The sequence below is a fragment of the Lygodium microphyllum genome, chromosome 1 (assembly GCF_053477565.2).
Source record: "Lygodium microphyllum isolate KBCC chromosome 1, Lygodium_microphyllum_v1.1.10, whole genome shotgun sequence".
Classification (NCBI taxonomy): Eukaryota; Viridiplantae; Streptophyta; class Polypodiopsida; order Schizaeales; family Lygodiaceae; genus Lygodium; species Lygodium microphyllum.
Genome location: NC_141135.1, coordinates 176,062,092 through 176,350,449, shown reverse-complemented (window position 1 = coordinate 176,350,449; position 288,358 = coordinate 176,062,092). Strand labels below are relative to the sequence as shown.

General features: G+C 42.7%; 1 protein-coding gene and 2 pseudogenes across 2 annotated transcripts; all 3 read left to right on the top strand.

Annotated features, from left to right (window-relative positions):
- Nucleotides 1-102,585: 102,585 nt before the first annotated feature.
- On the top strand, nucleotides 102,586-244,821 carry LOC148042002 (putative polyamine transporter At1g31820). 2 transcript variants are annotated; one of them, XM_087688981.1, is made up of 9 exons: nucleotides 102,586-103,010; nucleotides 103,396-103,774; nucleotides 112,404-112,563; nucleotides 131,148-131,352; nucleotides 131,442-131,543; nucleotides 131,801-131,914; nucleotides 178,306-178,429; nucleotides 244,117-244,197; nucleotides 244,296-244,821. In XM_087688981.1, the coding sequence occupies exons 1-9, from the start codon at nucleotides 102,651-102,653 to the stop codon at nucleotides 244,676-244,678; spliced, it is 1,908 nt and encodes a 635-aa protein (XP_087545107.1). In that variant the 5' UTR covers nucleotides 102,586-102,650; the 3' UTR covers nucleotides 244,679-244,821. The 2 variants fall into 2 exon arrangements, with proteins under 2 accessions (XP_087545107.1, XP_087545103.1); XM_087688977.1 differs by having other exon boundaries at nucleotides 131,798-131,914.
- On the top strand, nucleotides 121,313-121,509 carry LOC148042004 (small ribosomal subunit protein eS28 pseudogene; annotated as a pseudogene).
- On the top strand, nucleotides 133,706-134,460 carry LOC148042003 (uncharacterized; annotated as a pseudogene).
- Nucleotides 244,822-288,358: the final 43,537 nt, after the last annotated feature.

Below are 288,358 nucleotides of genomic sequence, written 5' to 3'. Positions count from 1 at the left end.
TTGTTAAATTGTTACTAGAGTACTTCTGGTACTTTGGGTATTATCTTGTTATTTGGTCTATGGTACTTTTGATGCTTTCTAGTATTTCTAGCTTTTCGGTAAATTTGGTACTATTATCTAGCTTATGGTGTTTGTTGGTACTTTGTATGGTACTATCTGACTAGTAAGTATGGAACTTGAGATGTTAGGGGTTTATATGTCTAATCCTTTGATGTGCTTTTGCAGAAAGGCTATGAAAATTTTTAGACTGAGTGCGTAGAAGGCCAGTTCTAGTTAAATTTTGTCAAGAAGCTCATTGTAAATGTGGAGAATGGAATGAGGTTCACCTTGTTGCCAAGGTCTCATATTGAGGATGCTGAGAATATCATCTATGTCTTTGGATCATGTGTTTCTTGTGGGAAGGCCTTGGATTCCTCTTATGTTGTCGATAGCTTCGTGCTTTCCTATCGACATCAGTACCATCCTTTATGCTTTACTGTTCTTTTGCAAACAAGTGATTCTTGTCTTAAGTTTAGTTGTAAAAATATTATACCTATGGAGATAAAGGATTGGATCATTGGGCAAGCTATTTTAAAGAGTATGTGGACAATGTTTTGCATGAAGTTGGTTTTTTATGTTGATTTGGTCATTTTATCAAAGCTTGTGTTTCCTTTTGTGTGTGGGTGTGGTGTGGCTATAGAAAAAGCTACTAAGGCTGTCAAACAGAATATGTTTGGCAAGGGAGTGATAAAATGCCATGGTCCTACCAAGTTAGCTGCCAATAATATGTGTGGGGGGAGGATGATTCTTACAAGGATGTACAGGATGTCCTACAAGACTTGGGTGCTAGTACCGTGGATGGAAAAGGGAGTAAGCCAAGGCTAGAGGGTGTGGACAATGTGGTGGATACCTTAGACATTGTTGATCTAGAAGATAGGTCGAACTACCAATAAGAATATGCTAAGATTGTTATGCAAGACATGACAAGAAAGAAAGCAAATTTGGGATAGACAATCCCTAAGACCAGATAGTTGGATGAAGAGTTGTTGAGTGCAAGTGACAAGATTGAGGAAGCCACTACTAATGATGAGGAAAATGTTGTTGATCCCAAGGCAACTGATGCAAACACTACTATTGCCAAGGTTTCCAATGTGTGTGCTATTGATGTAAAGCCTAGCGATGTCAGGGCTCATGATCTTAAGGCTACTAATGAGAAGGGGAAGTACTCACAGAACATGATGAAGGATGGGGAGGATGATGCAAAGCATGAACATAGAAAGAAAGCTTACACGAAGGGAGATAAACCCAAGAAGGTGGGGAGTACGGTAGATGCCAGTAAGGGGAAGACTGTTGCAGGATATATTGTTGAGACCAAATGTGTAGAGGGAGATACGTCTACAGGGGATATGGCTTCTGGGGTGAACATAGATGCAAGTGACTACATTGATCCAATCACTTTCTCATAGCTTTTTTGTGTCAAAGCAAGGAAGCACCCCGTAGGTTATGGTCAAAAGATGCACGCTTGCAATATCTAGCTGCTATGATAGCACTTTGTGTTCACGCTATGGTTTATATGAATCAAAATCACTTTTTTAAAAGTTTTTTCTTTGCCTTCTATCAAAATCACTTTTTTAAAAGTTTTTTCTTTGCCTTCTATCTTTAGCGTGTTGTATCATAATTCATGTTCTCCTGCTTATAAGATTCAATGAGAGGCTCTACTACTAATTTTGTACATTCAATTTGGTAGTGTGTTGTATTATTTGGATATTGCTAGCACCAACCTTAGCATTGTGGTATTTCAATAGTTAGCTAGGACTGTGTATTGCTATTTGGAATATTGTTTTAAATTATGTGTATTCCTTTTCTCATTTGGGCTTTGGATATTGTAGCAAGGCGGCATTGGTGGCTAAACGAACGCACCGCTCTTCAAGGATGTGTAGGCTAGTTCTAACAAGTTTGTAATACTTGGCATCAATGGTGTGTTGTTAAAGGGATATCAAAAAGATCCAAAAAAGGTTTGGGAGTTGCCATTCTCAAATGGGGTCAGGACCATGGGGTGTGCAAATACCTCGATGGGCCTACTATGTTGTAAGACCCGATACGAAAGAGTTCATCCTTCATCTAAAGAAGAGGGCATACGTGATGTTGTGGTCATCCTACACAAAGAATAATCTATGCAAGATCATGAATGCATGCTTTCCTCGATTGATGAAAATAAGAGGACTACTTTTAGGTATTGTTATACTTAGCTTTCAGCAATGGATTGTGCGCATATCTTTTACTGCAAACAAACCTCTTCCTTTACATTTACGGACATGTTTTCCCAGAATGATTGTAAGGTTTGGGCTGAGAGCCTCTAGGATATGCAAAACATAAAAGCAAAGTATGGTAACAAGTCTATTTTATTGAAGTTTCTAAAGAAAGTATGGGAGAAGCACACCCAGTTCAATGTTGCCAATACAATTCTTGTCCATGATTCTAGATACAAATCATTGAAGAACGACTATGATTTATACATTTGTATAAGATCATATGAGCCCATGAATTATGACCGAATTAAACCCTTCTATCTTATGGATGCCATCTACCCGTGGCTATGGCTAGATAGAAGATTTGTTCCTAGTTGCTTGCTCTCGAAGGAACTCCCTATTTGATATAAAGGATGACATCTCCTCATTTATGGTTGACCATTTCATATAGCTGGAGGGATATGCCTATAGATTTGACCCCCTTGCCATCCAGTGAGCAATGTAATGAGAGTTCTATACCCTTGGCAATATACAGATTATGCAATTCCACCTATAGTTTTTTTGTTACTTTGCCTATGGTGTACATTGGTATCTGTGTACAGTCTAGTTTCAAGTTAATATATGGGCTAGTTCTTTTACTTTGCCCAATTTTTGTAGTATTGTGGTATTATTTTGATATTATGTTAATAACAATTATTGTATATGAATCTCATACTATGTTGAATTTATATACCTATTCCTATATTTTGGGTCCATTGATAGCTATGGAACCTTGATGGGTCCACCTTATAGAATATGTAAGATACCACGTGAGTTTGAAAGAAAGGGTATTATATTTAGTAAAACTTACAAGATTATATTTACAAAAGGGATTTTTAAATTAAAATTTGAAAAAAAAATCATCAGATTAGTAAAGTAAAAGAGATCATTTTCAGGCCTTATAGCATGGAAAGAAATGGTGTTTCTTAATATCCTTTGAATGCATGTTATATAGATTATTTCTTATAGGTGGACTCCCTGGGTGTGGAACATGTATAGCACCAAAATTGGGTACTATTTTGCACAAAATTTGGTTCTATTATGTACCAAATTTGATACTATATAAAGTAGCCTATGTAAATGGTAACTAGTATATTGGACATCTATACCTCTGTCCATTTTGGTATTGTGATGTACCAAAGTTCGTATTATAGTATAGAGATTTTGTTAGTGTCATACAATTTGTATATATGCTAAGTACAATGCTTAGCATTTGTATCTCTATCCTACATTGTGGTTTCAATAATAGTGACTGAATATTATTTTGCACCAAATTTGCTACTGTTGTGTACCAATTTAGGTAATGTTTGTACCAAAGTTTGTATTGTATAAAGTAGCATGTGCAAATGGTAACTAGTATGTTGGACAATTATACTTCTGTCCAATTTGGTACTATGATATACCAAATTTGATTGTGGTAATGTACAAAATACATCCAATTTAGTACTATGATGTACCAAATTCAATTCCAAATTTTGTACTGTGGTTCAAGAACACTATTTTGTACCAAATTTGGTATTGAACCTAAATTTAGTATTGTGATTTAGGATCACTGTTTTGTACCAACCTTGGTTTAGAATCACTATTTGTACCAAGTTTGATACACAAGTAAACAATATATAAAAAGTGGTCTTACTTAAGAAAGAGGAAGCAAAAAAAAAGACTAAAATACAAGAAGTCTACAAAGTGAGATTCTATTTGGAAGAAAGTACATATTTGGCCACTTGTAAGTATGGAAAATGGGTCAAGGCTGTTATGCCTGGATCTTGGTCACTTCCATCATCATATGGCACATTGTTGTATATGTTCTCATGTACCTCAATGGATAATATAAATCAGTTATGGATTCGAGGGACAGCCTTAATGGGGAAGTATATGGCTTTGACAAGATGGGAGTAGATCATCACTAAAGAGGTCTAATCCAATAGGGTATATGTATCAACTTAGCCTTCAACCTGGCCATAGTACAAGCCCTCAACTAATTTTCCAACACTACCAATTTGGTTATGCCAAAGGTCCTTCTGTGCTCTTTTTGTCTAATACATTGTTTTTGTGCATTTTAGAAGGTAGAAGTCCTCATTGGGCTTGGCTACCTTGGCTGCAAAGATGTTCCCAATGGAAAATATGGATCATAACATTTCAGGTTCTCCTTCATAAATTGCCATGTTATAATCCTAACTCATTATCATAGCAACTGTTGGGGGTAAAGGGGCCTCCGCGTAGCCGCCCATGTATTACTACACTGACAATACCTGCACCTGTACACTGTAGGTGGCGAGCACCCATCATTGTCACTTCATTCTTTATTCTTTTAGTGACATTTGAATAAAGGGAAGGTCAGTGTCATGGAATTATTTGCCCATGGTCTAAACATAAAACTTTTATCCTTTACATAAAACACTTAGTCACTTGTAATCTAGACATACTACATAGAGACTTGCCTAGTGCAATAAAACTTTAAAACCTAAGTCCACCAGTACATGGCATGGTGTAATAAAGATGAGGCTCTCTGCCTTAAAATGTAATAACCTTATCATGGATCCTTGACAACAAGATGATTGATCTTGGTAACTTACTCTTAACCTTCCTTGCATTACTTACATGAAATTGCTACAAGTTCTATAAGTCACGAAGCATTAAACAAGATGAAATATGGACATGAGCAGTTGACTTGGTAGGTTCCCTTGGGTTACATTTTCCAGGAGCCAATGATGTGGTTGTGTAATTATGATATTCAAAGTTTTAAGTGTATTCACAAGCCAAGTAACAAGGGAGATAGAGTTACCTAGGTTGACTAAGCATAGGACATTGTATATGTCTTATGCCATGCTTATGTGACTAATAAAATAGTAAAGGAAGAGATCAAGGGGGCAATGTGATCTGCGCCACATTTTGCAAGCAGATCTCAGAACTGAACAAGGTGCATCTTGGATGGGGGAGAAAAGAGCTCCTTCACTGCCACAACAAAGGGAGAGAAAGCCATGCAACCATAAGTAGCTACAGATAACTCCACTTGACATGTAAGTGCTATTTCTCCCATGCACTGACAAAAATGGAAGGCCACTATTCGCTAAGTAAAATAGGGTAAATATGTATAAAAAGAGGGCAACATCCCATTCAAGGAAGCGGGGGGATGCTCAAGGAAGAAGAAAGAAGGAAACTTTGAACATTGTTTGTGTCTATATCTATGGAGAAGCAACTCTCTCCTTTTAATTGAGCCTCTCAATCCACTTCTTGATCTTCACTATCAAGACTTTTGGGCTGAACTGATAGGCCCAAGAATGCTCTTTAATGGACTAATTTTTTTTTAAACAAAGCATCTCTTGCTTGGTTCAAGAGGTACTTGCATTTGTGAAGAAAAAGAGAAGGGCATTGTCTACCTTTTGATGTAGACTCTCTTTTCTATCAAGAAGGGATCTTGGGAAACATAAAAGCTCTAATTTGGATTGTTATAAGCAGCCCATTACTCTCTTTGTGGGCTGAATCTTTGTTTTGCAAAGCACCCTTATACGATTCAAGAGGTACATGTATTTGTGCAGATGAAGAGAAGGACAATGCCCTATGAACCTACCATTTGGTGTAAATCCTCTTCTCTATCAAGAAGAGATCTTTGGAAGACATTAAATTTTGATTTTGGACTGTCATAATCAGCCCATCACATTCTTTGGGTTGATTCTTATCTTATTAATGTTCCATTTTCTACTCTCATGGATTTTGAAGAGAACAAGCTCTACTCTCACTTGTAATTGCCGCATCTTAACACTCTTGCCTTGAAAAGGGCATTGAAGATACTCTTTGGTAGATATTTGTGCCATCTTGGATTATTCTTGGCTGCCCAAAATAAGGAATCTATGGGCTGAAGCTTTATTTGTGAGCCACTTAATCTTGGTAGAACAGGGGCTGTTTTTGGTTCATATGAATGACTACAAGCTTTACTCTTTGCAAGTAAGTTTCAAAGATTTCATTTGACACTGCTAAGAGAAAATTTTGAACTCTTCTTCTCAGTCTAAACCAAGATATTCATGGGCTGAAATCTGTAAACACAGATTCTACTTCATCACCAAACATTACAAGTACAAACTAGGCCTGTAACTCTCTCTTCATAGTATCTTGTTTCCTCTTCATTCAAGAGAGGGTTTAAAGAAGTCTTTAGAGATTTTTGGCCATACTTTGAAATTAAACTTGGCTATCCATAATAGTCAATTCATAAGCAGAAGCTTTTTTGTAGCTGCTCAATTCAAGTCACATTGATGTAAATCATGAAACTCGTGATCTTTTCAATAAACCCCAACAACAATGTTGATAGTCCTATAACCTTGAATCATTCAAAAGGTTGATATAAGAAGTCTTCTTCTAAATCTTCTATCTTCATTGTACTAAACAATTGACAAGAGAATGTATCTTGTAGTTCTTCTTCATGCCTAGGCTGAAATAGGCAGCTATATTCATAAGCAAGGAAGGGCAAGACTCATCTTGTATCAATTGAAGTTTAGCTCATGTTTGCAATTCATCCATCTTCATGAACATAAGTTTCAATCTCTTAACCCATTTATTCAACAATGTATAAATCTGACTTTCCAAGATAAGCCAAAGTACATGGAGAACTGAACATTGTGAATGATCCCTGAACTCTCAGACATTCATTTGTAACTACCTATCTCTTGAAGTCACATCCTCATCTATATTGTCTAGTTTTATTGCCAAACCCCTGTGGTGACCTTCAACCCTACGTGCAGCGACATTGGTGAACGCAACATGAAGGTCAGTGTAAGAACACTCCAAGATGGGGGATTCTTTAGGAGATACTCTACAACAGTTGGTGTGCATACTACAGCAGGCTCATCAACAACAAATCCAAATGTGCATACTATTGCAGGCTCATCAACAACAAATCCAAATGCAGGCTCATCAACAACAAATCCAAATGTGCATACTATAGCAGGCTCATCAACAACAAATCCAAATGTTACAACAACAACAACAACAACAAAGGCAAGACAAAGAGAAGATTGATTCCACAGCTATTAAGGCCCTTGAAGAAGCTGGACGAGAATTAAAACAATTTTTAATGGTCAAAATGTCTCTGTTTTCATTCACTTATATGTTGAGAAAATGCTCTCCTTTGGTGTACGGCAACATGCATGGAGTCGTTATTTTGCAAGACTAGCCAAGCACGGTCTTCAAGAGAGAATCCATGGTCCTTTTCAGCGAGATGCAGATTGGACTACATTCAAAAAATCCCTACACGAAGAATTCTTCTTAGAAGACTCTGCCTTATGACAAAGAAAAGTTTCACTAATTGGGTTGAGAAACCCAATAAAGGATTAGCTACAACAACTCTATACCATGAATTTGAAAGTAAATTTGGGCAACTTGATGCTAAAGACCAACAAAGCATGGAAGGTCAAAATATTGAATTATTCCTTAAGACTGCAGATCCCATTCTACAATAGAATTTTGTTAATCATCTAGAGGATGATACCTCTGAAACAGGAGTCAGGATTGCATGGACAGATGTCACTAAAGCAATTAACATGATTGCTTGAAGAGACTGGATGTGACTAAGATTGGGCTCTACTTCAACTTCAACAACTCCATTGTTGGAACCTGCTCTACCTCTAAAAACCCCAATTCCTTTGACTAATCAACCAACTCTTTCTTCTTTTGTTCCTTCTAAAAATGATATCACGGGATGAACTCATTAAAATCATGCGAGATCTTCATCTGAATCTTACAAAAATTAGCTCCAAAGTAGAGAAACTGGATGTCAAAGTTAAAGAGCGAGGACGATCGTCAACTCAAAGACCCATGAGAGAAGGCTACAAGAGGCGTTGTGTCTGGTGTGACAGCCAACAATATGACAAAAGGGAATGTCTGCCTTCCCTGAGGCTGAAGCACATAAGGTCGTCTTTTGGAAAGACATAAAAATTCATGCAGTTGAAACTAGTCTTCCACTGGAGCCAAATTTTGGCAATGGTGGAATGAAGAAAAGATTAGAAGACGAAAAAATTCATGCAGCTGAAACCGGTCTTCCACTGGAGCCAAATTTTGGCAATGGTGGAATGAAGAAAAGATTAGAAGACGAAAAAATTCATGCAGCTGAAACTATTCCATTGGAGCCAAACTTTGGCAATGGTGGAATGAAGAAAAGATTAGAATATTTAGCTGTAAAGAATGTCTATGTAGCGATTGATGCAGCTACCTATGGGTTGCAAATTGAACCAACTAAATCTAATTTGAGAGCATGTAACGCTGATGTACAATCTAAAGTATGGATGCAGACATTAGATAAAATGGAATGCGGAAAAGCTGCTAAAGAAGATTTAGCTAACACAAGTCAGTGCATTCGAGGAATAATTGGTTGGAAAGAATCGGTAGATTCTTTTTTCGCCTTTGCACATTTGGCTAAAATCAATCATAAAGAAGTCTTGATTGAGAAAAAGAGAAGGAGAGAAGATGAACCTGGCCCTTCCCCTTTTGGCCCTCCAAAACAGATAACTAGAAGAACGCATGAATAGCCAATGCCTACTTCTTTGTTTGTGGCGTATCTTTCATCTCTCGATCTGGGGTTGTATTTTTAGTAGGCATTGGCTGTTCATGCGTTCTTCTAGTTATTTGTTTTGGAGGGCCAAAAGGGGAAGGGCCAGGTTCATCTTCTCTCCTTCTCAGCCAATGCCTACTAAAAATACAACCCCAGATCGAGAGATGAAAGATACGCCACAAATAAAGAAGGCAAGTAACCATGCTACAAATTGCAGTTTGACATAAAATCTGCAACCAATCTCAAACAAGTCCTAAAAGAACGAATTTTAGGAAGTAAAATTGAGTTCACCTTAGGCAAAATTCTTGGAATTTCCAAACATGAATTTCATGATGTAATCATTAATGTAATTAAAAGGAAAAGACAATATGTTGGTGATGAAGCTGAAGAAACAATGCATGCTTTTTTGCAAGCTCTTTGAGTTTTTGTGTAGAATGAAGAGAAGCTGACTACACGAGGGATTCATCTTGAAGCAGTTAAAGAGTTAATTGCAACAATTGAAGCTAAAGATAAAGAAAGAAATGGATGCAAAATTTAAAGAAGTAAAAGCTGAAAATATAATGGTCAGCTGGTCCAAACCAGTTGGGCAGCCCACCTCTCAAAAAAGAAGGTTGTTTACAGCACATGCATGATGAGGAAGAAGCTCGGTTCATTCCAAGTAGTCACTACTCCCGTACACATTGGGCAAGAGCAACAATAGAGACAGTCGTCGAAATTGAAGAAAAAGAAACACCATGTATTTCACTCTTAGACCATGGTTCTGACATAAACGTCATGGCAAGGACTCTCTATGAAAGCGGTAGGTGGCCCATAGATGTTGATCCAAGCTAGCGAATATGAGCTGCAAATAACTCTTTTGGAGAGTTATATCCTGCATGTCCTAATGTGCAGGTAACTATTGGAGACATAAAAGACAGTATCCAGGCTAGCGAATATGAGCTGCAAATAACTCTTCTAGAGAGTTATATGCTGCATGTCCTAATGTGCAGGTAACTATTGGAGACATAAAAGACAATTTTCACTTCTTTGTTCAAGACTCTTGTAGTTACCCTATCATTCTTGGGCAACCTTACATTTCTGAAGCCTACTTGGAAACAAAAGCTCTTGATGATGGTTCTTCCTATGCTCGAATCCAAAACAAGGATAATGAATGAGCTCTCCAATTTCTTACTGTGTCTGTTAATCATCATCGAAACAAAGATTGTTTGCAGGATTATCCTGTGCCTCCTAATGCCCAAGAATTCAAGGGTTTTTAAGCAACACTGTTGTCAAAAGGAGGCTATGGCACTGCTTCATGTAAAAAAATTGTGCCTCCTGATGCTCTAGTAAATGTGTTTCTAGCAAATCTACATGTATGTACAACCAACAATTTGGACTGTTATAAATCTTATTCAACCATGACTAAAGCTGAAAGAAAATATTTGTCATGTAAAAAGGGAGCTAAAAACATATGATGTGATGATTGAAACTGAAGATATTTCGGGCATTCTTTTTTGGATGATTACTACTAATACATTGGCTGAAATATATACAACTGCTCATGCAAAAAATCAAGCTGAACATCAATCCTAGAAGTATGTACGTTGGATTTTTATCAAACAATTCAAGAATTTGCTGAACAGAAAGAAATTGGTTTACTCAACAAGGCTGAAGCACAAGTGAAGACAAAATACAAGATGGTGTAGTGTTGCTATGCGCACACCGTGTAAAAAAATCTAGAGTGTGGCTTCCTTTTAGATTTAGAGATCCAATGCCGCTTTAGGCATTAGTGTTAGTGTCCATGGTTCAAAATATTAGATTTTTTTGGACAAGTTTTTAGCCAATTTTTAATATTCTAGATATTATCTCTTGTAAAAATCCATAAAACTATAGAGAACTAGATTAGGATGACATGTAAAAGAAAGTATGTAGCTTTCAGCCAATTTGAGAGGATTTTATGTAAAAGAGAGATTGACGAAATCGCGCGACTTGCGATCGTTGTTTTCAGGTAGTGAACAGCACTCCGAAGGGGGAGATGAAGAAGGAGTGATCTGGCAGAATTCTGGCTAGGTGTGCAAGTATTTTACCCCCCCTTTCAGAGCTGATGGAAGGATCAAATTGGCGATTTGAGCAGCATAGAGGAAGGTATTATTTTATACATATTTACTAAAGTTGTATCTTCTCATAATGCTGAAAGAAATTGGCAGGCTTAATCTCTATTAGTATTCTTCTACATTTTCTAATTCTTTTTTGAGTATACTTCTATGTCTTCAATTTCTTCGAACCCCTTCTCTTCCGTCTACTCCTCTCCCTAAATCTACCTTCACCCTGATGTCTCTTATCTTCAAGAACTTGGCTTGAAACTTTCAACCCTTCTCTTATCTCTACCATCTCCGGAGTCTAAGCTCTTGAACCCCCATACATTCTTCTCTTGCCAAACCCTTGTGGTGACCTTCAACCCTATATGCTACGACATTGGTGAACCCGACGTAACATTAGGGCCAAAAACGTTTCAAAAATGGTACTTGTAAGAAAATGATTAAGTTACTAATTAGTTGAGGTTTTAAAATAATGAACCCTTCAAATTTGGCCATTCAGACATGATTAATGAGAGAATTTATTATTCATATAAGAGGTAAGCCATTAAATGCCTAAGGACGTTAACTCATATCAGAGGTCACTTTTCGACCATTATTCTTTCTTTTTGAATATTCTACTATCATGTTTCCCACCAAAATCACACTTCTTTTTTCGCATGCATTCATTTGAATCATCGTTCTCTCCTCTTCACTTTGTTTCTTAGTTCTTAAAGTAGATTTTACTCTGTCGTAAAATTTCTCACCAAAATCACGTCTAGTTCTTACCAACAGTCTGCATTGCTCTCCCTTCATTTGCCTTCATCTCCTTTCACAAAATCTTGAGAAGGTGATCAACAATCAAAAGAGTCTCTACACAGAGGACCAATACCACTTACTTGCCGATTGAGCTATAGAGATATGGTCCTCCATGGACCTGAGACGAGATCATCTCGTTAGTTTTCAACAAACCCAACTAGGTTGGGACATCCAAGCCGCATCTTTACTTCGACCCCTAAGACATCCATTCTGTAAGATTTTGTTTCAACTAAATCCAAGCTTTTTCTTCAATCTCTTTAATTTGATTCATAAGAAAATGAATAAAAGAGTCCCATAGTGTTGATACAAATTGGTAGGGATAGATATACTAAGGATAATCCTCAAGCTAATAGAATAGAAAGTGAAAAATTTCACCTTGATCTTGGCACTTGAAAATAGAATATCTTCATTATACAATGTTGTAATATCAACTTTTTAGCAAGCACTAATGGATAAGACAAGGATAATATATTATAATTAGAAGAAAGGAAGTACTTTGATTTTTGGGAGACAAAAATATTTACCTAGTAATAGAGTAAAAACGTTTATTGTTCAATTTTTAGTCTCTTAAAATATAAAAAACATTAAACAAGTAATAGATAGAAGTATTAGTAATATTGTACATCATATCAACTTTAGGATTAAGACGATTTTATGTGTGCAGGATGCTTCGAAGAATATAAAGGATACAACTTCTTACTTGATATTAGCTCTTGGGAGTCTTTTTCTTATCATACCCTCAACTATGATTAGCACTATGGGGTTTCAAGTTTCAATATCCTCAATTGCGATTCTTATTAGCACTATCAGATTTCAATACCTAAATGGTGGCTTGATGTCATGGGATGATACTACTCATGCTATCATATCCTAGCAAATCTCTTAAGCTCTCTTCCCTTGATTTATAAGAAGAAATAGAAAGGACTTGACTCTATTTCTTTCTCTCAAAACTCTGATTCTAATGTAGACTGATTTTATAATTGAAAGCATCACTACATTATTGATGCTTTATCCTTGTATATCTTTTTTCAAATGTAATATATCTCAATTTCACAAAAAAAATGGCCATCAAAATAATATTTATGATTATAGATCTCCTTTACTCTATAGCATTCATGATCTTATTTATTTTTTAAAAATAGTTTAAAGAGTATTATATGATGTTATACAAATTTCTCTACATGAAATAACATGAACTTTTGACAAGTCAATGGAGTTAGATAAATAAATTATTAATGGAGTCATTTATATAATAATATAAACTATTGATAAATCAATGGAGTTGAATAAATAAGTCATTAATAGTCAAATTCTTATATGAAACCCATGATAATAAATATAATTATTCAATATCTCTTTAATATTTTTCTATAGCTCAAAAGGATAGAATATACTATTTAGTAAAGATAAACTATATTTCATAACTCTTTAAGAAGATACCCTCTCTAAAATAAAAATATTTTAGTGAATTGATAGAATGATTAGCAAATAAGTTATTAAAAATATACATTATCTCAAAAATATATAACTATTCATATCTCTTATATGTTTTTAAAGCTCTTAAAGAAGATAGAATATCTATAGCAAATATATACTAATGCAATATCTATTCAAAAAGATAGTCTATTTTGGATTCAAATTATGTAATGATAGGTAGAAAAAAAAGTAAAGGAATAGCCCAAAAAAATTTAAGCTTTAGGATAATAGTCACATGTGACTCTCTGATAATGTTATAATCTTTATTTTTAATAAGACCTTACACATATTAAAAATCCAAAAAAAAATCATAAAAGCAATAGACACTTTAAAAAAATTGAAAAGTTTTTAAGAAATTTTTGAGCTCATTTGTTATTTTTAAGCTATAAGAAAAAAATGAGAAGATGATCCTCCTTATATGTTGTAAGGGATAAGGGGAGCTGAGTGTGAATTGTCTTGAAGAGAAGGGGAAACCCTAACCCCAAAAAAGCACAAAAAAAAGGCCATCATGATATGCTGTGAATAAGGGGGTTGGGTGATGTGATCATCACCCAACCCCCCTATTCATGCCATATCATGATAGCCTATTTTTTTGTGGCCTTGAGGGGAAGGGGAAACCCTAATCCCAAAAAAGTATTAAAAAATCACAAAAAATAGGCCATGATGGCCTTTTTTTGTGATTTCTTTGTGTTTTTTTTTGGGTTAGGGTTTCCCCTTTCCCTCAAGACCATTCACACTCAGCTCCTCTTATCCTCTATAGCATTAGGAGGATTCACATGTATACACTCTCAATACCTCGTCCCCTTCCCCCCTCCCCCCCCTCAATGCCACATTGGATTACAAAGCATAACAAGATCCTCCCCCTTAATCCACAAAAAGATGCCTTTATAAATCAAGCTATAATAAAATGCAATATATATTCTTTCTCCTTGGCTTGGAAGGCTCACTTCCTTGAGCAGAAGAGGATCTAGATTGATTTGTTGGCTGATCAAGTACTCTAGGGGAGATTGGAACCTTGGCAATTGTCTACTTTGTCCTTGTTGTCACTATTGCACCTGAGAAAATGACAGGAAGAGTAAAAAAAACTATTCACTAGTATGGTTGATACGACATGGAGAGGATAAGTTGATACGACGCGAGAGCAGCAAAGACAAATTTTCACAGGGTCATATTCGTGTTGTATTGTGAAGCAGCTCATACGGTGCGAGCGTGGCAAAGCATAATGTTTGGTACTATACTTCTTGCTCCGTATCGTGGATGACCTAATATGGCGTGAGAATGGCACAATGAAATCTCCGTAGGGGTCCTCCTCGCTCCGTATCGTGGAGGAGTAAACATGCGCGTGCAAAGTACACCCCTCCCCCTTGTAATTTCTTATTTTTTATGAGACTTTAAACCCATCAAAAAAATTCCAAAAATTTTCCATAAGATTATTAGGCTTTGAAAAAAAAAGTAAAAATTTTTAAAGATTTTTTTGAGCTCGTTTTCTATTTAAAACTATTTTTTAACAAAAAAGAGCCTAAAAATGACCAAAAAATCACTCAAAATATCATATCATGATACGATGCAAAAAAGTTTGCGTGATTTTTTTAATTTTTTGATCCATATCATGATATGTTGTTTTTGAGTGATTTTTTTGTTATTTTTAGGTCTTTTTTTGCTTAAAAATAGTTTTAAAATAGCAAACAAGCTCAAAAAAATATTTTAAAATTTACAAAGTTTTTCAGAGCCTAATAACCTTACAAAAACTTTTTGGAATTTTTTTAATGGATGTAAGATCTCACAAAAAATAAGTCATTACAGGGGGGTGTACTTTGCACGCGCATGTTTACTTCTCCACGATACGGAGCGAGGACTCCTCCTACAGAGATTTCATTGTGCCACTCTCATGCCATATCAAGTCATCCATGATATGGAGCGAGAAGTATAGTACCAAACATTGTGCTTTGCCACGCTCACGCTGTATTAGCTGCTCCACAATACGGTGCGAATAGGAAGGACCTTGTGAAGATTTGGCTTTGCTGCTCTCACATCGTATCAACTTATCCTCTCCATGTCATATCGACCATACTAGCGAATAGTTTTTTATTGCTCTTCCTGTCATTTTCTCAAGCAGTAGTAATGACAAGGACAAAGCAAACAACTACCAAGGTTTCAATCTCCCCTAGAGTACTTGATCAGCCAACAAATCAAGGATATTTCTAATAGATTTTCAAGAATGTTGACTAAAATTGGTCTGCAAAAGAAATGGTAGCTTGTAGCGATTCTTTCTCTTTAGAAGGTAGTTGAAGACTTTGTTATTGACTTTATGAATTATGCTTACATTGTTGCTGCTCATGCTCATAAGATCACCCTAATGAACAAAGATTTTAATATGATTAGCAGAATAAGGTACTGAGGATAATATTTGCAAGAGAAAAATCAATGTACTTGGCCTTGTTAATTATAAGAGAATGGGTGAGGTGTATGGGCAAATGGTTATCAATGTTTCTTGCACTTCTGAGGAAGAGGACTATCTTAGCATATCTCATGAGGACAAGTCCATGCTAGTTGTAAAAATGATATTTAATTGTTAGATTCTATAGTTTATTGTTGCATAAGGTAAGGCATTTTGACTCTCAAAAATTTAAGTATATAGAATGATTGTGCTATTGATTGCAAATAACACGCCTTTATTTTTGCTATTAGCTTTAGGGCATTGATTGCATCTCTTAGCCAATAAATCTCTAAAATTATGTGTATTGTTGATCCATTGTTATCAATGGAATTGTTTTCGAGATCTAGTTCAAATATAGCAATGTCTTTCAAAGCTTGTGATTCCATCACAAACTACCATATTTTTTTTCATTACATCGGATACACTCACCAAAGAAATTATCCTCATGAACTCTCTAAGTGGTATCCATGGCCAAGGAAGAATGTGGGTTGAATGCTTGCTTTTTGGTTAATTATTTATTTTATTTGATTGTCTATTTTAGTTACATGTTTCCATTTGCAGTGTTGGCAGGCTCATGTGACTACCTTCTTGGACACCACATATGAGGATATTGTTGATCCTAAAAAACCATATAACTCTCTCTAACAAGAAGTACCATCGCAAATTCATACATATACTTGTGGAAAGAGAGTGCTTTTCAAATGTCTGTAGGACAATAGATTCAAAGATACTCAAGAAAGATGGAGTGAATGTAAGTCTCTTTCATATTGTTGGTTTTTTTATGGACCCTTTTTTAGTTTACCAACTTGTTACATTTTTTCTCGTAGTGCTAAGATTACCCTAACTCATATATGCGATAGATAAGGGAGCAATGTATTGAGTTGATTTTGGATAGGGTAATCACACTAGTTGATTCCAAATCCCCTCCACAAAGCCACAAAACATGCATAATAAAAGAACCCACAATCTGATCAGCATAGATAATGTCTGCGAACACCTTATGAATCGCATGAAAGGCTCCACTTAAGCTTTCCATAGGTTGCCATTCAATACTCGTTGACAAAAATATATCTACAACCAAGAATTCATTATTAGTACTTGCTTAAATGAAAAAAAATTACATACGTTATCAACTCAAGTCTTGCGAAACACGCTCGTTTGGAGGCAAGTGCATATCCTTCGCCATGTAAACATGTTGCACTTTGATAAACCACCCTTCATGCATAATTTTGAAAGAAATGATACATCCCTTCCAGTGATGTTTAATATTCTCTCGTTTTTTTCTTTTCACCTTGTGAGAGTCCTTGCAAGAGGGCAGCATGGCAACCTAATCGTTTATAATAAAGATCTTTGGCTCCCAATTTTCATCAACTCTGTGGCTATAGACAGTGTAAGAGTTTACTAAATGAGAAGAGCGCCTTCTAGATGCCATACTTAAATTAAATTCGCAGAGAAAGAATCTCATTGAGAAAGATAAATGAACTAAAAAGTAGAGAAAGAAGCTCACTGAGAAAGGTGAATGAACTAAAAAGGAATATTAAGAAGACTAATGAAAATATATTGGGCACCAAAAAGTTCTTGACTTTCAAAAAAATCATCATTAACTTCACAACAACTTTATTATGTCATTTGTCAGATTTTATAAGTAAATAAGGACTTCGAGACTACCAAAACATGTTAGACTTTGGAGATTTGGCTAAAAAGGAGGAGATAATCATGAAGTGGACTCTACTATCTCCAAAAAAGAGGATACAAGAATACCATATTCTTGCACATGTGGCAAACTCTCTTTGGCCCTTTTCTTAATCGCGTGATTAACAAAAGTGCATTTTTTGAAGCATTTTTTGCCCTAATGAGGTCGGTGTAAGAGAACTCTAAGATGGGGGATTCTTTAGGAGATACTCTACAACAATTGGTGTGCATACTGCAACAGACTCAGCAACAACAAATCCAAATGTTACAACAACAACAACAACAACAAAGACAAGGCAAAGAGAAGATTGATTCCACAGCTATCAAGGCTCTAGAGGAAGTTGGGCATGAATCAAAACAATTTAATGGTCAAAATGTCTATGTTTGTATACGCGTGTATGTTGAGAAAATTCTCTTCTTTGGTGTGCCGCAACATGTATGGAGTCGCTATTTTGCCAGACTAGCCAAGCATGGTCTTCAAGAAAGAATCCATGGTCTTTTTCAGCAAGATGCGGATTGGGTGGGCTGCATTCAAAAAAGCCCTATGCGAAGAATTCTTCTTAGAAGACTCTAGCCTAATGACGAAGAAAAGTTTCACTAATTGGGTTGAGAAACCCAACAAAGGTTTAGCTGCAACCACTTTATACCATGAGTTTGAAAGTAAATTTGGACAACTTGATGCTGAAGACCAACAAAGTATGGAAGGTCAAAAGATTGAATTATTCCTTAAGGAGGTTGCAAATCCCATTCTGCAAGAGAAGTTTGCTGATCCCCTAAAAGATGCTACCTCCGAATCAGGAGTCAAGACTGCATAGACAGATGTTACTGATGCAGTTAATATGATTGCTCGAAGAGAGCAAATGCGACTAAGATTGGGCTCTACTTCAACTTCAACAACTCCATTGATGGAGCTTGTTCCACCTTTAAAATCCCCTATTCCTTTGACTAATCAACCAACTATTTCTTCTTCTGTTCCTTCTAAAAATGATGTCATGGATGAACTCATTAAAAGCATGTGTTACCTTCATCTAAATCTTACAAAAATTAGTTCCAAGGTGGAGAAGCTAGATGTCAAACTTGAAGAACGAGAACGTTCATCAACTCAAAGACCCATGAGATAAGGCTTTAAGAGGCATTCTATTTGGTGTAATAGCCAACAATATGACAAGAGGGAGTGTTCTACCTTCCGTGAGGCTGAAGCATAGAATCTTGTCTTTTGGAAAGACGAAAAAATTCATGCAGCTGAAACTGGTATTTCATTGGAGCCAAATTTTGGCAATGGTGGAATGAAGAGAAGATTTAGCTGTAAAGAATGCCTATGTAGCAATTGATGCAGCTACCTATGGGCTGCAAATTGAGCCAACTAAATCAAGTTTGAAAGCATGTAAAGCTAATGTGCAATCTAAAGTATGGATTCAGGCAATAGATCAAATGGAACATGGTAAAGCAGCCAAAGAATATTTGGCTAATGCCAGTCAGTGCATTCGAGGAATAACTGGTTCCAAAGAACCGGTAGATTCTTTTTCTGCCTTTGCATATTTGGTTGACGTCAATCATAAAGAAGTCTTGATTGAAGTAAAGACAAGAAGAGAATATGAACCAGGGCCTTTCTCTTCTAGCCCTCCGAAACGAGTAACTAGAAGAACGTCTGAACAACCAAAGGTTGCTCAAAATATAACCCCAAATCAAGAGATGGAAAATGCGCCAAAGGCAAAGAAGACCGAAGGAAATAAGAAAGGCAAGTAGCCAGGCTACAAATTGCAGACTGACATAGAATCTGCAACCAATCTCAAACGAATCCTAGAAGAACGAATTCTAGGAAGCAAAATTGAATTCACCTTAGGTGAAATTCTTGGAATTGCTAAACGTGAATTCCATGATGTAATCAAAAGGAAAAGACAATATGTTGGTGATGAAGTTGAAGAAACAATGCATGCTTTTTTGCAAGTTCTTTGAGTTTTTGTGTAGGATTAAGAGAAGCTGACTTCACAAGGAATTCAACTTGAAGAAGTTAAAGAATTAATTGTAGTAATTGAAGCTGAAGATAAAGAAAGCATAAATGCAAAAATTAAAGAAGTGAAAGCTACAAATGTAATGGTCAACTGGTCCAAACCAGTTGGGCAGCCCACCTCTCAAAAAGAAGGCCATCTACAGCACATGCATGAGGAGGAAGAGGCTCGGTTCATTCCAAGCAGTCACTACTCCTGTACGCATCGGGCAAGAGAAACAACAGAGACAGTCATCAAAATTGGAGAAAAAGGAACACCATGTATTGCACTCTTAGACCATGGCTTGGAGATAAACATCATGGCAAGGAGTCTCTATGAAAGTGGCGGATGGCCCATAGATGTTGATCCAGGTTGGTGAATGAGAGCTGCAAACAACTCTTCCAGAGAGTTATATCTTGCATGTCCTAATGGGCAGGTAACTATTGGAGACATAAAAGATAATTTTCACTTTTTGTTCAAGACTCTTGTAGTTACCCTATCATTCTTGGGCAACCTTACATTTCTGAAGCCCGCTTGGAAACAAAAGCTCTTGATGATGGTTCTTTCTATGCTCAAATCCGAAGCAAGGATAATGAATGAGCTATCCAATTTATTACTGTGTGTGTTAACCATCATCGAAACAGATATCGACTGTGTGATTATCCTGTGCCTCCTAATGCCTGAGAATTCAAGGGTTTTCAGGCTGCACTACTATAAAAGGAGGCTATTTTAGTGCGTCATGTAAAAAGATTGAACCTCCTTATGCTATTGAAACTATGTCTCTAGCAAATCTATATGTATGTACTACCAATAGTATGGGTTGTTATAAGTCTCTTCCAGCTATGACTAAAGCTAAAAGAAAATACTTATGTCATGTAAAAAGGGAGCTCAAAACTTATGACATGATGGTTGAAAATGAAGATATTTCATGCTTTTTTTTTGGAGTGATTACTACTAACACATCGGCTAAAATATATGTAGCTGCTTATATAGAAAATAAGGCTAAAAATCAGTCCATAGAAGTATGTACATTTGATTTTTATCAAACAATTTAAGAATTTCTTGAGCAGGAAGACATTGGTTTACTCAACAAGGCTGAAGCGCAAGTGGAGACAAAATACAAGAAGGTGGATAAGAAAGTCAAGCATGTGGCAGTCCCACTACCTCTTGAAAGTGAAGGGCTGGCTGATAGGGCAGCAAATCAGCCAAGTCTTTGTGATCCTTCCAACATTGGTCACAAGTTCACATCTGAAAGTATAAAAGAGCTCAAAATAGGTGAAAATTCTTTCCTTTCGCTGACTAAAAAACACTCTTTTATACAAATGCTAATGAAACATGGAAAAGCTTTTGCATTTCAGCCAAGTGAAATAGGTTGTGTGGATCCAAATATTGCGGCTCCTATGGTCATTTTTACTATCCCACATATGCCTTGGAACCTCAAGCCTATTCATGTTCCAAGGGTGCATTTGCCCAAATTATTGGAACTTCAAAATGAGAAGATCAGAATGAATATTTTAGAGCCTTCTTCAGCAGCTTACTCAAACCGATGGTTTACCGTATCCAAGAAAAATGGATCTTTATGATTCATTCAAGATCTACAGCCTGTTAATCGTGTCACAATCGGAAATGTTGGTTCGGGTCCAATTGTTGACAAATTTGCTAAAGCTTTTGCAGGTAGAGCAATTTATTATATGGGCAACCTATATTCAGGATATGACCAATTTCATCTTTCATTAGAAAGCCAAGATATTACCACAATGAAGACACCTCTTTGATTGGTCCGCATGTACACTCTACCACAAGGTGCAACAAACTCTGTAGCCCATATGATGAATGTCATGCACAAATTCTTAAGGGACTTTATTCCACAACTTACTCTTCCATTTCTCGATGATGTACCTATCAAGGGATGTGAAGTCGATGAGAAGAATGAGGAGCTTGACAAAGATGGTTGCATGACATTTGTAGTTAACCATATTCATGATTGTTACAGGATTTTAACAAGGCTAGAAGAGGTACATCTTACCCTTTCTAGAGCTAAGTTGATTTTTGGAGTAGAAGAAGTCCTTGTGGTCAGTCATCTATGTGACCCCTATGGATGCAAACCTTCGCTAATCAAGATAGATGCCATCTGCAAGAAAAATGTACAAATGTTTCAAAAGTAAGAAGACTTCTTGGCGCATGCGTATTCTATCTCATATGGATACCACATTTTGCTCATGTAGCCGAAAATATTTATCAATTATTAAGAAAAGTCCAAAGATTCTCTTGGGGTAATGAGCAGACTCTCACTATGCGTAAATTAAAGAAGCTGTTAATTTTAGCCCCCACTCTCAAAAGGGCTGATTATTCAAATAGTCAACCCATCATCCTTACTGTGGATACAAGTCCCATTGGGATAGGATGGGCTATTGGCCAAGAGGATCTTGAAGGTAACAACTATGTAATTCATTTTGGAGCAAAAGGTCTCGATGAATGTCAAAGAAAGTATGCACAAGTAAAAAGGGAATTGTGGGGAGTTGTAATAGCATTAAAGTGTGATCGTGAATACTTTATAGGTGCTTTTATAGCGGTAGAAACTGATTTTCTTCCACTCTTGGGCATGATTGCCAACTGCTCTACACCCGACATTGCTATGCTAAGATGGATTGCATATATTAAATCTCTCAACCCCATGTTAAAGCATATTGCAGGAAAGGCGAATCTAGCTAACATGCTATCATGTGCAAGATATGACAATGAAGAAGAGCTGATGGAAAAAGATGAAGGTGAAGAATCTATACTTGCTGAATTTCATTCCATGGCTGCTGAAAATACATTTTTAGTTGCTACATATACAGAACCAAAGCTGGAAAAAACAGGGTGGTCAACTAGAAGCCAACATGCTCATTGCATTGCTTAAGTTCTAGTTCATTTCCTTGAAGAAGATTGGCTGAAGATCGAGCACAATGAAGAAGAAGGAGACTTGGATTGATGAGGAGTTCAAGCATATCAAGAGGAAAGCTTATGGATTTTTTCTTAAAGAATGACATCTATGGAAGCACGCAAAGAAGAAGAAAGGAGCGCATGTCCGAGTTTTATGTAACAAAAGATTGCAACAACAGGTAATGAAGGAATTTCATGAAAGCCTATGGGCTAGCCATAGGGGCATATGGGGAACCTTTAGTAAAGTCAAAGAAAAATATTGGTGGCAAAACATGTATTGGAACATAGCACATTTTGTTGAAACCTATTATGTGTGTTAGATGTATTCTATGGTCAAGCAGCGAGATGGGTTACAATTGACTTATCCCTTGTCTATACATTATAGATGGGTTATTGATCTTGTAACCATGCCTATAGGAATATGGAATATGTGGTATTTAGTGCTTGCAAGAGAGAATCTAACCAATCAAGTTGAAGGCAAATCCTTAACAACCAAGACCACTCAAGCTGTTTGTCATTTTCTGCTTGAAGATGTGTTTTGCAGATATGGTTGTGTGGGTAAAGTAACTGCAGATAGAGGAGAATTGGATGTTGATGATGCCCGCAACTTCTTTGCTCAAATGGGTATCAAGTTGGCTTTGACATCAGCCTACAATCCTGAAGGCAATGGAAAGAGTGAGAGAGGTCATCAACCTATTTTCAAAGCTCTAGCAAAGTCTTGTAGAGGAAAGATCAAAGAATAGCCTAAAATGCTACTTTTTGCATTATGAGAGCTGACCAGACTACTCACAATTCAGTGACTGGCTATATGCTAGCTGAACTTATGCATGGACAACAACCAATTATGCCAATTGAAGAATCTATTCTCACATGGAGTCTTCTACCTTGGGAGGAAGGCATCAGTAGAGAAGAGTTGCTGACTTTGCACATATGGCAGCTAAAAAGAAGGCTTGAAGATGTTGAAGCAACTATTGAGAAGCTAAAGACAGCACGACTAAAGAACAAAAGAAGATTTGATAAGCGACATCGACTTCAACCAAGAGCGATTCAAGAAAATGACTGGGTTCTTGTCTATGACAACAGCTTAGACAATCAATACAGTGCTTCTAAGAAGATGGTAAAGCATTGGTTTGGCCCATATGTGGTAAAGGTTATTCATGACAATGCCACATATTCATTGCTTGAATTGGATGGGACCATCATAAAGATTTAGAGTGTGTGGCTTCCTTTTAGATTTAGAGAGCCAATGCCACTTTAGGCATTAGTGTTAGTGTCCATGGTTCAAAAAATTATTATTATTTTTGATAAGTTTTTAGCCAATTTTTTATATTCTAGATATTATCTCTTGTAAAAATCCATAAAACTATAGACAACTTCTAGATTAGGATGGCATGTAAAAGAAAGCATGTAGCTTTCAGCCAATTTGAGAGGATTTTATGTAAAAAGAGAGATTGACGAAATCGCGCAATGGGCGATCGCTGTTTTCAAGCAGTGAACAACACTCCAAAGGGGGAGATGAAGAAGGACTGATTTGGCAGAATTATGGCCAGGTGTGCAAGTATTTTACCCCCCTTTCAGAGCCAATGGAAGGATCAAATTGGCGATTTGAGTAACATAGAGAAATGTATTATTTTATACATGTTTTTGTCTATTAAATTTATATCTTCTCATAATGCTGAAAGAAACTGGCAGGTTTCATCTCTATTAGTATTCTTCTACATTTTCTAATTCTTTTTTGAGTATTTTTCTACGTCTTCAATTTCTTCGAGCTCCTTCTCTTCCGTCTACTCCTCTCCCTAAATCTACCTTCACCCTATTGTCTCTTATCTTCAAGAACTTGGCTTGAAACTTTCAACCTTTCTCTTATCTTTACCATCTTCGGAGTCTAAGCTCTTGAACCCCCATACATTCTTCTCTTGCCAAACCCATGTGGTAACCTTCAACCCTACGCGCTGCGACAACAGTGGACACGACAGTCAAGCCTCGCAGTCCCACTGCCTCCTGAAAGTGAAGGGCTAGTGTATAGGACAGCAAATTAGCCAAGTCTTTGAGATCCTTCCAATATTAGACACAACTTTACATCTAAAAGTATAAAAAAACTCAAAATAGGTGATAATTCATTCCTTTGACCGGCTGAAAAACACTCTTTTATGCAATGCTAATGAAGCATGGAAAAGCTTTTACATTTTAGCCAAGTGAAATAGGCTGTGTGGATCCAAATATTGTGGCTCCTATGATCATTTTTACGATTCCACATGTGCCTTAGAACCTTAAGCCTATTCTTGTTCCAAGGACGCATTTGCCCAAATTACTGGAACTTCTGAATGAAAAGATCAAAATGAATATTTTAGAACCTTCTTCAACACCTTACTCAATTCTCGGAGGAAGAGCAGGCAAAGTATAACCTCTCAATCAAGACAAGGGCCTTCAATCAATCAATTCAAGTTCTGACATATCCTGAATTTGAAGGACCTAGCCATGGAGGAGCAAGCCATGAAGCAAATTATGGAACAATGCAACTTGCATGAATATGTAGAGAAAGCCGGCCATGCAAGGATTATAGTCAGTGCGCGGAGTTCCTCCGGACCTTCAATAGGAACTGTGGCACTATAACAATGCGCCAAGGAGAAGACACCCGCCAGGGAGCTAACCCCAAAGTTAGTGGAGAGGGTGTTGGGCCTAGCCAACAAGGTGTAAAGATGGCCAAAAAGGGATGTATATAGCATGCTTGGAATGGACAAAGTTCTAGTCCACACTAATGATGGCATTAGCTTGGTAGATATCCCTGATCCAGAAGTCTAGTTGCAAGCCAAAATGTTGTATGCTTTGTTTTCCAACCAAAGGTACAATGCATTGATGAGTAGGATCAATGTACTGATGTTGGGTAGCATTGTGGTTAAATCTCTAGAGATGAAGTAAACTTGAACGGCTTCGTGGGGAAGACCATTGAGACTTCAACAAAATTATTGACCACAGGAGGAAGACCCGCATGTGGAGAGTCCCCAGCCTCCAAGGCAAGAAAGGTGTCATCCTCCTAGGCCTCGACCATAGGATTTATTGAGGTCTTGATGGCCATCATCAGGGAAGCATTAGGGGAAGCCCAAGGTGGAGAAGAAGTCGATGAAACACCAGATAGATCACCACCTCACCGTGAGCAAGAGCAGTCTAGTGAGAGAATGGTAAGTGACAAAGAAGAAGAGTAGGAAGCACAATCTAGTCATGGAGGGGCCAAGAAGTCAAAGAAAAAGACTCCACAAGAGAAGGCCAAAGAAGAGAGCAGGAAGAAAGAGAAAGTGTTAATCGTCAGACGAACAAGGTGGAAAATCTGGAAAGCTAAAGCAAAAGACAAAGGCCAAGGCAAAGTGAAACGGAAGACAAAGGCGCGCCAATTTAAATATAGAAACACAAGAAGCGCAGAAAAGTCCTAAATAAGGAAAAAAGGCGCACAAGGAAAAGCGCAAGTCAATACTTTTGTAAAAGAGCACAAGCGCATCATGATTTAATTTGAGTGTCGAGATCTCACTCATGCAATTTGTAAATGTAGACGGACAGTGGAAAGGAAGCTAGGAAGATAGAAGGACAATGGGAAAAAGGGCCTAGGCCATGGCCAGCCATATAAAAAAGGGGATAAGGGGATGACCGCCCAAAAGAGATTTAGGGTTTTGTATATAAAGTTGAAAAGTAAATGAGAAGCTCATTCTTTGGTATGTGGCTAACAAGAGTTCTCTTCTTCTTATCTTCTTCTCTTCTCCTTGCTTGTGTGTGCTCTTGAGAGAGGGAGTGTGAGAATGTGAGAGAGTGAGTGTGTGGGAGTGAGGGATCAAGAGGGTGAAGCTCTTCACCATCTCCTCTTCTCTTTGTCTCTTCTCTTCTCTTACGTACACGGCTATGGTGGATGGAGCTTGGAGATGGAGGAGGCTTGAGGATGCTTGAGCTAGCATCTAGGATCGTGGAGCTACCGGTGTGTGCGAGAGAGGACGCAACTCATATTGGCATCAAGGTAAGCTTACTACACCCGTAGATGTGGATGGCGCGTTAGCTAGGTGAGAGATAGCCATTAGTGCTCAGCTTGGAACGCTTGAAATAATAAGCGGTCCGTGGGTCTTGGTGGTTGAGCGAAAGCTCCCACATTTTGATTCTGTTTTGCCAGGACCAACGAATTCAAGCCTTGAGCCTTGCGCGCTTCGAATCGAGCATTGAAGTAGGGTTTTCCCCAAACCGGTACTTGAGGTAGATAGGTAGGAAGCAAGGGAGTTTGAAGAGGTATTCAATCTCCTTAGCAAGTAGGTTTTTGTTGTTTTGGATTTGGAAAGGTATGATGGAGTAGTGTAGGTATTTTCCTTATGATTTTTTCTTGCATTTAGAAAGGATAGGAGCAAAACATTGGAGCAAACAATAGGGTTTTCTGTTGCTGCATAACAGGCTGAAACAGGGAAAAGAAGGGCCAAAAATGAAATTTTGGGTTAAATGTTAGTAAGGGAAGCAAGATTAAGGTGAGTGCATGCTTGGGCAGGGTGATAAGGGGCCAAGAGTGGCAAGAAAGGCCATATTGTGCATTGCAAGGTTTCAGGAGAGCAAGAGAGAGGGAGAAAGCTTCGTTGAGTAGACCCACTTCAATCTGGCCATCCAAGAGTTATTTGCCCATCCCAGGTAATTCCACACCTTCCATTGCATGAGTAGGTTGGATCTGGAGCTGCTCAACCAGTAGGAAGGCCTCCATCTCAACCTGCCCGAGTGACAGCGATTCTGGGCAGAGTCCCAAAATTGGCCCTCGGATCACTCGGCCATTTGGTCCTCAGACCATCCAGCCATTCGGCCCACTACACTACTTGGACGCCTTTCACTCGGCCCGTCCGAGTGAAGCATTTGGACCAACTTTGAAATTTGGCCCTCGGCCCTGCCGACTTGGCCCACTTGACTCGGCCCACCTGACTCGGCCCTCGGACAACCAAACTCAGACTAGCCGAATTTGACATTCGAACCAATCACATTCGTCCCTTTCTACTCAGCCCTCGGATGGGCCAAATCAGGGATTCGGCCCCTGCAACTCAGACTTGTTGGGCCAAATTTGGATTTTTTCAATTTTTAACCCATAGACCTGAAACTGACTGAGAGACCATATAGAGCCGAAGCCACATCATAGATCTATCACTGGGTTGAAATCTAGAGCAAGTAGTTCAAAACTTGGTAAAAAATGCTCCTTCAAATCACGCATGGTGTTTATCGTAACGGCCTTGCAGACTGGGGGGACTGCCCCCCTCGGGCCCCCACTGAGGGGGCTCCTCCGCACCTCCCCCAAGTAGATTGGAGAGAAAACACGCACCGTGATAGGTCCTCCAAATTGGACCCTAGTGTAGTAATGGCTCTACACAAGCATGGATTCTCACTTACAAAAGAGAAACCAAAAGCCCATACCCGAACAGAGACAAACAAAAACCCTAGAACCTCAATGAGCCAATCTAGCAAACAAGGGCAAAAGGCCACACTACAAAAACACGGACGTGTTGCATTCGGATTACATCTAGTCAAAGTGGAAAGCAACAACATCAAGCTACAACAGCGAGGATGACTAGATATGACCATCCTAATGATAGATGCACCTTGAATAGCACTACACAGGTGATCCAAGACATCAGTGGAGAATCCACATCTAGTCGTGCAGTTGGGGACTCAAGGGCATTTGTCAAGAGGCTTAAATTTATGAGCCAAGACCCGGAAGATGAAGACATAGTACCGCCTACTTATCTTAGGGTTAAACTCACCGCGAAAAGAGAGCACACTATCGATGCTCTAATTGATGAAGGAGCAGATTTTAATATCTTGACCTATGAATCATGGACCCTACTAGGCCAACCAGAGCTCACACTGACTAATGCAACTCTTAGCCCTTACGGGGGACACCCACAAGCACTCATAGGGAAGTGCAACATCCTTGCAACAATCGAAACTGAAACTTGCCTATCCTATTTCATGTTCCTCCAAATAGTGCTAATTACGGGAAGGAAACCCTCCTAGGAAGACCCTTCAAAAGGGCAACCAAGTGTGAGGCTGACTATGTAGCACAAAGGATACATCTGACACTACCGGGAGTGAGGATAGTCACAACCTTTAGCAAGGGTGACCTCATCGAACCTCGAGGGAAAGGCAAGGAAGGTGCTGACATAACAATCAAGCCTACTAATGAGAGCAAGGAGTTGTTGGAAGAGTTGATACAAGCACAGGGTCAAACAACGAGAACCAGTGAGTGAGGCCATGCTTGAAACAAGAAGGTCAAGAGACAATGCCAAGGATGGGCTTTGGACTTACAAATATCGTAGAAGACCCCAAAAGAAGCCCAAGCCTTATAGACGAAGGCATCCATGGAGGGTCAACACAATGCCACAATGGATATCCAAAGCCTTGCTACGTGCTCAAGGGTATTATGCAGGTAACCTATGGATTTGGGTGCCAAAACCCCTTGCTAAACCTCCTTGTTGACTGAAGGCCAGATCGTATCAAGAGCAAAGAAGCATAGGAGGAGATCTAAACGAAAAACCAAGTCTCGAGTCAACAACAGTGGAGTGACCGAGCCCCTCACAATCAAAATCAAGAAACCAAACGGGACCGATCGAAGGGTTGATCCTCAGCCTAGCGTGCTTGACAAGCAGATATCAGATGTAATCGTTAAGGATACGCAAAAGCCACTAGTGCTCAAGGAGACTTTGATTCCCCAAGAGGATAGCAAGCATCATAGGCACAACATTGCTCATGGCAAGGTTAAATGCTCAATAAAGAAAATGGTAAAATCATCTAACAACCATGAGCAAATCTTCCAGCCAGTGTCGGAGCCACTTAAGACTCCCAAGTCTCCTACACCTCTTTCCTTAAATGGACACAGGAAGCACAACAGCAATCATCAAGTGCAGCTGCTTAATCCCAATCTCTATCTCCATCTAAGCTTCCAAATGTCCAAGAGGTGGGACATGACACCATCCATAGCTCTCGGCCCAAGGATATGCATGTGCATCCTAATGTGACTAGATCACTCATGCTCGATCTACACAAGTGAATTCTCAAAGGGCAACAAAAGACATGGCCACTTCCGATCGCCCTAGGGACTTAACATCGCAATCCACCAAGATTAGCCAGCCCACTGGACTAGCCGCTACCACTTTCAAATCAGGGATCATAGCAGTCAGAGCCCTTGGCCATGACAACGACGCTTGCAGAACATGTCCTTAGTAGTTCACCTAGGGGGGAGGTGTCGCAACCAGCATCCTTGAAAACTCCACCACTTTCAAAGCACCTAAAGCCTAGGCTTGAGGAGAAACCTCTCAAAGATGTGCCCAAGGAGATGGCGCATCTGACCAATCAACCTAGCAAGGCTGTTCAGCAGGGTGTAGCTACATCCCATGAGGACACACTAGAGAAGGGGAAAGCTAAGGCCCAACCAAGCACATCAACGGCTGTCCTAGTTCAGGGTTTTGAGTCGTTAACTTATGCACCTTCACTAACGAAGAAAAAGAGGAGAAAACGGCGAAAACAATAGCAATTACAAGTGGTTGTGGACCCCAAGAACATTGAGACCAAGAGCGCTGGAGAGCTTAGGAATAAAGCATCGAGTACATCCACCAATGAACCCATTGATGTCTCTCCTAATAGCAGTGAAACCTTAGACACAGCTGTGTGCTCTAAAAAATCAAAGCAGCCGTTACCATCAACGGTTTCTTGCAACACTCAATCCACCGACAACAGAACTCGCATTGACCAATCAAGAGTGGATACAATGCTATCACAACAGGGTGACAAATTTATACTAGTCACATCCAAGGAGAACCATGGTGCAATAACAAAGCCTTAGAAAAAAAAACATGGAAACCCCAAGAGCATAAGCAATCCTAGCATTGACCAATCTTGCTCATCTAGGCCTGAGCCCCCAGCTATGCTAAAGCCTAGGCAAACTCCTAGAACCTTGTATGAGATAGCAACTGAGCAAGCCCTCATTGAACATAGAAGTGTCACAGAATGCTTAACTGAGTTGGATGCTAAGCTCAAAGTGTTCGCATGTGTCTATGTCTTGGCAGACATGGGCGCATTCCCTAAAGAGTAGCTTGAAGAATACTTGTCATTTTCCCTATCCTAGGAAGAGCAAGAACATCTTGACGAGCACTATGACAGGCTCCTACATGAATGCATGTGACTCACCTCTGACAAGGAAGCCGACAAACTATGCTTAACTGTAACATTCAATGATGTGCTCTGCCAACCAAATCTCTTAGAGATAGAGCAATTAAAGCGACAATCAGAGGGTCTAGGTCAATTTGAAAAACGTTGGTTTGAAAACCGCATTGCAATGGCCAAATTAGGAGTCCAGATTATGACAGTCTCTGAGGAGCGATTGGCCAAATGGCGGTCTCAAAGAGACCCAACCTATGTGGGACCAACTTCCTTTCGAGTGCTAACTGCCATTCAGGGTATGGACTTAGTTGAAACTAGCTAAGAGAACTCTCTGTCTGATAAGGTCCTCATTGAGGAGTTACATGTTGCCAGTAGACTTGGACAAGGTTCCATGCTACTCGATGTTGCAAAATATCTAGCGTTATTGAGTAAGCTGCCATGAGTACTAGATGCATGTGCCACAATCTAGTACAATCCGGAGTTCTACAATTGGCTTTTATCCTCATGAAGTGACATGGATTCATAAATATGTATATAAATAAACAATGAATTTTGTGACTCTATATAGACAATATCAACACACACAAGCAATGATAGTCAAGCGCAGGGAGAAGAGTTGGGTTTGACAGGCTAAGCTCCTCAGTTCCTCCTCTCGCCACACATTTAGAAGTTGTGTGACCATTCCCGCCTCCAAGTGGAGGGCATGCAACCCTCATTACCGCCATAGGAAGCCATGACCAATATATCTGATGGTGTAGACAGGGTACCGTCCCTGTCTATACACCTTTCCCCCTTTCCGGTCTATCCTTCCAAGGATGAGCCCTACCCCACTCCATGACAACCAGTCCATGCAACTTAGCATAAGCCAAGATCTGCTAATGGCTGGAGACAAAATGAACATCATCATGGGGGTCATCCCTCTACAACAACAAACACTGCATGCCTCACCTCTCCCCTCCTCATCATATGTGCTTGATAACCCACTATATAATCCCTTCCGTGCGAATAGTTTTATCTTGCCTCAGGGCCTAATCCTTGGTTCCATTTTGCAGGTCCCCCTATGGTAGCAGCCATGGACCACATAGTGTAGTTGGCATGCAAGGAAGCTCTCTGCCGTCGAAAAGAGTATAAGTTAATAGCGCCCCCACCAGAATGCTACATGCCTACTCTAAAGAGGTACGCACCGAAAAGAGGCCCTAAATGACACTGCCCAGGATGCAGGCCGAAAACCCCCCAAGCTAAGAGGACGAGGGCTCAAGGAAGTACACGGGGTGTGGCAACACGAGCCATGCAAGCTCCCACTAGATGCTTGGGTACCAAGTGCTCGAAAGAGGAGAGGGCAGCTCGAGACAAGCAGGAATTTGACGCATTGTTTAAAAGCATTCTGGAAACAGTTGTGGCCAGGGACTACACCATCCGGGTCCTAGCCGACATCTTCCCCGCCCAGCTTCACAGTAGCCCCTCACCGGCACAGCCTCAGTCGCCCGACCACCCGGACTCGCCCCACCTCGTGCAAATAGAGTAGCCCCTATGATATATAAGCAGCTTAACAAAGGCCATCCTGCCATAACTTTTTGTCTTTAAATGGTTAAAGGGGCAGGCTCCCCACCTGTATACACTTTCCTTACCTATTGCTAATATATGCCACGTCTTTAACAAGCACCAGAATACGCATCGCAATCAATATCATAGGATTTTGATAAAGTAATATATTGACATGATTGCATCTATTCGTTGTACTTGAGGTTGTACTTGAGGCATGCGACTTGTATATAATCTCATGAAGTAACAAGTGGATGCAGGATGACATGGGTCTTCGTGCGAACGTGTTCAATGTCCAAGTCACTGCAAGACCACCAATCTCACAAAGAGCCGCAACAAAGCCACACTGCCGAAAGTGAAAATCACCCTTGCGAGTGCCCACATTGCATGGCCCAAAGCACGATCTTAACCACTTCCTCTTTCTGGGTTACACTCTACGCCGAGCACTCATGGCAACTGTTACCCCAGTTGTACCAATATCGCACGTTCCAAAGAGGGTTGCAATATCTCGAGTCTATCTCCCCATCTCAACAACTGCTTCTCTAACAACGAGGCTAGGACACAATCATCACTGTAATATCCATTTCCTAAGCCTTTGAAGCTTGACATTTCCCAACCCATTGAAAGGCTGATAGCCTCAACATATTGCAATGGTTGTACTGAGGCAAGTCCAAAAAAAAAAAGGAGAAAAGAGAAGAGAAAGAAAGAAAGAAAGAAAAAAACACAAGAAAAAGAAATGAAAAAGAAAATGGAAAAGGAAAAAAGAAAAGAAAAGAATGAAAAGATACGAAGCACCCACGATCACCGCACAGTACCTAGGGGTCCTCAAATTAGGTACATCCAGTGACTTTGGTCGACTGGCTCCGTCCCTAGTCCCCTAGCCCTTTAGCATCACCTACAATTGTTCAGGGCACATCAAGGGCAGGGCATACCTAGGGAGCTTGTCTCGCCTATGGTTAGACTTGTCACCCTGACCAATTCGCATGATTCCCTCTTGCACTCTGCCTCAATACCATTGCAATCAATTGTGGTAAGCATCGCATGAATGGCCATGAAAAGCACACCATCCTCATCAAGCAAGTCCAATAGCTCCCAGCTACCGAAAGTGTGGTACCCCTGTGTTTAATCATGCTACATCATGCAGTCACAACGCAAAGGATGTCTTATACACCTTCACGTGTACTTCTTCTCAATATAAACAACTTTGCTTCATCCACACATTGTTACGAGAAACCAACCCGCGGTCTTCTAACTACGTAATATCTAAGTATGCACGAGCACTCATATAATATCTGCACTGAAATATATACATAGTTTGGGTCCTCAAGTGTAGGAAAATACTCTCAGCTTGCTTAGAGTTTTGCTTAGAGTTCGACCTGTCTCCCAAACTAATTGAACTATATCTTGTGCACGATAGAGAAGACTAGCACTACCCCTAGGGAGATACCACCTATGAGAGGTTTTCAATTGCAGGTACTGAAGACTCAAACGAAAGTGTCATTCGCTCTTCTTTGACACCCAAATCTGAATTCTTATCCTTTATCATCCTACAAGCCTGCCAAGAATTGTCATGTGTAGAATCCCCAACAAACCGATACTTGTGCTGCCCATCAGTGCAATAATCCTACCACCAACTCCAACAACCCTACCATTAGTCACCTAGGCCACCAACGTGCCCCCAACAACCTTCCTCCACACCACCACCAATACTCCTCCACGGCAACCACCGATGTCCCTTCCACCCATGTCTTCAATGCAGACCAAAGCCTGCTACCTACGACGGTGAGTGCCATGGGACTGGCACTCATCTAGGAGGGGGGTAATATTAACCATCAGACGAACAAGGTGGAAAATCTAGAAAAGCTAAAGCAGAAAACAAAGGCCAAGGCAAAGTGAAACGGAAGACAAAGGCATGCCAAGAAAAATCTACAAACACAAGAAGCACAGAAAAGTCCTAAATAAGGGAAAAAGGCGCACAAGGAAAAGTGCAAGTCAATACTTTTGTAAAAGAGCGCAAGCGCATCATGATTTAATTTAAGGAGCGCCAGGCTCTCACCTATGCAATTTGTAAATGTAGACGAGCAGTGGAAAGGAAGCTAGGAAGATAGAAGGACAATGGGAAAAAGGGCCTAGCCCACAGCCGGCCATGTAAAAAAGGGGATAAGGGGATGACCGCCCAAAAGAGATTTAGGGCTTTGAATATAAAGTTGAAAAGTAAATGAGAAGCTCATTCTTTGGTATGTGGCTAACAGGAGTTCTCTTCTTCTTCTCTTCTCCTTGCTTGTGTGTGCTCTTGAGAGAGAGTGTGTGAGAGTGTGAGAGAGTGTGGGAGTGAGGGAGTGAGGGATCAAGAGGGTGAAGCTCTTCACCATCTCCTCTTCTCTTTGTCTCTTCTCTTCTATTCTCTTATCTTGCACACGCGGCTATGGTGGATGGAGCTTGGAGATGGAGGAGGCTTGAGGATGCTTGAGCTAGCATCTAGGATCGTGGATCTACTGATGTGTGCGAGAGAGGAGGCGAATCATATCGGCATCAAGGTAAGCTCACTACACCCGTAGATGTGGATGGCACATCGGCTAGGTGAGAGATAGCCATTAGTGCTCGGCTTGGAACGCTTGAAACAATAAGCGGTCCGTGGGTCTTGGTGGTTGAGTGAAAGCTCCCACAGAAAGCAGACCTACAAAGAGCCCAAAGAGAGTCCAAAAAAGTTGAAGAAGAAAGAAAGAGAAAAGAAAAGGAGGAGTCAGAGAGGATAAAAGAGAAATCCAAGAGGGCTGAAGAGGAGAGAAAGAGGAAAGTAGATGAAGAAGCTGAAGAGCTGAGGAGGAAGAAAGAAGATGACATAGCTCTAGCAACATCCATGTCAATAGAGCAATAGTCCAGGTAGGATGAGCTAACTTCCATGAGCCCACATAGAGAGGAAGAAAGAAGACGACATAGCTCTAGCAACATGCATGTCAATAGAGCAATAGTCCAGGTAGGATGAGGTAACTTCCATGAGCCCACATAGAGAGGAAAGCAGATGAAGAAGCTGAATAGCTGAGGAGTGTTGAGTATTGAAATGACTTGTTTTTTGGCTGATTTTTGTTGTTTTTGAGAGCTGAATGGTTGATTTTATGGGATGATTGGTTGATTTGGAAGTGGTTTGAGAGTGTTTTAGATGATATTGATTGTGTTTTGGAAGTTCATGATGTTTGTTGATGGTTCTGTGATGTTCTGATAGGTTCTGAATGGTTCTGTATACCTTCTGTTTTGTTCTGTTTTGGTCTGTTTTGTTCTGATTGTCTTCTGTAAGGAGGGATGAAGTATTGATTGATGAAGAATGAGATATTGTGAAAGTTTATTGAATGGTTTGTGAGAGTTTGGAATGGTTTGAGAATGAGTTATGTAGTTTTGATGACCTTCTGTAACCTTCTGTAGGTCTTCTGTAGAGCTTTTGCTTTTGTTCTGTTTCTGTTTTGTTCTGTACTGTAGCTATTCTGGTACTGTTCTGTATGCTTCTGTAAGTGTTCTGTGGAATGTATGTGTGACTTTGGGAAAGTTTTCTAGCCTTGGAAAGAGGTGAATACAAGTGCAAAAGAGCTGAAAGAAGTGGAAGAAGTAGCTGCTGAAGACTCAAGAGAAGACTAGAGTGAAGTGACAGTAGTGAGCTATGAAGAGACACTGTAGTGGCTCTGGTGACTCTTCATATCAGACATACCTCTTGGGAGGGGTATCCACGACCTAAGAGTGATTATTGAGAGTGATTTTTGAGAGATTGTAGTGAGGATATGATGTATTATTGATGGAGTGAGATAGAGAGAGTCAGAGATAGCCAATTCTACTCAAACAGAGTGATTGTATATGAGAGATTGAGAGAGAAGATTATGAAGATATTGAAGATGAATACTATGTGATGTATTTCCATTCAAAGATGGTGTATTCTTTTGCTTTCTTTGTTCTATTGATGGATTTTGTGAAGATGTTGAAGAATATGGTTGATTCTATTGAAAACCGTGGGAGATCTACATGATGCTGCATGAAGATTTGTTGTGCCTGGTGTTCTTTTCTTCATTGTGATCATATGAAACATGATAAACAAGCTTGTTGATGTTACAAGATAGATTTTCTTGCAAGAGAATTCCCTTTTCCTTGGTGTTCCTCTCGGGGCTCCATGTTTTTGGTGCGCAGCCGGGGAAACTTGCCATCAACAAGCACCAGAAGAGGCTGAAAATGAAGGAAATGGCATTGCCAAGAAGAGAAGAATTCAATGGATGTTTGTAAAGTTCATTCTTCCACTGAAGAGTTGGAATTCCTCATAATCAAAGCCACTTTCCACAAGAAGTTCATCCCACAATGGCGGAAACACATCACCATCATGATGCATGCTTTATGTGGTGGACAGTTTCCTCTTCCTGTTGAAGCAGCAGAAACTTGTATCTTGGTGGCAAACTATTTGGGAACAAACTAAAGAGCAGAAATAGAGAGAATGACCATCCATGGAAGATTTGGCATTCATTGAAAAGTTTCCAGACAACATCAAGTGGGAGATTGTGAAGAAGCTTCAGGAGTCTTGGTCTGTAGAGGTTCACAGGGACAAGAAGGAAAAGAGTTGGAATTTGTTCGTGGATGCTCAACAGCAAGATACATGGGATGCTTGGTGTACTGATAATCTTTTGTTTGTTCAATTAGCAACCCACTAGAAGTTGGTAGACAGAGTGTTTTTCACAACATACACTGTTGAAACCATCAGAAGCTGGCATTACTATGATGATGGCACCACCACAATGCTCAGACGTATGCATTTTGACACCTTCAGAACCGAATACCTTCCCCTGTGTAGTGGCATGAAAGCAGAATTCAGGGACGTTGAAAAGAAAGAAGTAGAAGAAATGTTGGCCAGAGATTCCTCCAGAGACTGAAGCCTTCTGTTAACCCTCTGTGGAGCACTAACAACATAGTGGAGCCACACCCCTGATGAATGACACAATAAAAAGGCAAGCGTTAGAATGAGTTCAGAGGTACGTGAGAAGAGAGAAAGCAAAAATCAAGGCTGAGAACGAGCTCGCAGCAGAAGCCGCCTTTGACGCCCTTGCGGAACTCTTTACAGAAGTCCCAATGGCACATCAAGCCCTTCCTCCTCCTGCTGGAGGTCCACTTCCAAGCCAGATCCGTCCTGGAAATATTGATGACAGACCAGCGAATGTAGTCCCATTGCCAGTTTTTAAGGGAGAGTACAATGAAGACCCCGATCTTCATGTAGCAGAGTTTATGGTAGCGTGTGTGGCTAACAATACCAGAACCCCTGAGCATTGGTTAGCAATATTCCCCGCCACTTTCAAGGGCGCGGCGTTTCAGTGGTATGAGAGACAAGCAGCAGGAACTTTTGGCACATGGGACGATCTGAAGTTGGCCTTCCTCAGTAAATTCAGGCGTGAAGGTTTTGAAGAGCGGATGAGAGAGGAATTTATGAACCTAAGTCAGTCCTCTAGAGAAAGAGTGGAAGCCTTTGTCTCACGAATGGAATCCATCCTGAAGAGATGGACTAACCATAATCTAGATGATGGCATTCAGAAGGGGGTGTTTCTCAGAGGATTACAACCAGAAGTCCGTAAGTTTGTGGAGCTGCAAAGACCAGCCACACTACAAGCTGCAACAGAAGGTGCAAGACTGTACGATGAAGTGGAAGCTAGACTAGCAATGAATACATGAAGAGGAGTCCTACCTCCTCTGGTGCCAGGAATGATGTACCCACCAAATGCAGTCCCAGGGACTGTTCCCTACCCCTACCAACAGATGCCCTCGGTATCACAGTACAGTGCACCAAATCCACAGTGGCCACAATCCATGCCTCAAATGGTGGTTCCACCACAACAACCATGGTCTCAACCAATTTCCTCAATGCCAAATCAGCAGCAACAGTGGAACCCTACCAACTAGAGTCAACAGCCAACAGTTCAAACAGGAGCACTGAATCAGAACCAGAACAGAGACCCCTCTGTACCAGCCCAACCAGTTTATGCAGTGATTACAGAAACTCCTCAAAACCCTCCTGCCAGTACGTCAGGAGGAGAAAGCTTTCAGGATTATTTATCCAATTCAGTTGCAAACATAAAAAAGGAGTTGATGGATGTGATTACAGAACAACTACAGACGCTGAAAGTGAATACCGCGAGCATATCCAACGTTGCAAGAGCAGGAAGAGATGTGATGCGGTCAAATACTTGGTGTGGTAAGTGTCATCAAGCAGGCCATTTAGCCATTGAATGTACACGAAAACCAACCATCCGTGGAGCCTTCTGTTTCTACTGTTTGGGAAGAATCATACAGAGGACATTTGCTCTCTGAAGGAGATGCATGATAGGAGAAGGAAGGAAGAAGACGCAAGATTTAACTTGCTGGAATCCAAAATGACAACACAAGATATTGGACCCAAGCCTAGAGAGTTTGGTCCTAATTTCGGACCCAGAAGATTTCCTTCCCAAAGTTACAGAGGAAGACAGTCTGGCGGTGGTCAGAGATCAGAAGTGGAATGTTACAGATGCGGAGAAAAGGGACACATCTCACCAAATTGTCCAAATCCTCGAAGGTCAGTGGATTACAAGCCCTTATGCAGTCGATGCAAAGGAGAAGGCCACACTGCAAAAGATTGTCCAAGCCCAGCCCCAGTGAAAAACAGTGCTACTGATAGTCCGGCCAAGGCCCAAGAGCCTACCTCCAATTTAGTGGAATTGGAAGTTGCTGCCATCACACGTGCAAAGCAGAAGGAACCACCTATCCAAAAAGAAAATAACCCTCCTGCCAGAATAGTGAAGTTCAATCTTCCACCAGAAGAATAGAACAGAACAGAGCCTAACAGTGCCGTCCAGAGCTCTACAGTGCCACAGAGAGTTACAGAGACAGTTACAGAGGTCCAGGATACAGAAGAGGAAGAAGTGCCACAAGTGGCAGAAGAAGCTCCTATAATTCCTCTGTTGGAAGAAAGAGGGAAAATGAAAATGGGTGTTGCCCCATTCCCTAATCGGTTAGAGAAGCCAGTGGATCCTATTAAGGAATACGATCTGGTCAGAGATCTAGATACCTTTAGACCAAACCTCACATTCCGACAATTATTGATGTTGTCTCCCAGTTGCCGGAAAAGGTTCAAAAGTATATTGACAAGACGACGTGGCTTAAGGATTGCTCCTTCAACAGCAACAAAGTCCAATAAGGCTCCAGAGCCTGTAAAAGAAGTGGATGTAGCTAATGCTTTCCTAGATCCAGGTACTCCAGAGACTGGCGTGTGGATAGAAGGCTGCTTCATTGCAAATGCACTGATTGATGGAGGCTCATCAGTGAACATTATGACGGATGTGACGATGAAGGATCTAGGCCTACAAGGTGTGCAACCCACCCAATGGCTCATCAGACTGGCGGATCAGAGTAGAATCAAGCCTTTGGGCATTCTTCCATATGTGAAGACTACTGTGGCTGGAAAAGATTATTGGCTAACCTATTTGGTGGTGAAGCCAAACTCTTATGGTACATCCTATCCTCTGTTACTAGGCAGACCATGGCTTTTTGAAGCCCGAGCAAGGACGGATTGGTTTAAAGGAACCTTGACCTTGGGCAGAGGACCCAATAAAGTGGTGCTGAAACTGTATGGTTCTAAAAAAGGACATGGATCCACCTCCTTGGAATTATCTTCTGACTCCCCTAATGAGGTTACAGATGGAACATCAGCAGACGAAGATGCTGTAAAACAGATCCTTTCAAAGAAAACAGTGGCACATTCCTTAACAGTGGATACTGTAAGCCGACTTCCAAAATATGCAAAGCCGTTATCAATGGGTGAATACTTTCTGCCTGAACCAGGAATGACTTCTGAAATCACTTCTGATAGTGAGATAGAAGCATGGATGTACTGCTCTCCCTGTTACATGGCCATAGCAGAAACAGAGACAGAGACAGGAGAAAAAACAGAGAATCTGTTCTTCTGTTACAGAGCTCCTACAGAAGCAGAAGCAGAAGCAGAAGCAGAAGCAGAAGCAGAGACAGAGACAGAGACAGAGACAGAGATAGAAGAGGATGAATATGATATGTATGAAGAAGGTGATGAAAGTGAAACAGAAGAATCTATCCCACCTGAAGAGGATACATTTGAGGAAGAAGTTCTAGAAGCATCAGAAGCCGATGAGCTCACGCTATGGGACAGAATGGTGATGATACCATTTGGTCTGGTAAATGGATCTTCTCATATGCAAAACCTTTATAAGGAATGGATTAAGAAGAACAAGCCATCTTTCAAGAGTGGCTCCTGCCGTCCTAACCCATCCTTGCCAAAGAAAGATGATGATGATGCACCGTGCCAACAAGCACCAGTCCCACAAATCCAACAGGCATCAGAGGGTCCCTGTTATGTGACGTTCCTGGATGTGTCATCTTCAGAAGAGGAGTCCTCAAGCCAAGAGGTAATTAATTTTGACACCAAACCCAAAACAGCTCTAATCCCATTCCAACGTCTTAAGGAGAAACCTAAGTCTCCACCAAAAGAAGAAGTTGGTTCTAGTGGGACATCAGAAGAGGACACCACTTCCTTGAAGGAGTCGGATCTCTACCCAGAATCAGTCCGTGGGACCTTCATCCGTGAAGTAGAAGGTGAAAGGCAGTTAACCTTTGTGGATGCAGAAGGCACTGAATGCCACTTGAAGGTGGGTAGCAGTCTCCTAGAAGAGGAGTTGTCAACCTTGTACAACTTGTTGAAAGAAAATTTGGACGTGTTTGCATGGTCTTACAAAGACCTAAAGGGGATTGATCCCACAATATGTCAACATCATATTGACTTGGAGCCTGATGCCAAGCCAGTACGGCAACGACAGAGGCGAATGAACCTGAATTATTCCACATTGGTGAAAGCAGAGCTGCTGAAGCTTCTGGAAGCCGAGTTCATCTATCCAGTGGCAAATAGTGAATGGGTTTCACCCATGGTGGTTGTACCCAAGAAGAATGGCAAATTGCGAATATGTGTGGATTTTCGAAAGCTTAATTCCAAGACGAAGAAGGATCATTTTCCTATCCCTTTCACAGACCAACTGTTGGACACAGTGGCAGGACATGAGCTTTATTCCCTTCTGGATGGATTCAGCGGATACAACCAAGTGCAGATCGCAGAAGAAGACCAGTCCAAAACAACCTTCACCACAGAATGGGGGACCTATGCTTACCGAGTGATGCCATTTGGGCTCTACAATGCCCCTGCTACTTTCCAACGAGTCATGATGGCCGCATTTCAAAATCATCTGCACGACTTTATTGAGGTATATTTGGATGACTTCTGTGTCTATAGTTTGATCCGTGAACATTGGAAACACCTGGAACAATGCTTTGACCGATGCCGGGAGTATGGGATTTTCCTCAACCCCGACAAATGCATCTTTGGGGTCTCTTCTGGAGTTCTGTTGGGCCACATTGTCTCAGCACAAGGGATATCAACAGACCCTGCAAAGATCGAAAAGATTGCAGCTCTGACAGCACCCACCAACCTCAAATAGTTGAGGGGATTCCTAGGCCATGTGGGTTACTACAGAAGGTTCATAGCCCATTTTGCAACAAAGGCAACTTCCTTGCACAAGCTTCTGAGGAAAGATGCAGAGTTTACTTGGACGGAAGAATGTGACAAAGCCTTCCACACTCTGAAGCAGTGTCTGATAGAGGCACCCATTCTGCAACCTCCTGATTGGACGAAAGAGTTCCATGTACACACTGATGCATCAATTGAAGGCTTAGGTGCTGTCCTCTGCCAGAAGGGCTCCTCGAAGTTGGATCAACCGATCTATTATGCAAGCCGAAAAGTCACTGATAGGGAACGGAACTATACAGTGACCGAGCTGGAGTGCTTGGCAATGGTGTTTGCCCTAGAGAAGTTTCGCCATTACCTCCTATCCACCCACTTTAAATTTTATGTGGATCATGAGGCCCTGTCCTTCTTGATGAACAAAGCAGATGTGAAAGGATGATTGATGAGATGGCTCCTTTTATTCCAGGAGTTTGACTTTGAGATGATTACTAAGCCTGGTCGTTCCCATGTTCTGGCTGATCATCTGTGGCGTATCCCACAAACTGCAGACGAGGAGCAGGATGATCCAGACCTCCCTGATGCTTCCCTATTCTTGGTAGAGACTGTAACTCCCTGGTATGCAGACATTGCCAATCTGCTGGCAACCCAACAGTACCCTCCTGGTATCTCTAGTCGAGAAAGGAAGAAGCTCATGCTAGAATCAGCCCCATACACCCTGCTAGGCGGTGCCCTGTACAAGAAAGGCAAAGATGAAGTGCTCAGAAGATGTGTTGCAGGAGAAGAGATTGGGATTGTTCTGAAGACTTGCCATGACGAGCCATGTGGAGGTCACTTTGCAGGAGAAGCTACAGCCAGGAAGGCTCTGCTAGCGGGATATTGGTGGCCTACCATCCACAAAGATTCCTATGATTGCTGTAAAAGTTGTGATGCTTGTCAAAGAATGGGGAAACCCATGAAGACAAGTGCCATGCCACTGCAACCTATTTTTCCTTTGAAGCTGTTTGAGAAGTGGGGCATTGACTTCGTCGGTCCAATTGATCCTCCCACTAGAAGGAAATAGAACAAATACATCCTCGTATGTACGGATTATGTTACAAAGTGGTGTGAAGCGAAAGCCCTTAAGCGGGACGATGGTAATAGCGTGGCCCTGTTCATGTACGAGAATATCATCACCCATTTTGGCAGTCCCTTAGAGCTGGTAAGTGACAGAGGCACTCATTTCCTTAACAAAGTCATGGAAGAGTTGACAGAGTTGTATAAGATCCGCTATCGCAAGTCCACTCCTTATTACCCTAGAGCCAACGGCCAAGTCGAAGTCACCAATCGCATCCTCTGCTCGATTCTGACAAGAACAATTGCTGCACATCGTCGTGATTGGGACGATCGACTTACAGAGGCCCTCTGGGCGTATAGAACCTCCCATAAAGCAGCAACGGGACAGACACCTTTCCAGTTGGTGTATGGTACAGAAGCTGTTTTTCCTGTTGAACTGGAACTACCCTCTTTGAGAGTGGCTGTCAAAGAGCGTTTGGGGGATGATGATTCACTGCAACGCCATCTCCTGCACTTGGAATGTTTGGACGAAATTCGCAGGATGGCTCTACAGTGCATGGAAGCCACACAAGCTCGACGTAAGGCTTACCATGACAGCTTCATCAAGCACAAGGAGTTCAAAGAAGGTGATTTGGTCCTAGCCTATGATTCACGCTTTGGCAAGTTTCCTGGCAAGCTCCAATAGCGGTGGATGGGCCCCCATAAAGTACTTGCAGTCAACCCTAATGGTTCTATCCAAGTGCAGACCGTTGATGCCTCTGATGATCCCTTTCTGATCAATGGATATCGCCTGAAGAAGTACTTCCCTCCTTGGGGATCTTGACAATTACGGACACTTGATCCTTTCCCTCGTTGGCGCGGCACTGTACTTCTTATGATGCTACTTCTGATAGCCATTCTTCAGCCACTTCTGATGAGGTGGACGCAACCCTCTGTCCCCTCAAAACCCCCTTCCAGCCTTGATCTCTTATCCTCTATTTTCCACCAGCGACAGTGGCGAGGTGGGTTTTGACAAATGGTCTTTCTACCATTCCCTTGCTCAATTTGCAGAAAAAAGAAGAAGAAGAAAAAAAAAACAAAACATATCGGTCATGGGAGAAAAGGACTTAAGTCCCTGTCATGTCGACCTATTCTTCGAGAAAAGGTGGAAACACCCTCGGGAATAGGGGAAAATAAGAAAAAGAAAAAAACCAAAGAAGAAAAAAAAACAAGAAAAACAAATCTGTTATGAGAGAAAAGGAAGTAATTCCCTATCATAGCAGGCCTCGTTCCAGGACAAGGTGATAAACACCCTTGGGCGGGAAGCTGGCTGTGAAAAAGGTGGTAACACCCAGCAGTCCAGAAGTGGATTCATTAATTGATATTTCCAGGATCCAATTCTGAAGCTGCCTCCCTTGGTACGCTGCGTCCTGGGTCTCTCTGCAAAGTATCTAACTGTCCTCTAGCAGACGACATGTTCTTGTCCAACACAACGTTCGATTTGATGGCTACCTCCCTGGGTACACCTCTTCAACAATTGATGATACGATCTTCATCGACAAGCAATCGAGTGATGTGAGCTTTCATCCTAACCGGATGGGGAAGTGAGTAAGGTTACCCTGTGTAATTATCAACCGAGCGTGAGACAGAGGGTGGGCGAGAGACCAATCTTTTCCCTTCAAATCAAATGAGAGGTGAGAAGTGTGAATGAAGTGTTGCACGCACGGGAGGGGCCTCTCAATGCACAAAGCACAATTTGTTTCTGTGCACTGCACTATAAGGCTCCCTGGCCTTCCTTCTTGCACCGTATGCCAGCACAGGGCGGGATGCACTGTTGCACCATCAACTGCGCACAAGGCATATACCCTTTGCACAAGCGACTGTGAGGATTACATCAATGGGTTTCAGGAAAAGGTTGCCCTCCTGTATCTATCCACAGAGCGTGAGACAGAGGGTGGGCTGAGTGTGACTGGAGTTTCTTCAATCAAATACCGAGAGGTGAGATTGAGGGACGTTACGACACTTGGAGTCAGGTATGTTCCCGTTTCCCTATGCACCCACGGGATGGGTCTTTGCTGTCATCACAAGACACATCACCCTGTTCTGTACACTGCACTGTAAGGCTCCCTTGCCTTCCTCCTTGCACTTATGCCAGACGGGTTGGACGCACTACTGCACCATCAACTGTGCACCCTGGCATACTCCTTCTGCACAATTTCCCTCTTGTCGATTCCTCAACCGGGTATGAGATATGGGTTTTTAATCATTCTTCCTCGAGTGATATTAGTCATGGGGCGAGTGACTGTTCTTTCATTTCAATTGAGTGATTGTGAGTTGAGTGTAGTATCCCTCATCATCGACGAATTTCCTGCGATTCCTTCCATCATCTACCTCCCTGGGTGCTGCCGCGTAGTCCCTGCCATGACGAACGTGTGCCGCGAAGATGCATTGGTCCCTCCAGCGCCGACAACAATACTGGACGTGCCATCGATACTCAACCTTGATTCTTGACGAAACGGGCCAAGTTTTTCTAACCCTACAACTTCTGTTTCTTAGTGATGGTCATGTTTTAAGTGTGGGGAAGTTAGTGGATGGTCTGTGGCGTGGTCCTAGGTCCCTGTTGCTCGGTTAACCCTGTCCGTTAAGGTCTTAAGTGTGGGGACGCGTCCCTGCGCGTCTACATTGCATACCCTTTTGCATATGCCTCAACCTGCTCATGCATGTCTGCCATGCCTTGCTTTTACCCTCATGGGATACCCTCCCACCCACCCATTTATGTTCCATCCACCCTTGGGACTGTTCCCTTGCAGTTTTCCTTCATTTCCCGATTTTGAGGTCCTACTATGTGATTGCACCCTACATTCACCAAGTCCAAATCCAACCTTATAGCTCTGTTCCTCTCTTTGAACTGACCATTTTTCCTTTTTACCTACCCCTGTTCCGGTGCACGGTTTTTGAGTTATTAATTTTTGAAGCATTTTGCGCAAATTAGACGGTTTTCCATGTGAACGCGCTTTTCTTGCTTCGGAACCGTGATCTGACGTCATAGCCCTGACAACCATTTTTCCCCTGACATTTTTCCTTTTTACTCCGAGTCATTTTGATACACGGTTTGTCCATTATTAATTTTCCGGGTTTTTACGACTTTTTCATGCGTATTTTTGACATTTTTCCATGTGAACCTGCTCTATTTGCATCGGAATTCCAATTTGATTTGACAGTCGTGTCCCATGTACCTTCCCCTACCTTTTTCCTTTTTCCTCCACCCTTTTTCGACTTCCGGATTTTTACTTATTAATTTTTAAATGAGTTTTCGGGCGTATTTTTGGCGTTTTTCACATGTCAACCCCTCCTACTTCCACCGGAACTGCGGTTTAACATGATAACCCTGTGCCACTCCTTTTTTCGGACATTTTTCCTTCTTACTGCATGTCATTCTGGTGATCGGTTTGTCCGATATTAATTTCCGATCCCATTTTAGGGTTGTTTTTTGGGTTTTTCCCATGTGAACGCGTCTTATCTCCGTCAGAATTATGTTTTGATGTGATAGGATTGTCGAGCACATCTTTATGCCCAGTTTTCCTTTTTTCTGCACCTCATTCCGCTGCACGGATTTTTCGATATTAATTTTTAATTGCGTTTTTTGGTTCGTTTTTTGGGTTTTTTGCACGTGACCGCCCTTTACCCCTCCCGGAATCTCCGTCATATATTTTTCTTGTTTTCCGCCTACCGTCCTGCCCACTTTTTGTTTTTATGCTATTTTGTTTTGACGTCCGGATTGGGCGTTATTAATTTTTCCTTATTTTTACGTGTATTCACGCGCCCGTTTTGCGCGTGAATGCGCCCTTTTTCAATTTTACGCGTCTCCACGTGCCCCGGTCGTGCCCGTATGACCCGCCCCGTCATCCCAGTGCCATTTCAATCCCGTCACGGTAAATTTTTTTACCCCGCCCCGCACATGTGCGCGGGACGGGGGTACGTACCCTTGTCCCTACCCTACCCTGCCCACCCCCTACCCTACCTTTGTCCCTACCCTACCCTTGTCCCTACCCTATCCTGCCCACCCCAACCTGCCCGCCACCTCAACCGTTCCCCTTCTCTCTCTCTCTCTCTCTCTCTCTCTCTCTCTCTCTCTCTCTCTCTCTCTCTCTCTCTCTCTCTGTGCGACCGCCACCCTCCCAATCCCCCCTCTCTCTTTTCCTTCTCCTTCTCCTTCTCCTTCCCTGTCCCTCCCTGCGCCTCCCCCCATCGCCCCTTCTCCCTCCCTTCTCCCTTCTCCTCCGCCGCGTCCCTTCTCCTTCTCCTTCCCTGTCCCTCCCTGCGCCTCCCCCCGTCGCCCCTTCTCCCTCCCTTCTCCCTTCTCCTCCTGCCGCCGCTCCTTCTCCTTCCTTGTGCCTCCCGTGCCGCCGCCGTCCTTCCTCTTTCCCTCCCTCCTCCATCCCCTGCTCTTGTGCCACCGCCTGAGGATTCGCCGTCGCCGCCACGTCGCCCGTGGACAGCTGCCCAAAGCTGACGTCGTCGCCGCTCGGATTCGCCGCCGCCCTGGTGTCGCCCGTGCCGCCGCCCAATACCACCTCCTCCTCCCTTAACCGCCGCCCCCACCTCCCCCACCACCACCTCCTCTAACCACCTCCTCCACTAACCCTACTAAGGTTAGTCACTAACCTTGGTTAGTTCCTCACTAACCTTAGTTAATTCCTTTTAACTTAACAATAGTTCCCTCTAACTTACCTCTAGTTAACCACTAATTTACTAACTCTAGTTAGTTGCTTAACTCACCTTAGTTAGTTGTACCTAACCATAGTTAGCCACCCCCTAACCCTAGTTAACTAACCTAACCCCACCCCCTAACCCTACATAGGTTAGTTACCCCACCCCCTAACCCTACATAGGTTAGTTACCCAACCTTAACCCTACATAGGTTAGTTACCCAACCCTAAATTAACCTTAGTTAGTTTACTAACCCTAACCCTAGTTAACTAACCTAACCCCACCCACTAACCACCTAACCCTAGTTAGTTGACTAACCCTAGTTAGTTGACTAACCTAACCTAGTTGACTAACCTAACCTAGTTGACTAACCTACCCTCACTAACTTAACCTTACTTGACTTACTGTGACTAACATGACTTACCCAGACTAACCAGACTTAATTGACTTATTCCTACCTGACTTATTTGATTAACATGATTTATGTGATTTACTTAATTTTTCAATTAAATTTTCCGTAAAAAAAAATTCAGAAAAAATTTCTAAAAATTCCTTTTGCCTTTTGCCAATTTTTGGGAATTTGTCCGCTGGAAATTGCCTACCCTAAAATTTCAGAAAATTAAATATTTCCTCATTTAATCCCCTAAATTGCCAATAAATGTAGAAAATTCATTTACAAATTGTAAAAAATTCTCAATAAATTCTAAAAACATTCTAAAAAATTCCCCTCACCTCCCTTGCTCATTTTTCATTTATTCAACCATAAATAATCACAACTTAACACACAAAAAAACAAAATAAAATAAAAAATAAAAAATAAAAAATAAAAATCAAAATAAACAACCAACACAACCCAAATCCACACATCCGCTAAGGTGTTGTTATTGTTGTTTCATCAGTGATCTTTACTTTTCCTTTACTGGATTCACTTCTTTTGGGAGACTCTTCCGTGCGCATTTCTGCATTACATACACACCCTTTCCAGGTATTTATTTTATGTGCTTTATTTATTTTCATTTCTCCCTTAATCACAAATTAATTGTTAAAATGAACCCTTTAATTCACCCACAGTTTCCACGCGCATTCTCGCTATACACACATACTTTTAAAATAAAATAAACCAGCCGTTCACTTAGCACGCGCTACGTGCGCTAAAGAGGCACTTTAAAATTTTAAATAAAATAAACCAGCCGTCACATGAGCACGCGCTGGCAAAAAAGCGCTCCACATCACCTTAATTTGTAATCAATGAATTGCATTTAGAGACCCAGTCGGGAATCGAAGTCCGGGAATCGAATAAAAGCACCGTTTTCACCTAATAATTGGTAATTAAATTTCTAATAAGGAACCGCCGTTTTCTTGCTAAGGTTTATCACCTAATAAAAATTCACCTATTTTTAATAATTTATTAAAATGAACCCTTCATTAGATTAATTCCCCCCTCACTGCACTTACTTCCCCTTTTCAATGAACCATTTCGTGGGATGGGTATGCGCAGTCCTTAGAGTTATTTTCCATGGTCCAGTCTTGGTTTATCGCAGATATAGTTTTGATTTGTGTCGGATGTGGTCTTATTTTGGTTTCCTGTCTTAGTTACAGTTACGGGTACGGTATGCAGTTTTTTTTCTTTTATTGCCTGATACGGGGTTCTGGGTGTTTGTCTGATGCATCGCATGAAGCTTTCGGTCGCATTTGTCTCAAGGTCATGTCAAATTTTTTCTAGGATGTGGTTTGCTTGGGGTTAGTAGGTCGAGTCACGTTTTATTGGTAATTCTCTTATCCTTGGTTTTTTGTCTGTTGCTTTGTAGGCATTCTCCTTGATTGTCTGTGTTTGTGGTGTGTGTGTAACCATCTGAATGGCACCTTCTCATGCTTCTCCCCCTATCCAGTACGTCCCATTAGTTAGTAGGGATTACTCGTCCCTACTTACTTTTGAGCCCCTCACGAAGGCGGGACTTGCTGCTTTTGTGGCCACTCCTTTTCCCCTGCTTCCAGGGGATTCGTCGTTATGTGATGAGTTCCTGGCCTCTTACAGCAAGAAGACAGGAGTAGTCCAAGGAATGTCTATGACTTTGACACCTCGAGGCTTAGGGAAGGCTCTGTCTTTACCCTCCAAAGGAGTACCTTTTGTGACCACTCATCAGCTTTTCTCTAATGAAGAAATTCTAAAGCTGTTGCAGAAGCAGACAAGGGAAGTCCTTGATGTTAAGAAAGTGATAAACTCTTCAGGAGTTTCCTTTTCTATGATTACTGATCCCGTATGGAAGACGATGTGTCAGTTCCTTCAGGACCGGTTTATGCCTGCCAAAACGCCATCCCACTATTTGTCCAAAGAGCTTTTCACAGCTTCCAGGATGGTGCTGAAAGGAGTTGCTATTGATTGGAGCATATACCTCCTCACTAAAATGGATCAGCATTTTGTTAAAGTCACCAGGGGTAATGTTACCAATGTTACCTATGGATCATATTTGTCTACCTTCTTGACCTATTCAGGTTTACAGAAGACTGTGCCTCTACCTCCTCCATCAGATCCAGTACCTCCTCCTCCACCTTCAGAAGAGTCAGCACCCATTGACATTGAGGATGATGATTCTCCGCCTCCCCTGGTCATACAGCGCAAACGCTTGAAGCGGGTAGCGGATAAAGCCCCTTCTGTACTTCCCTCAGTGCCTATCCCTGCTACTTCTGGCAGTGAACTCCCTGGGTATCTCACTTGCAATAACCTGTTCAGAGCACATCAAGAAGGATCCTTGGAGATCTCAGTTCCCTCCCTGAACAGTCTCGTTTCAGGAGATGCCATTCCTTTCCTCTGCAAGGATATTCAAAGTTCCATTGAGTTGTCAGTGACAGTCTGTGTTCAACAGCTGTACGCATCTTTCTATGAAGAGCTCATGCAGTCCAAAGACCAGTTGCATAAGGCAACATCTGAGTTAGCTTCTGCTAAGGATACCCTAGCAGATTTATTTAAGCAAATGGAACAACAAATCCAACTGGTTGCCACCCACAACGATGAGATTTCTTCATTCAAGACCCAGTTATTCGAGGCTCAGTCACAGGTTACTAGCCTTTCAGCAGAGAAGGAGCGGATGTCCAGGGAAGCGACGGAATTCCACGCTATCTTAGATGACAAGCTTTCAGCTTTACAGATGGCTAATGACACAGTGGCCAACCAAGCCTCCCATATCCAGCAGTTGCAAGATCAGCTTGCAAAGTCCCGCTCTGTTACTCCAAGCCCTCCTGTTCCATTAATTCCTTCTCTTTCACAGCAGGATTTGGCTGTCCTACAGAGACAGGCTACTTTGTGCCCTCTATTCCAAGACAAAGTGGAAAGATTGCAGTCCAGAATGGACTTGTTATGGTCTACCTTTGAGCAGTTTCAGGACTATGTCCTACCAGACCATTCTTTCTTTGTCCACTACCACTTACAGAAGTTGGTCTTCTATATGAAGCTTTCCACGATGGATTTACCTTTTCCAGAGGATGGCTGGAGTAGGGCTTGGTCTGCTGAGTTGTTGACAGAGGTAGTCAGAATGGTCTTTGAAGATTCTGTCACGCCAGATACCATGTTGATGTCATACATGTATCTCCGAGGAGATTTGTTAATTCCAGATGAGGTAGATATGGCATGGTATGTGGGGGATGTGGTCTTACAGGCTGTTTTATATGTCAATCATTTGGAGTTGCGCATAGCTGATATGTTTCAAAGTTATTCCTCCAAAGTAGCTGATTGTCAGGATAATTCGTGGCATCCCATGATTGATTCGGTGGTCCTAAATCAAAGACAACACATAGCTCCTACCTTTGTACAGAGTACTAACCAACTGAGGATGGATCTCTTAACCTATCTTTCCAAACATAATCCATTTGATGCTACCTTCTTTGATACCTATCATAGACGATCTCTCTTAGGACCTTTTGTTCCTACCCTCCTCTATTACCAACAATTGGCTCACCGCTATGCCATATATTTTTCCATTTGTCAATCTAATTCCACAATTATTTTACCACTTCTTTTCCAACCTTCATCTTTCCCTCAAATTCCTATTTTCACTTACTGTTCCTTTATTGAGGATAGGGTATTTTCCCCTTCTCCACCCTGTCCTTCACCCCTCATTAATGTACCCTCCACATTTCCTATTTATCAGTTAACACCGTTCCTTAGTGATTCCTTACAAATTTCCGCTATTCCTTCTTTAACCTTTTCTTCCTTTTATGATTTTTCCTATCCTTCCCTACATCCACTTTCCCTTATTCCACTACCCTCTCCTAACACTTCCATATCTCAACCACCTCAGTTGGTTAGTGACTGTGACGGGTTTGATAATCAGATTTCTAGAAGAAGGGGCTGGAGTTCGGATGATTGCCTTACAGGACCGCAGATTAATTGGCCAGTAATTCCAGGAGAATGGACAGCTTCCAGTCAAGCTTATCAAAACTATGTTCATTTTGCCCAGCAGTATTCACAGTCTGCAGATCCCTCAGTGAGATTAACTGCTCACTTTGCTTGGTACCTGGCGTATATGCATAGGCACTCTCATACTGATTCAAAGCCTATTCCAAAGTTGTGCATGAATGTCAATGTAAACATTGATTTCCAACAGCTGGAGATACTGTATTTTCATGCCCTTTGTTTGCCTAGCAGATACCTGGTCTTGTTGGAAAGGATGTGCTGTCTCCAATTTTTTCAAAATCTTCCTAAAAACTTTGTAGATGAATCCTTATCTATGGATCGATTCCGACAACATCAATCTTTTAAGAGGGATCATCTTCATTGATACCTTTCCAATGTATGGTGGAAGCTTTTAATGAAAAACTCTCTTTTTGAAGGAGTCATTCAGATGGTTGTGTTGTGTATTAGTGTTTGTGTTGTGAGTTCATTTATGTCAAACGAACGTGGTGGTTTCCTATGGAATTTTGTGTACGAGCTATGTTTTGGAGATTTGTAGAGATGGGGTCGTGGATGGAGAATTGAAGCCGATGCTGATGAAGACGAAGCAAACTCTTATATCCTTTACAAATTTGTGATGATTTTTAGTTTGATCAGAGGTGTTAATTTCAAAAGAGTTTTCCTTTCTTTGTATTTTTATATCAGAAACAGGTTATAAGTTGGGGTCGTGGTGGATGGATTATTTTTTAGAAGATATTGAAGATCAAAGTTGAGCTTTTCCATGAACTTGTATTCCCTTTTTCCTAGGTCGCGAGGACGCTTCCTTATTAAGTGTGGGGATATGTTGAGTATTGAAATGACTTGTTTTTTGGCTGATTTTTGTTGTTTTTGAGAGCTGAATGGTTGATTTTATGGGATGATTGGTTGATTTGGAAGTGGTTTGAGAGTGTTTTAGATGATATTGATTGTGTTTTGGAAGTTCATGATGTTTGTTGATAGTTCTGTGATGTTCTGATAGGTTCTAAATGGTTATGTATACCTTCTGTTTTGTTCTGTTTTGGTCTGTTTTGTTTTGATTGTCTTCTGTAAGGAGGGATGAAGTATTGATTGATGAAGAATGAGATATTGTGAAAGTTTATTGAATGGTTTGTGAGAGTTTGGAATGGTTTGAGAATGAGTTATGTAGTTTTGATGACCTTCTGTAACCTTCTATAGGTCTTCTGTAGAGCTTTTGCTTTTGTTCTGTTTCTGTTCTGTTCTGTACCGTAGCTGTTCTGGTACTGTTCTGTAGACTGTTCTGTATGCTTCTGTAAGTGTTCTGTGGAATGTATGTGTGACTTTGGGAAAGTTTTCTAGCCTTGGAAAGAGGTGAATACAAGTGCAAAAGAGCTGAAAGAAGTGGAAGAAGTAGCTGCTGAAGACTCAAGAGAAGACTAGAGTGAAGTGACAGTAGTGAGCTATGAAGAGACACTGTAGTGGCTCTGGTGACTCTTCATATCAGACATACCTCTTGGGAGGGGTATCCACGACCTAAGAGTGATTATTGAGAGTGATTTTTGAGAGATTGTAGTGAGGATATGATGTATTATTGATGGAGTGAGATAGAGAGAGTCAGAGATAGCCAATTCTACTCAAACAGAGTGATTGTATATGAGAGATTGAGAGAGAAGATTATGAAGATATTGAAAATGAATACTATGTGATGTATTTCCATTCAAAGATGGTGTATTCTTTTGCTTTCTTTGTTCTATTGATGGATTTTGTGAAGATGTTGAAGAATATGGTTGATTCTATTGAAAACCGTGGGAGATCTACATGATGCTGCATGAAGATTTGTTGTGCCTGATGTTCTTTTCTTCATTGTGATCATATGAAACATGATAAACAAGCTTGTTGATGTTACAAGATAGATTTTCTTGCAAGAGAATTCCCTTTTCCTTGGTGTTCCTCTCGGGGCTCCAAGGAGGAAGAAAGAAGACGACATAGCTCTAGCAACATGCATGTCAATAGAGCAATAGTCCAGGTAGGATGAGCTAACTTCCATGAGCCCACATAGAGAGGAAGGCCCGAGCTCAAGTGCCCAAGTTCCAGATATCACACCACCCCTAGTAAAAGAAGGAAAGGGCAAGGGCATGATTGATCCTATTCCACCTATCCTAGTACCTACCACCCCAGTTACCACAACCACCCAAGGCTCTACACCCAAAGTGGATGCTAGCAATATCATGGCTTGTGCAATTCCTCATCAATAAAGAGATGGCACATGATGCAAGTGGAGGAACCACAGTGACTGGAGCAAAAAGACTAGTAGCTTGTGAATGCGGAATCTAGACAAGATCCCAAGAGATAGAAGATAGAAGCATCCACAACAACTACTCCTACAGCACTGCTATCATCCATTAACTATGATGATTACATCAAAGAGCTCCTTTCACAGTTGGAAAGAGTGAAGGAGGAAAAGAAGGTGGTTGTTGCTAAGCTAGAAGCCAAAAAGGATATGTTAGCAGCCTTCTAGCTCAAGAAAACCCACCAAGTGGCCTTGTGTTGAAAAGAGATAAGTGAGCTAAAAGCCAAGCTCAAGGCCAAGGAAGGAGAATAAGACATGTGGCAAGCAAGGCTCGTTGAAGGCTCATGAGCCTACAATGACATTATGATGATCTAGTAGTGCTACATAAAGACCTTCAAGGGGAGATGGAAAAACAACAGGATGCCGTGGAGGAGCTAGAAGCAGTAGAAGAAGAGAGGGGCCAAAGGTATCAAGAGCACATAGAAAATTTGAAGAAGAGGGTAGCCTTAGAGCTAGAAGAGTAGAAAAGATTAGAAAGAGAAATTGAGGAACAAGAGTAGAGACTAATGATCCTAGCCCAAAGGCATGGTGAAAGCTTGGAAGAGATGAAAGCAGATGAATGGATAGGCAGAAGTGAAAGAAGAGTCAAAGACCTAGCGTACCGTCTAGCTCGTGTAGAAGGTGACAAGGTGCTAGCAGAGAGCAGGGTGGAGGCCGCACAAGTAAGCTTAGAAGCCCAACGACACACCTTCCTCAACACTATCATGGATGTCACCCAAATAGAGGAGGAGGAGGCCGTTGAGTCATTAAAAAGAAAGTGGGAGTTGCATGCATGGCTCTGAGACAGGGGGCTACATATGCCACCACAAGCAACAAGAGTCAGCCTAAGCCTATAGGATTAGAGGAGCTATTTGCTAAGGGTAGGCTTAACTCTACAAGAAATGGATGCCCTAGGATTCTACAGTGGGAGCTCACACTCATCCGTCAAGACCCACAAACTAGTTACTGCTTCAAGCATTTAAAGTGAGCACAAATGGATATCCCTCACCTAGTCGACATGCCTTCAATCCCCCGGGGGTGTAGTGAGCTTACCTTGATGCCCGAATGAGTAGCCTTCTCCCTCAAGCAAGCCGATAGCTCCACGATTCTATATATGAGCTCAAGCAACCTCAAGCCTCCTACTTCAAGCTCCATCCTACATAGCCACATGCGAGACAAGGGAAGAGAAGAGAAGAGAAGAGGAAGAGAGGAGAAGATGGAGAGCTTGTCCACCATAGTCCCTCACCCTCACACACTCACTCCCTTACACTCTCACACTTCCTCTCCCTCTCAAGCACACACAAGTAAGCAAGAAGGAGAGAAGAAGAGAAGAAGAGAAGAAGAAGAGACTACTTTAGCCACACACCAAAGAATGAGCTTCTCATTCACTTTTTGAGTTTATATACAAGCCCTAAATCCCTTGGGCACCCATCCCCTTTTTTATATGACCAGGCATCTTGCCAAGATCCTCTTTTCCTATTTCCTTCTAGTTACCCTATCCCTTCACCTATGCCCGTCTATGTTTTACAATTCCAATTGGATAGAGCCTAGCGCTCTTTTACAAAATTTTAGCGACACCTTTACATTATAAAATGTGCCTTTGCCTTTGACTTGACATTTGCGGTCTCCCTTGCACTTTTGGATTTTCTTCTTTTATTCCCTTTGCCTAGCTGCCTTTTTCACACTATTTCATATTTTTGAATTTTCTTTTTCTCGTCTTGCATCGAGGTTAACATTACCCCCTCCCAGACGAGTGCAAGTCCCATGGCACTTACGAGTCTGTGTTGATGAGGGTTCAGTGATCTAAAAGGGTGTTCTTGTAAGTCGATGGTGATGGAGCCTCATGGGGATTGGTCTGGGGGGGTGCTAATCAAATGGTTGAGGTAGTGGAGGCCAAGAGTAAATTGAGTGGACGTTGGGGCCTCCCAACTTGGTGATTTGTAGAATTTGTATTTACCTAAAAAGAGAAGAATGTGCACTACCTAGGGGGTGTGGCCACCTTAGCATGTGGTGCATTGTGCTCGTGCTAGTGGAACTGGGAGCTGGGTCAAAGCTTGGGTGTTGTCCCACACTTGAGGACCCAGTTCATGCATAAGGGAGGTGCGATGGGTGTAGCTTAGGAAGACATGTCTAACCATAGGCAATGGTGACCTCCCTAGGTATGTCATGCCCTTGATGTGCCCTAAACATGAAGTGGGGAATCAAAAAAGGGCTATAGGGTTAAGGGCAAAGCCAGTCGACAAAGGCCATTAGACACGCCTAACTTGAGGACCCCTAGGTGCTGTGAATGTGACACTCATGAGTTTCTTGCTTTTTCTTGGGATTTTCTTCTCTTTTTTCTTGTTCTTGTCCTTTCCTTTTCTCTCTGCTCTTTCTTTTGCCGTCTTTCTTCTCCCCTTCTTCTTCTTCTCCTTTTTTTAAAAAAATGATATAAATAAATGGTGACAAGAAGCTAGTCATGTCTTCTTCTTCTTTCCTCTTGAGCTCCTTGCCTTCTTCATCTGCTTTCCTCTTTCTCTCCTCTTCACCCCTCTTGGATTCCTCTTTTATCCTTTTTGATGTCTCCTTTTCTTTTCTCTTTCTTTTTTCTTCGGCATTTTTGGACTCTCTTTAGGCTCTTTGTAGATCTACTCTCTCTTTCTTCCTGCTCTCTTCTTTGGCCTTCTCTTGTGGAGTCTTTTTCTTTGACTTCTTGGCCCCTCCATGGCTAGATTGTGCTTCTTGCTCTTCTTCTACGTCACTTGTTGTCCTCTCATTGGATTGCTCCTGTTCTTGGTGGAGAGGGGACCTATCTGGTGTTTCGCCAACTCCCTCATCTTATTGTGCTTACCCCAATGCCTCTCGAACGATGGCCATCAATACCCCTCCAAACCCAATGGTCGAGGCCTTCGACGACAACTTCTTCCTTGCCTTGGAGGCCAAAGATTCTCCACCCGTGGGTCTTCCACCCATAGCTAGTGCATTGGTTGAAGTTTCAATGGACTTCCACACAAAGTCGTTCAAGTTCACCTCATCAAAGGACTTGGCTACGATGCCTTCTAGCATTGGCACATTGATTCTGCTCATCACTGCATTGTACATTTGGCTAGAGAACAAGACGTGCACCATTTTGGCCTATAGTTGGACTTCACGGTCAGGGATATTAGCTAAGTTGATGCCATCATTGTTGTGGACCACTACTTTGTCCATTCCCAGCATGCTATACACGTCCCTTGTCGGCCATCTTTCAACCTTGTTGGTTAGGCCCAATGCTCTCTCCACTAGCTCGGGGGTCAAACCTGGTGAGTGGCCTTTCCTTATTGCATAGTTACTATGCTATGGTTCCTCTTGAAGGTACAGAGGAACTTTGTGCACTTTTTGTCATCCACGGCTTAGCCAACCTTATCCACATACTTCTGTAGCTTGCATTGCTTCACAATTTGCCTTATGGGGCCTACTCATTTATGACTAGGTGAGAGATAGCCATTTGTGCTCGCTTGAAACACTTGAAGCAATAAGTGGTCCATGGGTCTTGGCAGTTGAGTGTGAGCTCCCATTTCACCCACAAAATACTTATGTGTTGACATACTACCCGGTTTTCAAAACATTGATCTGAGCCACTCCTTGCACAACAAATTGAGCATGACATAGATTATCTTTTCCATGATTCCCAAACTTGTTTTGGCATATTTGATTGAAAGCCTCTTTGAAATATATCATCTGGACATGATATATACAGCAGCATGTATACCATTTTCAACTTTCGAACAAAGAATGGTTCTAGGGTTTGAAAGGATTTAAGTGATAGTATCACTGTAGGATAAGTGCTCTTGAATCTTTTGTAGAGCTCAACCTATCATGCAAAAATAGTCCAACTTAGACCTCAAACTTTCACAACAAAATAGGCCAAATATTTTTATAAAAACCCATGAAGTCATAATAGTACCAAAATTTGGTACTCTATAATTCTGTTCTTGTCAGACTGGTACTCCTTACCAAATTGGTACATGGTACTAATTTGGTATAATAAAATACCAACTCCAATTCAAGGGAAGGAACCAAATTTATTGCAGTACGAATTTTGGTACCATATAGAATCAATGCAACACAAAAAAGCCCCAAATTTGGTATTGTATGTCAATCCTACTATTCATTTTAGCTTCATATTTGGTGCATACACTTGGGTACTATACATGCACAATGAAGCACCAAATCTGTTGCACTACCAAGTTTGGTACTTTATAGAACTAGCGCAACACAAAAAAGTACCAAATCAAGTATTGCACATTCACTTTGATATTTGGTAAGGTACTTTTGGTACTATATGTAACTCTTGCTATTCAAATCAGCTTCATATTTGGAGCATATTGCATGCTTCGATACTATGCAAGATACAATACATCACCAAATCTATTTCAATATCGATTTCTGTGCATGGAACCACAAAAAAGTACCAAATCTAGTGTTGCACATACACTTTCTTACCAAAGCCAGTACTTTTGGTATGACCACTCCTACTATCCAATTGAGCTTCAAATTTGGTGCCAGTTTCATGCTTGGATACTATACAGGGTTCCAAGAGGAACCTAATAACAACTATACAGAACTCTCTATTATATGCAAAACTACCAAATTTGAACTCCACATAGGGTTTTTTTCTATAGAGGGGACACTTGGTACTTGTAAAGTCCTACTCAAGAGAAAAGCCTAGGTACATTATTGAGCTTTTGGTACTATATCGAATGACTACTAAGCATCATAATACCCTGAGTGGTACTCTAGAATGGCTTGGATAGTATATACCTAGTTTCTTTAGTAACGTATGGAACAAGTGGCTTACGTATATGATAAGCAATAAGTTTTGTTAATCCAATGTTGTATTGAGTATTAATCTACAATAGTAGATTTGGTACAAGTACAAAGGCTTTCCTATTATTCTAGAATGTACTCACAAACATCAATCCAAATCAAAATCTAGGCAATCAAAGATCGCAAGAATAACATGTTACCTAAGATTCATCAAGAAGATGTATGGGATGTTTGATAACACATTTTACCTCAATTCTTTGCTTACATATGCCCTTTTGTTTAGGTGAAACTCTCATCTCTCTGATGTCTAGAAGGACCAAATCTCTAGTTTCAGTTGTGATACTACTATTTCGAGACAATTGTCTCTAACAAGCACTAAGTGGCAACACTTCATCCTCATCTTTCATATCCAACCAAGTACTTGCTATCGCTATATTCCTTCAATGAACACCCAAGTTAGTAGCAATTCTTGATTGATTAATTGATGTTGTTCTATCACCATTATTCAAGATTAAGAAGTGAAAGTCAATTGGAGCATTGGAGGCGCTCGGGTCATCTTTGGAGCGTGGGGTGGGAACATTTGCAATTGCATTCAAGAAGATGGAACTAAGATGCATGGAAGTGTAACTAGAGATTGCAAAACTTCTTGCCCCAAAACAAGAGCAACCTAGTAGAGCAAAACTAGGGTTTTGAGTTGCAGCCATAGAATTGTAGCATTACTCTTTATCATATATTTTTTATTGCACTTGTAGTGCCGGTAATGTCTTTCAATTCTTGAAAACCATGAAGTAATTTGCAATTATTAGAGTCTTTCAAAGTGGTGTGGTTACAAGCAATGGTCATTTTGTACAGAAACGATTATTTCATCGCACTCTCTGCCCTACGCTAATGAACTTATTTTGTTGCACTCTTTCAATATACTTATTTATTTGCATTGTTTCAACGCGCTTATGCAACACGACTTAGCTATTAATTAAGTAGGTACTCAATGTGCTTATTCAACACTCTTTAGCTTCTTTCATTACAATCTTTACATGTACTTATTCAACACGCTTTAACTAACAATAAAGTATGTATTCAATGTTCTTATTCATGCTTTGGCCTCTTTCATTGCACTCTTTATGTGCACTTATTCAACATGCTTTAGCTAACAATAAAGTACTTATGTGATGTTGTTATTCACGCTTTAGCCTCTTCCATTGCTCTCTTCACATGCACTTATTCAACACGCTTCAGCCAAACAATGAAGCACTTATTCAACATGTTTTAGCTAACAATAAAGTACTTATTCAATGTTGTTATTCACGCTTTAGCCTCCTCCATTACACTCTTTACATGCACTTATGCATCATGCTTTAGCCAACAATGAAGTACTTATTCAATGCTCTTATAATCAACATGTTCTAGCCTCTCTCGTTGCACTCTTTACATGCATTTATTCAACATGCTTTAAGCAGCAATGAAGTACTCATTCACCATACTTATTCAATGCAGTGCTTCAATGAAGTACCAAAACACTTTAAAGATTTACATGTGCACTCCACTCCTCAAATACTACTCAACATAAGGCTTGCCCCTCCATACATTCGGACCTTGTGATGTTGTGCACAACATCATTATTGTTAAGGTGGATATCTAGATCATCCTCTCTAAAGTCATCACTCGCAATTTCCAAAACAAAATTGTGGAGAACACAACAAGCAACAATGTACATGGGAACATAGCCCACACCTATGCCTTTAAGAATGTGCCATCGATTCTTCAACATTCCAAGTGCATTCTCAATGCACACACGACCTCTAGAGAGGTGTTGATTGAAGAGCTCCTTGAAGGCAGTGATGAGGTGCCTACAAGCTTTGTATCCAATATCTGCAAGTAAGAGGTGATGTGGACTACTCCGATAAAAAGCACAGGTTCTTGAAGCACCTACCACTCCTCGAAAAGCTTGTAGATGGAGGAGGCCTTCCAATGACCTTCATCATTGGCACCACTAGGTGCCACCACACAAACATCCCATATGCATCAATGCACATCACATATCTCCTGTAAAAGCACATAGTGGAAATAGTGCCTACACTAGTACTACATGAGGATGTCCTCAATGTTGGGCTTTCTTGCAAGTGTTATGTGGCTGCCATCGATTACCTTGCACACATTAGGCAAAACAGTCAACACTTGAAATTTGACAATGATATTCCGTAGGTGGCAATCCCCTAAGGGGACAAAGATGAATGTGGAACTATTTTTTGTGGCAAGTGTCTCTACCAACACAAAGTGGCAGTACTTCCTTACTATCGACTCACCAATGCCAAAGGTGTTAGAAATGTGATATGTCGAGTCATTATGTGCCAACCAAAGAAGAGTGCAACTCAGTGCTCATTTTGGTTCAAATGGTGGCTACACCTTGTCACTATCATCATGCGTGGGCTAATGTGGCAATACCAATCCAAGAAGGTGTTTGAAGGATGCATATGGAATTCTAAACTGCCCACAAAAGAGCTTGTCATGTGCATCAATTTCTCAAAGCCATACATTCAGCTACAAATCAAGCCAAAAAGTGTGCTACCTTGGGAAAATCCACCACTCTTGGAAGTATGTTCGAGCACTACTGCTGTGCAATGCATGGAATAAGACGAAGAAGTATAGGAATATGCCTAGCAATAGTGCCATGAACCTTGATTAATTGCCACATCATGAGAAGATGCAGTACTTGGTCTTCACGATCCATCTCAACTATTCTGCCAAGTGTCAATATGTCTACATGTATGTAGATAAGGAGTGGGGGAAGGGGTTTGATGGAGAGAGAGAGAGAGAGAGAGAGAGAGAGAGAGAGAGAGAGAGAGAGAGAGAGAGAGAGAGAGAGAGAGAGAGAGAGAGAGGTGCACACATGGCCTTGTTTTTCCAAGAACAAAGGGTTTGTATTTTAAAAATCAATCATGAAGCTTGCAATTTTTAGAATCCTAAGCTAATCAGGATAAACAATGCAGAGAGACAGTACCATTCCCTTTTTGATAGTAGAAAATAGAGCTCTTCATATCTTTGATATCATATTTTGGCCTTGTAACACATGGTTCACAACACAATGGAGTTGCACTAATCAAGTATAGCAAGGGGGGAGAGAGAGAGAGAGAGAGAGAGAGAGAGAGAGAGAGAGAGAGAGAGAGAGAGAGAGAGAGAGAGAGAGAGAGAGAGAGAGAGAGAGAGAGAGAGAGAGAGAGAGAGAGAGAGAGAGAGAGAGCGCTACTTTGGTTTATGATGAGAGCTACATCATTGCATGCTACTGAAGGTTGGTCGATCCAGCAGGGTTGCTACTTCTACTACGCACATTGCACCAAAGGAAGCAAGTTTCATGGTTTTTGGTTTACTAGATTCCACCTACAATACAATGCACTTTTTTGGTAAATCTTTTTTACATTTGTGCCTAAGCAGGGTGTAGGTGCATCCTATTTTTATGCAATGATAAACTAAGTTATACTACTCAATACATCATGTGCAAAGGCTATTATGCATGAAGCTACACATAGGTACAAGTAAGCATAACATACACAAACAATACATATATACATATGCATCCATACACCCACATAGCACTAGCATACACACTAATATGTAGAAATACACTCATACAAATACATGAATGCATAAGTATATATGAACCCCCACATGTATCTACGCACACACACAAGGGTACACACATATATCTATATATTATATGAGGTCATTAAAAAAAATCATATCTTTTTTCTCACCTCTCCTAATGACTAAGAATATCCTACACTCACCCCATGACTCTTGAAAATCTCTTTGATCAAAGAAGAGACCACAACATCAATCTAGGCTTCAATGGGCTCCTTTCCAATCGTAATGCACCTACATAAAATCATACTTTCATCAATGAATATCATTCTCAAGCATAAATGTTTTAAATAGAAATGCAACGTGAAATGATGTCGTGTATGTCAAGTCACCCAATGCACATGAAGGGTGTTGACATGGCAAGCTCAACACGTGCGAACATTGATTATGGACCGCTTGGTCAGATGGGTCTGCATATCTATACTTAGCATGTCGATGGTCATTATGATCCTCACATTGCAAGTAACTTGTCACTTATTATATTTAGTTTAGTACACCTACCTACAACTTGTATAGCTATAGTGCTGGTCGATTAGTATAGTCAATTATGTAGTGTTTGGCTTAGTAGGCTACTTTCCTTTATGTTGTATCTTATCTATGATTTGTGTACATTGTATTATGTAAGGAAGAAGAAGAAAAAACTAGCAAGAAAACATTTTGGCCTCCATCTCTCTTCTTGTATTCTTGAGGGAGCCTCCTCTTGTGTGTATGGTGTGTGTTTAGCACAGCAACTCAAGCAAGTTCCCTGCCACACAATTCTTGATATGGTATCAAAGCGGTTCCATTAAGAGAGGCTTGTTTTCAAGATCAAATGGAAGAAGAAAAAGCAAGGATTTGGCAAGCAATGACTAAAAGGCTCTCCCATTCTTCCACTCTTTCTCTTGGATAATGTTTGTGGAGGCATCAAAAGCAGGGCAAATCAAAAATTTCAGATTGCTATGAGATTTGGTGTATGATCATAGCACTACATATTCTACAAATTGGCCCTTTAGGGCTTTCCTGCTATTTTTTTGGCCATCCAAGGCCATTTTGGGCACCGTTTTAGAGTCGCAATGTTCTAGACAACAATTTCAGGGTATACTACAATTTTGGTTGTGTTGACTAAAAGTGGATATACAAGTTACAAAATTTCGAATCTATAAGTCTTGAGGTGTTTGCCATGAATCAAACATAAGTTTTATCTGCAAAGAGGTTGCATATTATAATGGCTATTGAGAAATTAGTGAAAAAGGTTGCTTTATGTATTATAGTGTACTTCTTGTGAAAGGTTGTATAAGACTTGCTTCTTGTTTTGTATCATTTTTGTAATAATGGCAGAGAATAGTGAAAACTCCATCATTGAGAAGCTAGACAAGAACAACTACCCATCATGGAAGCTAATGTAATGAACTTCCTTATTGAAACAGGCCTTTACAAGTTCATTTTAAGTGAAGAAAATGAGCTAGAGCTAAGTAATCCTATGATTGCATATGAATTAAGGGCATGGAAAGAATGGAATGCAAATGACAAAAAGGTGATGTATTGGCTATCTGCAATCATTGATAATACTATATTGGGGCATAGAAGAAATGTAGAAACTTCACATGTAGCTTGGACAATTTTTGAGAACATATTTTCAACAAATACAAAGGCATGGAAGATTCAACTCATGCAAGAGTTGAATATCTTCAAGAAAAAAAAATGTATATCAATGAGTGTGTTTTGAAGGTGAGGACCATTCCAAATACTTTGGCAGCAGAGATTGATGCAATGTCTGATGATGATGACTTGGTTTCATCTACTTTGGATGGCCTTAATGATGAGAAGGTTTGAAAATCATTTGTCACTTCTGTATATGTACAGAAGTCATTTTCGAATTTTGATGAGTTGGTTTCTCTCATGATAACTAAAGAAGAGATCAATATGCAAGGTGAATCATTAGAAAGATATGGTGAACAAGTCCAAGAATTTTACTCAAGTTCAAGAAAGGGATGTGGTAGATTTTCTTTAAAAGGCCATGGTATGGGACGTGCTAGTGATAACCAGCAAAATAGGTTAAATCATCAATTAGGTGAAATGCAAGTTTTAGGAGGTCATGGAAACTTTAGAGATAAGGGGAGCTTTAGAGGAAAAGGTGGATAGCAAAATAGAGGTTCTGGCAATTCTTATATTGTTTATCATTATTGTGGCAAAACAACAGGTCATATTGCGGGCCATTGTTATGTGCTAAGAAGGATAATATCCACAGTAGTAAATTGTAGTAAGGAAACTATGCATTGCCTTCATGACAGAATGAAGACAAAAATGAGTGTTTGTTTATTATGTAGCATATGATGAGTGATGTTACAAGAAAGTAGACACGTGATGATGTATGGTATGCCGATTCAAATGTATCTAATCATATGAACAATGATGCTAAATGGTTTGGAGAGATGTAGGATTTACAAAATTCAGGTTATATACAGATGGGTGATGATTCATGCCATTCAATTTCACACATTGAAAAGGTTTTCTTATCCTTGTATGATGGCTAGACAAAGAGTCTCTCAGATGTATTGTATGTGCCATTAATCACAAAGAATTTAGTGTATGTTCGCCAAATGGTAGAGCAAAGGTTGCAAGTTTGATTTAATGTAAAAGGTTATTTTGTAGAAGACTTTAATGATAAGTGTAGGTTGGTCACAAAAAGAAGTAGAGTTGCCCACATAATCACTTTAGATGTTAGAATTCATGCTATGAATGTTGCTATGTATGCCAAAGGAAGAAGAGTAGATGCAATCATTGAAATATGACATAAGCATATTAGGTATGCAAATGTGCAAATGGTGAAATTAATGCAATCCAAAGGTGTGGTTATAGGATTTCTTACTTTTAGAGTTGCAAAATTTCATAAATTATATGAAGCACGTCAGTTTGGTAGGCGAGCAAGTCAACACTTTTCACATGATAACAATGTGAGCAAAAACATACTTGATGTTGTCAACACTTTTCACATGATAACAATGTGAGCAAAAACATACTTGATGTTGTGCATACTGATGTTTGGGAGCCTACACAGAATATATCTCTTGGTGGCATAAAGTATGTGAAGCATGTCAATTTGGTAGGCATGCAAGACAATATTTTTCACATGACAGAGATATGAGCAAAAATATAATTGATGTTGTGCATACAAATGTTTGGGGGCCTACATAGAATATATCTCTTGGTGGTAGCAAATACTTTATCATGTTTATTGATGATTGTTCAAGAAAGCTATGAATGTATTTTATGAAGGAAAAAAGTAACGTATTTGAGCACTTTCAAAACTTTCAAGGCTACTATTGAAATAGAAATAGGCTTGAAAGTGAAGTGCTTGAGATCAGATGGAGGAGAAGAGTATCTCTCTAATGAGTTTAGTGACTTTTTAAGATCTCATGGGATAAAGAGACAATTTACTTGTTGTACACCACAACAAAATGGGATTGTAAAAAGGAAAAATAGACATATTGTAGAAGTTACACATGCATTGATGATTGAAAAGAATATGCCAAAATACTTTTGGTTTGAAGTTGTTCATACTATTATCTATATTATGAACAAAACTCCCATAATTATAGTTCATGGGATGACCCCCAAAGAATGCTTTATAAGCAAGAAGCATGAGGTGTCACACTTGAAAGTGTTTGACTATATTGCAGATCTTTATGTGCTAGATGAGCTACAAAAGAAGCTTGATCCAAAGGCTAAAAATGGTATTTTTATTTGATACTCTTTAGAGTAGAAAGGGTACCTTTGTTATAACCCTATCATATGTGAGTTCAGAGTGGGCAGGGATGTTATTTTTTATGGGATGAGTAGTTGGTATGCATCTAGTAGTGATGCATTGGATGATGATCATGATCATGATAGTTATGTGCAAAAAGAAAAGCAAGAATTGTGAAGCCTTAGCAAACCATGAACATCATTTGGTACTACATCTACAATTAGCCCTTGGTCTCAGAGACTAAGGAGTATCCCCACACCTTTAAGTGTATCTACAAGTGTTGCACGCAAAGAAAAAGGGAAGAAAAATGTATGAGATGGCAATGATGCATGTGCTAGTCATTTGGGATTTGATGGAGATTCTAGTGGTTCAGAGAGTTTGGATGATGAGTATTCCTTCAGTTAAGACACTAGGTGTACATAGAGTACATTGTAATATAAAGGCTCCACTAACCGACCTAGTGGTATGCAAGTCTAACAAGGTCAAAACCTTGTTAAAATATTTGGCTTTGAGAGTTATGTAGCTCACCATTATGCTTATATGGTAAAGATGGTTGAGGATGTTGAGCCTACTTACTTTGAGGATGTTGTTGGTTATGCTTATTGGGACGCAACAATGGATGAGGAGATGGCTACATTAGAAGCCAATAAGACTTGGAATCTAGTACCATTGCCTAAGGGCAAGAAAGATATTGGTTGTAAGTAAGTTTACAAAATCAAACATAATGCAGATAGTTTTGTTAGCAAGTATAAGGCTAGGCATGTTGCAAAAGGCTATGCTCAAACATATGGCATAAATTATGAAGAGATATTCATTCCAGCTACTAGAATAGCAACTATTAGATGTGTGATTGCTTTGGCAGTAGCCAAAGGTTGGAGTTTACAAAAAATGGATGTCAAGAATACCTTCTTGCATGGTGAATTGCAAGACAAGGTGTAAATGGATTAGCCAACAGGTTATGAGAATTTAGAGCATGACACATATGTGTGTAGGTTTAAGAAGGCACATTATGGAATAAAGCAAGCACCTAGAGCATGGTCTGATAAGATCGAAGAGTATCTTGTCACCATTGGCTTTTATGTTTCTGATGCTTGATCATTCACTTTATGTGAGAAAGGAAGATATATGCTTGGTTATCATACTCATCTATATGGATGACCTAATTATTACACATAATAGTGATAGTGGGATTGTTGAAGCTAAGGACCTTTTATGTGAGAAAGGAAGACGTAAGTTGTAGGCATGGTTATCATAGTCATTATATGGATGACCTGATTATTACATATAATAGTGATAGTGGGATTGCTGAAGTTAAGGACCTTTTGAAGATGAAGTTTGAGATGAAGGATTTGGTTGAGCTAAAGTGCTTTCTTGGTATTGAGGTGATCATATGTGATTATGGTATATGGCTATCCCAAAGGCTTTTATGTTGTATCTTATCTGTACTTTGTGTACATTATATTATGTAAAGATAAAGAAGAAAAAACAAGTAAGAAAACATTTTGCCTCTATCTCTCTTATTGTGTTCTAAAAAGATGATGGGTGTAGGATATTCCTCGTCCTATTGCTTTATGTACATTTGTACTTTATCACTTTTTCTTATTCTTGTTGGGGGTAAAGACGCCTCTACCTAGCCGCCCGTGTATTACTACACTGATAGTCACCGTCACTACACACTGCAGGTGGCGGGCACCCGTCACCATCACTTTATTCTTTATTCTTTTAGTGACAATTTGAATAAAGGAAGGCCCGGTCACACATTGTGACTGTTGGAGTTCCCATTTCTAATCTCTCCCTTTCTTGCTCTTGCTCTCCCGCCATAGCTCTCAAGTCCAACCTTCGATCCCCGTCTCTTCCTTTCAACTAGTATCAGAGCTTTGCTTTCCAAATCTTGAGCTTATTTCAGTCCGCACTTATTGACATTGGTATATGCTTTGATAGTGATGCTTCTTGGGTTTATGCATACCCGTTGCCTATGACTTGATGCTCTTGAGCTCGTCCATATGGCTTTTGTGCCAGTGGGAGCATTCTTGAATGCTTATCAGACATTGAGCAGGTGGTACTTTTATGCATTGAGCCATTACATGCTATTGAGCAGTTACAGACACTTGAGACTTTGGGACTTCTTACCTTTTGGGATGATACTTCATATGTCTTGGTTCATTGTATGCTTATGAGCTAAGTCTCAGTTTTCGATCCGTATCTTTGTGAATAGACACCTACTTGTGTCAAATTTTGGTAGTGGCAGGAACACTTTGCCCCGTTGCCTAGGGGTGTGCCTACTCACTGGCAGATGTTTGTATGACATACTTGGGTGTTGGATTCATGCTTATCGACCGTCATATGCTTATGGTATGCCCGCATGATGTCGGCTTTGGTCTTGGCAGTATTTGATTGCCTTGGGATCCGATTTTGGCACTGTTAGCTCTCTTTTACTGAAATCTGAAATTTATTACAGCAAGCATATATGTATGGACTGACATGGATTTTTCATGCTGAAACACTTTGAAATTATGTACTTTCACTAGTACTTGGTGGGCAGTAGCTTTGATTCCACTTTCTTTGCCATTTTTCCTCAATTTTGGTGATTTTTTTGTCATTTTCTACATAAACAGCAAGCAGTTTTGAACTATCTACAGTCTTCCAACTTACATTATGGCGAGTTCGTCCACTGATCATGCTATTTTCAACATCAGTAAGCTTGATTATACGAATTACTCTTATTGGAAGAGCCAAATTTGGCAGGTATTGGTGCAGAAATCGCAGATCAAACCTTTGAGGTTAAGCGGGCATCCGCCTGCAACTATGCCAGATGAGGAATGGCTTGAGCCTGATGAGTTATGCAAGTCCACTATTGAATTGTCTCTCACATAACAGGTTCACTATAATGTCTTTGAGGAGAACAGAGTGCTTGACAGTTGTGGGGAAGTATCAAAAATCTCTATAACAAGGAAAGTCCAGCGAGTCAGATGTATTGACTGAAGCAGCTTATGGATCTGCACATGAAGGAGAATGTGACTATGTCTGCTCACTTGAGCTAGTTCCATGCTATACTCAAGAACTTGACTTCGCAGGACATCACTTTTGCAGAGGATGTCACTCCTCTTTTCTTGCTTGGTACTCTTAATGAGTCATGGGATGTATTCCGCACTGCATTATGTGCCTCTACTACTACCTTGAAATTATCTGATGTTGAGAGTGCTCTTCTGCCAAGAAGAGGTTAACCGTAAGAATTTGGATGCCTCTCCTGTGTCGCATGCTATGACAGTTAGATGCAGGAATGATGGATATGGAAAGCATAGCAGTGGTAGTGGCCGTGGACGGGATTCTCAAAAATCTTAGTCCAAGTCTCGTGGAAAGTCACGTAGCAAATCCTGTGGCAGGAATGCAGATGTTACTTGTCACCATTGTGGGAAAAAGGGCCATATTAGGCCACAATGCCATGAATTGCGCAAAGAAAGGCGCAAAGATAAGGGGAAAGACAGAGTGTAGGATAAATCTTCTAATCGCAGCATAGTGCCTGCAAAGTCCAGTGTTAAAATTGAAGAGATTAATGTTATGCAACCTGAGGATGTTGATGATGATGATTATATCCTTGCAGCTTCTTCTAGTGCTTCGCAGATGACACAGATACACTCTATGTGTGCACATCATTGGCTCTTGGACTCAGGTGCATCCTTTCATGTGACACCTTGCCGAGAGTGGTTTCATTCATACCATACTGTTTCGGGTACTGTGCGCTTGGGTGATGACAGCTCTCTTGATATTATGGGCGTTGGTGATGTTAGGCTATAGTTTCCTTCTGGCAGCAGTTTTGTTATGCAGGATGTATGTCATGTACCTGCTTTGATACGCAGTCTCATGTCAGCTGGACAGCTTGATGATGCAGGTTATCATGTATCTTTTGGAGACTCTGTATGGAAGATCACTCGTGGTAGACTTGTGATTGCAAGAGGTGCCAAGGCTGGCAGTCTCTACCCCTTGATTGTATTAGCTTCTTCCCTTGATCATGTTTTGTTTGTGGGTTCTATCCCACATGTATCTCTTTGGCATGCCCGTTTGGGCCATATGTCTTTGAAGGGAATGAAAATGCTTTCTGGTTTGCAGTACTTACGCTATGAGAATGAAGATTGGATGATGGATGAGGAGGAAGAAGATGACTTTCTTATGGCTGAAAATGATGTTGCAAGAGTGAATTTATCAATGCAACGTGTTGCTATAGCATTAACAGAAGCTTGGACAACAAAGAGAAGACACTTTAGATGTTTTGCATCTTGTGTAGAAGTGTTTTTGGAAGACAAATATGCAAGAGAGTGGCTGAGAATTGGTCAATATCTCAGTACATTAACAAAGAGAGATGAATGGTCAGATGAGGAGTTTAAGAAGATCAAGAGGAAAGCGTGTGGATTTTTCTTAAAAGATGGATACTTATGGAAACATGCTAAAAAGAAACAGGGTATGCCATTGCGAGTTTTGGGTAACAGAGCTTCACAAGTAAAAGTAATGCAAGAATTTCATGAAAGCTTGTGGGCTGGTCATAGAGGTGTTTGGGGTACTTTTACAGATATGTATAAGGACGTTGCTCACTTTGTGGAAATATGTACGACATGTCAAATGTATTCAACTGTGAGACATTGGGATGGATTGCAACCCACATATCCATTATCTTTTCATTTTAAGTGGGTGGTGGATTTGGTCACAATGCCTACAGGTCTTTGGCAAATGAGGTATCTTGTGCTTGCTCATGAAGACTTGACTAATCAAGTCGAAGGGAGAGCTCTGTGTACTAAGACAACAAATGCCGTATGTACTTTTCTCTTAGAAGAGATTTTTTGTTGATATGGCTGTGTGGGAAAAATTACAGCAGATAGGGGTGAGTTGGATGTAGATGAAGCTCATGATTTCTTTGCACAGTTGGGGATAAAGCTTGCTTTAACTTCAGCCTATAACCCTGAAGGAAATGGCAAAAGTGAAAGAGGTCATCCACCTATTGTGAAGGCATTGGCAAAAGCATGTGGAGAGAAGGTAAAAGAGTGGCCACGATTGCTCCCTTATGCTTTGTGGGCTAACAGAACAACTCATAGTGTTGTTACAGGATATATGCCTGCAGAATTGATGTATTGCACGGTTGGGGATAAAGCTTGCTTTAACTTTAGCCTATAACCCTGAAGGAAATGGAAAAAGTGAAAGAGGTCATCCACCTATTGTGAAGGCATTGGCAAAAGCATGTGAAGAGAAGGTAAAAGAGTGGCCACGATTGCTCCCTTATGCTTTGTGGGCTGACAAAACAACTCATAGTACTGTTACAGGATATATGCTTGCAGAATTGATGTATTGCACGGTTGGGGATAAAGCTTTCTTTAACTTCAGCCTATAACCCTGAAGGAAATGGCAAAAGTGAAAGAGGTCATCCACCTATTGTGAAGGCATTGGCAAAAGCATGTGGAGAGAAGGTAAAAGAGTGGCCATGATTACTCCCTTATACGTTGTGGGCTGACAGAACAACTCATAGTGTTGTTATAGGATATATGCCTGCAGAATTTATGTATGGTCAAAAACCTATCATGCCACTAGAAGAGATGACAGTCACATGGAGTGTGTTACCTTGGGAGGAGGAGTTGAATCGAGAGGAGTTATTGGCCTTACGCGTTAGACAATTGGAAAGAAAGTTAGAAGACATAAAGGCAGCAACTACAAAGTTAAGGGCAACAAGGATACAGAACAAGAAACTGTTTGACAAAGGACATAAACTGAGACCAAGAGCCATACAAGATGGGGATTGGGTATTGATTTATGATAGTAGTTTAGATAACCAGCATAGTGCCATGCGTAAAGTTTCTAAAAGATGGTTTGGACCCTATGTGGTAAGACAGGTGTTCAATAATGCTACTTATGCATTAAATGAGCTGAACGGGATAGCCATAAAACTTCTGGTGCAGGGAAAAGAATCAAATTATTCAAAAGGCAGGAATCTACTGCCTATGAGTTGCTAGAATTGGAAGAAAATAGTGGCCATGATACAGGGGCTAGCCAGGAAGATATGGAAGATAAATAAGTAAAGGATATGGTTGCAGAGGATGAGGATGACTCAGAATCCGATGACAATTAGGATTTTGGCACATACCAGAGGATGTGCAGGTTCAGAGGGGGTGGATGTCGTGATGTTATGAGGACACAGTGTGAAAAAGTATTGAATGCATCGTCATCCGACTTCTCTATTGATCTAGAGAGTCAATGCGATTTGATTCATTAGTATTAGTGTGAGTTGCATGGATTATCCAAAAATATTAGATTTTTGGATAATTTTAGCCTATATTTGATATTATTTATTGTAAAAATCTGAAAAAGTTAGAAAAGCTTCTAGATTAGGATGTCATGCAAAAAGCAAGTTGCTTTTTCAGCCAATTAGGAGATTTTTCAAAAAAAAGACAGATTGACGAAATCGCACGCATCATGATTGCTATAAACAGGCTGAAAACTACAGATTGAACTGAAAGAAGAAGAACGAGTGATCTGGGAGATCTGCGATCTAGTGTCCTGAGGTTTTACCCCCTTTCGGAGCCAATGGAGCCATCAGATTTGGGTTCCGAACAATAGAGAAAGAGCTGATTTTTCTGATCCACATTTTTGGTCTACGAAGGAGCTCTAGGAAAACTAATGCCTGGAGATTGCTTTTGAGTAGTGCAAAGATTCCAAGTTCTTTCAATACATATTGATTCAATTCATTGTGATTTGTTTTTATCGTGTTTACCACTTGGGTATTCTCTATCTTCTCTTCCATCTCCTATCTCTACTTCCTTCTACTTCTGATCCCCGGTGGATTCGACCTTTCAACAAAAACCCCTCCGACAACGGCCGCCACCCATACCATACACTTGGGGGGTGCATGGCCCCCTCTCCCTCTCTTACTCCCTCTCTCTCTCTCTCTCCCCGACATGCTGTCGGAAGGGAGAGAGAGAGAGGTAAAAAAATTTGAGTTAATTTAATTTTTTTTAAAAGGGGGGGTTCTTATGCACGGGAAATGCTACAGACACCCCGCAATCACGATCAATAGTATGAATTGCTAGAAATTTAAAGCATTACAAACATCAAATTGACACAAAATACTGAAATACTAATTGTACTTACTATTACAACTAAGATAAACATAGCATATATTGTGCCAATCATGGGGTTTTAGTCCTATTAGTTGGTCATCTTTAGAAAAAGCAAACTTGAGAGAATGCATCATATCCATCGGGGTGTGGATAGACTTGATAATTTGCTTCACCATACACTCTTGTTTAGTGGACAAGACCCAAGGAGCATGAGGTAGTTGCATACCACTATCAAAGCTCTATCAAAGTGCCTCTATCTTGCCTACCTCCTTCAAATCCATCCATGCCCATGTCTCTTTTTCCTGTGATATAGTTCCACAATAAGCTGCCCATAATATTGAAAATGTCAATAGGATCCAACAAAATGGTTGATCTATAAGTGGGTCCAATATAGCAATTGATAAAAAACTGAGAATCATCACATTTCACTTGGAAGTGACTCCTCATGGACTATTTTTCACTCATACTAACTTTAGATATTTATTTATGATGGAGGTCATCCAAGTAAACCTACCCTTAATTCTTGGCTCTCCGACAAAAAAGTGGCATGCCTCCCTATATACCATCTTCTTCATGGTCCATGACCTTCGGGAGTCTACTGTGGTCCACATAATAGACATTCATGATAGCCAAAGGTAACCATGCATGTCACAATATTCCTATCTAGTCAACATAAATATAAATGAGCAATGTTAGATATCAGCAATGACAATGGAAGCTCATTTACTTGAGCACTATCCAAACTCTTGAAAGTCATCCATGGTCCACATAAGAATGGCTCATAAACAAAAATTTAGTAAATTTGGAAATCTTTCAAGTCCCATTCTTTATTATTTAAAATATTGGGACTCCAAAAAGATATGTTTAAGTTTTTGAAAGCTATCATGTGACACATCATTGAAAACCTTATGAAAAATTGAATCTATGAAGCTATTGAACAACAAATTTGGAGCAACGGTGTGAGATTTATAGCAAGCAGAAAGTTTTGACCATGAGTCTTAAACTTGTGGAAATTTTTCAAATTCAATAATAGTGTATTTATATTTTAATGGACGGCGTGTTAACATGCTTGCTCATGTCTTCCATAGTAATCTCCTCCTCCCATAAAACATTGAGCTCATCGACTAATGAATGGAGATAGACATCCATATTCTTGACTTTATAGTACCCAAGAATGAGCAAGTTAAGAATTAGATATCCTTTTTTCGTAGAAAGCCATGACAAGATATTGTAGTTCACAAAAGGACTATTAGCCACAGACTATAAGAAGTTGAGCGGAGACCGAATGAATTCACGCCATTCATAGCAAGATCGAGTCAAAGATTCCTTGGCTCTTGTGCAAAGCACGGAAAGGTGGAGTCGATGTGACTCCATGTTCATGAGTCTACTAGTATTCACTAGACTCCATTTGTGGATCTATTTTGCACATGTCATGTTGTCAAGCTCACCATGCTTGATGTGTGAAATATGTGACATATACGTAGTATAAGTGAAAAGTGTATGAGACTCTTTTGAGAGACGGTTAGTCTTTTGCAAGTCCTATTTATGAGCATTGCACTTTGAACACATCTCCATAGTCTCCTAGTCTCCTCGAAATAGGACACAATCATTGACATATACACGAATGCTATCATAGTCCATGACAAGATTTTGTAATATCAATCGCATATTATCATGAGACTTGGGCATCATAACTCTTCTTATGGACCGCAATAGGTACATTCCTTGGGATGAAACAACACCTCTCTGTACACATTTTCAAGGCATATCTAATATTATTGTATATTCAATTATAATTTGAATATCAATCATGATTGGTACACACTTTTCTTATCATTAACTCAAAGTCTAAGATTTCTTGGCCAATGATTTCCGATTGAAACTCACCAAAGCATCGCATGTGGTCTATAAACAAGCGACTTTCCGTCAAATGATCAGCTTGCATTGAGTATAAGGACACAAGATATGGTGATTAAAATACACCTCCTGATCTTGAATATCGCAGCCATCATCGTTGTCCTTTTTTTCTATGTTATGCGGAAAATATGCTTTGCTCTCTCAATTCATCGCTCCCTCGTTTTCTCCCTTTCTCCCCCCCCCCCCCCCACACACACACACACACACACACACACACACACACACACACACACACACACACACACACACACACACACACACACACACACACACACACACACACACACACACACACACACACACACACACACACACACACACACACACACACACACACACACACACACACACACACACACACACATTTCCCACCACCATCTCTCCATTGTTTTTCTCCCCCCTCTCTCGCTTTGTTTCTCTATCTCTCTCTGCCTCCCTTCCATTTCTCTTTCTATTTTTATCTCTCCTCCCTCTCTATTTTTATCTCCCTCCCCTCATTTTTCTATTTCTCTCTCTCCCTCCCTCTCCTTCAATGAATCTCTCCACCAAAAAAATAGAGATAATTTAAAAAATGAGAAATAAAGAAATGATGGGCAATGTCTCCCTCCCTCTCTCTCTCTAATTTTCTCTTTTCTTTCTCTCTCATTCTCTTTGTTTCTCTATTTTTCTCTCCTCTCTCTCTATTTTTCTCTTTCCCTCCATCTCTCTATTTGTGTCTTACTCCCTCTCTATTTCTTTCTCCTCTCTCTATATATCTCTTTCCCTCACTCTTTTTTTCTCTCTTGTCCCTCTTTGTCCCTTCCTTCTCTCCCCCTCTCTATTTTTATCTCCTCCCTCTCTATTCTCTCCCCATCCCTCTTGTCTCCCCCCTCTCTTTCCCTCTTTGTTTTCCTTCTCCTCTTTCTCTTTCTCTTCTTCTCTCTCTCTCTATTTTTCATGAAGCTCCCCTCTCTCCCTTGTTTTTCTCTCCCTCTTTCTCTCGTCCTCTCCCTTCCTCCCTCTCTCCCTCTCCCTCAATGCATCTCTCCACAAACAAAAATAAAGAAAGAAAAGAAGAAAACATAAAAACAAAGAAAGGAGAGGCAATGTATGCACCTCAAAGGCTCAAAAATAAAACCCTTTGTGCCTCCCTTTTTCTTCCTCACCTTTGCGGCTTCCCTCCCTTTTCCTTTTTACCCCTCTCCTTTTTCTTCACATATGGCAATGGCCATGGTGGAGGTGGTGATGAGCTCTCTCTCTCTCTCTCTCTCTCTCTCTCTCTCTCTCTCTCTCTCTCTCTCTCTCTCTCTCTCTCTTTGAAATCTTTGAGCTCTCTCAAGGCTCTCTCACTCTCTCCTTCATTCTCTTTTGCAAATGTTTTGCTAAAATGCCATGCTTGGATATTCGGCACCTTTTTTTTCTCAGAATTCCATCGTTATTTGTATCGCAATGGGTGTCACTATTTGCCCATTCCCTTGTAGTGCAAGGCTTGAGATTGTTATCACGAAAGAAATTTTTGATCTATTTGTAAAAAAAGATGCATTTATTGTGATAAAGGAGGAGAGGAAGCCACATAATGATCTAGAAAAGTTATGCTCTCTAAGTTTTGTACATTTTCATGTAATGAGACTTTATCATAGGATACATTGGGTCCCCAATGGGTCTTATGAGGCCATTGGTAGAATCTTGGGTCGAAGTGAGACATGCAACACCATCATCAAAACTTTGGTGTGTCTAAGGCCACTTTCCTAATAGCCTCATTTTTATCCAAGATTTTATTGGTGGCATCATCAATGCACCCCCCCTATAGTTACTTTTCATCACATTTTGATAACTCTATGCTAGCTAGTAATCATGTTGTCATTTTAATTATGTGCTTGAAATTATACTATATATAGATGGATTTGCATCAATCCACGGAAAATTTAGGCATGTGGATAGTAGAAGTATTCAAGTTTGAAGGAGTACATCAAAAACCTTGTTTAACTAATAGGACAAGTGCACCAAAAGGAGAATCACTGGGCCTAATAAGTCCTCGGGTTAACAATTCTTCAACTTGGGTTTGAATTTCTTTATGTTCAATTTGATTATGTTGATAAGGTGCTTTACATGGTGGTTGTGAACTTGAAATTAAGTCTATTTTATGATCTTCAGGACGTGTAGGTGGTAATCCAAGTGGCAAGTCAGTAGCAAAGATGCAGAAAAATAATCTTTAAATTGTGAAAGAAATTGTGAGTGCCTAGATGCATCTGATTTTCCTTCACTTCAATTTCATTCACCCATACTAAATATGATTTGCTATCTTTTCTCAATGCACGTTTAGCCTGTGTGTGACCAGGCAATGGAAAATTATCTAAGGTGTGAGTACCATGTAATGTGATTTGTTTCTCATTAGAATGAATTTTCATTGAATGTGTGGAATAATCTATATCGGGATTATATTTATGACGCTAAGGCATTCCTAAAATAATATCACTAGATCGCAAAGGTACAACTAAGAAATTTCTGTGCTCAACATAATTGCCAATTTTAATTTCTAAATTATGAACTTCTTGTGTACCATTGTATCTAGTACCTAAGAATGCAGCCTTGATGCGATAATGAGTTGGAACAGTATGTAAATTCAATTTTTTGACCAATTTTGCAAAAATAAAATCATGTGTGCTCCCACCATCATGTAAAACAATCTTTTCTTTACCACATTTAATCATTAATAAAGAATGAGGATTTGGCATACCTGCTAAAGTATCTGAAGTAGCACCGATATCATCATCATCTTCTATGAAATCTGGCATTTCTTCACAGTCTTCATCTTCAGTTGCTCCCAAGTAGTTGATGTAAACAATTGGCTTTTTGGATTTACAATTCACCGCTAGATGTCTTGATTGATGGCACTTGTAGCAGACTATGGGTTTGGCTTTGGAAACATTATTGGTAATGGCTGGGAGTTTAGGTATATTGGGATTTGGCTAGAAAGATGGCTTAGGATTTGGATTTTTGTTTGATGGTAAAGTAGGGGGTCATGTCCAGGATTTACGGAAAGAAGATTGGATCGCCTCAGGTACATCTTCGAGCATTCAAAGTTGCAATAAGGCTTTCCAAAAACGCTCGGTATATTGTGAAATAGGCTCACGATCTCTTTGTTGCAGAAGATCCCACTGTTTGATTGTTTTTTCATGGAATTAATGAGGTGGAAGAAAATTCTGCAAAAAATTCTTTTGAAAAGCTTCCCAAGTAGTAGAACAATCAATACTTTTGTAGACAATAGTCCACCATAGCAATGCTCTGTCCACTAAATGGTTAGTGACACACTTGAGTTTGTCTTTTTCAGCATACTGTTCTTCATGGAAATAATCATCAAAGTGACTGATAAAAGTGAGAACAGTCTTTCCGTCACGTAGCCCATTAAAAGTACAGAATTTGAAATTTATTTTACTTATCTTGGCTTCTTTCTTGATAGATTGTGCTTTGAGTGTCACATCGATCGTACATCGTATAATATCTTTGGGTTGCGGTCCATCTTGTTCGACAGTAGATCATTAAAGAGTGGCCAGTTGAGCTTGCAAAGTTTGACGTGCTCTTTGTTCCTTTTGAAGCTGCATCATGATTAGTTCCAATTTTTGCTCCATTAGTGGTTCTGATAAATCACATTCGTCCATAAAATCTTCTATATTTTGATCGGACATCCTACAAAATTTCAAACAACCTCACACACTCGAAATCTTGTTAGCGAGGTGAGCGTAGCTCAAAGTTGGGTTTACAAGGCTTGCTTCTTTCTTTTAAATATGGATTTTTGCGATCTTTCTTCTTTTTGCGGATATAGAAATTGATGAATTCCTTCTTCCAATGAATACTTTGTCCGTGTAGACTGTGTATAGCAATCTGTTTGCTGAAAATTGGCTCTCTCAGAGTGTATGTATGAACAAGGGCCTGCTAAAGGTTGAAGGCCGATTTGAAAATATGGCAATAGAAACAGCTGTTATGTAGGAGGTTATTAATGAAACTTCTAAGCTTTAATAAAGCTTTTTAATTAAAATCTTATATAAATTATCAACAAACATGCAGGATGAGAGGACGTTGACGCCAGATTCGACATCGTCCAGAACGTGCTACCACCACAGTCACTTGAAATTATGGGCTTAAGATTCTTTTTAAAGCTTATTAAGCTTTTAAGCTTCAATTGACTTATCTCTCTTCTCTACTACTCTGAGGAAAAAAGATGTTGATGAAGGAGCTTTGGAAGTGGTCCTCCGTCATTAGAGAGTGGTCCTTCGCGATCCAATAGCACAGCAGGGGATTCCTCACCGCCAGAAACACGCTGGTATTGACGGTTCATCGCGAGACTGATTATAGAGCCCATTCGTTCCAAGAGCTTTGCCTTCGCGCGAGATGGTAAGCGATTGGAAGCCTTGATCTCAGCTTCGCTCTAATACCACTAATGCACAAATTGGACGCTAGATGCGTACGTAGTGAGCATCGGAAGGTCCCGAAGAACAAAGAACTCTATCTAAGCTCAAAAAGCAAGAAAGAAGATTTGCACGACATGAGGCAAAAAGACCAATTGGATACAATCTCCCCCCATGCCTTGTGTGAGCACTTCACAAGGCATGTATTTATAAATTTATTCATCTCAAAGCTCAAAAATAGCCCAATTTTACAACAAGCATACTTTAGCTTTTATGTTTGCTTTTGTCCAAATAAATAATAAAGTGATTAGGCGGCCCAAAAGTCAGGCTATGCCCAAATACAATGTCCAATAATGAAATATTTAAACCATGCGTCCATGCACATACAAAATAATAAATATTTGTCAAGCACTTCAATAAATAAGTACGCTTAAATAAATATTAGTGCCACGTCTTTAATAATAAGACACGTTATCGTGATGATATGAGGACACAGTGTGAAAAAGTATGGAATGCATCATCATCCGACTTCTCTATTGATCTACAATGTCAATGTGATCTTAGCCATTAGGTACTAGTGTGAGTTGCATGGATTATCCAAAATTACTAGATTTTTGGATAATTTTAGTCTATTTTTTATATTATTTATTGTAAAATTTTGAAAAAGTTAGAAAAAGCTTCTAGATTAGGTTGTCATGAAAAAAGCTAGTTGCTTTTTCAGCCAATTAGGAGATTTTTCATAAAAAAGATAGATTGATGAAATCGCGCGTGTTGCAATCGCTGTAAACAAGCTGAAAATTACAGATTGAACTGAAAGGAGTGATTTGGGAGATCCATGACCACGTGTCCTAGTGTTTTACCCCCCTTTCGGAGGCAACAGAGCCATCAGATTTGGGTTCCGGACAGCAGAGAAAGAGCTAATTTTTCTGATCCACGTTTTTGGTCTACGAAGGAGCTCTAGGATAACTAATGCCTGGAGATTGCTTCTGAGTAGTGCAAAGATTCCAGGTTCTTTCAATACATATTGATTCAATTCATTGTGATGTGTTTTTGTTGTATTTACCACTTGGGTATTCTCTATCTTCTCTTCCATCTCCTATCTCTACTTCCTTCTACTTTTGATCCCCGGTGGATTCGACCTTTCGACAAAAACCCCTCCGACATTGGTGAACCCGACGTGAAAAGTCGTCACAAAAGAATAAAATATAATATGGGAGAACCTTTGAATACAATCTCCAGTCATCTTTTGCAGTAGTTGGTGTAAAATATGAATATGCTTATGCAGGTACAACAACAACAACAGGTGATGCAAGCTTCAGCTCAAACATAAAGTGTTTGATGAATGCTTTACAAGCAGTTGAGGGTGAGGTGAAGTTATTCAATGGCAGGAACATATCTGCATATGTACATATCTATGCTCAGAAGATGGAATTCTTTGGAGTGGCTCAATCTACATGGAGCCGATATTTTGTGCGTATTACTATTCATGAACTCAAAGCACAGATTACTGAATTATACTTGTAGGATGCAGACTGGATAGCCTTCAAGAAGACACTTAGAGAAGAGTTTTACATTGAGGACACCAATTTGATTACACGCAAGACTTTTCAAGAGTGGGTTATATACCCCAATAAGGGTCTTGTGGCTATAGAATTGTTAAGAGAATTTGAAAGTAGATTTGAGCAGTTGGATCTTGCAGAACAGGAAGCTCTTGCAAGTCAGAAAATTGAATTGTTTCTACAGGCAGCTGATCCTGAGCCTCAAGAGAAGCTTGATGATTTATTGGAGGATCAGTCTACAAAGGTAGGTTTGAAAACAGAGTGGAGACATGTCAAGGAAGCTGTTACTGCACTTGTGAAGAAGCATAGAAGAAGAGAAAGATTGCATGTCTCTAGCTTGCCCACTGTTACGGGTAAGACAGTTGAAGTATCCAGTAAGCCACCCGCTTCTATGGCTAACCCTATGGTTGTACCTGCTAGTGTTCCATAGGTTAGGAGCCATCATTATGAATGATGAGGAGAGGAGGGTGATGGCTCACATGAGAGAGTTGCGCCAACAAGTTTTTCGACACAACGTCTTGGATCATTGGAAGAACATACCGGAGGGGAGCAAGGACTACGTAGTAGCATCCTTGCATGAGGAGTTTCCGGTACTAGCCACAACAGACAGGTTTTCTACGGGCTGGATGATGGAGTGCATACATGCATATATGTCACATAGACGATCAGACGCACGTAGCAAGGCACTCAAGAGTAGGGTTGCAAAGCCCGAGTGGCTAGATGCGGATGACTAGTGCCGACTCACGGAGGAGGCTATAGATTCTCGAGGACATTGGAGACAGCAACGCGAGGCAGCGAGGGCACGACTAGAGGCAAGAGTGGTCCATCATCTTGGGAGTGGCAGCCACAGGACATGTTTGGAGGACTTTGTAAGTTTTTCTTTTGTTTTGCTTGCTTATTTTTTTGCAATATCCTTTGTACTGACAATTGTATTTCTAATAGTTGTATTTTGTTTTCTTTGCAACACTCCATTACAAATCACGATCTGACTGGCCTTGAGACTCGATATGCAGAGAGGCACGGTCTCACTACATTGATCGACCGATTGTATGGATACGGTGGCCTTGTAAGTCACTCATCTTTCTTGTACGTAGTTACCATGTTTAATTAGAATGCATTATTGTATAGTGGACTGATGTGTAGTTGTTTCTTTTTTTGTAGAGTCCATCTGATACTCCTTTGCGGTATGATGAGATTTCAGATGGCGATGATCTATAGCTCGCCCTTGGATCCTTGGAGCTCACACACCCTTCTTTTTTGGTCACGTGATATGTGTAGATATTTTCTATGTAGTAGTGATATCTTGCCATGATTGTACCGGTCGCTTTCATTATGCGATCATGTATTTGCGGTGTGACGAGGTTTGATACTCCTTTGCGGTGTGACGAGGTTGATACTCCTTTGCGGTGTGATGAGATTTCAGATGGCGATGATCTATAGCTCGCCCTTGGATCCCTGGAGCTCACATACCCTTCTTTTTTGGTCACGTGATCTGTGTAGATATTTTCTATGTAGTAGTGATATCTTGCCATGATTGTACCGGTCGCTTTCATTATGCGATCATGTATTTGCGGTGTGACGAGGTTTGATACTCCTTTGCGGTGTGACGAGATTTCAGATGGCAATGATCTATAGCTCGCCCTTGGATCCCTGGAGCTCACACACCCTTCTTTTTTGGTCACGTGATTTGTGTAGATATTTTCTATGTAGTAGTGATATCTTGCCATGATTGTACCAATCGCTTTCATTATGCAATCATGTATTTATTTCATGTATCAATATTATGATTTAAGTATACTTTGTCTTTATTTACACGAGCATTGCACACATTTATGAAACTATTTTGTATGGCCCAAATAAAGCACAAGCTGCCCTACAACAAAATTTTTTTCCCCTATTACCGTCGCTATTAGTGTCGTAAATTTACTACATGCGTTGCTATTAGCATCACAAAGCGTCATTATTTACGTTGGTATCGACGCTAATACTGACGCTGATAACGATGCTAATATCGATTGTTCTATGGCGTCACCAATAACGACGTTTTTTGCGATGATGGAGACAAATTTTTTTATTAACATTTTCGTCACTTTTAACGTTGGTATAAGGCCTATATCTTGTAGTGACTTCTTGTGTTTCCATATTTTTCTTGGTGTGCCTTCGTCTTCTGTTTCACTTTTGCCTTGGCCTTTGTCTTCTACTTTAGATTTTTCGAATTTTGCACCTTGTTTGTCTAAGGGTTAACACTCGCTAGCTCACCTATACTGTGCCCGTGTCAACCCATTATTTTTTAGGTAAATTTAAAAAAAAATCCAAAATCAATTTCTAGAAGAGGGGGTTTCTACCCAACGAACACTAGAACTGTGGATACATATGGTGGATGCAAACTTCTGGCCAAATTTATCAGACATTTTGGGGCTTTATGTTTTTTGAGGACATTGGCACATATACTGCAGTTACATTCATTGATAAACTGTTTTGAACAAATCTAGGGAAAGAAATTTCTGGGATTTTGCTGATATAGAGTTGTTGAATACGGATTGCACCTTGGACTGCATGCATTAAAGATAATTTTGACAGAGTGCACCTCTGTGTACTAATTGCATAAAGTTATTTCCTACAACTTCTGGAAATTTTTAGATTTTCAATTTGGTTCCACTTGGACATTGCTCTTTTGCTTCTTTTGGTAAGAGATTATCATGGCAAATCAAGGAGGAGATGTCTTTACCTATGTATCCAAGGAGGATAGATTGGATGGAAATAACTATTCACGTTAGTCCTTCATGATGAAGAATGTACTTGTGGTGAAAAATCTTTGGGATTATGTTAGTGGAGAAGAAGCTAGACCTGGAGTTGTGGCTCTAGCTACTCCTCCTTCAGGAGGACGTGCACAATGTGCACCTCAGTGTGCTCCACTTCAGCCACTTCCCCAAAGAACAGCAGCTCAAAAAGCATGGGATACATAGGATGCACAAGCTTTATCACTAATTGCATTGGCAATTCAGTGGTGGTCAATCATCCCCCACATTCATTCAACAGCTTCTTCACGAGAAGCTTGGCTAACTTTGGAGCAGATGTTTGCAGGCAAGAATGAGACTCGCATCTCTTTCTTAAAGAAAGAGCTAGAGACATTGAAAATGGATGTGGGTGATTCTATTCAGGATTGCTTAAACAAAATTTAGGACTTGCAAGAGTAATTTATGAATGTTGATGAGTACTATTCAGATGCACAGATGATATCTACCGCTTTGAATTCATTACCTCCTCCGTACTTGCCTTTTCATACGGCCTTAAACCTCACCAGGAGGATTTCCACACAGCCAATCACTTTTCTTCAATTAGTGAGTTTTCTTCTAGAGGAGGAGCAAACAAGAAGAAATAGTGGTGTGGATGCCATAGCCTCTGAGCAGGATTTTGTGGCTAGACAGAAAGGCAAAGGCAGCCAAGTAAAGAATGCTCCATAGAGTTCTAGGACTTTTGGCACATCACGGGCAAGTAAAAAAACAAGGGGGCATGCAAGCCAAAAAGGGGAAATACCATTGTTGCAAGAATCCAAGCCACTACATCACTGAGTACAGAAAGCGCATTGCCAAGGAGAAGGAGTCAGGAATGTCTGTTTCTGATGCTCCTTCCACTGCTCTATTGAGTCCGCGCCCTTTGTTGCAGACAGGGACTATTGCTTTTACACATGCAGTTATGACACAAAATTGGGCTGATCGAGCATTTAGCTCTACTGAGGATGCAGACACTTGGTTTTCTGATAGTGGTGCTTCTAGGCATATTACATCTCATAGAGATTTATTTGCTTTTGTTGGTGCAGCTCCAATTGGCAAGTCTGTATAGTGTGCCAACAATGCATCATACCTTGTTAGAGGTATTGGGGAGATTGTGCTCACAGCCATTGACGGCTCTATTCTCTGCCTACAGGATGCTTTATTTGTGCTAGATTGGTGCATAGATCAGATGCCGTAAGCGCGTGTAGTGAGCGTTAGAAGGCCCCCAAGAACAAAAGAACTCTACTTTTTGCACACAAATCAATGTAGAAAGTTTGCACAACATGAACAAGAGACCAATTGGGTGCAATCTCCCCCTATGCCTTGTGTGAGCGCTCCACAAAGCATGTAATTTATGTATTAATCATCTTCAAGCTCAAATAATAGCCCAAATTACAAAATAGCACGCTTTAGCTTTTGAGTTTGCTTTTGTGCCAAATAGAAATAAAGCTAATGGGCAAGCGCCCAAGAAGTCAGGCGTACCCAAATACAATGTCCAAATACAAATATCTAAATCGTGCGCCCATGCGCATACAAAAATAATAAATAAATATCAAACACCTTGATAAATAGGCGCGACAAAATATAGGCGCCATGCCTAAGGTATGCGCCCATCAAAATATTGATGATAACTTGAATATACGCTATCCTCTAATGCTTTCCATTGCCACCGTTGCTATCTCTACACATCAACTGAAGCATTCACAATCCTTAGTAAAATAATACAATTAAACCGATAAAAGTGAATACCTAGCAGTCTTCAACTACATAAATTAATTGGTTAGAAATCAATCCTAACCTTAATTTATCACGAGTGCGCACTCTAAACTCATAAACGTTTATTAATTTAAATATGTATTTTGCGAAATCACTCGTTATAGAATCACCCATGTATACACTAAATTAACAAAATGCCTGAAAAGGATAGGCATCCCCATCGACTTCTCGCACAAAGAATCTACTTTGTGTATGAGCCCCGGTAATAAAAGTTTACGGAATCCACCATAAAACCTCACGGAATCCACTGTGGCACGGAATCCACTGTGGCACGAAATCCACCGTGTAATATGCCTCCTGGCATCACAGGCATAAAGAAGATGCTCTCTATTTCTTCTTTAGCACATTGTGGATTGCAGGTCACATTTGATGATGGGAAATGCATGGGGAGAGACAAAGAATACATGACTTTGGTTTTGACAGGCACTTTATGTCATGGGTTATACGAGTTGGATGCTCTTTCAGTTGATCAGTCAGTGTACATGGCATCCAGTCTTATTCCTGCTATGATACATGCAAAGTTATGGCATGCTAGGATGGGGCATGTGAACTTTGACAGCTTGATGCTCTTACAACATACACAAATGCTAGATGGATTACCTCTACTGGAGAGACCTCCTAAGCACTTGTGCAAAGGATGTATTTTGGAAAAAATGCATAGTTTCTCATTTCCCCATGATGTTGCTTTTAGAGCAACAACACGGTTGTAGTTAGTGCATTCAGATGTATGTGGGTCTACGCAGACAAAGTCATTGGAAGGATGTTACTATTTTGTGAATTTTATTGATGAGTTTACTCAATTTTGTTGGGTCTACTCTTTGGTCAAAAAGTCAGAAGTGTATGATGCATTCTTGGCTTTTATTGCACTTGTTGAAAACCAGTCTGGTTGTAAAATTAAGACTCTCCATTCGGACCGAGGGGGGAATACATGCTGAATTCTTTTTTGAAGCAGAAGGGCATTGTCCATCAGTACACTATTGCTTATACTCCACAGCAGAATTGGGTTGCAGAGAGGAAGAATCGATCACTCATGGAGATGGCCAGATGTATGCTGAAAGCAAAGAGCTTGCACACAATTTTTGAATGGAAGCCGTCATGTGTGCTTGCCATGTTTTGAACAGATGCCCCACCAAAGCATTGAAGAAAATTACACCTATTGAGGCTTGGAACAACCAAAAACCTTCTATTGGATACTTTCGTACGTTTGGGTGCCTTGCATATGCACACATTCCATAGGTACTCAAAAAAAAGTTGGATAACAAGGCTGTCAAATGCATTTTTGTGGGATATAGTAGTGAATGCAAAGGCTATAGACTCTATGATCTTGTTTCTAAAAAGGTATTTGTCAGTAGGGATGTACTATTTGATGAAAATTTTGAATTGTTCATTGCTGGTTTAGGCACATATCAGGCTGCCCGTGATGTATTTGAAGGGCTGTTGCCCATTAGATTTGGTGATTCAGCTAGAGTTTCAGCAAGTGAACTCAATCTTCAGCTAGTTGCTCCTTTGGAAAATGCAAAAAATCGGCCATTGACTGATCTCAATATTCAACAAAGTGCTGAACCTGAAATTCAGCAAGAGCTTATGCACAGTCAGGAGGCAAGACAAATTCCTAGATGGTATTTACAAACTATGAAAGATAGTCATCTGGATGCACCCATGGCTGGTCGTCGTACTAGAAGGCAAGCTCATATGCATGCTATTGCACATACCATGGAGTTTGTTATGGTAGCAAGCAAACTTGATGATGAGGAGCCTGAATGTTTTGAGGATGCACAACAGAGTGTGCATCGGATGGCAACAATGCAAGATAAATTGGATTCTATTACTAAAAGTCAAACATGGGATTTGGTGTCTTTGCCCTTTAGGAAGAGAGCCATTGGAACAAAATGGGTCTACAAGCTGAAACGGAATGCAGATGGATCCATTGACAAATACAAGGCAAGGCTTGTAGCTAAAGGCTATGCACAACGACCATCAGGTCTATGGTTGCTTTGGCTGCCCATTATGGATGGACTATGCATCAGTTGGATATTAAGACTGCATTTTTACATGGGGAACTTCATGAGGAAGTATATGTATAGCAACCCATTGGTTTTGCACTTGATGGTTCAAAACACTTGGTTTGCAAGCTGAAAAAAGCTTTATATGGTTTGAAACAAGCTCCTAGAGCTTGGTATGCAAAGATATATGCTTTCTTGCTTAGCCAAGGGTTCATAAACAGCTCATCTAAGTTTACCCTTTACGTATGTAAAGAGGGGGGATCCATGCTGATCATTTTTTTATATGTTGATGATCTCTTGCTTACAGGGACACATGCTGATCAGATTTCAGCATTTAAACAAAATTTGTAGCAAACTTTTGACATGTCAAACTTGGGGTCTTTGCATTATTACTTGGGCATTTAGTTCATACATGATGCTAGAGATATTGGTTTATCACAGTCAAGATACATTGGTAAACTTATTGAGAAGTTTGGCTTACAGGATTGCAAGCCAATCTATACACCAATGAAACCTGGACTTAAGCTATCATTACATGATGATAGTGATTTGTTTGATATACACACATATGCTCCAACAATTGGATGTCTTATTTATCTATGCAACACTAGGCCAGACATACAATTTGTAGTTTCAGCCCTGAGCAGATATATACATAGCCACGCATGTCACATTGGCAAGCTGTTAAACATGTCTTTGACTACTTGCAGGGTACTAGATCTCTTGGATTGCTTTATGCCAAGGGGGGACCACTGCAGTTACATGCTTATAATGATTCTGATTGGGCTGGCGATTATGACTCGCGTCACTCCACTAGTGGCAATTGTTTCTTTCTTGGCTCCTCTTGCATATCTTGGCTTAGAAAGAAACAGTAAACTATTGCCACATCGTCATGTGAAGTTGAATACAAGGTAGCTTTCACTACCATAGTTGAATGCATATGGATTAGACGTTTGCTCATTGATCTGGATGTATCTGTTACGGAGCCTACTCCTTTGTTCACTAACAGTCAGAGTGCCATTGCAGTGGCATGAAACCCAGTGTTTCATGCACGCACAAAACACATTGAGATACATTATCACTTTGTCATAGAGAGGCTACATGCAGGTGATATTAGCCCTGTCTATTGTCCTACCACTAGTAATGTGGCAGACATCTTCACCAAAGCTCTTCCTCGTGACAAATTTGAAGCATTTCGCAATGCTTCAAATTTGATCTCCTTTGGTGGTGGATGATCCTTGTACTCTTGATCACTCTTCACTCTAGGGGGGTTTGTTGGGTATTTCACTTACGCCTACGCTCACATAGGAGTGTCGGTGATCACTAGGACACTGGGGCACTTTTTACTGTGTTCGGGTGTGAACACCCCCTACAATCCTAAGGTTTAAGGGTTGTACCTTGTACTTTCAGCTCACACTCTTTTAGTCTATTGCATTGGGTATTGTGCTTCACTCTCACACTATCTGCTGGTTTCTGTGCTGAGCTTTGAATCCTATCTCCACTTCACAATTTTGGTCATAACCCATAAAGATTGACCTGAATCTGAGTTCCTAATTCAACACTAAGGTCACCTATCAAGTTAGCTAGCATTGGCCCTTGAGCCATTGCATTCGTAAGGCAACTCAACCCAAGTAGATCAATGTCATGCTTGGTTCTTCATAGTGAGTGAGAAACGAGAGGGGGGAGTGATAGCATTGACCCCTCTACCCATAAGATATAGTCTCAACTCCATTCCCCTAAAATGTCATTGATCGGGATCTAAGACAGCACACTAGGCAGCGGCTACTTCCTCAATCGAATGCCTTGAAGGAATATTGAGTGATAGAACATGGTTATCTTATCAGACCTCGACATACATATATCAAACTCACATCATGAATGGCCCTTTCATCACACATGTATGTATATGCAAAGATAAATATGCATATACACTCATGTACTAATACTCAATTATAAGTGAATTGCCACTCATGACTTAGTACCATCAAATTCACAATGCATGCCAAGTGACAATCATCCCCGCCACCACACACACTACACAATAAAAGAGAAAGAATGATAAAATAATTAATATTAGTATAAGAATTGTGATTGATTATAATTTACTTATTTTAAAAGAGATTCTTAAATATGATTGAGATTAAAAATACAAATAAAATTTTTAAAAATATTATTTAGAATAAGTAAAATCTTTTTAAATGTTTTTAATTAGGAGAGAATTTAAGATAGTGAGGCCAAGGTTAGAGAAGATAAGTAGGTTGCATGTAAATACATACACATACATACTAATTGGTAGGAAAAGATTGCCACTCACATGGCATGCTATCATCGAATTCATGACACATGCCAATTAACAATTCTTTCCTTCCACACGCACCACACAACGAGAGAGAGAGAGAGAGAGACACACACACACACACACACACACACAAAGAGAGAGAGAGAGAGAGAGAGAGAGAGAGAGAGAGAGAGAGAGAGAGAGAGAGAGAGAGAGAGAGAGAGAGAGAGAGAGAGAGAGAGAGAGAGAGAGAGAGAGAGAGAGAGAGAGAGAGAGAGAGAGAGAGAGAGAGAGAGAGAGAGGATTGTGGTTTTTATATATCCCTATTTAGAATTAATATTTTTCAATAGTATACATGTATAACATGGTTTTAAAAAAAGATATCTAAATATTTTAAAAGTAATAAATATTAATAGTAGTATAAGGATTATGCTTGATTATTATTTATTTATTTTTAAATGAGATTTTGAACTATGAGTAAGATTCAAAATAAAAATGGAATTTTTAAATAAATACTTAATTAAAACAGGTAAAATATGTTAAAATATTTTTAATTAAGATTATAATTAGAAGAAAAATTAAGATAGTAAAGCAAAGGTTAGAGAGGATAGATAGATTGCATATAAAACACATACAGATACACATTCATGCACACACACTAAGTGGTAGAAAAATATTACAACTCATGACATGCTATCATCGAATTCATGACATATGACAATTGGCAATCCTCCCTTTCCACACACACCATGAGAGAGAGAGAGAGAGAGAGAGAGAGAGAGAGAGAGAGAGAGAGAGAGAGAGAGAGAGAGAGAGAGAGAGAGAGAGAGAGAGAGAGAGAGAGAGAGAGAGAGAGAGAGAGAGAGAGAGAGAGGATTGTGATTTTTATATATCCATATTTAGAATTAATATTTTTCAATAGTATACATGTATAACATGATTTTAAAAAAAGATATCTAAATATTTTAAAAGTAATAAATATTAATAGTAGTATAAGGATTATGCTTGATTATTATTTAATTATTTTTAAAAGAGATTTTTAACTATGAGTAAGATTTAAAATAAAAATGGAATTTTTAAATAAATACTTAATTAAAATAGGTAAAATATTTTTAATTAAGATTATAATTAGAAGAAAAATTAAGATAGTAAAGCAAAGGTTAGAGAGGATAGATAGATTGCATATAAAACACATACAGATACACATTCATGCACACACACTAAGTGGTAGAAAAAGATTACAACTCATGACATGCTATCATCAAATTCATGACATATGCCAATTGGCAATCCTCCCTTTCCACACACACCATGAGAGAGAGAGAGAGAGAGAACTTGTTATTTCTCTACATCTAAATCTAGAATTAGTATTATTCAATAGCATATACATACGCCAAGATTAGAGAGAATAGATAGGTTGCATGTAAAACACATATGCATACACACTCAAACATGCACGCTAAGTGGTAGGAGAAGATTGCCACTTGTGACATGCTTTTGCCAAATTCACAATGCATGCCACTTGATGGTCCTCCGCTTCCACACACATCACACAATGAGAGAGAGAGAGAGAGAGAGAGAGAGAGAGAGAGAGAGAGAGAGAGAGAGAGAGAGAGAGAGAGAGAGAGAGAGAGAGAGAGAGAGAGAGAGAGAGAGAGAGAGAGAGAGAGAGAGAGAGGAAAAGTTACCCAAAAGAGAAACATTGCCATTTATTCGACCCTAGATGGCTATTATATATAGGCCTCTGAAAATCCTGTCAAGGTTCTAATTGGGCCCCATGGGCCCATCTAGAAAATTAACAAGCCCATGAGGCTTTTGCTGGTTTATCAGGTTAGCTTCAACAATTTGGAGTAATCAATGTAGACATATTAACAAGGTAATCACACAACCTAATCATAGAAAATTTTAAGTAATTACATAAATACTCAATCCTTGATGCCAAATAATAATAAACATAGTGGTACTATTCTCACATGGATACCTTAAATAATTTTGATCGAAGTCAATTATCATAAATGTAAGTTGTGGCATCATTTTGTGCTTAGGCTCAGTGAAATTCCTTCTTATAGCCATGTAGTTCAATATAACATTTGGATTAAGTATTGGATAAGAATTTTACAACTCAATAACTACCTCATTGGCAATGTAGAAAAGTCAAATACCATCTTAACACTAGTCTTGTAGCAAAAAAGCCACAATTGTGGCTATTTGTATACCTTTTAGATTTTTTATCTCTCTTTGAATATATATATTCTTATAATGAAATTCCTTTCAGGAATTTATAGTAAACACAAGATAGGAGTTGAAAAAAAATACGAATATGCTTTTTGGTTAAGAAAGTATATTTTTCTAGGGGAATCATTAAAGGTGTTTCACAAAAAGATAATTCAATTTGATAAAATTCTCAATAAATTTTTGAGAACTTCAAACTTTTTATCAAAAATAATTTGACATATATGAAACTCATCCATATAAGCATTATATCATTTGAATAAAAACTGTCAACTTTTTGTTAGGGACGCAAAGAAAAAATAATACCACTTTTTGTGGCTTTCTTTATAATGTCATTTTTAAAATCAATCAAAAGCATAAAGTATGATCATTCAAAATTTTATCATGGGTTACTAATCTAGAATTGATCAATCTTATATATTTTTATAATGCATGTGAATATTATTAAACAAATTAGTGATTTCCTGTCAAATCTTGTTTTAGCCGCTTATGTGGCTTTAAGCCAGTTTTGTGGCTTGCTGACAAGACTAGTGTTAATGGAAGTCTTCCACATCTTTGTCCTCTTCGTGTGCATCTTCAATTTATCCAATACATCATATTTTCCTCTATTTACATCTTTATTCTACTCATCCTTCAAATATAATATATTTGATATTCTATGGCCATGGAGATCTTATGTGAAAGATACTCAAGTTAATGGATTTTGCTAAAGTAAGTTTACTCATGAAAGGTGGTCAAAATATCTCAAACATTGATTATTGATAAAAGCTACATGAGCAAGCATCTCAAACATTGATTATTGATAAAAGCTACATGAGCAAGCATCTCAAACATTGATTATTGATAAAAGCTAAAGTATATCACCTCTATGAGTAAGGCACCCTCAACATCCTGGAGTTTCAAACCATCATTAGGTATATTAGTACACATGGTAGTACAGAAAGTGTCCCATGACTCAAGAAGTGTCACAAACAAGAATAAGGGAGGGATATTATCCTTGAACTCAATGCCCTATGAAGTCAACTAGCTAAAAATAGAATGAAATTCATTTAAATGCACAGACACACTAGTTCCTTTCTTCATGTGAAGGTTCATGAGCTATTTCAACCAATATTTGTGAAGCATGTCTCATAAAGATTGCATATCTTTTCCCATAACTGTCAAGCATTATCCTCAGGTGTCACAATATTGGAATAAACATGTTTAAACAATGATAGTATAAGGGTGGATTTATATAGCTCATTCAACTCATCCTAAGTATCCTCATCCATGCCTTCAAGCTTTACACTCTTGGTTTTCAACAGTATAACCTACTTCCTTTGAACCAATACCTACCATATCTACATCTTTCAATAGGTGAATTTTGTGCCATCAAGCTTTTCAATATTGAAAATAGGACTATCATCTAAAGAATGGCCATAATGACAATATACCGATGTAAAATCCAAGAGAATGGGTTGCTATAAATGACTGCAAATCAGTCCCCAAAACTCAACCAAAACAAGGGTAAAATAGGAGTGAATACCAAAGTATAGAGTTGTCCATCAATTGCAACAATCAATAGATTGCAAAAGTACAATATCCCCTCTCCAAGTCAATGCTAAAAAACTGTAATTACAGCAATGTTGAAATAAAGATAGCTATATATGTCAATCCAACTATGGGCAAATAGCCAAGAAAGAAAGCTCCCACTACCAAGGATAACTGAGTAACAAATAGGATACAAAAAATGCAACTAGCAGTGACTAAGCATAGACCACCGATACCAAAGATTGTGATGAACTCAAAATATCAGTAAATGATATACCCCATAAGCATATACATCATTGACAAACTATTGACAGAGGTAAGTGCTAGTATCCAAAGCATATGGAACCGAATCATCTCACAAGCAGAGGTAACTGCATCCAACAACATACAAGATAGCATATACATAAACCAAGAGTCCCACTATCTCAAAGAACCAAGCTCAATTGCATAAAGAATCCAAAGCTTTAATACCAATAGCAAGTAGCTCCCATTGAAGCAAATCCTAATACCAAATGAGAAATACAAGCTCAAGACATTAAGTGCATTACCATTTTGAATTCAAGATATATCCAAGAGCAAAACTTAAGTCTTGAAACTCGTAATGTCAATGGCTAAAGCAATTGAAGCATAAATCCAAGGCTCCAAAGCATCCAATATAGCTCAAATCCTAGCCATCCATAATCATGTTCGGGTCCAAGTATCAATGCTAGACATCAATGCATGTAAGTGGCATACCCGAATAGCATCAAGCATCAATAGGCATAAAGCTATTGTAAATAGCTTGCTACCCAAACTATCATTACAGCAATGTAATTCTACAAAATTAAGCTAATCAAGTTCTCACCAATCCAACTAGTACCCCAAAGCATAAGTATAATATCTGGGCACCAAAATAGCATCATCGAGGCATTAAACATGCATAATGGAGCTCACAATTTCCTGTCCAAACCAAAATTGTTCTATTCTGTGTAAAACAAAGAATTGAAAACTACACAAAATCAACTCTATAAGTGCTCATGTCTATAGTTGTCATCATGCTTTTTGTTTTTCGCTATAGAACACGTGAATCTGATATCGTATGCAAAAGTTATGGCCAAAATATGAAAGTGTTGTCAAGCTACCATAGCTATCCACAACTTTTGTAGTCTACTTTGTATCCACTCAAAAAGGATAGAAGAGCCACTCCTCAACTCAAAAAGTAGTCAACAAGGCCTCAACTAAGCCCTAGGAATCTCCTCGACAAGCCGAGAACAATCTAGAACAAGACGCTCGAGAGAATGAAAGACTCAATGCATACCTCAAGAGGAAGAAACAATGGTTGCCATGAAACCTTGAGCTAAAACTTTAAATCCGAGATGAAGCAAAGAATTAAAAAGCTCGTCAAATGGTTGGCTTTGATACTAATTGAAAGATAGAGCCCGAGTGGAAGCACACAAGCAAAAGCAAGAGTTAAGCAAGAGCTATGGTGAATGGAGCAAGAGAGCAAGAAAGAGAGACACCATACGTGGGAACTCCAACAATCATTATGTGTGACTGCCCTTCCCTTATTCAATAGTCACTGAAAGAATAAAGAATATGGTGACAGTGATGGGCGCTCGCTACTTATAATATACATGTGTATGGCCACAATGTATAAAGTAAATACAACGTGGCGTAGGCACAAGTGCCTTTACCCCCTCCCCTCCCCCCCCCCCCCCCCCCCCCCCCTCTGTAAGGGCTTTGTAGCTATACCATGCCGTTGCTACCAAATGCACCTATATAGGGAGTAGTAGTGACTCAAAGCGCTACCTTGTTTCCACACTACGTGTGATTCCCTATACCCAGTGGTGAACCCTCTTATGTGTGGCGTCACGAGGGTGTAGTCTTGGGATGTGTCTATGTTGTCCCGCTTTCTGGATTGAATAATACAAGAGTATACCTTGAGCTCATACATCATGTTACCTTTCTGTGCCATGTTGAGTGTGTAATGAGTGCAAGTTCATCACACTTGGTATCAGAGCAACTCTTACTCAGAGTGAAGGAGTGCTCACGGAAGCAGGAGAGAAGATCTAGTGTTCCGAAGAGAACAAAGTCATAATGACCCACAGTGTGACACCCCATGTCGCGTTGCCCCACGGCACATCGCCCCACGTCGCGTTGACCACCATCACGTTGACCCTCATCGCATCGCCCCATGTCGTGATGCCCCGGCGTGACGCCCCAACCCCAACACCCCACCGTCTGAAGACGTGACACGGCTTCCCCGCGCTGACATCACCACCAACCACATGGAGGACGAAAGGGAGAATGCTACCCTCCCAACAATGGAGGAGAGGAAGAAGAGTAGAGGGCAAGAATGGAGAGTGGCTCAAGAGGAGAAGGTGGCTGGACTGGAATGCCAATTAGATAGCATGTCAGGCATACTAGAATCAATATGGAGGAACACGCAGATGAAAGAAGAGGAAGAGGAAATGAAGAAAAAGCTAGAAGTGGAGCATGGCTATAGAGAATGGGTGATACAATAGCAAGAGGAGGAGAAAATACACAAAATGCAAGAGGAGATGGATAGAATGGGTAGAGAGGAGACCTCTAGGAGGGTGCAAGATACAAGGAAAGAGAAGGAGAAGGTAGTAGAAGCAGGAAGCAAGAAGAAAGACAAGAAGAAGGAGAAGAAGCACCACTGTAGAGAGGAGGAAGATGGTGGCAGTTCAGAAGACGACTATGGAAAATTCAAGATGCCCCAACCAGCTAAGTACAAAGGAGAGAGAGACGGTCGGGCTGGTCCTGAAGAAATGGATCACAGAGGTGGACAGGTACTCATGAATAACTGAAGACAGGAAGGTGGAAGTTGCATCCATTTACTTGGAGGAGGATGCTATCACGTGGTATTGTTGGAGCAAGAGCAGAGCCACACCATCTTTTCGTGGGAAGAACTCCATGAAGAACTGAAAGACTACTTCATTCCAAAGATGGAAAAATTCAAAGTGAGAGATGAATGGAGGAACCTCAAACAAACACAAGGAAAGATGAAAGAATACATCAACAAATATAGGCAGATTATGCTGCAGCTACCAAACATGGATACAAACACTAATTTACATGGATTTTTGTTTGGGATGCAAGAATGGGCTAGAAGAGATGTGGAGAGACAGGAGCCAACAAGCTTACCAGAAGCCGTGAGAATGACCGAAAGACTAGTGGACCTAGAAGGCAGAAGAACGGCCCAGGGGAACCAAAGCAGGTTCAACAACAACTCATGGAACCAAAGGCCCAATGCCCCTAGAGGGTCATTCACAGATACAAGGAGCCAAAACACCACCACCACAACGGCCATGTCACAAACCGCATTAGTACCAAGAGGAGCAACAGGAAGATGGGGAAACAATCACTACAGGCCAACACTTAGCACATCGTATAGACCCGCAGGATCAAATACATCATGGTGGAGACCCCCAGGCCCATCCATCGGGATTAGATGCTTCAGATGCGGGGGCGCACACTACCAAAACAGATGCCCGATAGAAGATACAGTGTCATCAAGCGGGTCAAGGGTGAATGCGACTAGCGCATATGGAGGAGAAGAACCACAACCACCGCGTATCCAAGAAATCCCAAGTGGAAGTGAGGAAAGCATGGATCACCCAAGGGTAGGGACAGTCAGCGCCTGACCCCAATGCATGGTAGCCAGAGTAGCGGCAGTCCACCATCTATACATTAAAGGCCAAGTGAGCGAAGGAAACCAACCCATCATGGTGGACACAGGGGCCACACACAACTTCATGACACCAGAGTGCACAGCAAAACATGGATTGAAATTATCTAAGGCCCCAAAAGGATTAACAATAACATTCGCCCAAGGAGAAGCCAAGGAAGTGAAACAAGTCTTTGCAGTCCAAGTAGAAGCTGACAAGTGGAAAGCAAAACTCAACTTCTTAGTAATCCCCATGGATGATTTTGAAGTGATACTGGGCTTGGAATTCTATGACAAATATGTCATTGCAATGTTCGGTAAAGGTGTAAATGAAATTATGCTAGATATGCAAGGAGAAGGTGTCAAAGTACCTTGTGAAAGAATGCAACTGCCTGGCAAGACCCCAATCAAGGTGCAAATGAAGGAGAATAAGCTAGGAGTGTCATGCCAAACGGCGAAACCAACTACAACCCAACCAAGAGGCCAGACCCAAAATGCACCGGTCCAAGGGACTGTTATCAGGCCGCGTATCATGACATGTAGTGCCAAACAAGTAGAAAAATCAGTCAAACAAGGGGATATGGTCTACTTATGTATGATCTGACCAATTGAAGAAGAAGATGGCAAGAAGCCCAAACACCAAAGCAGGAACACAGAAGTGGCAGAAATACTTGAAGAATTCAAAGATGTAATGCCAGCAGAGCTACCCAAGGGTCTACCACCCAAACGAGATGTGGATCACAAGATTGAGTTGATCCCAGGGTCTGCCCCACCGGCCCGAGCTCCCTACCGCATGAACCACACCAAGCTCATGGAATTGAAGAAGCAACTACATGAACTAGAAGAACAAGGGTTCATCCGCCCTAGTAAATCCCCCTTTGGTGCCCTAGTGTTATTTGTCAAGAAGAAGGATGGGGGACTTAGACTCTGTGTAGATTATAGGGCCCTTAACAAAATCACCATAAAAAACAAATACCCAATGCCCCTAGTGGAAGACCTCTTAGATAGATTGCACGGGGCCAAGTACTTTAGCTGTATTGATCTTAGATCAGGATACCATCAGATCCGCATAGCAGAAGAAGATATCCCAAAAATAGCCTTCTCCACCCAATATGGTAGTTTTGAGTGGTTAGTATTAGGATTCGGCCTAAGCAATGGGCCAGGCACATTTTGTGGCCTCACGGATGGAGTCTTTAGACTTGAGATAGATATCTTTTCCATTATGTACATAGATGACCTCCTAGTCTATAGCAAAACCTTAGAGGAGCACAAGCAACACTTACGCCGAGTTTTTGAGAAATTGCGGTAGCATAAGTTATATGCCAAGCCTAAAAAATGTGAATTCGCTGTGAAAGAGTTGGAGTTCTTAGGCTTTATTGTAGGAGCAACTGGAATCAAAGTGGATCCTAAGAAAGTAGAAGCTGTCCAAAGATGGCCTATACTGAAAACTGTAAGAGAAGTGCAAGAGTTCCTCGGTTTCATAGTATTTTGCTGAAGGTTCATCAAAGATTACAGCCTCATCACAACCCCCCTCTCCCATCTCACCAAAGAAGATCACCCTTTTACATGGGGGAACGCACAACATGAAGCTTTTGAGCAAATGAAGAAGTGCATAAGCCAAACTCCCATCTTAAGAGTGTTGAATTTCACCAAGCCCTTTGAAATTTCTACAGATGCCTTCGACTATGGCATAGGAGGTTTACTAGTGCAAGAAGGTCACCCCATTGCTTATGAGTCCAAGAAATTTACCGATGTTGAAACAAGGTGGAGTACACATGAGAAGGAAATGTTGGCAGTCATCCACTGCCTCAGAAAATAGAAGCTCTACGTTCAAGACAAGCACAAAATAGTCTTCACCGACAATATCTTCCTCAAATACTTCCATTCACAACCCAAGTTATCGACAAAGCAAGCCCGTTGGCTAGACTTCCTAGCAGAATTCGACTTGGAGATTAAACACAACCTTGACTCCACTAACAAAATAGCAGATGCCTTGAGTCGGAAAGCTGACTTGAAAGCTGTCAGTGTGGTCAGCGAGCAACTTCATAGAACTAGTCAAGGAGGCCCTAGAGCAAGACCAAGAGATGCACAACATAATCAAAGATGTGGAAGTAGAGAAGACCCCACATGGAATGTAAACACTAGAGGAGGGTATCCTATTTTTAGGCAAAAGATTGTATATCCCCAACAATTTGGAGTTGAAGAAACTCATCCTGCATGAGATACATGATGGCAAACTTGGAGGACACAAAGGGCAAAGCAAAACCTTGGAGGCCCTTAGGAAGCAGTTCTTTTGGCTGAATATGAAGGAAGAAGTAATAAACTACATCAAAACTTGCCCCACTTGCCAACTAGTCAAAGCACCATGACCAAAACCAGCAGGATTACTACAACCATTACCGGTACCCAACTGCCCATGGGATGTCATCAGCATGGATTTCATTGTGGAACTGCCCAAGTCCCATGGGTACACAATCATCTTTGTAGTGGTGGACTATTTTTCCAAGCAGGCCCACTTCATCCTAGCCAAACCACCACTAAATGCCAAGGAGGTAGCACGCCTCTTCTTCACACATGTATTCAAACTTCATGGCTTACCCCACTGGCCATAGTATCAGATAGAGATGGAAGATTCATGAGCGACATGTGGAAGGAACTCTTTAAGACCCTGGAAACACAATTGAGATTCTCATCATCCTTCCACCCGGAGACAGATGGACAAACAAAACGCGTCAACCAAGGCATCGAAGACTATCTCCGGAGCTATGCCCGAATGGACCAGAAAGATTGAGCCTTGTACCTTGATGTCTTGGAATTCCACTACAACAGCTCCATCCACTCGGCAATGGGGTACACCCCCTTTGAGTTAGTCACAGGAAAAGAAGTCACCACACCACTGGCCTTAGCATCCGGAGCAGCCAAAGCGGAAGATCAAGATGCAGAAGAGTTCTTGAAGAAATGGAGAGACCGAAATGCAGCTGCTAAGTAGAGCCTTGAGCAGAGCAAAATCACCACGACCGAGCAAGCCAACAAGAAAAGAAAGGCCGTACTATTCACTAAAGGAGACATGGTCCTAGTCAGCTCTAAGAGTATGTCACTTCCCAAGAACATGACTCCCAAGTTCAATCACTGCTACTGTGGACCCTATCGAATCACTCGAGTGCTAAATGAAGTCACCTATAGATTGGACCTTCCAGACAGTGTTTGCTTTCATAATGCGTTTCATGCTCATCTTCTGTGCAGGTTCTATCCAAACAACCAATGGGGACAGTGCGTACCAATGCTCCATTCCAACGGTCCCTTCGAAGTAGAAGCATTCCTCCGATGCCGGGAACAGGGAGGCTTCCCCGAATACCTCCCCAAGTGGCGTGGGCGTCCACTCAAGGAGGCCACTTGGATCTTAGAAGCGGAGGCTCGTGAACGCGGCAAAGATGCCTTCGCCCTTTAGCTCGAGGAGAACCCCCTCCCCCCCCTCCCTCTCTCCCCCCCCACCCCTTCCAACGACCCTTGAGCCTCTCCAACCCAAACAAAGTGGTTCTCAATCATAGACCCCAATGTGCCTCCACTCCTCAAATGCAATTGAGTCGAGGGTGGACCCGCATGGTGATAAACATCAATAAATCCAACAAAGCCCCAATAATCCAGTCTAGATGGGCAGACACGGACCAGCTTGCTAGAAAAGGCTGTGTTAAGACCCCCAAGTCCTAGTGCGGCAGACACTGGCCAGTCTGATAGTATAGACTGTGTTAAGACCCCGCGGTCACATAGACCGGAAGGCACTGACCAGCTTGATAGGAAAAGCTGTGTTAAGACCCCATATGAGTCAATAAGAAGCGCTACCCTTAGATTGCTGAGGACAACAATCTAGTAAGCGGGGGTGAGTGTAAGGGCTTTGTAGCTATACCATGCCGTTGCTACCGAATTCACCTATATAGGGAGTAGTAGTGACTCAAAGCCCTGCCTTATTTCCACAATACGTGTGATTCCCTATACCCAGTGGTGAACCCTCTTATGTGCGGTGTCACGAGGGTGTAGTCTTGGGATGTGTCTATGTTGTCCCGCTTTTTGGATTGAATATTATAAGAGTATACCTTGAGCTCATATATCGTGCTACCTTTCTGTGCCGTGTTGAGTGCGTAACGAGTGCAGGTTCATCCCCCCCCCCCCCCCCCCCCCCCCCCCAACATTTTGTAAGTATAAAACTGCTTAAGAGGAAGTAAAAACTTGAAAAGATAGATAATATTGTTGATTCTTTAAATGAAACTATGCTTTATGTAAATGTGTAGTAGACAAAAACTTTAGAAATATACATTTTCAAGTATAGACTTGCTTAGGAGTAGGTTAAAATTTTTGAAAAGATAAATAATAACTTAAAAATTTAATAGTGGCTTTTTTTAAATGAAACTACTCTTTAAGTAGACATGTTTAATAGGAAACAATGTAAAAGTTTACTAGGACTTTACTTGATGAATGTAGGATTTTTTATAAATTTACTAGGACTTTACTTGATAAGCATAGTTTTTTAAAAAGTGTGTGGAGAAAGTTAGAGCATAGTAATAACTCGGGTAATTTATTTTCAAGTTTACAAAGAATAGATGTATCGATTACTTGCTAAGTTAAAATATAAAAACAATGCACTTATTAAACTTTACTATGAGAATCATCACACATACCAACACCATTAGCACAAATGTAATAAAAATGTTAAAACAAGTACTTAGCCACAAATGTTCTCTTGCTTAATCAAATAAATCAAGAAAGTGTAGAGAAATAGAGAGATTAGTGAAGATTCATAGAGTAGAGAAAAATAGAGTATACCTTACAAGCGCAATCTTCATAGCATCAATAGTACTATTGTTGGTTGTGCATTGAAGAGAAGCTACACACAAAATGAGAGAGAAGTAAGTGGATTATCCTATGAAGAAATAGATTGTATACTACTAGAGAGTAGAGAAACCAATAGGGTAAATATGGACTAAAAAATGACCCTTTAGCTTAGGAGTAATTAATAACTCTCCCGCCTTTGCCAAAATCCTCATATGCATTGTGAACACATCCAATTTTACTAGGAATCTATGGGCTGCCTCGTTCAAGCTCGAGGACAAAACCACATTAGAGGATCACCCAAATGTCATCCTCCTCTAGTCGTTTAAAGACTCCCTTAGGTTTAGCATTTTCATGTAAGTCTATGCCCTTAGAGCTTGCCCATAGTATTAAAAGAAAGAGGGGGAAGAGTTAAAGGTTTTTTTGTTGCTATAGAAAATGCTTTCGTGAACACTTGGGAGTCGGAGAGAAAAAAGAGAACTTCTTGGGCCGTCATGGCCACCTTTCTTGAACAATAGGAGGAAGAAGAAAACCACCTCATTAGGGGAAACCGCCAGGAGGCCACCTCCATGGAAGATCAGCAGAGGCTCCCCTCTGGACCTGCTGTATTATCGTCGTCCTCTGATTCACCTGCATCGAAGGAGCCGGCCTCTGCGCCGGACCTCAACAGGCAGCTGACCAGGAAGAAATCGGTCCTCTTTGCATTCGATAGCGTCTTGAACTCCTTCAAAGAGAAAGGCAGGAGGAAATTAGGGTTCGAGGAGCAAGAGGATGTACTCCTCTTCGACGAATCTTCTTCCTCTGCCGAAATTAACAGCATTGTCTCTCCCAAGCCTCCCCGGATCCCTGCCGCCCTCCGAACGCAGCAATCCCTGCGGCTGCTGCGTGTTTACCAGCTCATTGGCATCACCTTCTTTGCTGTTACCGGTGTATGCCCCTCACATCACATCCGATCAATCAATTCATCTCAGCTGTTGTTTCCTCTTGTACAAAATTGTACTTGAATGGAAGCTGCATAATTAGCCTAGATGCAATCCTTGTAGATTTTAGCAATTGTAATAAAGTTTTCTGCATAGTGAATCTGATTGTAGCTGTCTAATTAAGCTTCAAGCAGTTCTCCTTTCTTGTTTGAGTAATTTTAGCATACATACATCTCATGTATGTCGAAATAAACATATGCATTCAATCGTGCGTTGCTGTGCATGGTTGTATGGATTTTTATCCAGAGGTGCAATCCTTTATTATCGAATTGCATACAAGTTTTTTTACACATTCACAAGCATGCAATTCGTTAGTGATTTTTCTGTCTTGCAGGGGCCTTTTGGATTTGAAGGGACAGTTGGAGCAGGTGGTCCTGTGCTCATGCAAGCTGGGCTTCTGCTTTTCCAAATTCTATGGTCAGCTCCTTTGGCACTGATGACAGCAGAACTCTCATGTATGATTCCATTGAGTGGAGGGCATGTCCTGTGGATTTATCGTGCTTTCGGGCCCTTCTGGTCATTTGTCAACAGCTGTTTTGCTTTCACTTGCAGTATTTTGGACAATGCTTTGTATGCTGTTCTGTTTGTAGAATATCTGTCATCCCTATTATATGAGGACAACCACAGAATCTCTCATGCATGGAGTATCTTATTGAAGTTGCTTCTGATCGTGATGGTTACTATTCTAAATGTGCGTGGCATTAGTATCATTGGTATGTTGGAGTTTTTGACATCTGTTTATTTCTTTAGCTCACTGGTCAGATGCTAATGATAAATAAAAAACTGATCTCTTATCTTTACTGGTTCGTTCAATCATGCATGCAAGAGAGATGTGTTATAACTTGCAGAAGAGAGTCATTCTACATAACAGGAGTTTGACTCGGTTGTGCTGTTCTGCTGAGCATGAATGCTCTTGTATTTGGGGGGTTGGGGGTGGAGGGAGAAGACTTTCATGCTTTAAAAACAAAATAAAATGAAAAGTATGTAAATTTCAAACAGTTTAGACACTGGATTTTGTTCATAAACAACTTAGACTCAGTCTCAATACCTGGGAAGGAGGTAACAAGATGCTTAGTGCATCATCTCTAGAAGTGTATTGCTGTTATCCTATCAGTTTGAGCCTCTAGCCTGATCTTCCAGACCTTACATGTGACTCTCAGGCTGAATTCATCTAGCAGCAAGGAATATCTTCATTTTGGGAGTGTATTGCTTTGGGAGAGCATTAAAATGCACCCTTAATAGAAGCTAGCAGTGGCAAACCAAGTTCTTCTAGATAATGTGTAGTTCATCACATCTTGTTGGGTGTTTCTTGATCTTATATTGGTCAGGTGGAGCCACTCATATGGTCAAGAGGTGATAGGTTAAGGTCACTTGGTTTGGTGATCATTTAGCCCAAGGAAGGCATTCTGGATTGTTGTCAGCACAGAACATGTTGCGTGCTTATATTTAGAGGATTTCTCCTCGGCACGGCATCTTGGAAGGAGTTCTTGCTTCGCAGACTGCAGGATGCACTCCCACACTTGAAAGGACCTTAAGAGCTCAACTAGGATAAGTGCCAAAGGTCTCATTTTAGAACTAGTTTGCCATCAGCCACCATTTTGGAAGAGTGTTCGCTCCACCTCTTTCATGTTTATCACTAGTTGGAATGAGGAGATCGAGATTGGAGAGACAGCCTCTTATCTGAAATCCCTGATCGATGCATTCAAGTCACATGGTAGGGACCTCTCACTTTTAACCCAGCTGGATGTGCTGAAGATTTAGGGCCAGTTCACAGCTCTTCCCTCTCAGCTGCATGAGGACAGAGTAGCAATGTCATAATACTATATATAGAGCACACGATTCCTCCAAAGTGGCATCTCTTACCATTCTGTCTTCCTCCAAGGGTGACTTGGTTCTGAATTTTCATCAAACATGAGTTTCTTGTAAAGAAATGCTCTAAACATAGAAAACACAAGACAATCGTATGACGAAGCACAAACTGAAAATGGAACAGAGTTAGGGTTAGGGTAACCTAGAGACAATGAACACACTGAAAAAAAGAAGTGAATGAATACTGAATATACAATGCTTGCGCAGCAAACAAATTGTGCAGGGAATGAATATTGAACCTTGAACTCTTATGTCTCAAGGACCGAGGCAGAGATACTGAGCTGGAGAGCATGTCATACTTCTAAACAGATCCCAAAACACAGAGGGCAGCCTCTAAAGGTGTCAGGCACCAGCAAATGCAACTAGGGAAGTTGGATCTGATGCAGGACACGCAGAAGAGAGAGAGTATACAGCAAAGGTAGCTGTCAGGAGAGAGAAGACAGCAAATGCAAACTGAAAGTGCTAACGACAACCGGAGATGAAGCGCAGCAGGCTGATGATGGGCAGCTCTGGCTAAGGTATCCTCTGTGAACGGGGTGTAGATAGCAAAGCTCTATCACATGCAATATGCATAAAAAAGATTGAGACTGAATGGAGGGCAGGGTGCCTTTTTATAGAAAGTTTCGGGTCCTCCACAATTGAGAACCTCTCCCTATTTTAGCTCTCTCAAACCACTGCCCGTTTTAGGGTGTTTACATTAAATAAGCATTTTTGGGGCTGTTCAAGAGGCTAATCAGCATGTAATGCATATTTTAGCTCAACACCCCCTCTCACGCCCAAAAAGCTGAGTTAGAAAGGAAGGTCAACCCAAATTTTGTTTGTTTTTGTTTTTACCACAAGACATCCCACCCCAAAGTAACCAAGGCATCGCACAAAGTGTGCACCTCAGCTGTCTAGCGGCCTACCAAGACTATAGAGGTGATAATAATCTTACCATGGGAGTCCAAGTGGTCACCTCAAAGAGGCAAGGGCATTGGACAAAGGGTGAACATCGGCTGCCCAGTGGTCCACCAAGTCCTACAAAGGCAGATGGAACCACGATGAACTTTTTTTTCAATTTTTTAAAAATTGTTCGTTTAGAAAATATGGCTTGTGGTTCATTAAGTAACTGATGGGAGACTAATAACAAAAAATGGTTAGATCCAAGACCTTCTCAAAACAAGCAAGCTATCGCTACCATTACTAGACGTCGATGATGAAGGAATGGTAGGTGAAGCAAATATAGTGGGTATGTGGAGAGGAAAAATAGATGGTGGAAGCAAGCTAGACAAGCCAAGCAAGCAAAGGGAGACTACCTTGGAGAATTGCCATGGATGTTTATAAATATAGTAGAGACTACTCAAAAGATTGAAAAGGGATAAATGCACATGTATGCATGTTTACAACAACAGAATGCCATCCATGGGATAATGCAAGGAAAATGCAATGACGGTATGCACAAGCAAAGTGCAATACATATGGTGCCACTGGATAGTGCCCTCACAGGGGAATTTTTTACTTGTCCAGTGCCTTTTACAATCACATCATCATGGTAGCGTGGATGAGAATACGAGAGTACAAAATATCAAATGCATAAATCAAAGATTGTAAAATCATCATGTCACCATCAAGAGAAGAAAACCGCCCCATCTCAAACTGAAAGGGAAAGTTGGAGGACTGCATCCTATAAAAAATAGCACGTATGCTTTGATACTGTGTGAAAATAAGCGACAATGTAGAGAGACAGTAGCGCTTGCAAGGAGTAACACAGAGTATGTACGGCAAACACTAAGAGAGAAGAGAAACTTAGAGACACAAGAAGAACACGGAGATGATGCACTGAATCGTACTATGAGAAGAAAAGCTTATACAGCGGAGCCAAAGCACAGAAGATAACTGCGCTGTCTTGCTTGAATCAGGCAATAGCGCCTGTGGGATATCTGCATAGTGAAGGGAGCGGAACGCAGTCCTCCAAGTAGTGGACTATCGAAGTAATCATTGAAAGGTGAAGGACAATTGTCAAGGGAGTGAACCGCAATTCTCTGATACTGTCAAAGATATGGAAGATGATCATCAACTATCAAGGGAGCAAACCGCAATCCTTAGATGCCGGGGAGTGACCTGGGCAACAAAATGCAAGTCCCAAAGTGTCGGAGTTATCAAACATAGAGAGAGAAGCCCAGATATGCTGACGCCAGGTGGATAATGATCACACCAAATGATGGATGATACGGCCTACAAAAACGCAAGTCTTAGCAGCCTCTATGACAGACGAGTGACACCAGATGATGGAGGAGAAGCTAGGCTGCAAAAACGCAGGTCCTAGCAGCCCCTATGATAGACAAGTGATTCCATCACTGAAGCTTAGTGATGTAGACTATTGCTAGAGGCTAGGATGCTAATGCCAATCTCGAGACGATGACGTCAGGCAAGAAGAAGGCCTCCAGAATGAAAAACACAGGTGAAGGTGGAGCCTGAAGAAGAAGTGTGCTAACGCCAAGCATAGGATGGTGATGCCAGGTGGAAAATACTCCAAACGCAAGGTCAGATGCTAGAATAGGGCGCCTAAAGCAGAAGAGGAAGGACTAAAGCACTATGAGCCACGAACTGCAATGTCCTCCTGAAGGGGTGTAAGGGGAGTGGAAGGGACTGGTGAGAGAAGGGAAGTGGTGGTGGTGACCAAAGAAGGTAGCAAAGAATGACTAAAGAGAGTGGTGGTAGGAGTGTAAAGAATGAATGAAGTGACTGCCTATTTATAAATAGGCATAAACTGTCTGGGGTGGTATACCATTGTGTGGGCACCCACTTAAAAAGTTGCCAAAATGTGGACACCAGCTCTTTTTGGGGTTGTCAGTGCAAAACCCTAAATGAATTGTGTAAACTAAAGAAGTGGTTTCTCAACACCTTCTCTCAGGCCCGAAAAGGGATGAAGAAAGAGAAGAGAAGATCGTGGAGATCCAAGATTTCCACCTAAAAGGTAACCTATAGTAAGGAACAATAGACGAGATGAACTGTAGAATCTGACTCCACATCGGGAGAGAAGCCACTAGTGCCCTAACTCCATGTTGGAAGGAATTCGAAGGCCTCGCCCCATCAAGTTGTGGTTGGACCTCCAAGGCCTTGACGGAGGATGACGAACTTCATGATGAGTAGGTGTCCCCCCTAAGGGTGGAGACGCAAGGGCCCCCTTTAAAGCCGAACAAGTAGAAGCCCCCTCTGAGGGCAAAGAGAGTACACCTCCCTTTGAATCCCCCTTTGCAAGAGATAGGGAATCTAAAAACTCATGGATCACGAACTCCGAATCATTAGATGACAAAGAAAATGCCATCGGTTATGCAGAAGAAGGTATCTAGGGTATTGAAGAACTCCAAAGGTAGCCTCTCAAACCTAAGTAGTTGAGGGTGGGAAAAAGGGAGGCTTAGATCGAGCCAAGGGTGGGCAATAGCCACTGTCTCTCAATGGAGCAGACTACGGAGCCAAAGTAATAGAAGGGGTTTAACAATCACTGTCTCTCTCGAAGCGGATTGCCAAGGGGACGGTATCCAATAATCATTATCTCTCGGGGGAGTAGACAGTAGAACCACGGGTTGTCGAGGTGGCATTCCGGACACCCTAGAAGAAGTAGAAGTAACCTCCATAGCGCATTGCGGCAATTGCAAGGAGGTCGTGGCACCAGTCAATCCTCCTATGGCCGATGCATAATAAACTCTGTGGCCCAAAAGGAAGAGGTGACACAACCAATGCCTGGGGAAACACGCATATACTCTGGCAGGGTAGGAAGCAAAGGTCCATGTCTGCAAGCATCAATGGGGATTCTGGTGATGCCAAAAGAGGAGCACCTAGTGGTCTATCCATCTACCTATGGAGAAGTCGTAGCACCGGAGTGTCAACCTATAAAAGGGTGGGTCGGTGGGTGGGAGAGGAAAAGAAGGGTATCTTTGTCTCCTCGTGATGCAATGGAAATGAAGGGGGATATCAACAGATGATGCCGAACCTGCAACCTGTCTATGCCTTCTCTAATGAACAGAGTCTTTAGATCTCTTAGCTCCTATGCTTTGATACCATATCAAAATAACAGGTATGCTCTGATACCATATCAAAATAAGCAACAATGCAGAGAGACGATAGGGTTTGCGAGGAGTAACACAGAGTGTATAGGGCACACACTGAGAGAGAAGAGAAACTCAGAAACACAAGAACATAGAGATGATGCATTGAATCATGCTATGAGAAGAAAAGCTGATGCAGCGGAGCCGAAGCTTAGAAGATAACTACACTGTCTTGTTTGAATCACGCGGCAGCTCTTGTGGAAAATTTGCACAGTGAAGGGAGAAAACCGTAGTCCTCCTGGAAGTGGGCTAACAAAGTAATCATTGGAAGGTGAAGGGTGGCTATCGAGGGAGTGAATCGTAGTCCTCTGATGCTGTCAGAGATGTGGAAGATGATCACTAACTATGACGGGAGTAAACCGCAGTCCTCTGATGCTAGGGAGTGACCTTGGCAGTAAAAATGCAAATCCCAGAGTGTTAGAGCTATCAAATGTAGAGAGAGCAGCCCAGATTCTGACGCCACGTAGATAATGATCATGCAAGATGATGGAGGATGAGCTGAGCTGCAAAAACGCAGGTCCTGGTCCTAGCAGCCTCTATGACAGGCGAGTGATACCAGATGATGGAGTAGAAGACATGCTGCAAAAACGCAGGTCCCAACAAACCCTATGATAGACAAGTGATGAAATCATTGATGCTCGGTGATGTAGACTATCGCCAGAGGCTAGGATGCTGACACCAAGTTGGAGATGATGACACCAAGCAAGGAGAAGGCCTCCAGAATGAAAAACACAGGTGAAGGTGGAACCTTAAGGAGAAGGGTACTAACGCCAAGTAGAGGATGGTGATGCCAAGTGGAAGATGCTTCAAATGCAAGGCTTGATGTTGGAACAGGGTACAAGAAGCAGAAGAGGAAGGGTGAAGCCAACCACGAGCCACAAACCGCAATGTCCTCCAAAAGGGGTGTGAAGGTAATGGAAGGCACTGGTGAGAGAAGGGAAGTCTTGATGGTGATTAAAGAAGGTAGTGAAGAATGACTAAAGAGAGTGGTGGTAGGAGTGTAAAGAATTAATGAAGTGACTGCCTTTTTATAGGCATAAGCTGCCTAGGGTAGCACACTGCTGTGTGGGTGCCCATTGAAAAAGTTGCCAAAATGTGAACACCGGTCCTTTTTGGGGCTATCAGTGTGAAACCCTAAATCAAGTGTGTAAACTAAAGAAGTGATTTCTCAAACACACCCTCTACCCATCAAGTTGAAGTAGGGGTGGGTGTACCTAAGTGATCCTGGATAGAATATACTGCAACACTGGCTAATTGACAGCTTTGGTCAATATATCTATATAGTTGTCAAATAATGGTACAAACTCTAGGTGGATACTACCTAGCTGAACCAGCTCTCTAGTGAAGTCGAAGTGGACTCCCACATACTGTGTCTCTGTGGTATGATGATTAGATTGCCTACGAGGGCAATGGCACTCTGGTTATCACAGTAGACAATTGTAGGAGAGTTGTATGGGAAATGAAGTACCACCAATAGACTCCTCAGGTGGATGTCCTCAATGGTACCATCAAATAATGTCTGATACTTAACCTCGACTGTGGAAGCCACCACTGTTGCTCTACTCATTATTTCCTTTCTTTTTGGTTGGTGCAAAAATCGTAGCTCCATATGGTACCTACTAACCGAGCTTATCATATCTATTATGCAGAGATCCCTATTGTGGATCGCTAGAATCAGAAGATGCCAAGGTTGGATCTTTCAATGGTGTATTAATGGCCAAGAAGTTATAGTTTTGTTCAATAATGCCTCTACTCACAATTTCCTTTCTTCTCAATTTGTGTAGAAATTGCAGCTCCATACAGTATCCATTAACTGAGCTTATCATGTCTGTTATGTAGAGGGCCCTACTATGGATTGCTAGGGTCGAATGATACTAAGCTTGGATGTTCTGATCTAATAGTACCATGAGCTCTTGGACTTACAAACGACTGATGAGCCTCGACCATGTCGATGTCATTCTTGACATGCCATGGTTTTTTGATAAATATTCCTCTTTGCAAATTGACTATAAAACTCATGTACTGTCTTTTGAACTCAATTGTTGTTATCATGTGATTGAGGATTGTTTACCCCCGGGGATCGTAAAAACTAATGATATATCAACTTCAAAATTTAGTAGATGTTTTTCGGATCCAGATAATTCTACTTATATTTGTTTCATTGAAAAAATTCAATCATCTGATTTGCAATGCAATTCAATTTCCTTTAATAATAATGTTAATTGAAATTCAAAGTGAGTAAATGTTTGGATCTGATTCTACAGTAAAAGGGACAAGCCGTCTGAGGGAACCTCTAGAGGAGATGGTGGGGAATGGGGCGCAACCTATGGGACAGATGGTAGCTTAGAAGAAATAGGTGAGGCAAGGGAGAGATACTGAGGAGGAGCCTACTCAAAAGAAGGGGAATCAATCCAATAAATCCCATGCTCCTAAGAAGATGTCCTTTAATGTCACCTATAGTGATGGAGATCTTGGAGCCAATCACACTTGAATGTCATATGAGTGGATGCACCACTACCCATGAGCCAAGGCTTTTTGGAAGACGAGCAAACTGAGGAGATTCTTCCACCTAATCAATGTGAAGGAACATTGACTCGGTCGTAATGCCAACAGCAAATGTGGATGAAGAAGTAGGTTCCTTCACAACATCCTTTTCACTGGGATGAAGTTGAGGGTACTTCTTCCAACACTTTCCTCAAGATGAGAGGTCTTCTCATAGGGAGGACACTTGGAAAACCCTTAACACTTATTGGCTATCAAGGTAGGAGGTAAAGAATATGATTGAGGAGAGACGAGAGAGAAGATGATGATGGTGGCTGGAAGATGACTGCAACAGCATGGAGAGGAGGAGAGACTGACTGCAATGAAGAAATATAAGAAAGGGGCAGGCTATATGTTGCCCATAGTCTCTAGATCTGGCTGACCTGCTGAAATGCAGGTCAGACCACCCGAAATAATCTCCACTCTATGGCCATCTTTATGTAGTCTAAGGCTCTTCTTTATTGCATGTCATCTTGTGTGATCTGTAGGATCCTTTTCTAGATGCCTACATCATTTTCCTTGTCACCTCTTCTCCCTTTCCAATGTCATGAGTGTCCAGTTCCCATGGGAGGGTCAAGTATCCACATCACTGTCCCATGAACATTAGGTTTCAAAAAAAAAAAGTTTCCCATTTTCTTTGATAGAATAGGATGACAATAATTTGTAAAGGTCCTTTATACTCAGTTTCAATTTACCAGTAGCATAAACTGCGATAATCAAAAGTCTTTCTAATGGATTTTTTTCCCAACATTTCATAGCTGTACTGTTTGATTGATAAAGGGGCTGGACTCTCAATTAGTACTCTTTAATTAACTTTCTAACATGCTCTGTTTTATAATTCCAGGAACTGCAGCAATAATTTTGGCCATAGCTGTTTTGAGTCCATTTGCAGCCATGATTATTTGGGGTCTACCACAGTTAAATTTTAGATGGATACATGGTCAAACACCAGAAACAGTGAATTGGGGAAAGTTTATCACATTGCTGCTGTGGAATAGTTCAGGGTCTCTCTCTCTCTCTTTTTTTTTTTCGTAAATCTCTCTCTCTCTCTCTCTCTCTCTCTCTCTCTCTCTCTCTCTCTCTTCGTGAAGATAATTGTATTAAGAAGTAAATATTTACAACAGACCATCAGGTCAGCATAGAGCTAACAGACCTAAACTCTCTCTCATCGGAAATATTTACATGAGGCCTGCTGGATCTCAGAACAACCTATTGCATGAATACTACTAATAAATCACATAGAAGGAATAGCTAGAGTAGAGCGAACAATCGCTAGCCAGGGAGCAGCAATATCCGGAAGAACCACGTCAGTTGACATCATAGAAGAGATTTGCCATAACACTAATCCATGCACACGGGCCACATGCCCATGGATGCCCGATGCTGAATCAAAAATAAAGGCACTGCGAGTACACCATATATGCCACATGGTTGTCCATCTAAGGAAATGGAATAGGCAGGAATAAAATGCAAAGAGGGCATAGAGGACATATTTCCCATAATCCATGAACGAACTAGTATGCGGTGCTGAGTTACCGAAGACCACACTCGGGAAATGAAATTCTAGATGTGTCGCACAACAAGGAAAGAGACAAAGAGGTGAAGCAATGTCTCGTCATATGTAGTGCAGAAAACACAATGATCTGCAGAGATCTTTCGGGCACGGAGCACTTCTCCCGTTGGAAGACCCCCAATGAGCGGCCTCCACATGAACACTTTACCCTGATACGGAACCTTAGACTCCCAAAGCTGGATAAATCTATCCCGCCACTTCTTTTTGCTATCCCTAAGATGCCATAACTTATTAACTTTCCCGGTGACCCATCTCTTAGCTTCCACCATTTGATGATACATTTGATTAGCTGACCTTTTCTCAAAATCATTAGGAAACACAAACATCTAGTCACGCCATGGATCCAAAGGTTGTAACGCAAGGAAAGGAGAGAATCTCTGAAGATTGTCCTATATGGACGACCAAATGTCACTATATCCACAAGGCGCCCTAAAATACTGATGAATACACCTGAAAGAATAAAGATGGGGCTGCCCAGCAATAACCCCATCACGGACTGTCTTCAACCCCAACCTAGCCATCCAATTAAACTTGTCTCGATGCAAATCTTTTTGTAGCCAATCCAAAAACCTTGAGGAAGCCAATATTTCTCCTTGCAACGAATTTTTCTCCTTACGAATATCAGGAGGATGCCAAACCGCAAAATGAAGCATCTCCTGCCAAGAGGCAATCAAATGAGAAAGGAGAAAAGACTGGGAGACCTTAATAGGCCTTGTAGAATTAAGCGCATGCCACCAGGAAGCATGAATAATTGTGCTACCATCTCTCTTTTTTTTCGTAAAAGGTAATTGTATTAATTATGGAAAAAAGGTACAAGATTACATGATTACATGATTACAAGAGACACGAGGGCCCTAGGCCAACGTGTGGGAAATCCCCGTACTAATGCACTAAAAAGGTTACACCAATCATGGCAACGACCCAGAGGCAATTGCCATATGCCAGGGATACAAATCCTCCCGAGGGAGCAAGTCGGAGTGCCGGATGAGATCTAGCTGCCAATGCAAGAGCCCTTTAAGCCTGGCAATATGTCTCGGTACATTAGAGGCCGAATCAAAGAGAAAAGCATTGCGCATGGTCCAAATGTGCCAGCATCCCCAGTATCTGAAAAAGTGAAATAAGATCTTCATATGTAACTGTGGCGGTGTGGGGTACTTTGGGCACACAAAAACCCAATCGAAAGGAGTTAGTGAGGACCCCACCACTGAGCGCCAGATTTGTGACAAGAGTGACCAGATATTCTTAGCGAGCGGGCAAGAAAGAAAACGATGTCGGGCCGATTCCGCAGTAGTGGTACAGAAGAAACAATTGCCATTGGAGATTCGACGCTTGGAAATGGACGAGGCAAGAGGAAGACCACCAATCATTACCCGCCAAAGAAAGACCTTGCATTTGAAAGGTGCCTTATTCAGCCAGCCCTCCATCAGCGTTGCCTGCCACCATGACAGCGATTTCCGCAGTCCCCAAACAGTATTAGCTTTCACACCCAGCCATTGGTGATCTTGAATGAGAAGATGATACACCTGATTAGTAGAGGCCTTTTCCAGACTCAACCGGCCTACAAGGTCCCAGTCCTGCCAAGGACGATCCACAGCCAGGGCAGGAAAGGGTTGCCTACCCTGAAGCTCCGACAAAAGCTTTCCCCATAAACCACGGTATCCGCGCGGGATCCTGAAAAGTCTCCTAGTAGTCCGAAACGATGCGAGGACATTGCGAGTGGCAAGGGTAGCATCCGCAATCGAAGTCACACCTAAACGGGCCATGCGGTTAAATCTCGGTCTGAGCTGATGTTTGTCTTCCCATGAAAGTAATCTCGATACTGCCAACAATTCCAGCTGAAAGGAGTTAGTCTGCAAGCGGTCCCCCACTAGATGCCAACGGGCCTTTTGGAGCACCACTTTCCAAGAGCCGACCAAGTGCAGTAACAAAGAGGAAGAGGGACTGGAAAATTGAGAGTCAGCATTAAGGACATGGCACCAGGAGGCCCGAAGTCGTGTGTTACCATGGCGTAGCCCGCTGTGCTTAAGAAAATAACGGGCTATGATAGTCCACGGGTGATGATCCACACACATGGCACGAAAAAGAGACCAACGAAGAGCCAGCATATGAGTTTCTGCATCCAAAATAGCTCCACCACCCATGCGTTTAGGGGTACATGTATGTGACCATGAAATCCACGAAATGCCTGCCTGCAGTGAATCCTTCTTCCATAGCATGAAACGAATGGGATGAGTGAGAGCCTTCAAAGTAGTAGGCGTCCACGGTAGCAATGGCAGGAAATACGTTAGCATTGGTAGCATAATTGTCTGAGCCACTTTGAGGCGGACATGGAATGGCCACGCTTGCGACTTCCAATACATAAACTTCGCCGCCAGTTTTTGTGAAATCCACTCCAGTAGGTCCTTTGGCCGTACATCCACCCCCAATGGGTATCCAAGATGCCTGACAATGGAGCCACGGGAAACCACCTGGCCCTGCCAGCCTAATGACTGTAAATCAGGCTCTGTGCAACTGAGAATGGCTAACTTAAAGGCATTGATGCGAAGACCAGAGGCCTGACCAAAGAGCGTCCAAACATCTAATGCCTTTCGAATGTTATCCTTGTCTGCCCGCAAAATCATAAAGGTGTCATCAGCCAAAGATTGGCTAATGAAGTGCTGCCCCAAAGGAAGAGACAATCCTGCCAGCTGAGCAGAAGCTGCCATTGAGGATAACATTGAAAGGACCAGGTGAGTCGCCAGGGCAAAGAAGAGAGGACTCAAAGGACAACCCTGTCTGACCGAGCGTGCAAGGACAAATGGCTCTGTAACCCCACCATTGAGCATAACTCTTGAAGAAGCCGCAGCACTAATGGTGTAGATCAATCGGGACATCCGAGTACCAAAGCCCATAGCAGACATGAGATCTGCAATGAAAGACCAGTCCACATAGTCAAACGCCTTTTCCAAGTCCAATTGAATCAATACCACTTCCTGACTGGAGTGCCGCGCATAGTCAATAGCCATTTGCACATTTAAGATATTATGCAGAATGTTGCGGCCCTTAATGAAACCATATTGGAGAGGATGCACAATAGCTGGAAGGTGCTTGTGAAGCCGATTCACCAGCACTTTGGAGAAGATTTTATACATCGAGCCCATCAAAGAAATTGGTCTCCAGTGTTGCAGCATTGACGGCGAAGGGACCTTTGGAATCAGTTTGATAAGGCCTTCTTTCCATGAGGAAGGCATGACCCCTGATTCCCAAACCTGCTGAAACATGACCGCCAATGGCTTCACCAACTGCGTGGCCGAGTTCTCAAAGAATTCATTAGTGAGACCATCCCAACCAAGACTTTTATCCTTAGGCAGGTGCAACAAAACATCCATAACCTCCTCCTCGCAAATATCCGCCTCCAAAGTGGCTTGCATATCAAGTGGAAACTGCTGGCGGACCAGATGATAGAAGACCGAGCGGGCATGCGTAACCTGGCTAGAAGGCGAGGGAGAAGAACCAAGAAGTTCCATAAAATAATTTCTGCACATATTGACAATGGTCTGCGGATCAGTGACCATGCGACCTTCCGAATCCTGGAGTCTAGTCATATTTTCGCGAGCCGGAGAAGCATGCAAGGCACGAAAGAACTTATGAGACTGGCAGGCACTATCTTGCAATGTGTCAGTCAAGTTATGCAGCTTGGCCTGCTGATAAGATTTCAACTGAAACACTTGAATAAGATGGGCCAAACGCCTTTCCAGTGACAGCAGAAAATCATCATCTGGGGAATCCACGAGCAAGGAACAGACCAAAGCCAGTAAGTCCTCTACTGCATGTCGACGTCGCCGACAAAGAGAGGCATGATGAATCCCATACTGCCGAGCAACCCGCTGCACATTAGAGAGCAGCCGTGCAAATGAAGCCAAGCCCTCAGAGGCGAAGTCCAATAAGAACCTCTCAATCAATTACTGCATATAGCACTGAAAAATTGGATGCTTCAAATAAGAGGAGTTGAAACGTAAAGGGAGCCTATCCAACAACTGCATAAAAGGTGCAATAGGTTGTGCCCGCATCTCAAGCTGGAGGGGGAAATGGTCCGACAATGCATATTGCTGCAAGACCTTCATTTCTAGCATCTCGGGAAGAAAATCATCCCCCTGCATGATATACATTCGGTCCAACCGCGACCAAGTAGTTGCATATTGTGCGGAATGAAAAGTAAACCCTGAAAAAGAAGGGTGAAGCCACGACCAAAGATCTTGCTTAAGTACGCGCAAAGCAAAGGAATTCCACACCCGGCTTTCCGGCGTATCCATTACCGAATGCCCTGAAGTGGACTGAGAAGAGTCAACACACATATTGAAATCTCCCATCAAAAACCCCCTTCGGCCAAGTGACATGGAGCCCTGCAAAGTCGACCAAAGATCCCGTCGGGATGCGGGATCATTCGGAGCATAGAGGCCCAGCAACCATAAAATCTCTCCTTCAAATAAGACTTCGATTACCAGAAAGCGGCCCTGCACATCATTTTTAACAAGAACAGGCTGGTATTTCTCATGGACAATCATCAACACGCCCGAATAGTGTGTAGCATGTGTCCCTGCATAAAACAGACGGAATCCATGACAATCCACAACTTTTCCTGCTTCACCGTGACTTTTGTGCTCAACTGCACACAATACATCCCACTGGTTCTCATGCAAGACAGTCCACATGGCATGTTGCTTATGGCGAGAGCAAATGCCTCGCACATTCCACATGGCTATCTTCATATATCTTCAAAAAAAGGAAGTCAGGAATGAGGCGCCTGTTGCCTCGATTTCACCTTTTCCGCGAGAGCATCCAGGACACCCTCATCCAGAAAATCAGCCAATACTGCAAACGAATTCTGGCGACCTGCTTTAGAGGTAGAAGGAAAATCCACTGCCTTGGGAGTGGGGCGGGGATAACGCCGATCCCAGGGTGTAATCATATTACCTTTTGTATCAAACGCCAGCTTAGCAGGTGGGCCCTTGGGACCGTCTGTATAGACTTTCCTTGTAGACTGATTACGAGGGGCAGACGGGGCCATAGTACGCGCTGCCTGCTCACGGAATCCTGTGAAGCATTAGGCCCAGGATCCGCCAGGCCTGCATCCAACTTTTTACATTTTTTTTGACGTGCCTCAATCCAATTAGTGGTACGGGAATCCAAACCCGGGACCTGTTGTTTGCCTTTATCCACGACATTAGGTGGCTGAAGGGCCTCTTGTGCCGGGGCATCAAGCACCATGTCATCCTTAGGCAGCACAACCTGCGCATCCTCGGAAGACGGTTGCCTTTCAGGGCATTCGGCCATAAAATGCCCCAATTTACCACATGAAAAGCAGTGTCCTGCAAAGTTGCCCCATTTCAAGCGAAAATGCAAAGGATGCATGCCAGAACAATTGAGGCGAAGCCACGCAGGCCTTTTCCTGGCCGTGTCCCATAACATGCATAAACGGTTTCGATTCATAGCCCTGAGGCTTGGGGGAACCAGTACTGTTCCCACAACAGCCATCGCATCCTTCAACAATGGCCAATAGACCGCCGGACAATTTTCCACTTCCACCCACACCGGGCATTCTCGTTGAAGCAGACGCTGGAAGTCGCCCATAGGGCGCCATGGTACAACATGGACCAAGCGGCGATCAAAGAATAATGGCAACTTGGACAAGAGCTCAGCTCGATGTGTTTCCGATTTCAACAACACCTCATAAAAGCCGCGAGGTCCAAGGAAGATCTCCTCAACACACTCCCTTTGCAATAAATGGTGCATCCACTGGCGAATATGTGAAAGCATTGGGATCCTGCCAGTGAAGAAAAGTATAACGGCACGGTCATAAAACACCGAGAAGGACCGCAAGACTGATTTCGGGTCCACCGTGGCTTCCAGCACATCATCAGTTCCCGCGTCAGAAAAAGTTTCACTATTATGCTGGACATAATCGCCAAGCAGAGTATTGGCAAAGTCCAGCAAATGCTCCTAGTCAATCTCCTGCGAATCCACAGGATCAGAGGCAACCTGCGCATAGGAACGTTCCTGAGGACCCATTGGCTCGTCAGAAGTATGCTTGGAGCGTTTGCCCGCAGGCGGCAGTTCAGAACCCGGAGGCATCTCCTCCGTGCACGGCACCATATCCTCCGGCTCCTCTGTATCGGAATCAGGGCCAAGGGCTGCCACCGTCCGGTCTAGAAAATCCATATCCAGGCCCGCCATACTGCTGTCTTCTCTCTGAAGAAGTCGTCAGGCGGTAGTCGTCAGATGGGTCTCCAGGCGGCGCGCAGGTCTAGGCGATCCTCTCTTTCTCGCTCTCGGCTGCCTTAGCTCTGCACGCGGACGTAAAGCAGGGGACCACAGGCGAACAGGCGTGCACTCGTTTAGGCGTCTCTATCTCTCTCTCTCTCTCTCTCTCTCTCTCTCTCCCCCCCCCCCCCCCCCCCCCCCCCCCCCCCCCCTCTCTGTGTGTGTACAGGAGTACACAGGTCAGGTCAGGTCGATCCTGCGCAGGGTCATTTTGCAGGGTCCAGTCGAACCTGCGCTGCCCTGGGGAAAGGGACCAGGCGACGCGCAGGGCAGGGCAGGGCGACACGCAGGGCAGGGCGGCGCGCAGGGGGCAACGAAGGGCGACGGGGCGTCAGAGGCAGCCGCAGACGTGCAGGGGGCAACGAAGGGTGACGGGGCAGGGCGGCGCGCAGGGGGCGACACGCAGAGCAGGGCGGCGCGCAGGGCGTCAGAAGCAGGCGACGGGGTGTCAGAGGCAGCCGCAGCCGACAGGGCTTCAGAGCCTGATGCAGACGACGGGCCTGCGGGCGACAGTCACTCTCTCTCTCTCTCTCTCTCTCACACACACACACACACACACACACACACACACACACACACACACACACACACACACACACATGAAGATTGATAAATTAAAAATATTAAAATGTACAAAGGGTCCTCTAGAAACCGACTAAAGCCAGCTAGGAAACAACATAGGATGCCTTGAGGCTATGATCAGAAAGAATGCACTTCATGAATGAAGCAGAATTGGAATTGAACAGAATATCACCATCCATGGAGCAGCTACTTCAAAAAGGGCAAAAGCAGCAGAAATTCAAGAATCCACTTTCCGCAACAACAATCCTTAGGCACAACCAATTCGACCATTGACCATGAGCACTGGTAGGTGAATCAGACACAAAAGCATTTTGCATCCTCCAGATATGCACAGGATTAGTCCAACACAGAAGTCTCCTTTTATCTTCCACCATAATGTGATAGACATCATTGGCAAAGTGTTGATAGACCTCATTTGAAGAGTATTTCAAGAAGTCCTTTGGATGCACAAAAGCCCAATCCAACCATGGACATAGATCATCTGATCCTTGCAATGGAGAATGGTGCCCAATTTTTGCCCCTCCAACCTGGTCCATGCCATTCTATAGCTCCTAGAAATCTGCATATACTAGCAAATGTGGAAGGAATAAACTCTTGACTGAGGCACTAGTTTCATCATCTTGCATCGTCCTCAGATCCAATCTTGCCATTCTATTGAATTGATTATGGAGATGTCACATGGCACTTAACATCCACTAAAACTGCCCTGGCCATGTGCTTAGGTGTAGTGAAATGCAGCCAAGAGATTGGTAATAGTCTGGTAATAGTGGCTTGGGAAATCATAGTACCCAAAGCATTGAAGTATCTATGTACAGCTGATGAAAATGGACTTTTGGGCATTAAAATATTCGATCCACATATTGCCATTGCTCTATTAACATTTTCCTTTTAAGCCTTGAGGAAGATGAAAAAGACATCGAACAAAGACTAACCAACTAATTTTTCTTCCAAAGAGTTAGACCAATGAGGTCACCATTTGCAACAATCTAAACTCGGACTAGTTGCACCATAGTTTTGTGTTAATACATTTCTTTGATTTTCATGGCTCAACACCACCTTAGGCCCAAAAAGGTGCCCAGGGGCGGGGGGGAGGGGGGGGGAGAGAGAGTTCAAGATAGTTTTGTGGTAATGCATTCCTTTGATTTTCATGGCTCAAATCCCCCCCCAAACAAAGGTCCAGAGAGAGAGAGAGAGAGTTGTTGTTGCTGCTGCTGCTGCATTGGCTCTCTGCACAGGCCTGCTGCTGTGGTGAGGCATCCGATGCTACAGGATGTGCCTCGTGCTCAGCTTCTGCAAAAATGGATACCCCAATCAAGCTTGCCATAGTGGTCAAGGTTATTGGATGGACTGGATCGAGAGGACAGGTGACTCAAGTAGGATTAAGTTTCTGGACGATCGGAATCATCTGATTATGAGAAATGTGAAAGGCCCAGTATGTGAAAGTGGCATCTTGACTCTTTTGGACTCCGAAAGAGAAGCAAGGAGGCTACATTGAGTTTTTCTTAGTTTCACTGGATGAATGTGAATCTACAGAACATCAGGGAAATGTACCAGCTTTATTTAATGGAACACTTGAGTGTTGGCTATATGGTTAGCTGAGAGTATTTAGACTAAGTTGGGGGTATTCTGGTTTTTGAAAGTAATTTTATTTCACTGGATGAGTTTGAGCATTAAGTTCAGTGTTAAACTGGCCCTAAAACATTACTGGTTTTAGTGTTTGTATATGACTCGTTTGAGCTGCTGGTTCTGAATTGTGATGTGATGGAATTTCCCACGAGAGAGAGAGAGAGAGAGAGAGAGAGAGAGAGAGAGAGAGAATCGTCATTTCCTGCCGCTGAACGTCAGAGAGAGAGAGGCAGCCCCGTCGCCATCGCCTGGTGCCTCGTCGTCATCGCCTGGTCGTCGTCGCCTGCTGCCGCCTTCTGGCCGTCGCCCGCAGGCCTGTCGCCTGCCTCTGAAGCCCCGTCGGCTGCGGCTGAGTCCCCCGCCCTTCTGTCTGCAGGCCCATCTACTGCGTCCCCCGCCCTGCTGTCACCCGCCTGCACTGTGGGCTCTGCGCCTGCTTTTCCCCCGTTCGCCCTGTGCGTTAGGGTTTCTGCTGATGCCTGGCCCCTGCCCTGCGCCCCCGACTGTCCCGCTCTGCCGTCGACTGCCAGCCCTGCGTTCCGCCCTCCTGCCCCTGCACTGTTAGGGTTGTGCCCTGCCACACGCGTTATTGGGACAGGCCACGACTGAGGTCGACAGGTAAAGCTCAGGTTTCATCGGCTGTGCTTGCAGAATACACCACTGGACAGCGCCTCTGTACAGAAAAGAGAGAGAGAGAGAGAGAGAGAGAGAGAGAGAGAGAGAGAGAGAGAGAGAGAGAGAGAGGCCTGCGTGTATCTGCCTCCCGTGAGCTCTTCAATCGACCTCTGACCGGCATACGTATTGATACAAGATGGCTGGCCTAGATCTGGATTTTATAGACCAAACGGTGGCAGCTCTTGTTCCGGATTCTGATACCGAGGAACCAGAGGATATGGTTCCGTGCACAGAGGAGATGCCCCCTGCTCCTGACTTCCAGCCTGCGGGCAAGCGTACCAAGCATACCTCGGCCGAGACAATGGATCATCAGGATCGTTCCTAAGATGTTCTGGAAGCCACTGTGGACCCGAAACATGTCTTGCGCTCCTTTTCAGTGTTTTATGAACGTGCTGTGATACTCTTCTTCACTGGTCGGATCCCACTGCTTTCCCGTATTCGCCAATGGCTGCACAGTTTGCTACAAGGGGAATGTGTTGAAGAGATTTTTGTTGGGCCCCGCGGTTTTTTTGAGGTGCTGTTGAAATCTGAGACGCACCGTGCTGCTCTCCTGTCTAAACTGCCATTGTTCATTAATCGCCGTTTGGTCCATGTTGTGCCATGGCGCCCAATGGCAGATTTTCAGCGCCTGCTGCAACGTGAATGCCCTGTGTGGGTTGAAGTGGAAAACTGTCCGGTTATTTATTAGCCATTGTTAAAGGGCGCCATGGCTGCTGTGGGCACTGTTCTGGTCCCCCCAAGCCTAAGGGCCATGAATCGCAACCGTCTATGTATGTTATGGGACACTGCTAGGAAAAGGCCTACGTGGTTACGTATCAATTGCTTTGGCATGCATCCTTTACATTTTCGTTTGAAATGGGGCAACTTTGCAAGACATTGCTTTTCGTGTGGAAAATTGGGGCATTTTATGGCTGAATGCCCAGAGAAGCACCACACTTCAGATGCTGAGCATGTTGCGCTGCCCATGGAAGATATGGTGTGTGATGCTCCGTCGCAGGATGCCACCCAGCCACCTAAAGTTTTGGATAAAGGGAAACAACAGGTCTCGGGTTTGGATTCCCGTGGCAATGACTGGGTAGATGTACGCACGAAAAAAGGCAACAGGCTTGTTGCTGGCATGGTGGATATTGTGCCTACTGCCTCACCAAATTCCATGCGTACGTATATGCACAGGAAAGAAATGTTGTCTTTAGAGCACTCTGCTCCTGCTATGGTTTCCTCTGCTCCCCGTCAACAGCCACCTAGGAGAGTGTATTCGAATGGTCCAAAGGGTCCACCTGCTAAGCTGGCTTTTGATACTAGAGGTAAGGTCATTACCCCATGGGATCGTCGTTATCCCCATTCCATCCCCAAGACAGTGGATATGCCATCTACCTCCAAATCTGGTCGTCAAAACTCTTTTGCCGTATTAGCGGATTTTTTGGATGAGGGAGTCCTAGACATTCTCGCAAAAAAGGTCAAATCGAGGCAAGTTGTGCTTCGTACTTGATTTTCTTTTGAATACACATGAAGATCGCCACGTGGAATGTGCGAGGAATTTGTTCTCGCCACAGGCAACATGCCATGTGGACTGTATTGCATGAGAATTAGTGGGATGTCTTGTGTGCTGTTGAGCACAAGAGTCACGGTGAAGCAGGAAAAGTTGTGGATTGCCATGGCTTTCGTTTGTTCTATGCAGGGACACATGCCAGGCAGTATGCTGGGGTGCTTATGATTGTACATGAAAAATATCAGCCGGTTCTTATTAAGAATGATGTACATGACCACTTTGTGGTGATTGAAGTTTTATTCGAAGGAGAGATCTTATGGTTACTTGGCCTCTATGCTCCGAATGATCCTTTATCTCGCCGGGAGCTTTGGCATACTTTGCAGACTTCCTTGTCCCTTGGCAGATGGGGTTTTTTGATGGGGGATTTCAATATGTGTGTTGATTCTTCACAGTCCACATCAGAGCATTCGGTAATGGATACATCGGAAAGTCGTATATGGCAGGAGTTGGCTTTTGCCGTTCTTAAGCAAGATCTCTGGTCTTGGCTGCACCCTTCTTCTACAGGGTTTACTTTCCATTCTGCCCAATATGCAACAACATGGTCGCGGTTAGACCGCATATACATCATGCAGAATGATGATTTCCTTCCTGAGATGCTCGAAATGAAAGTGTTGCAACAATATGCCTTGTCGAACCATTTCCCTCTCCAGCTTGAGCTCCTTGCACAACCCATTGCACCTTTCAAGAAATTTCTGGATAGACTCCCTTTGCGTTTCAACTCGTCTTATTTGAAGCATGCAATCTTTCAGGGCTATATGCAGCAATTGATTGATCGATTCTTATTGGATTTCTCATCTCAGGGCACTGCTTCGTTTGAAAGATTGCTCTCTAATGTGCAGCGGGTTGCTCGGCAGTATGGGATTCATCATGCCTCTCTTTCTCGGCAGCGTCGACAAGCAGTGGAGGACCTGCTGGCTTTGGTTCGTTCTTTGCTGGTGGACACTCCAGATGATGTATTTCTACTGTCACTGGCAATGCGTCTGGCTGATCTTAGTAAAGAGTTTCAGTTGAAATCTTATCAGCAGGTCAAATTGCAACATCTGATGGAGACTTTGCAAGATAGTGCTTGTCAGACTCATAAGTTCTTTCGAGCTCTCCATGCCTCTCCTGCTCGCGAGAATATGACTAGACTCCAGGATGCAGACGGTCAAATGGTCCTTGATCCGTAGACTATTGTGAATATGTGTAGGAATTATTTCCTCGACCTTCTTGGTTCACTTCTCCTCCTTCAGGCCAAATTACTCATGCTCGTTCAGTTTTTATGATTTGGTCCGCAATCAGGTTCCGCAGGACATGCAATCTACTCTGGAGACAGATATTTGTGAGGCGGAGGTTATGGATGTTCTGTTACACTTATCCAAGGATAAAAGTCCTGGTTGGGATGGTCTCACCAATGAGTTCTTTGAGATTTTTGCTACCCAGCTCGCGAAACCATTGACGGCTTTGTTTCAGCAGGTGTGGGAAACGGGGATCATGCCGTCCTCATGGAAAGAAGGTCTTATTAAACTGCTTCCAAAATTTCCTTCGCCGTCCATGTTGAAACAATGGCGCCCAATTTCTTTGATGGGTTCTATGTATAAAATCTTTTCCAAAGTAATGGCGAACCAGCTCCATAAGCATCTTCCTACCATTGTGCATCCTCTCCAATATGGTTTCATTAAGGGCAGAAACATTTTGCACAATGTATTAAATGCGCAATTGGAAATTGATTATGCAAGGCATTCTAATCAGGAGGTCATACTGGTTCAATTGGACTTGGAAAAGGCTTTTGATTATCTGGACTGGTCTTTCATTGCAGAACTTATGTCTACTATGGGCTTTAGTGCTCGGATGTCTTGTCTGATCTACACTATCAGTGATGCAGTGTCTTCGCGAGTCATGCTGAATGGAGGCGTTACCAAGCCAATTGTCCTTGCCCGCTCTGTTAGACAGGGGTGCCCTTTGAGTCCTCTCTTCTTTGCCCTTGCGACTCATCCAGTTCTTTCGATGTTATCTCACATGGCAGCTTCTTCTCAGTTGGCTGGATTGTCGCTTCCCTTTGGACAGCACTTCATTAGTCAATCCTTGGCTAATGACAGCTTTATGATTCTAGGTGCAGACAAGGATAACCTTCGCAAAGCATTAGATGTTTGGGCTCTCTTTGGTCAGGCTTCCGGTCTTCGCATCAACGCTTTGAAATCAGCCATTCTCAGCTGCACAGAGTCGGATTTGTAGTCATTGGACTGGCAGGGAATCGTTCTTCCCCATGGCTCCATTGTCAGGCATCTTGGGTACCCTTTGGGTGTTGATGTTCCCCCAAAGCAGCTACTACAGTGGATTTCACAGAAACTGGCAGCTAAGTTTCTGTATTGGAAGTCTCAGGCCTGGCCCTTCCATGTTCGCCTCAAAGTAGCCCAGACAATTATGTTGCCAATGCTCACATATTTCTTGCCATTGCTGCCTTGGACTACTACTACACTGAATGCTCTTACTTAGTCTATTCGTTTCATGTTATGGAAGAAGGATTCCTTGCATGCAGGCATTTCTTGGATTTCTTGGTCGCATGCGTGCACCCCCAAACGCATGGGTGGAGGGGCTATTTTAGATGCCCAAACTCATATGCTGGTACTCTGTTGGTCTCTTTTTCGCGCCATGTGCTCGGATCATCATCCATGGGTCGTTATAGCCCGTTATTTTCTTAAGGATCACAGGCTTCTGCATGGTAATACTCAAATCTGGAGTTCTTGGTGGCATGTTCTTAATGCCGATTCTCGGTTCTCCAGTTCTTCTTCATCTCTGCTTGCCCATTTGGTGTGTTCCTGGAGATTGGTCCTCCGGAAGGCTCAGTGGCATCCAGCGGAGGATCGCTTAGCTGCTAATTCTTTTCAATTGGAATTATTGGCAGTCTCGCGGTTAATTTCGTGGGAAGGTAAACATGAGCTTCGACCAAAATTCAACCGCATGGCACGTTTGGGCTTAACTTCGGTAGTGGATGCCACCCTTGCCAGTCGCAATGTGTTGATATCATTTCGTACAGCCAGGAGGCTTTTCAGGATCCCTCGTGGATACAGGTTTTTATGGGAACAGCTTTTGATGGTGCTCCAGAGTAGACAACCCTTTCCTGCCCTTGCTACGGAACGTCCCCAGCAGGACTGGGACTTTGCAGGCCGGCTGAATTTAGAAAAGGCTTCAGCTAACCAGATGTATCATCTTCTGATTAACGATCATCAATGGCTGGTTACTAAAGCTAATACTCTTTGGGGATTGCATAAATCCCGGTCATGGTGGAGGCTAACTGTGATGGAGGGCTGGTTGAACGAGACACCCTTCAAATATAAGGTCTTTCTTTGGAGGGTGATGATTGGTGGTCTTCCGCTTGCTTCAGCCCTTTCCAAGTGTCGAATCTCCAACGGCAACTGTTTCTTTTGCACCACCACTGTGGAATCCGCCCGTCATCGCTTTATTTCTTGCCCCCTAGCTCAGAAAATCTGGTCATTCTTGTCAGCCGTTTGGCGAGCGGTGGTTGGTTTCTCGCTACGCCCGTTTGATTGGGTTTTTGCGTGGCCCAAATATCCCACACCGACACAGCCACATATGAAGATCTTGTTTCACTTTCTTCGATATTGGGGCTGTTGGCATAACTGGACCATTCGGAATGCTTTTCTTTTTGATTCCGCCTATAATGTTCAGCGGCATATTGCGCGGCTTAAAGGTCTTTTGTATTGGCAGATAGATCTTCTCCGGCACTCTGACATGCTCCCTCGGGAGGACTTACGTCCCTGGCATATGGCAATTTCCTCTGTGTCTTTGCCATGACTTTGTAACTCTTTGGTTGTCTGGTTCTTGTAGAGAGTCAGTGTGTACACACGATGGGGTAGAGCCATCGTGTATCTTGTAATCATGTAAACTTGTATCTTTTTCGTAATTAATACAATTACCTTTTACGAAAGAGAGAGAGAGAGAAAGAAAGAAAGAAAGAAAGAAAGTTATATTAACGTCTTCTAAAGACCAAAACTGGCCTATGAGACAAACTGTGATACAACTGATGAGGTCCAGCTATCCAAAATAAAAGTGCTGAATGAAAAGCTAAAAACTGGAAACTGAAAATACGGTGCTGTGAGTGTGATAAGTGTCGTGTATGTGTATGTGCGTATGTAGCTCTGGTACTCCAGATAATGGCTACAAAAGGGGAACAAATGTCGGCTGTGATAGGGGAACAACTGTCGGCTGTGATAAAGTGGTGCGATGTGTATATGTAACAGATGCAGGGAGATATACTATCCTGGGATGTAGTAGCAGTCGTCGAAGTCGCTAATAGCAGGTGATCCCTCTTGGATGCAGGATGTGGTACATCGGCGGTGGAGAAAGAGCAAACTGGAGATCTGAGATCCAATGTGTCGAGTGTCGTCGGATCTCAGTCTGCTGTCGATGTAGATCAAGAATCCTCCGGATCTCCTGTCGGTGTGGCTGTGGGGTCCGAAACCCACGGATCCTCGTGCGGCGTCGGGTACGCTGGTCCTCAGCCTGCTGTAGTGTGAGCCCGGAGGTCTGGCTGGATGCTGGTACAGTAGCTCTCACTCTGTCTGTCTGAAAGAACTGTGTAATAGTCGTCTGGGTGGGCCCCTCTCTGACTGGGACCTGCTGTGTGCTCTGCTCTCTGATGTGCCATGCCTCTCCCAGAAAACGGCCAAATGATCTCTGATCCATATCAGTCATACATCCGTGAAGTGAGCTGCTCAATGTGTATCTAGATCTCAACTCTGAGTATGCCGGGCATCTAAGAACAAAATGCTCCTCACTCTCCACCTCAGATCTGCAAAGGGGGCATATCCTCTCCTCCCGCGGGATGCCCTCTTTTACCCAAAAGGTCCCAATCCAAAGAGACCAAGACATTGGATCAAGAAGTGTCACAATGGACAACCCAAGGGTTTGCCCAAAAGATCCCATGCCAAAGAAACCAAGATATCAGACCAAGGGTGACATGATGGACTACCGAATGGCCTACTAGGTTCACAAAGACTATGGGTATCTTCTTTTGAGTAGATCAAGGATATGGTTTTTTTTTCTTTTAAAGAAAGAAATTCGATCATAGGAACCCCCATATAGAATAGTCATGTGGTCAAGGTGTGGATGATGGTGTGAAGAGATAAGAGGGTAGATGGAGACTGCTACACAATGCATGGGTTTTCATTTTGGAGGGATGCCTACAAGCATAGGTTCTAATCCACACCAAATGCCCAATATACACATACAATACAAATGCAAAGTGGTAACCCGTAAGGGACATCCTCATGCAACAATGTGCCACTTCGACAATGCCCTCAAAGGGGAATCATTCACTTACCTAAGCCTCCTTTTGTGATGATGGGTGGAATGGGTGTTGTTGAAGACAAGAAAATGTCAAAACCCGAATGTACCATGTAGGGAAAACAACACCCTCTCAAACCATGGATGTCTATGCAAAGGAGATGGAGGAGCCAAAGTCAGTTCATGGTGTTGAGAACCTGATGAAGATATCAATGTTGAGGCACTTCAGATAAAAGAATTGTGTTAGAGAAGTAGGTGCAATGGTAGCATCAAGAGATGCTTGAAGCTTGGCCTTGAGAGGGGAAGCATCCATGCTAGTTGAAGAAGTAGAGCTCAACCAAAAGAGAGCATGGAGCCACCAAGGAATGACCTACAAACCTTGTCTCTAGTCTAGTGCAAGACCGGTGCTTACCTACAATGTTAGTCCTTAACCAACATACAAGCACAACATGTAAATACCAAAAGAGACCAGACTTGTGCACCAATGCTTCGAATTGAGATGCCTTGGAGCTAAATCTAGAAAATCAAAGTTAAGCTGATAGAGTAAATACCCTTAGGCTAAGTCCTAAAGGTTCTCAGTCCAGGAAAAATTAACCTATGAGCTGGACTCAGGTAGCATAAAGAGCTAAGCGCAATGGAAAATGCTAAGACTAACCTAAGGACATACTAACCTTACATACCCTAGATGACCTAGAGAGCTAAGAGCAATGGAAAATGCTAAGACTAATTTAAGGATGTATTAGCCTTACATACCCTAGATGACCTAGAGAGTTCTAGCCTAAGTGTAAGGCCACCATCATGCACATCCTTCAGTAGGCCTCTACCAAGGGAAATCATTGCAAGGGAGAGAAGGTGAATGAGGGGGACTAGATGGCCATGTGGTGAGAAGTCCAATTGGGTGGGGACCAGAAGATCAATCAGCCATACATTTAGTTGCCTTGAAAGGTACTAATTGAGGGGAGTGTCCATAAGGCACATTACCAATAGGTTGGCGTTGGGTCATGTGAGCACCAGGAGAAATGGCAGCAATAGAAGCAAGTGCTGGAGTACGATCCCCTCTCAGCTGCCTAGGGGGAGTGCCACTCATGGGTGTGCTCAACGCCTGATGAGTATGGACCATAAGGTCTAGGAGGGTTACCCTATGCCTTAGAACAACACTCCTCGTCTATATGACCTGGGCACTGGCAGTGGGTTCTTGTTAGTAATATTCTATCAAGATGGTCTAGTATCTGTGGTTTCATTGGAAGAAGGGGTATTAAACCTTCACCATCAGCTTTAGGCTTCTTGAAGAAGGTACTATGCGAGCATTCTTGTTGGTTGGTGAAGATGCTTTGCAAAGAAACCTCTCAGTGAAGTTACTGTGAAAGGAATCTTCTTGGTTGAACTACTTTGCAAAGTAACTTCTTTCTGCAGCTACTTTTCCATAAGCTACCTTAGAAGGAGGTTTCTTGCACAGATATTGTAGAAGGCAGCTTCTTGGATAAGCTACTATGGCTGCCTTGGAGAAAGGTGGTGGAACAAGTTACCATAGAGAAACTTGTGGTGGAAGCTTATGTATAGAATGCTTCTGTGTCTTTGGTTTGATTGATTGAGATTTTCGGCAAGAAATTCCATGTTATCTTGCTCTGAAATTCCTGAGGTATCATGCTCTATGATGGGTGATGGACCTTTTCCATGCTAGGATGGTGTTCTTGCGGTCACAGCTTTACCTTTCAGGCATTTTTCAAAAAGTTGATCAACTGTGACTGAGAATATTAGTTACTCGTAACACAACCCCTACCAATCATAGTCTTCTCTCAGAAATGAGTTTTGAAACTATGCATCCACTACAACATTGTGTACCTGCTAAATAGTTGGCGTTGTTTGCCCATGTTACATGAAGGTTAGTCGAATGCATATATTTGGGGTTTTGGATCATGCTAGATAACTATGCTTTAAAACCAGATTTGCCTATTTATAATGAAACTACTTATGACTATTTATCATTGACTGATCAGATTTGATGGTGCCGGTAACATTGCTTCTGAGGTTGAAAGTCCTGCAAGTTCTTACCCTCGTGCCTTGGCTGCAAGTGTTGTTCTTATTCTTGCCGTATATAGTCTACCAACTTTGATTGGAGTAAGTGTTCTACCAGACTACAAGGAATGGAAGAGCGGAACTTACATGTTAGCTGCAAAGATTATTGGTGGACGCCATTTACAGGTGTCATGCTTTAAAGATCAAGAAATTGCTAGCTTTCTATCAGTTTCTTTGGACTTTGAAGTTAATTGCTATATTTCAAACTCATACAGATATGGATGGGGTTATCAGAAGTGCTTAGTGCTTTGGGTCTTCTACTGACCAGAATTTGCATTAATTCTCGTATTATCTATGGAATGGCACTTGTTGAGCAGGTGAATCCGACTATTGACAATGCCAACAGCATGTACTTCAAACTTTACGTTAGACTTTCTATTTAGAAACTGATGTTCCAAATAACCTTTGCACAACCATCCCCGTTTATGCTCTTTTCCTGCAGTTTTGTCCAAGTTAATCAATATGGGTTCTAGAATAGTGCTGTTAATGCCTTTTCACACATGCAATAATTTTCCCTGCATGTGATCTCCATAATACAGATTAATAGTTTGATTCTTTTAACAATTTTCAGCAGGTTCCAGTATTTACATGGTTGCATCCACGCTTTGGAACACCATGGGTAGCAATTTTGATCACCTCCACTTTGACACTTTTACTTTCTCAGTTCAAGTTTTACTCTCTTGCAGAGGTGTGTGCATTAACTCCCAAAATTTAAGATGTCTTCATCAATCTCCATTGAAAGTAAGAATACTTAGTGCATTTAATGTAAAACATGATGCTGTTGTTTAACACTGATGTAGTCCACATGACATCATATCTGCCAGGGTATGAACAAATTCTTAATACCCTTCCCGCTGATCATGCTACAGCAACCCTCTCTCTCTCTCTCTCTCTCTCTTTGCCCATGCCTTGGGTGAATAAGCTGCAGAAGTCTTTTCTGAAGTCTGTTTGCCAAATATGTGCCTGGTCCATCATAATCTGTTGTCTTCTCTGACATCTCCCTACCCATAGGACTGCATTTTGCTCCCTCCATAGAGCATTCTCGTCCACCAGAGCTTTGCCTGGTCAGCCAGGACAGTGAGTCATCTCCAAGCCTTGTTCAACATCATCAACTCATCGCTACTCACCTTACTACCAGTCCCAAAGACACGGAACCTTGAGGCTCCCCCAATGTATCCTCGTTGTTCATGATTCATTATTTCATTGTTTTTTTGGTCTTTTGAGTTTTGTTTCACAATGTGTGCCATACACACTTTGTGTTCCTCCACACTAACTCTACCATTTCTTTACATGCAATCAGAGCAGAGATACTCCCAGAGCTTAAGATCCTCATCCTCAAAGAAGGTGAATAAAGATTGCAGGAAGTGGCAACCCCCATCAAAGACTATTGTTATGAACCTTTGCTCCCTACGCCACAAGAGTATATGCATCATCCCCCAAGCACTCCTTATGTTACCTCACTGCTATGAGTGCCATAGGTCATTTTGCATAAGCTATCACGTTTCTCAAGGCAATAGGACACATACAATGCACACTAAGCCCTTTTGAGCAATAAGAGGCTCTAAAACCTCATGTGATGATATGCCCTCCTGGAGACCACCACAACAAACAATGGAGATTTCCCCACCTACTTTTGGGTTTAGTATCTACTTTAATGTGCAGGATCGAGATATCCTGCCAGGAAGCCCAGCAATAGGAGAGAGGGGGAGATGGAGCAAAGGGAGAATCCGCTGTCACAAATCTTTTAGACGAGATAGTACACTACTGCAAATTAGTTAAAATTCACTTCGTAGGGGATCTTCATGCCAAGACGCAAAGTAAATAGTGTGACACATATGATTTCGAGGACCAAAGGTGACTACAAGTGATGGATGTAGAGGAGGCAGGCACAAGCAAGGTATCAGCTAATACCGAAGGAGATAGCACTCAATATGGCCAGTACCTACTAGAGCTAGGGTCACAACACCATCTCTTATTTACAATGGGATGAACAAGTGGTCTGGATCAGGAGCACTAACTTGCTTCCATCCCATTGTCTCCAGCTCAGTTGATTATATACTAGGTCTCATTGAGATGATGGAGCTAGTTAGATCCTTCACTATCCCCCCTTTCTCAATTGGAGTAGATCACACCTACTTGTCCTTTGAAATATCCTCCCCATGCACATAGGTTCTAGCCACCACCTGCACCCAACTCACCACCTCCTATTTCTGGTACGAACTAGTTGACATATACAACCAACAAATCTATGATGGGCTCACACAGTTCAAGAACACTGCTCCCTAGGGATACTCACCTCCCAGATCACCTCCATCCTACACTCAACCACTCTCCAAAGCTTCCCACCCTCCACACACACTAGTGGACTCACACGACCTGGGACAATGCCCTAAAACAAATGGTATGATGACAAGTGCAGGGAGCTATATAGACATCTACAAATCTAGAGAGGACTAGGGTCTATTACAAAGAGGGAGGCCCATATATAGATGAGGATCCTAACTCGCCATGAACAACTAACATATGAGGAGGCATTGTATTGGGATGTGTGTCATTTATTCATGAGCAAAGATATAGCCATGGCATGGCATAGACTACAGGAGCCACGCCGCCCCACACCCGTCATAAGACATTGCACTCCTATGCAGAGAAACTCTAAGGCATACCACACCAACCACCGATTCCTCATCCACCAAAGCCTTGCCCTACCACATTCACCTTCTTCACACATGATATGGTGAGGAGAGTGATAGAGCACCTACAACATGGACAATTGATGGATCACATAGGTATACAAGGTGAGTACTTCATTTATGCAGTGGACATTTTGGCTCCTCTCCTTGCTTTTATGTTTAATGGGGCTCTAGCAAAAGGCTTCCTAGATGATTGGACCATGCATACCATCATGCCAATGCCCATACACAAGTCTAGAGATCCCCTAGATCTTAGTAACTATAAGACCCCTAGATCCTAGTAACTATAAGACCATCCTGGGGCCACACATTGGCTAAGGTATATGGAACAATGATGGAGGCGGAGCTCAGCACATACACAGAGAGAAGAAGATTGAGGGCAATAGGACAAAGTAGATTCAAACATGGATTCTCTACAGTTGATCACATCTTCACCTTGAGAGGCATGATTGAGCAAGTGAAAGTGAGAAAAAAAGACACTATTGCTACTTTGTGGATTTTCGCAAAGCCTTTAAAACAATTACACAAGATAGACTACTAAAAAGGCTGTAGACATTGGGATTCCATCGTACATGATTTGGGGAATCTATGCACTGTACGAGAGGGTGGTAGGCCAAATGAGATGCCCGGGAGGAGTTTTAGACATGATCTCTAGTACCATTGTAGTCAAGCAAGGATGCCCCCTCTCCCCTACACTCTTTTGACTCTACATCAACGAGATAAAGAACCACATCACACAAGGAGGGAGCAATGGAGTGGACATAGCAAGTATATTGGTCTGCATTATGCTTTAGGTTGATGATATTGTTCCAGTCTCTAAGTCATAAGAGGGTCTATAGTAGTGACATCTCCATGCCCTTCATGACTTTCACACATAGCATGGATTGACAGTTAATTTTAGGAAAACCAAGATCCTAATTTTCCACATATCAACCCCCATGAGGACATCAGTCTTCACCCTAGAAGCAAACAAGGTTGTGGACTCATATGTCTACTTATAAGGAGTCTCATTCACTGCATCTACTAGGAGATTCACCATGGGACAAGCAGCCACTTACATGAAGATGCATATCATTGGCCATGCTAGAGCGACAACACCACCAGGTGCACTTCCAAGAGCCTCACACATGGAGATGGCTATTTAATACAATGGTCACTATAGCCATGATGTATGGTGTATCTGTTTAGACCCCTTGAGTAGCTATATATCTATGGATATAGATTGAGAGACCACGGATCATCATGCTCTCACAGATGATCCACAAAAACCATGAATACCACATGAGATCATTAGAGTAAAGTTTGTTGCATCCCCCATGATGATGGAGGCCCTTTTTTAAACCATCAACTTCATACACAAAGTATGTGGCATGCATCAAGACGAACAACCTAGGAAAGGTCTAACGCCTCTACATAGCTAGCCTAGGTGTAAGACATGAGACTTCTTGGTATGCATAGGTCAAGTAGTAGCCCGCAATATATGGGATCAATATGGACCACCTCTCCCCCTTTCAATATGAACCTAGCTCTCCCTTCATACACCTTTCTCACCATAAGAGAAACTTGGTCATGTGAGAGGGCCTTTACCAACTACACATATAAAATACGTCGATCTCACCCCGGCAAACCCTCCCCCTAAAAAGATATTGTATGATAGGGACCACTTTATGAGGACTATAACTAACAGTTTCACTGAGAGGCCTAGATGCCTAGACATATACATGCCATATGAGATGCGAGTATCCATTGGCCAAGTCGAGGTATCCTCTCATCAACTTGAGATCAAGACCGGGATAGCAACCCACATTCTCAAAGTTGAGCAGATCTACAGTTTATACCAAGAGGTGGAGAGCAAGGAAAACTACTTCTATAGATGCAAAGCCTATAGTACAATCCGAGCTAGGTACCCATGCTATTTAGAGGAAACACCTCCATCAGAATAGTCATAGAGTCCCTAGACCAGTGCCACTTGGGCCAACTCCTAACCGAGACTCAAAGGCTCTACACATCATTACTACAAGCAAGTGCTATGTAGAGAGGGAGACATGAAATGCCTAGCTAGGATCCAACATGCACACAAGAGATAACACAAGCCATATCCACAAACATAAAGGGACTACAAGCAGACTCGCCCCCTAGTCATAGAGTCAAATGGGCTCACCCCCAATTCTGGGAGCTAGTAACACTCTGAGTCATGAGCACATCCTAATACCAACAGCCCACACCATCCCAATGTATGGACGTATTGGCCTCTTGGCCAAGAGTCCAAGAGTGAAGATCACACAATGATGTGCACAATAGGGCTCAATTGCCCTAACCCCAAAGTGTCCTTAGTATATATGCACTAAGTCATTTCATAACCATTGTGACCAATGCTAATAGCACCCATCTAGATGTCCAAGGATGTAACAAGATGCCAGTCACAATTTTCCGATTTCTTCCAAACAGTGACCACACACACATCACCTACAGCCCACACCATCCCGATGTATGGATGTGTTGGCCTCTGGGCCAAGAGTCCAAGAGTGAAGATCACACAATGATGTGCACAATAGGGCTTGATTGCCCTAATCCCAAAATATCCTTAGTACATATGCACTAAGTCACTTCATAACCATTGTGACCAATGCTAACAGCACCCATCTAGATATCCAAGGATGTAACAAGATGCCAGTCACAATTTGCCGATTTCTTCCAGACAGTGACCACACACACATCACCTACACAGAGGGGGGTGAGAATCTAGAGAAATGAGGAGTTTAGAGCAGCATACCAACCACAGGTACAGGGGTACTAGACATAGAGGCTGTGAGGAATACCCTAATGCAAAAACATAAACTAAAGCATAAAACAAAGCATAAACTTAGAAGAACATAGTTAGGGTTAGGGTAACACAGAGACAATGAACACAATGAATCTGAATGAATGAATGACTATTGAATATACAATGCTCATACAACAACCAAATCGTGCAGGAATGAGAACTATACCTCGAACTCTCCTGTCTCAACAAGGATTGATACAGAGGTGCTGAGCCAGAGAGTGTATCATACTCTTGACAGATCCTGAACGCAGCAAAGGCAGCCTCTGAGAGTCGAACACCAACATACACAGCCAAGGAGGCCGGATATGATGTAGACGGGCAGTAGGGGAGACAGAAAACACCAAACACAAATACCTATGCAGTGTAGGTAGTCTGGACAGCAGCAACAGCAATCAAACGCAGCAGTTTGGGGTGTGAAAAGTGCTCAGCAGCAGCTGGAAGACCCAAACATAGATGTAGATGTAGTCACCAGGCATTTCGCTGCAGTAAACACACAAAAACAAGCTGCTAGGCTGATCTGCAGCCACTAGGAAGGTAGGGAACAGCAGGCAACAACTGGTAGGGGTGCAAACTGTGAAGAGAAGGCTGGAAATAGGTGCCAATCTGATGTAGACAGCAAAGGGCAGCTTTGGCTGAGATGTCCTCCATGAACAAGGTGCGGCAACGAAGCTAGAGGGCTTGAAACTTGCAAAAATGAGATTAAGGCTGAGTGGAGGGCAGCCATCCTATTGATAGAAAGTTTCGGGACCTCGTACCACCCACCATTTAAAAACTCTCTCAAACCATGCACCAAAATTAGGGATTTAATTAATTAAGCATTTTTGGGGCTGTTTAAGAGGCTAATTCAGCATGCAATGCTTATTTTAGCTCAATATCCCTCTCAGGCCCAAAAATTGAGCAAGAAAGGAAGCCCAACCCAAATTTTTGTTTGATTTTTTGTTTTTTTTTCCTTCCATATCTTTTTACCTCAAGGCATCCCATCCCAAAGCACCCAGGGCATCGGACAAAGGGTGCATGGTGGCTGGCCAATGGCCTACCAAGACTATAGAGGTGATTGTTATCTTACCACGGGAGTCCAAGTGACCACCCCAGAGAGGCTAGGGCATCGGAAAAAGTGTGCTTGCTACCCAGTGGCCTACCAAGTCCTACAAAGGCGGATGGAACCACAATAAACCTTTTTTTTTAATATTCTTTCCAAAAAGGGGAGGTGGAGGTCAATTAAGTAATGGACACAAGACAAGCAACCAGTCCCAAAGGCTGTCATAAAATAAATAGGCTATCCCTACCACTACTGGGTATCAATGATGAAGTAATAGGCTAGTGGAATGTACAATAAATATATAAGGGTTATGTAGAGAAGCAAAAAAGATGTGTGAAAAGCAAGAATGGTGGATCCAAATTTGACCACTTAAAAATACTGAAAATGAATAAATGCATACATATGCATGTTTACAAAACAAAATGCCAATGCATTGGAGTTATGCAAGAGGCAATACAGGAGGGATCATGCTCGTGCAAAATGCTATGCAACGGTGCCACTTGGGCAATGCCCTCACAGGGGAATTGGTCATTGGTCCAAGTGCCCTTTACAGTGATGTCATCATAACAATGAGGATGAAGTTACACACAATGTTTTAATAAATGCAATGATTGAAACAAGATTTGTAAGTATCATCACTCTCACTATCAAGAGAAGAAGCCGCTTCCTCTAAAACTGGAAGGAAAAGCTAGAGGGAAGACTCTCTCCCCATCAATCTGAAGAAGTAGAGAAAGGTGTATCCATGCTAAACCTGGGTACCAAATACTACAATAGCGGCAACCGATTGACCGCCTTAGTCAACCTATATGTAGATGATTTACTTATCACTGGCTCTAACTCTGGCCATAGCACAAATCAAGGCCCTGCTTTGCTCTACTTTTAAGATGACATACCTTGGTATGTTGTCTTATTTTTTTGGGATGGAGGTAGTTCGATTTGAGGGTAGTATTTTTGTCTCTTGGCAAAAGTATGCTCTTCAATTAATGGACCAACATTGCATGGATTAGACATGGCTTGTGGCCACGCCTCTTGATCTCGCTTCATCTTTCTAAGGATACCCTCGGTCAGCCCTTCGACGCACACCTATAGGTCTGTTGTATGGAAGCTTCTTTGGGTATTCACACTAGGCCAGATTTAGCTTACTCTATCAGTTTGCTTAGTTAGTATTTCAATGCACCTAGGATATCACATTGGATTGCATGTTTGCATGTTTTGAGATATTTGAGGTATACCTATTTTTATGGTCTAACTTATGGATCTCGTTTATGTTTGCAGGGGTACACTAACTCTGGTTGGGTAGGAGATCTTGACATGTCCATTGGCGTCTACCTCTTTACCTTGGGCATGGCACCTATCTCTTGGGCTAGTCACAAGCAAGAGACCATGGCAACTTCCACACCAGAGGTTGATTATTGGGATCTCTTCGATGGTACCACAAAGGCCATCTACTTGAGGAGCTTACTAGCAACACTACACTTTCCATGGGACTCTCCCACCGTTGTCTACTACAACAACGAGAGTGCCATTGCCCTTGCGGTCAATCCGATTATCACACCATAGACACGGCATGTGGGGGTCCATTTTCACTTCACCAGAGAACATGTTGAGCTAGGCACCATATGCCTAGAGTTCGTGCATTCTTCTAGCAACTATGTAGACATTATGTAGCTGACCCCCCCTAAAGTAGTATGGAATTATAAGTTCGGGTCATAAGGGGTAGGATGGTATATATGAGTCCTAAGGAACTCATCCATCCTCTAGAACCAAGACTGCAATGCTTGCTTTCAGCCCAGAAAGAGCTTTCCACAAGTGAAAGACCTTATCCTTCCAGTCAGCACAAGAAAATGTGGGAGGTTGCTCCACATTAACTTCCTCCTCTAAATACCATTCAGAAAGGAACTCTTGATTTCCATCTAATAGATTGGCCAGCTGTGTTGAGCGGCTAGTGCAACCAACAAACAAAATGAAGTCAACTGCATTGTAGGAGCAAAGGTCTCTTCATAGTCAATATCTTGCTTCTATCTAGACCTTTACACCACAAGGCGAACCTTGCATTTGTCCAAAGTCCCGTCAGCTTTTAGCTTAGTCCTAAATTTCCACTTTGTCCCGTTGACTTTCTTATGGCTCGGATGATGCATCAAGGTCCTAGTCTCATTTTGATTAATACTTGCAAGCTCCTTTTCCATGGCCTCTCTCCATTGGGGATGTTGAAGAGCCTCTTACCAACTATCCAGCTCAGAATGCACTATATAATCATCTCTAAAGAGTGACATAAATGAAGCTTGAGGTGCAAGTTGGGCAAATCATCATCTAGGGTCCTCCGGAGTGAAATCCAGTGGAAGAATCACTGAATCTTGCATGTTCTACTAGTATCAACGAGGTAAGGGGGTCTCAAGGAGGGGACCTGGGAGGTGAAGAATCTACGAGTGAATCAAAATCAAGTAGTAGACCCGGCTCAAAAGGCACTATCTCCATAGAAACAATGTGAGCAAAGGGCACAGAATCTAGTATAGAAGATTGCACAATGTCTCTTTCATCAAACACTATATCTCTCCTAACAATAATGTTGTTTATTCGAGGATCGAATAGACAATAGGCTTTCGCTTTAGAGGAGTATCCCACAAAAATCAAGAGATCAGCTCGGGGGTGAGCTTGCCTATTTTTTCATTAAGAGTTTGTGTGTAAGCACCACTCCCAAAAACTCTAATGTGGGAAACCACAGGCCAAGAGCCAAACAATGCCTCATACGAAGTCCTCTGAGGAACAGCCGTAATGAGGCACCGATTGAGGATATACACCGAAGTGTTAACAGCCTCTATCCAAAGGTGCTCAGGGGGGAGCTCTACTATAAACCGTATAGAGTGGGTCATGTTCATGATGGTCCAATTCCTACGCTCTACAACTCCATTCTGAGAGGAAAAGTTAATAGATGTGAGCTAGCGGGAACTACCATGCTCCTATAGAAACTCAAAAAACTTGTGGGAGGTGAACTCGGCCCTACTATCACTCCTCATGTATCCTACACAACAACTTGTCTAGTTATGCAACAACAACACCAAAGTAGAAAAATATGTAAAGGCATCGAACTTATGCTTGAGAAAGTACACCCACATGTAGCGAGAATGATCATTCACAATAAAAAAGAAGTACAATGCACCATTCAAGGCGGCAGCGGATGTCGGACCACAAAGATCAACATGAATCAATCTGAAAGGTGCCTCAGTTCTATGTAGACTACTGATGAAATGGGGTGTGGTGCTATTTCCCAATTTGATAGGCTTTACAAATATCCTACAATAGCTTTAGGTGGGGAAGACCATTAACCATCTCTCGACACAATAACTCATAAATAGAGTCATATCCAAGATGCCCTAAGGAAAAAATTCCAAGGATGCTCAGCGCTCGTACGCTCCTGTGTAGCGGTGGCAAAGCCCTGGAAGTGGTAAAACTTAGTTCCCTCGGCTGTCGGTTCAGAAAGAAACTGTGTCATGTGGTATAGGCCAATAGGCTGTGCCTCACCCCACAAAATGTAGATCACTGAAAGAGGCCAGGTTGATGAGAGTTGATGCCTACCAGTGGAGATTATCTAGATGCAACAAACACAAAAAGGAGGATGACGTTAGCTAGTGGAGACTGAGGCCAGGTGGAAGAAGGCTAAGAAGTGTGATGTCCTCCAATAGGGGTGCAATAGCGGCGTGGAAAGTGTCGTGGTGATGGAAGAAAAGGGGTGAATAATGAATAAAGAAATAGCCTATTTATAGGCATAAGCTGTCTAGGGTGGTGCACCACTGTGTGGGCATCCACTAAAAAAGTGACCAAAATGTGGATACCAGCCCTTTTTTGGGTTGTCAATGAGAAACCCTAGATAAGGTATATAAATTGAAGAAGTGGTTTCTCAACACCTCATCTCAAGCCCAAAAAGAGAGGAAGAAAGAGGAGTGAAGAGAGATACGAATAAGATGCTGAGGAGTCCAGAGATCCAAGATTTCTACCTAAAAGATAACTTGAAGTAAGGAATAGTAGATGGTATGAATTGTAGAACCTAACTCCACCTTGGGAGAGAAGCCACTAGCTCTGTAACTCTGTGCTAGAAGAAATCCAAAGGCCTCATCACCAAGACGCGGTTGAACCTCCAAGGCCTTGATCTAGGTAGTACTTGAAGATCCTAAGCATCAATAGGAAAAATGACTACTTGAAGATAGCCATCCCCAAAGAGTAAATGGTGGGTGAAGAACTTCATGATAAGTAGGTGCCCCCTCTAAGGACAAAGAGCGTGCATTCCTGTGAGAGGGTGAGAGGATTGAAGCTCAGCTGAGAGTGCAGTAGACAGTGTGGAGAGTGAAGCATGACACCCAATGCAATAGACTGAAGAAGTGTAAATTAAAAGCACAAAGAACAACCCTTAAATCTTAGGGTTGTAGGGATTGTTCACACCCAAATACGATAAGTGCCCGTAAGTGTGTAACATAAGCATATATGAAAGAAGTCAATAAGTCTGGGGAAAAAGACCTCTCGTATCGAGAGTAAAAAGTACCCCAGTGTCCTATTGATCACCGACACTCCTGTGTGAGAGTAGGCGTGAGTGAAACCCAAAAAACCCCCCTGGAGTGAAGAGTAATCAAAAGTACAAGGATCATTCGCCACCAAAGAAGATCAAATTTAAAGCATTGCGAAATGCTTCAAATTTGTCACGAGGAAGAACTTTGGTGAAGATGTCTGCCACATTACTGGTGGTAGGGCAATAGACAAGGTTGATATCACCTGCATGTAGCCTCTCTCTGGCAAAGTGATAATGTATCTCAAAGTGTTTCATGCGTGCAGCATGAAACACTCGGTTCCGTGCCACTGCAATGGCACTCTGACTGTCAGTGAACAAAGGAGTAGGTTATCTAGATCAACTAGCAAGCGTCTAATCCATACACATTCAACTGTGGTAGTAATAGCTACCTTGTATTCAGCTTCACATGACAATGTAGCAACAGTGGATTTTTTCTTGCTAAGCCAAGATATGCAAGATGAGCCAATAAAGAAACAATTTCCACTAGTGGAGTGACATGAATCATAATCACCAGCCCAATCAGAATCACTGTAAGCATGTAATTGCAGTGGTCCCCCCTTGGCATTAAGCAATCCAAGAGATCTAGTACCCTGCAAGTAATGAAAGATACGCTTGACAGCTTGCCAATGTGACAAGTGTGGCTGATGCATATATCTGCTCAAGGCTGAAACTGCAAACTGTATGTCCGGCCTAGTGTTGCATAGGTAAATAAGGCATCCAACTGCTAGAGCATATGTGTGTATATCAAACAAATCACTGTCATCATGTAATGACAGCTTTAGTCCAAGTTCCATTGGTGTACAGACTAGCTTGCAATCTTGTAAGCCAAACTTCTCAAGAAGTTTACCAATGTATCTTGATTGTGATAAACCAATACCTCTAGCATCATGTATGAACTGAATGTCCAAGTAATAATGCAAAGACCCCAAGTCTAACATCTCAAAAGTTTGCTGTAAATTTTGTTTAAATGTTGGAATCTGATCAACATGCGTCCCTGTAAGCAAAAGATCATCAACGTATAGACAAATGATCAGCATGGATCCCCCCTCTTTACATATGTAAAGGGTAGACTGAGATGAGCTGTTTGTAAACCCTTGGCTAAGTAAAAAGGCATCAATCTTAGCATACCAAGCTCTAGGAGCTTGTTTCAAGCTATATAAAGTCTTTTTCAGCTTGCAGACCAAGTGTTCAGATCCCTCAACTACAAAACCTATGGGCTGCTGTACATATACTTCCTCATGAAGTTCCCCATGTAAAAATGCAGTTTTAATATCTTGCTGATGCACAGTCCATCCATAATGAGCAGCCAAAGCAACCATAGATCTAATGGTAGTCATGAGGGAGGTAGGAGCAAATGTCTCCTCATAGTCAATGCCTTTCTTTTGTGCATAGCCCTTGGCTACAAGCCTTGCCTTATATTTGTCAATGGATCCATCTGCATTCCATTTCAACTTGTAGACCCATTTTGTTCCGATGGCTTTTTCCCAAAGGGCAAAGATACTAAATCCCATGTTTGATTCTTAATGATAGAATCAAACTCAGCTTGGATTCCTGCCATCCAATGCACACTATATTGTGCATCCTCGAAACATTCAGGCTCCTCATCATCAACTATACTTGCTGCCATAACAAACTCCATGCTATGTGCAATATCATGCATACGAGCTTGCCTTCTAGTACAACCAGCCATGGGAGCATCCAGGTGACTATCTTTCATAGTCTGTAAATACCATCTAGGCATTTGTCTTGCCTCCTAACTGTGCACAAGCTCTTGCTCAATTTCAGATTCAGGACTTTGGTGAATATTCAGATCAGCTAATGGGACTGATTTTTTGCATTTTCCAATGGAGCAGCTAGCTGAACATTAAGTTCACTTGCTGAAACTCCAGCTGAATCACCAAATGAAATGGGAAGCAGCCCTTCAAATACATCACGAGCAGCCTGATATGTGTCAAAACCAACCTTTTTAGAGACAGGATCATAGAGTTTGTAGCCTTTGCTCTTTTTACTATATCCCACAAAAATGCATTTGACAGCCTTGTTATCCAACTTTTTTTTGAGTACCTGGGAAATGTGTGCATATGCAAGACACCCAAAGGTATGAAAGTGCCCAACAGAAGGTTTCCGTTTGTTTCATGCCTCAAAAGGTATAACATTCTTTAATGCTTTGGTGGGGCATTTGTTCAAAACATGGCAAGCACATATTATGGCTTCCATCCAAAAACTCTGTGGCAAGCTCTTTGCTTTCACCATACATCTGGCCATATCCATGAGTGACCGATTCTTCCTCTCTGCAACCCCATTTTGCTGTAGAGTATAAACAGTAGTGAGCTGATGAGCAATGCCCTTCTGCTTCAAAAAAGATTTCAGCTTAGAGGACATATATTCCCCCCCTCAATTCGAATGGAGAGTCTTTATTTTATAGCCAAATTGGTTCTCAACAAGTGCTACAAAAGCCAAGAATGCATCATACACTTCGGACTTTTTCACCAAAGAATAGACCCGCAAAAGCGAGTAAAGTCATCAATAAAAGTCACAAAATAGTAACACCCACCCAATGACTTTGTCTGCATAGGCCCACATACATCTGAATGCACTAACTATAACATGATTGTGGCTTTAAAAGCAACATCACAGGTAAATGAAAACCAATGCATTTTTCCCAAAATACATCCTTCGCACAAGTGCTCAGGAGGTCTCTCCAAAATAGGTAATCCATCTAGCATCTGTGTACGCTGTAAGAGCATCAAGCTAACATAGTTCACATGCCCCATGCGAGCATTCCATAACTCTACCTGTATCATAGCATGAGTAAGAGTGCATGCCAAGTACACCGACTGATCAACTGAGAGAGCATCCAACTCCTATAACCCATGACATAAGGTGCCAGTCAAGACCAAAGTCACGTGTTCCTTATTTCTCACTATACATCTGTCATCATCAAAGGTGACCTACAATCCAAAACGTGCCAAAGAAGAAATAGAGAGAAAATTCTTCTTTATACCTGGCACAAACAAAGCATCCTGTAGGCAGAGAATAGAGCCATCAATGGCTGTGAGCACAATCTCCCCAATACCTCGAACAGGGTATGATACATTGTTGGTACACTGTATAGATTTGCCAACTGGAGCTACACCAAACAGAAGCAAATAAATCTCTGTGAGATGTGATGTGCCTAGAAGCACCATTATCAAAAAACCAAGTGTCTGCATCCTCAATAGAGCTAAATGCTCTATCAGCCCAAGAAGAGTCATAACTACATGTGTAAAGCAATAGTCCCTGTCTGCAACAAAGGACGCTGTCTCAATAGCAATGGAAGGAGCATCAGAAATAGACATCCCTAACTCCTTTTTGGCGATGCACTTTCTACACTCAGTGATGTAGTGACCTGGCTTATTATGCAATAATTGTAAAGAAATTCCCTAACATAGAAACATAAACGGAAATTGTACGACAAAGCACAGACTAATAAAAGAACACAGTTAGGGTTAGGGTAACTCAAAGACAATGAACACAATAAATAAATGAAGTGATATAACTACTGAATAATACGATGCTCATGCAGCAAATACACTATCCAGTGAATGAATACTGAACCTCGAACTCCTGTATCTCAAGGATCAGGGCAGGGATAATGAGCTGAAGAGTGTGTCGTACTCCGAATGGATCCTGAATCGCAGCAAGACAGCCTCAGAATGTCGAGCACTAGCAAACGCAGCAGTGTTTTTTATGAGATTTTCCAAAACTGACTGAAAAACCAGTTTCTTTTTGCATGTCACCCTATTCTAGAAGTTTTCTACATATTTTTAGGATATTTACAAGAAATTAGATCCAAAATATCAAAAATAGGCTAAAATTATCCAAAAATGTTGTATTTTTGAGTCATCCATACTATAGACACTGTCACTAATGACTAATACAATATTGACTCTCTAGATTAATAAGAAAGCTGGATGATGATGCACTCCAGGTTTTTTCACATTGTGTTCATGTAGCGGCATGATAGAGTGTACATATATTATGGTACTTTCATATTAGTCTTTTATCATATTATGAAAGAAGAAGGAGAAAGAAAAAGGAGAAGAAGAAAATTTTAGCCCTATCTCTATGTGTGCTTAAGTCTTAAAAACACAGGCATGATAGCCTGCAGGAGAGAGAAATACTAAAAACGTAGGCAACAGGTGAGAGAAATTAAAAACATAGGCAAGATAGCCTGCAGAAGAGAGAAAGACTAAAAACGTAGGCAGGACAGCTTGCAAGAGAGAGAAATACTAAAAACGCAGGCATCAGGACTGTGATGACATGGCAAGCTATAGGACAACAAGTCTGCACAGGAACAACAGCCGCTTGGTTGGAATCAACTTCAAACTGTGTGAAGAGGGCTGGAAATCAGATGGAGATAGTAATGGACAGCTTTGGCTGAGATGTCCTCCGCGAACAGGATGTGGGCAGCAACCTCAAACACCTGAAATCTGAAAAAATGAGATTAGAGAAGAGTGGAGGGCTGGCTGATATAACCACTGAATAATACGATGCTCATGCAGCAAACACACTATGCAGTGAATGAATACTCAACCTCGAACCATTAAATGCAGTTAAAACGAGTCTTCTCATTAAATGTATGCTTGTAGAACCATGAGGTGTCAAGTAGGTAGAGTAAGATGGATGTGGGGGATAAAATTGTGGAGGATAAGATGGTGAAGGAGGAGGGGGAAAAGATGGATAGGCAGAAGGAGGCTATGAGTGTCCAATGAGTGCCGATTGAGGCGGAGGCATTGGAACATGAATGTTTCCATAAGGTGCCGGTGTAGGTGGAGGCACTAGGACATAAAAGCCCTATCCAAAGTGAGGCTGGGGCACAGTAGTATGACCAGAAGGTCCACTAGGTAAAGCCATGGAGGCAAACTGTGGGGTCAACTAATCCACACTCGAGAGAGACTGGAGGGGATACCCAGGCCATAATGATCTCGAAAGTGTATGTGAAGTAGCTGGAACACCACACCGCAAAGGTAAGGATGAGGTCCTAAAGGATGTGTCTATGTTTCCATAACCCCCTGGTGTGATGTGCGGTGCGACATAAGATGTCTGAAGAAATGGAAAAGTAAATGATGTGAATGGAAGTGGAGAAGCAGTAGATGAATGTAGTGGGATGGGTGGGTTTTGAAAATGAGGTGTATGAGATGCAGATGCATTTTGTTCATTTTTATCATTTAATGATTGGAAATGAAAAGTGAAGATGATGATGCACCATACAATGAAGAAAAAGGAACACGAAATTCATTCTGGTTTTGTGAAGTAGAGGGAAAAGAAGGAAGGGTAGAAGAAGAGGTACCTGGCTTTTTCTTATAATCCCCATGACGTGTGTTAACATACAGGAATTGGTCCTAAAGAGGACCTTTTCCGTAGTCAACAGATTGGACTCTTTCTTCCACATGATCTCTACCATAATATTGCAAAGCAGAAGAGGTAAAAGAATAAGGAATAAAAGACGAATCTAAAGTACCTTGCACCAAAGTGGACGGAAGAGGATGAAAGAAAGGAATATACTCCGGGTTTTGTTCTCTGAGAGGGGGCCTATCCCTGATGGAGGTCTTGAAGGCCCTACACTATCATCAGATTTACGCGCAACATCTGAAGAGAGAAATTCATGCATACTTTCATTTAGAAGCTTTTATTGAAGGGTAATCCTTTGATCGAGCTCCTCAATCTTCTTTCGTCTATAAGCTATGATCAGTTTGTATTCTTCACAGGTCAGCTTGCCTAGCTTTTCTTTCATGTAATCAAAAGTGTCTTCCACCATGTCGGAACTTTATGGAGCAAGTTGATCGGCCCACTCTCGTCGGTTCTCGGCATAGTTGGTTTTGGAGACTGAATCGGTGTTGTTGTGTTCGAAGTTATTGATAAAAGAACACAGTTAGGGTTAGGGTAACTCAGAGACAATGAACACAGTAAATAAATGAAGTGATATAACTACTAAATAATACGATGCTCATGCAACAAACACACTATGCAGTGAATGAATACTGAACCTCGAACTCCTGTATCTCAAGGATCAGGGTAGTAGGTGAGAGAAAAACTAAAAACGCAGGCAGGACAGCCTGCAAGAGAGAGAAAGACTAAAAACGTAGGCATTACAGCCTACAAGAGAGAGAAAGACTATAAACACAAGCAGCAGGACTGTGATGACATGGCAGGCTGTACGGCAGCAGGTCTGTACAGAAACAGTAGTCACATGGCTGGAATCAGTTCCAAATTGCGTAAAGAGGGCTAGAAATCAGGCACCAACTAATGGAGACAGCGATGGACAGCTTCGGCTGAGATGCCCTCCGCGAATGGGGTGTGGGCAACAAGCTGAAACATCTGAAATCTGCAAAAATGAGATTAGAGAAGAGTAGAGGGCTGGCTGCCTATTTATAGAAAATTAGGGTTTTAGATCCTCTCCCACTTAACTCTCTCGATCTGCTCCCCATTTTTGGGTTTTGGCTAAAATAAGCCTAAAATAAGCATGTTTTGGGATTGTTTAAGTGGCTAAGTGCATTTCTTAGCACAATAATAATGGCATTTGCCCTTCTTGGCTTGTGTGCCCCCTTGTTTTTATTACCCTGTGAAGTGTCTGAAGTTCCAAAGCTCTACAGAGCGTTCTTTACTTGGCTACCTTTGCCCTTTTGTCTTGCCATAAAAGCCTGCAATGCATGTGTCAGTGTCTTCTCTTACTGTCTATCTCTGACTGAGATTGCAGTACATGTGCCAATGTCTTTAAAAATCCCAAAAGCCCTAAAATTCTTGACTTATTTGCTAAGAAATTTGCATCATTCGTATCACGTATTCTGATTTCTGTGCCTACCCTTGTCCAGAGATGAATCTGGAATAAAATAATTAAAAAAACTTTTACCTCTGTCTAGAGAGGCTCGTGGCGCTGTCGTGCCACTACACGGATACGGTGTGAAAAACTCTGGACTGCATCATCATCCGACTTTCTTATTGATAAAGAAAGTCAATGACATCTGAGTCATTAGTGCTAGTGTGAGTGGTATGGATTCCAAAAATACTAGATTTTTGGACAATTTTAACCTATTTTAGATATGTTGGATATTATTTATTGTAAATATCTTAAAAAACTAGGAAAACTTCTAGATTAGGATGGCATGCAAAAAGCAAGTTGCTTTTTCAGTCAGTTTTGGGATTTTTCATAAAAAAGAAAGATAGGCGAAATCGCGCACGTCGCAATCGCAATTGACAGGCTAAAAAGTGCATTTTGAACTAGAAGAAGAAGAAAAAGTGATCTGGGAGATCCCTGACCAGGCGTCCTGGGCAGGCGTCATGGGGTTTTACCTCCTTTTCGAAGCCAACGTAGCCATCAGATTTGGGTTCCGAGCAGTAGAGAGGAAACTATTATTTTGATGCATGTTTTTTGTCTACGAAGAAGCTCCAAGAGGTCTAATGCCTGGAGATTGCTTCTAAGTAGTGCCAGACAAAGGATTTTAGATTCTATCAATACATATTGATTCAACTCATTGTGCTTTGTCTTTATCGTGTTTACCTCTTGTCTATTCTTTTTTTTCTCTTCCATCTTCTATCTCTACTTCCTTCTACCTCTGATCCCCAGTGGATACGACCTTTCGACAAAAACCCCTTCGACATTGGTGAACCTGATATGAAAGGTTGTTAGAAGAAGGAAAGAAAAGATGGGAGAACCTTCGAGCAAAATTTCTAGTGATGTTTTGCAGCAACTAGTGCAAAATATGAATATGCGTATGCAGGTACAACAACAACAACAACAGCAACAGGTGATGCAGGCTTTTGCTCAAGCAGAAAGTGTTGTGATGAATGCTCTGCAAGCAGTTGAGCGTGAGATGATGTTATTCAATGGCAGGAATGTATCTACATATGTACATACCTATGCTCAAAAGATGGATTTCTTTGGAGTGGCTCAACTTGCATGGAGCCAAAATTTTGTTCGGATCACTGTACATGAACTAAAAGCATGAATTACTGAATTATACATACAGGATGCTAGCTGGGTAGCTTTCAAGAAGATACTCAGGGAAGAATTTTACATTGAAGATACGAGTTTGATTATGCGCAAGACTTTTTAGAAGTGGGTTTTACAACCCAATAAGAGTGTTGTGGCTACAGAATTGTTAAGATAATTTGAAAGTCGATTTGAGCAGTTGGATCTTGCAGAACAGCAAGCTCTTGCAAGTCAGAAAATTGAATTGTTTCTACAAGCAATAGATCTTGAGCTTTAAGAAAAGCTTGGTGATTTGCTAGAGAATCTGACTACAGAGACAGGTCTGAAAACAGAGTGGAGATATGTCAAGGAAGCTGTTACTACACTTGTGAAAAAGCATAGAAGAAGAGAAAGATTTCATGTCTCTAGCTTACCCACTGTTATAGGCAAAACAATTGAAGTACCGAGTAACCCACCCGATGGTTATCTTACCAAGGGAGCCCAAGTGAACACCCTAGAGAGGCCAAGGCATCGGACCAAGGGTGCACGTCGGCTGCCCAAGGGCCTACCAAGTCCTACAAAGGCGGATGGATACAACAATGGACTGTGTTGGTTGTTTTTTTTTTTGTTGGAAAAGTGTTTTGAAAATACATAAGGAATATAGGGAAAGCGGCTGAATAAGTGAGAGATAGGAAAGGATAAAGAGAGTTTTAAACCCAAGTCATTCACAAAACTAGCAAGCCAATCCCTCGCACTGATCATGTGTTGAATATATGTAGAGGCAAAAAAGATGATGTTAGGCTTAGCAAGACAAGCAAAGCAAGCAAGGGTAGGGAAACTGCCTTTTAGGAGAACTGCCATGTGTTATGCCACGAATATGGTGGATCCTAGAGTCAACCACTCCAAAAGACCGAAGAGGGATAAATGCGCACAGATGCATGTTTACTTGAAGAGAATGCCAATGCATGGGGTAATGCAAAGGGAGATGCAAGATGACATGCTCATGTAATAATGCCACTTGGACAGTGCCCTCGCAGGGGAATTTTTCACTTGTCTAAGTGCCTTTTTACAATCATGTCATCCTGACAGTGTGGATGAAGTTACAAATGTCCATAATACAATACAAAAGAATAAATGAATGTAATGTCTAAAAAATGTAAGCATCGTCACTGTCACTATCAAGAGTAGAAGCCATCCCCTCTCAAACTGGAAGGGAAAGCAAGAGGGAAGCATCCTCTCCCCGTCAAGCTGAAGAAGTAGGGGAGGGTTTACCCGAGCCGATCCTGGATAGCAGGTACTGAAGAACCGGCCGATTGACCGCTTTGGTCAAAATGTTTGCAAAATTATTTGATGAAGGCACAAACTCTAGGCGAATAGTGCCTAGCTCAACTAGCTCTGTGGAAAAGTGAAAGTGGACTCCCACCTGTCGTGTCCGTGGTGTGATAATAGGATTGCCCGCAAGGGCAATGGCACTCTGGTTGTCGCAGTAGACAATTGTGGGAGAGTCACATGGTAAATGAAGTGCCGCCAGTAGACTCCTCAGATAGATGGCCTCGGTAGTGCCATCAAAGAGAGCCCGGTACTCAGCCTCGGCCGTGGAAGCCGCCACTATCTTCTGCTTACGGCTAGACCAAGAAATGGGAGCCGTGCCCAAGGTAAAGAGGTAGCCGCCATGGGAACGCCGGGTGTCAAGATCTCCTGCCCAATCAGAATCAGTGTACCCCTACAAACATAAACCAGAACCATATGTCAGGCCATAAGAAAAAGGACACCGCAAATAACGCAACACACGAAGACATGCAGTCCAATGTGACATCCTAGGTGCTGTGAAATACTGAGTGAGTATGCTAACTGAGTAAGCTAAATCTGGCCTAGTGTGAATTAACCAAAGAAGTTTCCTACAACAGAGCGATAGGTATGGTCATCGAAGGGCTGTCCTAGGGTATCCTTCGACAAGTGGACAGTAGGATCATGAGGCGTGGCCACTGACCGTGTCTGATCCGTAGTGTACTGGTCCACGAGCTGAAGTGTGTAGGTCTGCTGTGACACAAAAATACAGCCCCCAGAACAAACTACCTCCATCCCCAAAAAATAGAACAACAAACGAAGGTCTGTCATTTCAAATGTAGCTTGAAGCTTAGCCTTAATTTTTGCTATGGCAGCAGAATCTGAACATGTGATGAGTAAGTCATCAACGTATAGCAGGATATAGCTAACCCCCTCTGCAATAGATCAAACATATAAGTTCGGGTTATAAGGGGTAGAATGGTATCCATGAGTCTGGAAGAACTCATCCATCCTATGGAACCAAGACCGCAGCGCTTGCTTCAGCCCATAAATAGCTTTATGCAAGCAGAATACCTTATTCCTCAAATTGCCAGAAAGAAAGCCTGGTGGCTGCTCCACATAGATCTCCTCCTCGAGAAAACCATCTAGGAAGGCACTCCTGACATCCATCTGATGTATCGGCAACCAAAAGGAAGTTAACCGTGCAATAGCAACCAAAAGGAAGTTAACCGCGCGAGTAGCAACCAAAAGGAAGTTAACCATGCAGTAGGGGCAAAGGTCTCTTCATAATCAATGCCATGCTTTTGTCGAAACCCTTGCACTACAAGGCGAGCCTTGTACTTGTCTAAAGTCCCATTAACTTTTAGCTTAGTCCTAAAAATCCACTTTGTCCCGATGACTTTCTCCTGGCTCGGACGATCTTCCAATGTCCAAGTCGCATTTTGGTCAATACTCTCGAGCTCCTTCTCCATGGCCGCTCGCCATTGAGGGTGCTGAAGCTCCTGCCATGTATCCGGCTCTAAATACACTATGTAATCAGCTGTAAACAACAATGCAAATAATGCCTGAGGAGCAAGCCGGGTACATCTTCTAGGTCCCTCCATAGTGGAATCTGGTGGTAGGATCCCTGAATCCCGCAAGGTCTGCTAGTACTAGCGAGGTAAGGGGTCTCGCGAAGGGGGCCTAGGAACTAAAGAATCTGCAGGAAGGTCAGGAGTGGGAAGTAGACCAGGCTGAGTAGGCACGATCTCCGATGATGTGGAAGAAGGAATCGGATCGGAATCTAGTGTAGAAGATTGCACAATATCCCTCTCTTCAAAGACGACATTCCGCCTAACGACCACCTTGTTTGTCTGAAGATCGAACAAACGATAGGCTTTCACCTCAGAGGAATATCCCACAAAAATAAAAAGATCAGCTCGAGAAGTGAGCTTTCCTATCTTGTCGTTAGGCGTGTGTGTACGCACGACACCCGAAGACTCTGAAGTGGGAGATAACAGGCCAAGAGCCAAAGAATGCCTCATACGGGGTCTTTTGAGGAAGAGCCGCAGTTAGGCACCGGTTAAGGATGTATACCGAAGTGTTAACAGCCTCGACCCAAAGGCGCTCAGGAAGCTCTGCTAAGAATAGCATAGAGCGTGCCATTTCCATAACTATCTGGTTCCTACACTCTACAACTCCATTCTGAGAAGGGGAGTTGGTAGAGGTGAGCTGGCGAGAAATGCCATGCTGTTGTAGAAACTCGGAGAACTCGTGGGAGATAAACTCACCACCGCTATCACTCCTCATGCAACCAACACGACGACCAGTCTGGTTATGAACCAGTAGCACCCAAGCAGAAAAGTATGTGAAAGCATCGGATTTATGCTTGAGGAAGTATACCCACAAGTATCTAGAATGATCATCCACTATCAAAAAGAAGTACAGTGTGCCATTCAAGGCAGCAGTGGATGTCGGCCCACAAAGATCAACATGAATCAATCTAAGAGAGGCACCTCAGCTCTATGAGAGGACTACTGAGGAAATGGGGTACGGTGTTGCTTCCCGAGCTAACAAGCTTTATAGACATCTCGAGCTAGCTTCAGGCATGGAAGGCCCTCAACTAGCTCACGGCGTGACAACTCATAAAGTGAGTCATAACCAAGATGCCCTAAGCAAAAATGCCAAAGACGCTCATTGTTCGTAGGCTCCCGAGAGATGGCTAAGGCTTGGAAGCTATGGAACACGAAGCCCTCAGCTCTTGGCTCAGTCAAAAAGTGTGTCATGTTGTATAGGCCATTAGGCTATGCCTCACCGCGAGCAATCACCAAACCAGTCAGAGAGTCAAGCATCTCGTCTATGGTCGCTGTAAAGGAAACCGCTTGCCCTAACCAGCAAAGCTGCTGAACAGATAGCAAGTTTACCCCAAGTTGAGCGACATGATATACATTGTCTAGCGTAGCCAGATCCGGACCCTTATCAGTGGCAAAAGTGACGTAACCTTGTACCTGAATCTTGACTGAGGAGTTGTTTTCTACACGGACCTGCCCGGCTACAAGGGCTCGGATACGGAACATGTCCTCTATAGGAGTCGTGTGATGTGTAGCTCCACTGTCCACAATCCAAACAGGAGCAGAAGTGCTTGGCTGTGTCGAGTGGGCCTCTGTGGTAACCTTGTCAGGAGGCAACCCGCAGATATGGACGAGACTCGCATTTGATGTCTCTATGGAGACGATGTGGGCCTCTGCGGACCAGTCAAGCAAGCCCTCTGGAGTTGAGAACTTTGTCAACTGAGATGGCTGTGCGGTGGCAGTGTGAGTCTAACCTTTAAACTGCCCCTTGCCATTACCCTACCTCCCCTGCAGGGGGTTGCCTGACTGAGGGGTGGGGGTCTGAGACTTAGGTTTTGGTGCTGTGCCTCTTGCCTTTGATCGACACTCGTCGTCAAAATGGCCAGTCTTTTGACAATGTTGACAATATATATTCTTTTTAGATACATTCTATCACCTAGGTTTAAGAGATTGGGATATTCCTTGTGATTCCCCGGATTGATTTTGCTTTTGATTTGATTTTGATTTTGAGTTTGAGTGGAGGTTTGTTTTTTTTTTCCCTTTCCTTATTGCCCTTTCTGAGAATGAGCAACAAGAGCCCCCTTTGAAGAGGAATTCATATGAAATTGATCGAACAACCGTACGTAACGCAATAGTTGACACTCAAATTCATAGAATGTAGGCATGGTAGGTTTTGAAATTATGCCTTCCACAAAATTGAAGTATTTCCTAGAAAGTTTGTTTAGGAACAATGTGACCTGATCATCAGAGAACTTAGGAGTCCCCGTAGTGGAGAATTTAGCGAGGAGACGCCGAAACTCAGCCAACTTGACTTTCAAGTCATCCCGGTCAGTGATTTTGAAAAGCTGAAGCTCATGGTCAAGATTAATACGACGGGTCCTATCCCGAGCTGCATAGCGGTCAGTCAAGTGTGCCCATCGCTCTGACACTAAGTCAAAATGCTGAAGCTGAGAATGAAACTCGGGCATTAAGCCCTGCATCAGCTCGACAATAGCGGAGGCATTCCTAGCCTTCCATGAGTGGACAACCTCGTATGGAACAAGTGCGGGATCAGGTTGGGGTTCCAACCCCTGCACAAGATCCCATAGGTTTTGGGAGTCAAGGACATGTCTCATCAAGTTCAACCAAGTAGTAAAGTTTGACCCGTTAAAACGAGTCTTGTCATTAAATGCATGCTTGGTAGAAGACGAGCTAGAACCATGAGGTGCCAAGTAGGTAGGGTAAGATGGATGTGGGGAATAAGATTGTGAAGGGTAAGATGGTGGAGGTGGATGTGTCTTATAAGAAGAAGGAGGGGGAAAAGATGGGTAGGCAGAAATAGGTTGTGAGTATCCAATGAGTGCCGATTGAGGCGAGACACTGGAACATGAATGTTTCCATAAGGTGTCGGTGTATGTGAAGGCAATGGGACACAGAAGCCATGTCCAAAGTGAGGCTAGGGCACAACAGTATGACCAGAAGATCCACTAGGGAAAGCCATGGAGGCAAATTGTGGAGTCAACTGATCCATACTCAGGAGAGACTGGGGGGGATACCCAGGCTACAATGATCCTGAAAGTGTGTGTGAAGTGGATGGAACACCACCCGGAAGAGGTAAGGATGAGGTCCTAAAGGATGTGCCTATGTTTCCATAACCCCCCGGTGTGATGTGCGGTGCGACATAAGGTGTCTGAAATGAAAAAGTGAATGGTGTGAATGGAAGTGAAGAAGCAGCGGATGAATGTGGTGGGGGTGGATTTTGAAAATGAGGTGTATGAGGTGCAGATGCATTTTGTTCATTTTTATCATTTAATGATTGGAAATGAAAATGTGAAGATGATGATGCACCATGCAATGAAGAAAACGGAACACCAAATTCATTCTGATTTTGTGAAGTAGACGTAAAAGAAGGAAGGGTAGAAGAAAAGATACCTGGCTTTTTCTTATAATCCCCACAACGTGTGTTAACATACAAGAATTGGTCCTCAAGAGGATCTTTTCCGTAGTCAACAGACTGTATACTTTCTTCCACATGATCTCTACCAGAATATTGCAAAACAGAAGAAGTAAAAGAAGAAGGCACAAAAGATGAATCTAACATACCTTCCTGGAGTGGATGGAAGTGGATGAAATAAAGGAACATACTCCGGGTCTTTTTTTTCAACAGGAGGTTCTATTCCTGATAGAGGTCTTGACGGCCCTACAACATCATCAGACTACGCGCAAAATCTTAAGAGAGAAATTCATGCATACCTTCATTTAGGAGATTTTCTTGATGGGCAGTTCTTCGATCGAGCTCCTTAATCTTCTTTCGTCTATAAGCTATGATCAGTTTGTATTCTTCAGAGGTCATCTTGCCTAGCTATTCTTCCACATAATCAAAAGTGTCATCCACCATGTCGGAACTTTGTGGAGCAAGCTGATCGGCCACTCTCGCTCGGTTCTCGGAATAGTTGGTTTTGGAGACTAAATCGGTGTTGTTGTGTTCTAAGTCATTTTAACCTACTGTTGTTCTTGCTTCTTGTGAAGAGCTTTCATATCAAAGGCCTAGGTTTCTCAGAGAGTACCAGGCTCTGATACCATGTTAAAAAATACCCTAACACAGAAACATAAACAGAAATCGTGCGACAAAGCACAGACTTATAAAATAACACAGTTAGGGTTAGGGTAACTCAGAGACAATGAACACAGTGAATAAATGAAGTGATATAACTACTGAATAATACGATGTTCATGCAGCAAACACACTATGCAGTGAATGAATATTGAACGTCGAACTCCTGTATCTCAAGGATCAGGGCAGGGGTAATGAGCTGGAGAGTGTATTGTACTCCGAACGGATCCCAAATCGCAGCAAGACGGCCTCCGAATGTTGAACACCAACAAACGCAGCAGTGAGAAGCTGGATCTGATGCAGACAGCAGTGACGAGAGAGAAAGACAAAATGCAGGCAACAGGTGAGAGAAAGACTAAAAACGCAGGCAGGACAGCCTGCAGGAGAGAAAAAGACCAAAAACGTAGGCAACAGGTGAGAGAAAGACTAAAAACGCAGGTAGAACAGCCTGCAGGAGAGAGAAAGACTAAAAACGCAGGTAGGACAGCCTGCATGAGAGAGAAAGATTGAAAACGTAGGCAGCATGACTATGATGATATGTGTCAAGTTGTACGGCAGCAAGTCTGCACAGGAACAGCAGTCGCTTGACTGAGATCAGCTTCAAACTGCGTGAAGAGGGCTGAAAATTAGGCGCTAGCTGATGGAGACAGCAATGGACAACTTTGGCTAAGATATTCTCCACGAACCAGGTGTGGGCAGCAAACTGAAACACCTGAAATCTGCAAAAACGAGATTGAGGAAAGAGTGGAGGACTGGCTGCCAATTTATAGAAAATTAGGGTTTTAGATCCTCTCCCACAACTCTCTCGATCCGCTCCCCATTTTAGGATTTTGGCTAAAGTAAGCCTAAAATAAGTATGTTTTGGGGCTATTTAAGTAACTAAGTGCATTTCTTAGCACAACAAATAGCTCATCTTTTGGAAAGATGGCAAGATCCATGCATAAGAAATAGGATTGCCTCTTGCTTTGAATTTTGGAAAGGGAGGTATACAGAAGTTGTTGAAAGACTTGGCTGTCCCAAATGCTTATGCGACTGTACATGCTTCTACTTTTGGTCTACAGTTATATAGATTGCATGGCCAAGTGATGGTTGGTCCAAAGGCTAAAATATGGACACATGCTTTACATGCAGCTGAAAAGAGAAAAGTTACTGATAGTGAAATGTCTCATACAAGGCAAGACATTCGTGACATAATTGGTTAGGAATCACCGGTAGATGCATATTCAGTGTATGCATATTTAGCAAAGGTACAAAACACAATGTACTTATGAAAGAGAAATGAAAGAGAGATGAAGATAATACAGGGATATCTAAAAGAGTGACAAGAATAAGTGTGGATCAGTCTAAAGCTACAAATCAGCCACCTCCCGAGCATGTTATGGAAGAGGTCAGTCAGGAGCACAAACAGGATAGCAAACAAGAGGGCAAAAAGAAGGGCAAGCAGCCAGGATATATGCTGCATGTCCCAATGTGAAAGTGATGATTGGTGATGTACAAGAAGAGCAACACTTCTTTGTGTAAGATAATTCCTCATATGCAGTGATTTTGGGACAGCCCTATATTATAGGAGTGCGTATGGAAACAAAGGTGCTTGATGATGGTTCTGCTTATGCAAGAGTCAGAAGCAAGGATGGGAGGAGAGCAGTCCAATTTCTTATTGTTTATGTTAACTATCCTAGGCATCGGGATATGCTTTGAGAGTCTCCTTTGGCTCCAAATGCAAGGGAATTCAAAGACCTGGATTTTCATTAAGCACTGCTGTAATGCAGGGCTACACTAGTGATATTCAGAGGATGTATTTGCCTCTTGATGGAATGAAGCATGTATTTACTATTGGTTATTCTCAGTTTACAGCAAACAGTTCATGTTGGTTTAAGCCTACGGAAGCTATGTGCAAGGCTGAACGCATATCTATGAAATGGGCTACTAAGGAACTGAGAGCATTGGGGCTATTAGCTGAAAATGAAGGCATTTCAGGCATCTTTTATGGGCTGAATATTAATGACACTATGGCTGAAATTTCCGCAGCTATACATGCAGAAAATGAGGCTGAAAACAGAGTATTGTCAGTATGTTCTTTGGACATGTATGATATTATAGCATTGTTTTCTCAGCAGGAAGGATTACAATGGGCTGAAGCACTTGTGAAGACAAAGTATAAGATAGTTGACAAAAAGGTGAAACCAATTGCTTTGCCACTTCCTCCAGAAAGTGAGGGTCTGTATGAAAAAGTGTCAAGGAAGCCAGGCTTACGGGATCCTAAAGATATAGGTCATGAGTTTACATCTGAGACATTACAGAAATTGAAAGTTGGTGCAGAAGGGTTTCTTTTGCCTGTTGAAAGAGGCTGTTTTATGCGGATGTTGGCTACGCATGGAAAGGCATTTGCATTTTAGCCAACTGAAATAGGTTGTGTGGATCCAAATGTTGTCTCTCCTATGGTAATATTTATTGTGCCACATGTACCATGAAACTTGAGGCCTATTCCAGTGCCTAAAGCTTACTTGCCAAAGCCGATGGATTTGCTAAATGAAAAAATTTGGATGAAGATCTTGGAGCTCTCTTCAGCCCCGTACTCAAATCGTTGGTTTAGTGTGTCCAAAAAGAATGGGGCTTTGAGATTTATTCAAGACATGCAACCGGTCAATAAAGTGACCATAAGAAATGTGGGTGCAGGTCATGTAGTTGATGAATTTGCAAAGGCTTTTGCAGACAGAGCGATCTATTCTTTGGGTGATCTTTACTCAGGGTATGATTAGTTTCATCTTGCAGTTGAAAGCACGGATATCACAACCATGAAGACTCCCTTGGGGTTAGTACGGATGTGTACTCTCCCACAGGGTGCAACAAACTCAGTGGCACACATGACAAATGCTATGAATAGAGTACTCAGGGATTTTATACCACAATTGACAATGCCCTTCTTGGATGATGTTCCAATCAAAGGGTGTGCAGTGGATGAAAAGAATGAAGAGATGGATGCTCATGGATACAAACAGGTTGTTGCAGACCATATTGTGGATCGTGAGAGGATTTTGATGCATCTAGAAGAGGTGCATTTAACTCTTTCTGGACAAAAATCTATCTTTGGAGTTGAAGAGGTTTTGATTGTTGGGCATATGTGTGGGCCCTATGACCAAAAACCATCACCAGCAAAAATAGATAGAATTGATAGAATGCAAGATGTATGCACAAATGTATCAGAGGTGCGTAGATTCTTGGGTGCATGTATGTTCCATTTTTTTATGGATTCCTCACTTTGCACATGTAGCCAATGCTCTATATCAGCTTTTGAGGAAAGATCAAAGATTTCATTGGGAAAGGAAGCATCAGAAAGCAATGGAGAAGTTGAAGCAGCTCTTAATATCTGCTCCTACATTGAGAAAGGCTGACTATTCACATGGAAAGCCTATCATTATTACTGTTGATACAAGCCCAATAGAAATTGGATGGAAAATTGGGCAAGATGATGAGGAAGGGCAAAGATATGCAATTCGCTTTGGTGCTAAAGTATTGATTGAACGATAGAGAAGGTATCCATAGGTAAAAAGAGAACTATGGGGAATTGTGACAGCCTGTAAATGTGATAAATAGTATTTTATGGGTGCTCGTGTAGTCATTGAGACCAAGTGTTTGCCAGTATTAGGTATGATTACTAGTTGTGCTACCCCGGACATTACCATGCTATGGTGGATTGCATACACAAAATCTTTGAACCCTGAATTTCGGCATATTGTAGGGATGAAGATGGGATAATGGATGAGGAAGAAGAAGATGACTTTCTTGTAGCTGAAAATGATGTTGTAAGAGTGAATTTAGCAATGCAAGTTGTTGCTACAACATTAACAGAAGCTTGGACAACAAAGAGAAGACATTTTAGATGTTTTATATCTTATGTAGAAGTGTTTCTAGAAGACAAATATGCAGGAGAGTGGCTGAGAATTGGTCAATACCTCAGTATATTAACAAAGAGAGATGAATGGTCGGATGAGAAGTTTAAGAATATCAAGAGGAAATTCTATGGGTTTTTCTTAAAAGATGGATCTTATGGAAACATGCTAAAAAGAAACAAGGTATGCCATTGCAAATTTTGGGTGATAGAGCTTCACAAGTAAATGTTATGCAAGAATCTCATGAAATCTTGTGGGTTGGCCATAGAGGTGTTTGGGGTACTTTTGCAAATATCAAAGAAAGATATTGGTGGCAGGGTATGTATAAGGCTGTTGGTCACTTAGTGAAAACATGTACAACATGTCAAATGTTTCATGGGTATGGTTGTGTGGAAAAAATTACAACAGATAGGGGTGAGCTGGATGGAAATGAAGCTCATGATTTCTTTGCACGGTTGGGGATAAAGCTTGCTTTAACTTCAACCTATAACCCTGAAGGAAATGGCAAAAGTGAAAGAGGTCATCCACCTATTGTGAAGGCATTGGCAAAAGCATGTGGAGAGAAGGTAAAAGAGTAGCTACAATTGTTCCCTTATGCCTTGTGGACCAACAAAACAACTCATAGTACTAATATAGGATATATGCCTGCAGAATTGATGTATGGTCAAAAACCTATCATGCTAATAGAAGAGATGGCACTCACATAGAGTATGCTACCTTGGAAAGAGGAGTTGAATCAAGAGGAGTTATTGGTCTTGCGCATTAGACAGTTGGAAAGAAAGTCAGAAGACATAGAGGCAGCAATTGAAAAATTAAGGGCAGCAAGGATACAGAATAAGTAACGGTTTGACAAAAGGTATAGATTGAGACCAAGAACCATACAAGATGGGGATTGGGTATTGGTTTATAATAGCAATTTAGACAACCAGCATAGTGCCATGCGTAAAGTTTCCAAAAGATGGTTTAGACCCTATGTGGTAAGACAAGTGTTTGATAATGCTACTTATGCATTAAATGAGCTAGATGGGACAACCATAAAACTTTCAGTAGTAGGGAAAAGAATCAAATTATTCACGAGGCGGGAATCTACTGCCTATGACTTGTCAGAATTGGAAGAAAATAGTGGCCATGATACAGGGGGTAGCCAGGAAGATATGGAAGATGAAGAAGCAAAGGATATGGTTACAGAGGATGAGGAGGACTCAAATTTGATGACAACTAGGATTTTGGCACATACCGGAGGATGTGCCGATTCAGAGGGGGTGGATATTATGCCACTATGCGGACATGGTGTGAAAAACTTTGGAGTACATCATCATCCGACTTTTTTATTGATCAAGAGAGTCAATGACATCTGAGTCATTAGTGCTAGTGTGAGTGGCATGGATGGTTCAAAAATACTAAATTTTTGAATAATTTTAGCCTATTTTAGATATATTGGATATTATTTATTGTAAATATCCAAAAAAACTAGGAAAACTTCTAGATTAGGATGGCATGCAAAAAGCAAGTTGCTTTTTTAGGGAGTTTTGGGATTTTTCATTAAAAATACAGATGGGCGAAATCGACGCATTGCGATCGCAATTGACAGGTTGAAAACTGCACTTTGAAATGGAAGAAGAAGAAAAAGTGATCTGGGAGATCCCTGACAAGGCGTCCTGACAAGCGTCATGGAGTTTTACCCCCCTTTCAAAGCCAACGGAGCCATCGGATTTGGGTTTCAAGCAGCAGAGAGGAAGCTGTTATTTTGATGCATGTTTTTGGTCTACGAAGGAGCTCCAAGAGATCTAATGCTTGGAGATTGCTTCTAAGTAGTGCCAAACAAAGGATTTTAGGTTCTGTCAATACATATTGATTCAATTCATTGTGCTTTGTCTTTATCGTGTTTACCTCTTGTCTATTCTTTTTCTTCTTTTCCATCTCCTATCTCTACTTCCTTTTACCTCTGATCCCCGGTGGATGCGACCTTTCGAAACCCTCCGTCAGTGCCCTCGAGGTCGAGTGCAGGACGCAGGGTGGCATTGGCATAGGATAGGAAGCAGCAGGGGCAGCATTGGAGGCGGGCAGTTACAGGCTGGTGGCACTCCTTGATAGACAACGAACTGGAGGCAGGAGTGGTAAGAGATGCCATAGGCGAGGTGGTAGACTCCAGGCAAGATGGTGCGAACTAGTGGTGCTCTAGGCAGACTAGTCGGTGTCGAAGACGATGGTACAGGGCACAGACAACAAGTTAAAGGGTGGTGGACAGTGTTCCTAGGCAGACTAGCGTGCAGCATGGGCCTGGTGGTGCAAGACGACCTGATGCTGCTGTGGTGGACTTAGCGGTGCAGGTGGCGGACCTGTTGGGCAGTGGCAGCTATTGCAGGAGATGAGCAACACTGGCGGTCTTCCACTAGATAGAGCTGGACTGAGCGGGAACTCCCAGCGGCTAAGTAGAGCTGAACCCTGCTCTGATACCAAATGTGAGAGGGTGAAAGGATTTAAGCTCAGCTAAGAGTGCAGTAGATAGTGTGGAGAGTGAAGCATGGCACCCAATGCAATAGACTGATGAAGTGTAAACTGAAAGTACAAAGTACAACCCTTAAACCTTAGGGTTGTAGGAGGTATTCAAACCCGAACACGATATGAGCCCGTAAGTGTGTAACATAAGCACATACGAAAGAAGTCAATAAGTCTAGGGAAAAACCTCTCATACCAAGAGTAAAAAGTGCCCCAGTGTCCTACTGATCAATGACACTCCTGTGTGAGCGTAGGCATGGGTGAAACCCAACAATCCCCCTTTGAATACCCCTTGATGAAAGAGAGGGAATCTAAAAAATCATGGATCACGAATTCTAAATCATCCAAGGATGCAAGAAGTGCCACTAGTTCGGTCGAAGAAGGTATTTGGGGTGTTGAAGATATCGAAGAATACCCAGAGGTGGCCTCTCGAAACCTGAGTAGTAGAGGGTGGGGATAGGTGAGGCTCATGTGGAGCCGAAAGTGGGCAATAATCCCCGTCTCTCAATGTAGTGGACTATGGAGCCGAAGTAATGGAAGGTGTCGAACAGCCATTGTCTCTTGAAGTAGCAGACTGCTAAGGGGATAGTACCCAACAATCATATTCTCTTAGTTGAGCGGACTGCAGAACTGCAATTAGTTGAGATGGCATTCCGGAAACCTCCTTGTACTCGTTAGGATTTAGTGTGCATCAGATGTGTTTTATTTCATGGAGCATAAAAATCTGAATGCCAATGCAGAATAAACTCTATGGCCGAGAAAGGAGAGGTAGTATGAGTGTTGGGGGGTAGATGCATATATTCCGATGGTGTAGGGAGTAAAGGTTGATGTCAACAAGCATTGATGCGAGGTCCGGTGATGCTGGAAGTGGAGCACCCAGTGCTTTGTCCATCTGCCTGTGGAGAAGTCATAGCACTGGAGTGTCAACCTGTAAAGGGGAGGGTGGGAGGGAGAGGAAGAGAAGGGTATCTTTGTCTCCCAATGATGCAACGGAAGGGGGAAAATCAATAGATGAGGCCACGAATCCGCAACCTATGTTTACCTTCTTTGATGCAAAGGATCTTTGTGGCTCAATGAGTGCCTCGGGCTCTGATACCATGTCAAGAAATGTCTAAAAGACCACAAAGATAGTAGTTGTACGTAGAAACATAGAGTGTGTACGACAATCACTGAGGGAGAAGAGAAAATCAAAAACACAAGAACACGGTGATGATGCATGGAATCATGCTATGAGAAGAAAAGCTAGTACAGCGGAGCCAAAAGCTCAAAAGATGATTACATTGTCCTATCTGAATTAGGCAGCAGTACCTTTGGGGAATCTGCACAGCAAAGGAAGCGAAACATAGTCCTCCGGGCAGTGGGCTATCGGAGTAATCACTGGAAGGTGAAGGACAGCTGTGGAGGAAGCAAACCGTAGTCCTCTGATGCCGTCAGAGATGAGTAAGATGATCACTATCTAACGAGGGAGTGAATGCAGTCCTCAAATGCTAGGGAGATGGCCTGGGCAGCAAAATGAAAATCCTAGATATGTGTGAGCTGCCAAATGTAGATGATGATAGCCCAGATGTTGACGCCTAATGGAATATGATGATGCCAAAATGATGGAGAAGTCCTTAGGCTGCAAAGCACAAATGCCTAGGTAATGAGAAGTTGTTACCAAGGTAGAAAGTTGACGCCTAATAATGAGGATATTGTAGCCAGGTAATGAGAGCTGACACTAAGGTGAATGAAGGCCTCCAGATGCAAAACACAGATCATAGGAAGATGGTAGGTTGATGAGAGTTGACGCTTACTGGTGGAGAGTCTCCGGATGCAGCAAACACAAAAAAGAGAGTGATGTGATCTGGTGGAGATTGACGCCAGGTGAAAGAAGGCCAAGAACTATGATGTCCTCTGATAGGCGTGTGGACAGCAGCGGCGTGGGAAGAGTGTTGAGATGATAGAAGAAGAGGATGAAGAATGATTGAAGTGGGATAAGAATGAATGAAGTGATAGCCTATTTATAAGCATAAATTGTCTAGGGTGATGCACCGCTATGTAGGCACCTACTAAAAATGTGGGCACCAGCCCTTTTCAGGGTTGTCAGTACGAAACCCTAAATGAAGTATGTAAACGAAAGTAGTAGTTTCTCAACAATGTGATGGGTAGCTCCACTATTCACAATCCAAGGAGTAGCTGGACCACTCAACTGTGACTAGTGGGCCTCTACAGTCACCTTGTTAGGAGGCAACTCGCTGATGTGAACAAGACTCGCATCCTCAAATGTCTCTAAGGAGATGATGTGGGCTATGTAGACCAATCAAACAAGCCCTTTGGCATTGAGAACGTTGTGGACTATGATGGCTGACCCATGGCAGTGTGGGTCTTGCCTCACCATTGCCCCTACTGAGGGTTGCCACCACCTTGCCTCCCCTATTGAGGGTTTCCCGACTGAGGGGCGAGGGTCTGATTCTTAGCTTTTGGTGCTATGCCTCTTGCCTTTGATCGACACTCATCGTCAAAATGTCCAGCCTTCTGACAATGTTGACAGTATCAAATTTTCTTTGGTACATTCTGCCACCCGAGTTTTAGAGATGACTAGGAGTTTCCTTGGGTCTCACTAGTTTGGTTTTGATTTTGATTTTGATTTTGTTTTTTATTGAAACTTTGATTTTGTTTACCCTTCCCTTGTTGCCCCTTTTGAGAAGAAGCAACAAGAGCCCCTTCTGTAGAAGTCAAACTATGAAACTAATCAAACAACCGAGAGTAACACGATAGCTGACACTGAAATTCATAGAATGTGGGTATGGCGGGCTATGAGATCACCTATTGTACAAAATGGAAGTATTTTCTCGGCACCTTATTTAGAAACAATGTGACCTAATTGTTCGGGGACTTAAAAGGCCCCATGGTAGAGAACTCCACGAGAAGGTACCGATACTCAGCCAACTTGACTTTGAAGTCATCTTGGTGAGTGGTTTTGAAGTTTTGGAGCCCATGATCCAAATTGATGTGATGGGTCCTATCCCAAGCTACATAGCAGTCAATCAAGTGTGCCCAATGCTCAGATGCTAAGTTAAAATGCTGAAGTTGTGAATGAAATTCAAGTTATAGACCTTGCATTAGCTCAACAATAGCAGAGGCATTTCTAGCCTTCCATGAGCAAACAACCTCATATGGGACAAGTGTGGGATTAGGTTGTGGTGTTCCAACCCTTGCACAAGATCCCATAGGTTCTAGGAGTCAAGGGCATGTCTCATTAGTTTTGACCAAGTAATGAAGTTCGACCCGTTCAAATGAGTCTTATCATTAAAGGCATGTTTTGGCTAATGAGGACAAAGAACCGTGAGGTGTCGAATAAGTGGAAGAAGAAGGAGGTGGAGGGGGATAAGTAGGAGGGGGAGGTGGGTAGGCAGAACTAGGCAGATAGTGTCCAATGGGTGCCGATTGATGCAGAGGCACTAGAACATGAAAGTTTCCATAAAGTGCTAGTGAAGGTGGAGGCACGAAGACACATAGGGCCTATCCAATAGATGGCTAGGACACAACAAAATGATTAGAAGGCCCACTAGGTAATGGCATGGAGGCAAATTGTGGTGCCAACTGATCCACACTCGATGGTGGCTGAGTGGCATTCCTAAGCTATGAAAAACCCAAAAGTGTGGGGATGGAAGAATGAACCTCCATCATGAGGACACCACCCCGCTAAGGAAAAACACAATGTTCTAATAGGCATGCCTATGGATGAAGGACCCCCTGGTGTGATGTGAGAAGACATGTGTGGTGCACTTAATGAAGGCTGAAGGGAGGGTGCCGCAAAACTAATGGGTGGGATGGATGGAAGATTAAATGGATTTTTCATTTGAGTTGTTGGAAAAGTGTTAGATTCCTTTTTTCCATTAAATACAAATGAAGAAATAGATGCATCACCAAAATCTTATTGACCATGAGATAGAAAAACTGAAGGAAATGATGAAGAAGGAGCTTCAATATCTTGCAAAAAAGAGGGAGTAAAATCAAAAGATTGAGAAGTATCATGCATACCTGACATGGGAGTGAATGAAGGTGGAGCAAAAAATGGCTTATACTCTATGCCAGTCAATTTCCACATAAGGGTGATCGGTCCTTTGTGGAACTTCCGTCCTTCCGGCAAAATATTAGGCTGGTGCACTGAATCGAAAGGGAAATTTCAGGTTTAAATTCAAGCTGTTGAGCTCGATACATGAGAATGACGTTGTATTCGGCTTGTGAAATCTCATATGGTCTATAGACTGCATGGTAATCTGACTCTCCGGCATGTCAGATGGAGGAGCAAGCTATGAAGCCCCCTCCATCGTGCATCTTGATGTGCTAGGCTCGGAAGCATCATGATAGTGTGTTGAATTTGTGTTCAAAGTCATCTTGCCCTCCTATTGTTCTTGCTTCTTGCGAAGGGCTTCCCGATCAAAGGCCGAGGTTTCGTGGAAGAGAACCATGCTCTGATACAATGTGAAGAAATATCCTAATGCAAAAACAAAAAATAGAAACTCAAAAGAACATAGTTAGGGTTAGGGTAACAAAGAGGCAATGAACACAATGAATCTGAATGAACGACTGACTATTGAATATACAATGTTCATGCAGCAAACAAACTGTGCATGAATGAGAATTGTACCGATGTAGATGTGTTGCGTGGGAGAGAGTGTCGTACTCTTGACGTATCCCAAAATACAACAAAGGTAACCTCTGAGAGTCAAACACCAGCAAACACAGCCAAGGAGGCCAGATTTGATGCAGTAGAGGAGAGAGAAAACAGCAAACACATACCTATGGAGTGTAGGCAGCCTAGGCGACAGTAGCAGGGATCAAACATAGCACTCTAGGATGTGAAAAGTGTCGGGTGGTAGTTGGAAGAATGAAACGCAGATGTAGATGTAGTTGTCAAGCAGCTCGGTGCAGTAAACACATAGAAACAGGTCGCTAGGCTGATGCAAAGAGAAGGGTGGAAGCAGGTGCCAATCTGATGTAGACAGCAAAGGGCAGCTTCGTCTAAGATGTCCTCCATGAATGGGGTGTGGGAAGTGAAGCTAGAGGGCCTCAAACCTACAAAAACGAGATTAAGGCTGAACAGAGAGCAGCCTGCCTATTTATAGAAAATAATTAAGCATTTGTTGGGTTGTTTAAGAGGCCAATTCAGCCACGTAATGTTTATTTTAGCCTAACAGAGGCTACACTAGAAAGAGATAAGAGAGGTCTACTAGTGACATGAGCAATACCTAACATATCAACTCATGGATCAGTCTAGATGTTACCCCCATACTATTTCATCATGGATGTAGGATATACTCTACCCACCCACTAATCTTGACTAGGTGGAACTAGGTATCTGTGTATCATTATTATGTTCATCCACACAGCTAGACATGTACTACTTCATCCTCCTATTGTATCCCTACATGGGCATTGTCTTTTCTCGTACATCACCTTTGCTTCTTTACACAATGTATCACTAATCGTCTTTTAGCATATCACACTTTGATATCCAATGACTATCCACATTGTACATGATTTTGTCTCAAAGGCCGATTTTGGCCTCAGAAGACATTAACATTTCTCTCTCTCTCTCTCTTTTTTTTTTTTCGTAAAAGGTAATTGTATTAATTACGAAAAAAAATACAAGATGACTTGATTACAAGATACATGACGACAATCTAGACCATCATGTGAAAAGGGTCTAAGTGCTACAAGTTACAATGTTATGGCAAGGATGCAGATGAAATTGCCATAAGCCAGGGACGTAAGTCCTCCCTAGAGAGCAAATCAGAATGCCGGAGAAGATCCAACTGCCAATACAAGAGGCCCTTAAGCCTCGCAATATGCCGCTGAACATTATAGGCGGAGTCAAAAAGAAAAGCATTCCTAATGGTCCAGTTATGCCAACAGCCCCAATATCGAAGAAAATGATACATGAGTTTCATATGTGGCTGTGCAGGAGTGGGGTATTTGGGCTGCCTGAAAACCCAATCAAAGGGGCGCAGGGTGAATCCAACCACTCCTTGCCAAACAGCCGACAAAAAGAACCAGACTTTCTTTGCGACGGGGCAAGAAATAAATCTGTGGTGGGCTGATTCCACAGCAGTGGTGCAAAAGAAACAGTTGCCATTGGAGATTCGTCGCTTGGAAAGAGCCGACGCAAGCGGAAGACCACCAATCATCACTCTCCAAAGAAAGACTTTACATTTGAAGGGTGTCTTGTTCAACCAGCCCTCCATCACAGTTGCCCTCCACCATGACCGGGATTTACGTAATCCCCATAAAGCATTCGCTTTGGTAACTAGCCATTGTTGATCTTTAATCAAAATATGATAAACTTGATTAGCAGAAGCTTTGCTTAAAGTCAGCCGGCCTTGTAGGTCCCAATCCTGCCAGGGATGATCTGAAGCAAGGGCAGGAAAGGGTTGTCTGCTCTGGAGCATCCGCAAAAGCTGTTCCCATAAAGGCCTATATCCCCGAGGGATCCTGAAAAGCCTCCTAGCTGTACGAAAAGATATAAGCACATTGCGACTAGCAAGGGTGGCATCCGCGACCGAAGACAAGCCCAAACGAGCCATCCGGTTGAATTGTGGTCTAAGCTCATGTTTGCCTTCTCATGCAAGTAAACGCGAGACTGCCAACAATTCCAATTGAAAAGAATTAGTAGCCAAGCGATCCTCCGCTGGATGCCACTGAGCCTTTTGGAGGACCTGTTTCCAGGAACATACCAAATGAGTAAGCAGCGACGAAGAAGAACTGGAGAACCGCGAATCAGCATTAAGAACATGCCACCAAGAACTCCGGATTTGGGTATTGCCATGTAGAAGCCCATGGCTCTCAAGGAAATAACGGGCTATATCGACCCATGGATGATGATCCGAGCACATGGCGCGGAAAAGAGACCAACGGAGTGCCTGCATGTGAGTTTGGGCATCTAAAATAGCTCCGCCACCCATGCGTTTGGGGGTGCAGACATGCGACCAAGAAATCCAGGAAATACCTGCATGCAATGAGTCCTTCTTCCATAGCATGAAGCGAATAGACTGAGTAAGAGCATTGAGAGTCGTAGTAGTCCAAGGCAACAATGGCAAAAAATATGTGAGCATTGGCAACATAATTGTCTGGGCCACTTTGAGGCGAATATGGAAGGGCCAGGCTTGAGATTTCCAATACATAAACTTAGCCACCATTTTCTGAGAAATCCACTGCAGAAGCTGCTTTGGTGGAACGTCTACACCCAAAGGGTACCCAAGGTGCCTGACAATGAAGCCACGAGGAACAACCAGACCCTGCCAGTCCAAGGACTGTAAGTCCGACTCCGTGCAGCTGAGAATGGCTGATTTGAGCGCATTGATGCGAAGGCCGGAGGCTTGACCAAAGATGCCCCAAACATCCAATGCTCGTCTAAGGTTGTCCTTGTCCGCACGCAAAATCATAAAAGTATCATCCGCCAGGGATTGGCTAATGAAGTGCTGTCCTGTAGGAAGCGACAGACCGGCCAACTGAGAAGAGGCTGCCATATGGGATAACATGGAAAGAACTAGATGTGTCGCGAGGGCAAAGAATAGCGGGCTCAAAGGGCATCCTTGTCTGACAGAGCGGGCAAGTACAAATGGCTCAGTAACACCTCCGTTCAGCATGACTCGCGAAGACGCTGCAGCGCTAATGGTGTAGATTAGACGAGACATCCGGGGACCAAAGCCCATAGCAGACATAAGTTCAGCAACGAAAGACCAATCCAGATAGTCAAAAGCCTTTTCCAGGTCCAGTTGAATCAGTACTACCTCCTGGTTAGAATGCCTTGCATAATCAATAGCCAGTTGAGCATTCAATACATTGTGCAGAATATTTCGGCCCTTAATGAAACCATACTGTAGAGGGTGCACAATGGCCGGGAGATGCTTATGAAGCCAATTCGCCATTATTTTGGAAAAGATTTTGTACATTGAACCCATCAAAGAAATGGGGCGCCACTGTGTCAACTTAGATGGCGAAGGAACTTTTGGAAGCAGCTTAATAAGGCCTTCTTTCCATGAGGAAGGCATGATCCCCGTTTGCCACACCTGCTGAAACAAAGCCTGCAATGGTTTCGCCAGTTGGATAGCAAAAGCTTCAAAGAACTCATTGGTGAGACCATCCCAACCCGGACTTTTATCCTTGGGCAAATGTAACAAGACGTCCATAACCTCTGCCTCACAAATATCGGACTCCATAGTAGCTTGCATGTCCTGCGGTAGCTGATTGCGGACCAGGTCATAAAAACCCGAACGGGCCTGAGTGATTTGGTCTGAAGGTGGAGAAGTGGAGCTGAGAAGATCACGGAAATAATTCCTGCACATATGCACAATAGTCTGCGGATCCAGGATAAGGTGGCCTTCTGCATCCTTGAGTCTGGTCATATTCTCCCTAGCAGGAGAGGCATGGAGAGCTCGAAAGAACTTATGGGTTTGACATGCACTATCTTGCAAAGTCTCTGTCAGGTGTTGCAGTTTGGCCTGCTGATATGATTTCAATTGGAATTCTTTAATAAGATCCACCACTCGCATGGCCAGTGCGAGCAGAAATGCATCATCCGGAGTGTCCACCAGCAGAGAACGAACCAACGCCAGCATGTCCTCGGCTGCCTTGCGACGCTGCCGACAAAGAGAGGCATGATAGATCCCATACTGCCGAGCAACCCGCTGCACATTAGAGAGCAATCTTTCAAATGACGCAGTGCCTTGAGAAGAGAAGTCGAAGAGGAATCTGTCAATCAATTGCTGCATATAGCCCTGAAAGATTGCATGCTTCAGGTAAGACGAATTGAAATGCAAAGGGAGTCTCTCCAGAAATTGCTTGAAAGGGGCAATGGGTTGTGCAAGCAGCTCAAGCTGCAGAGGGAAATGGTCCGACAAGGCATATTGCTGCAACACTTTTATTTCGAGCAGCTCAGGAAGAAAATCATCATTCTGCATGATATATATATGGTCCAATCGCGACCATGTTGTTGCATACTGGGCAGAATGGAAAGTAAACCCTGTAGAAGACGGGTGTAGCCAGGACCAGAGGTCTTGCTTAAGAACGGCAAGAGCCAACGCATGCCACATACGACTTTCCGGCGTATCCATCACCGAATGCTCCGATGTGGACTGGGAGGAATCAACACACATATTGAAATCCCCCATGAAGAAGCCCCGTCTGCCAAGTGACAAGGAGGTCTGCAAAGTCTGCCAAAGCGCCCGACGAGATAAGGAATCATTCGGAGCATAGAGGCCAAGTAGCCATAAGATTTCCCCTTCGAATAAAATTTCAATCACCAAAAAACGGCCATGAACATCATTTTTAATAAGAACAGGCTGATATTTGTCATGGACTATCATGAGCACACCCGAATAATGCATGGCCTGTGTCCCTGCATAAAACAATCTAAAGCCATGGCAATCTACCACTTTTCCGGTTTCACCGTGACTCTTGTGCTCAACAGCGCACAGGACATCCCACTGATTTTCATGCAATACAGTCCACATAGCATGTTGCTTGTGTCGAGAACAAATTCCTCGCACATTCCACGTGGCTATTTTCATGTGTATTCAAAACAAAATCAGGTACAAGGCACAGCTTGCCTCGATTTGACTTTGTCAGCGAGAATGTCCAGGACTCCCTCGTCCAAGAAATCCGCCAACACTGCAAAAGAGTTCTGCGGACCAGATTTGGAAGTAGACGGCATATCTGCTGGCTTGGGGATGGAACGGGGATAACGACGGTCCCACGGGGTAATGACATTACCTCTGGTATCAAATGCCAGCTTAGCAGGGGGACCCTTTGGACGATCCGAATACATTTTCCTGGCGGGCTGATGAAGGGGGGCAGAGGAAACCATAGCAGGAGCAGAGCGCTCGGAAGACTGCATTTCCTTCCTGCGCATATATGTACGCATGGAATCTTGTGAGGTAGTAGGCACATTGTTCTCCATGGCAGCAACAACCCTGTTGCCTTTTTTTGCACGTACTTCAACCCAATTAATGGCGCTGGAATCCAGACCCGAAACCTGTTGTTTACCTTTGGCCAGAGCTTGGGGCTGATGGGTAGCATCCAGCGACGGGGCATCACACACCATATCTTCCATGGGCGGCGCAGCATGGCCATCATTGGAAGTGTGTTGCTGTTCCGGGCATTCGGCCATAAAATGCCCCAACTGTCCACAAGAAAAGCAATGCCCTGCAAAATTGCCCCATTTCAAACGAAAGTGTAACGGGTGCATGCCAGAGCAATTGAGGCGTAACGAGGCAGGCCTTTTTCTTGCAGTGTCTCATAGCATACACAAGCGGTTGCGATTCACAGCCCTAAGACTGGGAGGGACCAGAACAGTGCCCACAGCGGCCATAGCATCCTTCAATAGTGGCCAATAAACAGCCGGACAGTTTTCCACCTCGACCCAGACAGGGCATTCACGTTGCAGCAGACGCTGAAAATCTGCCATTGGACGCCATGGAACCACATGAACCAACCGGCGTTCAAAAAACAAAGGCAGTTTAGACAGGAGAGCAGCACGGTGCGTCTCCGATATGATCAAGGATTATGTTACGTATGTGTATGAGCTAAGCTATTGTCTCAGTGTGTCTTGGGCTTTGACCCACCTTTATTTGGATGTATTTGGTTATGAGCTATGATTTTGAGCTTTGACCGACCCTTATGAGCTATGATTTGGATCTATTTCTTCAAAACCCTTCTCTTTCATCTACTACTCTCCTTGAATCTCTTTGACCCTACTGTCTCTTACCCCTGTGGTAGACTTTTGACCCCAAATGCTCCAATAGCAGTGAACCGGACGTAAAAGTCAATTGTAGGTTTTGTAAAGATAGGGGATTTTGTAGGTTCAAGTGGTGGTGATGCTTTACAACAAATGATTGGTTTATTGCAGTAGCAATAACAACAGCAGCTGTTGTTACAATAGCATATGCAAATTTGTCAAGAAGTAGAAAGAATTGATTCCTTAGCTATGAATGCATTACGTGCAGTGGGACAGGAATTAAAGCAATTTAAGGGTCAAAATGTTTCGGCCTTCATTTGGTTGTATGAAGAAAAGATGTTGTTTCATGGGGTACCATAATATGCATGGAGTCAGTATTTCTTCGTTTCACCATGCATGCATTGCATGATTGGATTAATGAGTTACATAGAAGAGACGTTGATTGGGCAGCTTTTAAGAAAGCTTTGAGAGAAGAGTTTTTCTCGGAAGATGGAGGCTTCATAACTAAAAAGACATTTACAGATTGGATTGAAAATCCCAATGAAGGGCTGGTTGCTACAGCTTTGCTTTGTGAATTTTAAAGTAGGTATGCACAGTTGGATGCTGATGAAGTAATCATTGGAGAGCTAGAAAATTGATTTGTTTCTAAAGGCTACAGATCCTGTCTTGCAGGAGAAGATGAGTGATCATTTAGAAGATGTATCTTTTTAAAAGAGGCTAAAACCATGAGTAATGTAATTGAGGCAGTGCATATGTTGGTAAAGAGAGAGCGGATGAAATTAAGATGGGGTACACCACACCTGCCAGTGCTAAGAAGGGGGCTGAAATTACAACCAAAGTGCTTGTAACTATGGCGAAACAATTGGCTATACCTGTTGGTCCAACTCTTAAAGGTGATGTTGTGGATGAATCAAGGGCATGCATGATTTGAGGCTAAATTTGATTGAAATCAATGTAACCGTCAAAAAATTGGATGTCAAGGTAGAAGAGAAGGGTTGGGGCCTACAGAAGGATACAAGAGGAGATGCATTTGATGCAACAGTTTACAACATGATAAGCAAAGCAGAAGCAAAAAGGTTAGTCTTTTGGAAAGATGGCAAAATACATGCAATAAAAACTAGTCTTCCGATAGAGCCAAATTTTGGAAATGGTGGTATGCAAAAGAGGTTAGAAGAGATGGTTGCAAAGGATAGCATTTGTAGCCATAGATGTAGCCACATATGGTTTGAGAATTGAAAGGGTTGATGAAGCTCGTAAAGCATGCATGGTTGAAGTAAAATCTTGCATTTGGATGCAAGCATTGGATTGCATGAAAAAGGGCAAAACAACAAAGGCTGAATTGGCTGATGCAAGTTAGAGTATATGAGGGAGAATTGGATGGAGTGCACTAATGGATTCACTTTTAGCATATGCTTATGTATGGTCCATAAACAGCAAGGCAACCTTGGGCCTTCACTAGAGAGGCTTATGATTGTATTTTTATGCATTTTGGAGCCTTGAATGAGGGCTTGAATACATAGTTATTATCAAGGATGAAGTGCTTCTTTAGTTTTGATAGGGTTTTGATAGGAGCATTTGATATGTGTCTTGGTTATAGTGGTTTCTACCACTACTAGTTTGAAGTTTGCATGTAATTTTGAGGTGAATACCTATAGCAGTCAATGGATGGCAGCAATATGTCAACAGGACCTCAAAAAAGCCCCGGGAGCCAACAAAAATCTCTTCAACACATTCCCCTTGTAGCAGATGTTGCAACCACTGGCGAATACGGGAAAGCAACGGGATTCGACCGGTGAAGAAAAGTATCACAGCGCGATCATAAAATACCGAAAAGGAGCGTAGGACAGTTTTTGGGTCCACGGTGGCATCCAGTACATCGTTAGGTGCAGAGTCAGAAAAGACTTCCTGATTATGTTGAACATAATCGCCAAGCAAAGTGTTTGCAAATTCCAGCAAATGCTCCCAGTCCACTTCCTGAGAGTCCACCGAATCCGAAGCGACCTGAGCATAGGACCGATCCTGAGAAACGCCTATCTCTTCCGAAGCATGCTTGGTACGTTTACCCGCAGGCTGGATGTCGGGACCAGGGGGCATCTCTTCGTTGCACGGAACCATATCCTCAGGTTCCTCCGCATCAGAATCCGGGCCCAGTGCTGCCACTGTTTGATCTATGAAATCCAGATCCAAACCAACCATCGTATATGATGATTTGATCTCGAAGGAGGACTGGCCCTCTCTCTTGCCAGCTCTCTCGCTCTCCCTCTTTTCTGTACAGAGGCGCTGTCCAGGGGTGTACTCTGCAAGGAGAGCTAATGAAAACTGAGGTTTACTTGTCACCGTGCAGGGGCAGAAGGGCGAAACAAAGGCCTGGCGGTCTCCACGGCAGGACGGGACAGGCTGGGGTGCCGGGCAGGGATCCGTCAGCAGCGTCCGGGGACAGGGCGTCAGGGGTATGCGACCGTGGATAGGGCGTCAGGGACAGGGCGTCTGGGCGTGGACAGGGCGCCAGGAGCAGAACATGCTGGCGGCTCCAGGAGCAGGGCGTCTGCTCCCGACGGCTCCAGGAGCAGGACGTCAGAAAGATGGCGCCAGGGATTCCGCTGGCAGCGCAAGGAGCAGGCGCGACTGGCAGAAGCAGGCGGAGATGCAGCCCTCGACTATGGTGACAACACGCGAACGACCGACGAATAGAAGTGACGACGAGGCTGACGCGAACGGGGGGTGCCGACATGTAGGGCTTCAGGCGGCGACGACGCAGATGAAGGCAACAGCAGGGCGCGCCAGACCAGGCGATGGCAGGGCGGCACGGAGCAGGAGCACCATCGCAACTCTCTCTCTCTCTTCAAGTCAGCATTCTCTCTCTCTCTCTCTCTCTCTCTCTCTGTGTGGCTATGGCTGTAGTGCAAGCAAGAAGGAGAAGAAGGTAGAAGCACAAGCTCTCAAATTTGCACATGCAAGGATGAGCTCTCTATTCATTTTTACAAATCATATATAAAGTGTTTCTTTTTGGGTGAGCATCATCAACCCACTAATCTCAATAGTCCCTCTCTTGTCCACATGCAATACTCAGTCCTTAGACTAGGCCTTAATGGCATGCGCACAAAGTGCATGTTTAGGATTCTTCTATTTAAGCCTATAGAATATTCTAATGCAAACAAGCTTGCAAAATATTTTTGTTTTATCCATGGGTTTATACAATTTGCACAAGAGTGAGCCTAGCACTTGGATTTTACAATAAATAATCACCACATACTACGAATTTTTGAAAACCAGCTCTAAAATGTTATGGAACAATTATGTGACAAAAGATATGAATAGAGATGTAATATAAAGAGGCATTGGATACTTAAATTTTGAGTATCCAAGTGCAATCCATGAAAGGAAAAATAATTGTTAATGCACACATGGATGTGAGTAGTGTTAGTTTCTAAGAGAGGTCATATAGTGCCTCGCTTGATCCCTTAAGATTGACAATCCTTTATGTCCTGGAAACATCTTTGACAAAAGCCTCCACACAAGATTCATAGATGAGCACCCATTATATTTGACAGAAGTCTCCACATATGGTCCATATGTGACATATACAGAGCAAGTCATGGTGCCTTTAGCAAATTCTTTAACATTTAGACTGGAGAGAGGGACAACATTATGCAAGATTTAAGGAGATATCGAATGTTGTTGAATAGTCATGTATGTCTTCAATTATTTTTCTTTTTTGAGATGCTTTCATTGAACCCTATACATTTAACCTAAAATTTGGATGTTCAACTAAACCCACAATAGATGCAGGGATTACTGTCAGTAAATGTGATGCAATGTTGTCAAAAAATAAATAAAAAAAATTGAATGATGAGTAGGTGTGGGAAAATGTGTTTTTCTTCAACGAGACCAAAGAATATGAAGCAAAACTCTTCTTTTTGGCATTTAACTTTCGTCTAAAATTTCTTATGAACACTTGGCCCCTGTACATTTTAGGCAGATATGTTATTCTATGCACTTTCAACAATGCTAAAGTTTGGTGCTTTAATACAATTGCGCTTTACTGAGCCAGATGCTTTTCGACCATTTTGGATCCCTGTTCCTTGCACCATTCTTGCAGGTCTAATATTTCCTCTCTTTGCTTAGATTCAAACTGAAAAAATCATGAGAATGTACAACTCCATTTTCAAGTTATCTTTTTCTATGTGAGCAATCAATAGTAGGAACATTTGTTTGAATAAGTAACCAGTCTGATAACTGTAGTAGCCTCAACTTTTCTTCATTATCTCCCCTATAGGTAAATCTGCCAGCTTCATTCCTGCTTAAGTACATTTGAAGGCTTCTCGTTTAACAGAATCCAGGCCCATACAGCTCAGCAACCACTGCTAAACTGGAAAACCTGGAAATCTGTGGTATGAGCTCATATCTGCAGCTTAAACTTTATATGTCTACTGGACTGGAGATCCCCTCACAATTATATGTCAAAAATTCAGAAAACACCTACCATCTTACTATAGCTTGACATATGGGGCCTCATATTCCCAGAAACTAGCACCCTTAACTATGGTAAAAAGGTCAAAGATTCTTATGATGCTGATATGGTAGTCTAGAAACTATATGTTAATGTTCCTTTCACAGCAGCTACATTGCACCTACTTGCAGCTATGACCTTCAGATTTTAACCCTGATATTTAGGCCAACTCAGAATTTGCTAAGAGAGAACTGGAAATTCTAACAGTAAGCAGAAATGAGAAACAAGGATATGTCATACACGCTAAAAACTATAGAAGGAGCTACTACAGCTAAGAGTCTAAAAACTATATGTACAAGATATCAAGCTATAGTATCTCCTCTCTAAATCTCAAGGTCAGCATGTGATCCTAGTTATGATGTGGTCCAAGGCCACTATGTTGATGTGTCGAGGGGTGAGTCTCCTATGCCTCACAATGATGGCTTTAATCAGACTGTAGTATGGACCCCTATGAAGAAATACCCTGTGAAGCATAAACTCAACGGAACACAGTTAGGGTTAGGTAACTTAAAGACAATGAACACAGCAGAAATTTGAATGAATGACTGAATACTAAATGTACAATGCTCATGCAGCAAACAAACCATGCAGGAAATGAAAAACTATATCTCGAACTATATCTTGAGGACAGAGGTAGAGGTGATGAGTGGGAAAGTGTATCATACTCCTGATGGATCCCGAAATGCAGCAAGGGAACCTCCAAGTGTCAAACAGCAGCAAGCGCAGCACATAATGATGCTGGATCAGCGTCGGGGACAAGCAAAAGAGAGAGAAAATTGCAAACCAAATTCAGCTGATGACATGGCAGCAGCCTGCATAGTAAACGCAAGCAGCAGATGATGTGGCAGCAGCCTGCACAGTAAACGTAGGCAGCAAACTTATGGCAACAGCTAGAATGAGGTCGTTGATGGTGCAGCTGGGGCCTACAAACACAATTAGTTTGCTGACATGGACAGGCTGTAGGACAGTAGTGCAGCAATCAGTAGCAAACGCTTGTTGGCAGCAGAAAGCAGTGTGAATCAGCAAGGAGCAGGCTGGAAACAGGTGCCAAACTGATGTAGACCGCAACGGACAGCTTTGCTTGAGATGTCCTCTGCGAATGGGGTGTGGACAGCGAAGCTAGAGGGCCTGAAATCTGCAAAAACAAGATTGGGCTGATGGAGAGCAGCCTACTATTTATAGAAAGTTTCAAGACCTTGTACCTCACTCCGTTTCAAACTCTCTTGCTGAACGCACACCATTTTAGGGTAACAAAGGGCGCACATTGGCTAGTCAGTGGCCTACCAAGTCCTACAAAGGCAGATGGAACCACAGTGAACTTTTTTTGGGGGGGGTGTTTTTCTTTGTTTCAAAAATTGGGGTTGCCGTCGATTAAGTAATTGACATGAGACTAAGGGGAAGACACAATGGCTTTCACAAAATAATCAAGCTATCCCTATCACTTCTAGGTGTCGCTGACAAAGGAATGGGCTAAGGGCGTGTGAAGCAAATATGGTGAGTGTGTAAAGATGTGCCAAAAGCAAGCTAGCGAAGCTAAGTAAGCAAGGAAGACTACCATGTGCAATGCCATGAATATGGTGGATCCAAAGTCGATTACTCCAAAAGACCGAAAAGGGATAAATGCACACAAATGCATGTTTACAAAAATAGAATGCCAATGCACTGGAGTTATGCAAGAAGAGGCAATGCAAATGTGACCATGCTGAAAGGTAGAGCCTGAGTGGAAGCACACAAGTAGAAGAAAGAGCAAAGCAAGAGCTATAGCGGATGGAGCAAGAGAGCAAGAGAGAGAGACACCATATATGGGAACTCCAACAGTCACAATGTGAGACTTTCCTTTCCTTATTCAAATGTCACTAAAAGAATAATAAATAAAGTGACAGTGATGGGCACCCGCCACCTGCAGTGTACATGTATGCGGATACTACCAGTGTAATGAATGCAGAGACAATTAGGCATAGGCGGCTTTATCCCCAACAACCTCCCACTTAAAGGAGAATGTGCCCCTAGTGAGGAGAGTGTGAGAAGTTGAGAGGATCAAAGCTTAGCTAAGAGTGCAATAAATAGTGTGGAGAGTGAAGCACGACACCCAATGCAATGGACTGAAAGAGTGTAAGATGAAAGTACAAGGTACAACCTTAGGGTTGTAAGAGGGTGTTCACACCCGAAAGTGTGCAACATGATAAGTGCCTGTAAATATGTAACATAGACACCTACAAAAAAGAGAATGAATATGGGGGAAAAAACCTCTCATACGGAGAGTAAAAAGTGCTCTAGTATCCTACACTAATCACCAACACTCCTCTGTGAGCATAGGTGTGAGTGAAACCCAACAAACCCCCTAGAGTGAAGAGTAATCAAGATACAAGGGTCCTCCTCCACCAAAGGAGATCAAATTTAAAGCATTGTGAAATGCTTCAAATTTGTTACGACGAAGAGCTTTGGTGAAGATGTCTGCCACATTACTGGTGGTAGGGCAATAGACAAGGCCGATATCTCGTGCATGTAGCCTCTCTCTAACAAAGTGATAATGTATCTCAATGTGTTTCGTGTGTGCAGGAAGCACTGGCTTCCGTGCCACTCTAATTGCACTCTGACTGTCACTGAACAAAGGAGTAGGCTCCTTGAGTGACAAATACATCCAGATCATGTAGCAATCGTCTAAGCCATATACATTCAATTGTGGTAGTGAAAGTTGCCTTGTATTCAGCTTCACATGACGATGTGGCAACAATGGACTATTTCTTACTAAGCCAAGATATGCAAGATGAGCCTAGAAAGAAACAATTTTCACTAGTAGAGTGACGTAAATCATAATCACCAGCCCAATTAGAATCAATGTAAGCATGTAAGTGTAGTGGTCCCCCCTTGGCATAAAGCAATCCAAGAGATCTAGTACCCTGCAAGTAACGGAAGACATGCTTGATAGCTTGCCAATGTGACATGTGTGGCTGATGTATATATTTACTCAGGGCTGAAACTGCAAATTGTATATCCGGCCTAGTGTTGCATAGGTAGATAAGGCATCCAACTGCTGGAGCATATGTGTGTATATCAAAAAAATCATTGTCATCATCCAATGACAGCTTCAGTCTAGGTTCCATTGATGTATAGATTGGCTTGCAATCATGTAAGCCAAACCTCTCAAGGAGTTTACCAACGTATCTTGATTGTGATAAACCAATACCTCTAGCATCATGTATGAGCTGTATGCCCAAGTAATAATGCAAAGACCCCAAGTCTGACATCTCAAAAGTTCCTGCAAATTTTGTTTAAATGTTGAAATCTGATCAGCATGTGTCCTTGTAACCAAAAGGTCATCAACATATAGACAAATGATCAGCATGGATCCTCCCTCTTTACATACGTAAAGGGTAGACTCAGATGAGTTATTTGTAAACCCTTAGCTAAGTAAAAACACATCAATCTTTGCATACCAAGCTCTAGGAGCTTGTTTCAAGCCATATAAAGCCTTTTTCAGCTTGCAAACCAAGTATTTGGATCCCTCAACTGCAAAACCAATGGGCTGTTGTACATATACTTCTTCAAGAAGTTCCCCGTGTAAATCTTAATATCTAGCTAATGCACAATCCATCCATAATGGGCAGCCAAAGCAACCATAGATTTGATGGTAGTCATGCGAGAGGTAGAAACAAATGTCTCCTCATAGTCAATGCCTTTCTTCTGTGTATAGCCCTTGGCTACAAGCCTTGCCTTATATTTATCAATGGATCCATCTGCATTCCATTTCAACTTGTAGACCCATTTTGTTCCGATGGCTTTTTTTCCCAGGGCAAAGATACTAAATCCCATGTTTGATTCTTAATGATAAAATCAAACTTAGCTTGGATTCCTGCCATCCTATGCACACTATGTTGTGCATCCTCAAAACATTTAGGGTCCTCATCATCAACTGTACTTGCTGCCATAACAAACTCCATACTATGTGTAGTATCATGCATACAAGCTTGCCTTCTAATACGACCAGCCATGGGAGCATCCAGATGACTATCTTTCATAGTCTGTAAATACCATCTAGGCATTTGTCTTATCTCCTGACTGTGCGCAAGCTCTTGCTCAATTTCAGATTCATCACTTTGCTGAATATTCAGATTCAGCTAATGGGGCTGATTTCCTGCATTTTCCAATGGAGCAGCTGGCTGAACATTAAGTTCACTTGCTGAAACTCCAACTGAATTACCAAATGAAATGGGAAGCAGCCCTTCAAATACATCACGGGCAACCTGATATGTGTCAAAACCAACAAGGAATAATTCTGATTTTTCATCAAAAAGTACATCCCTACTAACAAATATCTTTTTAGAGACAGGATCATATATTCTATATCCTTTGCTCTCACTGCTATATCCCACAAAAATGCATTTGACAGCCTTGTTATCCAACTTTTTTCTAAGTACCTGGGAAATGTATACATATGCAAGACACCCAAAGATATGAAAGTGTCCAACAGAAGGTTTCCAGCTGTTCCAAGCCTCAAAAGGCATGGCATTCTTTAATGCTTTGGTGGGGCATCTATTTAAAACATGGCAAGCACACATAATGACTTCCATCCAAAAACTATGTGGCAAGCTCTTTGCTTTCAGCATCCATCCGGCCATCTCCATGAGTGACCAATTCTTCCTCTCTGTAATCCCATTCTACTGTGGAGTATAAGCAGTAGTGAACTGATGAACAATGCCCTTCTACTTCAAAAAAGAATTTAGCATAGAGGACATATATTCCCCCCCTCGATCCGAACGGAGAGTCTTTACTTTACAACCAGATTGGTTCTCAACAAGTGCTACAAAAGCCAAAAATGCATCATGCACTTCTGACTTTTTCACTAGAGAATAGACCCAATAGAAGTGAGTAAAGTCATCAATAAAAGTCACAAAATAGTAACATCCACCCAATGACTTTGCCTGCCTAGGGCCACATGCATCTAGTGCAGTAATTATAACTTGGCTGTGGCTCTAAAAGCAACATCACGGGGAAACGAAAACCGATGCATTTTTTCCAAAATACATCCCTCGCATAAGTGCTCAAGAGGTCTCTCCAAGAGAGGTAATCTATCTAGCATCTATGTATAGTGTAAGAGCATCAAGCTACCATAGTTCACATGCCCCATGCGAGCATGCCATAACTCCGCCTGTAACATAGTATTAACCCCAACTCGAGACGGAAGAAAAAGAAGAAAAATACGGAGGCAATGGAAGAAGCAGGACGGAGAGAAAACAAAGGCACAAGGATTGCCTCTAAAATCAAGCTAAGGGCAAAAGCGTAGTTTTAAGTGAAAGGCACCCCAAAATTTTTGAAAAAGAGCGCCAAGCTCCCTCCTGTGTAAATTGTAAAGGGGTAGATGGGCATAAACTAAAGAAATAGGCCAAGTAGAAGGGAATGGGAAAAGGACCTTGCCACAATGGCCGGTCATGTAAAAAAGGGAATGGGTGCCCATGGGATTTTAGGGCACGTATATAAAGTTCAAAAGGTGAATGAGAGCTCATTCTTGGTATGTGGCAAAAATCTTCTTCTTCTTCTTCTCTTCTTCTTGCCTTCTTGTGTGTGCTTATGTGAGGGAGTGTGAGAGAGTGAGGGAGTGAGTGTGTGAGAGTGAGGGATCAAGGAGAAGAATCTCCCCATCTCCTCTCTTTATCTTCTTCTATTCTCTTCTCTTCTCTTGTCTCACACAGCTATGGAGGATGAAGCTTGACGGAGAGGAATTGAGGTTGCTCGAGCTTGCATCAAGGATCGTGGAGCTACCGGAGTGCACAAGAAAGAAGAGTACTCGATCGGGCATCAAGATAAGCTCACTACACCCCATACGTAGGGGGAGCACGTCGGCTATGTGAGAGGTAGCCATGGCCGCTCGGCTTGAAACGCTTGACCAATAAGCGGTCCGTAGGTCTCAGGAATTGAGCAAGAAAGCTCCCTTCACATAGCAGCAGTAAGAGTGGATGCTAAGTATGCAGATTGATCAACTGAAAGAGCATCCAACTCTTATAACCCATGACATAGAGTGCCAATCAATACCAAAGTCATGTGTTCCTTATCTCGCACCATGCATCTATCATCATCAAAGGTGAGCTGCAATCTATATCGTGCCAAAGAAGAAATAGATAGCAAATTCTTCTTGATACCTAGCATAAACAAAGCATCCTATAGGTGAAGAATAAATCCATCAATGGCTATGAGTACAATCTCCCAATACCTCTAACACGGTATGATGCATTGTTGGCACATTGTACAGACTTGCCAACTAGAGCTGCACCAACAGAACCAAATAAATTTCTGCAAGATGTGATGTGCCTAGAACCACCACTATCAAAAAACCAAGTGCCTGCATCCTCTGTAGAGCTAAATGCTCTATCATCCCAAGAAGGGTCATAACTGTATGTATAAAAGCAATAGTCCTTGTCTGCAACAAAGGACACTGACTTAGTAGCAGTGGAAGGAGCATAAGAAATAGACATCCCTGACTCCTTTTTCTTCTCTTTGGCTATGCACTTTCTACACTCAGTGATGTAGTGGTCTGGCTTCTTGCAATAATGGCATTTTCCCTTCTTGGCTTGCATGTCCCCTTGCTTCTTATTACCTTGTGAAGTGCCTGAATTTCCAGAGCTCTACGGAGCATTCTTTGCTTGGCTTTTCTTGCCCTTCTATCGTGCCATAAAAGCCTGCTTAGAGGCTATGTCATCCACACCACTATTTCTTCTTGTTTGCTGACTAGCTAAAGAAAAGTAATCGGTTGTGGTGCAATCCTCATGGTGAGGTTGAAGGCCATATGAAAGGTCAAGTACGAGGGCGGTAATGGGTTCAATGTAGTACATATCATCTGTGCATTTGAGTAATACTCATCAACATTCATAAGCTGCTCACGCAAGTCCTGAATTTTGTTCAAATGATCATGCATAGAATCACCCTCATCCATCTTCAGTGTCTCAAGCTCTTTCTTTAAGAAAGAGATGCGGGTCTCATTCTTACCAGCAAACATCTGCTCCAAATTTGGTCAGGCCAAAGATATACTGCCCAGGCACAATCCTTTTCCTATGAATAAGATTTGAAATAAAATTTTGATTTAAAAATATCCTTTTACCCTGAATATGACTGTCGTGTAGGCTCGAACTAGAGGTGCACTTGACCAAATGCTGCTTAGGCGTGGCGGGCCAAGGGCGCTGACGAAGCTGCAATAGTATACAGTAGGTGTGGGACATGCGGCGGATCTAGCGGACAAGCGGTGTTTGCTCAAGGCATAGGCAGACGTGTGTAGCAGCGCCACTACAGGTCACAAGTGGCGACAACCTGGGATGTGGGCGCAGGAAACAGTGGTAACGGACTGGCGAAGTGGCGGCGCACAACAAGGTGCTAAGGGCGGCAGGAAACTCAGTCAGGCGGCACTAGCAGTTAAGCAGCGGGGGCAGAAGGTGGAGTAGGTAGGCACAACACTACGTTTAACTGTTGCAAGGGGCGCTGGTAGTCTTCTGCTGAGGCAGTTAATGGGGCTGAGCTAGATTGAGTGGAGACTCTTGGAGACTGAAACCAGAGTAGAGCTGGGTTGAGCTTTGATACCAAATGTGAGAAGTTGAGAGGACCGAAGCTCAGCTAAGAGTGCAGTAGACAGTGTGGAGAGTGAAGCACGACACCCAATGCAATAGACTGAAAAAGTGTAAGATGAAGGTACAAGGTACAACCCTTAAACCTTAGGGTTACAAGAGGGTGTTCACACCGGAAAGTGTGTGCAACATGATAAGTTCCCATAAATGTATAACATAGACACCTACAATAAAGAGAATGAATCTAGGGGAAAAACCCTCTCGTACGGAGAGTAAAAAGTGCCCTAGTGTCCTACTGATCACCAACACTCCTCTGTGAGTGTAGACATGAGTGAAACCCAACAGAGAGAACAAGAAAAAAGTGACAAAGTACAAATGCACATAAAGTACAACAGGATGAGAAATAGATGTTATCTCATCCTATGCCCATCATCTTCCTAAGGTAGGCAAAACTTTCCGCTAAGAGACTTTTAGTGAGCAGATCTGCAGGATTCTCATCAGTTGAAATCTTGACAACCTCAATAGACTTGTCCTCTACCATTTCCCCTGATGAAGTGATAGTGCACCTCAATGTTCTTTGTCTTCACGTGGAAGACCAAATTCTTAGCCAACTGAATGGCACTCATAAAATCAGAATGCAGTGTAGGGACCACATCAGTAATACCAAGGTCTACGACCAAAGTTCCTAACCAAAGAGCCTACTTGCAAGCCTTAGTGGCTACAACATACTTTGCCTCTATAGTAGATAGAGCCTTGCATTTCTGTACGTGGATATCCAAGAAACAATACCTCTAGCAAAGGTTAAGACATAGTATCGCGCTTACAGATACAAGAGATCCTTTCATTCACCACCCAGACTCGCTTAGGAAGATGCCAGAAGGAACCAAAAACAATAAAACGTGTCTTCCCTTGCCAACCGTCAATCTCTAGTAAGTTATGCTAATTTAACTCTCTTTTTTCCTAAGCTCCCCTGAACATCGTACGGGCGCCCAAGGCCCCCCCGTATGGTCATCTCTCGTGTTGTTTCCCCTAATGTTGCATGTAACATTTCCTCCCCCTTAAGAATCGGTTTCATCCTCGAAAGCGATACTTGGAAGATCTAACTGTAAATTGGGAAACCTTTTTCTTAAAGTACTTACTCGTCCCATGTTGAGCTTTCTTCAGAACAATCTTTCCATTTTACCAAAGATTCTTGATAAATAGTATGCCTTTCGTCTATTACGAACATTTAAAATTCTTTCTGGTTCATGTGGAATAGATTGATCACTAAATAGCTCCTCAATCTTATCATTTAAGAGTAGATTATCCATATCACCCAACTTCTTTCTTAGCTTACTTATATGAAAAACTGGATGTGTTTTACTACCAGCAGGTAGTTGGAGCTTAAAAGCCTGTTCCCCCACCCTCTCAAGTATTGTGAAAGGACCACAATACTTGGGTGAAAGCTTTGGACATCGGCCCATTATCATGGTTTTAGTTTGTCCAGGCACTTTAAGATAGACCATTTCTCCTTCTTCAAATGAGATGTCTCTTCGGTGAGGATCTACATAAGCTCTAGCTCGGTCTTGAGCTTTCCTAATATTTTCTTGAGCAAATTTTAACATACTATTCATATCCTCCCAAAAATCCTTTGTTGCCTGAACCTTTTCCTTATGCAGTCCTACTGCATGAGGAGCTCTAGGCTGAAACCCATACATTAGCATAAATTGACTATATCCAGTGGAAGAGTGTTTGACACTGTTATATGCAAACTCTGCTATCGGTAAATACTCTTCCCAATTAGTTTGCCTTTTATTTACATATGCTCTCAACATATCTTCAAGGATTTGGTTAACCCTTTCAATTTGCCCATCTGTTTGTGGGTGCTCCGCCATGCTCATGCTAAGTTTAGTATCCAACTTCCTAAATACAACACGCCAAAATTAACTATCAAATTTTCTATCCCAATCAAAAACTATATTTTCCGAAAGGCCATACAATCGGTATATGTTCTCTATGAACAATCTAGCCAATTCTGGTGTTTTAACATCAATTGAAGTTGGAATAAACCTAGCCATTTTGGTTAACCTATCCACAATCACCCACACAGAGTCGTGCCCCTCTGTGTCCTGGGTAACGCGACAATAAAGTCCATGGATATTGTTAACCCTCAAACGAACACCGTGGAAAAGCTGGAAAATCTAAAGCAAAAGACAAGGCCAAGGCAAAAGTGAAACAAAAGACGAAGGCGCACCAAGAAAAATATGGAAACACAAGTGCAGAAAAGTCCTAAATCAAGGAAAAAGGCGCATGAGAAAAAGTACGAGTCTATACTGTTGTAAAAAAGCGCAAGGCGCACCATGATTTGTTTAAAAGTGTCCGGATCTCACCCGTGCAATTTATAAATGTAGACGGGTGGTGGAAAGGAAGATAGGAAGATAGGAGGACAATGGGAAAAAGAGCCTAGGCCACGGCCGGCCATGTAAAAAAGGGGATAAGGGGATGACCGCCCAAAAGGAATTTACTGTTTTTGTATATAAAGTTGAAAAGTGAATGAGAAGCTCATTCTTGTGTGTGGCCAAAAGTGGCTCTCCTCTTTTTCTTCTTCTTCTTATTCTTGCTTGCTTGAGCTTGTGCTTGAGAGAGGAAGTGTGAGAGTGTGAGGGTGAGGGATTGGGGAGGAGAAGCTCTCCATCTTCTCCTCTCTTCTTCTCTTCTCTTCTCTTCTCTTGCCTTTCTCGTGGCAATGGATCTTGGAGCATGGAGCTTGAGGATGGAGCTCGCTTGAAGCTTGCACTTGGATCGTGGAGCTACCGGAGTGCGCAAGAGAGGAGATAACTCGATCGACATGGAGGTAAGCTCACTACACTCATGGATAGATAGCTCGTCGGCTATGTGAGAGGTAGCCACTAGTGCTCGGCTTGGAAAGCTTGAAGCAATAAGCGGTCCGTGGGTCTTGGCGGTTGAGCAAAAGCTCCCACATTTTGGTTCCGTTTCCAGAACCAATGGATTCAAGCCTTGAGCGCTTGCGCGCTTCGAATCGAGCATTGAAGTAGGATTTTTCCCGAACCGGTGCTTGAGGTAGATAGGTAGGAAGTGAGGGAGTTTGAAGAGGTATTCGATCTCCTTAGCAAGTAGGTTTTTGGTTTTTGGACTTGAAAAATCATGTTGGACTAGTATAGGTATTTCCCTTATGATTTTTTTCTTGCATTTAGGAAGGATAGGAGAAAAACATTGGAGCACGCAATAGGGTTTTCTGTTGCTACAAAACAAGCTGAAACAAAGAAAAGAAGGACAAAAAATAAAATTTTGGGTTAAATATTGGTGAGGGGAGCAAGACTAAGGTGAGTACAGGCTTGGGCAGGGTGATAAGGGACCAAGAGTGGCAAGGAAGACCACATTTTGTATTGCAAGGTTTTAGGAAAGCTGGAAAGAGAGGGAAAGAGCTTCATTGTGTGAACCTGATTCGATCTTGCCATCGAGAAGTTCTTTGCACATCACAGGGAATTCCACACCTTCCCCTACATGAGTAGCTTGAATCTCGAGGTGCTTAACTAGTAGGAAGGTCTCAATCGCTCGGTGCCATGAATTCTTTGAAGTCCGGCGAAAAGACGCGTCGTGCTCGGCCCGTCCAAGTGACGGGGATTCTGGGCCGAGTCCCAGAATCGGCCCTTGGCCCGGGCCCTTAGCCCGGCGTCCTATATTCGGCCTTCAAACCACTCAATCCACTCGGCCAAGCTCTCGGCCAACCCCACTCGGACAAGTTACCAATCGGCCCTCGGCCAAATCAACCATTCGGCCCAACAAATTCGGACGCCCTTCGCTCGACCTGTCCGAATCAAGCATTTGGACCAACTTGATATTCGGCCCTCGGCTCGCCGGCTGACTCGGCCCAACACCAACCGACTCGGACGCCTACCACTCGGCCCATCCGAATTGGTCACTCGGCCCCTACAATTTGGACCTACTGGGCCAAATTCGGATTTTTTCAAATATTTGACCCATAGACCCCGAAACCGACACAGAGACCGTATAGACCCAAAAACACATCATAGACCTATCACTAGACTGAAATCTAGAGCAAGTAGTTCAAAACTTAGCTACGAACGGTCCTTCAAATCGCGCATGGTGTTTATCATAACGGCCCTGTGGGCCGAGGGGAACTACCCCCTCCGGACCCCCGCAGAGGAGGCTCTGCCCCCTCTGCACCTCCCCCAAGTAGGTTGGAGAGAAAATGCGCGCTATGACAGGTCCTCCAAATTAGATCCTATTATAGTAATGGCTCTACACAAGCATGGATTCTCACTTGCAAAAGAGCAACCAAAAGCCCATACCCGAACAAAGACAAACAAAGACCCTAGAACCTCAATGGGCCAATCTAGCCTACAAGGGCAAAAAGGCCATACCACAAAAACATGTCTAGATTGCGTCCAGACTGCATCTAGTCAAAGCGGAATGCAACAACCTCAAGCTACAACTACAAGGATGACTATACATGACAGTCTTGAAGATAGATGCACCTTGAACGACAATGCATAAATGACCCAAGAAATCAGTGGAGAGTCCACATCTGGTCGTGTAATTGGGGACTCAAGGGCGTGTATCAGAAGGCTTGAATTTACAAGCCAAGACCCAGAAAATGAAGACATAGTAACACCTGCTTATCTTAGGGTCAAACTCACCGCAAAAAGGAAGCACTGTGTCGATGCTCTTATCGACGAAGGAGCTGATTTTAATATCTTGACTTATGAAGCATGGACTCTACTAGGCCAACCAGAGCTCACACCGACTAATGCAACTCTTAGTCCTTACGGAGGACACTCCCAAGCAGTTATGGGGAAGTGCAAAATCCTTGTAACCATTGAAACGGAAAGCTTACCTATCCTATTCCATGTTTCTCCAAATAGTGCTAATTGTGGAAAGGAAACCCTCCTCAAACGACCTTTCAAAAGGGCGACCAAGTGTGAGGCCGATTGTGTAGCACAGAGGATACACTTGACACTACCGAGTGTGAGGATAATCACAACCTTTAGTAAGGGTGACCTCATCGAACCTCGAGGGAAAGGCAAGAAAGGTGCTGACATAACAGTCAAGCCTACTAACGAGAGCAAGGACTTGTTGAAAGAGTTGATACAAGCACAGGTTGAACAACGAGAACCATGAAGCGAGGCTATGCTTGAAACAAGAAGGTCAGGAGACGATGCCAAGGACAGGCTTTGGACTTACAAATATTGTAGAAGACCCCAAAAGAAGCCCAAGCCTTATAGACGAAGGTATCAATGGAGAGACAACACAACGCCAAGATAGATATCCAAAGCATTGCTACGTGCTCAAGGGTATTACATAGGTAACCGATGAATTTGGATACCAAAACCCCCTGCTAAACCTCCTCTATAGCTGAAGGCCAGACCGTATCAAGAGCAAGGAAGCGCAAGAGGAAATCTAAATGAAAAGCCAAGTCTCGAGTCAAAAACATTGGAGTGACCAAGCCCCTCACAATCGAAATAAAAAAACCAAACGGGACTATTCAAAGGGTAGATCCTCAGCCTTGCGTGCTTGACGAGCAGATATTAGATGTAATCGTTGAGGGTAAAAAAAAGCCACTAGTGCCTATGGAGCCATTGATTTCCCAAGAGGATAACAGGCAACATAGGCACAACATTGCTCATGGCAAGGTTAAATGCTCAACAAAGAAAATGGCAAAATCCTTTAATAGCCATGAGCAAATCTTCCAGCCAGTATCAAAGCCACTTAGGAGTCCCAAGTCTCCTACGCCCTCTTTCCCGAAACAGACACAGGAAGCACAACAAGAGTCGTCAAGTGTAGCTGCTCAATCCCAATCTCTATCTCCATCGAGGCTTCCAAATGTCCAAGAGGTGGGACACGGCACCACCCGTAGCTCTCGGCCCAAGGGTATGCCTATGCAATCTAATGTGACTAGATCAATTGAGGCTCGATCTGCACAAGTGAATGCTCAAAGGGCAACAAAAGACACACCCATGCCTAAGGACCCAACACCGCAATCTACTAACAGTAGCTTGTCCACTGAACTAGCCGTTACTACTTCCAATCAGGAATCACAGCAGTCACAGCCTTTGGCCGTGACGATACCCCTTGCGGAACATGTCCTTAGCCATTCACCGGTGGAAGAGGTGTCGCAATCAACATCCTTGATATCTCCAACACTGTCAAAGCACCTAAAGCCTAGGTTTAAGGAGAAACCCCTCGAAGGTGTGGCCAAGGAGATGGCGCATCTGACCAATTAACCTAGCAAGGCTGTTCAGCATGTTGCAGCTAAGTCCCATGAGAGCACACCAGAGAAAGAGAGTGCTAAGGCCCAACCAAGCACATCAGCGGGGCTGACCTAGTTCGGGGTCCTGAGTCTTTGAGAAAGACACCTTCATGGCCCACGAAAAAGAGGAAAACACAACGAAGACAACGGCAGGTACAAGTGGTTGCGGACGCCAACAACATTGAGACCAAGAGCACGGAAGAACTTGGGAATAAGGCATCGAGTACACCCACTAAGGAACCCATTGCCATCTCCCCTAATAGCAGTGAAATCTCAGAAATATCTGTGTGTTTTGCTAAGTCAAATCGACCATCACCATCAGCAGTTACTCGCACCACTCAATCCATCGATAAACGAAACTTGCATTGACCAATCAAGAGTGGATACAACACCGTCACAATAGGGTGACAAATCTATACCAGTCACATCCAAGGAGAACCATGATGCAATAACAAAGCCTTAGGAGAAACATGGAAACCCCGAGGACATAAGCAATCCTAGAATTGGCCAATCTTGCTCATCTAGGCATGAGCCCCCAGCCATGCTAAATCCTAGGAAAACTCCTAGAACCTTGCATGAGATAGCAATCGAGCAAGCCCTCATTGAACATAGAAGTGTCACAAAATGCTTAATTGAGTTGGATGGTAAGCTCAAAGTATTCACACGTGTCTACGTCCTAGCAAACATGGGCACATTCCCTAGGGGGTAGTTGCAAAAATACCTGCCATTTTCCCTATCCTGGGAAGAGCAAGAACATCTTGACAAGCACTATGACAGGCTCCTGTATGAACACATGCAACTTATCTCTGACGAGGAAGCCGACGATTTACGCTTAACTGTGACATTCAATGAGGTGCTCTGCCAACCAAATCTCTTAGAGATAGAGCAACTAAAGCAACAATCAGAGAGTCGAAGTCAATTTGAAGAACATTGGTTTGAAAACCACGTTACAATGGCCGAATTAGAAGCCCAGATTATGACAGTCTCAGAGGAGTGATTGGCCAAATGGTGGTCTCAAAGAGACCCAACCTATGTGGCACCAACTTCCTTTCGAGTGTTGACTGCTATTTGGGGTACGGACTTAGCTGGAACTAACCAAGAGAACTCTCTGGCTGATAAAGTTCTCGCTGAGGAGGAGTTACATGTTGCCAGTAGACCTGAACAAGGTGCCATGCAACTCGATGTTGCAAAATATCTATTGTTATTGAGTAAGCTGCCACGAGTACTGGATGCGTGTGCCACACTCCAATACAATCCTGAGTTTTACAATTGGTTTTTATCCTCACGAAGTGACATGGATCCGTAAATATGTACATAAATAAACAATGAGTTTTGTGACCCTGTATAGACAATATCAACACACACAAGCAATGATAGTCAAGCGCAGGGAGAAGAGTTGGGTTTGACAGACTGAGCTCTTGAGGTCCTCTTCTCACCACACGTCTAGAAGTCGTGTGACCATTCCCGCCTCCAGGTGGAGGGCATGCAACCCTCATTACCGCCATAGGAAGCCCTGACCAACATCTCTGATGGCTTAGACGAGGCACCATCCCCTTCTATACACCTTTCCCCTTTTCGGTCCATCCTTCCGGGGACGAGCCCTGCTCCACTCCATGACAACCAGTCCACACAACTTAGCATAAGCCAAGATCAGCTAATGGCTGGAATACGCCCCGCAGTCAAAGCAGGACGAATATCATCATGGGGGACATCCCTCTACAACAAACACTGCATGCCTCATCTCACCCCTCCTCCTCATATGCGCTTGATCCCTTTTATGCAAATAATTCTATCCTACCTCAAAGCCTAACCTTGATTCACATTTTGCAGATCCATAGTAGCCGTCATGGAGCACACAATGCAGCTTGCATATAAGAAAGCTCTCCTCTGTAGAAGGGAGCATAGGGTACAAGCGCCTCCACCAGAGCGATATGTGCCTACCCTTAAGAGGTACACACCAAAAAGAGGCCCTAAGCGACATCGCCTCGGACGCAGGCCAAAAACTTCCCAGTCCAGGAAAACAAAGGCTCAAGGGAATGCCCGAGGGGTAGCGACACCAGCCGTACAGGCCCTCACTAGACTCTCAGGCACCAGGTGCTCGAAAGAGGAGAAGGCAACTAGAAACAAGAGGAAATTTGATGAATTATTTAAAAGCATTCTTGAAATAGCTGCGGCCATGGATTACAGCATTCGGGTCCCAGCCGATATCTTCCCTGCCGGGCCTAATGGGAGCCCCTCACTGGCACAACCCCAGTCACCCGACCACTTGAACTCACCCTACCTCATACAGATAGAATAGCCCCTATGTTGTATAAGTTGCTTAACAAAGGCCATCTTGCCATAACTTTTTGTCCATAAGTGGTTAAAGGGGCAGGCTCCCCAACTGTACAAACCTCCCTTACCTACTACTAATACATATCACGTCTTTAATAAGCACTTATGATATGCATCGCAGTCAGTACCATACGATTTTGATAAAGTAATATCTTTTTGTGTTGCATCTGTTCATTATAATTGATGCATGTGACTTGCGTATACTCTCACAAAGTGTCAAGTGGATGCAGGACGACATAGTTCTTTGTACGAAAGTGTTCAATGCCCAAGTCACCGCAAGACCACCAACCTCACAAAGAGCCATGACAAAGCCTCACCGCCGAAAGCGAAAATCACCCTTGCCGATCACCCACATCGCATGGCCCAAAGCATGATTAGTGGTGGCCACTCTCTCTTTCAAGGTCAAACTCTACACCTGGCACTCACGGCAGCTGTTACCTCAATTGTACCAATATCTCATGTTACAAAGAAGTGTGCAAAATCTCTAGTGTATCTCCCCATCTCAACAACTGTTTCTCTAGCAACGAGGCTAGGGCACAATCATTGCTGTAATATCTATTTCCTGAGCCTTCGAATCTCAACATTTTCCAACCCATTGAAAGGCTGATAGCCTCAACATATTGCAATGATTGTACTCACGCAAGTCTTAAAAATATTTTTTTTAAAAGAAAAGGAAGGAAAAGCAAAAGAAAAGAAAAGAAAAGAAAAGAAAAGAAGCACCCATGATCACAGTACAACACCTAGGGGTCCTTAAATTAGGTACGTCCAGTGACCTTGGTCGGCTGGCTCCGTCCCTAGTCCCCTAGCCCTTTAACATCACCCACAATTGTTCAGAGAACATCAAGGGCAGGACATACCTGGGGAGCTTGTCTCGCCTATGGTTAGACCTGTCACCCTAACCCATTTATACGAATACCTCTTGCACTCTGCCTTAATACCATTGCAATCGATCATGGTAAGCACCGCACGAATGGCCATGAAAAGTACACCTACTCATCGAGAAAATCCAATAGCTACCAACTACCAAAAGTGCGGTGTCCCTATGTTCAATTATACTACATCATGCTGTCACAACGCAAAGGATGTCTCATACACCTTCCTATGCACTTCTCCTCAACATGGACAACTTTGCTTCATCCACATGTTGTTATGAGGAACTCGACCCATGATCTTCTAACTACGTAATATCCAAGTATGTACGAGCACTCACATAATATCTGCACCCAAATATATACACAGTCTAGGTCCTCAAGTGCCAGAAAATACTCTCAGCTTGCTTAGAGTTCTGCTTAGAGTTCAACCTGCCTCCCAAACTAATCAAACTACGTCTTGTGCACGATAAGAAGACTAGTACTACCCCCAGGGAGAGACCACATATGCGAGGTTTTTAATCGCAGGTACTAAAGACTCCATCAAATGCATTGTCAGCTTTTCATCATCACTCAATTCTGACCTCTTGACCATTCCTATCATGCAAGCCCACCAAACAATCGGCCTGTGCAGAATCCCCACAAACCACCACCTGTGCCAACCCCCAGCGCAATTCCCAACAACGAACAGCCCTACCCCCAACTCCAGCCACCCACACCAACAATGTGGCCCCAACGACCTTCATCTACCCACGTATTCTGTGCATGCTAAAGCCTGTTACCTACAACGGTGAGTGCCATGGGATTGGCACTCATCTCGGAGGGAGGTAATGTTAACCTTCAAATGAACAAGGTGAAAAAGCTAGAAAATCTAAAGCAGAAGACAAGGCCAAGGAAAAAGTGAAACAGAAGACAAAGGCGTACCAAGAAGAATCTGGAAACACAAGAAGTGCAGAAAAGTCCTAAATCGAGGAAAAAGACACGTGAGAAAAAGCGCGAGTCTATACTGTTGTAAAAAAGTGCAAGGCGCACCATGATTTGTTTTAAGAGTGCCAAGCTCTCCCCATGCAATTTATAAATGTAGACGAGCGGTGGAAAGGAAGCTAGGAAGATAGGAGGACAATGGGAAAAAGGGCCTAGGCCACGGCCAACCATGTAAAAAAGGGGATAAGAGGATGACCGCCCAAAAGGGATTTAGGGTTTTTATATATAAAGTTGACAAGTGAATGAGAAGCTCATTCTTATATGTGGCTAAAAGTGGCTCTCCTCGTTTTCTTCTTCTTCTTATTCTTGCTTGTTTGAGCTTGTGCTTAAGAGAGGGAGTGTGAGAGTGTGTGTTTACCGCAGCACAGAGGAACAGAAAATGGAGCAGAGATGCGGGAATACTGCAGCAGAGAGGAACGGAAAATGGAGCAGAAGTGCGGAAAAAATGGAAGCTTGAAAATTTGAATGATTTGAATGACGGTGTCGCCTCGAGAAAAGAAAAGAATAAAAGCGCACCATTAAATATGAAGGCGCTCTCGAATCCTTGTAAAAAAAGTGCCGGGCTCACTCCTGTGCAAATTGTATGCATTAGTGGGAACGGGATAAGTTGGAATGGTGGGAAATAGGAAAAGAGGGCCTAGGCTAATGGCCGGCCATGTAAAAAGTGTGGATGATGGCCCAAAAGGTAGGGCATGTATATAAAGTTCAAAAGTGAATAAGAAGCTCATTCTTGGGTGTGGCTAAAGCTTCTTCTTCCTCTTCTCTTGCTTCTTACCTTCTTGCTTGTGCTTGAGTGAGGGATTGAGGAAGTGTGAGGGAGTGAGGGAGTGTGTGTGAGAGTGAGGGATCGTGGAGAAGAAACTCCCCATCTTCTCTCTTCATCTTTCCTTCCCTTCTTCTCTTCTCTCGTCTCGCGCGGCTATGGAGGATGGAGCTTGATGGAGAGGGCTTGAGGTTTCTTGAACTTGCCACAAGGATTGTGGAGCTACCAGAGTGTGAGAGAGAGGAGGGAACTCGATCAAGCATCAAGGTAAGCTCACTACACCCGCAAGGCAGGCGTTGCGCGTCGGCTATGTGAGAGGTAGCCATGGCCACTCGGCTTGAAACGCTTGATCAATAAGCAGTCCGTAGGTCTCGGGGTAGAGCTCCGTAGCTCCCCTACATTTTGGTTCCGTTGCCGGGATCGACGGAATCGAGCCTTGAGCGCCACGCACATCAAATCGAGCATAGCAGTAGGGTTTGCAGCCTGAACCGGTGCTCGAGATAGTTAGGAGATTTAGGAGGTTTTAATCCGTGGAGCAAGTAAGTATTTTAATTTGCTGCTGAATGTTAGAGTAGGACCATCTATCTTTATTTCTGTTTTTGATTTCTATTGCATTAGGTTAAGTGTAGGATAGGAAAAATAGAGGAACAGAAGGGTTTTGTTGCTGCTAGAGACGCGGAAGTAGGGGCGCAGATTCAGACATCTGGCTAGAAGAGTGTGCGAGATTAATCTTTGAGTCTACAGCAAATTGAGATGAGGTAATAAGGGGACCAGGGGATGCCACATTTGACATTCTACCTTCTGAGAAGACTGTGAGCCTAAGAGCCAAGGAGAGAGCAAGAAAGAGAGAGAGCTGCGGGAAATCGCGAAGTGCTGACCGATTCGAGCACCCCATCGCTTCGAGGTATGCCGGACGTTTCCCTCTGTTGCTCGCATCTATTTGGAAGGCACGGCATGATTTGATAGAGTAAGACGTTGACCTAGAGGTGCCGCCCGCAACTTGCGGGCCGTTGTCCGCGCGGCAACTTTCGGGCCATTGTCCGCGCCGTCGGACCAGTGCGTCCGAGTCCCAAAATAGGACTGTCCGATTCTCGAAAGTCGGACAGTCCAACTTCCATAATTGACCAAAAAAAACGGACCGTTGGTCCGATCCGATTCCTATAATCGGACCAGTCGAAAATCGGACTGTTGGTCCTATCCGATTCTTGTAATCGGACCAGCCCGTCAAAGTCAGGCCACGTGTCCTAGCCCCGGAACTGAACCACTCGACCCATTGCAGTAGTCGGACCACCCCCGTTTGACTAGGGAAGTCGGACTTGAGTAAGATTGGACCCCCCCATCCGATCGCCATAATCGACTAGCCCGTCCGATTCCCAGAATCGGACCAGTTCACCAGAGTTTGAATAGAAGGTTTTTTACCTGGCCCACAGTCCTAGGCACCTTGGTCACATCTCTGATCCCCCAGGGAACCCAGTTTAACCTTGGAAGCTAGAGACCAAACAGGGTGACCAAAGATTCACCCCGAATAGCTAGACATTGGGCAGACCAAATTTGGAATTGGACGTGACGTTCGGCGACCAGCCAACCAACTAACCAACCCTGAAGCAGAATAGAGAATGCAGCAGGGTCTTTCTGTAAGACTTTAGATTGGCCAGAACCTGCGCCCAGAGCCACATCAGGCTACAAACGTAAGCGGTAGGTGGAGTCTGCATTGGGCATTTCGTGCATCCTCACCTCACCTTTTGATTTCATCACCTAGGGTGGACTACAAGGAAAGGAAAAGCATGTTTTCACACTGAGCACTAGAAAGCACGAAGCACAAGTTGTGGATAAGATTGACGACGGTTTCAAATAACAAGGAGCTCATCAGGAAACATAATAACATCAAGGAACCCACTACTAGGAGAAGATTCCAAAGCATAGCTGGCTACTAGAGAACCCCATCGGTAGGGCCCTAAGAGGACACGAAGATCCGGAAGGCAACAACATAGAGAATCAGACGCTGCCAGAGTTACTCAAGTTGATCGACGACCTTGTGGAGCTGGAAGTGGGAGCAATGTCAAGATCACAAGGCAGACAAGGACTGGACCCAGTCATGGTGCAGGAGTTGGTCAACGAGTATGACTTGTTGGCTAGGACGGTAGTTCAAGGTAGGCCAGTAGAGGAAGTGGTAGCAACCCTAGAAGAGAAAAGAAAGGCGATCAGAAGGGCGCTAGAGAGCATGATTGCCTATAACCACGAGCAAAACGCTAGGAAACTCCAACAAGACGTGGATATGTACGAGGCCCGACGCGTGCTAGCCCTGGCGGGAGCAGCCAAAGCAGGACCAAATGCAGAGAGAGAGCGGGCAGTGGAGGCTGACTTATCATTAAGTAAACTTGTAGCCAAGCGGCTCATGGACAACACGTCCGCTGAGCAGGGCGCAGCAGCCTTAGCCACAGCATTACTCTCGGGATTAGGAGTCACGCAAGGGGCAAAGGGGCAATCTAGAATCCCTATAGTGGCAAAACAACTAGACAAGTATGAACCTAGCAACGACCCATATAGCTTTGTGGAGCAGTTTGAACAAGTTTGTGAAGCAAACGGCCTCACAGACCCTGCACAATGCTCCCAAGCTTTTGGGCTGTGCTTAGGTGATAAGGGGAGGGTTTGGTACACTAGTCTAGATGCAGCCGAGCGCATGAACTTTGCCCATCTTAAAGATCATTTTATCAAGAGGTTCTATGAGGCAGGATACTCTGACAACCTCATCGTCTGGTTGATGAATGTCAGTCAGAGGGAAAAGGAGGACGTGAGAGACTACGTCACACATGTGCGTAGCCTCTTCAAGAGGATCCCGGCCAATGAACGACCTAACGAGAAGGCTGTGTCTACAATGTTTATAAATGGAATCCGAAGCGAGGAACTCTACAAGGCCTTGGCTAGTAACTCCACCCTACACAGAGATGTGCTAGCTAGGGTTTTTTATGAAGCAATAAGGGTGGACGATCAGCTTAGGGAGCAAAGCATGAGGAACACCAGTCGGGACGGTACAGGCCAAAGGCTTCAGAGCGGGCAACGATATCGGGAGAGAGAGAGAACTCTAGCACACGGGATAAGGGAAAGGGAGTTGACCAAGGCCAGGACCTGGCTGAGGTGAGAATGGAGCTTGCATGTTTGCAAGAACAAATAAGGAAGCCTACGCGAACTCACATGCAGTGCATACACTGTGGGGGAAACCACCTCCTAGCCGAGTATCAAGATCCTAGATCTAGGCCATGTTCGAACTATGGTAGGTTCGGTCATGACGCGTTGCATTGCAGATTGCCCAGGAGGTTTCCATATGCGCAGCAATACAACCCTCCTTACCTAGGCAACAGGCCATCTAACTTCCTTAGCAGGGGAGCCCAGTTGGCACTCCCAGCACCAAATGACGCGAGACCAGCCATCCCTAGGCTAGAGATGAACCCAACAGGCATACCCAGACCACCAGGACCCTACGTAACCCAACCACCGAGTGACGCTCCTGTTCACTATGTGGAGGAACCTAGTGAAGAAGAAAGCTACGTAAACCCATACATCTCCTATGACGAGGAAGGCAATCTAGTCCTGATGGACTATCGACCGGTACCGGTGATGGCATTGGGCAGAGGAAGAGGTAGAGGCTTTGGAGGACCAAGCCAGGACCCAATCTCATGTTGGACTTGCGGTCATCCAGGCCATATCTCATCACGTTGCCCGGAAAGGGAACAGACAAACCAGGACAAGACTGACCTTCGATGCGCCGAGTGTGGGATCACACACCTATTTCCTGACTGCCCTAGACGGAAACCATCAGCCAGCTCTGCCAACCTGCTCTCCGTGTCTTTGGGACTATTTGGGGTGGAGACCTTTGGCAGGGAGGACACGCCCATCCCACTACATGTCATGACGCGAGCACAAACAAGATGAACAGGCATCTCGCTGTCTGGGCCAAGTAACCTGGATGCAGCCTCGTTGGGATAGAAAAGCCAGAGGAGAAGGAGAAAGAGAACAGCCGCAAGGATCACCCTTAAGACTGAGGAAGCTACAACCTTAATGGCAGGAAAGGGGGTCACTGATGCCGAGGCAGAGACCTCAGCTCCCAAGACGGCAGAACTAGGTAGTGCCAAGGTAGGGGAATACCCTCATCCCAGACGGCAACTCGAGGCTATAGCCAAAGTTAAGGAGTGGGTCAAGGATGCCCAAGAACACCTTAAAGATGTAGAACCCATACTGGAGGATCCGATGGAGGACCTTTCTAGTGCAAGCACACCCGCTTCGCCATCACGACCTCAATTGGGGAATGCGTCCACACCACGAGAGATGCCACAAAGGCAAGACTAGGGAGAAGCTTGTCAACAAGCTAACTAGGACATGTGGCCAAAGAATGGTGACCAAGGTGGAAGCCAACTACCCAGCAACCTCCTCACCACCTTAGTAACCACCCCAGTGACCGTGAGCCTGGGAGATTTGCTTCGGCAGCACCCTCCATTATGGCAAGAATTGAGACACTGGGTGGAGGGAAAGGGGGAGCATGCTGCCACTGACTTGCAAGAGCAGGACGCAGTCACGCAAATTCCAAGCCTAACGCTGCACTCGGCTCCAAAGTCATTGCACATCAATGCTTTCTGGGAAGGCATGGAGATGCATGCAGTGCTACCTATTTTAGCCTTGGGGGATGCAACACGGAAAGGAATTGTAGACACCGGCGCTGGGGTCAGTGTTTTGAGCCATGCAGTTCTACAGGCCTGGGGAAACCCACCTGTGGAAGCTGCTATGTTTAATGTTACATTGGCCAACGGAATGAAGGTCAGACCATTTGGGGTCTTAAAAAGCTGGCCAGTGAAGGTCGCAAGAGTGCAATTTTCTGTGAACTTCATTGTCATGAAGGATATGGACTACGACATACTGCTAGGCCGGCCGTGGATGAGGAATGCACGAGTGGTTGAAGATTGGGGAAACAACCTCATATTCTTGGGGAATAGGACGGAAGCGGTAAGGGTTGAGATGGACACCTGAAAGACTACCCCATCCGACCTCGATGCTATCTCGGCCATGCTAAAAGGTGATGCCCACGCACGCAAGCCCTATGGGACACTGACCAAGTACATCCCCTGCCCTGAGGACGAGAGGGATTGGATGCATGTCTTGGCAACCGTTGACCTACCATTCTCAGATGAGGAAGAGTTGTATAAGCAAGCTGCTAAATCACCAAGCATGCCAGCAAAGGAGCCCATTGTACCACTCTGCATGATGGCGGGAAGCTCATGGGACCCAGGGAGATCGGTCTCGTTCCACATCCCCACCAACAAGCTCGAGCTTTAGGAAATCGTAGAGTACCTGACCAATAAACTGAAAGGCAACAAGGTGGCTAATCTAAAACCCCTAAGTGATCTCTTGGCTCGGCCTGAATGGAAATGGATCAAAATTCATGGTCTTAACCTATTATACAACTGGGCTTTAATCACCGATGAAGAGGAGATTGGAGAGGAAAACCTGGGGGATAACAAGCAGTCGGAGAGGCAAGATTCCGATGATGAGGGGTACGAGCACTGTTGCTCTGAGACAGATGAGAGTGAAGAGGAGTTTAACACGATAGAATATGACAGTGAAGGGAGAGCAATCAAACAGATCGAGGCAGACTCTAGGCCTAAAAGGGAAAGGGCATGCAAGAATGGAAAAGGAGTCATGTGGATGGAGTGCGATAGGACCTGGCTGGAGCAGATGGGAGCCATGGATTATGAGCAGGTAGCGGTGGCGCAATCGCTGGTAGTCCCAATACTGAAGACGGATTCACCTACCGAACTACGACCCCTGGGCGAAACTCCTTCCTCAAGCGAGGGATGTGAGTTTAACTCGGAGTTTGAAGTCAGTACAGAGAGTGATCCCGAAATACCCCAACCCTCTAAGGTCAGACGCACCAAAGGGGACTTGCCAGTCCACTTAAGGCGCAGACGGATAAAGAAGGAGGCCAGGAAGCAAACTAGAGACTTAGAAGTAGAGAGGCAAAAGAAGCCGCAGGACCTCCCCAAACGCTTCACGAAGTTTAAGAAGGGTGATAGAGTGGTGGTTTTGCTAGGAGCAAAGAGACAAGGGCAAGCTAGTGAGCCAATTGAGGGACCCGCCAAGATCAAGGAAGTCGACCTGGAAGGGGAAGGCAAGAAACCTCGACCTGTATTCATTGCTGACGACCTGACCAAGGAGGAGGAGGCTAGACTGGTTGCTCTCCTGCGAGAGTATGTCGATGTGTTTGCCTGGTCCTTGGAGGAACTGAGAGGAGTCGATCCTAGGGTTGTGACCCATAATATTCCAATGGTCCCAGAAGCGGTGCCAATGAAGCAGCGACCTTACCCTACGAATCCCAAACACGCCCATGCGGTGAAGGAAGAGATTGATAAGGTTATGAAGGCGGGATTTATATATGAGATCGAGCACATGGATTGGGTATCGCCCATAGTGATCGTTATGAAAAAGAAAGGTAAGATTCGGGTGTGCATGAATTACAAGAAGTGAATGCTGCTACGAAGAGGGATAACTACCCCTTGCCATATACCGAGCACATGCTGGAGAGAGTGGCAAGCAAAGAAGCTTACAGCTTCCTGGATGGTTTCTCTAGCTATAATCAAGTGCAAGTGCACCCTGATAACAGGCATAAGACTGCCTTCGCCACGGAGTGGGGTGTATTCGCCTACATCGTTATGCCCTTTGGGCTAATGAATGCACCTGCAACCTTCCAACGATTAATGTGCACGATCTTCAAGGATATGCTACGACGCGAGCTAGAGGTGTTTGTAGACGACTTGTGCATACACTCTAGTTGGACCGAACACTTAGAGAGGTTGAGAGTTGTCTTTGAACGGTGTCGGTTATACAAACTCTCGCTGAACCCCTTGAAGTGCCAGTTCTGGGTGAAGCACGGATGCATCCTAGGGCATGTAGTGTCAAGGAATGGCATTGCCACTAACTTCTCAAAAGTCAGGGCCATTGTCGACCTCCTACCACCCATCAACTACAAGGGCGTCCAGTGTTTCTTAGACCACACAGGATACTACCGATGCTTTGTACTAAACTACGCGCTGATTGCTAGATCATTGTACAAGCTGCTGATTGTATTCGAGTGGACCGAGAAATGCCAACGTGCGTATGAACAGTTAAAGAAGGCTCTCACCACACATAGATGCCTCCAAGTTTGCTATCGGAGCTGTTCTATGCCAGCCTGGTGAATATAGTCTTGATTACCCTGTGAGCTTTGCCAGCAAGCAGCTCACCGAAACAGAGATGAACTATTCCACTACAGAAAGGGAAGGGCTAGCCATGGTGTTTTCCGTAAAGAAATTTAGGCATTACTTGATGGCCACACCCTTCGTCTTTTTCGTTGACCATCAAGCCTTGCTATATCTTGTGAACAAGCCATGCTCCACAGGTCGCATAGCAAGATGGTTACTTCTCCTGTTGGAGTTTGATTTCTTGGTGATTGTGCGTAAGGGAAAGCAGCACTACATGGCGGATCACATGTGCCGCATACCCACAGGGGAGGCTGCTGGACAAGGCATACCTGACGACTTACCGAACACACACCTCTTTGGCCTGTCTAGCGAAGGGGACTTGTTTAGGGCTAATTTGACGCCATATTGGGCCAATGATGTTGTCCAAGTGTTAGAAAACGGTCTGCCTGAGAGGCCTATTGAGAAAGCCAGACTAAGGAGACTTATCTTAAAAATCCAGCCATACCAACTGATCGCTGGTCAACTCTATAGGTTGGGACAGGATGGGTTGTTGCGTAAATGTGTGTGCGAGCACGAGATGCACGATGTATCGAGAGAGGCGCATTGCAGGATAGCTGGCGGGCACTTTAGTGGGGATATGACCACCCGTAAGGTACTACAATCCCAACTCTGGTGGCCCACCCTATTCCGTGATGCCACTAAGTTCGTCAAACACTGCGATGAGTGCCAGAGGACTAAGGTGCCCATGCGCAAAGATAAGATGGAGTTAACCCCCGTAATAGCGCGACAGCCCTTCGAAAAATGGGGCATTGACTTCATCGGACCTATCAGTCCTGTAGCGCAATACTCCCAGGCACGCTACATCATTGTGGCAATGGATTACTTGACGAAGTGGACGGAGGCAATAGCCACTAGAAAGAACAATGCTAGGACCACTGCGAAGTTCCTATGGAAATAGGTCTTTTCACGGTTTGGTTGTCCAATCGAACTAGTGAGTGATCAAGGCATGCACTTCGTTAATGAAGTAATATTCCACCTGCTCTCAACCTTCCTAATCATTCATAGAAGGTCCTCTCCCTACTACCCTCAAGAAAATGGCCAAGCGGAGTCCACAAATAAAATCCTAGTCAACGTGCTTACTAAGGTAGTATCCACATCACGAAGAGACTGGGATAATAAACTGATGGCGGCCTTGTGGGCTTATCGGACGGCTTATAAGACGGTTGTCGGACAAACGCCCTTTAGGCTGACCTACGGAACGGAGGCCATTCTACATGTAGAGTTCTTTGTCCCTAGCTTAAGAATAGCAACGCAGGAGCGTTGGGAGGGAAGAGAGGCTTGGACTAACTGCTTAGTGGAGCTAGAGCGTCTCACAGAGACTCAACTTTTAGCCACCCATGCTCTGATCTGTGAGAAGGCACGACGAAAACTGAGGTTTGACAAGCATGTCAACCAGCGCAACTTTGATCAAGGGGACCTTGTCCTACTCTACTCGGTGAAAGGGCACAAACAGAAAATGAAATTTCGAGGACTAGGACCTTTCCGGGTGCGTGCAATTAGTAGAACGGGCAATGTCGAGTTGGAGACGCTCGAAGGGGAAGGAATAGGCTTCTGCAATGGCAGACGCATAAAAAAGTACTATCCTCCTTCCCATCCGTTGCATGAGCCACCGATGCACGAAGCCCCTGTCAACGTCTGCGTGGCCATAATTACCGAACTAGCAGATCAAGATGAAGAAGCAGTAGCACCCGCCTATCTCGGAATCATGGTCACTATAGAGTGGACATATTCTTTTGATGCCCTAATCGACGAAGATGTCGACCGTAATGTCTTGACACATGACCATTGGACATGCATTGGTCAGCCTAAATTACAGCCCACAAACGCGAAACTTAGCCCATTTGGGGGCAACACTTACCCTCTCTTAGGAAAATGCCAAGTGGCTATCTCCGTCGAGTCTGAAAGTGTCCCAGTCGTCTTTTATGCATTACCAAATACTAAAGAGGTGGGTGATAAATCAGTACTAGGGCGCACTTTCAAAAAGCAGACAAACTGCAATGTGGACTACAACCTAGATCGCATCCATCTGACCGTGGCAATGTGCGCATAGTAACTACTTTCAGCAAGGGCCATCTTGCGCCTTCTACAACTATAGAGCCACCGATAGAGACCCCCACGACCAAGCCTAAGGAGAAGGGCATGGATATCTTACCCCGTGCTCCAACCGCCAGAAGCAAACCCACCCAAGCCATTCACATGGCCACACCCCCATGCCCGCTCGAATAGAATGCAGCACGCCTCCTATGGCACAGGAGCCCGCTGCAGCGTTTCCAAATGCTCTAGAGTGCAAAGTCCCATTGACGACGCCCGCAAGGGAGTCACCACTGTCCAGCCCAACTACGCCATTACCACCAGCAGGTCTTAAGCCTTCATACAAAAGACGACCCTTCCTTTCAGCGGCCAAGGATCTTGCTGAGACCTTGGGGAATGACGTAGTGACATGCATCAAGGAGTTGGACGACACCTTCACTACATTCACTAGAAGCTATGAGAGGCTTGACCTAGGACTTCTTGACGAATCCCTTGTTTCTGATGTTCGCTCGTTGCCATGCACTTGGGAAGACTACGAGTTTATGACCATCAAATTTCCCAAAGTTGCGGCCGAGCTAATCGCTAATGGAGAAATCTCAAAGGAACAAGATGTTCTCAAACGACTAGTCACCTCGTACCGCAAACCTGCTCTCTCTGCTTCTCCATTCTTGCAATTGTGGTACGCCTTACAACTCCAATGGGAGAAAAAAGGCCACCGGATCATGACCAATGCTGAGCAAAGGAGGGCAATCAAAACAATTGAACACGACCCTGCGTACGTGGCACCTCTTTTATTCAGAGTTTTGGCCATTACACGCAACTTACACTTAGATGATTAGGTACTGGCCCATCCGTACATTGACTAGTTCCTCACAGAAGAGGAGTTGCACATTGCTAGTCGCCTCAACTCAGGGGACATCTTTCATGACGTCTTAACCTACATCACTCAAGCTTCCCTACAACCATGCGAACTTGATCGTCATGCCCAGTTTGAGTACAACCCTAACCTTTATACCTAGCTATTGGCCAAGTAGCTCACCCCACACAGCCCATGCGAGCCCTCCCCCTTCCCCCGCAAATCCTGAAAAGGATCCCCGCACCACTTAGGAAAAAGGGGGGAAGAGCAAGTGACAACCAAGGGACTAACCAAGTGATGTAGCAAGAAGTGTAAAGGCTGAAAGTACTCAACTAAATTCAAATAGGAAAGAAAGCAAGGAGGAAGTAGATGTTGGTTGTGAATTATTTCTAAAGTTTCATCCCTTTGAATCCGCCCGGCAAACTATCACACACATTTTTTCTTGGGGTTTGCTAGGAATGAATCAAGTTGTAACTCTAACGTTGACTTGGGTAATGACAGGCACCTACCATGGCAAGACAGGGTAGACTTCCATTTACGGAAGCAGAGCTGACGAAATATGGAATCAGCATCGAGATGCGGGGATTCAACCAATTCACATTCAAGCATATCATAAACCTAGATGAAGCCATCTCGGAGGAGTCGGCCGTGAGGGAGCTGGTGAACAAATGTAGCCTCCAAAAGTACGTAGAGAAGGTCGGGCAGGCAGTCGACTACAGCATGTGCGTAGAGAATTTCGATGAAGGACGAAGTTGTGGCACAGTCACGGTGAGGGCAGGTGATCAAGAAAGAAGGGTACAAGTGCCCCTTAATGCAGTCATTGTCGAGAGAGCCATGGGACTCGTGCCCAAAAAAGAAAGACACCCAAAAAGAGATGTGTAGGCCATACTAAGAGTCAGAAAAGAGGATGTGCACATGGTCAATGGAATTAGTTTAGCTGACATTCCAAACCCTACGACGAGGATGCAGGCTAAGATGATCCACTCTCTCTTCTCCAACCACAAATACAACGCACTCATGAATAGAATCAGCGTGCCACTGCTGGAAAGCATTGCGGTAGGAGTCCCAGAGGAGGTGGTCTGGAACGGCTTTGTCCAGAAGACTATAAAGAGTTCAGCCACCCTTCTAGCTCCAGCCGCAACACCAACCGGTGGGGGATCTCGAGCCTCCATCGCACGATCCACAAGGAAGAAACCTGCCAGCAAAGCCTCTACGATCAGGTACGGAGGTATCCTCACAGCAATCATTGACGAGGCTATCAAGGATGCCGGCGTGGAGGGAGAGCAAGTTAAGCATCAAGGGTCACCACATCGTGAGGAGGAAGGCTCGAGCGAAAGGACAGCTAGCGATGAAGGAGAGCCTGAAGTACCACCCACTCAAACGGTCGAGCCTCAGAAGCAAATGAAGAATGGCAAGAGCCAAAAGAAGGGAAAGAGACTGAGCAAAGAGGAGCGGGCCGAGGTGAAGAGGGCTCAAAAAGAGTAAGGTAGGTTGGAAGAACAACTGCAGAAGGAGGAGAAGGAAGAACTCGAAAGAGTTAAAGAGGAGTCAAAAAAGGCAGAAGAGGAAAGGCAAAGAAGGGCGGAGGAGGAAGCCCACGAGCTAAGGATAAAGGAACTGGCTGAGTTGGCAGAGGCCACTCATAGGCCTGTTGAAGAAACTCATGGAAGAGGAGAAATCAACCCCTATAGTCCTCACCATGAGGCCGAAGCAAGTGGCAGCGCGAGGGCAGCCCTGATAATCGTAGGCAAGGGGAAGTCACTATTACACCCCCTGCCTCCCTCCTTCGTGCCGGCACCAACAGACACCCCAACTGCCCCATAACCCACGCCCTCTCTGGACACGGCCCAGTTGATGAGCATGATGCATATGCTCATCAGTAAAGTGGCTGAGATTGTCCCAGAACCTAGAGCGAAAAGACCTACCCCTGCTGATGCTGAGTCCAAGAAAGACCCGAAACGGCAAAAGCTCGAAGCATCAACCACCACAGCTCCTATTCCCATGCCACCTGGTACAGACTACGATGCCTACGTGGCTGAGCTCCTAGCGCAGTCGGATAAGGCAAAGGAAGAAAAGAAGGTGGCCCTGTTGGAGCTGGAAAAGGAAAGGGAAACTTCGGCAGCCCTGAGGCGCGAAGTCTCAAGGCAAGGAGCTAATCGGCAAAGGGAGCTCAAGGCACTGCAAGATCAGTTGGAGGCAAGAAAGAAAGAGGCCCAAGATAACGAAAACCGCCTGAGACAGAGGCTGGAGGACGAAGAACAAAACCTAGTGGCCGAGCAGCGGAGCTTAAAGTTGCTAGAACAGAGAACGGCCAGACTGGAGGGGTATGGACCATTGGCAACTCAAGAGGGTGAGCCGAGCGGGTGGCAGGAGAATACCATGGCAAAACTTCAGTATAAACTCGAGGAACAAAATAGGCTGGAGAGAGAGATAGAGTTCCTAGCTCGGGAACAACTGGCAACCCTCACAGCAGAAGCACAAGAATGACAACAGGAGGCACAACGGCTGCAAGGTGCATTGGAAGTTGCCAAGAAAGACACAGAGGCCCTCATGGCCATGGCCTTCATGCAGCGAAGACTGCACCTTGCAAAGATCCAGAGCCACGAGCAGCTAGCGCGGGAAAGGTCAGAACTAATCGCTGAAGCAGAACAAAAATTCAGTATCGCAAATCAAGCGAAAGAAATAGCCGAAGAACAAATGGCTCGGAAGTCCAGGGAGTGGCACCAACTCTGTGCCTTAACAAACGAACAGCAACAGATGGTAACCACACTAGCAAGTGAGTTGGAAGAAGAAAGAAGAAAGAAGAAAGATGGATGAAAGGGCCAACGCAAGTGAGCTGGAAGAAGAAAGAAGAAAGAAGAAAGATGGATGAAAGAATCAAGCAATTAACGGAGCGCTTGGCGGTAGCAGAGTGCGAGAGAGTGCTTGCCAAATCCAGGGCTGAAGCAGCTGATGTATGCACCAACACACAGAGGCAAGCCTTTCTCAGCACTGTGCTACATGTCACCCAAGCACAGGGTGATGATTCAGTGGAGAGGGTGAGAAGGAAACTGGAGTTGACTACCCGGGCGCTAAGATATGGCCTTCAGGAACGGGAGCTCCCCACCGGCACGGGACTCACCAAGGAGCAGCAATTCCACTACCTACGCCGTGCCAGCCTCTCCACCGTTGAGCTCAAGGAACTGGGGTTCGAAGAACAGGAGCAGCCTGCACAACCGAGGCGGGCCTGGACTTGGAGCAGGAGGCCGAAGAACAACAACGAAAAACTCCCAGTCCCCCTCTACCAAACCTCCCGCCAGACGAGCCTAAAGATGCCCACATGCCTGAGCGCATCGTGGCACCCAGAAGGAGGCAGGAGCTGGTAGAGGACGCATAACGCAGAGCGCGGTCACTAGCCAGATAATTCTCTGACGAGCCGGTACCACTACGAGGGAACCCCAACCCTATCGATTGGCCTCAGGAATTGATCATCTGGCGTGACCGGGAGTTCCAGATGAGACCATTTGAGCTATCATTTTCCTATCCATGCTCGCTGGACCGTGCGTTGCCTCTAAGCATCCTATCCAAGATCAAGGACCTGGCCGATGACTTGGCAAACAGATGGATGGAAGAGAGGAGCCTAGGTGGAGGCAAGAGCCCGCAAATTACTGGCAGGACAAGGTAAACTGGATTCCCAAATCCGTCCAAATCTACGAGGTGCAGCTGAAGTGGCGGAGGAGGATTTGGGACGCCAATTTTGACGCTTGGAGCGCCTTCTGCAGCTCACTCCCCGAGGAACGAAATGACCCCACCTACATGCCCTACCCCCGTCGGCATGGAGTGGATTATGACCACACTATTCATGGGGATTTTGATTTTCCTAGAATATATAATGTAAATGCCCAAACTCCCGAGGAATGCTTAGTTTTTAGAGTAGAGGATATCCTTCCATCCATCAACCGCTTCCTCGCGGACTTCTCCTCCTGCCCGGATCCCGCCTTCCTAACCACCTGCAATTATCTTAGGTTGATCAAATTCCTATTAATGCAGAAGCCTACCACTGAGGAAACCCACCTTCCCCCCCTCTTTTTTAACATCAATCTAGGAATCGATAGTAGAGCTATGACTAGATTAATGGTGAGGGAAACCTTACTTCCCTCTTTTTGCTTAGAGCTCTTAGAAAATATGAATGACACCCGCTTCACGAGGTGTACCCATCCCTTTTTGTCATCCACACCTCTGAAGGCCTGGGCCGCTATTAAAGAATACCTCCAAAGCCGTGCCTTTCTATCCCAATGCCTGCAACCACCCCGCGCTTTGGCTGACTGTGATCAGCACTAGCCAAACGCCTTCTATGTATATAGTATTTTAAAATTTATTTTTTTATTTTTAAAAGAGAAAAGAAAATGAAAGAACGGAAAGAAAAGCAAGCAAGACAAGAGCACGAAGCCTCACTTTGCTCACCGCACCTAGGGTTCACCCCTAGCCCCTCTCCCCACTTCACGCTTAGGGCACATCAAGGGCAGGACTTCCAGATCTGTCACCCTAAGCTCTGCACTGTACCTCCAACAACACACGAACTGGGTCCTCAAGTGGGGAACATTACCGAGAGCTTGCTCAAGGTTAGACCCATCTCCCAGTTCCACTGCATATGCACTTACACCTCACCGGGAGACAAACACACCCCTTAGGGAGTGCACATCCTTCTCTTGCAGGCTATTCGTAACTCAGTAGGGGCCCGCCATTGGCATAAATCTTGGAACCACGTATTCTTCCATTGCTTACGGAGCCCTGGTTTTGACAGTCATCGCCAACGACAAATTCCAACTGGGTAACAAAGGCCAAGCACCCCCATGAAGATCAAAGCAAGCCGAAACCTCTCCCAACACTTACCATCATGTCTTTTTCACATCACCACCTTTTTTATCGTGGCCATCTGCCCGCCAATTCCACTTAGCACCAATCCCAACTTTGTTGCTACTCCCCACCCCAGTGCCATGGGACTGGCACTCCGCTAGGAGGGGGGTAATATTTACCGCAGCACAGAGGAACGGAAAATGGAGCAGAAGTGCGGAAAAAATGGAAGCCTGAAAATTTGAATGATTTGAATGACGGTGTCGCCTCGAGAAAAGAAAAGAGTAAAAGCGCGCCATTAAATATGAAGGCGCTCTCGAATCCTTGTAAAAAGAGCACCAGGCTTACTCCTGTGCAAATTGTATGCATTAGTGGGAACGGGATAAGTTGGAACGGTGGGAAATAGGAAAAGAGGGCCTAGGCTAATGGCCGGCCATGTAAAAAGTGTGGATGACCGCCCAAAAGGTAGGGCATGTATATAAAGTTCAAAAGTGAATAAGAAGCTCATTCTTGGGTGTGGCTAAAGCTTCTTCTTCCTCTTCTCTTGCTTCTTACCTTCTTGCTTGTGCTTGAGTGAGGGATTGAGGAAGTGTGAGGGAGTGAGGGAGTGTGTGTGAGAGTGAGGGATCGTGGAGAAGAAACTCCCCATCTTCTCTCTTCATCTTTCCTTCCCTTCTTCTCTTCTCTCGTCTCGCGCGGCTATGGAGGATGGAGCTTGACGGAGAGGGCTTGAGGTTGCTTGAACTTGCCACAAGGATCATGGAGCTACCGGAGTGTGAGAGAGAGGAGGGAACTCGATCGAGCATCAAGGTAAGCTCATTACACCCGCAAGGTAGGCATTGCGCTTCGGCTATGTGAGAGGTAGCCATGGCCGCTCGGCTTGAAACGCTTGATCAATAAGCGGTCCGTAGGTCTCAGGGTAGAGCTCCGTAGCTCCCCTACAGTGTGAGGGAGTGAGTGTGTGAGGGCGAGGAACCGGGGAGGAGAAGCTCTCTATCTTCTCTTCTCTTCTCTTCTCTTCTCTTCTCTTCTCTTACTCGCGGCAATGGAGCTTGGAGCGTGGAGCTTGAGGATGGATCTCGCTGGAAGCTTGCACTTGGATCGTGGAGCTACCGGAGTGCGTAGAAGAGGAGCTAACTTGATCGGCATGGAGGTAAGCTCACTACACTCATGGATAGATAGTACATCAGCTATGTGAGAGGTAGCTACTAGTGCTCGGCTTGGAACGCTTGAAGCAATAAGCGGTCCGTGGGTCTTGGCGGTTGAGCGAGAGCTCCCACTGAGATACTCTTCTATCTTCCCGAAGGAATCTCTAATGGGTGGAGAAGTCCTCTCATTTTCAATCTTTCAGCTTTATTAACTTGGCACTTATTACATTTGACCACATAGTCAAGGACGCCCTTATTCATTCCAAGACAATAGAACTTCCTTTTAATAAGACTATAAGTCTTATTAACTTCTGGATGTCCCGCACTAGGGGTATCATGACACTCAAAGAGTATCTGGTGCCTTATTTTTTCATCTTTCGGGACACATACCCTACCCTTGTAGAGTAAATAACCATTGATAATGGTAAAATTCTTCCACTTGAATCCCATTTGAGCAACCCCTGATGCTCCATTTCCTTGTTGAACATCCTCAGATGTTCCTTCCTCAGTGGAGGCCCTTTCATTTGGATCCCCATTTTCTATTGCTTCCCATATGTTGGAATATGCCGGATCAACCTGGCATTTCCCTTTGAAGGATTCAAGCAAATCGGAAGTGAACTGAGTAAAACTCAATTCATTTATGATGGGCATTCTACTGAGCGCATTAGCCACCATATTATACTTTCCTTTTCTATACCTTATCTCATAATCGAACTCTTGGAGGAGTTCAGCCCATTTGGCTTTACGCCCTTGTAGATCTGGTTGGTCATTAAGCCACTTAATGCTTTCATGATCCGACAAGATCAAAAGTTTGGTACTGTACAAATAGTGCCTCCATTTCTACATTGCATGTACTATTGCATACATCTCCCTCTCATAAACGGAATAATTTCATTTTGCGCGGTCTAATTTCTTGCTTTCAAAAGCAACCAGTCGACCTTCTTGTAATAAGACCGCGTCTACTGCCCTGTCTGGCATCAGCTTCAACCACGAATGGTTTATTGGGATCCACAATTAATAGTATTGGAGCTGTAGCAATAGCTACCTTAAGTTTTTCAAAACTTTCATTTTGGTCTATTCCCCAATTAAAGCTCTTCCCTTTCCCTTTAAGTTGGTCTATCATTGGAACAGCTATCTTGGCATAATCTTGAATGAATCTACTAGGAAGATCTACAGCTCTTCCAAGTTCCTTGGAGATGGCCATTCAATAATTGCCCTTACTTTTTCTGGATCCATCTTGATCCCCTCTTTCGAGAACATATGCCCCAAATATTTGACCTCTTGTGCAAAGAATTCACATTTAGTTTTCTTCGCATAAAGGGAATGGGTTCTTAACAATTGGAATACTAACCATAAGTGTTCCAAATGTTCTTCTCTTGATTTACTAAAGATTAATATATCATCCAAGAAGACTACTACAAAGCGTCCTAGATAGGGCCGTAACACACTATTCATCAGCTCAAACCACTCTCTATAGGTGTGTTCAAATGAGTATACTCCACCTGAATGTCGTGATCCTTGCAAAACTGAGAAAAGGGGTTAGGAGTAAACTCACCACCGTGATATGCTTATATGCCACAAACTTTGGAAGTAGTTTGTGTCTCCACAAACACCTTCTACTCGTCGCAGAAACAGGAGCACGCCTCACTCTTGTACTTCAGAAAATAAGGCCACACATAACAACTGAAGTTGTCCAATCAACATCAAATACTTGGCCTTCCCAAGGGAGGCCGTGCCCATAGGTCCACAAAGATCAATGTGAACCAACTCAAGTGAGGTAGAAGTCCTCCTAGTGGCAACTTTGGGATGTGGTTGCCTATGTTGCTTGCCCCTCAAAGAGCTAGGGCACAAAGTGTGAATAGGAGGAAATCAAGAAGTCCCTCCACCACCTCCTTCCAATAAGCCCGTCTGATTGCATCAAAGTGAAGATGACCATAACGAGCATGCCAAAGCATCCCAAGCTTGTGGAAAGACCGTGTGGATAAGGTTGTGAGCATGTAAAGCCCACCCTCCTAGGAGCATGTCCAAAGAATGGTACTTATAGAAGCATCATCCATTGTCACCACATCATGTGTAAAGACGGCAAGGGCACCAAGTTGTGTAAGACCATGAATAGACAATAGGTTAAAATCTAAATTCGGTACATATAGAACTTTGGCCAAAGAAGTATGCTTGTCGGACAATAAGGGAATAGTCTCCACTCCTCGAACAGGAAGTGTAGAGTTGTCACCAATGGTGAGGGTGCCCTCTCTAGCACTTAGGTCCTAAAGCCAATCGTGTCTATAGGTCAAGTTAGAAGAGGCCCCACTCTCAACAAGCCAAGGCTTCTCCTAAGTGGAACAAGTAAGAGTTGTATCCTCCTCGGCAAAACATGCACAAAGACAGACTCTGTCATCACCGGGGTAGCCTTCGAATCCTTCAAATCCTTCTCCTTTGGCTTCAAATGGGGGTACTTTTGCCAACACTTCTCCTCAGGACGAGTGCTCTTCCCACATTGTGGGCACTTGGGCTTCTTTTCATCCTTCTTGTCCTCCTCTTTCTTGTCCTTAGCCTATACCTTTTTCTTCTTCTCTTCAGCAATTCCTGCAATAAATGCCTTGGTGAAGCCAAAACCACGGGCCTTAACCTCTCTGAGTCACTCGTCATGCTCCAAGACAAGCAGTGAAAGTTCCTCCCGTAAGAGGGTCTCGCGGGTCCTCGATGTAATAAGGCTGGTGCAGAAGACATCAAACCAATGAGATGGCAGTTGAGTTAGAAGGATTATAGCCATGCCTTCAGAGGATATCATCCAACCAAGATAGGCAACCTCACCTCTCATGTCCTCCATCTTCATGATGTGCTCCTTCATAGAGGAGGAATCATCAAGACTTAGCATCCGCAACTTCTTCTCCAAGGAAATCTTGTGGACAAATGTCTTATGCTGATACAAAGACGCAAACTTTGTCCACACTTCCGCCGTGGTCTTTAACTTGCGAACATGGTCTTTAACCTGCAAACATACACAAGGACAAAATCCTACTAACTCATAAAAAGAAAGGATAAGGCTTGAGAGTTGAGCCAATCTCACAAGGCTGCATGGTCCATAGAAGTTCCATTTGCAGGATCCTCCTTACGATGGGGGATGGAATCTAAAACAAGAGCCCAAAGATTGAAGGTGTCGAGTATGCACTCCACCTTACATGACCATAACAAATAGTTCAAACCATCAAGTTTGTCTTCTTTGTGTAATGAAAGGTAAGACATGCACCTACATTGAAGGTATCAAGGATGGTATCTTCATAGAGGATGGAACCATCTGTGAAAGATGAATAGAAGGGGGACACGTGGGGGACTCCCCATGCCAACCATAAGCACAAGAATCGTGTCTCCGCTCAGAAGAGTGTTTGGAAAGAAGCTCCTTCTTTGAGTCATCAAAGCTTGTGACCTAGTAAGACATCTTTGAACCTGCAATCACCCAAAAAGTGTGTTTGACAGTGAAACAACTGTCGCATGCCACCAGGAAGCTGTCGCTTCCATAGAAAGATGTCACCAAGTCCCAGGAAGCTGTCACTTGCAGCAATATGCTGACACCTACACTAGAAAGTGAAGGCCAGTAAAAAACCGCAAATTTGTGTTTGGATCAAAATGCAAAACTTGATGCCGCTTGATGCCAAAAAGCTGCCGCGTGGTCCTGAGACTATCGTTTGGGTGCGTGGGGTGCAAACGGGCAATAGACCACCTATTCATGTAGTAAATGCAGTAAATGTAGGCTAAAAGGCTACATCTGGGAAATCTAGGTTGCTCCTCCACGATGAAAACCTACTCTCCTACAAGAAATCTGCAGACTGTGTTCTCACTTAGGCGATGATACCATGTGAGAGTGTGCAATGGAAGAGAAACACGAACACTGAGAGAAGCACGCGCCACACACACACACACACACACACACACACACACACACACACACACATAGAGGAAGCAGAAGACAAGGGAAGAATATTGCACTAATTGAAGAAGAATGTTGATACAATGATGATGGACTCATCACTTCCTGCACGCAGCCCAAAGCATTAGTGAGGACACCAATTCAGGTAAATAACGATGGCAGCACCAAGCACGGAGAGCCAGAGTGTCGGAGTGTGCACCTGCAAAGGGGAAGATTGAAGATGAAAGAGTGTGCATGTCTTCCAAGTGGGGGTTTGGTTATAAATAGCCATAAATGCCCAAATCTAGCTGACCTACATCAGTGGAGGCCAAAAATGCTAGTTGATTAGTAATAAATGCTGGTCACATAGAAAGAAATGCCAAAAAAAAAGGGGACGCTCTAGAAAAATCCCAAATGACAAAGACAATGTCTAGCAGGTGTAGGCAGACTATGGAAAGTAGTAACTAGACTAGGAATGAACACAAGAAGCCGACAAATAAAGAAAATGCACCCAAACTATTAGAGCTCCTATGTCTCCATCACACTCTGACAAGAGCTCACAACCAAACTGACATGATTAATATAGGCAAGCTAACAAGTTGATAGAGGTAAGCTAGCATGAAATGTGATGCTCTGTTGTAGAAACTCGAAGAACTCATGGGAGGTGAACTTGGCCCCACTATCACTCCTCATGCATCCTACTTGATGACTAGTTTGGTTATGCACCAACAGTACCCAAGCAAAATAATATGTGAAGGCATCAAGCTTATGCTTGAGAAAGTATATCCACATGTACCTAGAATGATCGTCCACAATCAAAAAGAAGTACAATGCGCCATTTAAGGTGAACCATCTGTCAATGCAACAACTCATAAAAGAGAGTCGTATCTGAGATATCCTAAGAAAAAATGCCAAAGACGCTCAGTATGCTCGTAGGCTCCCGTGCAGTAGCTAAATCTTGGAAGAGGTGAAACTCAGAGCCCTTAGCTATCGACTCAAAAAGAAATTGTATCATTATGTGGTATAGGCCACTAGGCTATCCCTCATTACAAGAGCAATCATTGAACCAATCTAAGAGTCAAGGACATGGACTATGGTCACTGTGAAGAAGACTGCTCGACCCAACTAGCAAAGTTACTGAATAAATAACAAGTTCACCCAAGCTGGAGGACATAGTATACATCATCCAACATAGTGCGCTCCAGGCCCAGTCAATTGCAAAACTGACATGACGATGCGCCTAAATCTTGACCGAGGAGTTGTTTCCAAGTTGGAGTTGCCCAGCACTACAGGGATCAGGAAATGAAAATGTCCTCAAAGGGGGTCATATGATGGGTATGGGTAGCTCTATTGTCCACAATCCAAGGAGTAGCTAAAATACTTGGCTATGACAAATGGACCTTTACAATCACCTCCTCAAGAGGCAACTTGTAGATATGGATAAGACTCCCATCCTAAAAAGTCTCTACGGAGACAATATGGGCCTCTACTACAAACTAATCAGACAAGCCCTCTAGTGTTGAGAATGTTGTTGATTGTGATGGCTAACCAGTGGCAATGTGGGTCTGGCCTTGTCACTGCCCTTGCTTAAGGTTGCCACCACCTTGCCTTGCCTACTGGGGGTTTCCCAACTAAGGGGCAGGGGTTTGAGTCTTAGTTTTTGGTGTTGTGCCTCTTGCCTTTGATCGACACTTGTCATCAAAGTGGCCAACCTTCTAACAATGTTGACAATACCAATTTTTCTTCGATACATTCTACCACCCTGGTTTGAGAGATGATTGGAAGTTTCCTGGGGTCTCACTAGATTGATTTTAATTTTGATCTTGAGTGTAATTTTGATTGTGTTTATCCTTCCTTTGCTGCCCCTTTTGAGAAGAAGCAACAAGAGCCCCATTTATAGAGGTCAAATTATGAAATTGGTCAAACAACCGAGCATAATGTTGGGTTTGACTCACGCCTATGCTCATAAAGGAGTGTCGGCGATCCGCGGTAGGATACTGGGGCACTTTTTACTCTCCTTATGAAAGGTTTTTTCCCCAGTTATATTATCTTCTATTTTATGTGCTCATGTTACACAATTCATGCACTTATCATGTTTTACACCTTTCGGATATGAACACACATTAACAGCCCTAAGGTTTAAGGGTTGTACTTTGTACTTTCATCATTACACTCTTGAAAATTGTATTGGGAGTCGTGTTGTGTCTTCACTCTCTTCGTGTACTCTCAGCTGAGCTTCAATCTTCTCCATCTCACATTTGGTATCACAACTCAGATTCAGCTCAGCCTCTCGCCCTATTCAGTCTTGTACCAAGAATACCGGCACCTCAGAGCTCAATTGAGCCAACCCCTGGTTCAAGCTGCCACCTCCTCAACCTCTGCAAGCTCGTGAGCTCTTGCCCACCCAGTTGTGTCCGCCAACAACCAACGCTAGTAGCATTGCTGCTCCCAGCTGCCCCCTGCACCAGCCGTCACCTGCAGTTCCACTTGTACAGTTGTTTGCAGTGCTACCAACATCTCCTCCAGCTCCAGTGCCGCAATTTGGGTGCCGCCTTGCCCAGCTCATCCGCCTGCGCCTTCTACTCTAGCCTTCTGCATCTCCTCCACCTGGTCGCCAGGTCCTTCAGGTCTGCCACTGGTTAGCACCACCTGTCAGCAAGGCCATCAGCAGCAGGCCACCAACACAGAAGGTAATAGAGACTTTTTTTTAAACTCAAAATTTTAAATTTAAAAAAGAGGCTTCTTTCCCAGGCAGTCTCGTGGACACATTTATTGAAGAGATTTCTTGGGAAGCGAACCAAGAATCTTGGGGCTTTTGGGTCTAGTGCAAACATTGGTACATGTACTACAGGTTCAATCTGAAATAGACTGAAATTGTGCATTTTGAACAACAAAATTTTGGGGCTTTTGCATTGATTATGTTGCCGAGCATTGTTAGTGCATTGGACAGCATGTACATTGGACAGTTTTGACAGACTGACACCGATTTATCAATTACAGCATGGTGCATGCTGTAATTTCTGGAAATTTTCAGATTTCCAGGTTGTTCCGGCTTTAGGTCTTGCTCTTATGCTCTTTGAAACAGTGGCATTCACTATGGCCAATTAGGGACAGAGTGATGTATTCACATATGTATCCAAGGAGGATAGATTGGACGGCAATAATTATTCTCTATGGTCTTTCATGATGAAGAATGTGCTGATTGCGAAAAATCTTTGGGATTATGTTAGGGGTGAGGAAGTTCGTCCTGGAGTTGTGGCTCTTGCAATACCTCCTACAGGAGGATGTGGTCAATGGCCCGCTCCAGCTCAGCCACTTCCCCAAAGATTAGCAGCACAAAAGGCTTGGGACACACGAGATGCTCAAGCATTGTCACTGATTGCATTGGCAGTTCAACGGTCTATAATCCTACATATACGGTTTGCAGCTTCTTCACGAGAAGCATGGTTCACACTTGAGTAGATGTTTACTGGAAAAAATGAGACATGCATCTCTTTCTTGAAGAAAGAGCTTGAGAATGTGAATATGGATGAAAGTGATGCTATGCAGGATCATCTTAACAAAATTCAGGACTTGCGTGAGTAGTCAATGAATGTAGATGAGTATTATTTGGATGCACAATTGATCTCTTCTACTATGAATTCGTTGCCGCTCTCTTATTTGGCCTTTCATATGGCCCTAAATCTCACCATGAGAATTTCTTCGTAGCCACTTACCTTTCTTCAATTGGTTACTTTGCTCCTAGAAAAAGAGCAAACAGGAAAAACCAGTGGAGTGGATGTAATAGCCTCTGAATAGGCTTTTATGGCGAGGGAAAATAGCAAGGGCAAGCAGTCAAAAAATGCTTTGCAAAGTTTTGGAAGTTCAGATACTTCACAGAGCAACAAGAAAACAGGGGGGGGCATGGCCAAGAAAAGCAAGTGCTACTATTGCAAGAAGTCAGGTCATTACATCACGGAATGTAAGAAGCGCATTGCCAAAGAGGAGTCAGGGATGTTTGTTTCTGATGTACCTTCTACTGCTATAGATTCAACGTCTTCTATTGTAAACCATGACTATTGTTTTTGCACTTGCAGTTATGACTCTTCTTGGGCTGATAGAGCATTTAGCTCTACTGAGGATGCTAGCACTTGGTTCTTTGGGAGTGGTGCTTCTAAGCACATTACATCCCGTAGGGATTTGTTTTCCTCTGTTATTGCAACTACTGTTGGCAAATCTGTGCAATGTGCCAACAATGCATCTTACCCTGTTTAAGGTGTTGGAGAGATTGTTTTGAAAGCCATTGATGGCTCTACTCTCCGTTTACAGGATACATTATATGTGCTAGGCATAACAAATAATTTTTTGTCCATTTCTTCTTTAGCAAAGTGTGGTATACAGGTCACATTTGATGATGACAAATGTATGATTAGGGATAAAGAATTCTTGACTTTGGTTTTGACTAGCACATTATGTCATGGACTCTACGAGTTAGATGTCTATTTGATTGATCAATCAATCTATTTAGCATCTACTCTTACTCCTACAATGTCACAGGCAGAGTTATCGTGTGCTCGCATGGGGCATGTCAACTATGGCAGTTTGATGCTTATGTAGCGTATTCAGATGCTAGATGGCTTACCTCTTTTGGAGAGATCTCTTAAGCATATCTGTGAGGGATGCATTTTGGAAAAAATGCATCAATTCTTGTTTCCTCATGATGTTGCTTTTAAGGCAACCGCAAGACTACTGATTGTGCATTCAGATGTGCGTGGACCTATGCAGACAAAGTCATTGGGTGGATGTTATTACTTCATCACCTTCATTGATGACTTTACTCATTTTTGTTGTGTCTACTCATTGGTGAAAAAGTCAGAGGTGTATGATGCATTTTTGGCTTTTGTTGCACTTGTTGAAAATTAATCTGGTTACAGGATTAAGACTCTCCGTTCAGACCAACAGGGGGAATACATGTCTTCCTTGTTGAATAATTTTTGAAGCAGAAAGGCATTGTCCATTAGTATACTACTGCATATACTCCACAGCAAAATATGGGGTTATAGAAAGGAAGAATCGGTCACTCATGGAGATGGCCAAATGTATGCTGAAAGCTAAGAGTCTGCCACATGGCTTTTGGATGGAAGCAGTTATGTGTGCTTTTCATGTTTTGAATAGGTGCCCTACCAAGGCATTAAAAAATGTCATGCCTTTTGAGGCTTGGAACAACTAGAAACCTTCAGTTGGCCATTTTTGTACTTTTAGGTGTCTTGCATATGCTCATATTCCTAAAGTACCAAGAAAGAAGTTGGACAACAAGGCTGTTAAATGCATTTTTGTAGGCTAGAGTAATGAGAACAAAGGATATAGATTGCATGATCCTGTTTCCAAGAAAGTCTTTGTCAGTAGGGATGTGGTTTTTGATGAAAAATCAAAATTATCCCTTGCTGGTTTTGATACATATCAGGCTGCAAATGATGTGTTTGAAGGGCTCCTACCCATTTCTTTTGGTGATACAGCTGGAGTTTCAATAAATGAACACAATGTTCAGTCAGTTGCTCCATTGAGCAATGCAGAAATTCAGCCTATGGCTGATCTGAATATTCAGCAAAATGCTGAATTTGAGGTTCAGCAAGAGCTTGTACACAATCAGGAAGCTAGCCAGATGCCTAGATGGTACTTGTAGACTATGAAAGACAGTTATTTGGATACTCCTATTGCTATTCATACTAGAAGACAAGCTTGTCTACATAATGATGCTAATACAATGGAGTTTGTTATGGCAACACACACACTTATGATGAGGAGTCTGAATGTTTTGAGGATGCACAATAAAGTGTGCATTGGATAGGTACGTAAGCTGAATTTGATTCTATCATAAAGAATCAAACATGGGATTTATTGGCATTGCATGTTGGAAAGAAAGCCATTGGTACAAAGTGGGTCTATAAGCTGAAAAGAAATGTAGATGGATCCATTGATAATATAAAGCTAGGCTTGTGGCCAAAGGCTACACGCAAAAGAAGGGCATTGACTATGAGGAGACATTTTCTCCTACATCCCACATGACTACCATTTGGTCTATGGTTGCTCTGTCTGTCCATCATGGTTGGACTCAGCCTAATATTAAGACTTCATTTTTACATGGGGAACTTCAAGAAGAAGTGTATGTACAGCAGCCCATTGGTTTTGTAATTGAGGAATCCAAACACTTGGTATGTAAGCTAAAAGAGGCTTTGTATGGTTTAAAGCAAGCTCCCCGAGCTTGGTATGCAAAAATTGATGCCTTTTTACTCAGCCAAGGGTTCGTTAATAGCTCACCATAGTCTACTCTTTACATATTCAAAGAGGGGGAATCCTTGCTGGTCATATGTCTTTATGTAGATGATCTTCTACTCACACGGACATATGCTGATCAAATTTCAGCATTCAAATAAAATTTGCAGCAAACTTTTGAAATGTCATATTTGGGGCCTTTGCACTACTATTTGGGCATTCAGTTCATTCATGATGCTAGAGGCATTGGGTTGTCATAGTCCAGATATATTGGTAGACTCCTTGAGAGGTTTGGCTTACAGGATTGCAAGCCAGTTAACACACCAATGGAGACTGGACTCAAGCTGTCCTTACATGATGACAGTGATTTGTTTGACATCCATCTCTGGTTCATCCTGGTCTCCCAAAGGCTATCTCCTCGTGTGAAAGAGACTCAGACCCCAAATAGCTGCCCCATATAGGAGTGTGGGTGTAACCAGGGTGTCAAAAAGCCACAATTTGGTGCGCGGCTCATGAAATTGTATATGAGCACATTGCCTCTCCAATGCACCTAAGGCTGCATATGCTTTTGCCAAACGAGCCTCTGATGTCTCTCTCCAAGAGAACTGTGGTCCCTTCAATGTGACCCCCAAATAGACATACTGCCTAACCATCTCCACTGGCTCTCCATCAAAAGTAAACTGGTGCTCAACTCTTGTCACCCAAGCAGCTGAAGTGTTAAATACCATAACTTTAGTTTTCCCAAGGTTCACCTTAAGATCTCTATCTCTGCAAAAAGCTGATAATGCATCCAAGTGTCTATTTAGTCCCTCAGGTGAGTTAGATATAAGTACAATATCGTTGGCATAAAGTAGTAATGGTATCAGCACTCCAGCTAGGTTGGCTCCGGCTCCACCAGTCCTGTCCACATATTCTGAAATTTCATCTTTGTACAATCCAAATAGTGTCGGTGAAAGTGGACAGCCTTGTTTCACCCCAATGGTGCTATTGACTATATCTGAGATGCCCTCAGGTGTTCGTACTCTTCCTGTCACTGTCTCATACAAGGCATAGAGACTCCACTATATCTCTACAGGCACATCAATGTTTTGCATTCTTCTCATGAGTCTAGCACGTGGCAGTGTGTCAAAGGCCTTGCGAAAGTCCACAAAACAGCTGTAGATCTTTTTCTTGAATGCCTTGGCTTCTTCGATGATTGCCCTCAATGTAAAGATATGGTCTAGAGTTGTATATCCCCTCCTGAAGCCAGCCTGGCCTTTTGATCTAAGGCCATGCATCTCGGCCCATTCACTCAATGCTTGTTCCACGATAGAGCCATATATTTTGGCCAGCATGTGTCCAATCATGATAGTTCAATAGTTACTAGGTAGCGCGGGGTCTCCACTCTTAAAGAGCGGCACAATAATATGGTCTGACCAACAGGTTGGAAATCCCTCACAAACTGCCCTATTAAAGATGTGGGCCAGCGTTGGTGCCAAGATATCACAAGCATGCGCAAAGTGTTCAGCTACTAAACCATCATGATCTTGGGCTTTTCCATTTTTCAGTTTCCATATGGCATTCCTCACTTTTTTTTCTGTGAAAAATCTGCAATTTTCTGGACTTGAGGTTGAGGGGGGTGGCATAGGCTCTTGGCTAGGAACATCATAGAGTGTGCAAGCATATCCGTGCCAATCATCTAGTCTAGTAATCTGTAAGGGTGGTTGGTTCTCATGCATCTTTTTCCATGCTCTCTTGCTGTCCTGTCCCAAGAACATGGAATACATTTCTGTTTCTAGTATGCTCAGGTATTCCCGCTTCTTTTTGCGTACCAATCGTCTAAAGAGTGTTCGAGCATGCTTATGTGTACATATGCCAAGTGCCACCTCTTGCTGAAAACGTGCTCGTGTCTCTCTGCACTCATCATCATACCAGCCATTCTGTGGGGCATTACCTCATGGAGGTTTATCTGACGATGTAGTGTGTGGGAAAGCGTAGGCTGCTGAAGTGCTGTAGAGAGAGAGAGAGAGAGAGAAAGAGAGAGAGAGAGAGAGAGAGAGAGAGAGAGAGAGAGAGTATATTAGCGTCTCTAAAAGGCCAATGTGGCCTATGAGACCAAAGCAATATATACAATGATGGTGTGTTTCTCATCTGGAACGAGAAAAGATGAAAAAAATGCCTATAAGACTGAAAAAATGAAATAGTCTCCTATAAAAGGGAAACATGTCAATGATCTAAAAGTGAAAGTAGAAAAGGAAAACTCTCCATCAATGAGATGTTTGTCCTCTAAGGAGGTGTATCTCTGCATGGCTGAGGCGTCTCGGCATCTGTCTCCTATGGCGCTCAATGATGGCTTTAATTTGTCTATGGTGTGGATGTCTAGGCCTTCGTCCAGGTGGACGTGGGCGCCTAGACTGGCTAAGTGCCATTGCTCTATCCAAAGGGACACCTACAGAAGATGAGGTCCAATGATGATGTACTCCTGTAGGCTGTGTGGTAGTAGTAGTGGTATCTGCCATATTCTGTCGTGTATCAGTGAAAAAGTCAGTGACTGCTCTCTGTCTATGTGAACCGAGCTGTGGAGGCCTCCTACTCTGTAGAGTTGTTGCGCTACGCCTCTAGAGCTCCAAGAGGAAGAATCCCAAGCATCTCTGATCCTCAAACTGCATGATCCGTCTCAAGGGTCCAAAACCCTCTCGAAACAGACAGTGGTATCTACCTCGTATATCATAATATACAATGCATCGGCAGATGTAGTGTTCCTCTGACTCTGGCTCTCTGTCGCATAGTGGGCATATGCGTTCTTCTGTCTGTATACCCTCCCATCTGTGTGTCTCAATCCTCAAGTGGTGGGATGAGGTGTGGATCTGACCAATAACTGTGCGTAGTCCATGAGGCAGCTGTGTGTCCATGTAATTGGGTCGGGTGATGAAACCATCCTCAAATACCTGAAGGAAGTGGGTCTGGTAGTGCGCCATCCTCGTGCCATGGGGGGAGGGGGGTTAGATCCAGGTCTTCTCCGTATCTAACTTCAGTGTGTCTACTCTGATCACATGGTTTAGATCTGATCGGCTTAGGTCAAGTGTAGGGAAATCCACGCTATAGTCAAAGGGGGGTAGTCTGTCAATCTGCAGCCCATGTAGACTCATCCATGTACTCATCTGAGCATACCTACAATGTCTGTCACCATCTGCTGCTAGTTGTCTAGAAGAGGCCAGGGCTAGCCATGGGTATCTATCTTGGGGGAGCTCCCATAGTCTATGTATGAAAGTCACTGCCTGGACCAAGGCCTCAGCCACCATGGGTGATGCTCCCAACTTAGCTCTGATAATCTCATGTGAGGTCGAGCTCTTCGCTCGTATCATACGTGAGATCATCATGACCGGTGGTCTTTCCATATGCTCCCACCCGTCATAGTATTCCTTCTCTGGTCCATCCTAGTCTCCCAAAGGCTGTCTCCTCGTGTGAAAGAGACTCGGACCCCAAATAGCTGCCCCATATAGGACTGTGGGTGTAACCAGGGTGTCAAAAAGCCACAATTTGGTGCGCGGCTCATGAGAGAGAGAGAGAGAGAGGCCTGTGTTGTTTCTGCCTTTCCGTGAGCTCCTGGCTCTGCATTTGACCTGCACAAGTGGTGATACAATATGGTTGGTCTGGATATGGCCTTTATCGACCAAACGGTGGCAGCCCTTGGTCCGGATTCTGATACAGAGGAACCAGAGGATATGGTTCCTTGTATAGAGGAGATGCCCCCTTGTCTTGACTTCTAGCCTACGCACCAAGCATACTTCGGAAGAGACAATGGATCATCAGGAACGTTCTTATGCTCAGGTTGCTTCTGATTCTGTGGATTCTCAGGATGTTGACTGGGAGCATTTGTTGGAGTTTGCCAATACTCTGCTTGGCGATTATGTTCAACATAATCATGAAGCATTTTTTGACTCTGGAACTGAAGATGTTCTAGAAGCCACTGTGGACCCGAAAAATGTCTTGCACTCATTCTCAGAGTTTTATGAACGTGTTGTTATACTCTTCTTCACTGGTAGGATCCCAGTGCTTTTCCATATTCGCCAATGGCTGCAAGGTCTACTACAAGGGGAGTGTGTTGAGAGATTTTCGTTGGGCCCCGAGGCTTTTATGAGGTGCTGTTGAAATCTGAGAAGAATCATGCTGATCTATTGTCTAAACTGCCATTGTTCTTTGATCGTCATTTGATTCATGTTGTGCCATGGTGCCCAATGGCTGATTTTCAGCGCCTGCTTCAAAGTGAATGCCCAGTGTGGGTTGAAGTGGAAAACTGTCCGGCTATCTATTGGCCACTGTTAAAGGATGCCATGGCCGTTGTGGACACTGTTCTGGTCCCCCCGAGCCTAAGGGCCATGAATCATAACAGTTTTTGCATGTTATGGGACACTGCTCGGAAAAGGCCTGCTTGGTTACGTCTTAATTGCTCTGGCATGCATCCGTTGCACTTTCGTTTGAAATGGGGTAACTTTGCAGGGCATTGTTTCTCGTGTGGAAAATTGGGGCATTTTATGGCCGAATGCCCAATAAAGCAACCGACTTCAGATGCTAAGCATGTTTTGCCGCCCATGGAAGATATGGTGCTTGATGCTCTATCGCAGGATGCAACCCAGCCACCCAAAGTTTTGGATAAAGGTAAACAACATGTTTCGGGTTTGGATTCCCGTGGCAATGACTGGGTAGATGTACGTGCAAAAAAAGGTAAAAGGTTTGATGCTGGCATGGCGGATATTGTGCCTAATGCTTCACAAGATTCCTTGCATACTTATATGCGCAGGAAAGAAATGTTGTCTTCAGAGCACACTGCTCATGCTATGGTTTCTTCTGCTCCTCGGAATCAGCCTACTAGGAAAGTATATACGGATGGTCCAAAGGGCCCACCTGCTAAGTTGGCTTTTGATGCTAGAGGTAACGTGATTACCCCATGGGATCGTCGTTATCCCCATTCCATCCCCAAGACAGTGGATATACCATCTACCTCTAAATCTGGCCGTCAGAACTCTTTTGCCGTGTTAGCTGATTTTTTGGATGAGGGAGTCCTTGACATTCTAGGAGAAAAGGTTAAATCGAGGCAAGCTTTGCCTCGTTCCTGATTTTCTTTTTTGAATACACATGAAGATAGCCACGTGGAATGTGCGAGGCATTTGTTCTCGCAATAAGCAACATGCCATGTGGACTGTATTGCATGAGAATCAGTGGGATGTCTTGTGTGCTGTTGAGCACAAGAGTCATGGTGAAGCAAGAAAAGTTGTGGATTGCCATGGGTTTCGCTTGTTTTATGCAGGGACACATGCCAAGCACTATTCTGGTGTGCTTATGATTGTACATGAGAAATATCAGCCTGTTCTTATAAAAAATGATGTACATGGTCGTTTTGTGGTGATTGCAGTTTTATTTGAAGGAGAGATCTTATGGTTGCTTGGCCTCTATGCTCCAAATGACCCTTTATCCCGCCGGGATCTTTGGAATACTTTGCAGACCTCTTTGTCACTTGGCAGACGGGGTTTTTTGATGGGGGATTTTAATATGTGTGTTGATTCTTCACAATCCACATCAGAGTATTCGGTGATGGACGCTCCGGAAAGCCGTGTGTGGAATGCGTTTGCTCTTGCCATACTTAAGCAAGATCTCTAGTCATGGCTACACCCTTCTTCTACAGTGAAGGGGAGCTACAAGCTCTACCCCGAGACCTACGGACCACTTATTGCTCAAGTGTTTCGAACCGAGCGACCATGGCTACCTCTTACATAGCCAACGCGCAATGCCTACCTTATGGGTGTAGTGAGCTTACCTTGTTGCTCGATCGAGTACCCTCCTCTTACTTGCACACCGGTAGCTCCACGATCCTTGAGGCAAGCTCAAGCAACCTCAATCCCTCTCCCATGAGCTTCATCCTCCATAGCCACGCGTGAGACAAGAGAAGAGAAGAGAGGAGGGGAAGATGAAGAGAGAAGATGGAGAGCTTCTTCTCCAAGATCCCTCACTCTCACACAATCACTCCCTCACTCCCTCACACTATCTCAATCCCTCTCTCAAGCACAAGCAAGAAGGCAAGAAACAAGAGAAGAAGAAGAAGAAGCTTTGGCCACACACAAGAATGATCTTCTCATTCACTTTCTGAACTTTATATACATGCCCTACTTTTCATGGGCGGTCATCCCCTTTTTTACATGGCCGGCCATTAGCCTAAGTCCATTTCTCATTTCCCACCGTTCTAATCTATCCTATTCCCAACTAATGCATACAATTTGCACAGGAGTGAGCCTGGCGCTCTTTTACAAGGATTCGGGAGCGCTTTCACACTTAATGGTGCACTTCTTACTCTTTTACTTTCCTTGGGCGACTCTAAGACTTCCTGAGGGTCGTGCCCATGCTTTTAATTTTTTCAGGGTCTGGTTACCGGTTAAGGCGCCTTTTTCTTCCTTTTGTCCTGCGCCTTTTGCTATTTCCTTTTTTCCATTTCCCGCTCCTTTGTGCTGCGGTAAACATTCTTTTTTCCATTTCCCGCTCCTCTGTGCTACGGTAAACATTACCCCCCTCCTAGCCAAGTGCCAGTCCCATGGCACTGTGGTGGGAAGTAGTGGGATAGATGATGCTGTTGCTAGGTGGAACTGGTGGGTAGATGACACTGATGCTTGTGAATGAGAGGTGATGGAGTTTGATGACGATGACCAGGAGAGATTCCGGCGTGCTTTAGACTTCATGAAAATGCTCGGGATTTCACACACAGTTGTGGCTCCCATTCTGCTAGAGGTTCCAATTGGCTGGTGGAAAATAGGTAGCCGGTTATCCTTTGGTCAACAGAAACGCTTGATCAATAAGCAATCCCTTAGGAGAATGGTGTTGGAGGGATTTATCCTGGAGAAACCCCCCTGAACTCTATCTTGACAAAGGTTTGCTTTGTCTTCGCATGAAAGATCTTTGTCTTTGTTTTGAAGATCTTGTTACCCTGAGGATCCTTGTCTTCGATTTGAAGATCTTCAACTTTGATTTCAAGAACTTCAGGTTTGATTTCAAGATCTTCAGGTTTGATTTCAAGATCTTCAGTGCTGAGCTGAAGATCTTGAACCTTGCATTGAAAATCTTCAGGCTTGTGGAATCAATAAGCGATCCGTAGATCTTGAGGCGGTAGGCATGCATCTTTGGGAGATGAGGTTCCAAAATCTAAGCCAATGGCAGATCCATCACTGGGTTTTCCTTCTGCTTGATTTGGTTCAGTCATGGCAGCCATCAGTAGGCGGATGATTGGCAACATGAAATCTGTTGAGCCATTTAAACCTTCGCAGCGAAGCTCCTGAAGTTGCAATAATGGAGTCATGTCCAACTCATGGAAAAATTCCTTGTCATTGGAGGATGTAGTGGATGATCTTCTTCAGCCAAGCAGCCAGTTCTTAAAACACGAACATAACCTGCAAAAAAAGTTGTGCACTTCCTAGGGGGTGTGTCTATCTCACTGTGTAGTGCATGGTGCCCATGCCAGTGGAACTGGGAGATGGGTCTAACCTTAGGCAAGCCCTTGGTAATGTCCCACACTTGAGGACCCAGCTCGTGCGTCGTTGGAGGTGCGGTGCAAAACTTAGGGTGACAGGTCTGAAAGTCCTGCCCTTGATGTGCCCTAAGTGTGAAGTGGGGAAAGGGGCTAGGGAGAACCCTAGATGCAGTGAGTGTGGTGCACAATAACAATGAAGGGAGACTGCAAGCACATGTGAAGTGTTCTCCTTGTTAACTTGCTTAGTAGTAGATTCATCTTTCAGCTTTGCCATTTTTTGCTCTTGTCTTTCTCTCCAGTCACCTTGTCTTTGTTTCCTTGTGGCTTTTCTCTCTTTGCTTTATTTTTCTTTTCTTTTCTTTTCTTTTCTTTTTTTTTGAGAATGAGAGAGGAAGTACAATTGTCAAGGCATATCACACCCATTTAATCACGGGGCGGTCACAGGCATTGGGATAAGAATGCGCGACTTTGTAGGTATTCTTTAATATCGGCCTTAGCTCTCAGAGGAGTGGTTGACAAGAAAGGGTGATTACACCTTGTGAAGCGGGTGTCACTCATATTTTCTAAGAGCTCTAGATAGAAGGAAGGAAGGAGAGTAGCCCGCATCATTAACCTAGTCATAGCTCTACTATCTATTCCTAGGTTGATTGATAGATGATGGAGAGACTGATCCAATGATAGATGACGGAGAGTCCCAAAACTCAAAACGATGAAAGCACGAGTATCCTTCACCTCCCAACCACGCCTAGATATGTGCTGGCCCTCCCCACGGATTCCTTTGCCAGCCGTCAACTTCCTGAAGTCCTACTATTCCTGGACTCCCTTACTCTCTAGGCTCCCCTTAACCCCGTTCGGGCGCCCAAGAGCCCGGACGGTCATTCTCGTGCATGTTCCCCTAGATTTACCTTAATGTGACATTAAATGTCACTTTTAATGTCACATTCCATATTTATGACCTTAATGTGACATTAAATATCACTTTTAATGTCACATTAATGTCACATTTCCTTCCCCTTAAGAATCGGTTTCGTCCTCGAAAACGATAGTTGGAAGGTCTAGCTGTAAATCGGGAAACCTTTTCTTTAAAGTACTTACTCGCTCCCATGTTGAGCTTTCTTCTGAACAATCTTTCCACTTAACCAAACATTCTTGATAAATAGTATTCCTCGTTCGTCTATTAAAATCATCTAACAAACTGTTCAATTCATTATTAACATTCAACTCACAAACATAAGAAAATTATTGCTTTATATTACAGAAAGTAAAAGTATTCTGTACAGGAAGAGACCATAACATATATACCTCACAAACTTCCTTCTTTATCAGCTTCTGAACTTCAGTAGAACACAGCAAAGGATTATCAGATACTTCATGTTCACCTTGAATGACAAAAGTCTTACCATCCCTTTCAAATTCCAGTGTATTATGGTGATAGCTACGTTTTAAGGATGGTTCCAATCCCCATAGCCACTCCCTCCCTAGAGCAATATCAGCTCTTTCCATGTTCATTATTTGGAAATCAAGCTTATCTTTATATCCTTGAATCTCGATTTCCAAATTGGATACCATTGTATCCCATATTTTATTGTCTTGGCCTTGCATCATACGAACAACATATTGATGCTCACTGTTTTGTTGGGGAAGTTTCAATTTTTTGACAAGTGCATAATTTATAAAATTATGTGTGGCAGAGTCATCAATCATGACTCTAACCCGTTTTCCAGCTATCAATCCATGTACTCTAAGTAAATCATGTGGCCCAAAAGTAGGCTGCCACATAGAAGTTGACATACAACACTTATGTTGTACATCCATGTGCAAGACCTCTAAAGATTTATACTTTTCATGGCCCTTTAATTCTAAGGTCTGCACTACATGGATTTGTTTTTCTTTTCCCTTGCCCTTGTCCTTATCTTTTCCTTTATCTTCCCCCTTTTTCTTTTGAGGGCAATTCCAAGCAGCATGGTTAGGGGATAGGCAATTAAAACACAATTTTTCTTTTTTGGCCTTATCAAAGTCATCAGGACTTAACTTTGGCCTCATATATGGTTTCTTTTCAAAAGGTTGTTTTCTACCCTTGAAAAATGGCATTTTTCTTTTAAATTTGCCCACAAATTTTGAGATTTCCAATTCCTTAGACTTGGGCTCCGTATCAGTGGGACTAGTGAGTGTACCTGGATGCGTACTATCTTCATAGATTAATGCAAATTTAATTGCCTCTTCAAGCGTCTTAGGTAAACTCCATTTTACTTCCTTTTTACAGGCTTTATCCAGTCCCCTAATGAATCCTCTTGTTTTTTGGAATTCATCAATTCCTTCCAATTTGAGGATTATCTCACGATATTCCTCCAGATATGTCAGTAGGGGTCGTCCCTTTTGTCTGACATAATCCCAATCTTCCCAATTTCTTTCCATTTCATTTTCAGGAAGAAATTCTTTTAAAAAGACGGATTCAAATTGAGCCCAAGTTTCAGGTATTTTATTCGCCTCCTTTAAAGTTCGCCACCACTTATATGCTTTGGGCCCCAAAGTTAAACTGGCCTCCAGTGCTTGGAGATGTGGTAGGGTATTTTTTAATTTATGTAAATCTTCCCATTTTTGGAGGAAATTAAAGATTGTATCTTTATTCCTATCTTTTTCCTCCCCGTAAAATTGAGGTGGTTTCATATCCTTTAAAACCGGATTATCCCTCAATTTATGGTAAGTTTGGGATTCTTTAGGATCTCGCATAGTCACATCTAAATCTTTCGATGAAGATGGGACATCCGAGGTTTCTATCTTATTTTTATCTCTTTCCAACAATAAAGTTAATTGAGATTTTATTTCAGTAAGTGTTTGGGTTAAAAATTCCATTTGAACCCCCTGAGTTTGCACACGAGCAGTAAGATCATCAAATTGCTCTCGCGTGGCAAAAAATTCTTCCCATTGTTCTTCTTGTATGTCTGGTTCATGGGGATCTACCATAGGTTGATCCCCTGAACTAGAACTTTCCATTACCCTTTCTTTCCCTTTTTCTGCCATTAATACACTGGAATTGGAAAGCAAAAATAAGAAATTTGCATACAAGATAAAGTACTTCCCTGATTTTTAATGGCAGACTGTGGCTTCAGTCGTGTATGATATTTTTCTGTCTGTTTCACAGCAATTGTCTCACGCCTGATGCCTCACGACTGATGCAGCTGATGCCTCTTCTTTTATTGACCAGAAACAGAATCGTGTTATCTCGCGCTGGTTCTGGTTCGTTGTGCAGGCGTTGACCAGAAACGAAATCCCCTTTTTGCCTTTCGCCAGTCGACGGACCAGAAACGAGTCCTTACATCAGTCGTTTCTCCCAAAAGAAATGTCACTTACGTGACGTGGCGCTTCTCTTCTCCCCTTTTATTTTCCTTCACGGCCCGTCGATTCTCACGCGACGAGACGGGGCGCTTCTGGCTTTCGTTTTTCTTCACGACCCGTTTTCTTCACGACCCGTCGATTATTATCGACGTCTCTTATGACCAACGACTCCAGCGATTACTTTTCGTGACGAGTCACATCACGCCTGGTCCATCAAACTTTCGCCCCCGTTCGGGCGCCCAAGAGCCCGGACGGTCATTCTCGTGCATGTTCCCCTAGATTTACCTTAATGTGACATTAAATGTCACTTTTAATGTCACATTCCATATTTATGACCTTAATGTGACATTAAATATCACTTTTAATGTCACATTAATGTCACATTGATATCAAAGAAAAATGGGGGGAGATGGGCTTCCTCTACTGTGGGTTTTTGGAGTAGCAGGAATTTGATAAGTCGGAGGTAATTACAAGTGGTCAAAAACGTTGGATCTGGGCAGGAAGAGAAGTCTGCAAGGAAATGATTTATAGAAGGAAGTATATCTTCTAACCTAAACACTAAGCATTCCTCAAGGCTCCTAGCATTTACATTATATATTTTTGGGAAGTCGTAATCCCCATGCAAGTCTCTATCATAGTCCACTCCATGTCTACGGGGGTAGGGCATGTAGATAGAATCATTGCGCTCTTCGGGGAGTAAACTGCAAAAGGCGGTCCATGCATCAAAATTGGTGTCCCAAATCCTCCTCCTCCATTTCGGTTGTGCCTCGTAACCTTGGACGGTTTTGGGAACCAGATTGACCTTATCTTCCCAGTAATCCTGTGGTTCTTGTCGCCACCTAGTTATTATCAGGCTCCTCTCTTTAATCCACTTATTTGCAAGTTCATTAGCCAGATCCTTGATCTTGGCTAAGACTCCTAGAGGTAGGGCCCAGTCCAGAGAGCGTGGGAAAGCAAATGAGAGCTCAAACGGCCTTTTTTGGAACTCTCGCTGACGCCAGATGACCAACTCCTGGGGCCAGTCTACAGGATGTGCATCACCTCTCAGTGGCATGGGCTCTTCAAGAAGTTGTCTTGGAATTGTGCGTGCTCGGCGTTGGGCCTCCTCAGCTAATTCTTGTCTTCTCCTCCTTGCTGCAACTATACGCTCAGGCAGATGGGCATCTACAGGTTCTTCCTGTGGGAGATCGGGTTGAGGCGGACTCAGCATTCTTTGTTGCTCTTCTTCATCACCTTGCTCGAAATCCGGACCCTCTTCGACATGTCGCTCAACCACAGATGGGATGACTGGCGGTGGTGGTGATGGCTGTTCATGCTCCTCAAATCCTAGCTCCTTGAGCTCAGCAGTGGAAAGGCCCGTACAGCGTAAGTAGTGGAATTGTTGCTCCTTAGTGATCCCTGTACTCATTGAGAGCTCCCGCTCTTGAAGACCATATCTTAGAGCTCGGGTGGTCAGCTCCAACGTTCTTTTCACCTTTTCCACTAGATCATCACCCTCAGCTTGTGTGACATGGAGTACCGTGTTGAGGAAGGCCTGCCACTGTGTTTTAGTAGTTATTTCGGCAGCTTCAACCCTGGCTTCTACAAGCACCCTTTCGCATTCTGCCACTGCCAAGCGTTCGGTCAAGTCTCTCACCCTGTCAAAATTATTCCTTTCCCAATTCTAGACCTTCTTGGTTCTACTTCTTCATCTTCTGACCAAGTTACTCATGCACGCTCTATGATTTGGTCCGCAACCAGGTTCCACATGACATGCAAACTACTTTGAAGACAGATATTTGTGAGGCGGAGGTTATGGATGTTTTGTTACACTTGCCCAAGGATAAAAGTCTCGGTTGGGATAGCCTCACCAATGAATTCTTTGAGGTTTTTGCTACCCAACTGGTGAAACCATTGACGGCTATGTTTTAGCAGGTTTGGAAAACGGGGTTCATGCCTTTCTCATGGAAAGAAGGTCTTATCAAATTGCTTCCAAAAGTTCCTTCTCCGTCAATGTTGAAACATTGGTGACAAATTTCTTTGATGGGCTCGATGTATAAAATCTTTTCCAAAGTGATGGTGAATCGGCTCCATAAGCATCTTCCTACCATTGTGCATCCTCTTCAATATGGTTTCATTAAGGGCCAAAACATTCTGCATAATATCTTAAATGTGCAAATGGCTATTGACTATGCAAGGCACTCTAATCAGGAGGTGGTATTGATTAAATTGGACCTAGAAAAGGCTTTTGATTATTTAGACCGGTCCTTCATTGCAGAACTTATGTTTACTATGGGCTTTGGTACTCGGATGTCTCGTTTGATCTACACCATTAGTGCTACGGCTTCTTCGTGAGTTATGCTAAATGGTGGTGTTACCGAGCCATTTGTTCTTGCACGCTCTGTGAGACAGGGTTGCCCTTTGATTCCTCTCTTCTTTGCCCTTGCAACTCGTCTGGTTCTTTCGATGTTATCTCATATGGCAGCTTCTACTCAATTGGCTAGATTGTCTCTTCCTTTTGGAGAGCACTTCATTAGTCAATCCTTGGCTGATGACAGCTTTATGATTTTGTGTGCGAACAAGGATAATCTTCGCAAAGCATTAGATGTTTGGACTCTCTTTGGTCATGCTTAGGTCTTCATATCAATGCTTTGAAATCATCCATTCTTCGTTGCACGGAGTCAGATTTATAGTCATTGGACTGGCAGGGAATGGTTGTTCCCCGTGGTTCCATTGTTAGGCATCTTGGGTACCCTTTGGGTGTTGATGTTCCGCCAAAGCAACTACTAGAGTGGATTTCATAGAAACTGACAGCTAAGTTTCTATATTGGAAGTCGCAGGCTTGGCCCTTCCATGTTCGCCTCAAAGTGGCTCAGACAATTATGTTGCCAATGCTCACATATTTCTTGCCATTGCTGCCTTGGACTACTACTACATTGAATGCTCTTACTCAGTACATTCGTTTCATGTTATGGAAGAAGGACTCCTTGCATACAGGCATTTCATGGATTTCTTGGTCGCATGCATGTACCCCCAAACGCATGAGTGGTGGGGCTATTTTGGATGCCGAAACTCATATGCTGGCACTTCGTTGGTCTCTCTTTCGTGCCATGTGCTTGGATCATCACCCGTGGGTCTTTATAGCCTGTTACTTTCTTGAGAATCACGGGCTTGTGCATGGTAATACTCAAATTCGGAGCTCCTGGTGGCATGTTCTTAATGCAAACTCTCGGTTTTCTAGTCCTTCTTCATCCCTGCTTGCTCATTTGGTCTGCTCCTGGAAATTGGTTCTCCAGAAGGATCGGTGGCATCCAACGAAGGACTGCTTGGATACTAACTCTTTTCAATTGGAATTGTTGGCAACCTCGCGATTACTTTCTTGGGAAGGCAAACATGAGCTCAGACCAAAATTTAACCGCATGGCACGTTTGGGCTTGACTTCAGTTGCAAATGCCACCCTTGCCAGTCGCAATGTGTTGATATCGTTTCGTACAGGAGGCTTTTTAGGATCCCTCGTGGATACCGTGATTTATGGAAACAGCTTTTGCTGGTGCTCCAGAGCAGACAACCCTTTCCTACCCTTGCTTTGGATCGTCCCTGGCAGGACTGGGACCTTGCAGGTCGGCTGAATTTGGAAAAAGCCTCAGCTAACCAGGTGTATCATCTTCTGATTAAAGATCATCAATGGCTGGTCACTAAAGCTAATTCTGTATGGAAATTGCGTAAATCTCAGTCATGGTGGAAGGCAACTGTCATGGAGGGCTGGTTGAACAAGACACCTTTCAAATGCAAGGTCTTTCTTTGGAGGGTGATGATTGGTGGTCTTCCTCTTGCTTCAGCCCTTTCCAAGCGTCGAATCTCCAACGGCAATTGTTTCTTTTGCACCACCAGTGTGGAATCGGCCCGTCACCAATTTATTTCTTGCCCTCTCGCTAAGAAAATCTGATCACTCTTGTCAGCGGTTTGGCGCGCAGTGGTTGGTTTCTCGCTAAGCCCTTTCGATTGGGTTTTTGTACGTCCCAAATACCCCACATCGGCACAGTCGCATATGAAGATCTTGTTTCACTTTCTTAGATACTGGGGCTGCTGGCACAATTGGACCATTCGGAATGCTTTTCTTTTTTATTTAGCCTCTAATGTTCAGGGACATATTGCAAGGCTTAAAGGTCTCTTGCATTGGCAGGTAGATCTCATTCGGCACTCTGACTTACTCCCTTGGGAGGACTTACTTCCCTGGCATATGGCAATTTCCTCTGCATCTTTGCCATGACTTTTGTAATTTTATTGTTGTTTAGTACTTTATAAATATAACATCCATTACGGAAAAAAAAAGATAGAGAGAGAGAGAGAGGAATTACTGGCTTTGGTTCGTTCTCTACCGGTGGAGACTCCAGATGATGTATTTTTGCTGCACTGGCTATGCGTTTGGCTGATCTTATTAAAGAGTTTCACTTGAAATCTTATCAGCAGGCTAAATTGCAAAATTTGACTAAGAATTTGCAAGATAGTGCTTGTCAGACTCATAATTTCTTTCGAGCTTTACATCCATCTCCTGCTCGAGAGAATATGACTAGACTCCAGGATGCAGAAGGTTAAATGGTCATTGATCCTCAGACTACTATGAATATGTGCAGGAATTATTTTCTAGACCTTCTTGGTTTTACTCCTTCACCTTCTGACCAAGTTACTCATGCCCGCTCAGTTTTCTATGATTTGGTCCGCAATCAGGTTCCACATGACATGCCAACTACTTTGGAGACAGATATTTGTGAGGCGGAGGTTATGGATATTTTGTTACACTTGCCCAAGGATACAAGTCCCGGTTGGGATGGTCTCACCAATGAATTCTTTGAGGTTTTTGCTACCCAACTGGTGAAACCATTGACGGCTATGTTTCAGCAGGTTTGGGAAACGGGGTTCATGTCTTCCTCATGGAAAGAAGGTCTTATCAAACTGCTTCCAAAAGTTCCTTCGCCGTCAATGCTGAAACATTGGCGACCAATTTCTTTGATGGGTTTGATGTATAAAATCTTTTCCAAAGTGATGGCGAATCGGCTCCATAAGCATCTTCCTGCCATTGTGCATCCTCTTCAATATGGTTTCATTAAGGGCCGAAACATTCTGCATAATGTCTTAAATGTGCAAATGGCTATTGACTATGCAAGGCACTCTAATCAGAGGTGGTATTGATTCAATTGGACCTGGAAAAGGCTTTTGATTATTTAGACTGGTCTTTCATTGCAGAACGTATGTCTACTATGGGCTTTGGTACTTGGATGTCTTGTCTGATCTACACCATTAGTGCTGCAGCTTCTTCATGAGTTATGCTAAATGGTGGTGTTACCGAACCATTTGTCCTTGCACGCTCTATGAGACAGGGTTGCCCTTTGAGTCCTCTCTTTTTTTCCCTTGCGACTCATCCAGTTCTTTCGATGTTATCTCATATGGCAGCTTCTACTCAGTTGGCTGGATTGTCTCTTCCTTTAGGACAGCACTTCATTAGTCAATCCTTGGCTGATGACAGCTTTATGATTTTGCGTGCGGACAAGGATAATCTTCGCAAAGCACTAGATGTTTGGACTCTCTTTGGTCATACTTCTGGTCTTCATATCAATGCTTTGAAATCACCCATTCTCAGTTGCACGGAGTCAAATTTGCAGTCATTGGACTGGCAGGGAATGGTTGTTCCCCGTGGTTCCATTGTTAGGCATCTTGGGTACCCTTTGGGTGTTGATGTTCCGCCAAAGCAACTACTAGAGTATTGGAAGTCGCAGGCTTGGCCCTTCCATGTTCGCCTCAAAGTGGCTCAGACAATTATGTTGCCAATGCTCACATATTTCTTGCCATTGCTGCCTTGGACTACTACTACATTGAATGCTCTTACTCAGTACATTCGTTTCATGTTATGGAAGAAGGACTCCTTGCATACAGGCATTTCATGGATTTCTTGGTCGCATGCATGTACCCCCAAACGCATGGGTGGTGGGGCTATTTTGGATGTCGAAACTCATATGTTGGCACTTCGTTGGTCTCTTTTTCGTGCCATGTGCTTGGATCATCACCCGTGGGTCTTTATAGCCCGTTATTTTCTTCAGGATCACGGGCTTGTGCATGGTAATACCCAAATTCGGAGCTCCTGGTGGCATGTTCTTAATGCAGACTCTCGGTTTTCTAGTCCTTCTTCATCCCTGCTTGCTCATTTGGTATGTTCCTAGAAATTGGTTCTCCAGAAAGCTCAGTGGCATCCAACGGAGGACCGCTTAGATACTAACTCTTTTCAACTGGAATTGTTGGCAGCCTCGCGATTACTTTCTTGGGAAGGCAAACATGAGCTCAGACCAAAATTTAACCGCATGGCACGTTTGGGCTTGACTTCAATTGCAGATGCCACCCTTGCCAGTCACAATGTGTTGATATCGTTTCGTACAGCCAAGAGGCTTTTCAGGATCCCTCGTGGATACCGTGATTTATGGGAACAACTTTTGCTGGTGCTCCAGAGCAGACAACCCTTTCCTGCCCTTGTTTCAGATCGTCCCTGGCAGGACTGGGATCTTGCAGGTCGGTTGAATTTGGAAAAGGCCTCAGCTAACCAGATGTATCATCTTCTGATTAAAGATCATCAATGGCTGGTCACTAAAGCTAATACTGTATGGGGATTGCGTAAATCTCGGTCATGGTGGAAGGCAACTGTCATGGAGAGCTGGTTAAACAAGACACCTTTCAAATGCACGGTCTTTCTTTGGAGGGTGATGATTGGTGGTCTTCCTCTTGCTTCAGCCCTTTCCAAGCGTCAAATCTCCAACGGCAATTGTTTCTTTTGCACCACCAATGTGGAATCGGCCCGTCATCAATTTATTTCTCGCCCTCTCGCTAAGAAAATCTGGTCACTCTTGTCAGCGGTTTAGCGAGCAGTGGTTGGTTTCTTGCTAAGCCCTTTTTATTGGGTTTTTGTACGGCCCAAATACCCCACACTGGCACAGTCCCATATGAAGGTCTTGTTTCACTTTCTTAGATACTGGGGTTGCTGGACAATTGGACCATTCGGAATGCTTTTCTTTTTGGTTCAGCCTCTAATGTTCACGGACATATTGCGAGGCTTAAAGGTCTCTTGCATTGGCAGATAGATCTCATTCGGCACTCTAACTTACTCCCTCGGGAGGACTTACTTCCCTGGCATATGGCAATTTCCTCTGCGTCTTTGCCATGACTTTTGTAACTCTTTTGTTGTTTAGTACTTTATAAATATAACATCCATTACGAAAAGAAAAAAAAAAGAGAGAGACAAAGAGAGAGTTTTTTGTCCATTTTCTGATGAGAGAACAATTTGCTGTAGAAGATAGCCATCTGGGGGCCTTAGCAGGCGGGGGACAGCAAGGAGTCACCTTCCAAGGACTGGCAACAGCATTGTTGATCAGGTGGCATCATTTCGGAGATGTCTGGCAGTAGGTGACTGCATTAAATGCAGGCTGAAGCAAGCAGCAGGCAGAATTTAGGGTTTTCTTGTGAAGAAAATCAGATTTCTCTCTCATCTTGACTTTCTCTCACCTTGTCCTACCCATTCTCAGGAGATCTCAGCCATTTTGAGCAGATCTCAGCTTAATTTGGTGGACAGCAGAGAGATCTCTGCTGTAAACCCTAAATTTCTGCAGAAATTTGGGTTTGATAGCCACCTCAGGAATCAAGCCAATTGGTGAAGGCATTGTACACTGAATTCGGTACCTGAAATTTAAGTAATTGTTAGGGAATTCAGATGCCAGCCCATTGATTGTAATTTGGGGCAACATTTGGCCAGTTGAAGGTTCCATTTGTGCAAGTCCTGGGTGAAAAATCAAGGAGCAATTGGCCCAAATTGATTACTGATTGTTGCTACAGCAAAGAGGCTTTTCGAACAGCGAAGGAGATTGTAAATCTTAGCTTGTACTCATTCTATTAGCAATCAAGTTAAAGAAGTACCGAAAGGGGCACCGGTTTTCGAGGCCAATAGTGTTTTCAATGTCCAATATTATTAAGGTAATTTGTGCATTTTAAGTTATCTTCATTTGCTGATTGCTGTAATTAAGTGATTAATCATGGAATTACCACCTTTTCCAAGAAGGAAGGTTGGTTTCACACCTAATATTTAAATTTTTTTATTGGATGAGTTCAGACAAGATTGGACATCATTTTCTCTATCTATTGTGGACAACTACATGCTAGACAGACCCGAGAAGCTCTATGTACACTATTTCTCACCCAATAAGCCTAAACCAAAAACACACGAGCACAGGAAAAGTATTAAGACTTCTGAGACAGCCAAGCAGCAAGAAGCACTAGAAATGAGGAACCTCTTTACTGGTGTTGAGGAGGATATCAGACTTACTTGGGAGGGGGTTGACTTGGTAGAGTATGTTGGCTGCAGCAGACAAAGGATAAGGGCGGTAGCTCATTGTGATGGTAACCAACTCACTAGTGTCCAGCTCTTAATGCAATGTTCTATCTAAATATCCTGTGATTTCAAAGTGAAAGAAAGTGAATTAATTAGATATGCAGTGCTCATCAAAGAATATAATTTCTTTTCCTACAGAATTGTGAGAATACTGGAAGGTGCACATAGAGAGATATTGCAGCCTGGGGAACAGTGGTATAGCTTACAGATAGAGGACCACCGTTCAGCAGAGTTTGAGTGTCAGATTGTCACATGCAGGAGCTTGTCTCTAGCATCACTGCCTTGTATTTCTACACAAATCTGTAGCAGGTTGTAGAGCACTACCACGACCTGGACAGAGATCATATATAGAGATTATGAAGTGACTCAGAGCACATCATGAGGAGGTAAGTGGTAATCTGGGATCTGTCATCGAGTGTCTAAATCAAATTTTGTTTCCTTGGAAAAGAAAAATACAACTCTTAGACAGGTTACTCAAGTCAAGCACACCAGGTCAAACATAACTTTTAACCGAAACACAAAACCAGGTAGTGTCAAAAGGAAGACCCAATTTATGAGGAACTATTCTGCTTATACAGTCTGAATGATGATCATCAAAGTTGTATTTCCTATTTGTTTTGGGCTGAGAAGTGCCACAGAACTTGAGGACATGCCATTTTCCAACTGTATAGGTGCTTGTATAGCCCTGCATGCTTTCATGTCATTTGTTTGTCAATGGAATGTAGAAACATATGTAATTGCCCATATGAAACAAGGAGAGAAATGAGGGCCTATTGAAAAATACCTCCATAGTGACATCATATAATCCAGTAGAGGTTATAACTGTTTCGAGTTGTTTCCCATTGCTTGACTTATGAGTTACGTGAATCACTTCAAGTCATGCTGATTCTTTCTCGCAAAGAAGTTTCATTATGTTTCAGGAAAGATATGATGTTCTTTTTTCCTTGTTGGCTAACGATTCAGCAATGACATCAATCCCGATTGGACTCTGCTTATGCATGCTATATTTTGCATCAAATACGTCACAAGTTATCGGACTGATTGGTATGTGCATCTTTGAATGGAATCTCAAGCTACTTCCAGCTGCAATAATTCCTGGCTTTAATCTCAAGCTTTTCCTGGTCTGTGATGCCAACTTACAGGGCTCATTGCAGCTGTTTTTGGGTACCTTATCAAGGAACTAGTGCCACAATATGGAAAACAAGCAGAGGAAGTAGTACAACAGCGCATGACACGAGTGCAGCAAAACATAGAAAGAATGCAACAATGGATAGATGTTGCGATTGCAAAAGAGTTCAAGCTGTCACCACCACATGCTGCAAATCAAGACACAATGGGAACTGGAGCTTGTAACAACGGCTGTCAGAATGAGTTGTGTGATGAACAAGAAATGAAGGCTATGGGTACATATATGTTAGAGGATTATCACAGCAGCAGTCATGCAGAAAGTAGCCTGAACTCAGAAAACACAGTCCATCGTCTAGCCAAATCTAACAGTGCAAATAAGAGCTTGTTTGCAAAGTGATCTATTTTTACTAAATGATTAGCCTATAAGGGAGACAATTGAGCCATCAATTCTTTTGCAGAGGAATTATGTGTATCATAGAGGGATTTTCAATACTTTGTTTCTTGTTGTTTAGTGATGTATGATAGAGGAAAGTTAGATGCTAAGCCGTCATGAAATATGTTTCTTGTTATTTAATGATACTGAGAAGTTGTTCTGTACAGAGTGTTGAACCATAATGAAACATGTATTCTGTACAAAGTGTTGAACCATAATGAAACGTGTATACAATTTGTATTAGCTAATGCAAAGGCATGAGTTGAAACCACTGATACCTCTAGGCTCTAGGAGATGTTTACTTGGTGTGCTTGGAATGATGTTGCCAGTTCTTGAAAGGGCATGATGCTATGTGGAAACATTCTAACCAATTGCCGCACTGCAATGTGCAAATAAAATAATAACAAACAAGCAGCCATTGGGAGCATGAATTCCCACAATGAATGTGAGACCTTCCCACTATGTGTGATCTCTTGCACAGCAGTAAGCACTCGTTGCAGTTGCTGGACCCCATCTCCTTGAAGATGCAAGCCAAGCAATCATCTGGAACTAGGGATCATTACCATCATTTCATGCAGATGTACAACCAACACTGGATGCTCCCTAACCCATCCTCTTCACAGCTGCTTTTGATCAAGGCTATGGGTACAGTCATGCTCTGCTTCATTGTGATTGTCCTCTAAGTTGAACTTTGTAACGTTTACAGCTCTTCCATCCTGTAGATTCCTTTATACACTTTGCCACTGCCTCCAATCCCCAGAAGTTTGCTCTAACTGTACCCGGCAGTCACAGCATATAGCTCATCAGCTGAGACTCATAATGAAATCCTTCTTAATGGATCTGTTCCATGCGTAATGGATCGGCATCACATGGAACAAGCAGAAGGATTTGTTCTATTAAGAAAGCGTACTCAGGTATGATATATTGTGTTATGGACGTTTAAAGATGATCTACAACTAGCTTTATCTGCCAAAGAATTAGACATTTCAGAACAGATATAGCAGTGTGTACTTAATAATGGTCAGGATTCATTTAACAAGTAGATTCTAGAGGATTTTAAATGTGAGATGCACTTCACTGCCTAGCAAGGAGATTCAAGAGGTTGGATGCAGATTGCACATCAATGTTCATATGTGTTACCTTCAGATTTGATCCTCTTTGATTGGAGATTTGAGCAAAATTTGATAATGCGATGTCACATAAGGACACTGCAAGTCTAAGACAGACCACAACGGCAAATTTTGAATTCCTGATCGCACACATGGCATGTTTTGGCTCTGAACTTCAGGTAGCCCAGACCACAAAGCCCTGCATTATCTGAGGGGATGCAGCAGAATCCTACTAGTTTATTTTGAGAAACATCAAAGGACTTTAGTTCTGGCATGGCAGCAAGCTCGGATGGTGTTTGTACTAACAAACTGTTGATTGTGATAGCCTGTCCAAATAGAGAAGATTTCTCACCTTTCAGAATACTGCAGGAAATGACCCGTTATATTGTGTATGAAAGCCATTTTTAAGACATCATCTGGTATAGGAAGTGTCAGATAACATGAGACATATTTCAAGAAATGGAATAGTAACAAAGGAGGCAAGTATGGGACCAATGAGATTGTTATGTGACAGTATGACCTCTTCAAGTTTTGACACTTATTAAGGCTGCAGCAATAGGACCTGAAGTGAGTTTCTTTTGCAGATGGAGGCGTCTTGAAGATTGAAGCTTTATGAACTGTGAGGTAGTGATGCCTTCTAAGGTGTTGTGGCCAAGTTCCTACTCGAGATGAATGCGAGCACCTAACTCATGCCCAATGGTCCCCATATGATGATGCACATGGAGGTCCACATAGAAAGGAGGAGGGAATAACACCTCAGATTTGGTTGTGTGCAATTACCTAGGGATATCTAGACTGTATGGTATAAAGCTGCTAGATGGCACCATGTAGATTGTCGAAGGTCAAGTATAGGAGCATCAGCTGAATTGCTCATAGCCGCAATGGGTACATCTGTGCCACGAAAATCATTTCATAGGCTCAGAAAGCCATGTATCGGTCCTGCAACATTGTCTTGTGGATCATCAGTTTGCAATGATTGGAAGGTTATGGAGCTCAACTCGTTAGTAATGTTGCAGGAAAGCCATTGATTTAAATATCCACGAAAGTGAGACTGAAGCAGTTGCCAAGTTTCCCAACTGACATGGGATTGATCATGTGAAACGTTGTTATGAAGGTTCAGTACTTGTAGTTGAGAGAGAGTGCCCAGCACTGAATATAGTTCATCTGAGAGATTGTTGGAAAAGAGTGAGGGTGAGAAGTCTTATTTGCCATTGTTGGGGGCAATGAACTCACCAGAGAGCTGGTTCTCAAAAAGGTGCAATAGCAGCAGACATTTCAGTCAACCGTAATCTGGAGGTATGCTGCCCTATGTTTGCCAGTTCACAGAAGCTTCAAACTAAATCAGTTGTCAGCCAGTGCTTAGTGATAGCCTGCCTAATGATGGGCCATACAGATTGTTTCCGGACAGACATTTGAGTCAAACTGGAGTCAAATGGCTAGTCAGGATGTCTGGAGTAAGTATGGGCGATGCTGCTGGGATCCTCAGAGCAGTATGCTCGCTTTGCTGTACAGCTGCAAAGTCTCAGGAATACTACAGAAATGTGTGGAAATGCTACAGAAATGTCTCTGGAAATGCTACAAAATTGTCTGAGAAACATCACAGAGATGCTCCAAATAGGAACTCCACTAAGTCTGGGGAGAGGGCTAGTCTACAAAAAGTGCCAAGTATGCTCCACACAATCTACAAGGAATGCAGTATGCTGCACAAAGTATGTAGGAAGTCTGTTTGGAATGCAAAACTGTACAAAAATGCAAGTCTGGAGGTCTAGGAATAAATACAACGTGAAGTGCCTGAGAGAGGAATCCAAGCAGAATCTCTTAGAAGAAATACAAACCCAGATAGAAATTCTAAAGTTCAGAAGGAACTGCAAGTCTAGAGAAGTCTGGAGAGAGACAATGAAGGAAAAAGTTAAAAGTCCAAAGGAAATGCAAGTCTACCTAGAGCAGTCTAGAGAAAAAGGCAATTTCTTATGTTTCTTTGCCGTGACTTTTGTATTCCTTTTGTGACTTGCTATAATATAACTACTCACTATGCGTGGGGGAGAGAGAGAGAGAGAGAGAGAGAGAGAGAGAGAGAGAGAGAGAGAGAGAAGAAGAAGAAGAAAGAAAGACAGAAGGATATATTAATGTCTACAAAAGGCCAATGTGACCTACGAGACGAAAACCAATACATCTATATCCAATGTCGTCTCATCACAATAAAGCTGAAGTGAAGTAACATGAAATAAATGTATCCCAATGTGAGGCTGAGAAGTATTAAAATAAAAATGGTTCTAAAACTAAAGACTATATATATGATATCTAGCTAGAGTGGTCCCTCTCTAGGTCTTAGAATCTCCATCCTGAAATGGTCCAAGGCTGCTTTGCTAATGTGTCGAGGGGTACGTCACCTGCATTTCGCAATGATGGCTCTGATTTGATTGTGGTATGGGCCTCTCAAACATCATTAGCTAGCTGATCAAAGTCGCCGTGTTCTGTAAAGTGCAATGGCCCGGTCTAATGTGATTCCACGGTGTGATGTAGGCACAGTCTGGATAGATGGGGCTAGGTCTGCTAAGCTGGTAGTACCTGTGAAATATGATCTATGAAAGAAGTTTGTCACTGCCCTTTGCCTCGATCCCTCAGGGTGGCTAGTCTCCTATCTCGTAACATTGTTATGCGACGCCTCTAGAGCTCCAGGAGGAAAAGCCCTAAGCATCTCTGGTCCTTGTACTCCATGACCCGCCAAAGAGGACCAAAGCCTTCATCACGAAAGAGATTGTGATATCTCCCTCGTATATCATAGTAATTGTGCATCTGTAGCATTCCTTTGTCTCGAGCTCTCAATCGTTGAGCTGACATATCCTATCATCTGCTATAATATCTATCCATCTGCCTATCTCTAAACCTTAGCAGGTGGGAGGAGGTATGCATCTGTCCAATAGTAGCTCGCATATGATGGGAGAGGTGATTGTCCATATACTATGGTCAAACAATGAATCCATCCTCAGAGAGATGTAGAAAGTGATCTCGGTAATGCTCCGTCCTTGATCCTAGAGGCAGAGGTGGTTGGATCCAAGTTCTCTCTATTTCCAACTCTCAAAATGTCAACTCTAGTGACTAAATTCAACTTAGGTTAAGGGGGAGTTTAGGGCAATTCAGGCTATAGTAAACTGGGGGGAGCCAATTGATGTCCATGTAGGATCATCCATGTTGTCATTTGTAAGTATCAACATCCTTTCTCCCCTTCTTGTACTAACTATTTGAAAGACAAGAAAGAGAGAAAGAAAGAAAGATACATTAACGTTTACATAAGGCCAATGTGGCCTATGAGACAAAATCCAAAGTACATCTATGTCTAATGTTATCTCATCCCAGTAAGGTGAAGATAACAATAAGATAAGTAAGTGACCTATGAAACAATGCTGACAATAATTGTACGATGGGACTATGCTAGAGTAAAACAATGTCTAGTGTCATCCCATTGGTAGAAAGAAAAGGGAAACCTAATTTGGTAGAACTATTTTAAATTGTTATGGAGACTATAAGCTATAGTTGATCTCAAGGTTTGCACATAATCTCAACTATGATGCGGTCCCTAACTACTCCGCTGATATGCTTGGTGGTGAGTCTTTGGTGTCTCATGATAATGGCTTTGATCTAGTTATGGTGCAGCCTCCTCCAACATGGTCCTAGTAGATGAGGTCGTTGTGCTCAGAAAAGTGAAATGACTCTAGCCAATGTGACTCCAAGGCATAAAACTGAAGGTGTTTGGCATGGTGCCTCTATCTTTGCTAAGCTAGTATTGTCAGCAAGGTCTAATATGTGAAAAAAATATGTCACTGCTCTTTGCGTGGGTCCCTCTCGATGAGCTAGCCTCCTATTTTGCAATAGTGCTATGCGACACCTTTGGTGCTCCAAGAGAAAAAGGCCTAGACATCTCTAGTCCTTGTACTCTATAACATGATGAAGAGGTCCAAAACCATCGCAAAAGATACAATGGTACCATCCTCCTACATCATATTATACTGTACATCTGTATATGTAGTGCTGCTCTGTCTCAAGTTCTCAGCCATAAAGGTGGTAAGTCCTATCCCATGCTTGAGTATCTATCCATCTATCTATCTCCATCTAAGCCTATCAGAGGTAGTGTGAATCTGTCAGATAGTTGTCTGAATGCCATGGGAGAGGTAGGTATCCATGTATGCTAGTCAAATAGTGAATCCATCATCTGAGAGATGCAAGAAGTAACTCTGGTAGAACTCCATCCTCGATCCTAGAGGGAGTGGTGAATGAATCCATATCCTCGTTGGCTCAATCCACAAGATATTAGCTCTAATGCTTTATTCAACTCTAATTGGTTGAGACAAAGTGTAGAGCAGCCAAGGCTATAATCAAAAGGTGGAAGGCGAACCATGTAGGCTCATCCAAATAGTCATTTGTGAAAACCAACAGTTCTTCTTGCCCTCTACCACTAGTTGTCTAGATGAGGTTAGTGCCAATCGAGAGTATCTATGATGCAAGAGTTCCCATAATCTATGCCTAAAAGTCACTGCACTGAAGAGTGTCTCCGTGGCTATAGGTGCTACCCCCAACTTTGCTCTGGCAATGGCATGTAGGATGGAGGGCTTATGCCTAATCATACATACTATTTGTGAGAGTGTGCAACGAAAAGAGAAAAGTGAACACGGAGAGAATAAGGAGACAAGAGAATGCAAGAGAGAGAAGGAACAATGTGACTCCAATGACTGAAGGTACGAGGCGGCAACAGTTAGCCCCAACATGCAACTCTACCCATCTGTGTGGGCACCAAACAATAGCAAGGGGATGAAAGAATGAGGAGGGTTTTGACTGATTACGAAGGATCAATGATAGATAATGGATAATAAAAGTGGGAGGGCAAACTACCTATATATAGGCGAAAAAGAGAAAAAACCCTAAATGTGGTCAAACCACTAAAGAATAGCCAAAAGTGCTCTTAACCTCGATTCAAGACGGCGAAAAAATGAAGGAAAAAGTGGAAAAAGAGCAAAGGCGTAGAGGCGGCCTCTAAAGCTAAATTGAGGTTAAAAATGTAATTTTAAAGGAAAGGCGCATCAAAAACTCTAAAAACTCTTGTAAAAGAGCGCCAGGCTCCCTCTTGTGCCATTTGTAAAAGAATAGACGAGTATAGGCTTAGGGCATGAAACAAGAAGAAGGAATTAGAAAAAGGGACCTTGCCACAATGGCCGGTCATGTAAAAAGGGATGGGTGCCCATGGGGTTTTAGGATTTGTATATATAAAGTTTAAAAAGTGGATGGAAGCTCTATCTTTGGTGCGTGGCTAACAAGATTCCTCTCTTCTTCTCTTCATCTTACTTGTGTGTGTGCTCTTGAGAGAGGGAAAGTGAGAGTGTGAGGGAGTGAGGGATCAAGAGGGTGAAGCTCTTCACCATCTCCTCTTCTCTCTTCTTCTCTCTTCTCTTCTCTTCTCTTGTCTCACACGCAGCTATGGTGGATGGAGCTTGGAGATGGAGGCGGCTTGAGCTAGCATCTAGGATCGTGGAGCTACCGGCTTGTGTGAGGGAGAAGGCAACTCATTTCGGCATCAAGATAAGCTCACTACACCCCAAGAGGATCGACGGCGTATCGCAAGTGAGAGATAGCCATGAGAGCTCGCTTGGAACACTTGAAGCAATAAGCGGTCTGTGGGTCTTAGCGGTTAAGCATAAGCTCCCCCTACATTTTAGTTCCGTTGTCGGAACCAATGGATTCAAGCTTGAGCACTCGCGCACCTCATATCGAGTATCAAAGTAAGGGATTCATCCCCGAACCGGAGCTTGAGGTAGGTAGGAAGTTTGGGTTTTTTTATCTTCGAAACAAGTAAGTATTTTGGGTTATTTTGCTGGTTTGATGATTGGAAAAGATGGAGAAATCATTTCATTTTTTTGCCTTCGACCTTTGTTGCATTTAGAGTAGGTTAGGATTAGGAAACCGGATAGGAAAAGCGTAGGGTTTGCTGCTGTAAAACAAGGCAAAACAGGGCACAAGTCATGCAAAAATGGAAAAAAAGAATGCTTGGGATGTTTAATGTCGGTAAGTGAGTGATTGGGGATATCAAAACCTTACCCAAGAAGGGATTTAAGACCCAAGAGGTCAAGGAAGAGCTCATTTCATACCCTGACATTGAGAGAGAGCGAGAGTGTGTGTCCAGCATTGATTCGATTCGACCTTGCCATTGGGGAGTTTTTCGCACGATTCAGGTACACGAGGACCTTCCTGCTATGTATTTGTTGTGATCTGGAAGGCGGCGTGCTTGGTGGTTGTGCGGATCGTTAGATTCAGGGAAACCGCGGCCATCGTCTCGCACGGCTCGGCCCGTCCGAGTAATGGCGATTCTGAGCCAAGTCCCAGAATCGGCCCTTGGCCCACAACTTGCAACTCGGCCCTTTTCCACTCGGCCCACTCAACCAACTACACTCGGACGCCTTTCATTCGGCCCGTCCGAGTGAAGCACTCGGACCACTAGACACTTAGCCCACTTGACTCGGCCACTCGGCCCAACCCCACTCGGACTAGTTACTATTCGGTCCTCGGCCCACTCGGCCCAACACTACTCGGACTAGTTACTATTCGGCCCTCAGCCCATCCGAGTGAATCTTCTCGGCCCACAATTCCATTCGGCCCTCGGCCCATCCAAGTGCCATACTCGGCCCTTGCAATTTGGATGAGTTGGGCCGAGTCATGATTTTTTCAAATTTTCCGGTCGCGTAAACCTTCGTGAGTCCTCCCGACGCATGGAACTCGATTTGGGCGCAGGGAATAGGCAAATTCGTAGAACACTGTCACTTAGCAGCTCGAGTAGGCTATTGCTAGACCCAGAGTCCTAGCAACAGCCAGCTGAGCCAAGGACCCTAAACAAATCTAAAATGGGCAAGACAACGCAGTGAGAAACCCTAAAAACTAATAAGACGTCCAGAAGTGGGTCAACAAGCCTATTAGGCCTAAAACGAAGCGAGAGAGTACATAAGCCGCTTAGATACTTTTTTTCCACACTCACCCTGAATTTCCATGCTTAAAGTACACTTAAGGACAGCTGAAAGCCTGATTGAGCACAAGTGCACGGAAAAGAACACACACATACTGAGTAAAGATAAATTGAGGATTGGATGCAATAAGTCAAGGAACTCACTCAGATAAACACCTCAAGAAACTCACCAATAGGAGAAGATCCCAAGACATAGACGGACAACCAAAGCACAGAGTAGGACCAAGCAAGCGGCACTAGAGAAGTGGATCTCACCAACTTGCTCAACCTGATCGACAGCTTGGTGGAGCACGAGAACGCGATCATGTCAAAGGAAAGCTCAAACCGCAGGCCGAACGAGGAACTCGACTTAGGAGTTTTTCCAGAGGCACCAACTGAAGGAGCGGAGCTCTAGGAGCTCAAATTCAGAAGAGACCAACTCGCGGAGTTCAGAGAGAGCATCAGCCTCTAGTGACGATCAGGTCCAACGGCTCAGGACAAGGGGAAAGCCATTGAGACAAACCAAGACTTGACTGAGGTGAAAATGGAGATAGCCAAACTGCAGAATATGTTGAGACGACCAGCACGCCCACACATCCAATGTGTATATTGTGGTGGAATTCGGTCACGACGTCGCGCATTGCAGATTACCGAGAAAACTTTCGTACGCACAACCATACGGTCAGCCATACCTAGCGAGCAGACCCCAACAATTCTTCGGAAGGGGAACCCCATTGGCCCTTCCTACGCCTAACGACGTTAAATAGGTTGTTCCTAGAATGGACATAAATCCTACAGGCATACCTAGAGTGCCTGGTCCCTACGTGACCCATCCTCCGAGTGACGCTCCAATCCACTACGTGGAGGAGCCAAATAAGGAAGAGACTTACGTGTACCCATACGTATCGCACGACGATGAGGGCAACACAGTCCTTATGGACTATCGACCAGTACCGGTGATGGCGTTAGGAAGAGGTCGAGGTAGAGGCCTAGGAGAGCAGACGCAAGATCCAATCACATGTTGGATTTGCAATCATCCAGGGCACATCTCATCGCGTTGTCCTGAAAGGGAGCAACCAAATAGAGACAAGGCAGATCTAAGGTGCCCTGAGTGCGGAATCACTCATCTTCTCATTAATTGTCCCAAGCGAAACCCATCTTCAAATTCAGCCAATGTGCCATCTGTCCCATTGGGGTTGTTCAGCATCGAGAACCTCGATGGGAAGACCACACCTATCCCATTGCGTGTCATGACCCGAGCACAGACGAAGTAGGTCAGCATATCGTTACCAGGTCCTAGCAACCTCGATGCAGCCTCGATCGAGAAGAAGAGCTATAGACGGAGAAAGAAGAAACCTGAAGCTAAGATCACACTGAAAACCAAGAGTGCCACTACTCTGCCTGCTGGAAAAAAGATCAATGACATGGAGGCAGAAACCTCAGCTCTTAACACAGCCGAAAATGGAAGTGCTAAGGTAGGGGAGTACCCGCATCCGAAGCGCCAACTAGAGGCTATCGAGAAAGTGAAGGAATGGGTAAAAGAGGCCCAAAAGCACCTAAAAGATGCTAAGCCCATCCTAGAGGACGAGATCAAAGATCTCTCTAGCATAAGCATGCTAGTCTCACCTCCTCGACCAAAAGCGAGAGATGTGGCTGTGCCGCAAGCGGTACCGCTTAGGGAAAGCCTTGATGTTACAGGCCAGCAAATCAGTCACGGCCATTGGCCAGGACAATCCAGAATAGGAGAGAGACGAGCAGCCAACAACCTCCTTACCACGCTAGTGACCACCCCTGTGACACTGAGCTTGGAAGACCTGCTTAGGCAGCATTCCACCCTATGGCTAGACTTGAAGCAGTGGGTTGAAGGATCACGAGAGCAAGCTGCTGCAGACCTGTACGACCATGATGCAGAGACACAAATACCGAGTCTGACACTGCACTCTGTGCCTAAGTCCTTGCACGTTAATGCTTTCTGGGAAGGTACCAAGATGCACGCAGTCTTACCTGTCTTAGCCCTAGGCGACACAACGAGGAAGGGGATCGTAGACACAGAAGCGGGGGTTAGCGTCATGAGCCACGCGGTACTTCAGACTTGGGGAAACCTGCCTGTTGAGACTGCCAGGTTCATTGTCATACTAGTAAACGGTATGAGAGTGAAACCATTCGGGGTACTTAAAAACTGGCTGGTGAAAATCGCAAGCGTCTAGTTTTTTGTTGACTTTATAGTCATGAAGGGAGTGGACTACGATATCCTATTAGGCTGACCCTGGATGCGCAATGCCAAAGTCATTGAAGATTGGGGTAACGGCTTAATCTTCCTTGGCAATAGAACGGAAGCTGTGAGGGTAGAGATGGACACTTGGAAGACCTCGCCAGTCGACTTGGATGCCATCTCCGCGATGCTTAAAGGTAACGTTCTAGTCAAAGAGTCCTATGGGCCCTTGACTAAGTATATCCCATGCCCGGAGGATGAGCGGGACTGGATGCATGTCCTGGCTACAATTCACTTGCCATTCTCGGATCATGAGGCATACGAGTAAGCCATCAAGAGAGTTGGTAAGTCAAAAGACACACCCTCCATACCAGTCCAAATGATGGCAGGAACCCCTCATGGGCGACCTAAACCTGTCACATTCCAAGTACTAAATAATAAGAGGAACCTCCAAGAGATTCTAGAGTATCTGACTGGCAAGCTAGCCGGCAATCCAACAGCAAACTTCAAGCCACTCCAAGATCTATTAGACAAGCCAAGGTGGCAATGGACCAAGGTGCATGACTTAAACCTCATGTACAATTGGGCCCTAGTCCTCGATCAGAAACAAGAGATATACCAAAACCTAGGGGACAATGAGCAAATGGACGAAGATGACTCCAATTACGAGTACAAAGACTGTCGTTCTTTCAATGACGAAAGTGAGGGTGAGATAGACACGGTGGAATACAACACTGAGAGACGAGAAATAGAACAGATACAAGCGGACTCCAAGCCACAGAAAAAGAGTGTCTTTAAGATAAAATGAGGGGTCATGCGCATGGATTGTGACCGCGCTTGGTTGGAACACATAGGAGCCATAGATTTCGAACAAGCAGGCCTAACCCAACCAGGCACGACACCAGTGCTTAGAACAGAGTCACCCTCTGAGCTGCGACCGCCAAGAGAAACCACCTTTTCTAGCGAAAACGGCGAGTTCAATTCTGAGTCGGAAGTAAGCTCCAATAGTGACCCAGAAATACCTAGACCAGATGCACCAAGGGGGACCTACCCGTCCATGAATCCAAAACATGCTCATGCAGTCAAAGAGGAGATTGACAAGCTGATGAGTTATCTTTGGCTATGCCTTTTACTTTCTTTGTGGACCATCAAGCCTTGTTGTATCTAGTGAACAAACCCTGCGCTACAGGATGCATAGCTCGATGGCTCCTTTTGCTTTTAGAATTCGACTTCTCTGTGGTTGTACGGAAGGGAAAACAGCACTACATGGCTGACCACATGTCACGCATCCCAATGGGAGAGGCCGCTGGACAAGGCATTGCCGATGAATTGCAAGACGCCCATCTGTTTAACCTTTCCAGCGAGAGAGATTTATTCAAGGCTAATCTAACGCCATACTGGGCAGATGACATCATCCAAGTGCTGGAGCACAGACTGCCTGAGCGATCGATAGAAAAGACCCGACTTAGGCGACTTATCCTCAAAATCCAACTCTATCAGTTGATAACATGCCAACTATATAGGTTAGGGCAAGACAGGTTATTGCGTAGATGCGTATGCGAGCATGAGATGCAAGATGTGCTCACAGAGGTGCACAGCGGAATTGCTGGAGAACACTTTAGTGGAGACACGACAGCCCGCAAGGTGCTGCAGTCTCAACTGTGATGGCCCACGCTTTTTCGCAATGCAGCATGATTCATCAAGCATTGTGACGAGTGTCAGTGGACAAAGGTCCTGATTCGCAAGGATCAAATGGAGTTAACCCCAATCATTGCACGACAACCCTTCGAAAAATGGGGGATCGACTTCATAGGACCCATTAGTCCTGCGGCACAGTACTCGCAAGCCAAATATATCATTGTGGCCACAGACTACCTAATGAAATGGGCAGAAGCGAGAGCGATACGAAAGAATGACACTAGAAGGACTGCCAAGTTCTTATGGGAGCAAGTGATCTCACGATTCAACTGCCCCATCGAACTAGTCAGTGACCAAGGCACGCACTTCATCAATGAAGTGATTGCGCATCTTCTATCCACCTTTCTAATTATACATCGAAAATCCTCTCCATACTATCCTCAGGTAAACGGGCAGGCAGAATCCACAAATAAGATCCTTGTAAAGGTCCTGACCAAAGTAATCTCTACTTCACGCAATGACTGGGATAACAAGCTGATGGCAGCATTGTGGGCTTACCGTACAGCTTATAAAACGGCCATCGGCCATTTCGGCCATCGGCCAGACTCCCTTTAGGTTGACCTATGGGACTGAGGCAATTCTACCATTAGAGTTCTTCATTCCTAGCCTGAGAATAGCGCTTCAAGAATGATGGGAAGGAAAGGAGGCATGGATGCAATGCCTGATTGAACTGGAACGCCTCTCGGAGACTCGCCTTCTAGCCACTCATGCGCTCATATGCGAGAAGGCACAACGCAAAAGCTTGTTTGACAAGCATGTCAAGCAACGCAACTTTGAATAGGGCGACTTAGTGCTCCTATACTTAGTTAAAGGACACAAGCAGAAAATGAAGTTTAAAGGTCTTGGGCCTTTCAAAGTTCGAGCAATCAGCTGAACTATCAACATCGAGCTCGAGACTCTAGATGGCGAGGGCATAGGCTTCTTCAATGGTAGCTGCATTAAAAAGTACTACCCTCCCACGCATCCGCTACATGAGCCACCAATGTTAGAACCCCCTGTCAAAATACGAGTCGCCACAATCATGGAAATTGATGATGAGGATAAGAAAGCCGTAGAACCCGCATACCTCCACATCACGGTCACTGCCAAGCAAACATGCACTTTCAATGCCTTGATCGACGAGGGAGTAGACTTCAAATTCTTAACTCACGATCATTGGACCCAACTTGGTAAGCCACCACTACATCCCACTAATGCCCAATTAAACCCATATGGGGGGCCACTCATATGCACTTCTTAGAAAGTGCAAGGCCACTGTTGCTATCGACTCTGAGATTGTACCAATGATCTTTTATGTATTGCCAAACAGGAAAGACGTAGACACGTAGTCGCTGCTAGGGCAAACCTTCAAAAAGTAAACTCACTGCCCACCTCGCCATAGGTAACGTCCGCATTGTTACAACCTTCAGCAAGGGTCGCACGACCTCATCGAAGTCCGCAAGGCCACCGGTAGAAATACTCGCACCCAAGTATACGGAGGGGGGTAGTACTCAACCTCCATCAACCGAGTCTCATGAACCGCCACTCACAGCAGCAAAAGCTAAGGCCCAGCAGCCTGAGTTTCAATGGAGGCCTAAACAACCGCAACCACCGCCTAGGAGTAGATGCCCACATCCTCATAACACAAGAAACTCTAAACCTAGGAGGCCAAGATGCAGTTACGAAAATCAAAGGATGATCAAGCCAAGATGGGTTCCCAAAGCCCTCTTGCACGCACAAGGCTACTATGAGGGAAATGCCTAGCTATGGATCCCTAGATGGATGCCACTCATGAGGAGGAAGGGGAGTCCTTGGAGGCAGTAAAAAAGAAACTGAGCATAGCGTGTAGAGCCCTGCGAGCAGGGCTACACATGCCCTCCCTTGTCCAATGGAAGGATTATTTTGAAGAAGATGCTACATGGATAGATGAGAATGCTCTTCATCAACAATAACCACTTTGAGATGAAGGATATGGAGCAAGCCTCACACATACTTGGTATGCACATTATGCGCAATCACTCTAAGGGACTTCTCTACTTGTTCCAAAAGGAGTACATACATAGAGTACTTGAGAGATTCCATATTCAGAATAGTAAGCCTACTGGATGTTATTTACCTTCTCATGTAGAGATTAGTCACATCAATTGTTCACAGTTAGATTATGAGAGAGCAAAGATAGACAAGATTCAATATGCATCCATAGTGGACAATTTGATATATGCCATGATAGTCACTTATCCTAACATAGCATTTGCAATTTACATTGTGGCATGTTATATGGATATACCTAGTAGGTGACATTGAAATGTTGTGAAGGGTATTATGAGATAACTTAAAGGCACTACAGCTATGTGCATTTTCTATGGTAGCCAAGATACAGGAGTTCTGGGTTACACTAACTTGAATTATGCAGGATATGTAGATAGTAGAAAGTCTACCTCTGTGTATGTCTTTACATATGCTAGAGATGTCTAGGGTACAAAAATATATGGCTGGAGCCCCAAAAGGAACACCAATGAAATAGGGTTTCTACTGCAAGAAAATCTATCTTGTAACATCAACAACCATCTCTTTCATCTTTTATATGATCACAACAAGAAAACAACACCAGGAACAAGAAATCTTCATGCAGCTTCATATAAACAATTCTCCCATGGCTTTATCTTTAACAAAATCCATCATTTTCTTCATATTCTTCATAGAATTCTTTGATAGACATAGGAAACACAAAAGAATGCTCCACTTTGAATGGAAAAATATCACATATGATTCATCTTCAAAGATTCCACAGCTTTCTCTCACAATCTCTCATAGGTAGATACATTATTTTGCATAGAATTGGCTATCGTTAACTCTCTCTCTCTCTCTCTCTCTCTCTCTCTCTTTTTTTTTCGTAAAAGGTAATTGTATTAATTACGAAAAGTACAAGATTACTGGATTACAAGATACATGACGACAATCTAAGTCATCATGTGAAGAGATTCTAAGAACTACAAGTTACAACGTCATGGCAAAGATGCAGCGGAAATTGCCCTATGCCAGGGACGTAAGTCCTCCCTAGAGAGCAAATCAGAATGCCGGAGAAGATCCAACTGCCAATACAAGAGGCCCTTAAGCCTCGCAATATGCCGCTGAATATCATAGGCAGAGTCAAAAAGAAAAGCATTCCGAATGGTCCAGTTATGCCAGCAGCCCCAATATCGAAGAAAATGATACACAAGCTTCATATGTGGCTGTGCAGGCGCGGGGTATTTGGGCTGCCCGAAAACCCAATCAAAGGGGCGCAGGGTGAAACCAACCACTCCTTGCCAAACAGCCGACAAAAAGAACCAGACTTTCTTTGCGATGGGGCAAGAAATAAATCGGTGGCGGGCGGATTCCACAGCAGTGGTGCAAAAGAAACAGTGGCCATTGGAGATTCGTCGCTTGGAGAGAGCCGAAGCAAGCGGAAGACCACCAATCATCATTCTCCAAAGAAAAACTTTACATTTGAAGGGTGTCTTGTTCAACCAGCCCGCCATCATAGTTTCCCTCCACCATGACCGGGATTTACGTAATCCCCATAAAGCATTCACTTTGGTGACGAGCCATTGATGATCTTTAATCAGAATATGATACACTTGGTTAGCAGAAGCTTTGCTTAAAGTCAGGCGGCCTTGTAGGTCCCAATCCTGCCAGGGATGATCCGAAGCAAGGGTAGGAAAGGGTTGTCTGCTCTGGAGCACCCTCAAAAGCTGTTCCCATAAAGGCCTGTATCCACGAGGGATCCTAAAAAGCCTCCTGGCTGTACGAAAAGATATAAGCACATTGCGACTGGCAAGGGTGGCATCCGCCACTGAAGACAAACCCAAACGGGCCATCCGGTTGAATTGTGGTGTGAGGTCCTGTTTACCTTCCCAAGCAAGTAAACGCGAGACAGCCAGCAACTCCAATTGAAAAGAGTTAGTAGCTAAGCGATCCTCCGCTGGGTGCCACTGAGCCTTCTGGAGGACGTGTTTCCAGGAACACACCAAATGAGTAAGCAACGACGAAGAAGAACTGGAGAACTGCGAATCAGCATTAAGAACATGCCACCAAGAACTCCGGATCTGGGTATTGCCATGTTGAAGCCCCTGGCCCTCAAGGAAATAACGGGCTATATCAACCCATGGATGATGATCCGAGCACATGGCGCAGAAAAGCGACCAACGGAGTGCCTGCATGTGAGTGTGGGCATCTAAAATAGCTCTGCCACCCATGCGTTTGGGGGTGCACGCATGCGACCACGAGATCCAGGAAATACCTGCATGCAATGAGTCTTTCTTCCATAGCATGAAACGAATAGACTGCGTAAGAGCATTGAGAGTCGTAGTAGTCCAGGGCAACAATGGCAAGAAATATGTGAGCATTGGCAACATGATAGTCTAGGCCACTTTGAGGCGGACATGGAAAGGCCAGGCTTGAGATTTCCAAAACATAAACTTAGCCACCATTTTCTGTGAAATCCACTGGAGCAGCTGCTTAGGGGGAACATCAACGCCCAAAGGATACCCAAGGTGCCTGACAATGGAGCCACGAGGAACAACCAGACCCTGCCAATCCAAGGACTGCAAATCCGACTCCGTGCAGCTGAGAATGGCTGATTTGAGGGCATTGATGCGAAGGCCGGACGCCTGACCAAAGAGGCTCCAGACATCCAATGCTCTTCGAAGGTTATCCCTATCCGCAGGTAAAATCATAAAAGTATCATCCGCCAGGGATTGGGTAATGAAGTGCTGTCCTGTAGGAAGCGACAGTCCAGCCAACTGAGAAGAGGCTGCCATATGAGATAACATCGAAAGAACTGGATGTGTTGCAAGGGCAAAAAATAGAGGGCTCAAGGGGCACCCTTGTCTGACAGAGAGGGCAAGGACAAATGGCTCAGTAACACCTCCGTTCAGCATGACTCGCGAAGACGCTGCAGCGCTAATAGTGTATATGAGACGAGACATCCGCGGACCAAAGCCCATAGCAGACATAAGTTCAGCAACGAAAGACCAGTCTAGATAGTCAAAAGCCTTTTCCAGGTCCAGTTGAATCAGTACGACCTCCTGATTGGAATGTCTGGCATAATCAATTGCCAGTTGAGCATTCAATACATTGTGTAGGATATTTCGGCCCTTAATAAAACCATACTGTAGAGGGTGCACAATGGCCGGGAGATGCTTATGGAGCCGATTCGCCATTACTTTGGAGAAGATTTTGTACATTGAACCCATCAAAGAAATTGGGCGCCACTGTGTCAACTTAGATGGGGAAGGAGCTTTTAGAAGCAGTTTAATAAGGCCTTCCTTCCATGAGGAGGGCATGATCCCTGTTTCCCACACCTGCTGGAACAAGGCCTGCAATGGTTTCACCAGTTGGGTAGCAAAAGCTTCAAAGAACTCGTTAGTGAGACCATCCCACCCCGGGCTTTTATCCTTAGGCAAGTGTAACAAGACGTCCATAACCTCTGCCTCACAAATATCGGAGTCCATAGTAGTTTGCATGTCCTGCGGAAGCTGATTGCGGACCTGGTCATAAAAAGCCGAACGGGCCTGAGTAGTTTGGGCCGAAGGTGGAGAGATGGAACCAAGAAGGTCACGGAAATAATTCCTGCACATATGCACAATAGTCTGTGGATCCAGGATAATGTGGCCTTCTGCATCCTCGAGTCTGGTCATATTTTCTCGAGCAGGAGAGGCATGGAGAGCTCGAAAGAACTTATGGGTCTGACATGCACTGTCTTGCAGCGTTTCCGTCAGATGTTGCAGTTTGGCCTGCTGATATGATTTCAACTGGAATGCTTTAATAAGATCAGCCACCCGCATGTCCAGTGCGAGCAGAAATGCATCATCCGGAGTGTCCACCAGCAGAGAACGAACCAAAGCCAGCAGATCCTCCGTTGCCTTGCGACGCTGCCGACAAAGCGAGGCATGATAAATTCCATACTGCCGAGCGACCCGCTGCACATTAGAGAGCAATTTTTCAAAAGACGCAGTGCCCAGAGAAGAGAAATCCAAAACGAATCTGTCAATCAATTGCTGCATATAGCCCTGAAAGAGTGCATGCTTCAGGTTCTCTCTCTCTCTCTCTCTCTCTCTCTCTCTCTCTCTCTCTCTCTCTCTCTCTCTCTCTCTCTCTCTCTCTCTTACTCAATCAATCAATCAATCAATCAATCAATCAATCTATCAATAGTACATCATCTCCTTTCTACTTAATAATCACCTATAATAATCCTTCTTTGGTAATGGATGCCTCTTCCAAGAGGTGTATCTGATATGAAAGGCCACCAAAGCCACTACAATAACTCTTCATAGCGCTCATCACTATCACTTCACTCCAGTCTTCTCTTGAGTCTTCAGTAGCTGCTTCTTTCACTTCCTTGAGCTCTTGAAAACTTACATTCACCTCTTTCCAAGGCTAGAAAACTTTCCCAAAGTCTCACATACATTCCACAGAACACTTACAGAGGCATACAGAACAGAAACAGAGGCTCTACAGAAACTCAACAAAGGGTTACAGAAGGTCAACAGAAAGCATTAAAACCACATAACTCATACTAGAACCATTCCAAACTATCAAAAACCATTCAATGAGCTTTCAAACATTCTCAACTTTCATCAATCATTGCTCCATGTTTCATACAGAAGAAAATCAACACAAAACAGAAGCTATTAGAACCAATCAAAACCTCAATAGAAGCTATTAAAACCAATCAGAACTTCAACAGAACTTATTAGAATATCACAAAGCCTTATATCTCTACTGTAAATCATCATGAGCTTCCAAAACATAATCCACCTCATCCAAAATACTCTCAAACACTTCCAAAATAATCAATCATCATGTAAAATCCTTCAAAAATCAACCATTCAACCCTAAAAAATAACAAAAATCAACAAAAAACCAAGTTATTTTAGCATTCAACATATCCCCACACTTAATAAAGGAGCATTCTCGCGACCTAGGAAAAAGGGAATACAAGTTCAGTAAAGAGCTCAGCTCAATCTTCTTTAGGATCTTCAATAAATCACCCAACTAACCTATATCTAATAAAGAATACAATGAAAGGAAAACCCTTTATCCATTAACATATCTTATAAACAACAGTAAATCATAACAAATTCGTAAAGGATATAAGAGGTTCATCAGCTTTGCATCTTGAGCTTTCTATCCACCATCACCATCATTGCAAATAGTCGAAAAGAGAGCTCTCAAAACAAATCCAATATTCAACCACCACAAACTCATCACATAGAAATTAACACAACACAAACACAAAACAACCATTTGAATGGCACCTTCAAAAGAAAATATATATCATTATGAAGCATAAAAGATACATCCAGAGTATCAATGAAGATAATCCCTCTTGAAGGCTTGATGATTACGAAAATAATCCATAGATAAGGATTCATCTACAAAGATTTTTAGAGTATTTTGGAAGAATTGAAGGCAGCATATCCATTCTAACAAAACAAGGTATCTGCTAAGCAGATAAAGGGCATGAAAATATAGTGCATCCAATTGTTGGGAATCAATATTCACATTGACATTCATATATGACTTTGGAATGGTCTTTTGATCATTATGTGAATGCTTGTGCATATATGTTAGGTACCAAGCAAAGTGAGCTGTCAATCTCACTGAAGGATTTGGAGATTGTGAATATTATTGGACAAAATGGAGATAATTTGATACGCTTGACTAGCAGTCATCCACTCCCTTGGAATTAATGGCCAATTAATCTGCGGTTCAGTAAGAGAATCAACTAAGCTCCATCCTCTTCTTCTTAGAATCTTCTTATTAAACCCTTCATATCCACTAACCAGCTGAGGGGGCTAAGAAATAGAAGTGGTAGGAAATGGAAGTGAAACGGGTACAAGAGGATGAAGAGATGGGTAGTCAATTTCATAAAATGAGAAATAAGCTAAAGAAGGATTAGCGGAGAATTCAGACGAATCGGTTAAGGAAGGTGTTAATTGATAGGTAGAAAAAGTGGAAGGAATATGTATAGATGGGGAAGGACAAGATAGAGAAGGCGAAAATACTCGATCTTCAATGACAGAACAATAAGTAAATATTGGAATTTGAGAGGCGCCCTAAGGTTAGAAAAGGAGAGGTAAAATGACTGTTGAGTTGGATTTATAAAGGGAAAAATAACTATCATATCGGTGGGCCATCTGTTGATAATAAGATAGACAAAGTAAGGATGGACCTAAGGCATAGATCCACGATGATAAGCATCAAAGAAAGATGTATCAAATGAATCGTTCTTAGAAAGATAAGCTAAAAGATCCACCCTCAATTGGTTAATATTCTGCACATAAATAGAGGCTTTGTTCTGTCTCTGGTTAAGGACTACATAATCAATCATTGTATGCCATGAAATGTCAGGGCAAGCAGCCACTTTGGAAGAATAACATTGAAACATTTCATCTATCCTCAACTCCAAATGTCGAACATACAAAGAAGCCTGTAGGGCTACATCCCCAACATACCAAGCCAGATCTTCATCATCTAGAATCAACATATCATCTCTCAAATACATATAAGATATCAGCATTGTTTCCAAAGTCAAAAAGTCTTCAAAGGCCATTTGGACTACTTCAGTCAATAAATCAGAAGACCAGGCTCCACTCCATCTATCCTCTAGAAAAGGTAGATCCATCGTTGAGAGCTTGTCGTTGGAGAATTGCCAAGTTTGCAGGGGACAAAGAAGAAATTGGATATACAATAGGACTCTGTGAAGAAGAACGTGACTGAACCAATTGATTGTTTAGTTTGCTGAATTTGGATTCTACTCTGTTCTAGGGTGGTATTTGCTATTTTAAGCTCCTCTGTCTAGGTAGCCACTAGCAAAGCCTAAAGCTCTTGAGATTCCTTTAATAATCTCTCTCTCTCCTCAATCACAGTATCCACTTGGGTTTTAGTATTAGCCAACTAAGTATGCAAACTAGAAATTTCAATTTTTTGAGTGTCGATGATCTTAGTCCGTTGCTCCATTTGGATACAAAGATCATAAAAGCATTCATGAGCAGAAGCGAGCTCCTCATTTGCTTTTGCTAGTTCTGTTGAAGTTTGTCATAGCAAGTTGAATAGAGCTGCTGGATACAGGCGGTCATCACTAAGAGCTCAATAAAACACTGAATATCTTGACATAGGAAGGGAATTGCATTTCTAGCTACCAAGTATTGTACTGAAGGGATGGAAATCTCCAGAGTACCATTATGATGTGCTCTGAAAAGATTCAACATTGTGATGAAAGCTGGTAGTTGACTGTTAGATTGAACCGGAATGGAGACTGGAGGAGGAGCTGGGGTTGATTCAGCCACTCGTTTTAAGTGTTTCCTCTGAACTACCACAAGAGGGATAGGATCAAGATCCTCAATGACAACATCAGAGTGTTCAGTGAATGAGCTTCTGTGGATTAACTATCAAGGTTGAAACTTCTTTCGAAGGGGCGGCATATGTCAAAAAGACAAAAAGTAGGAACCAAATGTAACATTAGTTACATTATCCCTTGTGGCTCTAACAAAGTGTTGATCCATCTTTAACAAAAGGTAGGAACTCCAATCAATAGTTATGCCTTTCAACACCATTTTGGAAGCTGTAAACAACTCCTTTGAAAGGTAATTAGAGGGTGTCTTGGCAAGCATAAACCTGTCCTAGAGAACTTGGCATAACTGCTTGCACACAGGATTGGAGATCATGGAGACACTAATGCCAGAAGTAGTAAGAACCTTCTTGGGATCCAACACATCTTATGTCTATTTCTGCAATAATTTAAGGATATCCTCATTCGAGAATAATTGTCTAGCAGTAGGGAAAAAGTCTCCCCGATAGGGTAAAGACAGAGCCTTCCCTAAACTTTTAGGTATTAGTTAGACAACTATTCCCCTGATAGGGCCAGACCTCTTACTATAAGAGGCTAGAAACTGATCACAAGTATCAGTATTCTCCGAGATGAGTAGCAATGAGAGTGCGACAAACTTGGCTAAGCCCACTTTGCCAATAAGTTTAGACTCTAGTAATAAAGAATAGTCGTGAGACACCAATGAGACATATTGGAATGGAGGAGTACGTAGTACCATTCAAATGGATTACACACACACCACATACATAGACAATCACAATGAAAGCCTACAAAGCAATAGGATAACCATAAATAAGAGATCAACCAAAATAGACACACATAGACATGACTGACCGACTAACCACCCCAAGTATCTCACATCCTTAAAAAAATTCAGCATGACCTCTACACATATGCGATCGAAAGCTTCATGCGATACAAGACAATCAGACATCAAGAATCCCCGTATTAGGCAAAAAAGAAAACTGCAAACTATACACGTAATCGTATCATAGCAACCAAACCATAATACAACAACAAACCACACATGACATGACCAGAACTTCTATAATCAGGTTTGATAATAGAAATAACTCGAAAGACTGCACGTAGCCATCCCACGAAGTGCATTTATTAGAAAGGAGAAAAAGTGCCATGAGAAAAATTAGTTTAATAAATGGTTCATCATTTTAAGAAATTATTTAAAAATGGATGAAATTTTATTAGGTGTTAAATCTTAAAAAGAAAACGACGGTTCCTTCTTAAAATGTTAATTACAAATTACTAGGGTGAAGCGGTGCTTTAAACAAAACCCGAACTCTATTACCCAGACTAAGGTCTCTAAATGTAGATTCATTCATTAAAAATCAATGGCGTATGGAGCGCTTTTTTGCCAGCATGTGCTTTTTGTGACGGATGGTTCATTTTTAATTAAAATTACACGTGTCTATAGTGCAGGAAGCACGTTCTAAGTGAATGACGGATTAATTTTAATTTATTAAAAAAATGTGTATTTGAAGCAAATACGCGTGGAAAAGTATGTGACTAAAGTTCCTTTCAACAATTAATCATGGATTTGGAGCAACCAAAAATAAATAAATTAGGAAATATAAAAAGAAATATCTTACAGGGCTGTGTATGCAATAAAACTGAATGCACACGTAGCAGTCCCAAGATGAAGTGAGTCCAAAAAGACAAAGGCCACTAATTGGAAAAGATGAAGTGAGTCCAACAAGACAAAGGCCACTAATTGGAAAAGATGTGACACCTCATTTGAAAAAAAGAAAATATTAAGTTAAGGTTAGTGTGGTTGTATTTGGTTTGTTTGATTGTTGTTATTTGTGTGTTTTTTTTATAAAGGTGATATATATATATATATATATAGTTAATGTATTATTTAAGTGTGGATGTTTGAGCTGAAAACATGGTGTTGGAAGATGTTGGTGTGAATCCAACATAGGGATTTTTTTCGGGTGTGGATTGTTTTTTTTTTTGAAAAATTAGTTAAATTGGTCACATTAATAAATTTTGAATTTTAATGGTGAGGTTTCGGCAATCGACTATGAGTGAAAACTGAACCATCAAGTTTCAACAATGTTTCTAAATTTATCCATTATTTTTTAGCTTACTCTCAAAATTTAAAATGAATTTTTCATGAATTTAGGTGTTTAATTAACTCAGGATGGAAATGAGAATCTCAACTGTGTTTCTAGATTCTTAAAGAGTTTCTTCCACATGTCACTCATGAATCTACCATCTCTATCTGAGATGACGGCTAAAGGTAAGCCATGCAACTTGAACACATGCATGAATAAAAGGCGGGCTATCTCCTTGGCATTCAATGGGGGTTTAGTAGGTATGAAGTGGGCTTGCTAGGAAAAATAGTCCACCACTACAAAGATGATAGTGTAACCATGGGATTTTGGGAGCTCCACAATAAAATCCATGCTAATGATGTCCCACGCCAACTAGGTATTGGCATTGGTTGAAGTAATCATGCTGGCTTGGAGCATGGTGCCTTCACTAGTTGGCAAGTAGGACAAGTCTTGATATAGTCTATGACTTCTTCCTTCATGTTTGGCCAAAAGAACTGTTTCCGAAGTGCTTCAAGTGTCTTTCTTTGTCTCTTATTTCCACCTAATTTCCCATCATGCACTTCATGTAATATGACCTTCTTCAGCTCCATACTACTGGGGATGTACAATCTCTTGCCTACAAATAGAATTCCCTCCTCTAGGGTACACATGCCAACCCTAATAGGGCACCATCTTAAAGGATTTTGACTATACATCAAAGTTATATCTGAAAATATGCATACAAGAAATTATAACCAGGGCATCCACCCTTTACATGACTTTCCATGACATTCAAGGGTTGTTTCATACATAGTCAAAGTTCTATGAAGAACCATCAAGCTTGATTGATCCTTCACTCCTAACCCAACCTCTTACTCTCATCCATCATTACATTCAAGACCCAAGAATTTTTCCTGCCATGGGACTAACACTCATTAGTGAGGCGGAAAAGGTTAACATGATGTGGCAAGATCAAAGAGCATGAGGTGATGGTAGTCGTAACAACTAATGATGTTTTCATGAGGTGATGTGCTTGCTAACACCATTATCAAAATACCAATGCTACTCATTGTTTTATGATAAAAGCCCTACATCATGTATGGTGGGGTCATAAGAATAAGACATTGCAAAAGTATAAACTAAAAGTTTATGTAAGATGAGATGACTCATCCTTCCCACCAGTAGGAGCACTAGGTATGGTAGTCATAACAACCAATGAGGCTTGTTTTTTATTCTTCTCCGTAGCCTTGCACTTGTGAAACTAAAAGATCTCATACCCTAGCTTGTGACCATAGTTGTATCCTTTTTCTACTTATCTTCTCCTTTGTGTGAAGAAGAAGATGAGTTACCCTTGCCCTTTTGATGGCTAGATGAAGAATCTAATGATTTTCCTTCATCTCTATGATGAGAGGAGGCAAAGATGTGATCATCTAATGCAATCACATAGTGGTTGAGACAATTGTGCTCCTCCTACAGCAAAATTGCGATCAACTCATCATCAAGAGAATATTGATATCATTCCCTTGAGAAAATAGTCATGAGGCAGTAACAAATGTTGGATAGGAATGTGGAAGTAGGGACAAGATAACCCTTAGATATCTCCTTGTCAACATTCACAGATCACTAGTGCGAATTTGTAATCTGTGTAAGATAGAAAACACTGATCCCCCCTTCATGTATCTTCTTGGAATCTAATTACTTCCTCAAATAAGAAACATGTGGCTCATTCTTGATCTAATAAAGAGTTGTGAGCTTATTCTGAGCACTTTTTGAGATTCCACAAAAGTGGATGTGTGAAATAATGAGTCTCTCTTGAAAGAGTGATCAAAGAGTGTGCTTGAGCATCCCACATATTCCAATGTACTTGATCAATAGTAGGAGGAGTCGTAATACTAATTGCTAAAGAGATGGAAATGGTAGTAGAACCATCTATACTAAAAGCTCTAGCACATGTGGGTGCATTAGGCTTACTGACTGTACGTCTAAACCCATGACAATTTCTCAAAAGCCTTTCACAACCAATACATGTTTCATCATGTACAACCAAGTGGAATATTTGGTACCATTCAACTTGTCATTAGCAAAAAGCCGGGATGACTCATTTTGATTATGTACCATCTTTGCGTACATTGAATACACAACTGAGGCAACTACTCAAAGTTGTCTAAAAATGGACAAGGAAGCAACTATCCCAACACTTATGTGCCAAAAAAAAGAAGCTAAAAAATAAAATGAGATGAGAAAGGATTTGCAACTAATACAAAGGTCAATGTGGATGTTGTTTAGGCATTTACACAAAGAAGTATTGGGGCATCAAGCTAAAATTTGTCAAAATCTCCAAATTTTAAGCGCGAATATTAGAGAAATTATTGAATTTGCACAAATTCAATGAAGATCCATGCATTGGAAGGTGAATCCAACAAAAGCCCCAAATTTTCGAGCACCAAGTGCATGAAATTGAAAATTTCTTTGAAATTAAGGACGATGTGTGAAAGATGAGAAAAAGGTGGAAGCATAAGTAGAAGCAAGGAGAGAGCAAGATCTATGGAGGTTTAAGTAAGAAGAGAGAGACCGATGTATAGGAACTCCAATAGTCACAATGTGTAGCCTACCTTCCCTTATTCTATTTGTCACTAAAAGTATAAATAATAAAGTGATGATGATGGGCACCCGCCACCTACAATGTACATGTGTGTAGGTTTATATATATAAGTAAATGTAGATGACTAGGCACATGTCGCTTTTACCCCCAACAATCTCCCACTTAAAGGTAAATGTGCCTTGATCTTGCATTTGGCTTTTGACATTCTCAACAACACCCTATATGTCACATGCCTATCTAACAACTCCTTGGCAACACGTTTTAGTGGTCCATCGGGGAACTCTCCTAGATGGGTTTGCCCAGCACTCGTGACAATGCACGGGGTCTATCGTCTAGGTTTCCTAGAGTCCACCTCATAATGGAAGGTACCGACCGTCCCCATGAGGCCATCGGAGGTGTCCCACAAGGGCTTCTCATCCAACTAGAGCAATCATAGTTACCCTTGGTTGATGGACTGCAACACTTTTTTCCAAAAACTGGTTAGGATTCAACCTTAACGCAGCTCTGGCACAGCGGCCCCACCTTTTCCCTATGATAATTATTGATCGAGGTTTTAAGACCTGACCCTAGGTAATTCAACGCTTGGCTCTACCTAATTTTTCCTAATTAATGTTTTATTCAATATCTTAAGAGAAGACCCCAGGACCACCTATCTGGTAGGACGGATCCGTCAGGGATCTCGCCCACCTACTTTTCCCACAAATGGTTTTCTTTAGTTTTCTAATTACCTATCACATTAAGTTATGATATATGAAAGCAGCTTCATTAACTAACCCATTATCACATGTTCCTTCGCGTAATTTTTATGGCACAACACAAAGACATAGAAAACAATCTTTTAGTAAAACATATATATTTATTATTTTGCAAAGTTATTTACAATGATTTTCCCCTTCTGCCTACGAAGAAGATAAGCCTCTGTTCACTGGAAAATCCCTTCTGTTTGCGTAGAAGAAAAGAAACCCTCCAAGATTTCCGTCCCTTCACTAGTACCGAGGACTTCAAGATCCCATCGTGATTTATGTGAGGGTCAAGCAGTTCCTAGGAGCGATCGAGAGATTTATGGCTAGAGTTCCCCTGGCACTTTGGCCTCCTCCTACCTAATGGATTCCTCACTAGGTGACCTCTCACCGTCAAGGCCCAAAGCTCCTCGCAGGGCAGTACAAAACAATCCCCCTTGGAGCAAGGTTCCACATCTAGCCGTGGGGGAGGCATAGTGCGATATTTTTTCTTATTATCCTAATTATATATTTACAATCGGATCTAACTACTACAAGCACAAATAATCTTTCATGTGCAACCATTAATGCATGCACAAATCAAAAGAAACAGCAACAAGTGTATTAGCATAGAAAGTAGCCCCTTTTAAATCTAGGGTTTCTCTTTTAAGGTCCCACCTTATTCTTAGGATTTCGCTTCCTACTTGCAACTCTTTTTTTGGGATTTGCAAGTTATTTCACAAATCTGAAGTCTATTTTATCCTTATGAAAAATTTGGTATCTCTACCCTAAAATATAATATGGGCATTTATACCTATGGCAAGCAATTCATACGATGTCCTGTCCTAATCCGCGCTTAGTAGGATTTCAAATGCTTTTCCAAGTCTATTTAGACTTTAGAATTTGTGTCAACAATTTCTTATCAATGTCCAACAAGTCCTATAGACTTTCGATATTTATTTAATTTCTCGTAAAACTGATAGTTTCAGGGTTGTCAAGTATTTCATAGTTGTTTTTGCTTCAACATGCTTGTCAATGTTTTAGGTTAGGTTTACTCGTTTATTCATACATGGGTCAACTCATGATATTGATGCTCTCACTAATATAATCATTAATATTAACATTGCATGAGTTTTCAATAAAAACTAATTTTTATTTTATTCTACTCATATTCTATGGTTTAATAGACTATGTCTGACCATTTGCTGAACTTTCAACGTTATCTAGAAAGATCAATTTTTATTTAGCTATGTCATAAGTGCAATGCTCATTGTTTTTCTGAAAACTTTATTCTAGGCAATGCAAAAATCATAAGTGCAAATTTTTTTTCATCTTTTAGACATCGAATTATATTACCATACACCTAATTTATGCACATCTAGTATATTTTTTATATACAATTTTTTGTTGATTTAATGCATTGATTATTTTATGATATTATCTAAATGATTTTCTATAAATGATTATAAAACTCATATGCATCTATTTATCATTAATAAAATGAAATAGAGATAGTCACTTTGAGGGGAAAATTTTAAAATATTCCCTTCTTTAACACTGTCTATCTTTTTTGTTATTATGATCACATGCATCATTAATAAAATAATAATAAATATCACAAAATAAACCATAATTACAATATTTTCTTAATGACAAACATATAATCCTTTTCCAAGTGAAAGAGTCTTTTCACTAAATAGTTAATTATTATATTACTTAGGCTATTTTCCTGAGCAACAATTTATATACATTTTCTTTAGAATGTGTTTGTAATCGTTTAAAGCCAAATATAACAATAAGCTTATAAAATATTATTTTTTTCCAAACCAAAAATATGTTACCCCTATATCAAGTTTATAGTAATAGAGGTTTCACCAATTCCTACCGCATCATTTTCTCCATCGGCCACGTTTCTTGCCTTAGAATGGCCTTCTTGAATTTTTGCAACCTCGTGGAGCCATGGATGTCAGGAGAAATTGATATGGTAGTTCTTCAGAGAGAGTTGGTGGTCATTCAAAAAAATTTCACCAGTGTTTTGCTTAGCAATATGGCTATATGGGAGGAAGGAGTAACAAGGGGTAGAGAAAATGGAAATAAGGTAGAAGAGGGGTATTTTCCTCCTTCAAGCTCAAAGCTTCAATAGATAATAGAAGTAGAGAAAAATTTCCATCATCAGGAGGTCTTCCTTCTTGCTTTCTTTGTAAAAGAGAGGGGGTGTATTTATAGGGATGAGGGGGAGCATGCATTCGACTCATTCTTTTGGCTACTTGTCAAGAGCCAAGTGAGCTTTATTAAAAATGTATTTTGATTGCCTACTTGTTGGATGGTGGCATAGGGATGATTTTTAAATGCTTTTTCTCCCTCCAGGTAGCATAAAAAGCTTCAAGTTTTTTTCTTATCTTTTTAAAAACGTATTTTTTTCTCCAAAATGACTTCATCTGGTAGTTTTTGGCCAACTTACCTCATGACTTATCTAGTTTATAAAGTCATGTCATACTCTTTGATACTTAACTTACTCAATATCATGCTTGTTCTTGTGTATTCTTTGTCTACCAATTAAGGCTTTTGCAATTTGTCTCATGGTTAAAAAATCAATGAGATCTTTAATGCATTAAATGGAATCGGGAATGTTAAATCAAATATAATGCGGAAAAAATTACGATCAAGTCATCATCATATTATTTACAAGGCGTCTTTGTTTTTTGTTGCCTGGGTTGAGGCATCTTCTCGTGCTGAATTGCGGAATTGATTTAATGCAAGACTTGATATTAAGAAAATTACGTGCGGTCACTTATGTGATAGCTCAACTAGTAATTTTTAAAACGTCTCAAGCCCGAATTCATTTCTTGATATGAAGTGTTATGGTGGGAATATTACATCTTCTCCTCCTTAGAGGAATCGAGATGTCCTCATCTTGAAAAAGAACTAGGAAAACTATTTTTCTAGAGCTGTCTCTTCTATCCAAGTGGCATCCTCCTTAGGATAGTCTTTCCACTGGATAAGATACTCTCTAATGGTTCTGTTTCTCATAAGTTTCTCTTTTACATCTAGAATCTTATTAGGCTGGAGTTCAAGTGCTCCTTGACTAGGCATTACAATTTGCTGGTCATCAAGAATATGATCATGATTTGCCACATAAGCTTTCAAAAGACTAACATGAAATACATTGTGGACTTTCACATGATCAGGAAGTTGCAATTTGTAGGCATTAGCTCCTAGGCATTTGAGAACCTTGTATGGTCCACAATACCTTGGACTCAACTTTTTAAACTTTCCCAATGACAGAGAACTCTTCTTTAGGCGTACACAAATGAAAACCATGTCTCCCTCTTGGAAAATATGCTCTTGCCTTCCTAGATCAGCATAAGCTTTCTGGCGGTCTTTGGTAGCTTGGATGTCTTGTCTGATAGTTTTGACCTAATCATCCATGTCTTCTAGCATTTTCTTAGAAGCCTCAACCTTTAGGGTTGGATGAAATTCAGTGGTATCAAACAATCTTGCCCATAAAATGCTTGAAATGGAGTCATTTGAATACTCTAGTGATATGATGCATTCTAGGAAAATTCTACTAAGGGAAAATATTGTATCCACCTTGTCGATTCTCTGGAACAGTAAGCTCTCAGTATATCCTCAATGACCTGATTAACCCACTCTATTTGACTATCAATTTGGGGACGGTGAGCTATGCTATAGCAAAGCTGGGTTCCAATTGCTTCAAATAGGCTTTTCCAAAAATGTGACGTAAATGAAGAGTCGTGATCACTAACGATCCATTTAGGCAATCCATGAAGCCTAAAATTTTCTTTCACAAATAGTCCTACAATATCCGAATCTTTGTAGTTGGTCTTGACTGGGATAAGATGAGTGACCTTTCTCAACATATCCACAATCGCCATGATTAAATTATACCCTCCTTGAACAGAAGGTAAGCCAACTACAAAATCCATACTGATGAACTCCCATTTCATCTGTGGAATGTCAAGTGGTTGGAGCTTGCATGGCATTTTGACACACTCAGCTTTCACTCACTGGAAACTTAGGCATTCGGTAACATATCTAAGTACATCATGCTTCAATCTTTCCCAGTAGTAACTTTTACTAACTGTATTAAGAGTTTTTGCATAGCTAGGGTGTCCTGAGAATGGGGAGTCATGGGCTTTCCATAATATCTTCTTTTTCACCACTTGACTGAGGGGAATGTAGAGTCTTGTCCTGAAATAGACAAGTCCATCATCCATAGTGAAATTTTGGTATTTGACTCTGAGCTTAGGATTAGTGTCCTTAACTAGGATTTCTCTAAGCATTAGCTGATACTTAGGATCCTTGTCTGCCTCTTCTTTGGCTAGCTCAATGACTGGATTACTAGGCATCGATATCATGGTAGATAAAGTCTCCCCTTTAGATGGATCTTCCATGATAAGTGCATAATGCATCAGCAATCACATTCTCTTTTCCAGGTCTGAACTTGATTTCAAAATCAAATTCTTGCAAGACTTCAATTTGAGACTTTTGTAGTCAATGACCAAAGTAAACTTGCTTTCAAGCAGATAGTGTCACCACAATTTGAGAGCATGGATAATTGCTAATAGCTCGAGATCATGGGTGCCATAATTCCTCTCATGGATTTTCAATTTCCTTGAGGAATAGGCTATCGGATGACCTTACTGTATAAGCACACAACCTAGTGCAAGAGGACTTGCGTTTGTTACGACCTCAATCTCTTGACTTAGATTAGGTAGCTTTAAAATGGGTGCTCTAAACAAACTTTTATTGAGCTGCTCAAAATTGGCTTGCTCAATGGTCGTCCCTACAATGGCAGTTTGTTTTTTCAGCAAATCAGTGAGAGGTGCAACTACTAGGGCGTAATTTTTTATGAAAATTATGTACCATCCAGTCAGCCCTGAAAAACTTCTCACTTCCTTAACTATCGCTCGAGAATGCCACTCTTGAACATCTCTAACTTTGGCTGGGTCTACAGAGATTCCTTCAACATATACTATGAATTCAAGATATTCCATGTGTCTTTTGAAAAATGCACATTTTTTTTCTTTGCATAGAGCTTGTGCGTCCTCATTATGTCCAACACAATGCACAATTGCAGCTCATGGTCTTTGTCTCTCTCAGAGTATGTTAGGATGTCATCAAAGAAGACTAGGACAAACTCATCAAGATAAGGTCAAAAAATGTCATGCATTAATCTATTAAATGTAGCAGGGGTATTAGTTAGACCAAAAGACATTACAAGGAATTCAAAATGACCGTATCTGGTGTTGAAGGCAATTTTGGGGATATCTTCTTCCTTGATCCTAATTTAGTAATAACCAGATCGGAGATCAACCTTGGAAAAGATTTTTGCTTCTTGCATCCTATCAAGTACCTCGTCTATTCTTATTCTTGATTGTTACCTGGTTTAGACCTCGGTAATCAATGCAAAGGCGAAGAGTTCCATCATTTTTCTTTTAAAACAATACTAGGGCTCCCCATGGCAAATTATTGTGTTTGATGTATCCTTGATCATCCAGTAATTGATTAAGTTGCTCTTTCAACTCAATTGCTTCATGGATAAACATTTTGTATGGACTCTTAGCGATTGGAGAGGCTCTTGGTTCAAGTCTGATCTCATGATCGACTTCTCTTTGAGGTGGTAATTTAGTTAGCTCTTCTGGGAAGATGTCATCATATTCCTTCAACCAATATGGCTCTCCCTCGTCTTGTTTATTCTACTCAACCTATTTAATTTTATGAGATACACAGGTAATCCTTTTCTTAACCCTTTTATTTTGCGAGATGATTTGGCTAGTTGAACCTTGGGTTTTCCTGCCTCACCTTGGGTCATCACTTTTTTCCCCTTTAGGTTTTCAAAAGTCACATGGCCTTTTCTGCACTGAATACGTGCGTCATTGGGGATTAACCAGTCCATATCCAATAGGCATTCGTAGGCCCTAAGTTCATGATTCTAAATCCCATTTCAGAGAGATTGCTTCCCATGCTAAATGTCACTTTGCAAGTTTGCTAAGTAGACATGATTTCTTTTCCATTAGCAAGTTCCACAAGCAACCTAGATGTAGGTATTGTGTCTATACCTAATTTCTTGGCACACTTTGGTGACATAAACGAGTGTGTGCTTCCACAGTCAATCAAAATTTTAAAGGACTTACCTTGATATTCTACCGGTGTTTGAATCATCGAAAAATGGCAATTTGGGCCTTTCTTACGGAGGGTGGTGTGAATTGATGCCCTCTCCATATCGGCTTCCATAGTTGGGTTTCCCTATTCTTCAAGCTCTTTAAGAATTACAATAGATGCTTTTCCTTTTGCAATTGAAGCTTGGTTCTGACCTCTGTATTGTCATTGGTGAGGAATTTGGCCAAGCTTTGGAAAGTGGCCTGGCTCATTACAGTGGAAACACCTAGGTACTCCTGAATTACTTTCCATATGTATGAATTTCTCGACTGCATTTGTTTTGGCCCTCTTTCCTTGACCGAGCGGATGCTAACCTTGGGCTCGCTTAACATAACCTCGTGAATTCCCTTTCTTTTGATTCCAAAGTCTATTATTTCTTGGCTTTGACTAAACCTCCTAAACAAGAGGTGCTGCATGAATCAAAGCATCTTGCAGATTAGTTGGGTGCATAGATTCAAGGTGTGTGTTTAGAGGAGCATGCAGTGCGTGACAAAACTTAGACACCTGCTTGAGCAATAGTCATGGAAGGCGCATATTTAAGCAGTGAGGTAAACTTTGAGTGATATGCCTCTAGGCTCATTTCCAGCTGTCTTAAGTTAAAGAACTCATTCATTTTTAGTGTGCAATAAGCTGATGGCAAATATCAACCATGTACATCTTCTTTCAACTTTTCCCACGCGATAACTGTCTCAACAAGTCCCTGGTCTTTACACCACTCTTTCCACCAGAGACATGCCTCACTGGTCAATTTCAACTTGGCAATCATAGCCTGATTAGCAGGGGTAGTTCTTGCGGCAGTAAAGTAGTCCTCCATGGCTTCAACGTCTTTGCCCTTGCCATTGAATTCCGGTGGCTTAACTTGCTTAAGGAGATACTTCTTCTCTTGAATTTTAGTCGAACGAGCGATAGTTGTATTAACCTAGGTTATCATAAGTTTCACGATTTAGTTTAGTGCTTTTTCAGCTTCGTTTCCACATTAACATACCTTACTAGTTTTGTAAAAAAATGATGGGCCAAAGAGCACTATATTTTTACAAAATCTAGTCGTTATTATCTTTTATTATCAGTAGCCATATGCTATGATTTTTACAAGTAAGGGATATTTACAAATGGCATATGTTTACAAGTAGAGATACATTAGCGGTAGGATAGGATGGATGCTATGTACAATTTCCAAAACAGGATATCATTATATTTTTCTTTTTCAGGGATGGATATCACTTACATTCATGTAGAAGAAAGTAGGCCAATTGCTGTCTATGTCTAGAAACCTACACTATGGAAATGGCAGATCTGAAAAACCATGGATATGATAATCTCGATACTTGTGATGTCCTTGGATTACCAGGGTCGACAGATATGATTACCTTCAATACCTTGTCATAGACATAACGGTCTAGACATATCTACTGACCACTGGTAATCATAATTGGATTCCTTCTGGATGGACAAAAGATAAAGTCCTCAACTACTTTTAAATTTTCCATCCATTCAAGGCGTTTCAGATTAATCTGCATGTTGAAGAATCCATGTAACAATAACGCTCATCCCAAAACCATCTTCTTTCGTGATTCAAGGGGATGGATTGTATAGGCGATCAAGTATCCTCGTCATTTCTCTTCTCCACTCGTCATCCATGGAGTTCATCGTAGATGTGTACATTGCTCAAAAAACAAGGAACTCGTTCCAAACTATATTATTCTGCCAAAGTTTATCCCTTAACAATTAGCAGGCTAATTATTACTTAGAACAATTGGTCTTAAAAACCATAGATATTTTTAATTTCAATTATGGTCTCATACCATGTATCATGTGCCTATCTAACAATTCCCTCGTAGCATGTTTTAGTGGTCCATCGAGGAACTATCCTAGACGGCTTTGCCCAGCACTTGTGAGAATGTACGGTGTTTATCGTCTAGGTTTCTCAGAGTCCACCCCATAACGGAAGGTACCGGCCATCCCCACCAGGATCAACCTACAAGCTTGAGGTCCTAGTTTGACAACTGAGGTCTCAATGCATCAGCTAGCTCCATTGAAGGTTTCCCACAAGGGCTTCTTGTCCAATTGGAGCGATCGTAGTTACCCTTGGTTCATGGAGTGCAATGCTTTTTTCCAGCAATTGGTTAGGATTCAACCTTAACGCAGTTCTAGCTCAGTCGTCGCACCTTTTCCAATTACTGATCAAGGTTTTAAGACCTTACCCTAGGTAAGTCAACGCTTGGCTCTACCTAATTTTTCCTAATTAACATTTCATTCAATCTCTTAAGAGAAGATCCCAGCTTACCAAGAGCACCCATCCATCGAACGGATCCATCAGGGATCTCGCCCACCTGCTTCCCACAAATGGTTTTCTTTAGTTTTCTAATTACCTATCGCATTAAGTTATGACATATGAAAGTAGCTTCGTTAATTAACCCATTATCACAGGTTCCTTCGCGTAATTTTTAGGGCACACCACAAAGACAAAGAAAATAGTCTTTTGGCAAAACATATTTATTTATTATTTCACAAAGTTATTTACAATGATTTTCCCCTTTTGCCTACGTAGAAGATAAACCTCCGTTCACTGGAAAATCCCTTCTGCGCAAAAGAAAAGAAACCCTCCAAGCTTTTCGTCCCTTCACTTGTACCGGGGACTCCAAGATCCCATCTTGATTCGTGTGAGGGTCAGGCAGTTCCTAGGAGCAATCGAGAGATTTACGGCTAGAGCGCCCCCCCCCCCCCCCTGGGCACTCTCACCTCCTCCTACCTAATGGATTCCTCAATGAGTGACCTCTCACCGCCGGGGCTGGTCCAAAGCTCCTTGCGCCAGTACAAAACAATCCCCCTTGGAGCAGGTTTCCATGTCTAGCTATGGGGGAGGCATAGCATGATCTTTCCTCTTATAATCTTGATTATATATTTACAATCAGATCTAACTACTACAAGCATAATAAATCTTTCTTGTGCAACCATTAATGCATGCACAAATCAAAAGAAACAATTGTAAGTGTATTAGCATAGGAAGCAACCCCTCCCAAATCTAGGGTTTCTCTTTTAAGGTCCCACCTTATTCTTAGGGTTTCACTTCTTACTTACAACTCTTTTCTCGGGATCAGTAAGTTATTTCACGAAACTGAAGTCTATTTTATCCCTATGTAAAATTTGGTATGGGCTCTTCATTGACGAATGTGATCAAGATGAGCTAATCGGCTCCTTATGCGATTTCTCCAAAGCTCCCACTGTACTTCTTGCATTGTGGCCTCTTATAGGTGGTTCATGGGTACTCTTAGATGATTCTTTAGGGCATGACTTGTTTTCTTGACTGATTGTTGTAGTTTCTATTATCTCTGTGAGCTCATTGATTTGCACCTATAGGCTTCCTAATTGAGTCATTATCTCACAAGGGGTTATTAACTCAGATGACCATGACTCCTCTATTACTTTTTCCTTTTGCCTAAATGAAACTCCTTTTACTACTAGGATATGTGCCACCTACTAGGAGATGACTAATTCTTCTTGTGCAAGACCTCCTCAATAGGATCCCTAATTGCTCTCTCATCTTTTTCCTGGCTTTGATTTATTTGGGCCTCTAGTTTCTTCCACTCTTTTGATCTCTTTTTTGTAGCTCAGATGATCATATGCTACTCTTCCATCTCCCCCTGATCAGCCTCTCTTGATGATGATGAGCTTAGCTCAATTCTTCCCTTTGTTTCTTTTTTCACTTTTCTAACTCATCAATGGGTTTTAGGTTTTTTTCTTCCTCCCTCTACCTCTTCTCTTTCTCCTGGGTGTTGTATGCTCCTGTGTGATCCTTTGGTGGGTGTTGTTGGGATATAAACTATTGAGAAATGACAAATGATGTATACTCCAAGAAGAGATGTCCTGAATCCCATATGCACAATGAGGAGAGTGGAACAACCCAACTTCTATAAAGCAATGTACTTAACTATCACTTACACAATGATGAATGCAATATCATGATGCTTTCCTCTTTCAGTTAGTGCCATTGTCAATTCAATATACAAGATTGTCTTTATGAGTCCAAGCTTCCATCTTGGAACCTAATTCGCTTGTGTAACAGTTGTCTACTCATTGTCCATGTCAACATGAATTTAGTCTTCATCTTCCAACCTCCATAGCTCTTGCCATGCTCTAGATCTGACATTTCAACATGGTATCAAAGCTCACCTGAGCATGGTCAGCTCCCCACTCTACTTCTCCAGCTCCCTTTCACTTCTACCCAGCTTGGTGTCAGTTCAAGTCTTCATTTCCTACTCCAGCTTCATCTTCGCCTTCACAAGAGCTTTCATTGCTACCATGGACAGCAGTATCCTATCTGCTTGCAGAACCTAGATCTCTCTCCACAGTCAATATCTCTACACGATTTCTTCTGGAGATCTTTCCCTCTACTCAAGGCACACCCTCTTAGCACCTCAAAGCTTGACATAACTAACGACAACAGCCATTGGCATTGATGTTTCATTCAGATCTGGCACAGTTTTCACTGAGCAAAAATTCATGGATTATCCCGACCTATAGGTGATGCAATCTCTATTGCCACCATAGGGCTTTAGTAGCCCCCTAAGTGGGCTAACCTCACCCAAGAGGGTTCCCCAAAATACTCTCTCTGTTGATTACAATCTAAGAAACCCTAGTTGTCATCTCTGTGGGCAACAATAGCCATTGACTTTCAAGGTCATAAAACCTTTCATTTTCTTACTCCTCTCAGTCCATTAAAGACTCTATCACTTTGGTATTACTGATGAGCACTTAATTTCCAGCAAAGCATCATACTAAATCAACAAGCAAGATGAAGATCAAGCATCAACATCCGACATTGAGCTCCAAGATAGTATCTTTTTAATAGTCATGCAATGTTGTTAAACACTAATCATCTTGTGTCTCTTGACACATTGAAGTACAACTCTTTTGTTGGCTAATGTGTTGCCAATAAACAATGGCAGAGCTCGAACAAATAGCAAATTTCAATGGAGAAGGGTTCCATGCCTAGAAGGAAAAGACCATGTACCACCTCATGAGGAAAGACCTCTGGGATCTCTTTGAAGATGATGAAGGTGATAATAGATGGCGGGAAAGAAGATTCAAAAAGTGAGATTCTTGTAATAGCTCCACCAATAACCAAAGAATGGAAGAAGATGAATAACAAGGCACTAGCCATCATTGCCTGGAGACTAAGTGATGATTTGCTACATCATATCTCTAGCATCAGAGATGCTAGAACTGCTTGGGAGGAACTTGACAAGATCTGTGGTACCCAAGCAAAGAATTCAAAGGTAAAATTACTCATGCAATTTTATAAACTAGATATAAAAGACAGTGCTTCCATGGCCATACACATTAACAAGTTCAAGAGCCTAAAAACCCAGCTTGCAACTCTTAACAAGAATATTGATGAAGATGAAGCAATAGTTGTATTGCTTGCAAGTGTAAATAAGGATCCATATGAGAATCTTGTATCCACCCTAAGTAATGTTGTAAGTCTCTCACTTAAAGATATTGAGCACTCACTACTTGATGGAGAAAGCAAAGTTAAAAGCAAGGATGCAAAGGAACACACCACCAAAAATAGTCTCTTGTACACCAAGGGCACTTATGGAGCAAAAAGCCGAGGTCGAGGACTCATCACCAACAACAACAAGAATCAGATTATGTGTCATTATTGTGGCAAGACTCGCCATATAGCCAGTGAATGTTTCCACAAGAAAAGAGCGCAGCAAATGCAAAATTGTCACCACCAGAACCAGTTCATGAATTAATAATAATAATAATAATAATAAGATGCTTCTACTACCATCAACAACTCTGACATATTGTTTTAAACAATTTTCATTGTATCTTTCATATGTTTTTTCCCTAGTGGATCTCTATTCTTTCCCTTAATGGATTTGCTTTGTAAAAACCCTTGCCAAATATGTAAAATTTCAAGCTTTAACTTGACTAGGCTACCTATGAGCTAGTCTCCCAGGCCATGTCATCATGTAGGAGGGGCAAAAGCCAACAAGTGTAGGAACTCATCATTTGAGGGGGGGTGCTGAGAAATGACAAATGATATATGCTCCAGGAAGAGATGTTATGAATCCCATATGCACAATGAGGAGAGTGGAACAACCCAACTTCTATAAAGCATTGTACTTGACTATCACTTACACAATGATGAATGCAATATCATGATGCTTTCCTCTTTTAGTTAGTGTCATTGTTAGTTCAATACACAAGATTGTCTTTATGAGTCCAAGCTTCCATCTTGGAACCTAATTCACTTGTGTAACAGTTGTCTACTCATTGTCCATGTGAACATGAATTTGAAATTTATCTTCCAACCTCCGTAGCTCCCGCCATGCTCTAGATCCAACATTTCAACATAAACTTTGATGGCAAGATGTCTTGCACAGGCACACCCATACTAATTACTATAACTAGAGCTAGTGCATTGCCATAATTGACAATGCTATTGCATAGCTTTGTGTGATTTAACTTCAAATTAGGATCCTTCAAGGGAACTTTATGAGCTTTTGTTGAAGATTCTATCACAAATTCCAACGAGAGGGCATTCAAGTCTTGATTGTCAATGTTTCTTGTTATTATGTCTTCCAATAGCCATTTTGGGACTCTCAATGGGATTATAGTGGCCTTATTATAAGTGAAGAGGTGGTGGAACACTAGTGTTATGACTCGAAACTCTTCATTTAGTAATCACCTTCAACAACACTCATTCACTATGCCATCCCATCTTTGTGTTGCCTGAGGTGTTTTCTACGTTATGTTGTATTTACCTGCCCTAGCTATGGGGGGCTGAGTTCAATTTTCACTATCCTCTCCATAAACTAGTCATCTTATTTTAAGGCATAGGAGAATTTTTTGGATTTGATATCTAGGCGGTAATTTTTTATGAGAGTTCAACACACCATGAATCGAATGTGGATCGGGACCTAGTCAACTAAGCCACATTTGGCTATCAACTCTCTAGTGGTTGACCAAGCCTTCCAAATTGGTCAATAGCCAGAATCGTAGTAGTCTTGCTCTCCACATGCTTACCTACAAACTGAAATCTAGCCTCTATTGCATGGTGAATACAAGTTTGTCCTCGTTGAGAGGGTTTTAACAATCAATGTTTCGTGAGGAATGGGCAACATCAGAGGGATAGGGCTTCTTGGGCTACCACCTACAAAAAGAAATAACACTCATTAGAACTATCCATTGACGAAGGGATATAGTACAATTCACTTATTACTTTTTACCTAATTAACATTTTTACCACAAAAAGTGACTATGGGTAGGTTAGGGCCTCCTTGACAATTAGTTTCCTTTGTAAGGAGGAGTTGGACAAAGGACAATAAATTGAAGATCTCTGGCCCTTTAGAAAATAATATAAGCTTTTCAATTGTGGACGTAGGCTCAGTGTTTGTAGAGTTTTTGAGTTGTTTTAAGTCAAAAAGAAAGAGGAAAGAGGACCTATAGCCTGTGCACAATGCGTCATCAGTGTTAGATAGGTGGTGAGCAATGGGTGATGTGCACTAGTGAATGTGTTCATGTGCACTAATGTACATGAGCATTGTGTAGTATGCAGTGTGTAATGCACATAGAGGTGTGTTCACACACAACCAAAAATAATTAAGTACAACTTAACAACCAAATAATATTTAACATTAATATGAGTCAATAGATTCACCATATGCCAGTTGTAAATTCAGAGCCAGATATCTTCTCTCTCCCTCCCCCCTATGAGCATGGTAGATATTAGAGAAGCCCATGATGTTAGGTGGCTCCTCACCCACTCTCACTCTATTCAATCTAGCAATAATCCCTTTCTAGATAATGATGTGATAAGAGTAAGAATTTCAAGCAAGGGAAATTGATAGAAATAAATTGCACATGTTGGTTATTTGGCTCCTTACTCAGTGGCTCCTCCCTTTTCTTGGTGGTTTCCTCTCTTCCGTGACATCTCATCGTGTGATCCAATAGAGGCTCCTATCTTGTTAGTGGGAGAGATGAAGGTACTAGAGATGATGTTGAAGGTGCAATCCTTTGTGGGCAGTAGCCTCACGCAAGAGATGATGATGAAGAGAAAGATGAAGATATTGGGAATTGTGATGAGGATGATGGCAATAGCAGTTGCTTTTACCCTAGCAGGCAAATCAACACATTAGCGGCACAAGTGGTTATTGAAAATGATTGATGTTGATATTGGTGATAGTGGAACTAGTAGCAATCATGTGCTTTTGATCTTTGTGAATCCTAGGAAAAGTAGCATGATTGGATGACAAGGGAGATATTGATAGTAGTGATGTTATGATGATGGCACCCTAGATTAGCACATTGATTAGTGTGCACACAACATGGTGGGCACGAACACGCTTGTTTGGGGAATTCAAGGAAGGTGCTACTGATGTTGTTGTTGTTGTTGTTGTTGTTGTTGTTGATGGTGTTGAGGACAACCAAGGTAGTACTCTAATTTAGTGTGGAGATGGTAGTAGTAGGGCAACAGATGATTGTGATGTTATTGTAGAAGTAATGGTGCACCTAAATTAGCATGCCAAAAATTGCAACACTTGGTAGCAATTTGCTAATGATGATGATGATGTGACTTTCCTACCCATAGTTGCAACAATAGGTAGCAAAGCAAATGATGACAATGATGGTGATGAAGATGACTATGAAAAAGAGGGTGATGATGGTTGAGAAGTCATCCCCCACCCCATGGCAGCAATAGACAATTGTTGTAGGGCAATGGTGATGATGATTATGATTGATGGTAGCTATAGGGCAAAGACTAAGTGGGAAAGGTGCACATGAAGATGATGGTTCACATGTGAAGGAGGTGATGATGATCATGAGGGGATAGATGTGCTCTTTTTGGCTACTCCCCTTTCTTTCTCCCTTTGCATTTACTTTCTTTCTTAAATACTAACCTTAATGCAATTTTTTTGGAACCACTGATCTTGCACGAACTTTGTGTGTGTGTGTGTTCCATTGTTGCCCATGGTTGTGTGTGTATGCAATCGTCTTCTCTCATGCATGGGGAGTATTTCTTTTTTTCCACTATCTATTCTTCCACTCCACCACATAAGTCCTTGCTACACACAAGGGGCTTGTAATGTGATCTAATATACCTTTGCCTTCCACCTCACTTCCTTGTTGCCTCGATGGAGAGAAGACACCTCCGATGAGCTCAAGGAGATGAAGAGAAGAAGACTTCTCGTTCCTCATCCCTCACACTCTCAACTCCCGCACTCTTGCTCTCATAGGCATTCACCAAAGAGATGAGTTGGAGAAGAAGAAGATAACATTAAAGGAGCTTAGTAAACTTATGTCTCTCACTCCACACATACTCTCACACTCCCTCTCCTTCACGCTCACTCTCAAAGCATAAGAGTTGCAACAAGTCGAGAGCAAAGTTTTCACACACATGAATAGCTTGTTCCATTAGTTATTTGTTGGTCACACGTGTGATGGTGGTTCTTTATGTCCATTCAACCCTCTTTCTGTGAGAAATAGAGATGATATGCATCCTTCCAATGTAGGTGGCTCCAATGTGAGCAAAGTGTCCTTTTAATGCCTTAAATTCTTTAGGCAAATTTATAACAGCATGTCTTATATACCGCTTTCTAGGATAGTGACCTTAAGACCTTCAAGTTGGTCAATGATGCATTTTTACTTTGCTATTTGCTTCAATAATGATTCTTTAAATTCATAGTGGAGATTGTAGAACTCAATTTTTAGATACAATTTGAGGTTCTTGACTTTGTCTTTGAAGATAACATTTAACTCATCCTAGGATTCTCTAGCTCAACCTTTTATGCTTATATAACAAATAAGATTGGGTGCAAGGTGAAGCCCAATAAGTGTAAGTGTGTGTTTGTCTTTTTAATTTTATGTATATGTGATTTATGCTAGTGAGTTAAATAAATAATTATCTCAAAGCACAAGTGCCGAATGTATTTGATGATTGAATTAATGATGTATAATTTTGTGAGTGCCAGACTTACTCTAATGCACATTGTATTTATCACCTGTAGTTATATTTGTCATATGCACAATTGTTGTGTGAGTTGTGCACATGGATTTGTGACTAGAATAGTGTAGGATAGGCTTATTTATATTAAGGATAAAGGATGGCCTAGATCCTAGTTGTGAAAACCCTAAAATGAAAAAGAGGGCGCAAATGCTTATTCACAGTGGTTGAAACCCTAAAAGGCAAAAGGGGCACAAATCCTAAATCATAAATGCGGCACCACCCTAGAAAAGTGGCCTAACCCTAACCCTAACCTTGATCTACATAAGGGTGGGAGGTCCCAATTGTATTTGCTCGTTTGGTGCATCTATGTTGCAAAAGCTCTACCAATACAACTATTGAAGCTTTCTATTCTCTTCTTCTATTCTATCATCTTGTCTCCATTATTGAGAGTGACTAAGAGAGAGTAAGTGATAGATGTGGGGAGCAAGGGACTAAGAGAAGATGAATCTCTTCATTGTCTTATTAAACTTTTCTTCTTCTCTACTAGCTTCTTGACTTATTGGTGTACTCAATTGTGGATGTACATGAGTGATGATATCAAATCATGATTCTTGAGTCGTGGAACTATCTTCAAGCCTTCAAGCTTTTGGACTACAATATGAGAAGGTAAGATAGGTGAGCTCACTACACCTTAAACCTAGTCTTGTATTCTTGCTTTCTTAGTTTGTTTGGGAGAGAAGGATTCATTGTTAGTTAGAAGGAAGTGTAG

What these genes read in the sequence shown, in the direction of transcription:
- LOC148042002 (XM_087688977.1), top strand. Translation starts at nt 102,651, where the DNA reads ATGGAAGATCAGCAGAGGCTCCCCTCTGGACCTGCTGTATTATCGTCG. An exon ending in GCGTGGCATTAGTATCATTG is followed by an intron (nt 103,775 to 112,403) that starts GTATGTTGGAGT and finishes TTATAATTCCAG; the next exon opens with GAACTGCAGCAATAATTTTG. An exon ending in TCCTTGCACCATTCTTGCAG is followed by an intron (nt 178,430 to 244,116) that starts GTCTAATATTTC and finishes CTAACGATTCAG; the next exon opens with CAATGACATCAATCCCGATT.